We start from the raw sequence: 288,358 nt of genomic DNA on the forward strand, positions 1-288,358 counted from the left end.
TTAAATTTTAGCTTCAATGGAAACGGCTTAAATAAAATGCTTCCTCCTTTTTAGATAGAAAAGATCACCAAAAAAGAGGTTAATTAATGTATTTGACCTCTGACTCTCAAGCTTTATGAACAGCAATCTTACATTCCTTTCTTAGGCTTTTCTCTTCTCTGCCTTCCACACTTAGCTGGACATGATATAGAGCCAAAATATATTTTTTTATGTTCTAAATGTAAAATGTGGGTTGAAAATATCTTGGCTTCTTTTTCTACAAGGAAGAAAAACTGAACTGAAAAACAGTTGTGTCTTTCTTTAAAATGTATGCTAGAAAGAGAAAAAAACTTTCTTCACCCAAAATCGGCATATAATTTCACCCCCCAGAAATTTCTAGAAGCACTTATTTGGTATACGGCTAACTCTATATTTTATACTGGCCAGAATTAGTTCCTCAAAGGTTAGGTAGCAGCCGAAGAGGTATAGTAACTCTGATTTGTATGTGTGCACTTAAAGTAGAATCTTTAATGTCCGTAACTACATCACAGAGGCAGCCCGGGGATAAACAGATGTGAATAAAGAATGGGGATGGCAGAAATGGCTTAAGGCCAGGCCACACTCTCCGTGAATGGATTAGACATGCTCAGTTTTAAATCACCCGAAAAGGGCCTTTGTTAGTTTTCTGTGTTTTGTTGATGTGGTGGGGAGCTGAGCTGGAGACTTCAATATGCTTCTGCAATTCCCCTAAAAAATTCAAGACCAGCTACCCTGGCATGACTTGATCATTTCATAAAGATCTGTGCTTCTTGGCTGAAAATGTACGTATTGTCCTGAGAGCTTGTGTGCATACAGACACAATAAAGACCCAGGAATTTAAAATTAAGGTAAAGGGGTGTAACAAATACAATCTGCAGTGCTTGAAAAAATTCTGACCAAAGAGGAATTTCAAAAGCAGGGATTTCATGTAAAATGTCTCCAGAAGTCACATCTAGAAATGACTCCAGGAAGCTCTCCAGTTGGCATCTCCTACAAGGATGCATTCTAGCAATGGTTTTAATTAAGATAACACATCTCAACATACAGGTTTATATTTTAGATTAATATAATAAAACAGTAAAAGATTGTTTAGTTAAAAGCAGACTAAGCAAACATACTCGCCAATTGTATAGAATGCAAAAGTAAGAACCAGACTCCTCAGATTTCCATGCAGATTATAACATCACAGTCGTGAAAACAGTCTGATGCGAGTACCCGAACAGACAACAGCTCAGGGGGACGGAATTCGGAAACAGACCCGGTAGGTAAGGATGTGATCTATGGCTCTGGTAGAGACGGCCAGCTGCTTTCCAACACCCATCCTCCCTTCCTTCTTTACTAAGAGAACCCCAACATTGTTGCTGGCAGAAATGTGCTCCCCCCCTCCCCCACAGCCTTTCCCTTCAGCCTCCTTTGTAGAGGCATGGTCAATGCAGGATACTGTGGGGTATCTGGAAAGTTCTTTACAGGAGCCTGATTTCGGGAGGAGGTATGCCATTTTGTGTTTTTTCCCCTCTGCCCACTTCTGCATGGAACTCCTGACATGATGGCTAGAGTTATAGTAGCCATGTTGGGACCATGAAGAAAAGGCCAAGGGAATATCAGAGCCCTTAGCTGAAAATCCTCAAACCACTGAACCACCAGCAGCAAACACCCACTGTGCCTTCTTGTTATATGAGAAAAATAAGCCCTTATATGTCTAAGCAACTTTGCAAAGACACACATTGAAAGATGACCATGTGAAAATGGTAATGCTTCACACACGGACACAAACACAGAAGCAAGATGAAGCTTCCATTTAAACTAGGTTACAACAACTAGGTACAACTATTTGTACAACAGTACAATCCTGTAGATGGTCAAGTGTCAAATTCTAGGTTTCAGGCGATGTGAACTTCTCATCTGTCTGTGTTTAGAGGCAGATGGAAGCTTCAGGTAAAGATCTGAGGAGAGTAGATGCCACGATTTACCAAATTAACTCTGATATTGGCACCAACGTGCTCGCCACGCTTCAGGTAAGCACTACGCAGCTCTCAGCAAACGTCTACTTTGTCGGGCTCTAGCCACAAGCAGGCGGGTGGGCCGCGAGATCTCTGAAAGTCGCCTTGCAGGCAGGCTGCCTTCTGGTGAGCTTATGTGTAACAAGCTTGTTACCTATCAAGGAAGGTATCAGTACCACATAGGGTGAACCATGTTGCGTCATTCTGAGCCCCTCCTCCTTCCCTCCCTTACCTGCCTGACCCCATTCCTCTCTTCCCTGCCACACCTGATCCCCTGCATCTCACCCTCGTGCTTTACACCTCTGTGTACAACGTAATTGGTTTGGAATTTAAAGCCAATGGTTCTGAATTTAAGTCCTGACTTTACTAAGAAGCCGTCGCCAGGCTAGTGAGTCCTCTGCCTCCCTCCCTGAGAAAGCGGGCCAGGGTGCTAACTCACACGGATACTGTGATGACTAACTGAGCCCATGCACTGCGTACATTCTGGCAGGAAAAGCAGACTGGCATATGGGCTGCATGGCAGTAAGGGGTCAAAAGCATTTAAACAAGCAACAGCCGGAGGAGGAGCACCGAGGATCATAGGCCAGGGGCTGTTCTGCAAGCAAGGACTGGGCTTCGCCCGCAACCGGCCACCAGCACTCCTGCACCCAGAGACCACCTCCCAGAGGTCTCTGCTGGGCCGGATGGCTCAGAAGCCATACCGAAGGCTTCCACATTCTCCTGGTCAAGGGGAAATCAGCCTGTGCCCACTGTAATATTCTTACAACTTTTCTGTAGGCTTGAAATTTTTCGAAAAGGGTTTTTGGGTTTTTTTTCCTCCTTTTTTAAAGTGGGAATCATAGGGGTAAACAGGAGTGTGCAGGATTAAAAGGCTTCAAAATTCCCTGCCTCAAACTGGGATTCAGCCAACTCATTTTTAGTAGCATGGTCTTAAACATCTCTGTAAGTCTGGTGTCACTGCTGTCTTCCTTCTGTAATTACAGGTTCCAAGTCTTACATGGTTCACTACTTTGCTATAAAAATATCTTCTCTTTTGTTGTTCCATATTTATGATCTAGTTGATGATCATAAAAATAGTCTTTCTTCTATTATTTTATTTTGGTTAAATATACTTAACATAAAATTTACCATTTTGATCATTAGTGCTAAAAAGTCTCTGCTTCTTATTTTATCCTAGAAAAGCCAGTCCATAAATATTGGAGATGTCATGGATGGATGAGTGGGTGGACAAATAGATGGAAGGATGATGGATGGAGATGTAGATGGACACGGATGGGTCAATGGTTAACATTTTAACCATTTTTAAGTTCTGTAGCATTAAATATATTCAGTGTTGTACAACCATCTCCACCTCCATCCACAGAACTTTTTCATTTTCCCCAGCTGAAACTCTGTACCCATTAAATGCTAATTCCTCATTTTCCCCCTTCTGCAGCTCTAGGCAACCGCCCCTCTGCTTTCTCTTTTTATGAATGTGATTCCTCCAGGACTCTTGCATTAGAGGAATCATAGTATTTGTCCTTATTTTACTTAACATAATGTCTTCAAAGTTCATCTACACTGCAGCTGGTGTCAAAAGTTCCTTCTTTTTAAGGCTGAATAATACTCTACTGTATGTACATACCACACTTTGTTTATGCATTTGTCAACGGACACTTGCGAAGCTTCAGTCTTTTGACTATTATGAATGATGCTGCTATAGACATGGGAATACAAATACCTATTCATGTCCCTGCTTTCACTTCTTTTGGACATATGTCCAAAAGACATAGACCAGTGCCTACCTTGTGTGTCACTCCATTTCTGTCTCCGGACCCATCTGGGACATCTAACTCTGCCCACATAGGGCAGGGTGCTTGCTGGGAAGGCGAAAGGAAAAAAGAGCTGGGTGGAAGACCATGGCTGAGCAGAGGGAGCCCCTCCTTGCTGCACTCAGATGGACTGCGGGGGGAATGTGGAGAAAGGACACAACAATGCAAATATTCCAAATATGCCACAGTGACGCAGAGGAGCAGAAGGAAGAGAAAAGGAAGCTTGGCAAGCCCAGGAGCTAGACGAAGGCTTGTTCTTCCTGGTCGTGGGCACAACTGGCCACCCTCTGCTGCGGTTTCAACGAGCTGCTCCATCATGGGCTGTCTGGATCAGGAAAATGACCGGGAGAAATACCAGGGTTTTCAGAGCCTTTAGAAATGGGTACAACCTATCCAAGAGCAGACAGGCCAACTGTCTAAGTCTGAACGTAGACAGGAAGCTCTCCTCCAAAGGGACAGGGGGAGAAAGAAAAGCAACCAAAGAGCTAGAAGTACAGAGTATTTGTGGAGATTTACTGGAGGTTACAAAGAGCTCCCTTATCACCAGGCACCTTTTTTTTTTTTTTTGCTTGCCCTGGTGAGGGAGCACATTCCATCAAAAGACATTTAGTAGCATCTTGGAGGAGGGAAGCGGAGCTTAGATTTTATTGAGGCTTTTTTTTTTTATTTTAAAAGATTTTGTTTATTTATTTGACAGAGAGAGAGACAGTGAGAGCAGGAACACAAGCAGGGGGAGTGGGAGAGGGAGAAGCAGGCCTCCTGCCAAGCAGGGAGCCCGATGCGGGACTTGATCCCAGGACCCTGGGATCATGACCTGAGCCGAAGGCAGACGCTCAACGACTGAGTCACCCAGGTGCCCTTTATTGAGCCTTTTGCAGTTCGGTTTAAGGCTAGTCTTTCAGTGCAAGGGGAGGGAGGCGGGAGAGGGCTCGAGTAGGACTGGATAAGGATCGTGAATAACAGCGTAGGATTCCAGGCACTTTTTCATGCTCTAGCAACCATGGCTAAAAGCATTCTTGCCATCAAGTTGTTTTGCTTTTTGCATTCTTAAACTTTTTGTGTGCAACTATATTATCTAATTGTACTCCCTTAAGAATCATATGTGAACAAAATCTTACATTAAAGAAATTTTAAAGAACCCGAATCTCTTGGCTTTAGCCAAGATTTTGTGCTAAAAGTCAGCTTTAGCACAAAACTCATGAGGTCTAGAGCTTGGTGGTGGCAGTGAGGGGTGGGGTAAAGCAGAGAGAAAGGACAAGGCGCAATTATTGCTTCCAATTACTTTGAAATTTCCGAATTCATCTTAATCTGACTATAAATAAGCTGAAACTTAGCTCTGTTACCTATAAAATAAACCCCCTTAAGCTGACAGTGTAAACAAAACAGGGAGAGGGCAACGGTCATCACAGACATGGAGTTCCTGACTGTGTACTGGCAGGTGCTTGGTGGGGAAGTGGGCACTGAGGATGGAGTCAGAGAATACGGTCCTCATGGAGCGACCCCGTGAGGGATGCTCCAGAGCAGCTACAGTTTAAATGCAAACAATGATGGGGAGGCGAGGACAATTCTTCTGATGTCAGCCCCACAAGGACTGCAAAAGATGCCAACTTTTTAAGCCTCATTAACTGTGAGGAAGGCCTCTAACAAAGATACTCACATTGTTTTTAATTCCTCTGGCCAGGACATCAGCAGCCAGATCAGCAGAGGACACAAAGGTTTAGAGGAAAGAGGACAGAAGGAGGATCCAAACAGATTTGGACAGACTTGAATCTAGTACGATGCGATTTAATGCCGATAAACACAAAGACTAACATTTAGGTCCAAGAAATTAACTGCACTCATACCAGATGGAGAAATGGGGTTTAAAAGGAGCATTTGCAGAGAACAGTTCAGGGTTTGGCAGACTGTATGTTTGGGAGGAGTCACAGTTTGTTGGGTATGAGACTGCCAAAAGATTTTTTTTTTAAAAAGGCAGCAAATGCAAACCAAAACCCAAATCAGTGTGGTCCTGGACAGCATGAGAACCACAGAGCTGCAGAACATAAGAGCCCAGAGCGCTCTTAGAAAGCATCTTCTGGGATGCCTGGGTGGCTCAGTCTGTTAAGCGTCTGCCTTCAGCTCATGATCCCAGGGTCCTGGGATCGAGCCCCACATCCGGCTCCTTGCTCAGCAGGGAGCCTGCTTCTCCCGCCCCCTCTGCTGCTCCCCCTGCTCGTGCGCACGCTCTCTTATTTTCAAATAAATAAATAAATAAAAATCTTAAAAGAAAAAAAGAAAGCATCTTCCACCGGGTTAGACCTTGGGGCGGAGGAAGGGATGGGTTTGTGTCTGGGTACAACCCTCCACAAGGGTACTGACTGACCGAAGTTAAGCAGAACAGTGAGAAGCCAGTGCACAAGAGGGAAATGGAAGGTCAAGACTGAAGAAATAAACACTCAAGAGGAATGAAAGCTGGCTCCAAATATTAAAACACAGGCTGCGGGGCCCCATCCCCAGAGGTTCCGATTCAGCAGATGTGAGTGGTCTTGGAATTTCCATTTCTAAGTTCCCAGGGGATGCTGATATGGCCGGTCCAGGGACCACACTCTGAGAACAAGTGCTCTAACAAAAAAACCTGTAATTCAGAAAAAAATACATATGGGGCGCCTGGGTGGCTCAGTTGGTTGAGCGACTGCCTTCGGCTCGGGTCATGATCCTGGAGTCCCTGGATCGAGTCCCGCATCGGGCTCCCTGCTCGGCGGGGAGCCTGCTTCTCCCTCTGACCCTCCCCCCTCTCATGTGCTCTCTCTCTCATTCTCTCTCTCAAATAAATAAATAAAATCTTTAAAAAAAAAAGAAAAAGAAAAAAATACATATGTATTTCTGAGATTTTCCTAAGATACCATGGCCAGTCCCCAGTAAGTCCAAATTAGGGAGAATTTACTGGTTTTAAAAGCCCACACATTTAGTTTGAAGATTATGCTCTTTTTAAAATTTTATGCTGCTAAACACAAGTTCCGCCTTTACTTCTGACCCTTAGTGTTTCTTATGAATTCAGCTTCATAGAGCAAAATTTTGTTTCTGTTGCTGCTTCATTTTCTGACATTTTATACGGCCGGCAGTCTCCCCCTGGTCTCCTTCCATGCCTCCTGTACTGGTGTATTATATTCAGGAGGTCAAGCTTCATTACATATTAAAATGTGACCTGTTTTTGGGGCGCCTGGGTGGCTCAGTTGGTTAAGCGACTGCCTTCGGCTCAGGTCATGATCCTGGAGTCCCTGGATCGAGTCCCTGGATCGAGTTCCGCATCGGGCTTCCTGCTCGGCAGGGAGTCTGCTTCTCCCTCTGACCCTCCCCTCTCTCCTGTGCTCTCTCTCATTCTGTCTCTCAAATAAATAAATAAAATCTTTAAAAAAAAAAAATGTGACCTGTTTTTATCAAGTGGTATCTGGCTTCCCACATCTTCTAAAATAGTAAATATTGATCCAGTCTTTTCCCCCAAGAGCCCACAATGAACCCACCGTGCCCAGGGGCCCTTTACGTCTCAAACCAGCTGCATTCAATTCCTGATTAATTTTATTTGATCTTATACTTGTAGCTTTAGCCTTTCGATCCCAGTAGGAAAATCACCAGCATATGGGATGCATATAAAATGACATGCAAATTAATACAAACCATACACCTCTAAATTGCTTGGGAAAAGTCTCCAAGCTTTGACATTGATATTATCTGCTTTGCCTCTCTACAGTCTGGTGAGCAGTGACCAGATTCTTTTATTAGCATTTATTTTCGATGGCCCCCAGCACCTGACACTTGGTAGCAGGCTACATGGAAGAGGTGCCTCTGCCTGTGAGTAAGGCCAATGGAGTCCAAGACTTAACTTCGCCGCCGTTTGGTTCTATGGCCTTGTACAAGTTCTCGCAATTCTCTGGTTCCTACACCTGGAGATGATGGAAGTGACATCATCGTAATAGAAACCACCAGCATTCGGGCTTACTGAGCCAGAGGCTGGCACATGCACGCCATACCCGCGCACACGTGCGCACAGCATGTACACATTGTGCGTGCACGACGCACACACGCTGTCCTCCCAAAGCCGTGGACAGGGTACCATAAAGATGCACCGCATAGGTGTGGCGCCACTTCGGGGACCAGGAAGCTCAGACAAGGCCACAAGCGGGGCAGGGGCATGGCCGGAAGCCAGGCCTCCGCAGTCTGGCTCCAGGGCCCCTCAGCCATGCCGCAGCTTTGTGGCCTGATTCCCATCCGAGTCTTCCCAAACGCGAAGTTTGGGAAGCATCTTCTGGGATGCCTGGGTGGCTCAGTCTGTTAAGCGTCTGCCTTAACCTATGGAGGAAAAATTCAAATTCCACGGTCATATGTCCTTCAAAATTCTGTTTCTGTAAGATGGTGATAGTTAGTTATGTGAGTTTGATATCCCAATCCAGCACAATCAGACTGTTTTTACCTAAAAGGACTCCCGATATCTTTTCCTGCCCACTTGCTCCATCCCATTCCCATATAAATTACATGCGAGGCTCTCTCATCTTAAAAAAGCCTTCCCACCGTCCTGCCTCTCCCTTGAGGAGTGGCTTCCAAGGAGCTAAGCGTGGAGGCTGCTGCCGGTCCTAGGCCCACGCCGTGCCCCACTCCGTGTAGGGTGCTGGCTCCCACATGGGCTTTGGTTGACACTCTCACCCCTCCCCACGAAGGCAGAGGCTCTGTGACAGGCCCGCACCCCTGTCCCATCCACCCCAGGCTTTAAATAGTGCCCCAACCCAGATGGCCCCCACTTGTCTGGAGCATCAGCCGGGGTCTGGAAAGCAGCTCAGACTCAACCAAGCACATCTAGCTTTCCTCCAAAATCTGCCCCTCGTCTAAGGTTCCCTTTTTTGTAAATGGCAGCAACATCTGCCCAAACTTGGAGGGAGTCGCCCTGCCCTCTGCTACACAAAAGTAGCCGCCCAGTCACTCCAGAGTCGGCCTTGAATCCAAGCACTTGTGTAACCCTGCTGCCACCGCCTCAACCTAGACCACCAGGCCTCTCACACCCTTGGAACAGCCCTGTTCACCTTCCGGGCACCTCGGATCCATTCTCACACAGCAACCTCGGTGTTTTGACAGGAAATCTCAGCAGGTTATCTCAGGCGGGAAACTGTCCAGAGGCTGAATGCCACAAAACGGCCCCAAGATGTGGTATCATCTCATCCCACCTGTGCTACTCTCCCCTCATGTCAGACTGGACCTCTCCATTCCATGAGCTCTCTGCTAGCCCTCTTCTGTCTTAGGGCACACAGTTCCCTGGGGGCGGGGGCGGGCGGGGAGAATGCTCCTTTCCTCCTTCTCCTCCCGGCACTTGTGTAAGCCCTCCTACTCATCCTTCAGGCCCACCTTAAATCTCCCCAAGAAGGCCTCCTGCCTCTACCCCAGACTCAGCACACCTGCGCTCCCACAGCACCCGGCACTGGCCTGACCCACAGGAAGCGGTCAACAAATATGGACTCATGGATTCACTTTTCAACCCTGCATCACATAATCTCACTATCTTGCTGTTTCCTTCCTGCCTCCCAGCCGAAGGAGGAAACTCTTTGAAGCAGACACAGTTACGCTTCTGGGAGGGGTGCTAAGATACGCCCAGGTCACCAACTCATACTCCCCCAGCTAACTCCGGGAGTCACTGATTCTCACAGGAGAGAGCAGAAGCTGGGCACCATCATGTATACTCTCTACTTGCCCACCTCCCCGTGCCCCATGATCGGAGTTCATTCCAAGTCAGACTGATAACATTTACGGTCTGCCTGTCTTGAGGGTACTTATTTAGCATGACGCCATCAAGTACCAACTTTGACTTACTCCCCAATTATGTTATTCACCCCTACCTACCTGTGGTGATTATTGTGGCATTTAGCAAATTACTGTAAACTTGGGAATGAGTACAAGTAATAAACAGGAGAGAATCACCTCCCCCCCATTCCCCTATCAGTTTTCCAAATTCAGTACCCATACAACCAAATTCTTTGGCTACTGTTTCTATGCCAATAAAGAAGATAATTCAACAGCATCTTAATTGGTCATTTCTCAGACAGTATTGGATCCTTAGAAAGTGCAACATAGGAAATGTTCTCTGCAATAATTCATTTATTTTTAAAAAATTTTTAAAGATCAAAAAGAGTGACTTCTATGTCTACCAAACCGCATGGATACTTAATATTATTCCTAATTCCCTTAATATTCTGGTTCAATTTTACGGATGAGAAGAGGAAAGAACAAGGGCCTGAGGTCTAACACCACCTCTTCGCATGCCCAGTAAGGGGGCAAAACACAAGTTTCCCAGGCTACAACGACCCAGAAAACCTCCCAAGACAGAGGACTTAGTTCTAAAATTTACCAAGCAATACCAGCTCACTCGCACCGTTAGCCTAAGTAAAGATGGTAAACTGACTTGAGAGTCCAGACCTCTTGGCTCGGATCCTCGGAGGTTTCCAGCCTGCTGGAGAGGCGCTGCCACCTCGCCGGGGCGAGGGGGACACGTCCCGGTCAGCTCTGCGGCATGGAAACTTGACCTTAAAAAGCGCAGAAGCTCGTCCCCGGGAGGGCACGGCCGGGAGGTCCGTCCCGCAGCTTCCGATCCCCAAACTGGAAAGACCCCCTTCCTCCACGCACCTGGTCCTAATGGAGAGGCCACTGGAGCAGCCCATTCCCGAGCTCCTGGTCCCTCTCCCGCCCACTCGCCTCCCGCCCACCGGGAGCGAGGACGCCCCCGGCCCGGGTCTCGGGCAGCGTCGCCGGGCCCGGGGCTGGCGGGCAAGTCGGGAAAAGCGGGCGTCGCGACGCGCCCCTCGGCGCCCCTCACCTGAGCGGGTCTCTCTGGCCCTCGGGCCGGGAGGACTTCGACTGCCGGACGCCCGCCTCGGGAAAGGGCGCGTCCCAGAGCCGCGTTCTCACCGCTCGGGGAGGGTCTGGGGAAACCCTGGTGCGCACACGCCGCGCGACTCCCGGCCGCCGCGCGGGTTCCTGAAGTTGCCGCGTGCGCTTGGCGCGCGGCGGGCTCGCCCACAGTGGCCCTCGGCTCCACCTGCGCCCGCCGGCTGCCGGCGCCCTCCTTCCCGGAGCCCGCAGGCGCGCAGCCAGGCGGCGGCTCAGCCCGGGATCCCGATGCGGCACCCCGCGGCCGACGCCCCAGCCCTCACCCCCGAGAGCGGCGCGGCGCCCAAGTTCCCCCCGGCGGGAAAGTGAAAGTCTCGAGGAGGAGAGGGTCGGGGCGTCCGGGTAGCCCGCGGCTGGGACCGGAGCCCCGCACCCGCCACCGCGGCACAGCTCTGCACCCCGGCCCCGGACGGTCCTCACTGGCCTGCGTGGCCAAGTCGACTTACGAAAGGGAGCCGGGGAGCCCCGAACGCGGGGTCCCCGCGGCTGCAGAGGCCACCCGGGTGGGGGCCGTGAGCTGTGCTCCGGGGTCCCGGCCCCTCTGCTGCGGCGGCTCGCTCCCGCCTCCTCCCCTTTCGCCAACTCGGCGGCGCGCCCTGCTAGTGAGTTGCTCTCCCTCGGCCGGGGGTGGGAGAGCGCCGAGCGGCCCCCGTGACGTGGAGAAAGGAGGAGCGCCGTCGCCGCGCTCCCGCAGCCGGAGCTCCCCACCCCTGCGCTCCGGGGTCCCCGCTCCTCGCTTGGGACAAAGTTCCGAGGCGCGCGCGGCGCGCTACACTCCGGCCGAGCCGCGCGGCTCCCCGCCGCTGCCTTGAGCGTCACCCAGGTTCGGCTTCCTCCCCGCGGGAAACAGACAAGACCCGAGGTCTGGAGACCTAAGAGACTGGCCCAAAGTCGCTCAGAGGGCGGTGACAAAGCAAACTTACATCTGCGACTCCTCGCTTTTCCCCAAGGCTGTGCTCTGTGAGGCGCTGGCCCTGCACCAATCGCCCGGCTCTCATTGGTGAGCCGAGGACAGGGTCCCACGCGGCTTGGCGAAGTATCTAGGAACAGCGTGGGAAGGTGGAGCTTTATGGCCAATAAATTGGGTACAAAGTTGTTTTTCAATCAGTGCCTACATGCCAAATAGACACTCTAAGGCTTCCTCTTTACCCTAAAGCGGGGGTGAGGACGGCAGCCTTGAGGGCACAGGATCCGGTACCAACCCTGCTCACCGAATAACTGAATGAAAGCAAGCACAGACCTACTTAGCCAATTGGGCTTGAAATATACCAATTTTGTGATGTGGACGTGATGCAGGCAGACTAGTCTGAGGACCCAGCGTGGGGGTCCCACAGGATCAGCCAAGAGGGTTCTTGAGGCAAGATGGAAATCAAACGTTTACCAGGAGGAAGCGAAAACAGAGTTTATTGAATAGCGCGAGTGACAGAGAATAACAGAGAAGAGTGTGTCTGGGAGACTCCAAAAGGCGAATGAGTCTAGTGGTTGCTTGGGGTTAGGGATTTCTATTGCAAAGGGGTGCAGGGTACCTGTTCCTTCGGTAATCCAGGGTACGGTCCAATAGAAGGTGAGTGACAGGTGATTAATAGGTGTTATTTTATAAGTCATTGAAGGTAGGGGGTGGTGATGCCAGCGTCAGCCCAGGTTTGTTCAAAGCTAAAGCTTTTGGGATCTGGCTGGATACTATCAGGTGTTTGAGGGCCCAGTGCAAAACTCAGAGAATGATTAACTTTCTTGTTTCCCCCTTGGAGTGGGAACATAACTTCTCTGGTTTATTCAGATGCAAAAAATAGAACATGAGTAAATGGGACCTAGCAGAAAAACAGCAGAGATGGAGCCCTTCTAAAAATGGAGTCTCTTCGGTTTTCCTGTTTCAGATGCTTTACCTGTGCTGGCAATTGCCATACTTCCAGAAGTCTCCTGCCCCGCTCCTGTTCCTTTCAGGGCCAGAGGATCCTAGGCCCTGCCTTATAGAATAGGAGGGGCTCAAGGCCAGTCAATCACAGCTAGTTTGTTCCTTCCTTCCTCTGTCAGTCTGTGTTGACTAAGGGACTGCTGTATGCCTGGCTGGTTGGTGGGGAGTCAGATAGGACCAGGCCCTGCCACCCCATGAATCCCAAATAGGGAGCACAGCATAGGACACCATATCCTTTACTCAAAGTATCCAGAGTCTGTCCACAGTAGTAGAAACTCTGAGACTACTCTGCCTTTTTAAAAAATTCTCTGTGCCAGGGGAGAAAGTATTTTCAAGCAGACATTTTCAAGTAAATGGCCAGTTTTGCACTTACCTCCTTTTCCCCAGCGGGACCTCCCTTTCCTGCAAGAATCACTAAAGGTCAGATGATTAACCCTTCTGGTCTCCCTCATCTGCACAGGATGATGATGATGACAATAAAAGCAAGTGAGGCTTCTATCATTTATCTTGGGTGACATTCTAAGCAATTTATGCGGACTCTTTCAATCCTCACAGAGTTAGGAGGGAGGGGCCATTTCTCTTCTGATTTTATAAATGAGGAGAGGAAGCAAGTAACGCACAGTACCTTGCCAGTAAATGGAATAACCAGAACTCAGCCCCAGGTGCTCTGTCCCAAGTATCCGTGCTGTGAACAACAGAGGGGACTGAGTCCTCCAGCCTGGAATTCAAGTGGTCCACCAGCCCACATCAGCCCCAGCTCACACCACGGGAGCTTCCAGTGATCTCAAGCAAGGGGTGCTGTGTGATCCACACTCACATAGGTTGATTCTATTATTTTGATTATATCCTATCATAAGTAGTTATCTCTTCATTCACTTGCTCCCCTGTCTCCAACTCCCAGATCAACCTTTTTGTCATAAAGCAAACTGTTTCTAATGAAGGGACCTTGAAAATGCCTTTAACATCAAGTTTGTAAACATTATTTTGGATTGTTCTGTATTCAGACCATACCAGGTCTTTCCCTGCCCTCTGCATTCACTGCCTTCAATGACTCCGTTCCCTTAAAACAGTGCCTCAGCTCTTTTGAAAGCCGACTGTCCAAGGCTGGATGGTGGCCCCAGAAGGTCTCTCCTACACTCTATAGCATGCTCAGCATTCCTGGATTAGTTTCCTAGGGCTGCTGTAACAAATGACCACGAACTGGGTGACTTAAAACAGCAGAAATGTATTCTTTCACAATTCTGGAGCTAGAAGCCTGAGATTAAGGTGTTGGCAGGGCTGTGCTCCCTCTGAAAACTCGAGGGAAGAATCCTTCTCTGCTTCTTCCTAGCTTCAGGTGGTTGCTGGCACTCCTTGGCATTCCTTGGCCTGCAGAAGCATCACTCCAGCCTCTGCTTCCTTCACTGCATTAGGCTTCTTTGTTTGGGTCTTCTCTGTGTCCAGATTTCTCTCTTCTTTAAGGATACCAGACATTGGATTTAGGGCCATCCTAATCCAGTAATGACCTCATCTTAACTCCATTACATCTGCAAAGACTCTATTTCCAAATAAGGTCATGTTCACAGCTTCTGGGTGGACATGAATTTTGGGGGGATGCTGTTCAACCCAGTACCATCCCTAAAAGTCATTGTTAATGAAAATGTTAGCCTGAGCTAAGGATGCAAAGAGGTATAAATCACAGGCCCTCCCCTCAAAGTAAGATACTGTACTTACAGACACACTCTCTATACCCAGAACGTAGATAACCAGCAAGACAGGAGATGCTAAGAGCCAACTGACTGGGGCCAAATGACAATCCATGGGCCAAATGACAGCCATGCCCAGGAATTCAGCCAAGGGGACACAGTCACTGAGAACACCACTAAAGGACTTTACTCTAAGCAGAGGGTAATCTAAGCACGTCCTTGAAGGAAAGCAAAGATAAATCAGGAGGGCTTATCAAAAGCATAGCCCTTAAGTGGGTATGTGTGCTGGGCAGAATCTTACTTCTGAAATTTCACTGCAGACATGAGAGACTGAACGGTTGTGAACACCTACCAAATGGAGTATAAGAACATGGTGAATTACTTTGGCTATAATAATAGTATGTTGTAATGCCATAGCAATGAGCATGCTTTAAAGTGCTCTTTCCTTTCATTCATTTCACTTGGTCTTCATGACAATCCTGAGTGTCATCAGAGAAAAGGACATCAGATCTTACAACTAAGGGTTCTGGGGCTCAACGGGGGCAAGTAATTTGCCTGAGTCAAACAGCAAATCAGTTGTAAATTGGTATGAAACACACTGGCCTCAATAGTCCTTGTTCGGGAATTTCCTTGCCAAATGATGTTCCCCCCTGGGTGAGCCTTCAGGTGCTGGTTGTGCTGTTCTTGGCTCAAGGAAAGCATTCGAAGAACACGGTGATCCTGCAAGAAATGAAAAGCCTTCCTCAAAGCCATGTGAATTCCAAATTGGAACGGTGATAAACCTTCCCCAGACATCTGAATTGGTTTCACTAAAACTTCCGAGGATTTTTCTCTGTATTAAAGAATCTCTTTTGGCCTCCAGAGACATAATAGGATACAATGGCCTTCTGAAAAACTCAGCTGATTACCTTATGGAAATAAGGGTTGAATGGAACTTGAGGGCACACAGAGACATCAGTGAGAAGTTGAGAAGTTGATTACAAAAGACCATAAATTACATCACAAAATGATAAGCTGGCAAAAACTGATAATCACAGCTCAGTGTCTGATCTCATCAGTGCGGAGTCATGCACAGAGGACCAGATCTTGGCATGCTTTAAAGACTTTCTAATAAGAATCTGTAACTGTGGCTAGCAGCTGGAAGCAAGCAGAAAGTCTAGCCTTGGGCTGAGTATCTGATGATTGAATGTGTTTTCCTGGATTTTCCTTTACTTAGTAAGCAGGTAACTTACTGCAACCTCTGCTGGTTGTCTTTAAACGTATATTTAAGGATGAAATGCTTTTGAGTCTAGTGTGATTCATGGAGTTCTTGCTTGTGCAAAGTGCTACACTGGTTGCTATAGGAAAATACAAAAATATGAAAGACAGTCCCTGACCTTGAAGAAAATCCCATCTAATTCAGAAGATTAAAAATGGTATAAGTGGGGCTGCAATGGAATTCTTGAGCAATTTCTTATCACTCAGTTGTCTGTTCAGATGCAACTTCTCAAAACCAGGCCTTCACTTGCCACCTTTTTAAAAATAATGGCCTGCCGTAACTTCATATCACCTTCTAGCCCTTTATCTCGCTCCAGGGCCTTTATACATTGATCACTATCTGAAATGAAGTTTTTGCTTGTTTACTCTGCTCCTAGACATAGTATCCACAAGGACATGGAATTGTCTTGTTTTTTGCTGTATTCCTAGCAACTAAAACAATGTTGGGCATATATTAGCTGCTCATTAAATATTTTTCAAACAAATAAAGTACATATTAATTAACTGAAAATGGGCCAAGATAACTTGAATTAATGTAGTGTTTCTCATAATTGCCTGATAAGACTTCTATGGACATTTTGATTCAGGAAGCCTGGAGTGGGGCCCAGGAATCTGTATTCTTAAGAAACATCCCAACTGATTGTTTTAAAGAGGTAGTTGGGGAAACACGGGATTAATGCAATGATTGATGGTGGTTGGGAGAAAAAAGTGAAGTGACAAGATCAGTTTTCAGAGATCAGTGGCTGCTCACTGGAATCATCTGGGAGAGATGAAAAAATTCCTGGCAGCATAGACAGTACTCCAGATCAATGAAATTAGAATCTCTGGGGGTGGGGCCTGGATTTGGGCCAGGTCTTAACATTCACCGGGTGATTCTAACGCATAGCCAAGGCTGAAAAGCCCCTGGGATCTGCAGAAATATTTTATAAGTACTCCAAGTATACTACTAGGTTGTGCTCCTGTTGCTTCCAGCTTCTTATGTCCCACAGCTGGAATCCTTGATCTCCTAGTCTAGAAGAAACATGTGCAGAAACTTACACAATAACCCCATTTGGGGAGAAATCTAGTAACTTTTTGCTGTTGTAAAAAAAAAAATGTTATTTAAAACAACAACTGAATATAACCTCTTGTACTTCATGGGCAGAGCAGAAAACACCTACAATATATTGAAGGTGCAGAGCCTAGGTAGTTAATAGAGAGCAAAAACGCTATGCTTGTAACAAAATGGGAGAATGCATAGGAGAATCCTGAGTTTCTCTTGAATGCCTAGAGAAAGATGACAGGTGGCCCAGGAAAGAGGGAGAAGGAGAAGATATGGGAAGAGTCTAGAGCAGTGGTTCTCAGTCCGACTGCATATTAAAGTCACGTAGGGAGCTTAAGAATTTACTGATCCCCAGACTTGTTCTCAAAGATTCTACTTTCATAAGTATAGGGGTGTAGTGTGTATGTGTGTGTGTGTGGGATGCAGCAAGGTTGTTCTCAGAGGTTTACAGAGGGGAGCCTGGGCAAGTTACCCATCATAGCAACAACAGCTATCATTTATTGAGCGATCACTCTGTGCCAGCCAGTGGCCAATGCCTGCTTTACACAGCATACCTCATTTAATCCTCACAGACATCTGAGGAGGGAGGTACATTGCTAGCTCCCTTTACAGACATGGAAGCCTGGGGGGGGGGGGGGGTCACAAGTTTCTATAACTAGAGAGTGGTAGAGCCAGGATGTTGGCCCACCGCCTGCCCTCATGTCCAGTCTTGTACTGCTTCACCCAGGACAGGGTTTGACGAGAACATCACCAGGAAGAAACTCCCTGTGGCAGAGGTCATGTCCAGTCATTAAGTTTTGGGCTGTCCTGTGCTATAACTCCTTCCCCTTTACCAGGCCTCAGAGAAGAGCTGGGGTGGGTGGGCCTTTGGGGAAAGGACCGGCTGGGGTGAGATCAGCGTGAGGCAGAGGGACGTGGGAAGTGGTGAGGGCTCTAGTGACTGAGAGAAATGTCCAAGGACCAAGCTGACCAGTAGGTGACGGAGTTCCGTGGAAATGCAGCAGAGTGGGGAACATAAGTCCCTTCTTGGGAAAATGTAGAGAAACAGGAGCAGAGGGACATAAAACGGGGTGGTAGTGGACTCTGCCCTTATGTTGACTGCAGGGTTCAAGTCATTCCATTGGTTCTAAAGGAAAGGGACATCCGCAATTCGAGAGAGTTAGGGGCTCTCTGGGCTCGCAGGACTACACATAAAATAATTTGTGGCACAGAGCTGGGTTCTTCCAAATTTGACTGTCTACTCTTTTATTTATCCTGTACATACATACACCTATACATATACATATTTTGACTAAGAATCAAAATGTTCTTAAACCTCTCCATATCCACCACCAGCATTTTTCTTTCTTGGGCCATTTGTACACAAAGAAAGATAATTTTTGTTTTGCTCTGTCTAATCATTTCATGACAGTTAATGTGTAGGCAAAATGAACAGAGAACAAAAATGCTGAGGTGCAGATGTTGGGTGATTGGTGAGGCTCACCCACCAGCTGGGTAACTTGCCTCACCACTTCCTTACCTCCATCTTTGAAGGACATAACCCAACTTCGTATCTCAGCCAAACTGCCAGACATTAAGGTGTCTTGTGAAAATCTAAAACCAGAAATGTTAACTGCTTTTACTTTTAGAAATACCACTATTTACATTACAGCTTCAAATGTTTGCATCTGCTGTTCCTACTTTAAAGTCCCTGGCAAAGTAGCCTAAATGAAAGAATATGAAGTCACAAATAGGCCCAAGGAATTTAAGGTTGACCATGCAGTCTGTACTCAGGGCTTGAATTAAGATTGAGGCAAGCTGATCTGACATGGCCTCAAATTCTGTTCCTCTTATTTAGGTGGTAAAAGAACTAGGGACACGAGAACCTTATGATTGAGTTCAAGCAGAAGCTTACTATATGTCTTGGCTTTAACTTGTTTAAGAATGGTATGTCTCTGAGGGGGGTGGGAGGATGGGTTAGCCTGGTGATGGGTATTAAACAGGGCACATTTTGCATGGAGCACTGGGTGTTATACGCAAACAATGAATCATGGAACACTACATCAAAAACTAATGATGTAATGTGTGGTGATTAACATAACATAATAAAAAAAATGGAAAAAAAAATTCCACTCCTGCCCAAAAAAAGAAAAAAAAAAAAAAAGAATGGTATGTCTCTGGTTTCCTTCTGTAAAATAGGCTTCAACATAAATGAGCTGAGGACAAATAGGAGAGGGAGTCCAAAGAAACACACATGGAGGGTATGTGCTGTTACCCCTCAAAGTACTGAGAATCCAAAGGGACTTAAAGTCCAGGACTTTTGGGCACATGCATTCATTTAAAAACAACAAGATAGTTCCCTATGAAAATTGAGTTTGGGCAATATCTCAGATGAATTAGCTTTACTCATTCTTTATACCTGGAACACCCTAGGTTGAAAAAGAGAGAGCCTAAAAGCAGATACCAATGTGTTCATATCACAACTCATCCAGTAAGACTTCTGCCTTCCATTTTCCACCTCTGTCTGGCCTGACCCCTACCTGTCATTCACCGAAGTGAGCAAACACTGACCCTCAGAGTGTGTAGGTGGAAGAAGTCAATAGTCACCATCACTCAGAATGATGTCAACACTCTTTTCATCACTTAACATATATATCCAGGCAGAAACTTTTGGTTGAGAGAGAGGAAATATATGATGCCTGATAGCATGAGTTCTGAAGCCAGATGACCAGGTTTGAATCCCGGCTTTACCACTTGGTAGCTGTGTGACTTTGAGCCAAATTACTTCATGCTATACCTCTGTTTCCTCATTCATAAAATGCAAGTAGTATCTCCTACCTCATAGGGTGTGGTGAGGATTAAATGAGTTAATACATTGAAAGTGCTTGTAACAGTGACTGCTTAGTGCTCAATAAATATTGCTCTTAGTCCAACCCCTCCCCTCACATGTTTATTTGTTTCTGTTTCTGTTTGTTGTTTTTTTTTTTTACTGGCAGAGTGTGGAATCTGTACAGCTAGCTGAGTACTCTCCTGCACATGGGCATATACTTACTCCTCTCAGCCAGTCAGGTTAACCCCACTTCCCTGGCCAGTGACTGATGTACAAATGGGCAGATGGTACAATTCTAGCCAATGAGACACAATGTCCTGGGGTGGTGGTGGTGTTCAGAAAAGATGTGCATTGGAAGCAAGTATTTCTTTTCTTCTTCTAATGACGCTGTTTCTACATGTCCATCTGCCTGCAACAGTGGAGCCATCTTGGCACCGTGGAGGGAACTAGAAGAGGAAAGCAACAGTGATAATGTTGAGTTGAAGAATTAACCAACCCTGAAGTTTCTACGTCTGGACTCCTTACAGGAAATAGTAAGTTTTCCTTATTGCTTAAGCCATTTTGAGTAGGGTTTTCCGTTATTGTGCCTGAAACATCCTAACTGGTAGATATTTCTTAAGCATCTAGTATGTTTGAGATATTTTATAGGAAATAAAGTATAAAACTCTAAATCTGATCTTGCTAAGTTTTCCAGCTACTTGGGGGAGAAAAGCTATGAAAACTAGTAATACTAAGCTATAAATATTAAGTGCTTGGATCGGGGTGGTCTGAGACCGCACTACATGAGGTCCTATATGAGGAGAGGGTTCAAAGAATAAAGAACACATCAATGGACAGGAGAGGGAACATTCTAGGTAGTATAAGCAAATGTATGGGAGAGTTAGGGATTGTATTAACTTGCTCGGAGTGCCATAAAGGAATACCCGAAACTGGGTGGCTTAAACAAAAGAAAGTTATTTCTCATAGTCCTGGAGCATAGATCTCCAAGATCAAGGAGTTGGCAGCGTGGGTTTTATTCTGAGCTCTCCGTCCTTGGTGTGCAGATGGCTGCCTTCTCACTGTGTCCTCACATGGTCTTTTTGTGCACGTGCATCCGTGGTATTCCTTTATGTGTCCAAATTTCTTCATATAAGGACAATAGATTATATTGGGATTTACCTTACTGGCCTTATTTTAACTTAACCACCTCTTTATTTTTATTTATTTGTTTTTTTAAAAATATTTTATTTATTTGACAGAGAGAGAGATAGCGAGAGAGGGAACACAAGCAGGGGGAGTGGGAGAGGGGGAAGCAGGCTTCCCACTGAGCAAGGAGCCCGACGTGGGACTCGATCCCAGGACCCTGGGATCATCACCTGAGCCGAAGGCAGACGCTTAATGACTGAGCCACCCAGGTGCCCCTTAACCACCTCTTTAAAGGTCCTATTTCCAAATACAGTCACATTCTAAGGTCTCAGGGGTTAGGACTTCAACATATTAATTTTGAGGGAATACAATTCGGACTCTAACAGGGAAGAGGAAAGAATAACTTGCTCTTAAGAGTGAGTCAAAGGTGGGCGCCTGGGTGGCTCAGTTGGTTAAGCGACTGCCTTCGGCTCAGGTCATGATCCTGGAGTCCCGGGATCGAGTCCCGCATTGGGCTCCCTGCTCGGCAGGGAGTCTACTTCTCCCTCTCCCGCTCTCCCCTCTTGTGCTCTTTCTCTCTCTCACTCTCTCTCTCAAATAAATAAATAAAATCTTAAAAAAAAAAAAAGTGAGTGAGTCAAAGGTTAGAGATTATTGGGAGATGAAGCTGGAAGGTTATGTTAGGACCAGAGAATCATGGGCCTTTAATGTTGGGCCTACATTTTACTCTTGCAGCAGCAGGGAAGGAAAAGAGATCTTTAAGAATAATTTGGCATAGCATGCCATAGGTTTTATAAAGTAAAAGTAAAGAACTGGGTTGAAATGGAGCAGGATTCCTGTTGCATACAGTCTAGACATGCACTGATAAATGACTGAACTCAGGGAGGTAAGCTGAAGGGAACCAAATGAAAGAGAAATTGAGGAGAAAAGGACAAGATGTATGCTTGGACATTCTCAGCAATTGGGCCTGTGGAAGTCTGTGCCATAATAATTCGACTTTATGAACAGAAGTATTTTTATCCTAATAAGATTGCGAGGCCTGGGACATTGTGGTTCCAGCTTTCTAACACTTAGGACTACCTGTATGAAAGGAATAGGCTTCCTTGTTGGGTATGGAGTATCCCAGAGGTGTTCAAGAAGTTAATGTTATAGAAAGGATACAAATATCAGGCAGGAGATTGGATTATTAGCTATTATTGGAGGTCCCTTATACGGGTTAGGGCCAGAAGCTTGGGGGTTTCAACCCAGAAAAGACAAAACATCTAGCAACCATCCAAAATGTTGTCTTCTCTCAGGGATGATATGGTGTAACATATACTCCAACCCTGGTTGGAGTAGACCCTTTTATTTAGTTTGGGCAACACTCAGTATGCCTCAAGGGCACTGGGTGTTATGTTATTTACCAGTTGGTATATACATTTTTTTAAATGGGCTTAGGAAATAAACTTTAAGAATTTGATCATTAACATGAAAAGTCAGATCTTTAAGTTCTTATACTATAGACTTAGAATATATGACTTTCGTAAATTATAATAACTAAGCAAAGTATCTTTTTAAGTTCTTCTTTAAAAAATACTTTTTAAGTTTCAAAAGAAATATGTGTTGTTTTTCTTAAGTTGAAAGTACACTCCAAAAGTATCCTTCCACCCTTCCCAGTCCAACTCCCTTAGGGCCAGACATGGCAAATGTTTTTCTTGGTGGCATTCCAGACCTTTTACTCAACATACCTCTACCCCCACCCCCCCCCATGTTCATATATACAAGTACACATTTCATGACTCATCAAGTATATATAGCATACATGATATAAATACATGCATATTTATATGGCTATATATATTATACACACACTCAAAAGCACATTTTTTATTTAACACAATCAGGACTTGTATTTTTTTAAAAAAGATTTTATTTGAGAGAGAGAAAGCATGAGCAGGGGCAAGAGGGAGAAGTGTGGGGCTCGATCTCAGGGTCCTGGGATCATGACCTGAGCTCAAGGCAGATGCTTAACCAACTGAGCCACCTAGGCACCCCAATCAGGACTTGTATTAACCACCGTTTAACAATGTGCATTTTTTTCATTTATATATACAACTTCCCATGTTAGTACATATATTTGCAAATGAGTCATGTTTTAAATATCTCCTTAAATAAAAGCCAAATAGACCACCTCATGTACATTATTCAAGAATTAGAAAAAGAGTGTAGTCTAAGAAAATGATGGCATAATAAACTTGTCAGTTCTCAAATATTACAACATGTAGGGGCATTCTAACCTAAATATTTTCAATGGACTCTCACAAGAAGAAAAAATGATCTAAGCCGTCTTTACACTTTTATTAATATGAAACCTTTCCAGGTGCTTTTCAGATAATTAAAACTTTTAATTGAATAGTAAGAACACATACATATTATCAACCTCAAAAGTTGCCAAAGAGCACATGTAGTTAAAAATCTCCCTTTTCAGCTCTCCAGCCCCATGATTTTTCTACCCACAGGAAACCGTTAACCAGTTTCCTATATATTCCAAAGATATTTAAGATTCTGTACATTTACAATAAGAAAACATAAAAAAAATATATCTCCCAAAGTCTAGCACTTGTAAGAGTAATTTTTACCACAGCTCGACTTCTCTCCCCAATTAAGAAAGGATGGACTCAAGCCACAAAGTCAAAAAGCTTCTCTGGGAGCTTGGGATGGTGACAAGTAAAGAATAAAATGGCCATCAAAGGAGGAAGGCAGTCCCTTGAGAAAACTTCACTAAGTTTCTTTTATAAAAATCTTTCTTAAAAAAAAGAAAATCTTCATGATGATAATGTAGCAAAAGTCAAAGGTTAAGTATCCTATTTAAAACAAGCCCCCTAATCAACATTTGATTCATTTTTGTTGTTCTATGACTTACCACAGTTACAGTTTTATGCTAACTTTTATGAAATTTAAAATAAACCTCTTTGACAATTTTTTATTTTGGTTACAAGATAAATTCTAAAGTATATGGGCGAAGGTACTGGGGCATTAAATTCTTGTTTTAAGTAGATTCACTTTATCTGGGCCTTCTACGGACCAATTATCACTCTTTTTATCCTTACTTCCCTTAAGGAACAACTGTAATTTATACAAAGGTTGAGGTATTGATTGAAATATTAGTTTTACATTTATTTTAGTAAAATCAAAGCCAGAGAATCAATATGTTTTAATTCAAAAATGCCTTTATTTCAATGGCAAAAAGGTATTAATCTTACTACAATAATTTGAGTTATATTTTTTCTTACACCATAAACACATTTTAAGTAGCAACGCATGAAGTGTGTGTTACAATAGGCCCTCCAGCCCATATAAGATAAGATATGAATGTGGGTTAATAACATGAACACATGTATAATAAATTATTACAAAAATAAGGTTTTAGAATGTTAGCTCTTCACATTCCACATAGAACTTCCAATGCTGATCCATTATATGGCATGGGAGAAATTCTTGATCGCTGATTAATAGTACTTCATTTATTTGTAGATAATGTGGGATGCTTTGCATTGACTCTCTGGAAGTTCCTGTTTGAAGACGTGCCAACAAATTAAAAACTGTCTTTACAAAATAATATATAAATTTACTTATTACAAATCTTAGACCCTAGTCAAGTCTATGAGCACAAAATGAGATTTTGGACCAGTCATAATTCACTCCATTTTCTTTTTCTTTTTTTAAAAGATTTTATTTACTTATTTGTCAGAGAGAGAATACACAAGCAGGGAGAGCGGCAGGCAGAGGGAGAAGCAGGCTCCCCGCTGAGCTGGGAGCCCCTCTGCGGGGCTCGATCCCAGGACCCTGGGATCATGAACTGAGCAGAAGGCAGACACTTAACTGACTGAGCCACCCAGGCGTCCCGTCTCACTCTATTTCTATACCCAAGATAAAGCTGTAAATCAGCATTGGCTTATCTTGGGAAAAAGAAGCCTGTTTGCGGTCTAAAACACCACGGGAAGAAAAGGATGACTGAAGCTTCTGAAGGTAGTTGTACAAACTCCTCTGTGCCTCAATTTCCAGTAAGCTGAGAATAAAGCAGTTATGAAGGTTAGATGGGAAGTTGGTGTGAAATGATTGGCTACTGGTTAACATATAGCAAACATTCAATAAATATAAGCTGCTACTATTATCATTATTTCTTACGAAAATAGTATTAGGTTGGAAGATGGATAATCAATTTTCTAGGCCACACAAACTTGTGTGATCTCAAGCAAGTTACATGGCTTCTCGTGCCCAGTAGAACTAGGAAAATAGCCATATCAGTGAATGTTTGGCTCTTTTTGCTGCTCCTCATCCCCAACAAGCACTGCACAGCTAAAGAACTATTCTGCTCATGCAAGAAGTAGGGAGAAATACATCTTTCTCAAGTAATATCACCAAATGTTAGATATTCTGCATAAGTCTCCTTGAAGCGAACTGCGAGATTGATTACTAGGCAAAAGAACAGACTCATGCAACTATTCATGTTATCTAGTTGCCTAAATTAGCACTTCAAAATGACAAGCTAACTAGTTAGGTTAAAAATAATTTTAACTTTCACTTTTCTTTTTCCTCTATTTTTTAAAAATTTCCCTTAATAGATCAAAAGCAAAAATAATCAGATTATTTTAACTGATACTTCACTTCTGAAACATCACTAACCTATGAACTCTTATTTATTTATTTATTTATATTTTTTAAAGATTTTATTTATTCATTTGACAGAGACAGACACAGCGAGAGAGGGAGCACAAGCAGGGGGAGTAGAAGAGGGAGAAGCAGGCTTCCCGCAGAGCAGGGAGCCCGATGCGGGGCTCGATCCCAGAACCCTGAGATCATGACCTGGGCCGAGGGCAGATGCTTAACGACTGAGCCACCCAGGTGCCCCTGAACTCTTTTCATTCAACCCATTTTACCTCTCTGGCTCTGTTCCATCATCTGTAAAACAGGTCCAAGACCAAGATCATATATAAATTTCACTTCTAACACTAAAATTATTGAACTCAGACTTCCAGAACTTATTCTCACAAACTAAGCATTCTACATTTCATTAGGATTACAGAATGAAACTTTGCTTACTCTAGCTATAAATGGAAATGAACCTATTTATGCACACATTCTCATTCCGAACAAAAAGTATAATTCCAAACAAAGGGAAAATGATTGGGAATTATTTTAATAGATTGTAAAAATACATCTGCTGTAGTTACACTGGGGAAAAAAATTCAATTATGGCTATTTAAATACAAAGTTCAATGCTGTTTTAAAATAAAAGGATTCTAAAGGATAAATATGGTGGTAGAGTATTAGGTGATTTGATATTTAAAACTAAATTAAGAGTTTGAGACAGATTTACATTGATAAGATCAAAAGCCATCTGTGAAAACTGTACTGGAATGAAGAAATAGACTTGGACATTCTAATTTTAAAACTATGTAAGCCCTCTTTCTTTGTGGGAAAATAAATTTAATAGGTGGTTTCTTAAGCTGAATTGGGTCTGAGATGCTTAATTTTATATGTAAAGTATTCGTGTTTCTTCTGCCTTTATGGTACAGACATGAACGCTGGAGTTTTACTAATAAGAAGCTCCTCACTGGCCTAATGTATGGACAGTGGTCTGGCAGGGGGCCTGGCACAGGGCAGGTGCTCAACAGAAAATTAGTTTTCTTCTCTTTCCTCCCCTATCAGTAGATGTATCCTCCATTTTATGAATTAGGTCAAAGTTAATCATGATACCATGATGAAAAAAATTATGATTGAAGTAATGAAAAACAATCAAGAATTGTAAACAGGAGCTGAAATAAACACCTTCTGTTCTGTTATCAGGCACCCATCTCCCTTAGGTGTTTAAGTTCGAAGAAGTTCTTAACCACATAAAACAGAAGCACCTATGAGTGTTTGTGCTCTATTACACATACTTTTACAGAGCAATGACGCACAGTAACAGCACCGACATGAAGAAAACTCTTTCTCTAAAGTCATTTATTTGCAACATATTATCAGTAGGTCAAGGACAGCTTTTATTAAAAACAAAAAAGAGTCTATTTTTTTTCTGAAAAAGCATGTTCTATTTTCTTTTTTTAAAAAGATTTTATTTATTTATTTATTTATTTAAAAGATTTTATTTATTTATTTGAGAGAGAATGAGAGAGAGCACATGAGAGGGGGGAGGGTCAGAGGGAGAAGCAGACTCCCTGCCGAGCAGGGAGCCCGACGCGGGACTCGATCCAGAGACTCCAGGATCACGACCTAAGCCGAAGGCAGTCGTTCAACCAACTGAGCCACCCAGGCGCCCAAGATTTTATTTATTTATTTGAGACAGAATGAGAGAGAGAGAGAGAGAGCACATGAGAGGGGGGAGGGTCAGAGGGAGAAGCAGACTCCCTGCCGAGCAGGGAGTCCGATGTGGGACTCGATCCAGGGACTCCAGGATCATGACCTGAGCTGAAGGCAGTTGCTTAACCAACTGAGCCACCCAGGTGCCCCCATGTTCTATTTTCAAATGAAGAAATAATGTTAGGTCCCCTTGAAAGAAAATGACATAATTAGCATCCATTAAATGATGGCTTGGGAAAAGAAAGATTTCAGGAGATAATTTTTTTTTTTCTTAGATGAACACATTTGGCATAACATGCTTTGACTGTCCTAATACTATGGTGACAGGTGACATAGATTATATATAAAATTGGCTTTTCAGGTAAATAATGAAATGTTATCTACCTTAACAGATTCTTTTTTTAATTTTTTTTTATTTTTTAAAGATTTTATTTATTTATTTGACAGAGAGAGACACAGCGAGAGAGGGAACACAAGCAGGCGGAGCGGGAGAGGGAGAAGCAGGCTCCCCGCTGAGCAGGGAGCCCGATGTGGGGCTTGATCCCAGGACCCTGGGATCATGACCTGAGCCGAAGGCAGACGCTTAACAACTGAGCCACCCAGGTGCCCCAACAGATTCTTTTTAAAGAACTGTGGAAAAGGTTGATATATCTGTACACAGTGATCACAAATTATGTAGAAGTTTGGGAATGTTCATTTTTTTTCCCCTTCCAATTTATTCTGAAATATCTGAAATATCTTGCAAGATTCCCTCAATAACACAGAAGAGAGACTACAGCCAGGTAGGCAGAGAGAAGAGAGGCTTGGGAGGAAGTTGTGAAATTTCAAGGGAAAATGCACCATAGATTCACTCCATTTTACAGCTTCTAAGGACTTTAGGGATAGATACTCCAGGATTTCATCAACAGAATTTCATTTTTTAAAGGCTGGTATTTGTATGTTTAAAATCTTTAATTAGAAATAATATATGCTTTCAAATGTATTAATATACCATATTCTAATACTAGAGTCCACCAATACCTTAGTCTGAGTTACCAGTTTAACTAGTTTTTGTGCGGGACTAGGAATAAAGTTCTTCCATCATCTCTGACTCATTGAAGAAAATCTTAAAATGGCAAGATTAAAAACTTTTTTTTTTAAAAGATTTTATTTATTTATTTGAGAGAGAGAGAGAATGAGAGAGAGCACATGAGAGGGGGGAGGGTCAGAGGGAGAAGCAGACTCCCTGCCGAGCAGGGAGCCCGACGCGGGACTCGATCCAGAGACTCCAGGATCACGACCTAAGCCGAAGGCAGTCGCTTAACCAACTGAGCCACCCAGGCGCCCAAGATTAAAAACTTTTATAAGTGGGGTGCCTGGTGGCTCAGTTGTTAAGCGTCTGCCTTCAGCTCAGGTCATGATCCCAGGGTCCTGGGATCGAACCCTACATCGGGCTCCCTGCTCAGCCAGAAGCCTGCTTCTCTCTCTCCTACTCCCCCTGCTTGTGTTCCCTCTCTTGCTGTCAAAAAATAAATAAAATCTTTAAAACAAAACAAAACAAAACTTTCATAACTTATCTTCATGACTCAGGATTTTCTTGATACCAGGATTCCAAAATGATATGTAGAAATAAACTGGATATTGAGTTTGCTATTTGTCCTGTAAAGTGTTGATACCATCTGATTAAAGAAGTTTAGGAAATGTTGGTTACCAAAGCTGAACAGATTTATGATTTCTCATAAAGAGGGGGAGGAGGAAGTGGGGGAGGTAGAGGAATATAGCTGTTTTTAAAATATATGTTTGAGAAAATGTGAAGGGCCATCACCCTTGTATCTCACATTTAGAAGCAGAAAGTTCAAATAAAGGAGATAATATTAACTAACCAAAATCCCATTGACTATTGTTGCATTCTTCACAACAAACTCCATTCATTACAGCCTGTGAGATCTAGGCATGTCTACTTATTAGGACAATCAATCACAGGTAAATCCAGTTTTAACTTAGCAGTCCTTGGGACCATATTCATGCTTCCATCCATTCGTTATTTATTTGATGAACATTATTTAATAAACATTTACTGGGAAGCTACTGTGCCAGTCTTTGGGGAATGTAATAGGGAGCAAGAGTTCAGAAAAGTCACTCTAAACTCAAAGATCTTCTCTGTCAGGGGGTGAAGATTAGGTAACCAGCAATTATGTATAATATAAACTGACATGCGTAAGATTTGCCTATCTATTTGGACAAGAGTATGTAAGAATCTATATAGTTCCTACAGAGAACAAACTGATGGTTACCAGAGGGGAGAGGGGTAGGGGATGGGTTAAATAGGTGATGGGAATTAAGGAATGCACTTGTCATGATGAACACAGAGTGATGTATAGAAATGATGAATCACTAAATTCTATACCTGAAACTAATATTACACTGTATGTTAACTAACTGGGATTTAAATAAAAACTTTTTTAAAAAGTAAATGAAATTGAAGAATTGCTCTCTTTTTACCATGTCCAAATTTCATTTTGTTCCAGTATCTATTTGGTTCCTGTACTGGGTCATCTAAACAAGGCATATCTGAAAATGAAAGGGAGCGCTACTAATAATTTGGCTGGATTGAGGACTGCTGTGGTCCAGCTGGGAAGCATGGTCACTCTAGTTTTGGGAAATGTAATGTAAATAGCTCTTCCTAGTTCCCCTATTCCCAAAAACACTATTTTGCAGGGTGATCATTAAAAAGTGTTAGAGAGGAAAAAAAAAAAAAAAAAAAAAAAAAAAAAAAAAAAGTGTTAGAGAGGGGCGCCTGGGTGGCTCAGTCGGTTAAGCGACCTTCGGCTCGGGTCATGATCTCAGGGTCCCGGGATCGAACCTCACATCAGGCTCCCTGCTCGGCAGGAAGCCTGCTTCTCCCTCTCCCTCTGCCTGCCACACTGCCTGCCTGCCTCACTCTCTCTTGAGTTGATAAATAAAATCTTTAAAAAAAAGTGTTGTTTTTCCTTTAAACTTTGTGCACTCTACAGTGTCAGTTCCATGATTTTCATGACCACATTTTGATATGCAAAAGAATGAAAAATAATCTCTCTTGAATAGTTTGCTTGTTACAGAGTTTACATTTTTCTAACTTACCAGGTCTTTGGATTTCTGTCAGGTACTATAAAACCACATATAAAGGAATCATAAATCAAATAGGTTCAAGTAGAACTCCAACAGCAGCCTACAGAATGCCAGCAGGTAGGGGGCCCCTGAGTGGCTCAGTAGGTTAAGTGTCCTACTCTTGGTTTCGGCTCAAGTCACGATCTCAGGGTTCTGGGATGGAGCTCTGTGCTCAGCCGGGAGTCTGCCTGAGATTCTCTCCCTCTGCCCCTCTCCTTGCTCATGCTCTCTTTCTAATAAAATAAATAAAATCTTAAAAAAAAGAAAAGAAAAAGAAAAAAGGAATGCCAAGAGGGACCTGCAGATTTCTAGGTCCAGATTAAGGCAGCAAGAAGCTGGCTGGCCTATCGGCCCTCCATAGTTCTTATATTAGCGTTAACAATTTCTGACATCTCTAAAGAAAAGAAAATTCAGTATTTCTGGAAAGAAATTAGTAACAAGAAACTTGTTTATATTGCAGGCAACAGAAGCAGCAGTTCAGAACCCATTTTTTATTTCATGCTCACTTAGCAGGGGCACTATGAGCCCTCTTGAGGAAGGAGAAGCATGGGGAGGGTTGGAAATGCCTGCTCAGAACTAGAAAATCTGAGGAGCAGATAACCTTTGTTATACAAGGAAGATCCTGTATTTCTGCTCTCTTGAAGTTAGAAACTAGGGGGATGAAGGTTTTGCTTGGCTTTCCTTTGTGTGTGTGTGAGAGAGAGAGAGAGAGAGACAGAGAGAGAGAGAAGGAGGGAGGGAGGCAGGCAATGTGTGCAAGCATGATAGTGGGTGTGCTTTGGGATCAAGGTGAAGGGCTGAATATAAGAGTTTTCAAATTATTATCTGCTTAAGAAATCAGATACTACTTACTAGTCATTCAAAGTCTACAGTCAGGCTGCGTAAGAATCATTTTTAAAAATTCAGGTTCCTGGGCGCCTGGGTGGCTCAGTTGGTTAAGCGACTGCCTTCGGCTCAGGTCATGATCCTGGAGTCCCTGGATCGAGTCCCGCATCGGGCTCCCTGCTCGGCAGGGAGCCTGCTTCTGCCTCTGACCCTCCCCCCTCTCATGTGCTCTCTCTCTCTCATTCTCTCTGTTTCAAATAAATAAATAAAATCTTTAAAAAAAAAAAAAATTCAGGTTCCTGGGCCCCACTCCAAGTTTTGATTAGGTAGATCTGCAGTGAGGTTAGGAACCAAAGACCATGAATTACTACAAGAACTCCTTCCAATTTAACCCTTTAACTTCTTCATAATTTCTGTTTTACCTGACCTGTTTTCCCAAAGTGATGAAAAGCACTTTTGAGGCTATCTTCAGAAAACTGGGGAAAATGCATCCTATTCCAAAGCCAGTTTTTGAGACAAAGAAGGACCCTAAGAGGTTACAGTGGATCAGGTATACAGTTAGGAGAGGGGCTTTCCTGAGAGCCTTGACCATCTGCTCACTTGCCCTGTGGTCTCAGATCCCAGAAATGTTGAAATCGTCCTTTAGAGGAAGCATTCACTTGAAACAACAAAAGATTAAAGAAATCTTAAAAATGTTGGATTTTCTTTACCTTTTGAAGAAGGCCAGCTGGAACCTTCCAAAATTATTCCTATTTAGTGTGCAGCCACAAACAGTACTGATGGGCTGATGAAAAAATTAGCATTTGCTGAGAAGGCAGTGAAATGCCGGCTTCTCACCCTTTGGTCAAGGCGACTTCCTTGAAAGTGCTTTAAAGTAGATTGATGGAATCCAGATCCAGCCATTTTGTCTCTATTGCAATATGGCGGCTCATCCACAAATAACCCCTCCCCCCAACCCTCCCCAAAAAGCAAAACCGATGGCTATACCGAATTCCCTGTTTCTTTGATTGAACTGATCCTTCTTTAAAATGCTTATTGAATTTGTTGGCCAATTGAATTAAAAGAGTTAAAAGAGAAAAAAAAAATAAAGTTAGGAGAGGGAAGTAGTGAATTATTAAGGTTTGCTGTAGGAAGAAATGGCCCTCGGGAGCCCCTGGTTAGAGGCTTAGTGATAGTAATCCCTGTTTGGTTCTTGACTCTGGTTACCACAGAATTATCATCTTCTGTATTGTATCTCCTTTCTGCCTATACTGTCCCCAGCTGGGCCAAGGCAGGGGCACTAGTGGAAAAAGAGGGGGTGCTGCAGCAGAGGAGGGTTAACACAACCTCAGTTATGTTTACAGCAATGTGTGCTGCCTCTACCCAGATCATTTCAAAATCTGCTGCTAATTGGTGAAGACTACATTCTCTTCAGTTTTATCAGGTTAAAGTTTATTCCATCAGATAAAGCACATTAGTTTACACTAACAAGCAAAGATTTATTTTAGTACTTGCTTTTAGAAAACTAACCAAATCATGCCTGTAGGAAGCAAAAAATACCATTTTTCCTTTCTGTATGACACTTTAAAAAATCTACTCAAGGTAAGTATAGCATAGGTTCAGAGAAAGGAACTGTGAGGGAAGGTATCATTTTAAAAATTCTCCTAGAATCGGGCGCCTGGGTGGCTCAGTTGGTTAAGCGACTGCCTTCAGCTCAGGTCATGATCCTGGAGTCCCGGGATCGAGTCCCGCATCGAGTCCCGCATCGGGCTCCCTGCTCGGCGAGGAGCCTGCTTCTCCCTCTCCCACTCCCCCTGCTTGTGTTCCCTCTCTCGCTGTGTCTCTCTCTGTCAAATAAATAAATAAATAAAATCTTTAAAAAAATAAATAAATAAAAAATAAAAAACTCTCCTAGAATCAACTGTGGTTAAAAATGCAGTGTTGGGGCCGCCTGGGTGGCTCAGTCGTTAAAAATGCAGTGTTGTAGGGCGCCTGGGTGGCTCAGTCGTTAAGCGTCTGCCTTCGGCTCAGGTCATGATCCCAGGGTCCTGGGATCGAGTCCCACATCGGGCTCCCTGCTCCGCGGGAAGCCTGCTTCTCCCTCTCCCACTCCCCCTGCTTGTGTTCCTCTCTCTCTGTCAAATAAATAAAAAAATCAAACAAACAAACAAACAAAATGCAGTGTTGTAAACAAACAAACAGAAAATGACAAGTGTTGGTCAGGATGTGGGGAAACTGGAGCCCCTTGTACATTGCTGGTACGATGTAAAATGATTCAGTTGCTGTGGAAAACAATTTGGATGTTCCTCAAAAAGTTCAACATATAATTACTATATGATATAGCAACTCCACTCCTAGGTATCTCTCCACAAGAACTAAAAATAGGTACAAATATATGTATACACATGCTCGCAGCAGCACTATACCCAATAGCCAAAAAGTGAAACTGAATATCCATCCAGGCAGGATCCTTGAAAGCATTATGTTAAGTGAAAGATGCCAGACACAAGAATTATATGATTCCATTTATGTGATACATTCAGGATAGGCAAATCCATAAAGACAAAAGTAGATTGGGGGAATTAGAGAAGGCAGGGACTGTTGAATGGGTGTGGAGTTTCTTTCTGGGTAATGGAAGTTGTTTTAGAACTACACAAAGGTGGCTGTTGCACAACATTGTGAACGTACTAAATATCATGCTAAGCGAAACAAGTCAATGAGAGAAAGACAAATACCATATGATTTCACTCATGTGTGGAATTATAGAAACAAAATGGATGAACATTCGGGAAGGGGAGAAAGAGAGAGAAACAAATCATGAGAGACTCTTAACTATAGAGAACAAACTGACGGTTGATGGAGGGAGGTGGGTGGGGGATGGGGCTAGATGGGTGGTGGGTATTAAGGAGGGCACTTGTTGTGATGAGCACTGGGTGTTGTATGTAAGTGATGAACCATGAACTCTATTCCTGAAACGAATATTGAACTGTATGTCAACTAACTAGAATTTAAATAAAAACAAAGAAAAAATGCTACTGAATTGTTCACTTTAAACCAGTTATTTTAAAGTTATGTGAATGAAAAAAATACCACACACACACACACACACAAAAGGCAGTGCTATCTCAGTAGCTTTGGGTGTTTTCCTCATGGCTAAGAAACGGGTGTTGGTCTGAACATACCTGGAAGACAAGGTTGATGTTGCTGAGGCACCACGGATGGCTCTGTGGGTATGGGTACTTCCTCAGAAACATACTTTAAAAGCTCCTTCCCCAGATACGTCACCTGCACATAATCAAATAATTTTAAAATTCTGCATTTCAAAAGAAGCAAATACATCTGTCTCTGGCAAGTTTTAACTTCAGCCAAATCTGGCCTGCCACCTTTTTTTATAAGTAAAGTTTTATTAGAACACAAAAATATCCATTCATTTACTTCATATCAATGGATGCTTTTGTGCTATAACACGATTGAATATTCACGACAAAGACCATATGCCCACGAAGCCTGAAATGTTTATTATTTGACCCTTTAGAGAAAATATTTGTTGAACCTTGTTATCATTAATTCTCTCATCCATTCACTTATTAAACAACCATTAAACCAGCATCCACTACTTTATAACATTAAAAAATTAATGTTGTACTAAGAAAATTAAGCCATAGAGTAATAGTACTTTTCAAGAAATCAGACATTTAACTGATTAATAATATTTCAGTCTATGCATTCAAATTTTTTTGGCTTTTTCTGGTTTGTGAACTTAGCTATTGTTTATCAGCCCCAAAGGTCAGCTCTTAGAAATACCTACACACAAACAGGCTGGGCTGAGGCTGACTGGCAAACACTTGCCAGAGGGTCTTTGGGTTCTCCACTCCTAGTTCTAGGGCAGCCTTTGTGTTCTAATTAGTTAGAACTAGGAACCAGAAGCTAGGTTCACTGTGGTTAAACTATCCAGTCTCCATTCGAACATCCCTTCCTCCAGGATGCTTTCCTAACTTCTAAGCTCAAGCAATAATCAGTCCCTTTCTCTCCCACTCCCACTCCCCCCGCTTGTGTTCCCTCTCTCGCTGTGTCTCTCTCTGTCAAATAAATAAACAAATAAATAAGAGTAAACAGTCATCACATTTGCATAGAACTCAAACTTTGAATCCTCAACTAAATCTTGAATCCAAATCTAGCTCATATGCCTGCTCTGACAGAGGCATGTTGGAAGAGCTGTAGGCGAGGTTCTTAGGGTCTTAGACTGAATAGTTGCCAGCAATCTTGACAAATTCACCACTCAAAACACATTTTGGGATGGGTGATAGGATGCCACCTTCCCCCAGATGAGAACAGTAACAAAGCTGGAGTTAAGGTAAGGTATGTTCTGTGAGGATATCTGTAGGTTGTCTTCTTACTTTTCTAAAGTATTTTTTTTTTTTAGATTTTATTTATTTGAGAGAGAGAGACAGAGAGAATGAGAGAGAGCATGAGAGGGGGGAGGGTCAGAGGGAGAAGCAGACTCCCTGCCAAGCAGGGAGCCTGATGTGGGACTTGATCCCGGGACTCCAGGATCGTGACCTGAGCTGAAGGCAGTCGCTTAACCAACTGAGCCACCCAAGCGCCCTCTTACTTTTCTAAATGGTAGAACTGCAGGAAGTGCTTCATCCTAAGGTGACTCATGCCTTCCCTGAAGCTCTTAGGCAGAAGGTCCATTATCCTCAGAAATCAGTTTATGCTGACTCCCTAATACCATACTTAGGGAAGAAATGGCACGTGTGGGGGCGCCTGGGTGGCTCAGTCGTTAAGCGTCTGCCTTCGGCTCAGGTCATGATCCCAGGGTCCTGGGATCGAGCCCCGCATTGGGCTCCCTGCTCCGCGGGAGGCCTGCTTCTCCCTCTCCCACTCCCCCTGCTTGTGTTTCCTCTCTCGCTATCTCTCTCTCTGTTAAATAAATAAATAAAATCTTAAAAAAAAAAAAAGAAATGGCACGTGTACATACGTGTGTGTGTATGTGTGTGTGTGTGTTTGGGGTGGATGGATGATTCAGTTAGGCACTATTCTGGAAATGTAGTTAATCAGCCAAGTGAAATTATTAATTAACTTTATTTTGGTAAGGTCTCTGAAGAAATAAAAGTTTAATATCAATTGTCATTAATTGCAGTAACAAATGTTTCTCTATACCTTATGTTCTAACATGCATCAATAAAAAATATAAACTATAACCCGTTTATTTATTTTTTTTAAACATTTATTTATTTATTTGTCAGAATGAGAGAGAGGGAGAGAGAAAGAGAGCACAAGCAGAGGGATCAGCAGGCAAAGGGAGAAGCAGGTTCCCTGCTGAGCAAGGAGCCCGATGTGGGACTTGATCCCAGGACCCTGGGATCATGACCTGAGCCAAAGGCAGATGCCCAACCGACTGAGCCACCCAGGCATCCCTATAATCCACCTTTAAATATTAAAGAGGTGTCCAAGAATTTATTTCCCTGCTGGGGCTCCATTTTATTTGAAACTATCAGTCCATTTTTCCTATGTCTTCAGGAAACCATTTGTTGGTACTGACTAAAGGGAATCTGTTCATGGATGATCAAATGACTGTTTTAATTCCATTTCAAGTTTTATGAAGGAAGTCTTAACAAATTTGCATTATCCCAAGAGGAAGAAAGAGGAAAGGATAATAATTTGATCTCAGGGGGTGGGGTGGGGGGGAGGAAGGCAAAGAAGCAAAAGAAAACTGTCGGTTTTCTTTTAGAATCACTGTAACACAAAAACACATTTTGGCTAAAAAGTAAAATAATTCTCAAATATTTGAGAAGGTAGTATCAAAGTGTAATAACTGCCACAAAAGAGCTGATCCTGGGAAAATCATTATGGAAGTGAAGTTCATCTTCATACCACCTACCTCCTCTCAATCCCCATCCTAGAGCCTCCCCCTCTCTACTTCTCCCAGGCACTCTATGCAGATCCAGGCAAGAGAAGGGCAGTATGCCTTTCATACTATTTCTGTTTTCAGGATTCACACCTCTTGGATATTTGTATTTTAAAAGGGCCTACATCTCAATGTGATACACTACATTAATGATAGAAAGGACAAGAACCATATGATCCTCTCAACAGATGCAGAAAAAGCATTTGACAAAGTACAGCATCCTTTCTTGATTAAAACTTTTCACAGTGTAGGGATAGAGATAGAGATCATAAAAGCCATATATGAAAAGCCCACAGTGAATATCATTCTGAGAGTTTTTCCCCTAAGGTCAGGAGTATGACAGGGATGTGATCATCCAACCACCCCAAACGGGGATGTCTACTATCACCAATGCTGTTCAACATAGTACTATAAGTCCTAGCCTCAGCAATCAGACAACAAAAAGAAATATAAGGCATCCAAGTTGGCAAAGAAGTCAAACTCTCACTCTTTGCAGATGACATGATACTTTATGTGGAAAACCCAAAGACCCCACCCCAAAATTTCTAGAACTCATACAGGAATTCAGCAATGTGGCAGGATATAAAATCCATGCACAGAAATCAGCTGTATTTCTATACACTGACAATGATACAGAAGAAAGAGAAATTAAGGAATCAACCCCGTTTATAATTGACCCAAAAGCCATAAGTTACCTAGGAATAAACCTAACCAAAGAGGAAACGGGTCTGTACTCTCAAAACTATAGAACACTCATGAAAGAAATTGAGGAAGACACAAAGAAATGGATAAATGTTCCATGCTCATGGATGGAAAAACAAATACTGTTAAAATGTCTATGCTACCTAGACAATGCAATCCTTACCAAAATACCATCAACTTTTTTCACAGAGCTGGAACAAACAATCCTAAAATTTGTATGGAACCAGAAAAGACCCCTAATAGCCAAAGGAGTGTTGAAAAAGAAAACAAAGCTGGTGGCATCACAATTCCGGACTTCCAGCTCTATTACAAAGCTGTCATCATCAAGACAGTATGGTACTGGCACAAAAACAGACACACAGATCAATGAAACAGAACAGAGAGCCCAGAAATGGACCCTCAAATCTATGGTCAACTAATCTTTGAAAGCAGGAAAGAATGTCCAATGGAAAAAAGTCTCTTTAACAAATGGTGTTGGGAAAATTGGACAGCCACATGCAGAAGAATGAAACTGGACCAATTCCTTACACCACACACAAAAATAGACTCAAATGGATGAAAGACCTAAATGTGAGACAGGAATCCATCAAAATCCTAGAGAAGAACACAGGCAGCAACCTCTGTGACCTCGGCCGCAGCAACTTCTCACTAGACACGTCTCCAAAGGCAAGGGAAACAAAGGTGAAAATGAACTATTGGGACTTTATCAAGATAAAAAGCTTTTTCACAGCAAAGGAAACAGTCAACAAAACCAAAGGACAACCTACAGAATGGGAGAAGATATTTGCTAATGTCTTACCAGATAAAGGGCTAGTATCCAAATCTATAAAGAACTTATCAAACATATCAAACTCAAAAGAACAGATAATCCAATCGAGCAATGGGCAGAAGACATGAACAGACATTTCTCCACAGAACACCTAAAAAATGGCCAACAGACACATGAGAAAATGCTCAACATCACTTGGCATCAGGAAAATACAAACCAAAACCACAATGAGACACCACCTCACACCCGTCAAAATGGCTAAAATTAACAAGTCAGGAAATGACAGATGTTGGCAAGGATGCGGAGAAAGGAGAACCCTCCTACACTGTTGGTGGGAATGCAAACTGGTGCAGCCACTCTGGAAAACAGTATGGAGGTTCCTCAAAAAGTTAAAAATAGAACTACCCTATAACCTGCAATTGCACTGTTAGGGATTTACCTCAAAGATACAAATGTAGTGATCCAAAGGGGCACCTGCACCCCAATGTTTGTAGCAGCAATGTCTACAATAGTCAAACAATGGAAAGAGCCCAGATGTCCAACCCAATGAATGGGTAAAAAAGATGTGATATATATATACACAATGGAATACTACTCAGCCACCAAAAAGTGAAATCCTGCCATTTGCAACAACGTGGATAGAACTAGAAAGTATTATGTTAAGCAAAATAAGTCAATCAGAGAAAGACAATTATCATATAATCTAACTCATATGCGGAATTTAAGAAACAAAACAGATGAACATAGGGGAAGAGAGGAAAAAATGAAGCAAGACAAAATCAGAGAGGGAGACAAACCATTAGAGACTCCTAATCATGGGAAACAAACTGATGGTTGCTGGAAGGGAGGAGGGTGAGGGGATGGGGTGACTGGGTGATGGACATGAAGGAGAGCATGTGATATAATGAGCACTGGGTATTATATAAGACTGATGAATCCTTGACCTCTACCTCTGAAACTAATAATACATTATATGTTAGTTAATTGAATTTAAATTAAAAAAATTCAAAAACAAACAAAAAAAGGGCCCACATCTCCAACCATCTCTTGAGTAGAAGCAGGGCTCACAGGAAGTTTAAGTTAAGATACCCTGGGAATGATTAATTGACTCAATGAGGCTGGCTGGCTGTCCAGATCAACAATTTTCATCACCTTTTTTTTTTTTAAGATTTATTTATTTATTTTAGAGAGAGAATATGTGAATGGGAGGAGGGGCAGAGGGAGAGGGAGACATGCAGACTCCCCACTGAGCAGGGAACATGACCCGGGGCTTGATCCCAGGATCCTGAGATCATGACCTGAGCCCAAACCAAGAGTCGGATGTTTAACTGACTGAGCCACCCAGGCACCCCAATAATTTCCATCACTTTCTATACTCCTACCTCAACCTTCAGTATCTTGATATTCCTAATCATGGTGGTAGGGGGAATTGTTTTAGAAAGTGTGTAGGGTGAGGGGTAACCATAGAGAAAAGTTAATACTAAATCCAAAGTAGTGAATTTATAAGGGTGGAAATTCAGAGAGTGAGTCATCTGAATGGGAAGTATGTTTGCACAAGAGAGCTGTCAATGTTCCTTCAGTCACTGCCCAAAATGGCAGTCTGTTTGTCATCTGCAAAATCCAGTCCTGAGCATTCACAAAAATAAACTGTCATTGCCATTCTTAGGATTTTCATACCACAACTGTATTCCAGAAAGGCATTTTTTTTTCCTGTGGAAGTGGACAATTTTTGCTGCACAAGAATGAGACTTGGCATAAATTCATAAAGACAGCTAGGTAATACTGTGTGTGCTCTTTTGAGTTCAGGGCAACCTGTTTCCAATGAAAGGAATGTGGTTTCCCTCGTGTCTTTGTTGTAAATGTAGAAAATAACGTACAAGGAACCATAAGACCAGGTTCTAGTCCTGGTTCTGGCACTTACTGGCCTTGAGGCTAATCAAATCACCTAATCTCCTATAACCCTGGTTTTACATCCATAGATGGAGAAAAATAGTTGACTTTCTTACTTCATGGGGTTGTGAAAGAATATATGTAAAAGGCTTTATAAATCACACATAGCTATGCAAGTCCTAGAATCTCCACATTGGAAAGGTCTTTAGAGAAAATTAGCACTACTACTTATTTTATACATAAGAAAAATGAGGTTCTGAAAGGTTAAGTAACTTGATCTAGATCAGTGATTCTTACTCCAGGCTGCCTATTACAATTACCTGAAAAGCTTTTTAAAATATTGCCACCTGGTCTTCAATCAAGACTATTAGATCAGAAGGTATGGGGCTGTGGTCAACTAGGCATTCGTAGTTTTTAAAAGCTCCCTAAGTGATTCAAATGTGTAGGCAGAATTGAAGACCACTCCCAGATCTTGTAACTTATCAAGAGTGGAATCAGGACCTAGCTTGGCCTCCTGTTTCCCATCCAGAGATCATTCTGCCACATCAGGATGATGCCTAATAGCCAAGAGACTGCAGGAATGAGAGGAATCAGTGATGCCCAGTGCAAGTCAGCATCAGGATTCCCTGTATAGTAGTCCAGCTGCTTGGGTAGGAAGTATGAGTCATCTGTGTCTAGCGGCTCTGTCATTCTGTCTGAGGCAGGAAAAGACCTAGTTTTCTGGCATTTCTTCCCTGACGACCAACCATTCCTAGCCCCCTAGCCACACCAGCAGTCGCAGAATTAGTCAGTAGAAATGTTCACATTTACTAATGCAGCAAAAAACTCCTGTCATTGAGAAGTGACTATAAATTCAAGAGTTCCCTCAAGACAAGAAGAGGTAGAGGTTTCTATGGTAAGTTGTTTTTTTTTTTTTATTCTTATGTTAATCCCCATATATTACATCGTTAGTTTTAGATGAAGTGTTCCATGATTCATTGTTTGTGCATAACACCCAGTGCTCCATGCAGAATGTGCCCTCCTCAATACCCACCACCAGGCCAACCCATCCTCCCACGCCCCTCCCCCCCAGAACCCTCAGTTTGTTTTTCAGAGTCCATCGTCTCTCATGGTTCGTCTACCCCTCCGATTTCCCCCACTTCATTCTTCCCCTCCTGCTACCTTCTTCTTCTTCTTCTTTTTTTTCCTTAACATATATTGCATTATTTGTTTCAGAGGTACAGATCTGAGATTCAACAGTCTTGCACAATTCACAGCGCTTACCAGAGCACATACCCCCCCCCAGTGTCTATCACCCAGTCACCCCATCCCTCCCACCCCCCCCACTCCAGCAACCCTCAGTTTGTTTCCTGCAATTAAGAATTCTTCATATCAGTGAGGTCATATGATACATGTCTCTTTTTGACTTATTTCGCTCAACATAATACCCTCCAGTTCCATCCATGTCGTTGCAAATGGCAAGATCTCATTCCTTTTGATGGCTGCATAATATTCCATTGTGTATATATACCACATCTTCTTTATCCATTCTCTATGGTAAGTTTTAAAAGAGGACTTTAAATATTGTAAAAAATCTCATGAGGGTAGTGTTTCTCAGCCTAAGGACTTTATTAGAAGTACATGAGTGCCCTATGGTAATTTTTAAAATTGTTTTTAGGAAAATTAAAAAAAAAACTAAGCGTACTTAGATAATCTGTATGAATATCTTACATCCAAGAATTCTCCTAATTGTAGTGCCTACATTTGTCTTTGGCTTCACTATCACATAGGTGTTAAACCATATGACTAACTGACATGGCTGATGAGAAAAGACCAGAGGCAATGTGATATATAAATGAGGCTTAAGTACAGAGTGAGGCCAGACGATGTCACAGCCAGCTATTCAAAAGCAGAAAATGCAGTAGTTCCAATAAAGAAAGAGTGGGAGAAGTGAGTCATCACTGGGCACACAGTAGCTCAAAAAAACTCAACTACAGAAACCAGTATTATATTCATGCTGTGAGCATAGACTATTATAGCAAAATGATATAATCTATCACAAGTTTAAGAAACTATTTTTAATTTTTATTTTTTAAAGATTTTATTTATTTATTTGACAGAGAGAGACACAGCGAGAAAGGGAACACAAGTAGGGGGAGTGGGAGAGGGGGAAGCAGGCTTCCCCGCCGAGCAGGAAGCCCGATGAGGGGCTTGATCCCAGGACCCTGGGATCACGACCTGAGCCAAAGGCAGACGCTTAATGACTGAGCCACCCAGGTGTCCCAAATTTAAGAAACCTTTTAATAAAAAGGGATTTCCAAGGGCAAAATGTTAATTACTAGCATACAAATATGATTTATGAATTATGGAAAGGACTGGGCAGGTGAAAAGCAGATGGTCTGGTGACTCCAGGGGTGGAAAATAAATAAGAAAAAACTTTTGAGAAAAAAAACCCCAAAGACTATAAAGCAGAGGAAATCTAAGATGTGCTGATCTAAGTGAAGGAACTAAAACACAGTTTTAGAAGCACCTGCCACAAAGGTCTACGATACCAGAAAACAGTTTAGAGATGAGGAAGGAGAGGAGGAGCTAGGAGGAATGGTGGGCAGAGCTAAGTGGGACAAAAAAGGAGAGAAGAAACTGCCTTTTACTACTCAGGCACTGAGGCTTACTGTAATGGCTAGTGGAGCCTGAAGGCATCTGCACTCCTGTTCAACAGTAATGGTGGATGTCTGATGATTCACTTTCCTGAGTGAATCATTGCAAGACTGTTCCCTTAAGTGTGGCCATGGACATCTGGAGGTGGCTGATCACCGGACCCCAAGGGTGTCAGTCATTAATAGTCTTTAAATTGGTGGTTAAACTGGGCTTGTAACTCAGAAGACAGAATTGTGTGGAAGACTACTAAGTCTAGGAAGTCAGAATGAAAAGAAATACTTCTTTTTGGGGGATTGGCAACTGATGATAAAACTGTTAAAACAAAAGTGCACCATAACTTTTGTGGGTCTTAGGCTGCTTGCTCATTCCTTTGTCTTTAGGGGAAGATTTTCCTTCATTGCATCAGAATACTAACATATAACTAAATGGTCAACACACCAGAGGTCTCAAATTTTCTACGTGGAGTCACAAAGATCTGAAATCACCTGGGAGGATAATAGGGGAACATTGAGGGCATTTGAATTTCTGAGACTAGATGAGGAACAAAGAAGGAGAGGCTGTCAGCTGTCCAACTCTGTCCCTGGGGATTTCTGGCAAATAAGAGTTGTGGGAGCACATAGCATATTGTAGAAGGAACATCTGAGAACAAAAACTAGCTTGGAGAACTTCAGATTTCTTAAAAAATAGTTTTATCATAAAAAAATATGTACCTTTCCATTTGAATATGAAGTTACAGATAAACTTAAGAATGACCCACCTTACTCCAAGCGTAATTCCAAGTCACGTAACTGTCGCCTCCTAGAAGATCCTTGAGCCAGGTGACTGGATTTTGATAAATCTGACCATTTTCTACCTTAATTTTACCACTCAGTAAAACACTGGCTTTGTGAGTAGTCTCCTGAAGTGAAAAATAAAACAAAAATTAAGAAGGAAAAATACCTGAAATATGTGAACTTCTGCTTTTGTCCATGATGAAGTAATAGGAACCAGACTTACCCTAACAAAGAAAAAACAAACAAAATATATGGAGCAACGGTTTGCAAGGTACCAAACATCAGGCAACATAGTACAGTGATCCCTGAGAAATGAGAAATTAATGAGATGAGCCTTCCAAGTGTCCCAGCTCACTGCCTTGAGAGTTTCCAGGTCATGGTGCAGGGAGAGGGAATCCAGGCAAAGCCTGTGGACTCCCTGAGTTGAGGAGACAGACCAGAGTCCACGGAAGCAAAGTGCCTAGAGTTTGCAGGACAGAATACTGAGAAGAGAGACATACAAAGAAAGAGAACTCTGCAGATCTTCAGGGGGGGTCCTCTTTAAGTATTCAGCTGAGTAGTGATTGGCCATGTTTGAGAGCAAATTACCCAGGGCTGGGAAAAGAACCACCTGAGAAGATTAGAAGTAATGACACCTGGCATTCTCAAAGGTCAGAAATAGTGCCTGTTCCCAACAGCAAGACTAGAAAACCTCAATACTGGTGGGGCATTGGTTGGGTACACAGAAGAGCCTTACCTCAGTAGTGGCAAATAATTAGCCCTAGATTGAACACATGCTCCAATCCTGCCTACCAAATCTTTTTTTTTTTTTTTTAAAGATTTTATTTATTTATTTGACAGAGAGAGACACACAGCGAGAGAGGGAACACAAGCAGGGGGAGTGGGAGAGGGAGAAGCAGGCCTCCCGTGGAGCAGGGAGCCCCACACGGGGCTCGATCCCAGGACCGTGGGATCATGACCTGAGCTGAAGGCAGACGCTTAACGAATGAGCCACCCAGGCGCTCCCTGCCTACCAAATCTTAAAAGCAAGACCCACAAGGATCAAATTGTTTCCAAGGAACTTAACTGTATCCTAAAACAAATCTACAAAATATTTATAAGAATAAAAAAATATCCAGCATCCAACAAGGTAGATTTCACAATGTGTGGGATTCAATAAGAAGTTAACAGACCTGGCTGTGAATTGTGCAAGACTGTTGAATCTCAGGTCTGTACCTCTGAAACAAATAATGCAATATATGTTAAGAAAAAAAAAGAAGAAGAAGAAGAAGAAGGTAGCAGGAGGGGAAAAATGAAGTGGGGGAAATCGGAGGGGTAGATGAACCATGAGAGACGATGGACTCTGAAAAACAAACTGCGGGTTCTAGAGGGGAGGGGGGTGGGAGGATGGGTTAGCCTGGTGGTGGGTATTGAGGAGGGCACATTCTGCATGGAGCACTGGGTGTTATGCACAAACAATGAATCATGGAACACTTCATCTAAAACTGATGATGTAATGTATGGGGATTAACATAAGAATAAAAATAAAAATTAAAAAAAAAAAGAAGTTAACAGACCTGGAAATTAGTAGGAAAATACAACCCATACAGAAGAGATAAAGCAATCAACTGAAAATGACTGAGAACTGGTAAGAATGTTAGAATTAGCAGATAACGACATTAAGTAGTTATTACAATCATATTCCACATGTTCAGAAGTTATGTGGAGACATGGAAAATATTTTTAAAAAGACCAAAATCATACTTCTAGAGATGAAAATTACAATGTATGAGATGAAGAATACACTGGATAGTTACAGATTAGACATTTTGATCAAAAAGATTAGTAAATTCAAAGACAAAGCAATAAGTACTGTAGAAAAATGAAATACAGAGAAAAGAGAATTTTTTTTTTTTAAAGATTTTATTTATTTATTTGACAGAGAGAGACACAGCGAGAGAGGGAACACAAGCAGGGGGAGTGGAAGAGGGAGAAGCAGGCTTCCCACAGACAGGGAGCCTGATGCGGGGCTCAATTCCAGGACCCTGGGACCATGACCTGAGCCGAAGGCAGATGCTTAACGACTGGGCCACCCAGGTGCCCCAAAAAGATAATTTTAAAAAATGAACAGATCGGGCGCCTGGGTGGCTCAGTTGGTTAAGCGACTGCCTTCGGCTCAGGTCATGATCCTGGAGTCCCGGGATCGAGTCCCGCATCGGGCTCCCTGCTCAGCAGGGAGTCTGCTTCTCCCTCTGACCCTCCTCCCTCTCATGCTCTCTGTCTCTCATTCTCTCTCTCTCAAATTAAAAAAAAAAAATTAAAAAAATAAAATAAAAATGAACAGATCATCAGTGAATTGTGGAATGATTTCAAGCAATCCAATATGTGTGTAATAAGAGGTTCTAAAAGGAGGGAAGGGAAGAAAAAACATTTGAAGAAATAATGGCTGAAATTCTTCCACATCTGAGATTCACATGTGGAACCCAGAGATTCAAGAAATTCAATAACCCCTAAGCATAAGAAACATGAAAAAAATTACACTAATGCTCCTCATAATCAAAATTGCTTAAAACCAGGTAAAATCTTAAAAGCAAAAAAACCCCCAAAAAAATCCAAAAAAAAAAGCAGCCAGAAGGAGGAAAAAAAGACCCATTACTTACAGAGGAACTAGGTTAAGAACAACAGTGTATTTAAACAAGAAAGAAAACAAGCAAGCAAGAAAACAGTGGAGCAACATCTTTCAAGTAAAGGAAAAAACTCTTTCAACATAAAAGTCTATATCTGGCAAAAATACCTTTCAAAAATAAAGGTGAAATAAACTTTTTCAGACATGCAAAAGTCAAAAGGATTCATTATCAGCAGAAGACCTTCAATATAGGAAATGTTAAAGACAGTCCTCCAGGCAGAAGAAAAATGGTAGCAAATGGCAATCAGGATCTACATAAAGGAAACAAAAGCAGAAATGGTAACTACATGACAGAAATACTTTTCTTATTATTTAAATCTGCTTAAAAGATAACTGACTGCTTAAACAAAAATAATAATGTAGTGTGGAATTTATAACATTAGGTAAAGGTAAAATATATGGTAACACAAAGGTCAGGAGTAGAGAAATGGAAGCATACTAGTTTGAGGTTCTTACAGTATATATGAAGTGGTATAATATTACTTACAGGTAGACTGGGAGAAGTTAAAAATATGTTCTATAAACTCTAAAGCCACAACTGAAGTAAAGAGTTGTAGCTAATAAACCAACAAAGGAGATAAAGCATAAAAAAATGAAAAAGGGAACAAAGAAGAGATGAGAGAAATAGAAACAGATGCCATGTGATAGATTTAAACCTAACTACATCAAAAGTCCCGCTGAATATAAATATTCTTTTTTTTAAGATTTTATTTATTTGAGAGAGAGCATGAGAGCGCATGAGTGGGGGGAAGGACAGAGGGAGCAGGACAAGCAGACTCCCTGCTAAGCAGGGAGCCCAATGTGGGGCTCAGTCCCAGGACTCTGAGATTATGATCTGAGCCAAAGTCAGATGCTTAACTGAATGAGCCACCCAGGTGCCCCGAATGTAAATATTCTAGAATCAACTTCTGGTATGACAATGTGAGGATCCAGTCCCAGATAAAAAGTATTTAAAAAAATAGTTTAAATCTGGAACTGGTCATAAACGCATGCAGCAAATAAAGAGCCATCTATTCAGCAAAATCTATGACAACTAGGTGGGAAAAAAAAGGTGAGTCTGTGGTATGTGAACCAAGATTGCTCTCTTCCTCCCCCTTCCCATCTCAGTGAGGTGCAGATTTCACTCCAGATTCCACTTGCAGCCAAGAACACAGGGCTCCCTCTCCCTATAGCCTCCAATCAGAGGGCTACCTTCTTGTTAGGGGAAGGATATCAGTTTTTCTCATCTTGCCCTCAGCTATCTCTTGCTAAGGCTAAATTCTGAGTGCAGCCAAGAGGTAGGGGAACCCTTCTGTGAAGCCTGTACTGGTGAGGCAGAGGCTCCACCTTTGGCATGGTGGCACTGAGACTAGTAGGACCCTGATCACCCCTAGCTGGCTTGTAAGGTAGTGGTTTCATGTCAGGAGAGACAAGCTGTAAAGGCATGAGGCTAACGTGCCTGCCTTGGCTAAATGCTCAGCTCCTAAAGCCGGGTGTCTTTCAGAGAAAAGTTGCTATGTCCCCACCCCAGCTCCAGAGCTATGGCACAGTGATTTTGTCTTGGAAAAGAAGCAAGCCTTAAAACAGATGGTTCCTAATCTCCTCCAAAGGAAATGACTTCATTTACAACAGACCATGGAGAAGTTCAAGCTCAAGGGCACTTTAAAGGCAGTACAGGTTGTGGTAAAAAGCAATTGGAAGTAAATTGGTAGATTCACTGGGGATACAGGCTGAATTGCAGGCTGGCTAGTTTTTAGGAGAGAACTGGGAAAGAAATAGTAGGGAGGAGCATTCCTAGAATAAACTCAAACACTGACTTCATAAACTATCCCTTCAAAGGAACACACACTTGACTGGATTAGTCTGTAGAGCAATTTATGCTCCAGGTCATCACTGAAAACAATATAATAATTAACCAGCAATAACTGGAGCTTAATGGCTAGGTATAGAGAGGGAAAGAGACAGTCAAAGAGAGACCTGCCAAGGTCTCAGTCTATGTGGTACAGTATCAAAAGTTTAACACTATAGTAGGGAAAAATAACCTCCACTAAAACAATCTAGCCAATAACTAAATAAGCAGGCACATAACAACAACAAGCCTAAGAGAAGGTGGGGGCCAGTACACAGAGTTGCTACATCTTTCAAAATATATAAGATGTCCAGTTCCAACCAAAAACTGACATGTGGAAAAACAGGAAACTATGACACATACATCAAAACAAATAAAGCAACAGAAAACATCTGTGAGAATGACTAAATGTTGGATTTAATAAAGACTTTTTTTTAAAAAAAGATTTTATTTATTTATTTGACAGAGAGAGACACAGCTAGAGAGGGAACACAAGCAGGGGGAGTGGGAGAGGGAGAAGCAGGCTTCCTGCCAAGCAGGAAGCCCAATGCAGGGCTCGATCCCAGGACCCCAAGATCATGACCTGAGCCGAGGGCAGACGCTTAACGACGGAGCCACCCAGGTGCCCCTTAACAAAGACTTCTAAACAGTCATTATAAAAATGTTAAAATAATGAAAAGAAACTATAAATAAAGAAGTAAAGGAAGGTATGATGATAGTGTCATATCAAAGATAGAATATCAATAAAGAGACAGAATTTATAAAAAAGAACCAAATAGAAGTTATGGACTTGAAAAGTATAATAACTGAAATGAAAAATTTACTAGAGGGGTTCAACAGATTCATGATGTCAGAAGAAAGAATTAATAAACCTGAAGGATCAACAGAGATTATGAAGGCTGAAGAACAGAAAGAAAAAAGGATGTAGAAAAATGAAAAGGCCTCACAGAAATGTGGGACATCATTAAACACATTAACATATGCATAATGGGAGTACTAGAAGGACAAGAGAGAGAAAAAGGAACAGAAAACATACTTGAAAAAATAATGGCTGAAAACTTCTCAAATTTACTGAAAAACATTAATCTGTATTTTCAGAAGGAGGCTCAGTGACTTCCAAGTAGGATAAACATGAAAAAATTCATAAACAGATACATGCTGAAAGTCAAAGACAATGAGAAAATATTGAAAGAAGCAAGAGAAAAATGACATCACTTACAAGGTAGCCCTAAGAAGATTACTAGCTGGCTTCTTATCAGAAACAATGGAGGCCAGAAGCAGTGGAATAACATATTCAAAGGGTATAAAGAAAAAAGTGTCAACCAAGAATCCTATATCCAGCAAAGCTACCTTTCAAAAATAAAGTTAAATAAAAACATTCCCAGGTAAACAAAAATGGAGAGAATCTGTTGCTAGCATACCTGATAAGAAATACCAGAGGAAGTTTTTCACGTTGAAAGCAAGTGACCCCAAATGGTAAAATGAATCCACATGAGAAAACAAATAGCATCAGTAAAGGTAATTACACATTATAAAAGACAGTATGGACAAATATTTCTTCTCCTTTCTTCTCTTAACTGATTTAAAAAATAATTATATAAAACAATAGATATATAATGTACATATTTGGAAATAGCAAAAAGGAGATGGGTGGGAGCAAAGTTTTCTTTTGCTAAGGGAATGATACCAGATGGTAATTCAAATCCACAGGAACAAATGAAAGGGTAAATAAGAAGGTTAATATAACAAAATCTATAAACATACACTTGCTTACTTCTGTTTCTTTACAAATCACAAGATAAATAAAGTCATAATCATAACAATGAATTGTTTCATTTATAACATTTATATATATAATACATATAATAATAATATCATGGAAAGAGGGACAGAGCTATGTAGGAATTACACTTCTTTGTCTCACTAGAATTAGGTTAGTATAAATCTGAAGCTGATTCTGATAAGTGAAGATGTCCTAGGGTAAGCACTATGGAAATACCTCGAAAAATACGGTGAAAAAAAGTCACTGAAGAAACTAAAATGCTATAATGGAAAATATTCACTTAATGCAAAAGAAAGTAATAAAGAAGTACAGAGGAACAAAAAAGACATGAGACATTGAAAACAAAAGTAAAACAGCAGACATAAATCCAATAATATTAATAACATTAATTGAATGAGAGTGGATTAAAAAAACCTACTCAAAGGCAAAGGTTGTCAGACTAAGTTAAAAAAACAAGATCCAATTTAGCAATTTGTGCATACACAAAACAGACTAAATTGAAAGAGACAAGTAAATTGAACATGAAAGGATGGAGAAAGATATATCATGCAAACAGCAACCTCAAAAAAACTGGAGCAGCTATAACTAATATCACACAAAATAGACTTTAGAACAAAAAATGTTACTAGAGATAATGAGGGACATTTTGTAATGAGGAGAGGGTTAATGCATCAGGAAGATATAATTATAAACACACATGCACATAATGAAAGAGCACTGACACACATGAAACAAAAATTAACAGAAATGAAGGGTGAAATGGACAATTCAACAGTAACAGAACTCCACTTTGTTTTCTATTAACAACACAACTCCACTTTCATTAATGTCTAGAACAAACGGCAGAAGATCAATGAGAAGAGAGAAAACTTGAGCAGCGCTATAAACCAACTAGACCCAAAAGGCATCTATAAAAAACTTCTCCTAACAAGAGAAGAATATTCTTCTCATGTGCTCATGGAACTTTTTTTAGGATGGGCCATCTGCTAGTAAAGCCATAAAATAAATCTCAGAAAATTTAAAAGGATTGAAATAATACTAAGTATATTCTCTAAATGCAACAGAATGAAATTAGAAATTAATAATAAAAAAATGGAACACTCACAGTTATGTGGAAATCAAACAACATACTCCTAAATAACTAATGGGTTAAAGAGGTGATCAAAAGGCAAATTAGAAAATACTTTGAAATGAATGAAAACGAAGATACAACATACCAAAAACTATGGGATGCAGCAAAAGCAGTGGATCAAAGGGAAATTTATAGCTGTAAATGCCTATATGGAAAAAGAAGAAAAATCTCAAATCATTAACCTAAACTTACACTGATGACACTGGAAAAAAAACAGCAAACTAAACCCAAAGCATGCAGAAAGAAGGAAATAAATATTAGAGTGGAAATAAATAAAAGAGGCAATAGAAAAACAATAGATAAAATCAGTAAAATCAAAAGTGATTCTTTGAAAATATTAACAAAATCAAAGTTTTAGCTAGACTGACCAAGAAAAACAAGTGAAGAGACTCAAATTACTTAAGGTCAGCAATGAAAATGGGTACACTGCTACTGAACCAAGTGAAATAAAAAAGGATTACAAGAGAAACTATCAAGAATTCTATGCCAATAAATAAGATAAAAGAGACAAATTTCTAGAAAGATAAAAACTACCAAAAATGATTCAAGAAGAGACAATTTGAAAAAACCTGTAAGTAAAGAGACTGAATTAACACAAAAAAACTATCTACAAAAAAAAATCCCAGTACAGATGGCTTCACTGCTGATTACTCTCAAACATTTAAAGAAGACTTAAAACCAGTATTCTGTGTCACCAATATTCCAAAAGATAGAAAACAAGAAACACTTTTGTGAGACAAGTATTACCTTAATACCAAACCAGACAAATACAAGAAAACTACAGATCAATATCTTCAATAAATATGGATGTAAAAATCCTCAACAGCCTACTAGAAAGCCAAATCCAGCAACATATAAAAAGAATTATATACCATGACCAAGTATGATTTGTCTGCTTTCCCAGGAATGCAAGGTTGGTTTACTATCCAAAGATCAAATAATGTTATACAATATATCAATAGAATACAAACCAAAATCCACATGATCATCTCAATATATGTGGAAAGAACATCTGACAAAATCTAATACCCCTTCTGATAAAAACATTCAAGAAACTAGGAAAAGAAAGAACTTACTCAGCCTGATTAAGGGCATTTATGAGAAAACCTACAGCTAACATTGTATTTAACAGTGAAAGACTAAATTTTTTCTAAGAAACATAGTTTTAGGGAAAAAAAATAGAAGTTTGATCTTATTATTTTATTTCAACACTGTACTGGAGGTTTTAGCTAGTGCATCCAAAATAGAAATAAAAAGCATTCACAATGGAAAAGAAAGAAGTAAAACTGTCTTTATTTATAGACAACATGATCATCTATATAGAGAATCCAATGAAATCTCCAAAAATTTATAGGAAGTAGTGAGTTTAGCAAGGTTGTATGATAACATCTCAAAATACAAAAAACAATTGTATTTCTACCTATTAGCAATAAACAACCAAAAATTAAAACTTAAAAAATGTCATATATAATACTATCAAAAACATGAAATACTTAGGGATAAATCTGATAAAAGACGTGAAAGACCTTTATATTGACTTCTACAACTGCTGGGAAAAAAGGAGAAGACCTAAATTAACAAGAGCTATATCATGTTCATGGTTTAGACAACTTAATATTGCTAAAAGCATGTCATTTGTCTCAAAATTACAGATTCAACTCAATACCATTAAAAATAATAGCACCCCTTTTTTAAAAAAAGAAACTGAAAAACTCACTCTAAAATTCATATGGGATTGCAAATGACCTAGAATAGCCAAAACACTTTAGAAAAGGGAGAACAAAATTGGAGGACTAACACTACCTGATTTTTTAGAAAAGATTTTATTTATTTATTTGAGAGAGTGGGTGTGCATGCATGAGCAGGGAGAGGGGCAGAGGGGGAGGGAGAGGGATAAGTCAACTCCATATTGAGCATGGAGCCTGACGTAGGGCTCGATCTTATGACTCTGAGATCATGACCTGAGCTGAAACCGAGAGTCAGCTGCTTAACCGACTGAGCCACCCATGTGCCCCAACACTACTGTCACAGATGAAATGACAAATGAACTGTAGTTTGTTCTACACACTACACAACAATAAAGAAGGAATTAACTACTTATATATGCTCTAATGGCGGTGATTCTCAAATAATTATGTTCAGAAAAAAGAAGCCAGACAAAAATGAATACATATGGTGTAATTCCATTTTTACAGAATTCTTAGACATGCAAGCTAAAGTACAGGGACAAGAAGCAGAACAGTAATTGTCTAGAGCTCAGCATGGGAAGAAAGGGGTATGAAGGAGGTATACAATAAGGCAAAAAGAAACTTTTGGGGGTGATGGATATGTTCATTACCTTGTTTGTGGTCATGGTTTCACAGGTGTATACATATGTCAAAATCTGTCAAACTGCATAATTTAAATACATGTAGTGTATGTTAATCATATCTCAATAAAGCTGTTAAGAAATAGTCAAAATATGAAAAGTTATATTGAAATTTTATTATAGCTGACCCAGAGAAATAGCCACAACTGTCAAAATCTGAGTTAACATAACTAATTTACTAACTAAAATCTGAGTCGCTTTGGCTAATCTGAAGTAGGTACTACTTAACAATAAACTGGTTGACAGGCAAGCAAACAGGAACATCAAGGGACCTGAGATCAAGCTACTAACTTGGTCTTTACACTACTGTTTGGAATTTTAAAATTAATTTTTTTTGCTCCTAACTTATAAGTAAAGTTTATTAGGAAAAACCTTATTAACCAGAAATGGAAGGACTAGAAACAGTGGTCATTCACATTAAATTCTGGTTAGCCAGGACTGCTTTCTGTTCAACTAGTGATCCCTAAGCAAAGAAGCATTCTAGGACTCCTGCAGTCACTGCCACTCCGAATTCCTCTTTCAAAAAGTGAATGTGGGCAAAGGAGAGAGGAAAACTCTTTTGTAGGTATTTCTAGTAGAACAATTTTTTTCCTTTTCTATTTTTATGCATTATGTGATATTGTTTTAATTGAGTCAGATTTATCCAAATTCCAAGGTACTTCTTGTTTCTAAATTGAGCTCCTATGGAAGAGGAATTTATTCCTATCCCTTATCAGGGGAAGCTTTAGCAGTATGCAGTAATTCTCTAAACTCTGAAACCAAAGAAAGCTCCAATTTATTATGTTTATGCTGTTCTTAAATCCTTCCTGAGTCAATATAATTGACTAATTCTGTCCTCAGAGCCCAAAGGTGCTTGTGGCCAAAATGTATAGAGCAATCCTAAAAACATGATTTCACTCACTAAGAACATAGTGGCATATCCCTTCATTCAAGAAGCCCAGCCAAGGGGCGCCTGGGTGGCTCAGTTGGTTAAGCGTCTGCCTTCGGCTCAGGTCATGATCCCAGGGTCCCGGGATCGAGTCCCGCATCGGGCTCCCTGCTCGGCAGGGAGTCTGCTTCTCCCTCTGACCCTCCCCCTCTCATGTACTCTCTCTCATTCTCGCTCTCTCAAATAAATAAATAAATCTTTAAAAAAAAAAAAAAAAAAAGAAGTCCAGCCAAACACTATTTCTCTAGTTAGAGCTAAAAGCCTACACTTTTTGAGAGCAACCTTTATTAACTTATTTATAAAATTACATGATTTTAGAGAAAAAAAATAGGATACCTGTGTTTTGAATTCCAGAATGTTATTTCCTGGATTAATTCTTCCAAGTAATATCAGATCCTTTATCTGCATACATTTCTTCCTAGTGCTGTAGTTTAAAGGCTTTCTTATCGTACGTTGACAGCCACACCCAGAGGAAGAGGAGTTCTGACTGTCACTAGCATGGGGAACAGCAAAAGCTGATTTTTTAAGATACGATTTCGTCTGATACCCAGTACTGCTGCTGCCTAAGGCATCAGTCCCTTGATGTGCCAGGGATTCTAATGTCCCCCTCGGTTGTTGCTGGGAAGCTATTTTCCTCTTCCTTCTTTTTGGATCACAACTGGTAGGAGCCTGATCGCAAATAAAAGTCGATGGATGGGCATCATTTTCAGCAAGTATGCTTGTAGTCTCTGAAATATTTAATGTACTAGTTACTGCTGAAGGACTACTATAGGATTTGTGCCCTTTGGCTGGAGTTTCTATAAGATCATTTTCTTTTTGCGAATGTTCTTCTTGAGTAATAAAGGCAACAGGTTGGGATGGTAATTTAATCTTCTTACTACCATCTGAATGTCTGGATTTTGATAACCCATCCAAGGTACAGTCATTGACATTTTGTTTAGAATTCAGTTCATTTCCAGAAAATTCTTCTCTTCTCACTGTTTCTGAGTTTACACAAGTGTTGGTATTTTGGCTGCCATTCCACATATCCAGAGACAACTGTGTTTCTTGCATGCTTCCACAAATACGGCCTATAGGAGAAAGTGAACCTGATTGGGGCTGCAATGAATTTTCCAGACTGGTAAGCTCTTGGCTCTCCTTTTCACTAGTGATTTCTGAGCTGGATGGCAGATTCCTCAAACTAGGACCAGACAGAGATGTAATGTTTTTATAGTTTTGAATTTTCTGGCTAATTTTTTTCTGTTTTTTTGCCACAACTAAAAGGTTCTTCTGTCTTGTGGCCAAGTTAGCCAGTTGTTCTCTCAGGACTCCTTGCTTAAATGATTCTACGGACACCCTAGAGAAAGAAACAGAAAGAGAAAAAAATACAAAAACAGTAGAAAACTTTTTTTTAGTAGTCATTTAGATTTTAAAGATACTTTGTCTCAATTTAAATTTAATTAGGCCAAAGTACACAAGAGTCTATTTTTGCAATGAATTTCCTCTGAGAGGGAAATGACTCTTAAGGTGAATAAGACTGCCTTTTCATAGAGGTGATGGTGTGGTTATCCATATTTACATTATTTACCAGTTGTGAGTCAGCTCTGAAAAACAAAACTGGCGTTGTTTAGTTGGAAGGTAACAACTGATGGCCAAGGAGGAATACCATTCTTTAAATCTGGAGTTTGCTTACCTCTTTATAGTGGAAAGGTGTATCAGGAAGTAACATTTAGGAATAAGTTCCACTTAAGTTCCCTTAGAGCTAGGGAGAAGTGAGACTGTTTTGTGAGTAATACCTAGGCTAGACCTGAGAAATGTTAGTCCATCAAGTAATTACTGTAATTATACTTTAAGGCTGTACAGAGAGAGGGACCACCCAGATAAACATTATCCTGTGTGACTATAAGGGGCTTGATTTTGAGAGAAAATGGCTGATCCATACACCTTTTTCTTTTGGTTATACCCACCTATTCTACAGTGACCTTCAGGATACTAGACTCTTTGTTTCCAGTAATTCTCAAACTTTTTGGTCTTATGACTTTTTTATACTCTTAAAAATTTTTGAGGAACCCAAAGGGCTTTTGTTTATATGGGTATATCTATTAATATTTACTGTTTTAGAAAATAAAACAGAAAATTTTAAAACACAAGAATATACAAGCATACATTCCGTTAGCTATTAGAATAATGATGTTATCACAGTTCATGTGGCCTCTAGAAAATTCCATTACACACTCATGAGAGAATGCGAGCCAAAAAGGCAAATAACATCTCAGTTTTATTATAAAAATAGTTTTGACTTCACACACCCCTTTAAATGGTCTCAGGGACCCTCAGGGATCGCCCTTAAGCAGCTGCTTTAAGGGACAGCAATAGTATAGATATCTGTCTCTCCTATCGCAGTTTAGAGTTGTTAGTATTGAATTCCAAGCAGAATGGATGTTAAAGTGAGTAGCAGATGTAAGTGGAAGAAGCAGCAGCAGAAGTTAGATAAGCAAACAACTAGTAGCATAAAATGCAAGAAGCTGGATAGAGGAGAAAGAAAAAAATTAGTAATATCACATTTAAAACAGAGTTCAGATAGAAAAATAAAAGTGCATTTCAGATTACAAGATTTTAAGTCTTATAGCAATATTAATAAGGATTTACACACCTACAAACCCAACTGATCAAGAACTTTCCAAAATTCTTGGTATATTGTTAATCATAGGACATAAAAGAAAATAGAAGCTAGCCTTCTCCAAAGCCTTCTAGAAAATATCCTGCAGTCAATTACCCACCTATAGGTCTTTTAAGCTCACTTGCATTATACTGATAGGAAAATAGGAAATAGACATGAAATTGTGATACTTATTCACTGGAGAGAAAAGCAAAATGAAGACAGAAGATTTATAAATGAAAACAGGAAACTGATTTTTAAATAAGTTCAGAAAAAAATTGAATATGCAATAGATGTCAAATGTTTACAAGAATATAAAGGAAATTAGAAAGAGCACATGTGAATAAATAATGTCAAAAAGGTATCTACAATCCCATATTCACAGCAGCATTATTAAAAATAGCCGAGACATGGAAACAACCTACATGTCCATCAAAGGATAAATAAATAAAATGTGGTATGTACGTACATACACACACACACACACACACACACAGAAATATTATTCAGCCATGAAAAAGAAAGAAATCCTCCCATTTTTGACAATATGCACAGACGTTGAGAGCATTATATTAGGTGAAATAAGTCAGAAACAGAAAAACAAATACTGTATGGTCTCACTTATATGTGCAATCTAAAAAACCACAAAAAACTGAACCCACAGATACAGAGAACAGTTTGGTGGTTGCCAGAGGTGGAAGGTGGAGGGTGGGTGAAATGGGTGAAGGGAGCCAAAAGGTACAAATATCTAGTAATATAATAGGTAAGTCATGGGGATATAATGTACAGCATGGTGATTATAGTTAATAATACTGTATTGTATATTTGAAAGTTGCTAAGAGAGTAAATCTTAAAAGTTCTCATCATTGAGAAAAGAAGAGGCATATATAGCTAAGTCTATAAAAAACTAATAAAAATAATGTCCAAACAAGAAAAAAATATATAACATTTTTCTTTTTCTTTAAAGATTTTATTTATTTATTTGAGAGAGAATGAGAGACAGAGAGCACGAGAGGGAGAGGGCAGAGGGGGAAGCAGACCCCCCGCTGAGCAGGGAGCCCGATGTGGGACTCGATCCCGAGACTCCAGGATCATGACCTGAGCCGAAGGCAGTCGCTTAACCGACTGAGCCACCCAGGCGCCCAACATTTTTCTTTTTTTATTATTATGTTCAATTAGCCAGCATATAGTACATCATTAGTTTTTGATGTAGTGTTCAATGATTCATTAGTTGTGTATAACACATCTTTCTCAAGAAAAGGACAAAAAGCAATATATAACCAATATCATCAAGATGAAACCTCTTAAAAACTCTAAGAAGTTTAGAAATACACAAAACTAAATAATATACATGGTTACACTGCTTGGAAAGACGACATTTGTGATAGCAAAATAAAAATTTGTAATGTAAAAAATCTGAGTTCACTACAGAAAGAAATTTATTTTGGGGATTCATGACTAGAGACATTTTCATAAAATTCTTGGCTGTAGACAACTTTTTAAGATACTAAGATGTCTTAAAGGACCCAAATAAATAAAATCACGAATGAAAGAGGAGAGATCACAACCAACACCAAAGAAATACAATTATAAGAACATATTATGAGCAACTATATGCCAGCAAATTAGATAATCTGGAAGAAATGGATACATTCCTAGAGATGTATAAACTACCAAAACTGAACCAGGAAGAAATAGAAAACCTGAACAGACCCATAACCAGTAAGGAAATTGAAGGAGTAATCAAAAATCTCCCAACAAACAAGAGTCCAGGGCCAGATGGCTTCCCAGGGGAATTCTACCAAACATTTAAAGCAGAATTAATACTTGTTCTTCTGAAACTGTTCCAAAAATAGAAATGGAAGGAAAACTTCCAAACTCATTTTATGAGGTCAGCAATGCCTTGATCCCAAAACCAGACAAAGACCCCATTGAAAAGGAGAAATAGGGCGCCTGGGTGGCTCAGTTGGCTGGGCGACTGCCTTCGGCTCAGGTCATGATCCCGGAGTCCCGGGATCGAGTCCCGCATCAGGCTCCCTGCTCAGCGAGGAACCTGCTTCTCCCTCTGACCCTCCCCCACTCATGTACTCTCTGTCTCTCTCTCTCAAATAAATAAATAAATCTTTAAAAAAAAAAAAAAGAAAAGGAGAAATACAGACCAATATCCCTGACGAACATGGATGTAAAAATTCTCACCAAAATACTAGCCAATAGGATCCAACAGTACATTAAAAGGATTATTCACCACGACCAAGTGGGATTTATTTCTGGGCTGCAAGGTTGGTTCAACATCCACAAATCAATGTGATATAATACATTAATAAAAGAAAGAACAAGAACCATATGATCCTCTCAATAGGTGCAGAAAAAGCATTTGACAAAGTACAGCATCCTTTCTTGAATAAAACTCTTCACAGTGTAGGGATAGAGGGTACATACCTCAATATCATAAAAGCCATCTATGAAAAACCCACAGCGAATACCATTCTCATTGGGGAAAAACTGAGAGCTTTTCCCCTAAGGTCAGGAACATGGAGGGATGTCCACTACCACCACTGCTATTCAACATAGTACTAGAAGTCCTAGCCTCAGCAATCAGACAACAAAAAGAAATAAAAGGCATCCGAATCGGCAAAGAAGAAGTCAAACTCTCCCTCTTTGCAGATGATACGATACTTCATGTGGAAAACCCAAAAGACTCCACCCCAAACTGCTAGAACTCAACAGGAATTCAGTCAAGTGGCAGGATATAAAATCAATGCACAGAAATTGCTGGCATTTCTATACACCAACAATAAGACAGAAGAAAGAGATATTAAGGAGTTGATCCCATTTACAATTGCACCCAAAACCATAAGATACCTAGGAATAAATCTAACCAAAGAGGCAAAGAATCTGTACTCAGAAAACTGTAGAATACTCATGAAAGAAACTGAGGAAGACACAAAGAAATGGAAAAATGTTCCATGCTCACGGATTGAAAGAACAAATATTGTGAAAATGTCTATGCTACCTAGAGCAATCTACACATTTAATGCATTCCTTATCAAAATACCATCAACTTTTTTCAAAGAAATGGAACAAATAATCTTAAAATTTATATGGAATATAAATTTCAATAGAAATTGAAAAATATTAGGTGCCTGGGTGGCTCAGTCGTTAAGCGTCTGCCTTTGGCTCAGGTCATGATCCCAGAGTCCTGGGATCGAGTCCCGCATCGGGCTCCCTGTTCCATGGGAAGCCTACTTCTCCCTCTCCCACTCCCCCTGCTTGTGTTCCCTCTCTTGCTGTGTCTCTTTCTCTGTCAAATAAATAAAATCTTTTAAAAAAAAAGAAATAAAAAAATACTGAATATATTTCCATATTCCTCTGGCTATTCCGAATAGCCAGAGGAATGTTGAAAAAGCAAAGCAAAGCAAAGCGGGTGGCATCACAATTCCGGACTTCCAGCTCTATTACAAAGCTGTCATCATCAAGACAGTATGGTATTGGCACAAAAACAGAAACAGATCCATGGAACAGAACAGAGAACCCAGAAATGGACCCCTCAACTCTATGGTCAACTAATCTTCGACAAAGCAGGAAAGAATATCCAATGGAAAAAAAGTCTCTTCAACAAATGGTGTTGGGAAAATTGGACAGCCACATGCAGAATGAAACTGGACCAATTCCTTACACCACACACAAAAATAGACTCAAAATGGATGAAAGACCTAAATGTGAGACAGGAATCCATCAAAATCCTTGAGAAGAACACAGGGAGCGACCTCTTCAACCTCAGCCATAGCAACTTCTTCCTAGAAACATCCCCAAAGGCAAGGGAAGCAAGGGCAAAAATGAACTATTGGGACTTCATCAAGATTAAAAGCTTTTTTTTTTTTTTAAAGATTTTATTTATTTATTCATAAGAGACAGAGAGAGAGAGAGAGGCAGGCTCCCCGCTGAGCAGGGAGCCCAATGCGGGACTCGATCCCAGGACCCTGGGATCATGACCTGAGCCGAAGGCAGATGCTTAACCAACTGAGCCACCCAGGCACCCAAGATTAAAAGCTTTTGCACAGCAAAGGAAACAGTCAACAAAATGAAAAGACAACCGACAGAATGGGAAAAGATATTTGCAAATGACATATCAGATAAAGGGCTAGTATCCAAAATCTATAAAGAGCTTATCAAACTCAACACCCAAAGAACAAAATAATCCAATCGAGCAATGGGCAGAAGACATGAACAGACATTTCTGCAAAGAAGACATCCAAATGACCAACAGACACATCAAAAAGTGCTCAACATCACTTGGCATCAGGGAACTACAAATCAAAACCTCAATGAGATACCACCTCACACCAGTCAGAATGGCTAAAATTAACAAGTCAGGAAACGACAGATGTTGGCGAGGATGGGGAGAAAGGGGAACCCTCCTACACTATTGGTGGGAATGCAAGCTGATGTAGCCACTCTGGAAAACAGTATAGAGGTTCCTCAGAAAGTTGAAAATTGTGCTACCCTACGACCCAGCAACTAGACTACTAGGGATTTACCCCAAAGATACAAATGTAGGATCTGAAAGGGCACGTGCACCCCAATGTTTACAGCACCAACGTCCACAATAGCCAAACTATGGAAAGAGCCGAGGAGCCCTTCAATAGACAAATGGATAAAGAAGATGTGGCATATATACACAATGGAATATTATGCAGCCATAGAAAAAACGAAATCTTGCCATTTGCAATGACGTGGATGGAACTAGAAGGTATTAAGCTAAGTGAAATAAGTCAATCAGAGAAAGACAATTTTCATATGTTCTCAGTGATATAAAGAATTTGAGAAACAAGACAGAGGATCATAGGGGAAGGGAGGGAAAAATGAAACAAGATGAAACCAGAGAGGGAGACAAACCATAAGAGACTCTTAATCTCAGGAAACAAACTACACTTGATCTTAGCCAAAAGGCCGAGAAGCGATCTCTCAGGAAACAAACTGATGGTTGCTGGAGTGGAGGGGGGTAGGAGGGATGGGGTGATTGGGTGATGGACACTGGGGAGGGTATTTGCTACGGTGAGCGCTGTGAATTGTGTAAGACTGTTTAATCACAGACCTATACCTCTGAAACAAATAATACATTATGTTAATAAAAAATATTTTTTAAAAAGATACTAAAATGTCTTTTTCTGAATATTTCAAGTAATAAAATAGAAAAATATCTTTCTGGGAAGTACAATTCCCCATGGAGGTAATAGATTAGATGACCTCATAAAGTCATTCTTTGGTCCTAAACAACATTTGTACTCTTAAGAAATTCTAGATCTAACTATTATACCTAAAAAGGGATAAATTATGAAAACTCTAAAGCATTCCTATTTTTTTCACTCACCTGTATTTTTTAGCCAGATCATCCCTTTCTGCTTTCTGTTTGGCAAGCACATTATCCATAATCTCTTTTATCTCTAACATCTTTTCAATGTATTGTTCTGGAAACACGGTAATAAAAAAAAAAGTCAGTTAAATGCGAGATAGTAAACGTTAAATTTGATCACACAGGACTCAGCCTTACTGTTACTCTTAAAAAGCCATTACTTCCCTATCCTGCTCCCTAATATCAGTGGCCCAGATATATAAATCAAGGCTTACTGAACTATGCCACCCTATGAAAGTACCCCGAATACAGCAGGCCAGCCTGAGTTCTAATCCTGCTACTCCACTAAGCTTTGAGAGCTTGGACATGTCAAATGACCTCTATGGTCACCTTCCTTATCTGTGAGAAGAGGTTAGTAAAGAAAGATAAATAGGAAAATAAATATTTTGTTAAAATTACTTTTTAAAATATAAAAGGAATACATTGTAAAAAAATTTTTCAAACAACATGAATGTTAACACAGAAGAAAAATAACCCCCTGCTTCTCCTCTTCTTTCACTCCACAAAAGAGACTACCATTAATACTTTGGTAGCAGTGTGTTTATTTGTGTGTGTAAAAGTTTTTAATATATTTAATGTATTATTCTATATATTTATATTATATGTAACTATATATTATATGTACTTAAAAATAAGAAGGATGCTATCAGTTTTTGTTCTCTACACTTAACACTTAGATAGGACTATATGATATCTAGGTTACTTAAAGATGCAGTATATAAAATTACTTTTACAATAATTACTTAAAATTTTCTTACTTTCTTCCACTACTTCCTAATTAAAGGCATCATGACCTCCCTCACCCATCACAAATCCACAAGATTTACACATAAACGTCAATTATGTCCAAATTCAGATTCCCAAGCAGCAAATGGAAAGGCTTAGATGAATACATTCTACCTCTTTTAAGTTACTTGTTATTTATTTCAGCTTTGGCTTTGTTTCTTAAGTTTTTTCCTAATTTTTTTAGCCAATGCATATTTTTCTAGATAATTTAACTAGAGAAAATCAGTGGTGGGAAATGAAATCAAGTTCAGAGTAGGAATTTGTTCCCTTTGCAAATCAGACAAATAATTTGATCAGTATAGTCAGTGTTCCCAGAGTAGTTTCTGTCTTGTTAATACTATGACTGAGGATTAATTTCATATGATGCATGTGCCAAAAAAGGGGGGAAATATAGATGATCACGAAAAATTTAGATATAAATTTGTTTGGCAGATTTGACATTATTTAATAAAAGATGTTCATACTATGTACCCTGTCACATTGGGTTTTTTTTTTTCTTCAAGATTTTATTCATTTATTTGAGAGAGAGAGAGCACAAGCAGGGGGAGGGGCAGAGGGAGAGGGAGTAGCAGACTCCCTGCTGAGTAGGGAGCCCTATGCGGGACTCAATTTCAGGACCCTGGGATCATGACCTGAGCTGAAGGCAGACACTTAACCAACTGAGCCACGCAGGCACCCACATTGGGTTTTTCTAACTGAAATTTAAATCACAGGTAAAAATAACATTATCATAGTAACCTAGAAGATTCTATATGTTTCTATAAAAAAAGATATAAAGAATTTTACATTAGGGATACCTGGGTGGCTCAGTCAGTTAAGCATCTGCCTTTGGCTCAAGTCATGATCCCAGGGTCCTGGGATCAAGTCCTACATCGGGCTCCTTGCTCAGCAGGGAGCCTGCTTTTCCCTCTGCTTGTGCGCTCTCTCTCTCTCTCTCAAATAAATAAATAAAATCTTCAAAAAAAAAAATTCTACATTAACTTGATACTATATACTTATTTACCAGATACATTAATCATTGATATCTTAGAGAAAACTTAGAAATTGCCCTAATATGTGTAAGATTTTAATATATGGTAATAAGGCATTAGAAAAACAAGGATGACAGAAATTATTCAACAAATAAGAGGAGGCAAATAGAGTAGTAATATGGGGGTGGGAGACTCTATTCTATCCTTATCTTGTGCCACGTGTGGAAGAGATTTCAAATGAATAAAAGAGTTAAAAAAATGAATAAAAGAGTTAAAACACTTAATAAAAAATAACATACAAAATGTTCAAAGTAAACATTTTTCTGGTCTGTTTGGTTGAGGCATTAAAGATATCTGATATCCAAGTGAATGCAAGACATCTATAAGAAAAACTTACAAAGAAATGTACACAATGGGATTCATTATTCTTGGATCCCTCAGCCAGATCAAAGATATAGAAGGTGTCAGAATACGGAGGTGGTGAATTTGTAAAGATACTTCAGAGAGCTATTGCTCAACTGGATGGGAATTTCTAATATGAGTAGCCAAAGCGAGAGGCGAGGTTTCTCTCCTTTATTCAAGCCTAACGGGGGTGGGGGTGGGGAGTCTCTCAAGAAGAGAGTAGTAACTTTGTTTTGAGGTGATGATGGACTCACACCTGGCTTCCTCCTTGAACATCTAGAGGTTGAGACCCTACAGAGAAGGACGTTTGGACAGCTGGGGAAAGGGAAAGTTGCTGCTAGAAATTAACTGTCCTCCCTTCTAATCACAGGTCCAGAGTGCCAGGATCCTGATGACTTGGTGTGGAGCCTGCCCTGTGGTCCTATGATGGCTTCTCCCTCAGAGAAAGAGCCTGTATAGGGTGGGACACCAAAAAAAAAAAAGAAGAAGAAAGAAGGAAGAAAGGAGGAAGGAAGGAGGGAGGGAGTAAGGAGGAGGGTAGAAGGAGGAGGAGGAGACTGAGAGGAGCCAGGGAAAGGAAAATGTGCTGTCCTGCCACACAGAAGCCAGGTAGAAGCTTCAGAACAGCCTCAGAAAACTGCTCTGAATAGACTAAGTTGTAGACATTTGCCAAGGATTGATGGAGTCAATGCAGTCAGTATTTAGTTACTAGCCAAGAACTCTAGAGTCCCATTGCCTTCCTCTCCTCCCTTAAACGGGCAGTGAGACGAAAATAAAGGGATCCTGACTAAAAAGAATTAAATTAAGTTATGAAGCATAGGGATGGGGAGGGGAGAAAAGTTTCTAATCTTAAAAGCATTAAAAGAAATAGCAAAGGAAAGGCTGATACATTTTACTATACAGAATTTGAAAATGTATGTACTTAAGCATAAATTAACACGTTACACATAAAAAGAGTTAAGTAGCTGAAAAACATATTTACAGCAGTTAAGGCAGAAAAGGGGTCAATAACTTGATTACATAAAATGGCTATTTATTAATAGACAAACAGGAATAGTCAATTCACAAAGCAGGAAATAAAACTAGAGAAAAATACCACTAATAATCAATAAGGCAAGTGAAAATATGAGGCATTAGGCATTCTTGTTATTAAACTACTAAAATTAATTTAAATGAAAATACTGAAGCTGTTAGCAGTGTAAAGGAAAAAAAACACTAATGTGTGTCAGTGAAAGTGCAAATTAAATTAGTATCTAATACTTTATGAAACAATTTATCAATACAAATCAATAGATTTAAAAATGTTTATATATTTTTGACCCAGTAGTTCCAATTCTGTTAATATTTCCTTTTTTTTTTTTAAGATTTTATTTATTTGACACAGAGAGAGAGAGAGAGCACACAAGCAGGGGGAGCAGCAGGCAGAGGGTGAGGGGGAAGCAGGCTCCCCGCCGAGCAGGGAGCCCTATGCAGGGCTCCATCCCAGGACCCAGAGATCATGACCTGAGCCAAAGGCAGCCGCTTAACCGACTGAGCCACCCAGGCGCCCCAATTATGTTAATATTTCCTAAGAAAAATATATGCTATAGAATAGCCAAAAATTTGAAAAATGTAAATTTTTTGCTCAACAAAAAGGGAAAAATTAAGCCCTGGAACATTTACAGAACAGGATACTATGCACCACTAAGAATAACAGCTACGGGGGAAAAAATGTTAAAATAGCAAATTTGGCATGATCCAAACTAAGTTTTTAATAATTTTAGTGAGGTATAACTGCATAGCTAAATTCTTAGAAAAAGAAAGGAAACAAATATTGTGGTGGGACAGTAGGTAATTTTAGCATATTTTTTCATCTTTATTATTTTTTGAAGTATATTTATATGCCTTTTTTTTTAAAGATTTTTTATTTATTTATTTGAGAGAGAGAGAATGAGAGAGAGCACATGAGAAGGGGGAGGGTCAGAGGGAGAAGCAGACTCCCTGCTGAGCAGGGAGCCCGATGCGGGACTCGATCCAGGGACTCCAGGATCATGACCTGAGCCGAAGGCAGACGCCTAACGACTGAGCCACCCAGGCGCCCCTTTATATGCCTTTTTAATAAAAAAATTATAAAATTAGGAAATTCACCTTAGGTGTATAAGATACTATAAATACTAAATAAAATATATGAACTATTCACATTTATTTGAGGGTATAAGTTATTTTGTATTATTTTCCTCAAATCATAACATGTACCATGTATTAGGCCAAGATGAAAGGCAGAATGGGTATAATTTAAAAGGAAATACTTATTTATTTATTAGATTTTATTTATTTATTTGAGACAGAGAGAATGAGAAAGAGGGAGCACATGAGAGGGGGGAGGGTCAGAGGGAGAAGCAGACTCCCTGACGAGCAGGGAGCCCGATGCGGGACTCGATCCAGGGACTCCAGGATCATGACCTGAGCCGAAGGCAGTCGCTTAACCAACTGAGCCACCCAGGAGCCCAGGAAATAATTTTTTAAAGACTATACAGTATGGGGCGCCTGGGTGGCTCGGTTAAGCGACTGCCTTCGGCTCAGGTCATGATCCTGGAGTCCTGGGATCGAGTCCCGCATCGGCCTCCCGGCTTGGTGGGGAGCCTGCTTCTCCCTCTGACCCTATCCCCTCTCATGCTGTTTCTCTCTCTCTCTCTCTCAAATAAATAAATAAATAAAATCTTAAAAAAAAAATAAATAAAGACTATACAGTATGGACTAGGACAAGAGATGAACTAATAGTTGTATCCTGTTACACAAAAGATTGATAAGATACTTCAAATTACTTTTTAGCTAACTACTTAAACATTCAGATCTGCATCTATCAGGAGCTAATTTCTACCTTGTAAGTCATAACTCAAGAAAACACAAGTGTGATCTATCAAAGATCTGCAAATAGTCACTGAAATTTTGAGAAATTCAGATTATTAGGTTAGAAATCAAAGTCAAATTTACCATTTTGAATCACTAGTGTTTTGTAAACAGGAAGACATCTATGCAGTGAGAGATTTACCTGGTCTATCTGTTCATCTGAAAGGTATGAGGATTTGCCCTACTTGAGTCACAACTGCCTATTCCTTTTCTGATCTGTTTTTAAAGGTTACCATAGTTGGGTGAAGCTGAGGAACTAAGGAGTAACATAATCTCGTCTCTAGTCACTATCTTATGCTTTTTTCCCCACATCTTCATCTAAACATATCACCAGTAGTATCTTATCTCTGATCATGGTTCTAAGTACCTCTCATTTTACTGATGCTATACCTTGAGACTAGAAGTATCCTGATCAACAATTACACTAACTCCTGGTTTGCATAAATGACTTATAATGCCCATTCCTGGCACTTTATTATCACATAAAAAAAAAAAGGTTACTTTTCAGCCACCATAAGTAAGCTCTGACATAAACCTGTACCTTAAGAAGCAGAGGGAGCAATGACCTTGGATGTATGAAATAATCAAACTTGAGTATGGGTCCATATTTACCTGCATCTTCAGGGGTTCTTATTTCAAATTCTAGTAAATTTTCTTGTTTTTCTTCTATATCTTGTAAAATGGCACTGATGGTCTGATGCTATCAGATAAAAACATTAAAAACTTCATTACAAGAAGGTAGATATTTCTCTCTGATATACAATTGTCAAATGCACAGTAAAAGTGCTAAAGAAAGTGCTGCTAAAATGCTCATTTCACTTTATGTTCGAAATGTATTCATGCTTTGTTTAAACTTAACTATAAATGTTGCGTATTTGTGGAGAACAAGTAAACCTAAGTATTTTGATTTATGTAGCAGATCTACTCCTGGTAAACAGAATATATGAGTAGCAGCCATATAAAGGTTCATAATTTCTCACTGACTTCTGTTATAATTATAGCTGTAGGTGATAAAAGAACAACTCAGCACATAATATTTAAAGGTCACATATATGCAATAAGTACACTTTAAGGCTTTATGACTATCACTGCACACTATTAAAATCTCCCACATAATCTTAAAAATACAAAACACTACTCTCTCAAACATTCACAAATGGGAATTAAGGCCACCTTTCCATGCCCTTGTTAGTCCTGACTGTCCTGCCTAGAATGTCTTCAATTTACTTTGCCCAGATTCATCTTTCTTATGAGAGAAGTAATCATGGAGTGGATTCTGGAACTAGACTGCCTGGGTGTGAATTCTGACTTCACCTCTTCCTAGCTGGGTGGCTCCAGCATGTTACTTGTCCTCTCCTTGCCTGAATAGAGTAACACATGTAAAATGCTTCGGGCAGTGCCAGCAAAACACAAGAGTTCAAATAAGTACCGCTTATTATTATATAAAACCCGTATCATACATGAAATCTCTGGCTAATCTAATTCATATGAATTTCTCCTTTTTCAGAATTAGTTAAGAATTCTGGTGGTATATAATTTAGCATTAATATATATAATGTCTTACACATTATATTTCTCTATCAAGAAAATAACATCTTATAGGCAGGAGCATAGCTTTTATATTTGTGAATGGTTCCCACACTGTTGGATATATAGCTGGCGCTCAATAAACAAAGACTGATGGACTGACTCATATCACCTATCCTTTAATATATTCTCAATATACATTCATTTAAACAATGTGATAGTCCTCAAAGCCTTCTAAAGTACATTGCCCTGAAATTTTACTTTGGTGCCTACAGGGACATGAAAAATGCACATAATAAAACCATCCAATTATGTGGAAAAGCAATCTCACTGCTGTCATTTATGAAATGCATCAGAGCCGAACTATAAAACATAAATATGCAAAACAAACAAACAAAATGAGATTTATCTCTTTTTACAATGAATGTCTATAAAAGCAAACTAAAGGTCTGAATCTGAGCCCTGGCTAAGCCTCTACCTACAGGTCAGGATAAAGAAAACATTTTTTTGGTGCTGATTTTCCGTCTTGCTTTGCTCATATTGTGGATGCATTCAGTCTTGGCTACCATGGGCAATAACCTTCAACTCCACACCAGCTTTACCTTCCATCATGAAGAGGCCAGTATAACCTTCCCTCCAAGATCCCCCTTCTTAGTCCTTCATTACTGCATTTTTATCTTAAAAAGAAATACCAGAAAACCCAACCTATGATCTGTCTTTGGAACAAGCAGCTTTAGACAGTTTATACTGTGGTTATGGAAAGCTTCACTATAATTTTATTCCAAATTTCCTATTTTTCATGGCAGGATCATCTTTGACTCTGACACCTCTCTTACAATTTTGTACAGTATAGCACTGTGGTCAGAAGCATTGGCTCTGGGGCGCCTGGGTGGCTCAGTCGTTAAGCGTCTGCCTTCAGCTCAGGTCAGGATCCCAGAGTCCTGGGATGGAGCCCCGCATTGGGTTCCCTGCCCAGCAGGAGAGTCTGCTTCTCTTTCTCCCTCTGCCCCTGCTCCTGTACTCTCTCTCTTGCTCACTCTGTCTCTCAAATAAATAAAATCTTAAAAAAAAAAAAAGAAAGAAGCACAGGCTCTGCAGCTAGACTGCCTGGCACTGCTTTAATTCTGGTATTGCTACTTAACAGAAATAAAATTCTGGATTAAGTTACTTAACGTCTTTTACTTTAGCTTCCTCAACTGTAATAAGGAAGAATAATGAGAATAACAGAACGCACCCAGAAGGGTTATTATGAGGATTAAAATGAGTTAGTATAAGGACTTAGAGAGCTTATCATATAATAAGTATTCAGTGAATGCCAATAGTATTATTACTCCATCTACACGGGTATAGAGAAGGAAGCTGCCTACATGCTGTGATCTAAAGGTGTTATAAGGTGGCAGCAAACTAAAATCATCTCATTTCCTTTGTATCTGGCCATAGAGTCACTCCTCTCCCCAATTTGATTTGAAGTTTCCAACATTCAAAAATAAGTTTACATTTACAAAAGACTAACCCCTAATGACTTTAAAGTCCTTATATTTCTTGAGTTTTTCTCCTTTTCTAAAGTTGGTTTTCTTTTTCTTTTTTTTTAATTGAAGTACAGTTGACACATAATATTACATTAGTTTCAGGTGTACAACAGTAATTTGACAAGTTTATATGTTATGTTATGCTCACCACAAGTGTAGCTCCCATCTGTCACCATACAACACTATTACAGTATCATTGACTATATTACCTATGTTGTACCTTTTATCCCTGTGACTTATTTATTTCATAACTGGAAACCTACCTCCCACTCCCCTCCCCCATTTTACCCATTCCTCCACCCAAAGTTGGTTTTCTTTAGACTCTTGTATCTCCATTACATTTTTCCTGAAGCTTGGCATGTGAAATAATATACATTACTCCTGAAGCAAACACCTATACAGTTAATAACAGGCAGTTTTTCCAAGATGTTCTAATTTTTTTTTTAAAGATTTTATTTATTTGAGAGAGAGAGAATGAGAGAGAGCACATGAGAGTGGGGAGGGTCAGAGGGAGAAGCAGACTCCCCGCCGAGCAGGGAGCCCGATGCGGGACTTGATCCAGGGACTCCAGGATCATGACCTGAGCCAAAGGCAGTCGCTTAACCAACTGAGCCACCCAGGCGCCCCAAGATGTTCTAATTTTTACATGAAAACACACCTTAAAGATATGGTGGGCTGAGCTGATAGAGAAGAACCTCTGCCTACTCCAAACATATGGAAACAGTATACAAAATACAACAAACTTTAAATATACACACACACAGGGGCGCCTGGGGGGCTCAGTCGTTAAGCGTCTGCCTTCAGCTCGGGTCATTATCCCAGGGTCCTAGGATCAAGCCCTGCATCAGGCTCTCTGCTCAGTGGCAAGCCTGCTTCTCCCTCTCCCACTCCCCCTGCTTGTGTTCCCTCTCTCGCTGTGTCTCTGTCAAATAAATAAATAAAATCTTTAAAAATATATATATACCCACACACAGCTAAGAATGGAAAATGACTGAAAAATTCCCTGGTGTCAGAAATGAAACTAGTGGTGACCCATCAGGGATTTGGAACAAATATAGGTATTAGGGGCTGGGTTTTTAATGCTCACAAAGGAAAAGGAGGCACGGAATCCCCACATAAAGTTAGTGACCTTTAGCTTAACTAAAGGTTAGAAAAACTCTACTTGTCACCACCCAAGGCTTTGGGTAGAAAATTAGAGACTCAAGCCTATACCACACATATATATAAGAATTAAATTTATATAATTTGTGTGGTTTAGGAACCCAAATTGAGAAATTAGCATAAAAACTTGTGTGAAATGGATAAACTTCTAGGGCCTCAGCAGATGCAAATGTTCAACACAAAGGTTAGGCACACCAAAATTCCCACAGTAATCAGTCCTCATGGAAAGGGGATTATAATAAAAAATTAAAAACCACATAAAGAATCATGTTATCATGAGAAAGAATCAGGAAGAGACTTTGAAATTCCTTTCAAAAAACGCTTGGATTTTTAAAAATCCTATCAATATTTTAAGAGCAGAAAAGTCTTTGTTTTATTTTGTTCTTTCTTTAAAACAAAAAATTTGAAAAGCAAACATAATTTCTAGAAATAAAAAACAGTCATTTAATTTAAAGACTCAATGTATGGGTTAAATAGATTAGAAATATTTGAGGAGAATAATAATGAACTAGAAGAGAAGTCAAAGGATATCACACAGAATATACTGTGGAGAGTTAAAGAGATGGAAAATATGAAGAAGATACTAGAAGACATGGAGACTGGTCTAAAAGACATCTGAATAGAGGTTACAAAAACAGAAAAATACTGAGAATGGAGCAGGGGCAATTTTCAAAGGTATAAGGACTGAAAGTTCCTGAAATACAAATGAGAAATGTGCCTTCAGATTAAAGGAGCATTTCTAGGCCTGATTATAATTAATAAAAACACTCCACATTTAGACACAACTTAGTGAAAGTGAAGAATATAAAATCTGTAAGATTAAAAGACAGATTATCTACAAGGGAATGACAGATTGATGGTTGACTTTCTGTCCATGACAACAGATACCAGGAAACAGTGTAAAACATTTTCAAAGTGCTGAGGCAAATGTAATTTAGTTTGAATACCACTTAAGATAAAATATTTAAGCTACAAATTTGTTGATTAATAGTTTAGGTTCAATGAATGGCAATGTCTTCTTTACAATGACTAACAGAAAGCATGTAAGAGAAGTCTCATCAACATACATAGTCTTTTCTTTTCTTTTTTTAGATTTTATTTATTTGACAGAGAGGGAGAGAGCACAAGCAGGGGGAGCAGCAGGCAGAGGGAAGCAGAGAGAAGCAGGCTCCCTGCTGAACAAGGGGCCTGATGTGAGGCTCGATCCCAGGACCCTGTATTCATGACCTGAGCCAAAGGCATATGCTTAACAACTGAGCCACCCAGGTGCCCCTGAACATACATAGTATTATCCAAAATAATATTTCATTGAGGATGCTACTTTCTTAAGGAGTTAGTTTCTAGTAAGCTTTATGTTTTTAATCAAGTTACACATATCCATCTTAACAAGTAACATTTTTTATTGAGCAACTACTATGTTATTTTTGTATAAATATACTTTTATATGAAGAGCTTTACATATAGCAAACACTATCACTATAAACCATGTGAGATTCCACGTTGGCTAACCCCAGTTGTTTTTCTCTTCTTGTCTGGGTTCTAGGATCTTTTCTACTTACTATGCATCCTAGACTTTTTGTGGGAATGGGTGGATGAAGACACGCTATGATAGTGGGACAAGAAGTAGCTAAAGAATACAACCTAGTTGTAAAGAACAGCAGCTAATCCATAATTCTGTATTCAATGCAGATAAGTGAGTTAACTGTACAACATATTTTCTTGGCTCATTAACTGTATTATTTTCTTGTAACAAAAAATATTTTCAACCTGTGTGTCCTTAAAATGCAAAGAATACTGCCAATAACCAATGGCTAGCTGGCCCAAAGAATGGCATTTTCTAAGATGAAAAATGAAAGGATTTCAATTTTACTCACCACAGGATGGCTTTCTCTTGTCTTTTCTCTGTGTGAAAGAGAAGGTGGATCAACAGTTTTGCAGTCATCACAAAAACACCGTTTAAGTCTTTTTGGTCGGACAGCAGGAATTTTGACTTTAAAAATTAAAATTAGAAAATATAATAATGTGTAAAAATTTAGCTGCATTTTATCAATTTTAATGGTGACAGGAATAGAAATAAATTAAGTCTACAATTACTATAATAACTTAATGTTGATCAGCATCTCATTATTAGTATCAATTGAGTGATTACAGCTAACATTTATTGAATACTTATCACACAGTGGATGGCAAACTCTTTTCCTGAACCATCTTATTTAATCTTCATAGGTAGTTTATTCTGTCCATTTTACAGAAGAGGAGAATGAAGCTTAGAGGGATTCCGGAAGTTTCCTTAATGTCACACAGCTAGTACTAAAAATAGATCTGATTCCAAAATCCATGCTGTTAATCACTATGTCTACAATTCATTGTCTCTGACCCTTTTCCCATTCTGGATTCCCTTTCTTCATATAACTATTGTAACCTACATCCCTCATCCCTCATCCCTCATCCCTTTAGGGTACTTGATCAAGGAAATGTATACACAAGAAACAACAGACAAGTGGGAATTGATACAGCACTTCATAACAGAGTGCCCAATAACTCCAAGGGCGGGAGAGAAACATGGCTGTGGAGAGGGAGAGAGACATGGCTGGGGCTTTATATTGGAGCAGGCAATGAAAAGAGGAACTTGTATCAGTCTTGACCTTGAGCTACACATGATCTATCTCACTAGTAAAATATGAGACAGTGATTATCCTTGGCTCTGACCAATCATATCAATAATATAACTCCTCTCTTGAAAATCAACAATTGGTAAAGATAGTGGTAGGCTGGGGGAAATGTGTGTGACAGGGGTTCTCTTCCCAGTTATTCTGCCTCATAGGGAGAAAGGGCAGATATGTTTCTGGGTTTCTCGTATGAGTCAAGGCTCAAGCAGGACAGAAAAGGAAGAACAAATCACTCTCCTCAACACTTAATAAACTGTGTTTAACTGTTTGTTTTCTGGTTGATCTCCCCACAAGAATAAGTTCCTCATAGGCAAATACTCAATTTGCTTGGCAGGTTCTTAACAAATATATGTTTTCTAAATTAGTGTTTACTACATGCCTATTTCTTATAGATAGTTCATTATATTATTTAAATGCAAACTATTTCTAAAAAATGGTTCATAAAATTTTGCCTCCCTGTAAATTCCCTTGAATATTTTTTACATTATATTTACACATACATATATGCATACAAGTATATTTGCTTATTAACAAATTCATATTCTAGCATTAGAACATTAGAGTATTGAAAAGTTTGCATCAGGCCCTTTCACATGAACCACTACAAATTTTGAAGTAATGGGATCTTAGCTGCAAAGATTTTAGTATAATGCCAACCTTTTCCAACCCCACTACCAGTAAGCCAATTTGTGTGGTTTCAGTTACGTCTCTATCTCTAGAGATTAATAATTGTTTAATGAATAATATGGGTTCCATTTCAACATGTAATTCCAATCCAACTGGATCATATGGTATATAAATTAAACCAATTTGGAAATGCTAACTTCTAAAAATAAATAATGCTTTTCAAGAATTTAATAAACACACAAAACATCTACCCCAATTATGAAACAATTTACACTACAAATCTGAAGATTTTTCTAAGCAGAGGTATACACTTGTCTAAGCAATACTGACATACATACCAGTGGCTATAACATTACTTTCATCTCTATTATCAGTCTCAATTGCACCATAAGATTTCAGCAGCTCTTTCATTTTTTCATTATCTGCTTCATCCAAAGCAGTCTTCTGCTTTTGATTCTTTTGATTTGGGTTTGCTCCATGTTGTAGTAGAATCTCAGCTGCCTAGAAGATATTTTTCCAAAGTTATCTTTATAGACACCTAAGATCAATAATTTCTGCTTTCATTATAAGTCACCACTATTAAAAGTTATCAAAGTATTAAAAGTTATCAAAAGAGGTTTCAAACTCTGGCCAAGAAAATTTTTTATCAAATTTGATATGAAAACTGTAAACTGCTTCACGAATTTTCCTCAGAGGATAACAAAACATGATGACACAAAAGTACCAGATATGCTGTCTTCATTGCAATCAAGAAGTAAACATAGGCAGAATGATATGCAAGACTATCTCTTTAACAGAGCCCTTTGTCTCTTCCTCCAACCTGCATTACTGTATTTTAGGTATGTTGCTTGTTCAAGAAGTTTAATGAGCTAGCTTGAAAATCCAATGACCCTTGTAATAATGTTTGTGCAAATCTGTCATGTGTCCGAAATAAGTGACTTATATGCACAGAATGCAAAAGGAAACTTAGAAATAATCTACTCCTACCCCATCATCTTACAGAAGAGAAAACTGAAGTCATAGAGGTTGTGCCATTGGCTGGGGGGCAGTTTCTAATATAAATAAGGTTTCTCTGAGTAACTCAAAGCTGTTGTATATTAGAAGTTTATAAATGATCAAAGGTAAAGATATTACTAATTAGGTTATAGTATAAGTCAACTAGTGAAAAAAAGCCCATGATTCCATCTGTGTGAGGCAAGCAAGTGACTCAAACCACTGAAAAACCTAATTAGGAAAAGATGGTCAGGATTTTTTAAGAACAGAGATATGCTCTGTGTTAGTGACTTATTTCTTTCTCCGTATGTCCAGGTATGGAGAAGCAGAGAATTTAGGAGCAAATGGGTCAGTGAAGATGATGACGATAGCTCCTCATTTGTTCCATCCTCCCAGAGTTAGCACAGCATAAAAGGAAACACGTTTATTTTAAAGTCGAGCATACAAAACCCACTCCTGCTACCTACTAGCTATGTCCTTGGGCAAGTTATTTACCATTTGAACCTCATTTTTATCATCTATGAGAACTAAATATGAGCCCTTATCAAATACCTTGTACATAGTGGATTCTTAATGAAAGTGGGCCCCTAAAACCTGTTTTCTTTAGAGGAATGAAAAGACCAACCGAGCTAATGAGAGACAGTAGATAATAAATAGCATATGAAAAAAGTCTCCTGCAAAGATTTTTGATGAAAACTTAGTGAAGTCTGAGTAAAGGTATTTTGTTTTGTTTTTAAAAGATGGGGTGAGCAGTACCTCAATCCAGTGGTTTCTAAGCCTGAGTGATTAGTAAAGTCACCTGTGGAATTATTTAAAAATACATATTCCTTACACCCTCTTTCCACTGCTATATATGGGGTCAGGAGAAAGCTGGGGTTTTTTGTTTGTTTTTTAACAAAGGAAGCTTTTCTAGACTTAAAAATCATGCCATATTAATGATGACTATTCTGTGTGTTAAGATGAGGCCTTACTCTAAGTGCTTGACCTTTAATGTATTAACATGGATTCATTTAATCTATTGGTTTGGAAGACACAGAACTCAGCTCAGAGGGAACAGGACCCTGAACAGCTCTGTTTCCGTAACACTCATTAGTAGGAAAAAGCCTAAAAAGCCTAAGAGAACAGCAAAAGGGCCACAAGGCACTAAACAGGAAAGGCTAAAGCTATAGTTGGGAGAGAGTTCCAGGTAATACGATGGGAAGACCTAGGAACAAAGAACTTGACAAAAATTAGGTGACCAAGAAGTAGGTCCCTCTTCTGACTTTTTTTTTTTTAAATCAGCTTTACTGGAGTAATCACTACTATAACCATGAATTAGAAACATTCCATCCTTGCTCTGAAATACTTTGTCTTATGTTTCTAGAGTCACTCACTCTTTTGATTGTTTTCATGGCATTATCTTTTTCATTTCCTCTTCTTCGTTGCCCCTGGCAATCACTAATCTACTCTCTGCCTGTATGGATTTGCTTATTGTGGATGTTTCATATTAATAAAATCATGTAATATGTGGCCTTTTGTATCCATCTTCTTTCATTAAGCATAATGTTTTCAAGGTTCACCCATGTGGTAGCATGTATCAGCACTTCATTTTTTTATGGCTTAATATCTTATTGCTATGCACCACATCTTGTTTATACATTCATCAACTGATGGACATTTGGGTTGTTTCCACTTTTTGGCTATTTGGAAAATAGTGCTATGAACATTCATATACAAATTTTTGTGTGAACATGTTTTCTTTCTTTTTTTTAGATTTTATTTATTTATCTGACACAGAGAAAGAAAGCACACAAGCAGGGGGAGAGGGAGAAGTAGGCTCTCCACTGAGCAGAGAGCCTGATGTGGGGCTCAATCCCAGGACCCTGAGATCATGACCTGAGCTGAAGGCAGACACTTAACAGACTGAGCCACCTAGGCACCCTGTGAACATGTTTTCAATTCTCTTGGCTATATACCTAAGAGTGGAATTTGCTACATCATATGGCAATTCTATGTTCAACTTTTGAAGGAACTGCCAGAGTGTTTTCTATAGCAGCAGTACCATTTTACATTACCACCAGCCATGTATGAAAGTTCCAATTTTTTCACATCTTTGCCAACATCACCTTTACTTTTTTTTTTTATTCTTATGTTAATCCCCATACATTACATCATTAGTTTTAGATGTAGTGTTCCATGATTCATTGTTTGTGCATAACACCCAGTGCTCCACGCAGAATGTGCCCTCCTCAATACCCCATCACCTTTACTTTTAAAAGATTTTTTTGCCGGGTATAGAATTCTAGAATGACAAGTTTATTTCCCCTTGCAGTACTTTATTAAAGATGTTGCTCTTTTGTCCAGTGGCTTGCAAAATTTTTGATGAGACGCTGGCTGCCATTATTTTATTTGTTCCTGTATACAATTATCTTTTAAAACTTTTCTTTAAAGACTTTTCCCATACAAATCAAAACCACAATGAGAAACCACCTCACACCGGTCAGAATGGCTAAAATTAACAAGTCAAGAAATGACAGATGTTGGCAAGGATGCAGAGAAAGGGGAACCCTCCTACACTGTTGGTGGGAATGTAAGTTGGTGCAGCCATTCTGGAAAACAGTATGGAGGTTTCTCAAAAAGTTGAAAATAGAGCTACCCTATGACCCAGCAACTGTACTACTATTTACCCCAAAGATACAAATGTAGTGATCCGAGGGGGCACCTGCACCCTAATAATCACAGCAGCAATGTCCACAACAGCCAAACTGTGGAAAGAGCTGAGATGTCCATCAACAGATGAATGGATAAAAATGTGGTATATATATATACAATGGAATACCACTCAGCCATCAGAAAGGATGAATACTTACCATTTACATTGACGTGGATGGAACTGGAAGGTATTATGCTGAGCAAAATAAGTCAATCAGGGAAAGACAATTATCAAATGGTTTCAATGGTTTCATTCATATGTGGAATGTAAGAAACAGCACAGGGGGCCATAGGGGAAGGGAGGGAAAACCGAATGGGAAGTCATCAGAGAGGGAGAAAAACCGTAAGAGACTTAGTCATAGGAAACAAACTGAGGGTTGCTGGAGGGGAGATGGGTGGGGAGGTGGGGAAACTGGGTGATGGGCACTAAGGAGGGTGTGTGATGTAATGCGCACTGGGTGTTATACACAACTGATAAATTATTGAACACTACATCTGAAAATGATGTATATTTTGTGTACTTTGTTGGCTAATTGAATTTAAATAAAAAAATAGTGGCATGTACATTTTAACAATGTTAATTCTTCCAGTTCTTGAGCATGGTATATCTTTCCTTTTATTGTGTATCTTTATTTTTATTGTAATGATCATTTATTAATGCTTAGAAGTATATTTTTCTTGTAGGATACATGATGACTTGGTTGGTGGCATCAATTAAATTGTCTCCCTTTATGTACTATTTTATTGTACTATGTTGATAGTGATACTTTAATAAATATATTTTATGAGAATAAAACTAACTAACTAAATAAAATATTTTTCCCTTTTTTCTCTGATTCTCAGCAATTTGGTTTTGTTATGTGTTGGTGCAGTTTTCTTCATTTTTCTTTTACTGAAGGGTTGGTGAGATTTTTGGTTCTGTGGGTTTATGGTTTTCATCAAATTTGGATAATTTTGGTCTTTATTCTCCAAGTATTTTTTCTGACCCCTCCTCTTTCGGGGATTAAGCTTGCAAGTATATTATATAACTTGAGATTACCCTATAGGATACCGAGGTTTTCTTACTTTGTCTTTGTTTTGTTTGTTCTCTCAGTCTTTCTTGTTTTATTTTGGATAATTTCTAATGCTTTATCTTCAAATCCACAGCTTAAATACTTTTCAGTATTTAATATGCTGTTAACTAAGCCATTTGGTAAATATCTCACTTCACATGTTTTATTTTCATCTCTAGTAGTTTAAGTCTTATTTATATCTTCCATTTCTTCTCCCATCATGTTTCTGTTTTCCTCTACCTCCTTGAACATAAGAGAGTGTATTAGTTTTCTTTTACTGCATAACAAATTACTACAAATGTGATAGCTTAAAATAATATAAATTTATTATCTCACACTTTTTCTGTAGATCAGAAATCTGAGCATGGAGTGGCTGTGTTGTCTGCTCAGAGTCTTCACCACGCTGAAATCAAAGTGTCAGCATAGACTGATTATCATCTAAGTTTAGGGTCCTTTTCCAAGCTCACTAGTTTTTGGTATAATTCATTTCCTTGAAAGTTTATAAAGTTCTTGTATTCTTGTTGGCTGTGGGTTGGGGACTGCTTTCAGCTCCTTAGAAGCTTCTGCAGTTCTTTGCCACATGGCTTTCTCTGATGCTTTCCTTCTTTTAAAGGGTTCACCTCATTAGGTTGGGCCCATCCGCACTGAAAGGGAGGGGATTATACATAGTGTGTATAGGCCAGTGAATAAGAATCTTGAGGACCATTTTAGAATTCTGCCTACCATGTGGAATATATATAGTTATAATATTTGTTTAACATCCTTTTCTGCTAATTCTATTATCTGTGTCATTTCTGGGTCTCTTTTAAATGATCATTTTTTAATCTCCTGCTTATGGATAATATTTTGTACTTTTTTATTTAAAAAATTTTGGATTGATTGATAAACACTGTGATTTTTATATTGCTTAGTGCTGAATTTCATTGTATTCCTTTAGATGTTGTTGGGCTTTGTTCTGGGACATGTTTAGGTTACTGGAATTACTATGATCTTTTTGACATTTTCTTTCAAATTTTAAGGTTAGTTCAGAGAAACTTTTAGTACCAATTTACCTCAACTATGCAAGAAATACCCTCTATTTGATGCTTCCATGTTTTAAGAGTTCCTGCCATTCTGGCTGGTGGAAACATAAACTACTCAGCCCTCTATAACCTCCAGCAATGGTTCTGTCAATCCTTCCTGTTGGCTCTTTGCCTAATCTTACAGAGTTTTCTCAAACATATTTGTAGATTAGCCAAAAAATCAAGGGGATTCTCCTTCAAATTTCTGGAAAGTTCTCTGTATGCAGATCCTTTCTATCTGTAATTTTGCCCCATAAATTCTACCTGTTGAGCCTTTTAAACTCCAAATTCTGTCTTCTGAACTTGAGACCATAGGACTGTTTGTTTTTTCTCTTTCTATGCCTGGAAACCCCCTCTAGTCCATACAGTCAGGCAACCACAGGATTCATCTGCTTCCCTTCTCTCAAGGATTGCTGCCCTGTGCTGCATTTTGTACAATGCTATTTTATGTATTTTGTTCACCTTTCAAGTTGTTAAGGTGGGAGGGTATATCTTGTCCTTTCTAGTCTTTCCTGTACAAAAGTAGATATCCATCCCCACCCACTTTTTATCTTTTTCCCTTTTCTTTTCCTCTCACTCTTTTTTAATTTTATTTATTTATTTTTAAGATTTTATTTATTTGACAGAGAGAGCACAAGCAGAGGGAGAGAGAGGGAGAAGCAGGCTCCCAGCTGAGCAAGGAGCCTGATGTGGGACTCAATCCCAGGACCCTGGGATCATGACGTGGGCTAAAGGCAGCCACTTAACCGACTGAGCCACCCAGGCGTCCCTTCCTCTCACTCTTCTTTTCCTTATCTTTTTATCCTCTTTGCTTTATAAGATAAAATACATGACCATTTTGGAAAATAACTTAAAACAGAAATTAAGATATAAAAAGAAGTTAAAAGTTGGGAAAATAGGTGACTGAATAACTTTCCATGCAGTAATGCAAGAGTAAAAAAAAAAAAAAAATCTAAGAATTAAATATATAGGCTATAATAGAATTGATATTGATTAGGTCTATGATACCATATATTTACCTCTCCTGCGCTCTCTCTTTAATTTTTCTAGGTTATCTATCAATATTCTATCTCAAGATAAAGAAATAAAGACAAAAGGGAAGAAATTAGAAGTAAAATGAGCCAATGATAGAAGAACCGTCACATGGAAGGAAAATTAATGAAGATATGAGGAAAGATGTTGGCAATATATCAGTATCCAAGGAACAAAAATATCCTTAAAAATACTACTTCCTTCTTTTCAAATAAAACATTTCTCCTTAAAATAAAGGCAATATTGATATGGAAGTTTACTCTAAATGCAAACTTCGTCTATACTGTCACTTATGTGAAGACACTCAAGTGATTCTTTAGATCAAGCAATAGCAAACTCTGGCCCATGGGACAAATCCAGTCTGCTGTTTTTTTTTTTTTTTTTTTTTTTAAGATTTTATTTATTTGACAGAGAGAGACACAGCGAGAGAGGGAACACAAGCAGAGGGAGTGGGAGAGGGAGAAGCAGGCTTCCCGCCGAGCAGGGAGCCCGATGCGGGGCTCGATCCCAGGACTCTGGGATCATGACCTGAGCCGAAGGCAGACGCTTAACGGCTGAGCCACCCAGGTGCCCCCTGCTGTCTGATTTTATAAATAAAGTTTTATTTGAGCATATCCATACTTACTCATTTACATATTGTCTATGACTGCTTTTTCACTACAACAGTTGAGTAGCTACGATACAGACTGTGTGGCCCAGGAAAACTAAACTGTTTATTGTCTAGCTCTTTACAAGAAATATTTATCAATCCCTGCTCTAGACCATAGCTGTCCAACAGAATTTTCTGTGACAATGGAAGCATTCTAATGTACATTTCCACCATGTACCCACCTCCAATACAATATGATACATGTAGCTATTGAGTACTTCAAATATGGCTAATGCAACTGAAGCCCACGTGGGGCTCCTGCTCAGCGGGGAGACTGCTTCTCCCTCTCCCTCTACCTTTCCGCCTATGCTCTCTCAAACAAATAAAATCTTAAAAAAAAAAGGAAAGAAAAAAGAAATCTTAGCTATGAGCACAACTGTATGCTGAGTTCTGAAAGTCCTTCTAATCAATTCCCAAATGAATGGGTGGTATTAGGGACTGCCTTATTTTCTTTGTTTTATATTGCATTTTTCAGGATAATGTCTAAAAATGTGATTTTCCTACTACAGAATTTTGGCCCTTATTTAAGTGGTTTCACTTTAAGTGGTCTTTTCCCTGTACATATAACCAGTAAGCTCATTAATTTAATGATTCTTCCTGTTTCCCTTCTTCCATTTCATGATCACATAACCTTGAGATTCTTTTTTAATTTAAATATCTTAAAGGCCAAAGAGCTTCTTTGCTCAAAAGAAGCCACTCTGGACATTAGTCCACCCATCTGGTATTATTAATATTGTTTTATTTTTAAGTAGGCTCCACGCCCAGGATGGAGCCCAATGCGGGGCTTGAACTCACAACCCTGAGATCAAGACCTGAGCTGAGATCAAGAGTTGGATGCTTAACCAACTGAGCCACCCATGTGCCCCTTTCTGATATTATTCTTAATCATTAGTTTATATCTCTTATTGCTGCAAATCATAAAGTCAATACTATTCCTTCATGTGACTACCTTTAGGCTGAAAACAGTGGGGATATGTTTTCATAAAATTAACAAAAAATCACCAGGGTCTTAAAAATATCTAGAGACAGATAAATTGGTGTTAGGGAGGGGTTCAAGGTATTTTTTATATGAACCTTGGTTTCATATGTTGTTATTGGTGGTGGTTTCCTTCACTATTTTTTCAAAGCCAATGATTAGTCCTGAAGTCTACATGCCTACTGATAACAATAAAAGTCTTCTCAGATTTGTCAAAGATGAGTTTAAAAATCTTAAGGATTTTAAGGTCTAGATTTGAAATTCAGTGTTACTGAAATAATGACCTTAGTAATTTTCTTTTGTGATGGCTGTCTGATTAAGAAAAACAAAGGAGAAAAATATACAACAAACCCTCAGGAACATGCATTTTTACCCATTTCTTTGAAACCTCAAACCCACTGAGAAATTTTGAGTTAAAAAACATCTGTCAACATATATTATCACTATAATTAGACTCTTTTATCACAACAGCAAATCATTTAAGACAATTAAAAATGGAATGTATTAGATTTATAGCCTACGTTTACCCTGAGACGTTTCATTTTATTCTGACTTACATGAATTTTATGAGGTAGAGACAATGGAAAAACAATTCATTAGTTAATATGATTTTCCAATCTATACACAATATCCTATCTTTGTTTAAAATTTTAAGTAGGTTTTAAAAATCATTTATTTTAAGGAATTACTTTAGTGCTCAGTTTGAAATACCTTCATTTTCTTCACTCATTTCTATGAGAAAAAGTAAGAGGAACCCAGTCTGATGTGCACTGTACCTTTAAATGATCGTTGGCAGCAGCATCATGTAAGGGATTAATCCCATCTAGATTTTCACAATTAACATTAGCACCAGCTTTTAACAACTCTACAATTATATCATTAGATCCCTCACTAGATGCCTCATGAAGTGGTGTCCAACCTAAAAAAGGAAAAAAGAAAAAAACAAAACAAGCTGCTGCTTACAAATCAACATTCATGTACTATCTTCATTATTAAGCTTATTTGCACTAATGCAATGAATATCTATATTGATTCAAATGTATATACTAAGTATTACACAAGAAATAATATTGAAAACTATGGCCTTGAAATGTTTCAATTTTGAAAACCAATCTCATCAAAAATATTTGTTGATCCAAGGGCCAAAACAGAAGACTCACAGATTATAAAATATAATGGGACTAGAGTAAAACTAATCATGTCAATTTGTTTCAACTCAGATATTAAAATAGAGTAAGATCAAGTCTGCCTTCCCCATTTGTATCACTGCACTGTCGTATATCCCTCTAAAATGACATACAATTCTTGAAATCAATCTTTTGAGTTTTTCCCTGTTAACTCCTCACACAAGATTTTTTTGTGCTCAAGCAAAATGTTAGATCAATTTAAAAATGGAGGCTGAAAATAAAAATAAGGAAAGAGAGAAACAATGAATAACTTAAAGAGAGGAGAAAGAGAAGGGATAGGGAAATGGGAAAAAATTGGCACTCTCTCCAAAGTCAGAGTTTAGTATTCAGATCTCCAAGAAAAAGACCTAAATAAAGCTCCCTTTACTCCCCATTCTGTATACTTCCTCTGAATGCTCCCACATGTATGTTAAAAACTGTTTCAGAGGAGGTTATTTTAGCAACTGGTGAAAACCAAGATAAATTTAACTATTCAACTAAATAATATATTTTAAAAAAAACAGTTCAAAGTTAGCAGCCATGATCAAAACCGGGGAAGGGTGGATGAAATGTGTATTTCAGTGAGTTCAAGTTATAAGCACAATTAAAATGTCAAGAATCCAAACCTGCATTATCTTTTAGATTCACATCTGCCCCAGATTCTATTAGAGCCTTCACCAGAGTCAAATTTCCTCTTCTGGCAGCCAAATGAAGCTGGCTTTCCCCTCTGGCATTCCTCTTATTGATCCCAGCTGTTTTTACTTCTGTAAATTTGCCAAGTAAAACTGAGGCTTCTTTTCTGTCAAATGCTGATCATTACAAAGGAGCTTAGAAAATACACAGCAGCTTCCTCAAATATCCTAAGTAGGGTGCACTATACAAAACATATATCAATATCATCATTGCTATTACTGTTTTAAAATATAACTTGTGAAGGAATTGTAGAGCATCTAAGTACATTACTTTGCATTCATTCCAACAGCTGTTTAGTCACCCTACCATGAGCTTGATTAAAACAAACTTGCTTCAGTTCTACCCTCATTTCACTCTCAGTAGTCCTTTAACAATGGACAAAATTTTTCTTAAAACAAATTGTGATTTTATAAAACATCTCTTTCTATAGCTCTTCTCTATCCCAGTGAGTGTGTTTCTGATCACAAAAGACACCAAAAACTGAACCATGGCCCAATGGATTATTTTTCTTTCAAAAAACATGCAATACAACATCATTATCCAAAGATTTTTTAAAAAATCTTGTACCACAAGTTAGAGAGACTTAAATTGGAGCTAAAAAAAAAAAAAGGACCATGTTTTCCCCTCAATTTCGTCCCCAAACCATGCTAAAATGATAGTAAAACATTTTTTTAAAAGATTTTATTTATTTTTTAACAGAGAGAGAGCGAGAGAGGGAACACAAGCAGGGAGAGTGGGAGAGGGAGAAGCAGGCTTCCCACCGAGCAGGGAGCCCGATGTGGGACTCAATCCCAGGATCCTGGGATCATGACCTGAGCCGAAGGCAGACACTTAACGACTGAGCCACCCAGGCGCCCCGTAAAACATTTTTTTTTAATACCATAAAAAGAAAATAGAAGAGGAAATAATAGGAGACAAAGACTTCAACAACTTTTTGGGAACCGGAAAATCGCTGCGGGAGAAGAGTTTCCACCTTGAAGTAGGGGAAATGCCTCAACCCAAATGCCAGCAAAAAGAATTAGGGAGAGAGCCCACCTAAACCCAGCACTTGGGGGCATCAAGTGCAGTGAAAGGCAGTGTTTGTGGAACTGGGCTAGAAACATGGAGACTGAATGAAAGTACATATATACAAAAGTTGGGACTCCAAGTTCCCTTCCCCAACCCTGAATTGTCTGGCAACCTTTCCTCTTACCCAAGGTCCCCATCCCCAAGCCATGAAACTGGAGAATTATTTTCTGTAGAAATCACATCAAAGAAGCTTCAGAGTGAGACACAAGGAAGGCAAAGTAGAGGATTAGAGTGATGAAACAGAAAAGAATATTCATTAAACCAGCAGTCCTCAAATGTAGTCCCAGATTAGCAGTGTCAGTGTCACCTGGGAAACTTGTTAGAAACGCTAATTCTCAGACTATGGACTCTGAGAAACAAACTGAGGGTTTTAGAAGGAAGGGGGGTAGGGGGGCTAGGTTAGCCCGGTGATGGGTATTAAGGAGGGCATGTACTGCATAGAGCCCTTGGTGTTATACACAAACAATGAATCATGGAACACTACATCAAAAACTAATGATGTAATGTATGGTGACTAACGTAACATAATAAAATGAAATTAAAAAAAAAAAAAAGAAATGCTAATTCTCCAGCCCACCCCACAAGCCTACTGTGGAGGACAGATTTTAAGGTAACTCCTAATGATCCCCATCTCCTGGTATTTATGGCCTTGTATCATCCACTCCTCTTGAAGAATTTGCTTCTAACCAATAGAATACCTCAATATTGAGGGTATTTCACTTCCTTGATTAGGTTATAAGAGATTGTAACATTTTCTGTCTTGCTAGCAAACTTGCTCTGTCACCTTCAGCTTGCATGTTTTGATGCACCAAGAGGACACACTGGAAAAGCTCATGAAGGAAGAAACCGAGGATGACCACAAGGTGGCCACAACCCTCAAGGAAGAGAATTCTGACAACCACATGAGCTTGAAAATGGATCCTTCCCCGGTTGAGCCTTCAGATGAGACCCCAGTCTTGGCCAACACCTTGATTGTAGCCTATGAAATATCCTGAGCAGAAGATCTCCCTAAGCCATGCCCAATTCCTGATTTACAGAAACTATAAGATAAAAAATGTGTGTTGTTTTAAACTGCTAAGTTTGCAAATGTGTAATACACTAATAGATAATACACCTAATGTTCAGACTTTCTGGGGGTAGAGCCCAGTAATCTGTGTTTTAACAAACTTTCCAGGTGATTCTGATGCAAGATAAGGTTTAAGAACCACTGCATTAAACCTTAAGACTCTCTCCCTGTTCTATTTCCTAAATGCCACAGCAACTAGGCACATAGTTTCAGGGCAAGAGATAAAAAGTTTAGAGAATTACTCTCTAAAAGATGGATTCTTCAGTTAATGTGAATCACAGGGGAGACTGACAGCCTCACATCTACATTCCCCTCCCCCAAGTACTCGCCCACCAGCCCCACCTACTCGCCCACCAGCCCCACCTACTCGCCCACCTCCCCCAAAGGCCCTACCTACTCCCCCACTTCCCCTGGCTATTCCCCCACCAGCCCCACCTACAGCCTCACCAGTCCGGCCCGGACGACAGTGATGAGGAGAACTGAGGGTGCGCGAGGCGCGGGGCAGCCCGGGTGGTGCCCTTGTGGGGCGCAGGCCCCCAGCCCGCCTCCCTTGTACATAGCACCTGTGACAAAGTTCCTCGTTGACGTTCTGGTCCCGTTTCCGCTGGGGCTTCTTGTCTTGTTCTCCACTCGTGCTGTCTCAGAAGCCACTCGCCTGGCTGTGGTGTTCTCCTTCCTACCCCACCCGCCCCAGGCCTGTCCCCAAATCGAGGCTCCCTCCTTGCCTGTGGCTTGAATGGGGGTAAAGGGTATTTTAACTTCTTAGGGGTAGTTCCTGCTCTGGGTCATTATATCTGATCCTCGGGAAGAACAAAGCTAAAGCTGCCTTTTGTCTGTTATTTTATTTTTTGAAGTTTAAATAAAGTTTACTAATTTTGGCCAAAAAAAAAAAAAATCATACTGCTCTTACAAATCTGTACTCAGAAATTCTTTATTCAAAGAATAAAGATATATCTATTATATATATTTATATATATACATATATAGAGAATATATTTTAAAATTATGAAATATCCAAAACAGCAGACCTGTAGTTTGCAAGTTTGAATTGAAAAATCTCTCTAATAATTGTTACTGTGAGTGGTACAAATCCTCTCACCTAGTTCATGGTGTGTTGTAGCAAAGAAGGTAGGCACATGGTAAACATTTTGGGGCAAAAACTCAAAAATTATTCCATTTTACTGTCATCATAAATTTCTATAGCATGTAACTAAAATTTTAAAATAAAATCTGGAAAAAACTGGAAAGGAAGCAAATAGGACTCACACTAACTTCACAAAAAACTTCTTCATAAAGTCCACTGCAGTTAATGCTGAGTACTTCTTAATAGCATTATACTTTATTAACAAATTAATAAATATTAATTGATAATATATTTAATAATTGGTATCAACAATATTATTTATTAATAAAGTATAATGCTACTAAGACATACTCAGCTTTCAGTTACTTTGTATGTGATCTATTTTTTTTTTTTTTTATTCTCTGGAAACTCAAGATCCTTAATTACATCTGCAGAGATTCTTTTTCTATTTAGGTAAAATTCACTCTTTTATATAAGATATTATCACAGGTTCCAGGGATTAGGACATGGACATGTTCTGGAGGGCCACTATTCAACCCACTACAGGATGGATGTATAAGAAGGGCTTTAGATTATATGAGATTATTTAGATTATATGAGAGGGGGACAATGGGAGAAGGTTCACAGAGAATGCCTAATCCAGTGTCCTTCCTACCTCTTAATAGACGATAGATAAATGAACTTTTCATATTTACCATTTAACCTGAAGTGGCCTGGCTTAGCCTATTGTTCACCACAGAACTAGCTCCAAGAACTGTTAAAGGATAGTTAACTTGTCCATACAGCCAAACACATGCAGTTCGTTCATCTGACAAAAAGAAACCAGTGGCCATTCTTTAATTTGCCTTATGGTGAAAGGGCTCAATGGAAGTATCTAAAGGATCTGGCAAAATTCAGATGCACTGCCCCCACTCAATATTCTTGCTGTCTCTCTCTTTATCTTACCTCCTCTAATATTTAAAACTAGAAGTCATAGGCAGAAACATGACAAGAATGTATTTGAAGACTAACAGACTCTCATGTGGTACTTTATAGTAAAACAATCTAAAAAATAGAGCTGAAATAATCTTATAACTTAGTGAATGAAAAAAAAAACCAACAGTAAATCTGAAAGTTTAGAATTGCTGGGCTTGATCATGTCAACTTTTACCTATACAGGTATAGGAATACAAACCTTGGCTGCAGGTAGCTTTCAAGAAATTTTGCCTTTTTCTGAAATTCTGAACTTTTTTGTGTTCTTGGATATTAGACATGCAAATTTCAGAATTTGTTTTTTCTTTTTTCTCACCATTTCTCATAGTGCTTTCATCTCCATTGATATTAGTTAATTCCTCATCTGAAAAACAAACATTTTGCAACCTCAGTGTTGCAGTTCTCGTTACTGGTTATATGATTAGAAAAGAGTCTAGCCTCATAACTGTTCCAAATTTCTGTTCCTAGCTGGATTGATTTTTTTTTAATTTTATTTTGTTTTATTTATTTTTTTTTTAAGGGAATGAAACCCTTTAAAAATGCTTTTATTTTATTTTATTTTATTTATTTATTTTTTTTTTTTAGATTTTTATTTATTTATTTGACAGAGAGAGACACAGCGAGAGAGGGAACACAAGCAGGGGGAGTGGGAGAGGGAGAAGCAGGCTCCCCGCTGAGCAGGGAGCCCGATGCGGGACTCGATCCCAGGACCCCGGGACCATGACCTGAGCCGAAGGCAGTCGCTTAACCAACTGAGCCACCCAGGCGCCCTAAAAATGCTTTTAGGGGCACCTGGCTGCCTTAGTTGGTAGAGCATATGACCCTTGATCTCAGAGTTGTGAGTTAGAGCACTAATTGGGTATAGAGATTACTTAAAAATAAAATCTTAAAAATAAATAAATAAATAAATAATGTTTTTATATAACAAAGTTTGCTGGATGCAATTCTGATGGGAATACAGTGAATCACTGAAATCAACAGAGCTAACAATTTCCTGCTATGGAAATGTTAGGTTAACTGATATTAAATAAGTGCTATATTAAAAAGAAACATAAAAATTGGTAGAAATATTGTTTATTAACTTCTGTAAATATCAATTTAGCAACAATCTTTGATAATAACGGTTTGGTTTTCAAAGTAAACAATATTACTTAACTAACAATATCCCTAAATTATAGTCCACATGTCCTCATTCTTGTCAGTTTGGCTAAGTTCAGCGGAATTCAGTTAGAAATTTCTATAAAATAAGTAAATCTACAGGAGATGTGTACAAAGCAAGCAATATACTACTAATACCTGGTTTATGAGAAATTTCCTTTTCTTCTTTCTGTCTAAGTTGTGAGATGTTGGCCAATTCTTTACTGGTATTGTCAGTGGAATAAAAAACTATATCATGTATGGTTTTGCTCTCTGGAAGATCTTGTTTCCTTTTTTTAACTGTAGTTGTTTCTATTACTTGAGAATTAACAACTGTGGATGAAGGCCTATTTGAAGAACTTGTTTTCTGGCTTTCATCATTGTAATTCCTTTTAGTGTCTTCTCCCTCATTTACCTTTTCCACAATATGTGTATCTGTTTGATCCATTAAAGGAGTCGGTGCTCTGGAGCTAAAATCTTGAGACCTTTTGAATAGCTTCACATGACTAGTCAACTTTGAAGCTTCCTGTGTTGAAAATGTTCTTGGACAAGCTAGGGAAGTATGCTCAGGATTGCCATGTGAGTGATCAAAAGAAGTTTCACATGCGCATTGCTCATAATTGGCAATATGTTGTTCAGGACCTATTGTATTATCTGAATCAGAAAGATTAACAGCTTCCTGTTGTGGAAGTATGATTAGACTGTATGCTTTTAATTCATTTTCCTGTGAAAAATGGTTTTCAGAAGGGAAAAACTGATGAAAATCCATTTCTTCTCTATTTGTTATATTCTCGTTATAACTACAGTGGTTTTTGCAACCTGTAAAACACACCGGTCTTTTACATGCTATAGTCTTCTCAGAGGTAAAGCAATCATCCTCATCATTATTAAAATTTTCCTTTATAAAGGATGCAAAAGAATGTTCCCACTTATGAAGGCTCTCACCTTTTTGACCCGAGTTACTGTTTTCAGGGGATTTATCAGGGCTAATGTGCTGCTGTTCTTGGTGAGTGTGAGACTGCTGATCTGTAGTAACAAGTGGTAACTTGATTTCTTTCTGTAAGGAAAGTCCTGAGAAAAGAACAGCTTCCTCTTGGTCAGTGGATTCTGAGAATTTTATTTCTTGATTATCTGATAAATCTAGGCTCTGGGTATGTGTCTCTCTGGGAATTGAACAAGCCTCAATATTGTTACCTAATCCATTTTTCAGGCTTGACAGAGGTGGGCTAAAAAGTTTATGTGACTTTTCTGGAAGGTCATCAAAGGCTTGGAGATTATCTTGCTGACCATTAACCAATCTGTTTCTTCTTCTGACAGAAGAAAGAGGTATTATCTTTCTTGGAATGTGTATTTCTTGTTTTGCATCATCCACTTGAGTTCTTTTATGTTGTGTGTTTCTTCTTCCTTTATCATTAGACACATTTGTGTTAGGACCTTTGACATTCTGAAGACTCTTCTTTCTGAGTCCCCTAGTAGAGTGTATTTGGTTAAGAGTTGATTGTTTATGCTTGGATTTACCAAATTTTGTGTCTTTGGAATCTTTTTGGTAAGGTTCATATACATCTTCTTTATTTATAAATAATCCTCCTTTACTTTCTTTATCAACTTTTTCAAGTTCTGACTTCTGTCTGTTGGAATTTTCATTACAAACAAACCCAATGAGATTTTTAGAACTGAATTTTGGTTTCTAAAGAAATAAAACATATAGTTAGCTTTAATTTTCAGCTGTAGTTCTATACTCAATTAATTCAGGATATTGATAAATCAAACCATTACTCCATTCAATTTTGTGATTTGATCTAACCACAGGGCCTGATGGGATATATACAACCTGATATTTTAAAAAGACTAATAGAAAAAGGCAAATGTAGTAGACTAAGACTCAGTATGTGTACTAATCTGTATTTTCTGCTTCACATTTTAATTTGTTTTTGCCAGTATTTAGCAGTATTAATCTCATTAAGCATAAAAAAAATTTAATCTACTTAATTTTTATGGGCTTTAAGCATAATCAAACAAGAATGCTTTCAAGACCCTCTCCTCTCCTAATTGTTATATAGATACAGCTAGAATTAAGAGAGTTCTTTCATCTAGTGTCTGTGACAGACTATAGGTAGGGCAGCAGAAGAAGGAATTTAAAAACAAGAAGAGAGATATGCTCCCAAACTGATCTGCATGAAAAAATTATTGTGGGCTGCTAAGATTAAAACAGGGACACCACTTCCTCTCTCTCACCACAACTCAAGCACCAGATGAAGAGTAACTGCCCACCATATAAAATTTGAAGGAATGGATCAACACCTTTGGCTCTTGTACTGTGCTTAGGCCAGAGGAAATTCGACATGGTTGATAAACCTCCTGGCTCCATGAAGAGGAGGACAAAGGAAATGGCTACTGATACGTCAGTGTGCTGAGACAAGCTATATTTACTCAATTGCTTCGCAAACTAACAGCCCAGAACCCTCTGATTCTCATGTAATTATTCTTAAGTTTCTTAAAAGTAAAGGTGAAGTCACTATTCCTGATGAATGAATGCTTCGGCATCTTTCCTTCCACTCTGATTATCTATAAAATAAGCAGCAGGTTCATTCCATAAACATGTTTATTGCTAAACAGAGCTATACCTTGTGCTGGTGTGCATCCTCTATGTCTAATGGGTCGGTGCTGTTCTTTTGAGCTGTAAACAAAAAGAGAAAATCAAAGAAAATAGCCTCCAGTGGTCAGACTCTAGATTTCTAAAACCCACCTGTCCTTTGCCCTGAGAAAACCAGAGAAGTAAGTGAAATTATGCAAACATTTTCCATTCAAATTGGCACATATAACATTCTATAACTGATAGTTCTCCTATGTTTTAGAAGCCCCATACTATCTTGAGAAAGCAGAAAACATTTCTGTAGGAAAAGCAATATGGCTCCAACAAAGTAATACCAAAGGCTGGCAATAAACTCACTATTTTAACATTCCCCATAGATACATCCAGAAACACAACTGTTAGCAAACTACTTTTAGAAAGTAAGATTCTTTCATAATTTACTGGATTATCATTTCCTAATATGTCTGCTTAATAAGGTTCTAGTTTGAATGCTTCATTCTCTTTATTTATTTATTTATTTAAAGATTTTATTTATTTATTTGTCAGAGAGAAAGAACACAAGCAGGGAGAGCGGCAGGCAGAGGGAGAAGCAGGCTCACCGCTGAGGAGGGAGCCCCATGTGGGACTCGATTCCAGGACCCTGGGATCATGACCTGAGCCGAAGGCAGTCGCTTAACCAACTATGCCACCCAAGCGTCCCTGAATGCTTCATTCTCTTAAAAGTGAAACATACATGCAGGGAAAAGGTTGCTCTTGAGAATGAGTAAGACAAAAAAAGACGGTTTGAATAAAATATACCTAGGTTGATAATAAAAAAAAAAAAGTACTTTAGTGTCTCTTTTAAATACTAGAGGTGGAATTAGTTACCTACATATGCATTTGGCCACAAAAGATAAAAACCTAGAAACAGTGCTTTGCACATAGGAGGTATTCAATGATTATTTAATAGAGGAAGGAATAAATGAATGAAAATTCTTTAAATACATTATGAACTAGAAATTTAAAAATATTTTAACAGGGATGTAGCTGGGAAAAAGAACATTTTATTTCTTGGGAGTAGTTTTCATGACAGCAATCAAATTATAATGTACATAATGAGGCTTGGCATTTACCTATACACCTCATGCAGGAGAGTTGACACACAGAATGTCCTTCAACGAAGCAAAGGAGCTGGGAGCACAGTCTCTGGAACCGATTCCTGAGTTTCTATCGTCACTCATTCGCTTAACAGCTGGGTGACCCTGGGTTAAGTTTCTTAGTATTTCTGCCTCAGCTCCATAAAATCAAAGTAGTAACAGTCCTTATCTTATAGAATTGTTATGAGGATTAAATAAGATAATCCATGTAAAGACTTTAGAGGAGTTCTTGGCACAAAGAAAATGCTTCATCATTAATTTTGTTATTATTATTTTTCAAGAGCAAAAAGGACTGTGTGCCTTCTCCTAACTTTGGTTCTTAAATAGAAGAGCAGGGGGCACTTGGGTGGCTCAGTGGGCTAAGCATCTGCCTTTGGCTCAGGTCATGATCCCAGGGTCCTGGGATTGAGCCCTGCATCTGGTTCCCTGCTCAGTGGGGAGCCTACTTCTTCCTCTCGTCCCCACTCTTGCTCTCTCTCGCTATCTCTGTCTCTCTCTCAGATAAATAAAATCTTTAAAAATAAATAAATAAAAAAAATGTTTTAAATAAAAAAGCAGAAGAATGTTTTACAGGAACCACCATTTGGGGAATGGTTCCTAAGAGAATCTGGAAGCAAGAAAGGGGCTTTTCTCCCCTCTCACTTTGTTTTGTTTTCTGTATAGAAAGCATCTTTCAACTAACATCTTTTTTTTTTCTATTCATCTTATTTAAATTCAATTAATTAACATATAGTATATCATTAGTTTCAGATGTAGAGCACAGTTATTCATCAGTTGTATATAACACCCAGTGCTCATTACACCACGTGCCCTCCTTCATGCCCATCTCAGTTTTAAGAGTCTATATGCTCTATTATAACCAACTTAAAAAAAAAAAAAACTACACAGATATAAATTCTGAAGTGGTGAATTTTAGTGACGTAGCTGTAATTCTTTTCACTCTGTTGCTCCAAGCTCTGTCATATGTAAGATACTGTATTGAAGTATTTTACATACATCAACTCTAATCCTCACAATAACAATCCCACAGATATGTAGGTAGAGGAGTAGATATTATAAGCCCACATTTACAGATGAGAAAACTGAGAGTGTTAATTTACCCCAGGCTATAAAATTAGTAAGAATGAACTCTAGTCCTATACCAAAGTAGATGTATTGTACTCTACAACAGAAAAGCACCAAATATATATTGCATGAGGAAGGTCCTTTATCCATCATTCCCGTAATTAAAAGCTCTTCAACTGAAATTTAAAAACAAATACTCTGTTTGATATTCTTTATTTAAGTAAACTAATTTTTTCATTTATATTGATAAGTAAGCTGATAATTAATGACAGACTTTGAAAGTTCAAACTTAAGAAATATTCAAACCACCTGATGAAGCACGATAATCCAGCCCACCTCATAAATTGCCTCCCTAAAGAAGAGTGGGAGCTAACTCCTAAGAAGAAAGGCTTGGGATTCCTTCCCTGAATGAAATTCCCTTGGGTAAGTATAGGTCAGAAGTGGGCAATGGTGAACAGGAGATTCTGGATTTGGAGAAAGGGCTAAAATGCTGGAGAAAGCACTCTCAGCAGAGCAAAACAATGCATGCTACCATAAAATAGAGAAGTCAAGCAATTAATCAGATTATCAAAACAAAAAACATAAAAATACACATACTTTTGCCTCCAACTGAATATCTGCAATTTTTCATATAGCTTGAAATGTAAATATGGGTGCAATAATCTATACAGTTTATATAAATATGAATATAATAATCTATCTCAATGTGCTTTTATAGACCTGGCCTCAACAAGGTGGAGTCTGTCCCTCTTATTTTCTGATGAGATTGGGCTAAAGGGGAAGAAGTCTTTTGTTCTAAAGAACCATTAATTAATTACCTCTTGGTGGACTTTAATTATCAATGATGTTATCTCTTTATTATAAAGTAGGCTGTTTTTGTTTTTTATTGTTACGTTAATCACCATACATTACATCATTAGTTTTTGATGTAGTGTTCCATGATTCATTGTTTGCGCATAACACCCAGTGCTCCATGCAGAACGTGCCCTCTTTAATACCCATCACCAGGCTAACCCATCCTCCCACCCCCCTCCCCTCTAGAACCCTCAGTTTGTTTTTCAGAGTCCATCATCTCTCATGGTTCGTCTCCCCCTCCGATTTCCCCCCCTTCATTCTTCCCCTCTAAAGTAGGCTGTTTTAATCCAAGTCTTAGTCCTTAGTCAATAGCATTTAAACAGTTACCTCTTTAGGGAAAATTTTATTAAAATATAGTTTAATGGAGTGCCTGGGTGGCTCAGTCAGTTGAGCATATGCCTTCAGCTCAGGTCATGATCCCGGGGCCCTGTGATAGAGCCCCATGTCAGGCTCCCTGCTCAGCGGGGAGTCTACTTCTCCCTCTCCCTCTGCTCCTGCCTCGTGCTCTCTCTCTCTCAAATACATAAATATTTAAAAATATAAAATATAGTTTAATAAAATTGAATGAAGCACATACACATCTCTTGAAGGTAAAGAATTTGTTTTGTTTGTTGTGTTTAAAAGGACTAACACACTACTTATTCAACAAATATTTACTGAATGCCTACTGTATACAAGGCATTTTAGTACTCATCACCAGACTAAATAAAGATCCTTTCCTTCATGGAGCTTAGATTCTTGGGGAAAGACTGAGAATAAAAAATAAACAAACTGTCCAATGTGTTAAAAGGTGTTAAGTGCTATGGGAAAAGGATAAATAGAATAGTAGAGTAGGGTAAGAGGGATTGGAATGAGTGTGGCAGTTTGAATAATATGTTCATAAAATTTTTGATACTCCTCCTTTCAAAAGGTAGAACTTCCCAGACTTAGTGACTTACTTAGAACAAATAGAATATGGCAGAACTGGTTGTATATCGCTTCCAAGATTAAGTTACAGAAAGCTTGTGGCCTCTGTCTTGGGTGCCTTCTCTCTCTTGGATCACTTGCTCTGAGCCAGCTGCCAGGCTGTCAGCAGGCCTAAGGAAAAAGCTCATGTGGCAAGTAACTGAAGCCTCTAGCTAACAAGCAGTGAGGAACTGAGGCCTGCCAAGAACCATGTGAGTGAGCTTGAAAGTGGATTTTCCTGTCCTAGCTGAGCCTCGAGATGACCATCCCTCACTAAGAGCTTGGCTGCAACCCATTAGAGACCCTGATCCAGAACTGGTTACTCACTTGAAAGGCTTTCAGACTTGTAATCCTCAGAAACTCTGAGAGATAATAAATGTTGTTTTAAGATGCTAAATTTTGGGTAATTGTTGCATAGTGATAGATAACTAGTACAGTGAGGGTGGGAAGGAGGCAGGTTGCAGCAGTATTAACTAGGATGGTCTAGGCCTCCCTGAGAAGATCACATTTGAACTAAGACTTGAAGGAGGTGGAGGAGGCCCATCTGAAGAACAGCAAGGAGGCCAGTGTGACTGAAGTCTAGTGACAGAGGTAGAGAATGGTAGGAGAAGAAATTAATTAGGGTGGAGAGCTGATATAGGGGCCTGTAGGCCACTATAAGGATACTGACATTTCTTCTAGATTAAATGGAGAGCCACTGCAGGGTCTTGAGCAGAAGAATGCTGTGATCTTACCAAAAATCTAACAGACACATTAAGGAGAATATAAAGAAAGTGCCATATATGTAAATTCTTCTTATTGACAACCATAAATCGAGTTCTTTTGTAGTTCAATTTTTTTTTTTAATAAAGATTTTATTTATTTATTTGAGAGAGAGAATGAGATAGAGAGAGCATGTGAGTGGGGAGGGTCAGGGGGAGAAGCAGACTCCCTGCTGAGCAGGGAGCCCAATGTGGGACTCGATCCCAGGACTCCAGGATCATGACCTGAGCCGAAGGCAGTCGCTTAACCAACTGAGCCATCCAGGCGCCCTGTAGTTCAATTTTTACCAGTGTAATGGATGACAGGGTAAAAATACAGCCATAAGAAAAGATTGTTAGGGAATAGAAATGGAAATAAACAATCCTGGCCATACTCATCGAGAAAGATACAGCCAAATATAATTTACATCATATCATGTTATTCAGCCAAAAAATTGTAAGGGAAAAAAAGAACTTTATAAAAGTTTTCTTAACTGTTTGCAATGCAAAGCACCAGTGAAAAGTACATTTGATATTATTTCTCTTTGTTCTCTTTGTTCTTTTAGAGTCCTACCATTATGTGCACTTGCAAACAAGTCAGTGTGCTTTATTAAAGGAATGGGGCAAGGACACCACTGGATGGATTTTCTCAAAACTAAGAAGGAAAAGAAACTTAATTTCTATAATTCTAGATTCAATTTCTGTAACTCTCTATGAATATGATAAACAGATATAACAGGGCAGTTTAATCTTACCTGGTTTTTGGTGTTTAGGAATATATTTCTCAAGGAGACGCTTCATACATGAATCTTTGGCCTCATCCAAAGGACACTTTCCACCATCACTTCTAAGTAATGGATCAGCTCCATTCAAAAGAAGTAACTCTGCCACCTATGGGAAGATTGTTCATGTGAGCATGCCCAGACAAAAGGTATATTATTGTAAATGTGTGCTAACATACAACTCTAAGCAACATCTGATATTTCTTTCAATAACAGAGTTTGGGTTTACCTCCAACAACTTTGCCCAATAAAAAAATTAATGTAATTGCAACTGAATCATAATTTGTTGATATACATACCCTTATCTTACCAAAAAAAGAGAGAAACAGGGAGAGAGGGAGAGGGGTAGAGAGGAAGAGGGGTAGAAAGGGAGAGGGAGGGAGGGACTGAAAGAGGAAAGGTGAGAAATGTATATAGTTTAGATGCTGGTGAAATGGAGCTGGCAGATATACCAAGAATTAGCATTGGGTTCTGTAGTAGTAAATGTAAGTTTAGCAGGTTCCAGGAGATGGTTATGTCTTCTGTCTATAACTATGTTGCTGCTGCCCCTCCTCAGAGTGTCAGGGAGAAACCAGTCAACCCTTAATCTATTACTACTCCTCAAGTAACCTCCTCTATGAAGCACTCCCTGACCTCCCATCCATTGCTGCTCTAGAGAAAAATGACCTCTCCCTTCTTTCAGGTACATATTTTACCATAGTGCACAATATATATATTTATTATTACATTATTTCTTATATATCTGTCTTGCCTGTATGCTAAGGTTTCTGAGGGTGGGACTACATTTTTCTTTTAAAATTTATTATTTTTGAATAGGGAATTAATGAATACCATTCAAAATACAGAAGGCTCAGAAAAGTATACAATGAGAAATAAGTTTCCCTCCTCTACCCTTGTCCTCCAGTCATCCAATTTTTTCCTAGGCCCTTGTTACAGTTTCTTCTGAATTTTTCCACAGTTAATCTAGTCCAACAGGTATATGTATGTATGTATGTATACATATATTTTTTTCTTATGCAAGTGGTCATATAGTATATACATTCCCTTATATTTTGCCCCTGAACAACAAAGCTTTGAGACTGTACCATACCAGTATAAAATAAACTTCATTATTTTTATCATTTGAGGAATAGTCTACTATTAAATGTACTGCACTTTATTTAACCAGTACCGTCCCAATAGATGTTTAAGTTGCTTTCAAGCTACAGATATATGTCTTAATTATCTTTATATTGCCAGTGCCTATCTCAGTGTCTGGCACAGAGTAGTCAATAATATTATTTAATAAAAGAATGCATGTAATCAGGGAGGATATGCGGAGTAGGATCTAAGTAACCCTACACTAAAAGGAGACTAAATTTTCATGTTAATATCTGGAATGAGAAAAAGGATCTGAATTTCTGTAAATTGTATATACCCCTCAAATTAAATATATATGCATTGTTCCTTTTATAACAGACCATACTAGGAGAGAAAAACATAATACCACAAAGAGACAATATAAGCCAGATCCCTTAAAAATTATTAAGACTCAGCAATTCTGTTTCTCAAACTATTTTATTATGAGAATTTAACGCTAGATAGGGAAATTGGAAGTAATAGTATATATAATTAAATCTATAATTCATATATAAGCCAGGTGTAAGAGGATAACGAACTTATGTCTGGATCTTCATGTTTTGTTCAGCAAAGAAAATAAAGAGTATATAGCTTTCTTTTAGGAAAAGAAATTTTGAAGAAGAAGGTAGCGGGAGGGGAAGAATGAAGGGGGGGAAATCGGAGGGGTAGACGAGCCATGAGAGACGATGGACTCTGAAAAACAAACAGGGTTCTAGAGGGGAGGGGGGTGGGAGGATGGGTTGGCCTGGTGGTGGGTATTGAGGAGGGCACGTTCTGCATGGAGCACTGGGTGTTATGCACAAACAATGAATCATGGAACACTATATCTAAAACTAATGATGTAATGTATGGGGATTAACATAAGAATAAAAAAAAAGGAAAAAAAAAGCAAACAACACAACACAATATGAAACAAAATAAAAACACATAAGCAGCAAAAATAAATAAATAAATAAATAAATAAATAAATAAATAAATAAAAGAAGTTTTGGGAGGGAGGGAGGAAGATGGCAGAGGAGTAGGGGACCCTAGTTTTGTCTAGTCCCTAGAATTCAGCTAGATAGCTATCAAATCATTCTGAACACCTGTGGACTTAACTGGAGTCTAAAAAAGAATTGCTGTAATTCTACAAATAGGAAAGTGACCACTTTCTGCAAGATAGGACGTACGGAGAATCTGAGGTGATATATCGGAAGATAAACTGTAGGAGAAGGGAGTCTCTGTCAGCCGGCTACTGGAAAGTGATATAGCAGCAGAGCACAAAATGAAAACTTTTAGAAGTCTGTTCCAGTGGGGAAAAAAGAGAGAGAGAGAGAGAGAGAGAGAGAGAATATAATCAGACAAGTGAACAGAACAGAGCAATACACTAGATCCTGGGTGTATTTTGTTTGGTAACTTGTTCTTAGTAATGCCTACAGATTCTCAAAGATCACTACATTCTTGTCTAAATGTCTCCCTTATGTCTAATAATTTATTCTTGATTTTTCTAAGGAATCAGAATGAGCCAATCATCTATAATTCTCAAATTTCATCTTTTTCAATTTAAAAAATGTATTTCTTTTTAACAGTTTCAGTGAGATATAATTCACCCATTTAAAAAATATAATTCAAGGGGCGCCTGGGTGGCCCAGTTGTTAAGCGCCTGCCTTCGGCTCAGGTCATGCTCTCAGGGTCCTGGGATCGAGCCCAGCATCGGGCTCCCTGTTCCGGGGGAAACCTACTTCTCCCTCTCCCACTCCCCCTGCTTGTGTTCCCTCTCTCACTGTGTCTCTCTCTGTCAAATAAATAAAATCTTTAAAAAAAAATTAAATTAAATTAAAAAATAAATAAAAAATACAATTCAACGTTCTTAAGAGAGTTGTGTAACTATAGCTACAATCTAATTTTGGAACATTTCTTTTTAAAGATTTTATTTATTTATTTGAGAGAGAGAGAGCATAAGCAGGGGCCGGCAGTCAGAGGGAGAAAAGTAGGCTCCCTGCTAAGCAGGGAGCCTGATGCAGGACTTGATCCCAGGACCCTGGGATCATGACCTCAGCCGAAGGCAGAGACCCAACTGACTAAGCCACCCAGGCATCCCTAATTTTGAAACATTTTAATACCCCTAAAAGAAATCCTTTAACCATGACCCGTTACTCTCCATTCTCTACTCTCTACCTTCCATTCTTTAAAGATTTTATTCATTTATTTGACAGAGAGAGACACAGCGAGAGAGAGAACACAGCAGGGGGGAGTGGGAGAGGGAGAAGCAGGCTTCCCGCTGAGCAGGGAGCCCGATGTGGGACTCGATCCCACGACCCTGGGATCATGACCTCAGCAGAAGGCAGACGCTTAACAACTGAGCCACCCAGGCGCCTCTCTACCTTCCATTCTTAATGTTCTCTCTGTCTCTAAAGATTTGGACTATTGCAAATATTAATGGCTTTTTACTTCTTAAAAAATAGGGTATTATCTTTTAGTATCTCCCATCATTTAGTATAAAATTCAATTCCTGTAAGACAACATATATTCAAGTTTCTTCAACTCTGGAATATTTAAGAAGTTCACACTCTCCAGGTGCTGAGTCCAGCATTAGGTTCCCAGGGCTTCCCTGTCTGACATATGAGTCCTGTGACAACTAAGGCATGGGAGCAATACAATATTCAGGGTCTAGACCATTTTTCTGATCATCTTTGCATCACATAAGAGATTCCCTCAAGGTTAGCCTAAATCCTTATCTGATGCTCTTGCCATCCCTACTCCATCTTCCAAAACAATATCCTGCCCTACTTTGATTCTTAAGGCTTTGGTTCTTAAGTCAGTCCAGAACTGACCTGGAGTTTTGGAAATCTCTCTTGGACTGGGTTAAGCAACTTTTTGGCTCCCCGCAGCTAAACAAAACGGGACGGCAATGAAGAAGACAGTGATTTTACCCCACCCCACTGGGTTTCAGCTTTTAATTCTCATGACCATTCTTGAGACTTCCACTTCTGTCTTGTCATTCTCTTTTCTCCTGCCATCAGTCAGGACATGCCACAGTGCCAGAAGCACACGAGTCACAAGAACACAAGTGGGAGTAAGATAAGTAGTGAGGAAATTAGATCCTGGAATCAGAGGCATGTGTCTTTGGTCCCTTTTACTACACTGAGGGAGTAGGATAAGGCTACATATCTGGAAAGGCCACACAGGAGACAGCCAGTTGTCGCCCATGAGGCAGAAATTGACTAAAGCCAAGTTACCGGATGGGACAAAAGAACTGAGAAAGAAACAAGGAAAAAGTAAAGTGCTCAGGGCTTACCTTGCCCAAAGGGGTAAAAGACTCTTGACTAGGATAGGTCAGCCCTGACAACTTGAAGAGCAGACAACTTCTACCATGAGTAGAAGGAAGAAGTGCTTTGGGGAGGTTTCTCTAATGGAGGCCAGCTTTGAAGAGGGGGTAAAGGACAGAGAGGGCTCACACCATCACTTGTCCAAGCCTGCATTCTTCTGGCCATTAAATTAGGTCCCAAGCAGAATTCCCTCCCCCCAGCCCTCTCTACAATGTGCAGGGGGGACCACCTACTAGCAAGTGATATATTATCAAAAAAGGGAAAAACAGCTTAAACTTCCCTGAAGTATTGTTTCACATTAGGAAGGGATATGCTCTGTCTATGCCTGTGGCTCCAGGCAGCCATCTCCAGCTCTACGTGTCAGGCATTTCTTCTGGAAGTATGTAGAACATAACTTCCTGAGCCCAGCTGATTAGTTCCCTTTCCTACCCTAGGAACTCGAACCCAGAGACAACTTCCAATACCTGAAATAAATAACAGGATATTTTTAGCAAGTACCTCAGTCCTATAGCATGGTGCCTAGACCAGAAAAATGTCTGGGAAGCTCAGAGCTTAAGTGACTTCTGAAATAAATGTATGTGCTGGGATCAATCATCTTAATTTAATATTACTATCAATCATCCTAATTGCAGCTACTATTAACCAATCTGTATGGAACTACAGTGTTTTGATATTTTAACCATTGGTACATCTACGCTAGTATATACTGGCTGATTATTAAACCCAAGAAATTCAGGTCTTATGTGGACTCTGAAAGTGACATTAGTGTCCATAAAGCTGGATGCCTCCTGTTAGGACTGGACATCACTGTGTAACACTCTACAAGCAGGAAACTTTCTGGTAAAACCTATAAAGCACCATACTGAAAGAGTCTTAAAGAAGTGTAAGTTTAAAAAAGACTATGTATAACCAAAACATGATCTGTACTTATTAAAAGTAACATGTAAAATGGCATCTACCATATTAGGAACAACAAATCTATTACACAGTAAAATTTTATTACATATTCTGATTATTCATTAGCAGAATGTACTAAAACGGAATTCCTAAAACTGATAGGTTCCAGAGATTTTTAATACTTGCAGAATGTAGTATTTGCTTTGCAAACAAAAACATCACAGTACCTTGTAATGTCCATTTATCACAGCATCATGTAGGGGAGTGATCTGGTACATTCCTTTGATATTTACATCTGCTCCACCTTTTAATAGTTCACTTGCTGTCTGATAAAATCCTCCTACACTAGCTTCATGAAGTGCTGTCCAACCTATTATACAAAAAGGAAATGGTATTTATGTTTGCTATCTTAATGTTTTGTGCTTGCCCATAAAATAAAAACTCTATGTTGTTTCTTTAAAAATATTTTGATTATATGAGACAAGATAATCTTACCATGAAATAACTTGTATTATTAGATGAATTCAATAAATCTGAGGACCAAATCAAATTCCTACTCCCAACTCAGTTGTGAAAAAATATGAAAAGTAAAAAATTTCTTTAAAGAAGTAAAATATTTGAAACTATTCCTGCCCTTCTCAAATAAAAAGGTTGTAAGGGAGTCATTATTAGCTCACAGAGAATGCTAGTTGCAGGCTACTTTCCTGGAGAGAAGAGAGGGAAAAAAACTTTATAGCTCAAGGTACTTCCATTAAAGTAACACAGCTAGTAGGAATGCACAGAAGTCACTTCAAAAACATATATTTCTTTTCTCCTTATTTTAAAAAGCTATTTACCGTAGTTCTTTTTTTTTTTAAGATTTTATTTATTTATTTGAGAGAGAGAGAGAGTGTGGGGAGAAGCAGAGGGGGAAAGAGAGGAACAAGCAGACACCACGCTGAGCACAGAGCCAGATGTGGGGCTTGATCTCACGACCCTGAGATCATGACCTGAGCTGAAACCAAGAGTGAGATGCTTAACTGACTGAGCCACCCAGGCACCCCTATTTACAGTAGTTCTAACACCACTATTTTAAGAAAACCAGTCGTACAGACAAGTATCCTTTATCCTTGTTAGCCAGAGACAATGGTGTAAGTTATATTTATTAAATTCCAATAAATCATAGGATTGATGAAAGAAAACCTAAAAGTTGCATGTTAAAAGTGTATTTCACTCTTTCCAGAAGCTTTTCCCTAAGCCAGGGTTTCTCTAACTCAGCACTAACATTTTGGGGTGGATAATTCTTTGTGGTTCTGAGCATTCTATTAGATGCCAATAGCACCCCACCCCCATTCCAGTTGTAACAACTAAAAATGATTCCGGAAACTGCCAAATCTCCCCTGAAAGGCAATATCACTCAAGACCCATTGCTATAAATATATAGAAGCAGTTTCTCCTATACTAATAATTAGAAAGCTTTGAGGAAGAAATGAAGAGTATCAAATGGTTAATAAAAGAGTTTTTTTCCTATAAATTTTCTTAAAATGCATGTGACTGTTTAAATTGAATATTATAACATTATATTTTCGTGTTATTAATGTATATAGATGTTATATATAGTACAAAAGGGAGATGTGGTCAATGTTTTTACATTTTTAGAAATATTAACATACTAACTCTAAAAGGACTGAAACATTAAAGATGTATATTTCAATCACCAGAGTAACTACTACAAAGTAATGCAAAGACAAAGAGAGGGGAAAAAAAGATAATGTGCACAAGAAAAAATTAATTAAACTGCAGTCCTCAATCAACCTTTTATATTAAATGAAAATTGATTAATCACCCCAATTAAAAGGCAGAGATTGTCAGAATGGATAAAAAACCTGTCTATAAGAAATATGCTATCGGGTGCCTGGGTGGCTCAGTTGGTTAAGTGACTGCCTTCAGCTCAGGTCATGATCCTGGAGTCCCGGGATCGAGTCCCACGTCGGGCTCCCTGCTCAGCAGGGAGTCTGCTTCTCCCTCTGACCTTCCCCCTCTCATGTGCTCTCTCTCTCTCTCATTCTTGCTCTCTCAAATAAATAAATAAATAAAATCTTTAAAAAAAAAAAAGAAATATGCTATCTATAAGAAATAACTTTTATTTATTTACTTAAAAAAATTTGTTTTTATTTATTTATTTGAGAGAGAGAGAGTGAGTGAGAGAGAGAAAGCACGAGAGGGGGAAGGGTCAGAGGAAGAAGCAGACTCCCCATGAGCAGGGAGCCCAATGTGGGACTCGATCCTGGGAACTCCAGGATCATGACCTGAACCGAAGGCAGACGCTTAACTGACTGAGCTACCCAGGTGCCCAAGAAATAAATTTTAAATAAAAAGACATAGATAGGTTGAAAATAAAAGGATGGAAAAAGATACAGCAAACAGACAAGAAATATAAGAAGGCTGAATGCCTATATTAATATCATATATAGTAGCTTCAAGACAGAGTATATTACCAGAGATAAAGAGAGGTATTTCATAATAATTAAAAGGTCAATTTATCAGAAGACATGAAAATTACAATTGTATATGTACCTAATAACAAAACTTCAAAATATAAGCAAAAATGGACAGAATTAAAGGGAGAAATCAACAAATCCACAATCACAGTTGTTAATATTTCAACACCCTTCTCTAAAATGATAGATCAACTAGACAAAAAAATCCATAAATACAGACATGATCTGAATCTTACCAACCATCTTCATCTAAGTGACATTTATAGAACATTGGATACAACTGAAGAATAATCATTCAAGGGGCGCCTGGGTAGCTCAGTCGTTAAGCATCTGCCTTCAGCTCAGGTCATGATCCCAGGGTTCTGGGATCGAGCCCCGCATCGGGCTCCCTGCTCAGCAGGAGGCCTGCTTCTCCCTCTCCCACTCCCCCTGCTTGTGTTCCCTCTCACGCTGTCTCTCTCTCTCTCTCTGGCAATTAAATAAATAAATAAATAAAATCTAAAAAAAAAAAAAAAGAATAATCATTCAAGTACACAAGGAATAGTAAGCAAGAAAGACCATAAACTAGGCAACAGACCAATTCTCAATAAATGTAAAAGGATCAAATCCGCAGAAAGTATATCCTTTAACCAAAAGGAATTAAGTTAGAAATCAGTACTAGAAAGATACCTGGACAATCCTCAAATATTTAAAAATTTAACAACTTCTAACATAATCTTGGGGTCAAACAAATAATCATACAAGAAATTAAAAGTATTTCAAAGTGAATGATAATGAAAATATAACATAGTAAAATCTGTTGGATGCAGCAAAAGCAGTATTTAGAGGGAAATTTAAAGCTTTAAATGACTATAGCAGGAAAAATGTACAAAAATCTGTGACCTTATTTTCAACCTTAAGAAGTTAAAGAAAAAAAATTAACCCAAAATAAGTAGAGGTCAAAAGAAGCAGAATAACATTTAATACAGATAAGAGAGAAAAATTTAAAGCCAGAAGGTAGTTCTTTGAAAAAAAAAAAAGGCAGTAAAATTGATAATCCTCTAGCTTAAACTACTTTAGGAAGGAAGGAAAAAAAAAAGAAAAAGGAAAGAAGGAAGAGGGATAATGAGCAATATCAGGAATGAAATATAAATAGCCCTAAAGATCTGCAAATATTAAAACACTAATAGGGGAATATTATAAATGACTTTATGCCAATAAATTCCGTAAGTTAGATAAAAAGGACAAATTCCTTGAAAAAGTACAGCTTACCAAAACTGACACAAGATGAAACAAAATATGAATAGCTCACACATAGGAGAAATTTGCATTTATTATCAAAATCTTGCCACAAAAAATTACAGGCTCACATAGTCTCACTCTAAGTTCTGTCAAACATTTAAGAAAAAACCCCCAATCTTACACAAACTCTTCCAGAAAGTAGAAGAGAATACTTCTTAACTCATTTTATGAGATCTACATAACCCTGATACCAAAACCAAAATCATTACAAGAAAATTATGAACCAATATTACTTACAAACATAGGTTACCAAAAAAATCTTTAACAAAGTATTAGCAAATCCTGATACCAAAATCAGACAAAAGCATTACAACAAAAATAAAATTACAGACCAATATTACTCATGATCATACATGCAAAAATCCTTAACAAAAGAGTAGCAAATTGAATCTAGCAATATATAAAAGGGTGATTTATCATGACCCATGATCCATTCCTGATAAAAATACTCAGGAAATTAGGAATGGATTCCTCAATATCATAAAGAGCAGCTACAAAACCTACATCTAACATCATGCTTAATGGTGAAATACTGAAGAGGCAAAACTATAAGAAATAGTGAAAAATATCAGAGAAATATCAGAATAGTGGCTTCTAGAGAGTGGGGGTGGGGAACGACTGGGAAGAGGCATGAGGGAAATTTCTGGGATGTTGGTAATATTCTATCTTGATAGGGGCACCTGGGTGGCTCAGTCAGTTAAGTGTCTGCCTTCAGCTTGGGTCATGATCCCAGGGTCCTGGGATTGAGCCCCGTGTCAGGCTCCCTGCTCAGTGGGAAGCCTGCTTCTCCCTCTCCTTGCCATTCTGCCTATCTGTGCTCTCTATCACTCTGCCAAATAAATAAAATCTTTTAAAAAAAAATCTATCTCGATAGAGGTTTGGGTTACACAGGTGAATATATTTGTCAAAATTCATCAAACAGCACATTTAAGATCTGCATTTTACAGTATGGAAATTTTACCTCAAAAAAGAAAAAAACTATGGGCGCCTGGCTGGCTCAGTCGTTAAGCGTCTGCCTTCGGCTCAGGTCATGATCCCAGGGTCCTGGGATCGAGTCCCACATCGGGCTCCCTGCTCGGCGGGAAGCCTGCTTCTCCCTTTCCCACTCCCCCTGCTTGTGTTCCTGCTCTCGCTATCTCTCTCTCTGTCAAATAAATAAATAAAATCTTTAAAAATAAATAAATAAATAAAAAGAAAAAAACTATTGAACTCAGAGATATTAATGCTGAGGTGTTCAGTGGTAAAATGTACTAACTTTCTTTGAAATGCATCAACATAAAGATGGATTGATGGACGGATAGATTTAAAGATGGATAGGAATGAAATAATAAATATTTATTAATCTCTGCCCCCTGGTTCCTGGCACAGAGCTCCTAAACCCTTGTAAACAGGGGTGCTAGGACAATCTTTTGTTCTAATATTTGGTCTCTCACCCCAGTTCCTCATACAGAAGTCCCAAGAGCTTTGCAATTTCGTAAGTGATAAAAGTGTCTGACAGGGAGCTCCTAAATCCCTTGCTATTCCCTGGGTGACAGAAGTATTTTTTGTTCTAATGAGGCAACTTTTGGTGGACTCCTGGATGGGGGCTGGTCATAAGAAAGACCAAGTCATGATCAGAAATTTGGAAGTTTCACCTCCAAACTCTGGGGTTTGGAGAACTTTTCCAGTTTGTTCAACACATCTACATGCTGGGAAGGTAACATACTCCAATTCCACAGGGATAGAAGCTCCTGTGCTCCAGGACCCTCCCATGCCTCACTCTATATCTTCATCTGGATATTCATCTGTATCCTTTGTCATATCCTTTATTATATAATAAACTTACATGGTAAACATAAGTGTTTCCCTGAATTCTGTGAGCTATTTTAGGAAAAGATCAAATCCGAGGAAGCGATTTGTGGGAACCTCCAATTTGCAGCCAAGTTGAACAGAAATTGCAGGTAACCCAGGGACCTACTACTTGTGATTGGCATCTGAAGTAGGGGTGGCTGACTGATCCCTTAACCTGTGGGATCTGTACAAATTTGGGTTAGTCAGACATGAACTAAATTGCAGGTGTTGGAGAACCGCTTGATGCATCCAAAATCCCACACATCTGATATCAGAAGTGTTATGAATATAAGTAGAAGAGAAATACATGAGTGTTTTTCCTTTATAGTAAGTATGCAATAAAAATAAGTACGTAGAATCTAGGTATTAGGTATCTGGATGCTTAATGTAGAATTCTTTTACCTTTTCAGTATGTTTAAAATTTCTCATAATGTTAAAAGAAATTTCAAATATATAGCTCACATGTGAACTTTTAAAACATAACCACTTAAGGACTACTTATTTTTAAAAACGTAATATAAAAATTATCTCCCTCCAATACTATTTGATAAAAAGTTTGAACTCATTTAGGTTTCGGGACCTGTGGAAATTTGCTTATCAATGCGTATATTGGTTAACCTGATTATCTGCCACCAGTCTAGGATGAAAAATGAAATATAAGAAATCCAAAAGTTATTAACTCTGAAATGTAGATGATGACTTTCCTCCTAGGAAACTTCCTTTCCTTATTTAGGTTTTGCTTAAGCTACAATAAAAATTAGTTTCCTAAAATGGACAAAAACAACTGCTATCGGAATGAGAAAACCGTAACAAAGGATTAGTTTTGTTTTCCCTGAGCCAGAATGACTAAAAGATAAGGTAAATGTAAAGTGGAAAACCAGTCTCCTATTTTAAATTCACTGCAGAAAATTCCCAAAGAAGAGAATTAGTGCATGTCAGTAATTCAGAATAAACAATGGGGGCTAGGGGAGGACTAAAAAATGAATGCCACTTTAAGTGAGACCCAAGCAAGGATGACCCAGTGATGAACAGTATCAGCCTTTTTTTTTTTTAAGAAGATTTATTTATTTATGGGGTGAGGGGAGGGCAATGGGAATCTCCAGTAGATGTCCCACTGAGCGAGAAGCCAGTCGATGCAGGGTTCGACTCGGGGATCACTCGGGGCTTGATCCCAGGACCCTGCAATCAGGACCCCTGAGATCAGGACCTGAGCCGAAATCAAGAGTCAGATGCTTAACTGAATGAGCCACCCAGGTGCCCCTGATTAGTATCAATCTTAAGGTTGAAAGAAATTCCCAGCATTGACAAAGCCAGAAGGATCTTTATTCTGTAGACAGAGCCACTGTAGACCAGAAATGGCTACACAATGCAGAAAGAAATCAAACGTACAAAGAATTTCCCTTCCCCTGGGGATTACTCCTTCTGTGTTATAAAACCACTCCTTCGAAATAAAGATGGATCACATTTTACAACAGATCTTTTATTATCTTCCAGATCTGCAGGTTGGAAGATCCTTAACAATTTCTTTTCTTTTTAAAAAATTTAACCATCTTAAAGAAAATCTCTCTAAAGCTTTATAAGATAATAACTATCCCAGAAAGTGAAAATAACAAATTTTAATAAAGATCATAATATTACTAATAGGCTCTAATGTAGCAACTGTTAACACCCACAGAGGTGTAAGTTCACGTTTCCTTGTGTTTTAATGTGCCAGAGACTTAGGAGTCAGGTAGAATTCTGTGTAAAATAATGCTCAAGGCATTGGTCTGAGAGGGTTTTAACAATGAAGCTTAATGAGATCTGTTTTTGGGTATTCAGAGTTTCTTCAGCCTACTTCCTGGTTTCACCATTGTTTCTGATAGATGAAGAACTATTGCAATCGTTTTTTTAAATCAAAGACAAAGATACCATAAAATGCAAATGAGACTTATAATGCAAATGTTACCTATGACAAGACCATTGGTCTGTTATCGTAACATCTTAAGAATTTCTCAAAAGGCACTTACCCTTTTTTGGACTGTATCACAGACTATATTTAAACTTTTCTAGTATATTTATCTTTCTGTTTTCATAATACCTGGTACATAAGGGGCATACTGTAAAAGCTCACTACAATGAACTGGTATATTACATGGAAGTCATACATCTCTTGCCAGTAGCTCTTGAACTTCACTGAGAATATAAATCATCTGGGGAAATATGTTAAAATGTGGATTTCAAGGTTTTAACCTACAGATTTTAATTGTGAGACTGTGTGTGTGTGTGCATGTGTGTGTTTTGGAGGGCAAAATAAACATTTTAAACAAACTGCATTTTAAACAAACATTGCAGGTGACTCTGATGAATATGGTTGTAGTCAAGTCTTTAAAAACACTACCCTCTGCAATTTTGTAAGATGGAATAGCCAGAAGTAAAGATCAGAGCTAAGATGCAAAATGAGAAGGAAAAGTAGAGAACAAAAGACTTCAAAAAGCCAGGAAAATATGTTAAGGATAAAAAATTCATTAAGGTCACAGAAGTATCTAGGGCAGTGAGGAGAAAGTGCACAATAAATTGCCGAAGGCAAGCAGGTAACAGACACCAAGGATGTTAACAATGGCACAGAAAATGGCTCATGAAAATAAGTATGTTAAGAGATTCTTGGGAAGTCCATAAAGTAAAGTTAGCTGCATGTAGAGCTACTCCTGAACTTAAGGAGCAGATAGAGACTAACAGCAAGTACATTTCGCAAGGAAGTAAGTGCTTTGGCTAGCAAATAAGGATCCAAGGTTGAGGGTTACAGGACGTTGGCGGTTCACTTGGGTATGAGATTTAGAATAATAGCCTGTTAAAACCCTGATTATTACATAAATGCAGGCTTTGCTAAAGTAAGTGTAATCACCAGCTTGTCCATGGACTGTGCTGTTCACCCCTGTGCATCCTAAGACTTTTCACAGTTTCATAAACTGAGAAAGTCTAGAAACATTAGTAAAAGTATGGACACACAAAAGCACTACCCAGACTGGCCCAGTGCTGCTAAGTGCCTTACGTACTTAAGTGTCCTTAAGGAATCATTCTTGTCCAGAAGAACATCAGCTTCTCTCCACAAAAAAGACTGTATTAGAGATCCAGCCTTGCAGAAAGAATGGTCTGAGTTCCCTGCCCCACCATCTCTACCTTATACTCTCTTCTCTCCATATCCCTGGCCATTGCCCCTGCTGTACATCTACTGTACATCTACCATGTTATCTCAGTTTCCCCCATAGCTCAGCATACCATCAGCTTCTTTCAGCTTTTGAGCTCACTTCTCTTCCATTCAAAGTTGAGTCTCACAGTAACAATGCCCATACAAACCCAGCAAGTCAGCCACAGGAACCATATCCTGTGGGCCACCTGGTGGGCCCTGGGTAGGCAAAATCTTTGAAGGTGCAATAGAATGCTCTTCTGCCCCTGCCTCCCGACCTTACCACTTCCCTGGGAGATGATGGTGATCAGCTACCTAAGCAGAAAAATTACCTGGAAGCTTTCTGTTTGAGACTTGCCTTATACCCACTTTGTCATACTTTCATAGGAGTTACTAAGCAGAAACTACAAACCACTCCCAAGATAATTGTGGGTTAACCCCAACTTACCAGCATAACTTGGCTGATTAACATTTCCCCCTTTCATTATATAATGATGAACAAGATCAATGTCATTATGCAGAGCAGCCTGATACAGTAAGTTCTCTCCAAAAATGTTTCTACGGTTAATGCTAGACAGAGATACTTTATTCCTCTTCATTTTTTCTGAAATGAGGGGATGAACAAAAGAAAACAAAAAGTAATAATCCTTATTTAAAAATCAGGAAGAATACAGGTAATAGAGTGAATCCAGTCAACATTCTGGAATTATTTTATGAAAGAGTATTTCATCCATAAACCCAACAATAATGTTATCTACATGCAAAAAGGTAAAAGAAAAATATCATTAGTTTGAAAATACTTGCAGTACATTATAAATTATGTAAGCAGTTTATGTTTATTGAAACCCCATGAAAGTGAATACATGAGAAGACTAACAGATTACTTTCTTAAAAGTTCTGGTGAAAAGGATTATTTAAATCTAGAATTAGGTGTTATTAAACCCAACAAAATACTATAGTACCAAAATGTGTTTTAACACCAAGAGGAGAAAAATCTCAGAAGTATATAAGGAAGATACAGAAATTAACCCAGTGAGGCCAGAAAAGAGAATGCTAAATTTCTTTCTTTGCTACAAACAGCTGTCACAAAATTAAATAAAGACATATGGTCTTGATCTGTACAATAGTTTTCTTTCCTAAGCCAGAAAATAGACAATTAAAATAGATTCCCAGCTTATAAATATCAGGTATCATTTCTCCACTGTCTCCTAAAATACTGACATTCCTTATTTAGATACTCTAAATTCTGTCAATTTTTATGGATACTAGTTCATGTGGTTTTCCTGAATTTCAGAATAACTATGACTATAGCTTTTCCAATTTTGATCTAGCTAATCTGCCCCATCCTAAAATCTCACAAAAGTAACTGAGTACAGCAGCACATTTTTTAATGGATCACCATTTATCTGCTTTGCCTTTATTAGATTCCCTCCATTCAGTTCCACTGTAAAACAAACCAACTTCTGAACATTTGAACCTATCTTCCCCCACTCAAGACTACAAAGCATTCTGCTCCTACCAGATAAACTGTATGCTTACCCAAAAAAAAAAAGTAGTTTTTACTCCAAGCTCTGTCTTTGCCAGTTGTACTTGCTAGTTATATAATTTATTAGAAATAACAAATTAAGAATACAAAATTTTTCAATGAAAACTAAGATGTAGAAGCCATTCACTTCCAATCATGACTAAATAATTGCCATGACTTGCCCTTCCATTGCAAACAACTAAAAAAACTACACAAAATATACGGGGTAAAAAAATTTAGACACTGGAAAACAGGCAATTCAGATCTATGACTCCTTCCAGAGAAGAGAAACAAGAGAGTGAGCCCTAAGATCACTCTTGCCTGAAGGCACTTTCCAGAATATAGCAAAAGCATAGCAAGGTGATCCTGCTGAGCTGAGGAAATAGAGATTCAAGTTTCAGGAGGCTAGGGAGATTAGCTTTTGCACAGTAGGGTACGATGAGGGAAGAGAGAAGAGGTACCGAAATCTATAAAAGGGACTCCTTGAGTCACTATCTAAATACTAAAGTGCTCATATGTAGGTTGAGTCTTCCTGAGGCTGGGCAAGAACAACTACCCAAGAACTATAAAATAACAATCCTGAGAGATCATGCAGGCCTGGGAAACATTTACATTCCTGACAGCCTGAGGAGAGAGACCTTGCTAACAACCGGAGCATTAGTAGAGACCCTTGACAGGTCATGTCTTAGTAGAAGGGGCTAAACTAGCTATATAGTAAAGCCTACATCAAGCCTGCCTAATAAGGTTTTTAAAAAAGTTTTGAAAGGATCAATCTGATCTTCAAGTAACTTGTAGGCCAAAACAAAATTCAGTACTTTTAAAATATACATTCAATAACATTTTGTTGCATGTGGATTTCTAATTGCTCTTCTCTACAAGCCTTATGCCTTTGTCAAAACTCAGGGTTTATTTCTGAACTCACTACATTGATCTATTTCTCTATCTTGATGGAAATGTCATGCTATTTTGATGACTAGAGCCATATCATTTTTTTGTTTTGTTTTGAGAGAGAAAGAGAGAGAGTGTGCATATGTGAGTGGGGAAGGGGAGAATGGGCAGGGGGGAGAGGGAGAGAGAGAATCCCAAGCAGGCTCCATAGCCAACACAGTCATCTCACAACCCTGAGATTATGCATGACCTGAACTGAAATCAAGAATCGGATGCATAACCCACTAAGCCACCCAGGTGCCCCACCATATTTTTTTTTAAGATTTTATTTATTTATTTATTTATTTATTTGAGAATGAGAGAGAGAGAGAGCCAGGAAAGGAGTAGAGGGAGAGGGACAAGGAGACTCCACGCTGAGCACAGAGCCCAACGTGGGGCTTGATTCCAGGACCCCAAGATCATGACCTGAGCCGAAATCAGGAGTCAGATGTTTAACTGACTGAGCCACCCAGACACCCCATCCTGTCATATAATTCTTAAAATAAGGCAGTGTTAGCCCTCTAACTTTGTTCTTTTTCAAAACTGTTTACCATTCTAGGTCCTGTGCATTCCATATGAATTTTAGAACCAGTTTGTGAATTTCTACAAAAAACCCTATAGGAATTTTGATTGGGATTGTGTAGAGTTCATAGATAATATCTGAGTAGAAATAACATCTTAACAATATTTAATCTTCTGGGGCATCTGGGTGGCTCAGTCGGTTAAATGTCCGACTTGATTTTGGCTCAGGTCATGATCTCAGGGTTGTGAGATCAAGCCCTGTATTGGGCTCTGCTCAGTGCGTGGAGCTTGCTTGGAATTCTCTCTCTCTCTGTCTTTCTAAAAAAACAAAAAAGCCCCCAAAAAACAATATTAAGTATTCTGACTGATGAACAAAGTAATATCTCCCCATTTTTCTCCATTAAATTTTCTTTGATTTTTCTGAATAATGTTTTGTAAGTTTCAGTGTACCTGTCTTTTACATAGTTTGTCAAATTTATCTCTATTTCATATTTTTGATACTATGGTATCAAATTTCACTGTCTAAATGTTACTAGAATATAGAAATATAATTAGTATTTGTATATTGATCTTGTATCCTTTAATTGTGCAAAATTCACTTACATATAGTTGCTTTTACTATACATTCCATCAGATTTTCTAATAGATGATTACGTCATTTGTGACTAAACACAGTTTTACTTCTTTTTTTCCCACATGGATGCTTTTTATTTGTTTTTCTTTCTGACTGCACTGGCTAGAACCTCTACTATGATGTTCAACAGAAATAGTGAGAGCAGACATCCCCTGCATTATTTCTGATTTTAGGGGAAAAGCATTCAATCTTTCACTACATTAAGTATAATAGCTGTATATTTTTTTGTAGATGCTCTCTGTCAGGTTGACAAAGTTCCCTTCTATTCTTAGTTTGCTGGGAGTTTCACCAGTAAGACATGTGAGGTGCTGTCAAATGCCTTCTTGACATCCCTTGAGATGGTAATATGGTTTTCTTTTTTAGCTTGTTAGTTAGTGAATTATAGTGATTGATTTTCAAATGGTAAAACTAATCCTGCATTCCTGGGATAAACCCTACTCTGTCATGATGTATTATACAATGTTGAAATTGATTTGCTGAAGTTTTGTTTATATTTTTGTATCTATGTTCATGAGACATATTCATCTGTAGGTTTCTGTTCCTGTGATGTCTTTGATTTTGTTTTCAGTTTATTAGTAGCTTCACAGAATGAATTGAGAAGTATTCCCTTATCTTCAACTTTTTGGAAGAGTTTGTGGAAAATTGGTATTATTTATTCCTTAAATGTCTGTAGAATTCACCACTGAAGGTGTTATGAACTGAATCCCATCCCCTCAAAATTTGTATGTTAAAGCCATAATACAGTAGGATTTGTGTCCTTACAAAAAAAAAGTAAGAGACTTTAGAGTTTTCCACATATGCAGGAAAGACACTTAGAGAAGGCGGCTGTCTGCAAGCCAGGTAGAGGTCTTGCCAGAAATCGAATTTTCTATTATCTTCATCTTGGACTTCTAGCTTCCAGAACTGTGAGAAAATAAATGTGCCATTTAAGCAATCCAGTTTGTGGTATTTAGTTATGGTAGCCTGAGAAGACTAATCCAAAAGGCTTTGGGCCTAGAAGTTTGGGCCGAATCAAGAGTCAGACACTCAAACAACTGAGTCACCCTGATACACCTAGAATAAATCCCTTTAAGTAGAATTGCCAATTCAAGAATTGTGACTTAAAAGTCTGAAGAATGTAAATAAACTGCCCTGTGAAAAGACTGAACAGGGGCGCTTGGGTGGCTCAGTCAGTTAAGCGTCCCAGTCGTGGTTTCAACTCAGGTCATGATCCTAGGGTCCTGAGATTGAGCCCTGCGTCGGGCTCGGTGCTCACTGCAGAGTCTGCTTGTCCCTCTCCCTCTGGTCCTCCCCCTGCTCTCTCTACGTCGAATAAATAAATAAAATCTTAAAAAAAAAAAAAAAAAGACTGAACAAACTTACACTATTACCAACAACATAAGAGAATGCTTACTTTTTCCATATTCTTGCCACTGGGAATTCTCAAGTATTTAAACATTTGACATTCTCTTAGTGAAAACTATACTTCCTAATTTATATTTTTTTAAATCATAAGTGAGATGTTAATCCTTTCAATTATTTTTAAAAAGATTTTATTTATTTATTTATTTATTTATTTGAGAGAGAGAGAGAGAGAAAGAGTGCAAGCAGGGGGAGGGGTAGAGGGAGAGGAAAAGGGAGAGGCAGGGAATCTCAAGGTGAGCAAGGAGCCTGATGCAGGGCTGGATCTCAAGACCCTGAGATCATGACCTGAGGCAAAACTAAGAGTCAGATGCTTAACTGACTGAGCCAACTAGGCGTCCCAGTTATTTATATATATATATGTATATATTTTTTTCCTGTGAACTGCTTGTTCATGTTCCCTACTCATTTTTCTTTATCCTTATTGTTTTGTAGGAGCTCTTTGCATGCATGTTAATGCAATTAACCCCTGTTATGTGTTATTGATATTTCTTCTGTGCTCAATGTTTGGTTTTCTTTAGGGTATTTTTCCGTACAATCTTTTTAAAATATATGTAGTCAATTTTATCATTCTTTTCCCTCCTGGCTTCTGGGTTTGTCATTTTTTAAGAAGGTTTTTCCTCTTCAGAGATTACAAAAAGATTCACTTATGTTTTCTTCTAGAATTTTTTTTTTCATTTAATCTTTGGACAAAATGGAATTAAATTTAGTATAAGGAATGTTATAGGTATCCACCCAATTTTGTTTATGTTTTTACTGTTTATTGCTTGGTCCTTCTTTTTGCCACCAATTTGAGATGCCATCTTTATTATATACCTTCCCCAAAATTCACACTGTATCAGGCTTCTACATTTAAACTCTATTCTGTTTCAACAATTTATCTGTCTATTCCTTGCCTGTACCAAATTATTTTAATTTCTATGGCCTTCTAATTGCTTTTATATTATGTACAGCAGGTTCTTGTCTCTCCACTCTCCCTGTGCTTTTATTTTTCAGAATTTTCTAGGCTAGTCCTTCATATTTAGTATCATTTTATAACATTCTAACTAATCTCCAGCTTTATAAAGCAAAACAAATTAGCAAATAAACAAAAATCTGTTTTTGATTGAGCTCTCACATATTTATAGAGTAATTTAGGGAGCAATAAATTTCTTACAAGACTGAACACTTATGGTCAAGAGTAAAGTTCTTCTTTTTATTCAAGTCTCTTTTTTTGTTAAGTCCCTCAGCAGAATTTTCAACCGTCTTCTCACAGGTAAGGCACATTTCTTATTAGGTATACAAGCAGGTATTTTCTCTTTTATAGTTATTATAAATGGGACTTTCTCCTATATTTTTCTAACTGGGTAATACTTATACATATGAAAGGTATTTATTTTTGTCTTGTTTCAGTTCACTGAATTTTTTAAATGTCTTATCTGGAAAAAAACCTCAGACTTCAAAAAAGTTATAAAGACAGAACAAAAGATTCACCCATTGTTAGTATTTTGCCACCTGTTTACATCATTCTATCTCCCTTTTTATATAAACACATGCATGCACACATATATATAAATAACTTACATACACCATGTCCCATTACTCACTAATGCTTATGTGTGTATTTTCTAAAAACAAGGACATTCTCTTAAATAACTAAATTATTATTAAGTTCAGGAAATTTAACAATGATGTATTATTACTTAACCTACAATCCATATTTTAATTTTGCCAGTTGTACCCCTATTATATTTTAACCAGTCTTTCTAGATTCTTACGGTTTCTCATAGTTTCTTAGGTTATTCTTTGGGGTTTTATAGGAACAAAGAAATAACATCCAACACCTAGCCTTATGCTAGGTTTACCACACCACAAATAGATCACATATCTAAATTTGAAAAGGGTTCTGTAACTATTCTCTCCAAATAGAAGTATAGAAAAAATACCAGCCTATAAGCCAGAAGTTCATGATCAAGTCCTAGTTATGCTACTAATAAGCTGTGCAATGCTGGGAAAAAACCTTAACCTTTATGAACTTCCTCATCAGTAAAATGAGAAAGTTGAGATAGATAATCTCTAAATCCTTTTCAGTACCAGTATTCTATGTTTCTATAAGTTACTTGGTTAAAAAAAAAAATAAATCAAATATGTCTCACCATTTTTTCCAGCAAATTTTTTGTTTCTCTGCATCTGTTCTCCACTTTTGAGTCTGGTTGAATGCATATTCTTCCCTTTACCTTTAATCATTAAAGCAGGATCCTGCATTCTTGAAACATAAAGGTGTTCTTAAAATTACTATCATGTTCTCTACAACAATTCATAGAGAATCATACTAAATTTTTACTCAATTTTTAAAACTGAAAGGTATTTTACTGAGCTGCTATCAAAGAGCATGGCAGTTTATTTTTTTTTTTAAGATTTTATTTATTTATTTGAGAGTACTGAGTACTGAGGAAGAGGAAGAGGGAGAAGCACACTCCCCACTGGGCAGAGAGCCAGATGTGGGACTCAATCCCAGGACCTTGGGGATCATGACCTGAGCCAAAGACAGACGCTTAACCAACTCAGCCACCCAGGGACCCAAAGAGCATGGCAGTTTAAAATATGGAGATGGCTCCTGAGTAAACTGCAGATAATTCTATGACAGGCATGCCAGTTTTTGTGGCTTCTAGCCTTTTCTTTGTGCCACCTGTGGGTTTCTCTCCTTCAGAAGCAGTCATCTACAAGTATTCTGAGTCTCTTGCCCCTCACTCCCTAAGCTGGCATGCCATTATCTAATCACCTTCTAGGGAAAAAGACAGGCTCTTTGCAAGAAAACAGGACTTGCCATGTGGGATTACACTGATCAAAAACTGCAAAATAGTGGAATAAAGAATAAAAACAGACACATAGCTGAATGGAATACTGTAGAGCTAGGAAATAAACCAATGTATATATGGTCAATTAACTTAAAATAAAGGAACCAAAAATATACAATGGGGAAAGGACAATCTTTTCAATAAATGATGTTTGGGAAACTGGATAGCCACATGTAAAACAATTAGACTGAGCATTGATCTTACATCATACACAAAAAATCAATTCAAAATGCATTAAAGAAAGACTTCATTGTAAGACCTGAAACCATAAAACTCGTAGGAAAAAACACAGGGGGTAAGCACCTTGACACTGGTCTGGGCAATGATTTTTTGGATTTGGCACCAGAAGCAAAGGCAACAAAAGCAAAAATAAACAACTAGAGCTATATCAAACTAAAAAGTTTCTGCACAGAAAAGGACACCATCAACAAAATAAAAAGGCAACCTACTGAATGGGAGAAAATATTTGCAAATCATATATCTAATAAGGGGTTAATATTCAAAATATATAAGAAACCCATACAACTCAATAACAAATGAGCAAACAATCCAATTAAAAAATGGAAGAGGAACTGAAAAGATATTTTTCCAAAGAAGACATCCAAATGGCCAATAGGTACAGGAAAAGGTGCTGAACATCACTAACCAGCAGGAAAATGCAAATAAAAACCACAGTAAGGTATCACCTCATACATGTTGTAATGGGTATCATTAAAAAGACAAGAAATAACAAGTGTTGCTGAGGATGTGAAGAAAAAGGAACCCCTGTGCATTGCTGGTGAGAATGTAAACTGGTGAGGGCACTATGGAAAACCGTATAAAGAAAGGGTCCTCACAAAATCAAAAATAGAACTACCATATGATACAGCATTTCCACTTCTGGATATTTATCCAAAGGAAATAAAATTACTATCTTGAAAAAAATCTGCACCCGTGTCCACTGCAGCTTTATTTACAATAGCCAGGACATGGAAACAACTTAAGTATCCATTGATGGATAAATGGATAAGGAAAATTGGTGTATATATATACACACACACATACACACACACATATACATACATACACACACAATGGAGTATTATTCAGAATAGCCATAGAAAAGGAAATCCTGCTATCTGTGACAATGTGAAAGGACCTAAAGGGCATTATGCTAAGTGAAATAAGTCAGACAGAGAAAGACAAATACTGTATGCTCTCACTTATATGTGGAATCAAAAAAACAAAAAACAAACAAAAAACCCAAACTCATGGATAAAGAGAACAGACTTGTGGTTTCCAGAAGCAGGGGGGTGGGGAGTGGGTGAAATGGGTGAAAGTGATCAAAAAGTACAGACTTCCATTTATAAGATAAATAAGTCCGGGGATGGGACGTACAGCACGGTAACTGTAGTTAACAATACCGTATTGCACAGTTGAAAATTGTTGAGAGAGTAAATCTTAGAAATTCTCATGACAAGAAAAGAAAATTCTGTAACTGTGTGATGATGGATGCTAACTAACTTAATTTAAAAAAGAAAGAATGGAAATTAGCATTAGGCTGAAATCCAACAAATCTCCCTTTACTCTGTCTTTTTTTAAAAAAAAGTAGAAGAATTTTCTGGGTTAAAAAAAAATAACTGTACAGTAAATAAGGCAACAACACTAAAAAATAAAGTTCTTCACTTAGGGGTAACTGTATATTGACTCTAGTGTCCCAAGCATAGAATTATCTATAAAGTCTGTAGCATATCTAGAGAGAGAGATATAATTTGGGAGTATACCTGAAATTCTTAGTTGAAGAGTTATTATTTGTTTGATTCTCACTGACAAGTATCTTTGGTAAAATCTTTTTTGGCATCTTATACTTGTCATCTGTGTGCTTTTCATTTCTGCCTGCTCTCAGTCTGGACGATCTCCTTAACACACATGGAGGGTCCTCGTCAGACTTATTTTCCACCGAATTTGAATTACCCTTATTATTTAGTGGATCACAAGAGGTGACACTTTGATGAACCAACGTTTGCAGCCCAGATAGACTTGGATCTTCTAGAGTCTGTAATAAGATGTAAATACACAAATAATTTTAACAATGCAAAAGATTTAAAATGAGAAGAAATTAAGTTTTATCTTGTCCTTTGATTATACAAAAATGCCTCTTATAAGATGAAAGTACAAAAATCCACAGGCCACATAATAAAAATTTAATAATATAATAATAATAATATAATAAAATAAAATATAATAATATAATTAAAAGCCTCAGACGAGAAGAGCGTAAGTAAAAATTATTCTTATCAATATTCATCCTTAAAATTCAAGGGCAAAACTAAGGTTACTCTGGATGCTTTAACTTCACAGGAAATAGGCAGCAAAAAATGATATACAAGAACAGTAGAAACGTCATACTAGGCCAGATCAATGCTCTGTTCAGCCCAGTGTTTGTTGTTTGACAGCAGGGAGTAATATTTTGTGAGACAAGGTTGTACATAACTTCTATTACATTGATTTTAAAAGGTTACCAGTATATCATGAATGGCTCTAACTTCCCCTTAATAATCCATTATAGATTTAACTTTCATGAAGATATATGTTTTTACACATATCATGTAAACCTTTCTTGAGCTTATTTATATATCCAGCTTGCAAAGCTTTTTAGCATAACAAGTTCCATATTTTTATTATGGCTGAGTAAAAGGGTATTTAATTTGTTCTAAATCCATCTCTTTTTTACTTTTTACTTTACCTCTCTTTTTTTTGAACACTTGCTAAATTCATGCTCACTCTATTAATACCAACCAATTATAATCTCCTACATTTTACTTATATTACCTCTTTTCAGATTAGAATACTGGAATGTTTAATTTAATCTTCATACCCTATCCCCATGATTAGTTTTTCTTTTTCTGGATTTTTTAAATTTTATTATGTCTGTTTTGAGATGTTTTCTATGAGAATTGCATGCAGTATTATGCCAGGTATGTATTTTGCAACATGTGCTTAGTAATGTGTTATTCAAATTGTCCCAGGGATGTTCATAAAAGTTACCTGGTAATAGCCAAAAGAAAGAAAATAATTCAAATGACCATCATTAGTGAATTAGTTAAGTAAATTATATTTATATATGTACACACACACGCGCACACACACACACAAAATATCCATATAGTCGAATAGTATTTAGCAAGTAAAAAGATTTTAGTATGCTACATTCACTGACAAAGATAACCAAGATGTATTATTAAATTTAAAAAACAAGCTGCAAAATGTCAACTATACTTTCATAAAAAATATTTTAAAAAGTTGCAAAGCATTATGTATAACATAGTCTCATTTATATAAAACAAACTTACATAGAATATGCATAGAAGAAACTGGAGACAGATACACCAAATTGTTAATGGTGATTATCTCTGAAATGTGGAATTGTGAGGGACTTTTTTTATTATATTATTATGTGTATTGCTGTAATGTTTGATTTTTTTTTATAATGAGGGTGTATTACTATTGTAATCAGGAAAAAAAATAAGATTCCTTTAAAAAGGAAAAAAACCTGTTAACGTAAAAAAGAGACTTGGCTAGTGGTAGCCCACTGCACGGTCTCCAGGCATAATACTGCAGGAATTCCAAACCGCAGGAACTGTGCTACTTGATAGTAGCCTCAGACATTGATTGCAAAGTTCTGCTGAAGCCAGGCATAACTTTTTCCCTCTCCTGGCAGCCCAACCGCATATATTCTATCCTCAACTAGAAATTAATGTGGGATATCTACCTCTCTACTCTGCACCCAGGTAGGCATAGTGATTTTCTGAGCTAACAGGAAAAAATCTGGTAGATAATTATTTCCTTCCTATATACAAGCAATCTAATAATAAGTCTCAGGTCTTTGATGAGAAACTTCTCTACTTCAACACTTAAATCCCTTGAAAACTCTACCCCTGGAATCTCTAGAAAGATCAGTTTATGCTTCAAATTCAAAAAGCATCTTCTGAGTGTTGATATTTGGGAAGAGGATTTGAATTTTTTTTTTTTAATTTAAAGATTTTATTTATTTATTTGACACAGAGAGAGAGACAGTGGGAGAGGGAACACAAGCAGGGGGAAGGGGAGAGGGAGAAGCAGGCCTCCCGCGGAGCAGGGAGCCCAATGTGGGGCTCTATCCCAGGACCCTGGGATCATGACCTGAGCCGAAGGCAGACGCTTAACACTGAGCCACCCAGGTGCCCCAAGAGGATCTGAATTTAAAATAAAGTATATGGGCAATGAAGACTTGGTAAAGGTCACTATAAAAGGCAAAATCATAGGCTCACACTTGCACTTACATGCTGCAGTGAAAGATGCTTGTCCTGCAGCTCCCCTAACTTGGAATCTTGTTCAAAGAGTGGAGCAGAACAAAGAGACTCAAAATTCACCTCTGCTATTTGTGTACAATCTTCAGTGGTCTGAGACTTCTTGGGCTCCACTCCAGAATATTCATTTCCAGCCCTGAGACTGCTGCCTCCCTCTTCTCCATGACAGACGGGTCCCACGTCGCCCTCTGATAATGTGTTTAGGACTGCTAACAACTCAGTTGGCAATGCATCATCCTTTGTGTTTTCTAGTAAATCTTTGTGACATGTCAAAGATACTGATATGGAACTTGGAGAGTTGCTCAATGGGTTAGCCAACTCTTTAGGTTCAAAATCACTCATTATTTCCAACAGTCTTTCCTCCTGAGTGATTTCTGGTGATGTGAGTAACCTTTCTAAGGCAGACACAAAAGTTTTAAGAGAACTTTCTTCATCCTTGGTTTCTTCAGAATTCATGGTCAATGTGGCTTCCTTTCCAGACTCAGAAAAGTTGTTTGGTACTGCTAAGATCTTCTCTGGCTCTAGTAATGGTTTCTCCTTTACAACCACCACATCAGATACTTTAGTAGTAGTACCTGAGAGAAAGCTAATTTCAGGAGAGTCTCTGTCTGTGTTTAGTTCCTGTGTAGAAACAGAAATTCTGTCATTACAGCATATGCCAAAATTAAAATTAAAACTTCATAGTTTTCTAGTTTATCATCTAGGTAAATTACTACTAACAAGTTTTATCAATTTTCTTCCCCTTCCATAAATAAAAATACTCTACTAATCTCCTATACCAAATTACTAATGACTCTGAATACATGGCTAAACATTCACAGAGGACCAAGAGTAAAATTGGCTGCGTCATAATTATAGATGCCAATTATCTATTCAGCTAAGTTTAAATTATTTGTGCAAAGAGAAGAGATAGAGTGGCATGAATAGTTAAATTAGTAGCTCATCTCAAAACTCCACTGCAGTTAATGACTGTAAAATTATCCCTTGCCTAAAATCACTACTAGGGTGCCTGGGTGGCTCAGTCGGTTAAGCATCCAACTCTTGATCTCAGTTCATGTCTTCATCTCAGGGTCATGAGTTCAAGTCCTGCATTGTGCTGGGTGCACAGTCTACTTAAAACTAACTAAATAAATTAATTATATTTAAAAATCACTATTGAACTTTATAAAAATCATTAATCAAGAATAAAATTGGTGTAGTTTCACCTTCTTTTTATTCCCCACCTCTGTATCACGATGTAACTATGAAGTGAAAAGGCCAAAGGAAAGAAGATCAGAGGGGAAAAAGAAGAAAAATAAAGACACAGCTCTATGTAAATATTACGGGCCTTAGCTATAAATCAATGGTTCTGCATTATGGTTAATTTAAACACATAACACAAAACTTGTACTTCTACATGATTATTACTTTTCAAAGACATCATCTTAACAGGTTATATATACCTGTTCTTATAATTTTCCAATGCTCAAGATATTATTAGACTTCCTCTTTTGAAATTGCTTTCAAAAACCATTTATAAGCCATTCAAAAAAGTCTCAATACTTTGAAGACACTGAACATTTTTTTTTTTTTTTACCATTAAAAACTGTTAATGTGCCAGGCACCTGGGTGGCCTAGGTGGTTATGTGTCCAACTCTTGGTTTTGGCTCGGGTCGTGAGATCAAGCCCTGAATTGGGCTCTGTGTTCAGTGGAGTCTGCTTGGATATTCTCTCCCTCTGCCCTTTCCCCTACTTGTGCACGTGTGTGCGTGTGCTCTCTCTCAAATAAATAAAATCTTAAAAAAAAAAAACAACCCTGTTAATTTGCTTGACCTTAAATAATAGAATGGGTTTCAATGACTTTTGGCTATTTCTAAAAATCAAATCCATCTTCCATTGACACACCATTCTGACACAATGTACTGTAATCTGTAAGCTCTCTGGTATTCTGATTTGATTTGAATAAGAGAAATGAAAACCATTTTATTCTACCCTTCCTTTCCACCTGCCACCATTTATCTTCTCTATATGTAGCATACAAAGCTTAAGAAGATATATTTATTAGTAATGTAAAATATAATTTGCTCAGAAAGATAAAAGGAATTTAGAAAAAATTAGAGAACCAGAATCTATCCATTCTTTAAGTCACAGTCCTCCTATTTGAAGAACTTATATCTACTAAATTCAAGGCCATAGATGTAATAAGGTATATACATTGGACTCTGCCCTAAAGGAACTTAATTTCTAAATGAAGACTGAAGGTATAAATACATAAAACATTAAATAAATATAAATAATGTCAAAAACACTGTATGAACTCAAATGAATGGCATAAACAAAAGAGCCCAGTGTGTTACAAGAAGTTTTCTGGGGAGGGGGAAACAGGAAGCAGTGGAGGGTTTTCATGATTGCTAAAAAAAATGTTTGGTTAAACAAAGTTAACCAGGTTTCTTTACCACAAGACTTCTCAGAACATGTGCATTAAAATCTCTGAGAAGACTTTAAAATATAGTAATCTCCAAACTTCTTTGTTCACAAAGATCCTTTTTCTCAGAAGATCTATTAATGTCATAGGATGCAAATGATTGAGAAATACTAATATAGTCAGTGAATAATGATTGTTTAAGAGGGAACAATTACTTTGGTCAAGATCACCAGTCATCTGAGATAGATCTGCACAGGAAGAAGGACTTGAACCAGAAATTAAAGATCTGTGAAGGAGTTGAAGAAGGGAAAAATACATATTAAGCACCAAGGAGGTGCCAGACACCATGACCTATCATTGCTCTCAGTTCTCACAATAATCATGTGAAATGGGTATTGCAATTGGTATTTTACCCATGAAAATGGACTTTTGCCCTTGAAACACACACTTTCTGGTTCCATATTTTATGTTCTTTCCCTTGCTTTTTGGCTCCTGACTTGAACAAAGGCATGGAGGTGGTAATGCATAAGCTATAGTTGAGATAAAATAAGGTACAGGTATAGGTATGGTAGGGTTGACCTGGAGAGATCCTGGACTCCTTGCGTCTGTTGTGGGCAGAGTCCATCTCACAGTCTTCTAATTTCCCATAGCACCAAGCAGAAAGCAAAGCCAAAAGAAGCACTCAATATGTGGTTACTGAACAATATCTGGAAGATGGGAAAGCAGTATCTAGCAGGAAATATTAAAAGAACTGTGGTAACAGACAAACCAACAGAAGGCATTTTTGCTACATCATCTCAACAGTTTGATAATAAGTTATACACTTCTCTTCTAGATACACAATAAAAGACTAATGATACTAGATATGAAACACAGACCAAGGTACATTCTAAGGAAGATGGTGGAGCAGAAGGACCCTAAACTCACCTCATCCCACAGATATAACTAGATAACACTCACATTTGTGTAAATAATTCAGAAAATGACCCAAAGACTGGCAGAACAAACTCATAGCTAAATAAAGAGAAGAGGCCACAATGAAGAGGGTAGGAAGGGCAGAGATGCAGTGGGGAGCTAAACAGACCTGCAGGACCCTCCCTGGGAGGGAGGAACTCCACGTGGATAGAGAGAGGAGAGAAACATACTATCACCCTGAGCGGAAGCCTGCTGGGGAAGACAAATCCCTATAACATTTGGCTTTGAAAACCAAAGGGGTTAAATTTCATAAGTTGTTATAACCAGTGGAACTTAAAACCTAGAACTTTAAAAATCAGTGGGCTCGGCCAGGAGGATGAGAGGAAACAGTCCTCACTTAAAGAGACAGCACAAAAAAACAGCCTGCAGAGATACACCATAGAAGCAGCAGTTGGAAAAACACCTGGAGAATAGGGGAGGAAGATTTGTTTATTCATCTCAGAGCATGTGCTAGAGGTGCAGGGATCCTTGGGAGACTTCTCTAGAAACAAAGGAGCTGGCTGGCAGGTGCCATTTCACACCCTATCCACGCCCCAGTCTAAACACATGGCCATGTGGAGGAACCAGTGGGATGCAGACACTTGCTACCTAACTTGCTAACAACACACCTCCTGCTCCCGCAGATTTTGTGGGTCCACCCCCTCCAATAAGCTCTCTGTCAGAGCCCATCCAAAAAGGTACAGTAAGACTCCCAGTGTGTAAGCAGCCCCAACAGGGGCCAGCACCACTCCAAAGTGACTCTTGCCTCAGGGAGAAGGAAAGACAAACCACATAAACCAGTCCAAATGCAGCCCCAGCAGTGGGCTACGGGGAAACTGCTGATCTAACTGCAGGCACTGCCCACCAACAAAAGCTTCTAAGGAGACAACACAGGGAAAGTGCCCCGCAGTTTGGTGATTCTGCCTCTCTGGCAAATGCCTGGTCTGACTCAACTCAACCCCAAGATGGCTCCAAACTGGCCCACTAACAACACAGGGACCAAATTCTACCCACAAGAGATAAAGAGAGCCATTGCCAACAACTGGACTGAAGGAAAAGGTGGCTCTGCCACAATAGCAAGGTGAACACAACACACACAGAAGACGCCCCCGACGCACCAGGTTCTGGAGAACGCTGCACTGCAGGACACTACAGGAACTCTTCTTCGTAAAGCCACCGCTTTCAAGAGCAGGAGATGTAGCTGACTTTCCTAACACATAGAAACAGATGCAGAGTTCGGACAAAATGAGGAGACAGAAGAATATGTCCCAAATGAAAGAACAAGACAAAATCACAGAAAGAGAGCCAAATGAAACAGAGGTAAGTAATGTACCTGAGAGAGAATTTAAATAACGGTCATAAAGATACTTGCTGGACCAGAGAAATGAGTGGAGGACCTCAGTAAGACCCTTAACAAAGAGATAGAAAACAGAAAGAAGAATCAGAGATTAAGAATTTCACTGAAATTAAAAATACACTTGATGGAATAAGTAGTAGACTACAAGAAGCAGAAGAATGGATTTGTGACCTGGAGGAAAGAGTAATGGAAAGAATCAAGCCACACAGGTGAGAGAAAAAAAAATACAAAATGAAAATAGATTCAGGGAACTCTGCAACACTCTCAAGCAGAATAACATTCATATTATAGGAATCCCAGAAGGAGAAGAGAGAGATATGGGAGCAGAAAATTTACTTGAACAAATAATAGCTGAAAGCTTCCTGAATCTAGGAAAGGAAACAGAAATCCAGATCCAGGAGGCATAGAGATCTGCCAACAAAATCAACCCAAGGAGGTACACACCAAGACATACAGTAATTAAAATGGCAAAAGTAGTGATAGAGAATTTTAAATGCAGCAAGAGAAAAGAAAATAGTTACAAACAAGGCTCGAGAAACAAGTTTCTATCATTCAGAAAAGGAGAAGAGAGAAAGAGTTTCCCCAGACAAACAAAAGTTAAAGGAATTTATCACCACTAAACCAGTCCTACAAGAAATGTTAAAGGGAACTCTGAGTGGAAGCAAGAGACCATAAGGAAGAGTATCTGTAAAAATCAGTCAATGGTCTCACAAAATAAAAAGATGTAAAGTATGACCCCCTATACCTAAAACACAGGGGGAGAGGAATAAAGAATGGGTTCAAACTTAAGCAACCATCAACTTATATAAAGAAGATATTATATACAAACATAATGGTAACCACAAATCAGAAACCAGTAATAGATATATAAAAATAAAGAGAAAGGAATCCAAGTATATCACTAAAGAAAGCCAATCAATTGTGAGAGAAGAGAGCAAGAGAAGGAACAAAGAACTACAAAAACAACCATAAAACAATAACAAAATGGAAATAAATACATATCTATTAATAATTACTTTGAATGTAAATGGACTAAAACATTTATCAAAAAACAGAGGGTGTCAGAATGGATAAAAACAAACTAGACCCATCTATATGCTGCCTATAAGAGACTTGTTTCAGACCTAAAGACACATGCAGATTGAAAGTGAAGGGATGGAGAAGCATTTATCACACAAATGGATATGAACAAAAATCCAGGGTAACGATACAATGGACAAAATAGACTTTATTTTTTTTTTTTACAAGTGGAGTTTCATTGTCCTTTTATTTGAATAGCTCATAAAAAAACTTTTTTAATTTAAAATCAGTTAATTAACATATAGTGTATTATTAGTTTCAGAGGCAGAGTTGAGTGATTCATCAGTTCCATATAACACCCAGTGCTCATCACATCATATGCCCTCCTTAATGCCCATCACCCAGTTACCCCATTCCCCCACCCACCTCCCCTCCAGCAACCTTCAGTTTGTTTCCTATGATTAAGAGTCTCCTATGGTTTGTCTCCGTCTCTGGTTTCATCTTGTTTTATTTTTCCCTCCTTTCCTCTATGCTCCTGTTTTGTTTCTTAAATCCCACATATGAGTGAAATCATAACTGTCTTTCTCTTGACTTATTTCACTTAGCATAATAACCTCTAGTTCCAACCACATCATTGCAAATATACAATGGAATATTACTCAGCCATCACATTTAGGTTCTTAATTTTTAGTTTATTTTTGTGTGTGGTTTAAGAAAGTGGTCCAGTTTCATTCTTTTGCAGGTAGCTGTTCAGTTTCCCAACACCACTTGCTGAAATGACTTTTTCCCTTCCATATTCTTGCCTTCTTTGTGAAAGATTAACTGACCATATAAACGAGGATTTATTTCTGGGCTCTCTGTTCTGTTCCATTGATCTATGTTTCTGTTTTTGTGCCAGTACCATACTGTTCTGATTATGACAGATTTATAGTATAACTTGAAATCTGGGATTGTGATACTTCCAGCTTTTTCTTTTTCAAGATTGCTTTTGGCTATTTGGGATCTTTTGTGGTTCCATACAAATTTTAGGATCGTTTTTTTCTAGTTCTGTGGAAAATGTTGTCGGTATTTTGATAGGGATTGCATTAAATATGTAGGTTGCTTTCGGGTAGTATGGACATTTTAACAATATTCTTCTTATCCATCAGTGTTGAATATCTTTCCATTTGTTTGTCTTCAATTTATCATTGTTTTATAGTTTTCAGAGTATAAGTCTTTCACCTCCTTGGTTAGGCTTATTCCTAGGTATTTTATTGTTTTGGGTGCAGTTGTAAATGGGAATTTTTTAAAATTTCTCTTTCTGCTGCTTCATTATTAGTGTATGGAACGCAACAGATTTCTGTATGTTGATATTGTATCCTACCACCTTACTGAATTTATTTATCAGTTCTAGTAGTTTTTGGGTAAAGTCTTTAGGATTTTCTAAATATAGTATCATGCCATCTGAAAATAGTGAAAGTTCTACTTCTTCCTCACAATTTAGATGCCTTTTACTCCTTTTTGTTGTCTGATTGCTGAGGCTAGGACTTCCACTACTATGTTGAATAAATGTGGTGAGAATGGACATCCTTGCCCTGTTCCTAACCCTAGGGAAAAAGCTCTCAGTTTTTCCTCATTGAGTATGATGTCAGCTATGGGTCTTCATATAAAGGTTTTATTATTGAGGTATGTTCCCTCCAAACCTACTTTGTTGAGGGTTTTTATCATGAACGGATGTTTGTTGGGTTTGGCCAGCAAACCCTGAGACGGCAAATGAAAAGATTACTCCAGACACCAAAGTAGGAGAAAGGAGAGGGTGAGGGGACAGACACTCTAATGGCGAAAGGTCTCGAGCCAAGCTCTGTCTCCACTTTTATTGTGAATTTTATCAATACACCACATGCAAAAGAAAAACAAGAAGGAAAGTGTAGCCTTAATGATCAGGACAATAATATATGGGGCAGCATGTGGTAGGAGCAGTGCTCGTGACATATGTGCAAGGCAAGGAGTTCATGAAGTACGTGACCACTACAGGTACCTGTATTTCTTCAAAATTTAAACATTTTCTCCCTAGATGAGAACCTTGAGCCACAGTAGAATCTGGCCGCTTTCAGCCAAGAAACTCCAAAGGACGCCCAGCATTCTGGGCACTCCTCCTTTGCTTTTCAATTAGTCTCATCCAGGGAGGTATATACAAGTCATATTTTATCTATCCAGGCACTGTGAATCCCCACAGTACTCTGTCAAATGCTTTTTCTGCATCTACTGAAATGTTCATATGGTTTTTACCCTTTTTCTTGTTGAAGTAATGTATTATGTTGATTGTTTTGTGAATATTGAACCACCCTTGCATCCTGGGAATAAAGCCCACTTGATTGTGGTGAATGATTTTTTAATGTATTGTTAGGTTCTGTTTGCTAATATTTTGTTGAGGACTTTTGCATCTAAGTTCATCAAAGATACTGGCCTGTCGTTCTCTTTTGTTGTGGTGTCTTTTTCTGGTTTTGGTAACAGGGTAACAGTGGCCTCATAGGATGAATTTGGAAGCTTTCCCTCCTCTTCAATTTTTTAGAACAGTTTGAGAAGAATAAATATCAACTCTTTAAATTTGGTAGAATTCACTTGTGAAGCCATCTGGTTCTGGACATTCTGTTGTTGGGAGTTTTTCATTACTGATTCAATTTCATTGCTGGTAATCAGTCTGTTCAAATTTTCTATTTCTTTCTGATTCAGTTTTAGGAGATTATATGCTCTAGGAATTTATCTATTTCTTGTAGGTTGTCCAACTTGTTGGCATATAATTTTTCATAGTATTCTCTTACAATCCTTTGTATTTCTGTGGTGTTGGTTATTTCTCCTCTTCCATTTCTGATTTTCTTTATATGAATTCTCTCTCTCTCTCTCTCTGATGAGTTTGACTAAAGGTTTATCAATTTTGTTGATCTTTTCAAAGAACCAGCTCCTGGTTTTATTGATCTGCTCTATTATTTTTCTAGTTTCTATTTTGCCTATTTCTGTTCTAATCTTTATTATTTCTTTTCTTCTCCTGGTTTTGGGTTTTGTTTGTTCTTCTTTTTCTTGCTCCTTTAGGGGTAAGTTTAGGTTGTTTATTTGAGATTTTTCTTTCTTCTTGAGTTACACCTGTATTGCTATAAACTTCCCTCTTAGACTGCTTTTGCTGCATCCCAAACTTTTGAACTGTTGTGCTTTCATTTGTTTCCGTGTATTTTTCTTAAAGATTTATTTATTTATTTTAGGTGGGAGGAGAGGAACAGAGGGAGAAGGAGAGAGAAACTCTAAGCAGACTCCAAGCTCAGCATGGTGCCCAACATGGGGCTTGATCTCATGATCCGGAGATCATGACCTGAGCTGAAACCAAGAGTGGGATGACTAACCAACTGCGCCACCCAGGCGCCCCTCTCTCCATGTATCTTTTGATTTTCTCTTTGATTTTTTTGGTTGTTCCATTAATTGTTTGGTAGCATGTTTTTTAACTTCCATATTTCTGTGGTCTTACCATATTTTTTCTTGTGGTTGATGTTTAGTTTCATAGCATCATGGACAGAAAAGATGCATGGTATGACTTTGACATTTTTTAATTTGTTGAGACTTGTTTTGTGGCCTAATATGTGAACTGTTCTAGAAAATGTTCCATGTACACTTGAAAACAATGTGTATCCTGCTGTTTTAGGATGGAATGTTCTGAATATTTCTGTTAGATCCACCTGGTTCAATGTTCATTCTCAGCTACTGTTTGCTTGCTGATTTTTTGTTTGGACGATCTGTCCATCGATGTAAGTGGAGTGTTGAAGTTCCCTACTATTATTGTATTACTATTGATTACTTCCTTTATGTTTGTTATTAACTGCTTTATGTATCTGGGTGCTCCCTTGTTGGGTGTGTAAATATTTATAATTTGTTATATCTTCTTGTCGAATTGTTCCACTTATGATTATGTACTGTCTTTCCTAGTCTCTTGTTTTAATTTTTGTTTTAAAGTCTATTTTGTCCAATGTGTTCAAGCTGTATTACAAAGCTGTAAGCATCAAGACAGTATGGTACTGGCACAAAAACAGACACATAGATCAATGGAACAGAACAGAGAACCCAGAAATGGACCCTCAACTCCATGGTCAACTAATCTTCGACAAAACAGGAAAGAATATCCAATGGAGGGCGCCTGGGTGGCTCAGTCGGTTAAGCAACTGCCTTCGGCTCAGGTCATGATCCTGGAGTCCTGGGATCGAGTCCCGCATCGGGCTCCCTGCTCAGCGGGGAGTCTGCTTCTCCCTCTGACCCTCCCCCCTCTCATGCTCTATCTCATTCTCTCTCTCAAATAAATAAATAAAATCTTAAAAAAAAAAAAAAAGAATATCCAATGGAAAAAAGACAGTCCCTTCAACAAATGGTGTTGGGAAAATTGGACAGCCACATGCAGAAGAATGAAATTAACCCATTTTCTTACACCATATGTAAAAATAAACTCAAAATGCATGAAAGACTTAAATGTGAGATAGGAATCCATCAAAATCCTAGAGGAGAACACAGGCAGCAACCTCTTTGACCCCAGCCAGAGCAACTTCTCGCTAGACACATCTCCAAAGGCAAGGGAAACAGAGGCGAAAATGAACTATTGGGACTTCATCAAGATAAAAAAGCTTTTTCACAGCAAAGGAAACAGTCGACAAAACCAGAAGACAACCTACAGAATGGGAGAAGATATTTGCAAATGTCTTATCAGATAAAGGGTTAGTACCCAAAATCTATAAAGAACTTACCAAACTCAACACCCAAAGAATAAATAATCCAATGAAGCAATGAGCAGAAGACATGAACAGACATTTCTCCAAAGAAGACCTACAAATGGCCAACAGATATATGAAAAAGTGCTCAACATCACTCAGCATCAGGGAAATACAAATCAAAACCACAATGAGATACCACCTCACACCAGTCAGAAGAGATAAAATCAAAACAGAAGAAACAAGTGTTGGCGAGGATGTAGGAAGAAAGGAACCCTCCTGCACTATTGGTGGGAATGCAAACTGGGGCAGCCACTCTGGAAAACAGGATGAAGGTTCCTCAAAAAATTAAAAACAGAACTACCATATGATCCACTAATCGCACTATTGGGCATTTACCCAAAGAATATGAAAACACTAATTTGAAAGGATATATGCATCCCTATGTTTATTGCAGCATTATTTACAATAGCCAAATTATGGAAGGAGCCCAAGTATCCACTGAAAGATGGATAAAGAAGAATAACAAGAATAACAAGAATAACAAGAATACACAAGAATATTATTTAGCCATAAAAAAGAATGAAATCTTGTTATTTCCAATAACATGCCTGGATCTAGAGAGAGTAATGCTAAGTGATATAAATTAGTCAGAGAAAAACAAATACCATTGATTTTACTCCTCTGTGGAATTTAAGAAACAAATAAAGAAAAAACAGACAAACCAAGAAAAAAAAAAAAGACTCTTAAATGGAGTATAAATGGAGTACTCTTAAATGGAGTACATGGTTATCACAGAGAGGAGGTGGATGGGGGGGTATACGTGAAATAGATGAAGAGAATTAAGAGTACACTTATCTTGATTAGCACTGAGTAATTTATAGAATTGTTGAATCACTGTTTTGTATACCTGAAAGTAATAAAACACTGCATGTTAACTATACTGGAATTAAAATACAAAAAAGAAACACAGATCAAGAAAGTACTATTTCATTAGAGATAGGGAAGAACAAATATTGGAAGGGGTTTTTAGACAGAATACATTTCTATCTACTGAAATGGTTTAGTCATATTCTCACCCAGGGAGAGAACCTAATGGGCTTGATACTTTAATCAATATAATTTTTATTTATTTATTTATTTATTAAAGATTTTATTTATTTGACAGAGAGAGACATAGCAAGAGAGGGAACACAAGCAGGGGGAGTGGGAGAGGGAGAAGCAGGCTTCCAGCCGAGCAGGGAGCCTGACACGGGGCTCGATCCCAGGACCCTGGGATCATGACCTGAGCCGAAGGCAGACGCTTAACGACTGAGCCACCCAGGCGCCCCTCAATATAATTTTTAAATAAAATCTAAACACATGATCTGCAAAGGTAATGTCTGTTATATAGACCAACCTTATCTGGGTTTGGCAAAATTTCAGGATTTTCAGCCTCAGGCCCTAGAAGACAACAATTTTACTCCAGTTTTATCAAAGCACTAAAAACATACCTTCTCATTTAGCATTTCTTAATCAAAATAACTTGAAATGGTTCTCTCAGGCATTCATGTGATATATAAAATATTTTATAAATATTATATCTATTTATTGATATAAAAGTATCATTACAGTGGCAATAAATTTACAAAAAAAATCTTCCACTTCTTAAAAAAATACTTTACATGAAGATCGGTAAAATTATAATTATTTAGAATTAGTTTAGCTAAAAGCCTCTCACTATTTTGGCTGGGTTATTTTAAGTATGGGTTAATTACAGGAGGAAAAATCATACCTACTTTTTCAGGGTCATTATCTCCTCCATTATAGGTAATAGAATATAAATTAAAATCATGCTGTCAAGTTAGGCATGAAAAGGAACAACCCATGTAGGGGCCAAAAGGAATCAGGAGGTTGTCCTAAGTGACTGCCACTTTATCATCCCCTCCTCATCCTGCTCCCTCTGCAATTCATACCAAGAGAAGTTGAAGGATGATCAGGAAAAAAGACAGTTCTCCTATACCACTCCTCTTGCCTCCTACCTTCACCATTAAGGCCCAGGCAGTCTGACGTATTTAGGTAGGAATTTAGGGCTCACTGCTGTTTCAAGCATATGTTTGAGTCATTCTTTTGGTTTCCTTTGATTAGGCCATATCTAGAGCTACAGCATAAGTAATTATTTGCTGAACCTTAGTATGCATCCTCACAAGCAAGACAGGTTTTTCAGGGGAAAAAAATAAGCATAAATATGCTTACTGAGCTTTATATCGTACAAAAATCTGCTTTTTATTATTTTTGTTTTTATTTTGTTTTGCTTCACCTTTGCCATTTGATGATGATAAGCTACGAAAATCACCTAGGAGGGCTAACATCATGGTATTGCACACCCTCACAGGATGATGAGCAAAACATTAAGAATAAATAAGTTAAAAAAAATTTTTTTTTAAGATTTTATTTATTTATTTGACAGAGAGAAACACAGCAAGAAAGGGAAAACAAGCAGGGGGAGTGGGAGAGGGAGAAGCAGGCCTCCTGCAGAGCCGGGAGCCCAATGTGAGGCTCGATCACAGGACCCTGGATCATGACCTGAGCCGAAATAACAACTGAGCCACCCAGGCGCCCCTGGAATAAATAACTTCTTATCCTTGCATTAGAATCCTTTGTGCCAAGCAATGATGATAATATGTTCTACTACGTATATCTTGTTATTTAAAGTTTTATCTCTGATTGCTTAAAATTTAGTACAGATGAAAGAAACATTGTAATAGATACATCTTCAATATTCTTTTTTTTTTTAACTGTCAGATCCTTGGTGGGTTAGTTTAAAAAAAGAGAAGACGACTTCATCCTCCTTTCTCAATTGCAAAGAAAATCCTCAAAGCCATCTCTTCCTATATTTTTAATCACCTCATAATCAAAATGATCATTCTTTTATGCCAATAGTTGGTATTTTTAAAATTTGGTAAGTTGGTATTTATTATGCTAATTTGACTACTATATAAAAATAAACATATTTAAGGAATTCTCATTTTCTAACTACAAAATTTACTTAAAATAGTTTTTACAAATTAAAAAAATTTGGGGGGGGGCGCCTGAGTGGCTCAGTTGGTTAAGCATCTGCCTTTGGCCCAGGTCATGATCCCAGAGTCCTGGGATTGAGGCCTGCGTCAGGTTTCCTGCTCAGTGGGGAGCCTGCTTCTCCTTCTGCTCGCTGCTCTCCCTGCTTGTGCGCACTCTCTCTCTCTCACTCCTGCTCTATCTCAAATAAATTTAAAAAAAACTTAAAAAAATTTTTTTGAGTTTTTGTCTACCCTTTAATAAATTATTAAAAGATTTTGTACATTTTCTACTTAACACCTGAAAGAGACAACATGCAGTAATAGTAGTATGTATGTATAAAAAATAATTCTAAGGGCGCCTGGGTGGCTCAGTCAGTTAAGCGTATGTTTTCTGCTCAGGTCATGATCAAAGGGTCCTGGGATCGAACCCCACCGTCAGTCTCCCTGCTCAGCGGGGAGTCTGCTCCGGACCTCTCTCTCTGCCCCTCCCCCACTGCTTGTGCTCTTTCTCTCTCTCAAAATACATACATACATACATAAAATTCTAAAGTACCAAATGAGAAGAAAATGCTCAGGAAAGCGGAATTTTAACTTATATACAATATACAACAATTACTAAAGATAATTTGTTTATTTTGACCATTCTACAATTTGGTTAGAATTACTCTTTGAATTGGGAGGAAGAAGATAGGATTGTATTAAAACAGAGTTAGCTAAACTAGTGAACAATTTAACAGTTTCCTTATATGTGATTTAACCTAAAATCTGGATGAAAATAAAACGAACTTTTGTTCCGAACACTCTGAAAGGAATGAAGGGAAGAGGGAGTATCAGAAGGAAAGGGGACTACCAATTCTATGGTGTAGTAACATCAGCTTTATGGCAGCAAGAAACACCACAAAGTTATAAAGGAACAGCCAGTTAAAGCATAAATAGGACTTAGGACTTAGAAGTTCAATAGGGTGGTGGTAAAAGTACAGAGATGCCAAAAGCATCATATGGCATTAATGGCTCCCAAAATGCCAAATGTCCTGCATTTCCCACACTTCTAACCTCCTACCCATTTGGCCTTTTGAGAGCCATTAATGCAAATAAATCCATATCTAACTAAGCTTTCTATTTTTAGGCAAAGACAAATTTACTTTATATGATTCTACCCATAAAAACATACCTTGAATGCTTTGGTGGTTCACTGAAAGTTCAGCCTGGGAAAATGACCTAGTGATCATTGGAAAACTTTTTTTATTCCTAAAAAATAAATCAATTATTTAATAAATAAATATAAATTTTGAAATGAAAACAAAAAACACTATTTCTCATTCAAATATAATTTAAGGGTTTTTTTCATTTAAAGGAATTTCGAAGTTGCATAATTTTTTTTTGCTCCATCCTTCCAATTACTTTTACAATTACTACAAATTTGTTAACATTTACATTTCAAGTGATTGCAAAAATGAAGGAACAAGCTGAAAAATTAATGGATGAAATTCAGGAGTGTAAACAAGATAACCTTAAGTTTAGGTGTGAAAGTCACTCTGGGATGACTGTGTATCAAATAAGGGTAGTGGGGGAGAAAAAACTGGTTCTGAATTATGTATCTTGGTCATCTAAATCCTTAAATACATTGAAAGTTTGTCATTATAGTTTTAGATGTAAGTGCAAGTCACTAATGAGAAAATTCTCAGGTATTATTTATCATTCTTGTATTTCACAGTAGGCAAAGAACATATATGAAATATTGATGGAAAGAGGTTGAAAGCAAAATAAGGGTCATGCCTAATCTGCAATTTTTATCATCTGCCTTGGGATAATTAAAAGTTGATTGAAGAAAAGCAGTCAGTTAACTACTTTTTTCCTCAATCCAATTTACTATATGCAAACGCAATCAAGATATCTCCCTTAAAAAAAAAAAAGGCTCTTATTTCAGCTGTTTTAAGAGCAGTTTTTATATACCAGGTATAGCTACTTGAAGCCTAAGCAAGAATAATAAATTGAACACTCTCTCCTGTCTAAAAACAGAAGTGACCGTGCTCGCTCCGGCAGCACATATACTAAAATTGGAACGATACAGAGAAGATTAGCATGGCCCTTGTGCAAGGATGACACGCAAATTCATGAAGCGTTCCATATTTTTCTGATACGAGAAATTTGAGAAACAAGACAGAGGATCATAGGGGAAGGGAGGGAAAAATGAAGCAAGACGAAACCAGAGAGGGAGACAAACCATAAGAGACTCTTAATCTCAGGAAACAAACAGGGTTGCTGGAGTGGAGGGGGGTGGAAGGGGAAGGGATAGGGTGGCTGGGTGATGAACATTGGGGAGGGTATGTTATGGTGAGCGCTGTGAATTGTGTAAGACTGATGAATCACAGACCTGTACCCCTGAAACAAATAATACATTATATGTTAATAAAAAAAAAAACCCAGAAGTGATCAATATAAGCTACCTTGAAAATGGAAATGAATCTGCTCATATATATATATATATATATAACAATTTCTATGAGGCAAATAGAAAAGAATGCTGATTTTTTCCCTAAAATGCAATTCTTTGAGAAGAACGAGCTGATTTAAAACAAAACTGAATCATACTTTGAGTCAACAACAGAATTTTCCCCCTTAATTACAAGAGAATTTAAGACATAAGTCTGAAAATAGAGCAAACTCTTAACAAAATTGTTAAAAAATAGTTATTTATATTAGGCAAGACAGCAAACAATGTACACAACTAACAGTAGAGGAATAGTTAAATGCATTATAGTACAGTCAAGTTATACAGTGAAATAGTGAGGCCATTAAAATTCATGTTTTTAAAAATATGACATGAGAAAATAATTATGATAAATTATTACTTAAGATTTTAAAATAGGATACAAAAAACTATCTGCAGAATGATTTAATTTCATAGAAAACATAAATAAAGCTATATATAAAGCCTAAAATAAAATGTACGAAAATGCTAACAATGGTTCTCTCTGGGCACTGAGATTATGTATACTGTGTTTGTCTTCCCTAGTTTTCTTGTTTCCCCCATTTCTGTAGATGAACTTATAGTGCTGATCTATTCAGTAATAGGGTTATTTAAACACAGTGGTTCTCAAACTTTTTGATCTTTGGTCTCCTTTACACTCTTAAAAATTATTGAGGAACCCAAAGTTTTTATTTATGTGACATATACTTAATTACACTTACATACTAGAAGTTAAAATAGGAAAAATTTTAAATAATCATTAATTTAAAAAGAACAGTAAAAGAACACTTATCATGATGAGCACTGAATAATATACAGAATTACTGAATCACTACATTATATATCTGAAACTAATTTAACTGTATATTAACTATACTGGAATTAACATAAAAAACTTAAAGTTAAATAAAAATAACAGTAATAATCCATTAACATGTGAATATATTTTTATGAAAATTTATTATATTTTACAAAATGAAAAAAAGTCTGAAAAGAATGGCACTATTTCACATTTTAAAAAAATATATGGCTTCATAGAAGACAGCTGTCATCTCATATCTGCTACTGCATTCAATCTTTTGCCATACTTTGTTTTATTTATAACAAAAATCTGGCCTCTCACAGATATACAGTTGGAAAAGGAAGGAGTATTTTAGTAGTCTTTTGGATAACTATAGTATCACACCAAAGCCAATATCACACCAAAACTCTAAAAGGAATAACTTCTTTAAAGGTTACTGGAAATGTAAAAATTGAAACAACACCAATGAACTTTTTGTATTCTGTCACACTATGACCCACTGGTCTACCTTGTACTTTGAATGAATCTTTCACCTGCGTGTGATTGTGACATTGTGCATTTGTCTTTTAGAAAATACTGATTCACCAAATTATGGAAATCTTCCTTATACTGATAACACTGTTAAACATCAAAAAGATCACCTTTGTAAATATTACCGCTGATCTCACTGGAAAATTTTAAGTACTGGGAAGCCATCAAAGTCAAGGTGGTAAAAACAAGTTTTCCTACACTGATTTTCACATGAAAGCTTGAATTTTTCATTGGCAACAAATACCATCAGCTGTTTTCCTTGAAGTGACTGGCTTATTATTACTTCATTGATTTTCAAGAAAATGTCTGCCATATACCCAAGTGTGAATGTTATTTTGTCTGTCAATTATTCTTTCAAGTTAAAAGAAAAAGTGAGCTAATTTTCTTAAAATGTTTACAACTCAAGTCACACAAGTGCTCTCAAGACAACTACCACACTTCAGTATGCACAGAAGTACTTAGGCATACTTCCTCCATCATCACACAGCATATCAAAAAGATATATATTCAAGAGTAGAAATTTAATAAAACAAGAAGTTTTCTGCTTCATCACATGCATTAAGTAAAGCTAGCTTTTTTTCCTTCCTTTTCTTTTTTAACTGCTAGTTCATGGCATTGAAAAATACAGCAACGGGATGCCTGGGTGGCTCAGTCGGTTAAGCATCTGCCTTCAGCTCAGGTCATGATCCCAGGGTCCTGGGATCGAGTCCCGCATCGGGCTCCCTGCTCCGCGGGGAGCCTGCTTCTCCCTCTGCCTCTGTCTCTCTCTCTGTCTCTCATGAATAAATAAATAAAATCTTAAAAAAAAAAAAAAAAAAGAAAAGAAAAATACAGCAACTACTAGTACTATCTGGTGCCACTCCCCTGATTCCTACTAAGGCTTCAGCATTTTACTTACCATTTTCTTTAGCACTCTATGTGCAAATGTCAGTACTAAGAAATAGGCAAATAATGTATTAGTATTATTATGAAAATAGTTTTGACCTCAAAGACTGTCTGGAAAGTCTCAAGGACTCCCAAGGGGTCCACAGACCATACTTTGAGAACCACAGTTTCAAAAGAACTGAAAGGATAAAGTTTTTAAAAGTATAATAGTCCTATAAAGTCTAATTTCAATAAAGTCTCCAAATCCTTCCTTCATGCTTTGCTATAAATTTTCTTTTAAAATAATATTAATAGAGAATCAACTCAATCTGAACCAATCTTTCTCATGAAATGAAGCTTATCTAGAATGTTTAAAAATAACATATTTATGCTGCTAAAGGGGCAATTATTAAAAAATACACAATAATTCTAAAACTCTTAAAACAATGAAGACTCACTTTAGAGTGCAAAATTACAAAACAAAAAAAATACTACAATTTAATAGAGCCAAAAATTAGTATACTTACTGGAACAGAGCTTCATTTTGCTCCATTTCATCTTGAGGTTGCTAGGGGGAAAAAAGGTAGTTTTCTTTTAACTGATAAATGCTAATACAATGCAACAATTAAAAATTTAACATTTAAAATAATTCTTGTGTTATTCTTTCTTAGCATCTTCTCTGCTGTAGTAAAATATATATAACATAAAATTCACCATTTTAACCATTTTTACACTTACAGTGCTGTGGCATTTTGTGCACACTGTTGTACAACCATCACCAGCATCCATCTAGAGTACTTTTTCATCTTTCCCAACTGTAACTCCACACCTACTAAGCACTAACTCCCCATTCATCCCTCTCCTAATCCCTGGTACCTACCCTGCTCCTTTCTTTCTACTACTCAGTCTCTACTGTGACTACTCTAAGTACCTAATATAAAAGGAATCATACAACATTTGTCCTTTTGTGTCTGAACTTATTTCACTTAGCATGAGGTCTTTAAGGTTCACCCCCATGTTGTACCATATTTCACTATTTCCTCCCTTTCTAATTACATTGTATGTAACACATTTTGTTTATCCACTCATCTGTTGGTAGATGCTTGGGTTCCTATCACCTTTTGGCTACTGTGAATAACGGTTCAATGAACATGGATGTACAAATATATTTTTGAGTCCCTGCTTTCACTTATTTTGGGTATAAACCCAGAAGTGGAGTTTCTGGATCATATGATAAAATGTTTAATTTTGGAGGAATCACCATACCATTTTCCACAGCAGTGGCACCATTCTACATTTCCTACCAGCCATGAGAAAGAATTCCAATTTTCCTACATCCTCACTAACACTGGTTATTTTGGGGGTTTTTTTGGGGGGGGGGGTTTGATAACAGCTATCATAATGAGTGTAAGGTGGGATCTCAGGGTGGTTTTGATGTGCATTTCCCTATTGAATAATGATGGTGAACACATTTTCATGTGCTTATTGGCCACTAGTCTATCTTCTTTGGTGAAATGTCTGTTCATGCCCTTTGTCCATTTTTAAATCAGTTTGTTTGGTTTTTTTGTTGCTGAGTTGTAACAGTCTTTATATATTCTGGGTAGCAATCCCTTATGAGATACATGACTTACTCCCATTCCTTGGGTTGCCTTTTCATCTGTTGATAGTGTCCTTTAATGCACAAAGGTTTTTAATTTTCATGAGTCTAGCTTTATTTATTTTTTCTTTTGTTGCCGGGCTTTCATGTCCAAGAAATCATTGCCAAATCCAATGTTGCAATACTTTTTCCCAATGTTTTCTTCAAGGAGTTTTAGCTCTTGGTTTAGTTTTTTCCTTAATTTCTTTCCATAAAAGAATTTATGGAAATTAAATAAAGAGAAAGGATGTGTGTCCTGTTTTTATTCCTACTTCATTAGTCCATAATGGTTCTGATAAGCCATTCTTGTCAGGTTCTCAGTTCTAATATTTCTCTTGAGGGCCAAAAATCATACAACCTCTGCAATACAATGTTAAGTGCTAAATGACTTTTGCCTAATTCTCAAGTCACGCCAGAAAATCTGAAGTTGTTTCCCTCTCAAAAAAAAGATAAAATGCACTGATAAAATGACTTCATTTTAAGTTTTACAGCATACTGGCTTTCATCACTTTAAAAGGAATCCTTACATTTAATATCTTGTTACCATCAAAGTGGATCTTTAGAAAAAGATCTCTCTTGGAGGGCCTTCTATGTTTCTATGATCAGTAACAAAGCTTTCTGAAAATAAAGCCTTTAGCATGAATTTCCAAGCATTGTTCAATCAATGAAAAGCTATAATAACAGGAAAACACAAAGTACTGTGAGAACTTCAATCTTCTCCAATGAACATTCACTGTTATTTACTGATAATGAATCTTTACATACTTCAAGGTTATCACATTGGTTCCACATACATATACTTCCCAAGCAGACCTTACAAAGCTCAGAGGCCCAGAGACAAGAAGTAAACCTAGACACTCCCAAGTATTAATTAGAGTATACTTATATGCTTACTAGATATTTCTGCATCTTCACAAAATAATTCAGTCAAATACCTGTAATACCCAGTTCATTTCCCTTACTATAGATCAGTGACTTGACCCTACCTACATAAGGAAAATGCAAAAAATAAAAGACGAAGTAAAAAGGACGTTTGCTCCTGACAGCCATTTTTTCTTTCTTTCTTTTTTTTTTTAAGATTTTATTTATTTATTTGAGAGAGAGAGAATGAGAGAGAGAGCACATGAGAGGGGGGAGGGTCAGAGGGAGAAGCAGACTCCCTGCCGAGCAGGGAGCCCGATGTGGGACTCGATCCAGGGACTCCAGGATCATGACCTGAGCCGAAGGCAGTGGCTTAACCAATTGAGCCACCCAGGCGCCCCAGTCATTTTTTTTCTTTCCCCTCCTCCATAGGCAAAAATAACACTTAAGAGCTAATGCCTCTGAATATAATGGGGGCTGGAGTTGGTCATTTGTTAATTAACAAAATGCAAGGACACATTTCAATCAACTCTTTCCTAAGGGATCCAAATTGCTATCTCTCCTTTTGATTCATGTGTCTGCCATCTTTTTCCTGCCCTTACCACCCCTATATTTTGATGGTCCCTTAAGCTGTACAGGTTTTGTTTTATTTCATCTGTTGGGGATAGGGTGTAGGAGGTGAAAAAGAGTTTAAATTAATTGTGCTAATTTGGAGGATCTGGAAAAGAGGCAAATCTATTTATACATCCTCAACCAAAAATATCTGAAACCATTCTCTTCGACTGAATCGTGGATCACTGGGAGTGGAGTGGAAAAAGTCTAGACAGTCAAATCAGCCTAACCAACCCTGGCTTGCCAGGAAGCACCAGATACTCACACAAACTATCCTCACATTCAGTATAGCAGAATAAACATTCCTGGTTTTAAGTGTTTTATTTATTGATCAGTTACTGATAACATCTGTTTAAAATACTTTTCTCTCAAATTGACAGTACACAATAAAACTAGGGGACTTTAACACCCCACTTACATCGATGGATACATCTTGCAGAAAGAAATCAACAAGGAAACAATGGCTTTAAATGACACCAACAATGGCTTAGAACAGATGGACCTAACAGATATATACAGAATATTCCATCCAAAAACAGAATACATATTCTTCTCGGGCGCCTGGGTGGCTCAGTCGGTTAAGCGACTGCCTTCGGCTCAGGTCATGATCCTGGAGCCCCAGGATCGAGTCCCGCATCGGGCTCCCTGCTCGGCGGGGGGTCTGTTTCTCCCTCTGACCCTCCCCCCTCTCATGCTCTCTCTCTCTCAAATAAATAAATAAAATCTTTAAAAAAAAAAAAAAAAAAGAATACATATTCTTCTCAAGTGCACATAAAATATTCCCCAGGATAGATCATATGTTAGGCCACAAAACAACTCTTGATTTAAAAGACGGAAATCATGGCGCACCTGGGTGGCTCAGTTGGCTAAGCATCTGTCTCTTGGTTTCAGCTCAGGTCATGGTCTCAGGATTGTGGGATTGAGCCCTGTGTCAGGCTCCTCACTGAGAAGGAAGCCTGCTTGGGATTTTCTCTGTCCCTCTCCCTCTTCTCCCCGCCCCGCCCCCTCACTCTCTCTCTAAAAAATAAATAAATAAAAATAAAATAAAAAGCTTTTATGCAGTGAAGGAAACCATTAGAATAATGAAAGGCAACCTACAGAATGAGAGAGGATATTTGCAAATTATATATTTGATAAGAAGTTAACATCCAGAATAGATAAAGAACTCATACAACTCAACAGCAAAAAACAACAAAAAAACCTAAACTAAACAGTACAATTAAAAAGTGGGCAGAGGACCCAAACAGACATTTTTTTAAAGAAGACAAACAGGTGACCAGAAGACACATGAAAAGATACACATCACTAACCATCAGGGAAATGCAAATCACAATCACAACGAGATATCTCTTCACACCTGTCAAAATGGCTGAAACCAAAAAGACAAGAAACAACAAATGTTGGCAAGGATATGGAGAAAAGAGAACTGTCATGCACTGTCGGTGGGAATGTAAAATGGTGTAGCCACAATGGAAAACAGTGTGGAGGTTACTAAAAAAATTAAAAATAGAAGTACCATACAATCCAGTAATTCCACCTCTTGGTATTTTTCTGAAGAAAATTAAAACATGAACACACTGGAATGTTACTTTTTATCCTCAGAGGAAAAAAATGTATCTATCGTCCCTTCCTTCCTTAAGACTTTGTAGGTATCTCTGGTTAGCTGACTTATTTATGCCACAGGTGTTAACTAAATCACCCCTAATCTTTCCCCAGGGTGACTGCATTAAAAAGAAACAAATAAAAATTTGTGTATGTAAGTGTGTATACATACACATACACTCACACACACATTAGATAATAGAAGGGACTTTCAGTAGCCCATATCTCAAATTATACCATGCAGACTAACATCTTCTTCACAAATTTAAAGTGATCTCTGACATACAATGGAGATGAAAATCATAATTATTATATTCTTTTTTTTTTTAAAGATTTTATTTATTTATTTGAGACAGAACGAGAGAGAGAGAGAGCTCATGAGAGGGGGGAGGGTCAGAGGGAGAAGCAGGCTCCCCGCCGAGCAGGGAGCCCGATGTGGGACTCGATCCAGGGACTCCAGGATCATGACCTGAGCCGAAGGCAGTCGCTTAACCGACTGAGCCACCCAGGCGCCCTATTATATCATATCCTACTTTAACCTTCTGTTTCTCTCACTTCCACATCTCTACCTGAAAGAGAGAAAAGGAAAGAGAGGAAGAAATGAAATATTTTAAACATCCCCTTCTAAAACAACTGCCTTTCACCGAAGTTGCAAAGAAGAAACAGAATGACTAGCTAAGAAAGGGTAAAAACTGAGTAAGAGAAGAAAGCAGGAAAATAATACACAAAAAGAATTAATCATTAGTAATTTGCTGCTCTTTGAAATAGCATTCCCAATTTTTAGTAAGTATGTATTTAATCAATATGCTACATACCTGTAAGACTGCATTCTCACTAAGAGGCATTATCTTATTTTTACTCTTTTGCTCTTGTGGATCCTCTCTGAATTTGAACGCAAGTTGAATCTCAGGAGAAGGTGTGCCTAGAATGAAATATAATCATAAATCACTTGCAAGTTTTATTGCTCTGCTTTGACAAGGACTCTATGATTTTATAGAAACTACAAATGTCATTAAAAATTATTTTGTAAATTATAATTTCCTAACTGCCACTTTTATATATCAAAGTTTGTAAGTTATATATATATATATAACTTAATATAATATGTTATAATAAATAAAATCTTTAAGAAATAAAAAAATAAAAATAAAAACTCATAATGCTAGTATATAATCCAAAAACAGAGTTTGTATTTTTAAGATGGGAAAGTGAGCTCATATTTTAACTTTTCTTCCCTTCCCAGTTCCTAAGAAGAATCCAAAGAAATTAGTTGTTGTTTTTTGAAATTCTTTTTTTTAAAAGCAAATCTGAAGCACCAATGAGAAAAAAGGAAATATACCCACTATAGGTCAGAAGATGATAATGGATTAAAGGGAAACCAAACATTGGTAAACACTATGTCACTCTACATGGGAAAAGGAGCGGCTCCTTCAGAAATAACTATATGGATTTCTTCCATGAGAATCTCAGAAACCACCCAGCTCAGAGCAAATCCCACCAACCAAAGATGAAAGAGGATACACTGGAAGATGGCAATGGATACTCTTCTACTTCACGGAGATTGCTATTTGTTCCAAAGGAGCTCAGAATGAATGCTATAGCCAGTTACTTTGTGTAGGAGGTATCTTCCCTACCAGATAAAGAAATATACTAAAAGCTAAGGCTGATAAAATAATGTAGTGATGGTACATTACTAAATATAGTTAAATAGAACAATGAAACAAAACAAGAAGTAGAAAACAGACCTATATATATCTGGGAAGTTAATATAAAATAATAATGGTATTTTATTTATTTTATTTTATTTTATTTTATTTTATTTATTTATTTGACAGAGAGAGACACAGCGAGAGAGGGAACACAAGCAGGGGGAGCGGGAGGGGGAGAAGCAGGCTTCCCGTCTAGCAGGGAGCCCAATGCAGGGCTTGATCCCAGGACCCTGGGATCATGACCTGAGCCAAAGGCAGCCGCTTAACGACTGAGCCACCCACGTGCCCCAATGATGGTATTTTAAACAGTGACAACGAGATGAATAAATATAACAAAGGTAACTAAAGGTAAAAGAAAAACCTTTATGGTCTTGTGGTAGATAAAATATTTCCAAATTTGAAAAAACCAAGAAACCCCAGAAGAAAAGACTGACAGGTTTTACTATGTAAAAACTTAAGGGCACCTGGGTGGCTTAGTCAGTTAAGCATCTGCCTTCAGCTCAGGTCACAATCTCAGGGTCCGGGGATCGAGCCCCGCATCGGGCTTCCTGCCCAGCAGGGAGTCTGCTTCTCCCTCTCCCTCTGCCCTTTCCCCCATGCCATCACACCCCCTACCCGCTCATGCTTGCTCTTTCTCTCTCAAATAAAATCTTAAAAAAAAAAAAAACTTAGGGACGCCTGGGTGGCTCAGTGGGTTAAGTGCCTGCCTTCAGCTCAGGTCATGATCCCAGGGTCCTGGGATCAAGTCCCACATTGGGCTCCTTGCTCAGCAGGGAGTCTGCTTTTCCCTCTGCCTGCTCGGCCTACTCTGCCTGCCGCTGCCCCTGCTTGTGCTCTCTCTCTGACAAATAAATAAAATCTTTAAAAAATAAAAATAAGTAAAATTTTAAAAAACCTTAAAATTTCTGCATACAAAATATATCATGAATAACATCAAAAGTTAACTAGGGAACTGAGTGAAACTATTGCAACATATATATGACAAAGTTTTATTATCTTTAATATATAAAATGGCCTTATAAATCAATAATAAAACGAGAATAATTTAGGAGACAAATAAGGCAATTCAGATACACAAAAACTATGAATACTCAATATTAAAATATGTCTAACCTTGGTATTCTTCAAAAATGCAAATTAAAATAATCAGATATTTTTTATTTAGTAGTTTGGCAACTGAATATATCCTTTGTTGGATCTAAAGGAAAAAGCCCTCTTTTTTAGGGGTAATATGTGTCAAGATCTGACATGTGCCCATCCTTTAAAAACAAATCTAATTTTAGCTAGTTATACTAAGGAATAATCAGAAAAGCAGGCAAAGGTGTAAATATTAGAATATTCACATTTATTACAGTATTGAGAAATACCAAAAATATTATCAATTCATTAAATAAGGGTACATTCATACAGAATAACATGTAGCAATTTAAAAGGTTGAGGAAGATCAATATATTTAACATAATACCAATTATGAAAAAAGATATTCATATTGGCATACAAAAGTCTAGAAAAATATACAAATACTAAACACTGGCAATTGTTGGGAGTAGAATTATAGGGAAGAGTAGGGGGTGGGACCTTACACTTTCTACATTATATAATTTTGTATTTAGAAAAATTTTATTCATTTAATAATTAGCAAAAGTAGTAAAAGTCTATCAATTTGGAAAAGGAAAGAAAAAGAAGAAGGAAAGCAAAGAAAAAACTTGGTTGGAATACTAAAACATACCTCTAACTTCTTCCTAGTGGTACTTTATATAACATAAGAGCAGGTTCTGGAGACTACTATTACACACTGCCTCTTCCAACTACATGTAGGAAAAATCCCTCCAAGATGAAACGGCAACTTGCCTTTGGAGTACCAAGTAAGATGATGTACAATGAAAAGACTCTGTGAACTATATATAAAAGATCTTTGTGGTGTTTAGGAAATTTTTCTTTTTTCCCATACCTATTTTCAGACATCCTTGAAAATAAAAAATGGCTCACAAGAAGAAAGCATAAAAAGGAAATAAGGTACCCCTTAAACAGCTACTGCAAAATTTATCTTTTTGAACAGTGATGATCAGTGATACATTTTTCTAGAAGCATTTAAACTGACCTAGAAGTGGACTCAGGAAGTAGAAAAAATTGGTAGGTAAAAGGTACTTTCAAAAAATATACATACCACATATCAGTGAAATCATATGGTATTTGCCTTTTTCAGTCTGACTTCTTTCATTGAGCATAATACCCTCTCGGTCCATCCATGTTGTCACAAACGGCATGATCTCATCTTTTTCATGGCTGTGTACTATTCCACTATATATACACAGCTCATCTTCTTTATCCATTTGTCTATCAATGAACACTTAGGTTACTTCCATATCCTGGCTACTGTAAATAATGCTGCAATAAGCATAAGAGTGCACATATTTTTTTGATAGTGTTTTTATTTTCTTTGGGTAAATACCCAGTAGTGGAATTACTGGATATGCTATTACTATTTTTAATTTTTTGAGGAACCTCCACACTGTCTTCTATTGCAGTTGTACCAATTTACATTACCACCATCAGGGCACAAGGGTTCCTTTTTCTCTATATCCTCACCAACACTTGTTATTTCTTGTCTTTTTGATTTTAGCCATTCTGACAGGTCTAAGGTGGTAACGCTTTGTGATTTTGATTTGCATTTCCCTGACGGTTAGTGATATTGAGCATCTTTTCATATATCTGTTGGCCATCTGTATGTCTTCTTTACAACAAATGTCTATTCGGGTCCTCTGCCCATTTTTTATTTAGATTGTTTTTTAGGTATCGAGTTGTATAAGTCGTATACATTTTAGAAATTAACCCCTTATCAGATATATCATTTGCAAATCTCTTCTCCCATTAAGTAGGTTGCCTTTCATTATGTTGTTGATTTCCTTTACTGCAGGAAAGTTTATTTTGCTGTAGTTCCAATAGCTTATTTTTGCTTTTGTTTCCCTGGTTTTTGGAGACATAACTAGCTAGAAAAATGCTGCTAGGGCCGATGTCAGAAAAATTACTGCCTGTGTTCTCTTCTAGGGTTTTTATGGTTTCAGGTCTTACAATTAAGTCTTTAATCCATTTGAGTTTATTCTTGTGTATGGTGTAAGAAATTAGTCCAGTTCTTTTGCTTGTAGCTGTCCAGTTTCCCAGCACCGTTTTTGAAAAGACTGTATTTTTCCCATTGCACATTCTTGCCTAATTTGTCATAGATTAATTGACCCTAAACGTATGGGTTTATTTCTGGGTTCTCTATTCTGTTCCATCAATCTTTTGTGCCAATACTATACTGTTTTGATTACTACAGCTTTGTAGTATACCTTGAAATCTGGGATTGTGACACTTCCAGCTTTGTTCTTCTTTCTCAAGACTGCTTTGGCTATTCAGGCTCTTTTGTGGCTCTATACATATTAGCATTTGTTCTAGTTCTGTAAAAAATGTTGTTGTTGGTATTTCAATAAGCATTCATTGACTCCGTAAATTGCTTTGGGTGACATGGACATTTTAACAATATTAATTCTTCCAATCCATGATCATGGAATATCTTTCTATTTGTGTCATCTCCAATTTCTTTCATCAGTGTTTCACAGTTTCCACAATATAGGTCTTTCACCTCCTTGGTTAAGTTTACTCGTAGGTGTTTTATTCTTTTTGCTGCAATTATGGATGGGATTATTTTCTCAATTTCTCTTTCTGCTACTTTGTTATTAGTGTATAATAAGCCAGACTAAAAAAGACAAATACCATATGATTTCACTCATACAGGGAATCTAAAACACAGAACAAACGAATACACACACACAAAAAAAGCTGAACCAGACCTAGAAATACAGAGAACAAACGGATGGTTGCCAGAGGAGACAGGGGTTAGGAAAATGGACAAAATGAGTGAAAGGGAGTGGAAGATACAGGTTTCCAGCTATGGAATAAATAAGTCACAGTAATAGAAGCATAGCATAGGGAATATAGTCAATAATATTGTAGTAACACTGTATGTGACAGATGGTACTAAAACTGTGGTGAGCCTAGCATAACCCATAAAATTAAATCACTATGATGTACACCTGAAACTAATGTAACATCATGCATCAACTATACTCAAGTTTAAAAAATTAAATATAGGGGCGCCTGGGTGGCTCAGTTGATTAAGCTTCTGCCTTCAGCTCAGGTCATGATCTCAGGGTTCTGGGATCGAGCCCTGCATCGGGCTCCCTGCTCAGAGGGGAGCCTGCTTCTCCCTCTCCCACTCCCCTGCTTGTGTTCCCTCTCTTGCTGTGTCTCTCTCTGTCAAATGAATAAATAAAATCTTTAAAAAAAAATAAAATAAATTTAGTAAAAAAATAAAAAATAAAAATTAAATAAAAAATTAAATATATATAAATATACCAAGGATATTTGGTATTTCATTCTGAAATAATCAGACTGGTATTAGAAAGTACTATTCACTTTTGCAAATAAACAAGTTCTAGGGTTAAGCTGGAAATTTTTGTAAAGGGGAAGAGCTATCTGGGTGTCACTTGCATATCTCTGACGGCCTCTCTAGGAGTCATAAACATCTTCCAGAAGTTATCATTCCCTTTGCTATCCTTATAGTAATAGACCTTAGTAGACCTTAGGGTCTCTTACAGATGAGTATAAGAAACTAATTCTGTGTAAAGTTAAAAACAAAACTAACCATAAAAGGAGAAGCTGATAGAATAATAACACTTGGCAAATTAAAGGGACTACTTAGTGAAAAAAAATTATTTCTCACCTTTGTACATTCCACTTATACCAGGATGGAGACTGAATTCAGATCTAAGAGATGTGTCTTGATCAAAGAACAACCTTTCAAATACCAAAACAGAAGATAGATTATGTTTCCTAAACATAGACTAACAATTTAACCACAATTTTTTATTACATCTAAACTTGCTAAAATTCTTAGTTACACCACACTATTAATATCTATACCAAAATATTTTTTCAGATGTGTACCCTTTAATTAAAAATTTATATAAGATGAAATATAAAGACTTACTTATATGGTCAAGTTTATTTTTATAATACCGTGTTATTTCTGAATACTTGGGAGTAAGGAATGAATATCAATATAGTTTCTGAACAGAGATGAAATGAGATGATTTGAGGGAACAGTGCTGGTAGGTTTTCTCCTTCACATTTGTCTATACCACAGAGAATTTGAGATTAAAATCTAAGGACTGAATCTGAGTGTATATTTTCAGAATACAAAATGACAGAACTCCTTCAGATTTTGGATTCACTTCTTACTATGTTCTAAGCAGCACCAAGGTAACAAAGAGAGAAGACACACAGTCCATGCCCTCAAGAAGCTTCAAATCCAGTGACAAATACAAAACTAAAAAACAGCAATGATACACCATGGTGAGTATGCTAGTAAGCAGACTTAAGTGTTTATCTGTTCTGTTTAAAAAAAAAAAAAAACCCTACAGAATTCAAAAATAGGCAAAGGACTTGAAAAGAAATTTATCCAAAGAAGATGTACAAATGGCTAACAAGAACGCAAAAAGATGCTCAACACTACTAAATATTAGGAAAATGCAAATCAAAACCACAGTGAGATACCACATCACATCCATTAGGTTATGATCAAAAACAAAAAACAAAAACAAAACAGAAAATAACAAGTGCATTGCTGGTGGGAATGTAAAATGGTACAACCACTGTGGAAAACAGTATGGTTGTTCATCAAAAAAGAGATCTTTAATCACCATTTGATCTAGTAATTCCATTTCTGGGTACACAAAATAACTGAAAGCAGGGATTTGAAGATATTTGCACACTCCTGTTCAGAGAAGCATTATTCACAGGAGCCAAAAGGTGGAAGCAACCCAAGTGTTCATCAACAGAGAAGTAGATAAACAAAAATGCAGTACATACATGAAATGGAGTATTATTCAGCCTTAAAAAGGAAGCTTGCCATGTTGTGAAACACTCTGCGGAGAACCCCATGTAGCAAGAAACCAAGGGAGGCCTCCAGTCAACCATCAGAGAGAACTGAATCTTAACAAGCACTATACAGGAAGTGAATCCTTCTCAAGACTAGAGGGGCACCTGGGTGGCTCAGTCGATTAAGCGTCTGCCTTCTGCTAAGGTCATGATCCTGGAGTCCTAAGCTCCGCATTGGACTCCCTGCTCAGTGAGGAGTCTCCTTCTCCCTCTGCCTTTCAGCCCACTTGGGCTCTCTCTCAAATAAATAAAATCTGTAACAACAACAACAACAAAAAGACTAGAATGAGAGACGAATGCAGCCTTGTGAGTCTGTGAGCCTGATGACCCAGTTAAGCCACTCCTGAATTTCTGACCCACAGAAACTACAAGATAATAAATGTTTACTGTTATAAGTTGCTAAGTTTTGGACTAAGTTTTTCTACAGCAAAGGAAAACTAAACAGATTGTTGTCACATTTCCCCAACTATTTGTTTTTAGTTGTTTTGTTCAAATTAAGATCCAAACAAGGTGCCCACATTGCTTTTGGTTGCTATATCGAAGTATCTTTTTAAATACATAAATTACCCCCCTCCCACTGCAATTTAATAGTTGAAGTAACTGGACTGTTTTTTTCCTGCAGTCTCCCACATTTTGAATTTTCTAACTGCATGTCATTTAACAGGTTCTTCCATCCCATATACCTCCTATAAACTGGTTATTAGAGCTAGAAGTTTTATCTATCAAGTTAACTAGGGGTGGGAGGCATGTGTGTACTTCCTACAGGAAATAATAAAGTATGTATTGAGAAAGGTAGTCTTGTGCATAGCCTTTCAGCCCCCCTTCAGCCTTGGGCCTAGAACACTTTCTTACCAAGATTTAGAGTCCTCCCAGCCTTATTACCTTGAATGAGAATACCTAGCCCAAGCCTGGACTTATTACCTTGAATGAGAATACCTTTCCCAGTTTCAGACTTGGTTTGTACTCCTTTGCTGTGAAAGTTGTGTGTGTCATAGGTTACCTAGAAAACCCCACTAATATATATGTCCTCTGTTGGGACAAGATGAAGTCATTCTGTGGCACAAGAGGAGTGTGTACAGACCAATGGCCTGCATCAACTGCAGTGAGTGACTGCTAGCTGTGGGGGCCAATACCTACTACTGAAGCTGATCTTGTTTTGTCTCTTCTCTATGTGAGTAAAGTATTGTTCTAGCCTGCCACCACCTAGATCTTGGACTTCCAGCCTCCAGAACCATAAGAAAATGCATTTCTGTTGGTTAAGCCATCCAGTCTGTGGTATTTTTATGGCAGCCTGAGCAAACTAATACACAACTAGTCTTCCCAACTTCCCAAAATAAGATATCATATCGTATTTAGATATCATATAATATTTAGAGTCCACAATACTAATATTATCATTAACAGTATGATTACTGAAGTTACTTTGCAATTATTTATGTCCTTGGAGTATATCTTATCTGGCATGTATAGATTAATTCTATGTTTAAAAGGCACTTAGTTCCTTTTGGTGCAATTATGCCATCAAGTCAATATATAATTAGGTTCACCTGTTTAATCTTGCTTTTTTATTTTTGCTTTTTAGAAAGTTTTTCGGGGAGCCTGGGTGGCTCAGTCGTTAAGCGTCTGCCTTCGGCTCAGGTCATGATCCCGGGGTCCTGGGATCGAGCCCCGCATCGGGCTCCCTGCTCCGCGGGAAGCCTGCTTCTCCCTCTCCCTCTCCCCCTGCTTGTGATCCTGCTCTCACTGTGTCTCTCTCTGTCAAATAAGTAAATAAAATCTTTAAAAAAAAAAAAAAAGTTTTTCATGTTGGTTTAATTTTGTTTTATAATTATGTAAACCATAAATGTATAAGACAAGATCTATTTAGAGAAGTCTAGTCTTTCTTGTCTTTTCACCCATCTGTTCTCTCACTTCCCATTTTTTTAAATTGTATGGTTTATCCTTCCAATGTGTTTTTGAAAATATAAGCAATATGAGTATACATGCCGTCACCCAGTCTTAGGTAAGCAGTAACATTCTATATATATCTTTCTCTCTTTTTTTTTTCTTAACAATAAATCCAGTAGATTGATCAGTCTAGGGGAAAGAGACTTTCTTCATTCCTCTTTATTAATTCATAGTATACCACTATGTGGATTCTCACACACTTTTTAAAAAATATTTATTCATCTAAGTAATCTCTATACCCAACATGGGGCCTGAACTCACAACCCTGAAATTAAGAGTCGCACTTCCAACTGAGCCAGCCAGGCACTCCTATTCTCAGTTTTAAAATCTTAGTAAAAGATGATTGTGGAAGTTTAAAAAAAAAAAAATGGGGAGAGAGTAAGAAAATTTACAGAACTACCGTGTTTTCCATTCCCAAACACAAATATACATCACATATATAATTTCACATACATTATGAAGAACAGGTTACTAAGAAAAATAAGTCATCAATAACAACAACAACAACAAAACCCATACCTCCTAATGGTTCTCAGCACCAGCAAAACTAATAATGAAAAGGACTCCAGTCCTTAATCTAACACACCCTCTGTGAGAGTCAATGGTGGCTCCTGTTATAGGAGAAAAAGCATCTTTTTTGGCTCAATTACTACTGGCCATTACCAAGGATTGAAAATTTTATTATTCAAATACGGGTAATACCGTTACTATAGCACATTTTTCTAAGAAGTAAAAATATCTAGGGATGCCTGGGTGGCTCACTTGCTTTAGTGTCTTCCTTCCGCTCAGGTCATGATCCCAGGGTCCTGGGATGGAGTCCCACATCAGGCTTCTTGCTTGGCAGAGAGCCTGCTTCTCCTGCCTGCAGCTCCCCGTTAGTGCTCATGCTCTCTCTCTCCCCTCTTCTCTCTCTGACAAATAAATAAAATCTTAAAAAAAAAAAGAAGTAAAAAAATCTATTCATCTTAATGTCCCTAAAAATCAGAATTATTTTACTTTTTAAAATTTTTGACGTTTTTTTTTTTTTAATCTAAAAATAACACAAAAAAGGCAGGAAGGAATTGTGGATCCTAATGGGACTGTTCTATATCTTCATTGTGGTAATGGTTATTACACAACTGTATGTGTTTATCAAAACACACAGAACTGTACATTAAAAAGAATGAATTCTGCTGTATGTATGTAATTTGCATCTTAATAAAAAAGTGAAAAAAGTAACACGATGATGTTAATTTTCCATAAATAAATTTATAAATTTAACTTTATACCAATAAAAATACCAAGACTTCTTATTGAACTAGACAACTGATTCTAAAGTTCATGTGGTAAAATAAATAAGAACAGCCAGGAAAATGTTTTAAAATAACAGTAAGGAGGTAATAACCAAAAGGACATTAAAATATTTTTGGATATAAAATGTTTTTAAAATGCGAAACTAGCACATAAAATGACAGACCAATGAACAGAATAAAATCTCCTAAATAAACTCACATACATATAAGAATTTAGTATATTAAAAAGGCGGCATCTCAAATCAGAGAAAAAGATAGGATTTCTAAAAAAAATAATAATATTGGGACAATGAAGGAGACATCTGGAAAATAATTTAGTTGTATCCATACTTGACACTGTACTCCAGAAAAATCCCACATGACTCAAAATGTAAATTTTTTTTTTTAATTTGACAGAGAGACAGCGAGAGAGGGAACACAAGCAGGGGGAGTGGGAGAGGGAGAGGGAGAAGCAGGCTTCCGGCCGAGCAGGGAGACCGATGCACGGCTCGATCCCAAGACCCTGGGATCATAACCTGAGCCGAAGGCAGACGCTTAACGACTAAGCTACCCAGGCATCCCTCAAAATGTAAATGTTTAAAATGAAACAAAAAGTATAAAAGAAACCAAGGAGGGATTCTTTTATCATTGTGAAGGAAAAAAAACCTTTCTAATTATGAGATAAACCCAAATAATTCAATTATTAAGATTACAAACACCCAAACCCTTTGACAGAGTACTTCTCTGTCAAAATAAACAATTTTATATATGTTTGAGAACATATATACGTAACTTAGAAAATATCTCTGGGAGGACAAAAAATCAAATATATTGGTTGCCTGTGGAAAAGAAGGCTGAGTGGCTGAGGAGATAGGGATGAGAAGGAGATTTTTACTATACACCTTTTTATACTTAAAAAAAAACTTTCCTGAACCGTGTAAATATATTACCTATTCACAAAATCTGTAGAAAATGTGGGCAATAAAGAGAAGTATAAATAATAAGATAGAAATCCCCTATAATTCTACCTGTATTAAGACTTTGGTGGACTTCCTTTCAGCTTTCTATGGAGGCTTATCTATGATAGAACCACAAATTCTTTCACAAAGTTTGGATCAATCTGTAGAAAGTTTTAGAAACTACATTTTGCACTTAACATTATATTTAAATATTTGCAATGTCACTAAAATTCTTCTTAAAACCATTAAATATTGATAATACTCCCTCATAAGGATATATGATTTATTTATTTAAGCATGAGGGTATAATTTATTTAAGCATTATATAATTCCAAAACATTTGTTTTTAATTTTTCATTATTGCAAATGCCTCTGAGATAATTTCCTTATACATAAATTTTTGTGTGTTTTTTTTTTTTTTTTCCCTTTAAGAAAGGAGTCAGGGCTATTTTTAATACTAAAAGGAAAATGAAGAGTGTGGCCCAGAAAAATTACTTATCCATGTTCAGTCAATAAATTAACTGAAAATAGACATTAAGTTCTAGTCAAACTACTAGACTACATTAATAACTAATACTCTAAAAGTCACTGACCACTTCATTATAGATGCAGTATTTTAATAATAAAATTTAACTTTGAAATACTGGAAATGAGATAGTACCAAGTACTAACAATAGAAAAGGAAGTAGAAATTAGATGGCTGGGTTAAAAGGAAAACTTCTTTAAGAAAAAAGGGGCGGGGGGCGCCTGGGCGGTTCAGTCGTTAAGCATCCATCTTAGGCTCAGGTCATGATCCCAGGGTCCTGGGCTTGAGCCCCACATCAGGCCTGCTTCTCCCTCTCCCACTCCCCCTGCCTGTGTTCCCTCTCTCGTTGTGTCTCTCTTTGTCAGATAAATAAATACAATCTTTAAAAAAAAAAAAAAAGGAAAACTTGCAGGCAAAAATCTGAAATTTTCAAATAATTTTCACTGTTTTGTTAAAAGTAGAATAAAATTTGGGGGGACAACTGGGGTTTCAACTTTCTATGTTATCAACGTTTTGATAGCACAGTCCTAATGTCATGCTAAGGCTTTGATTCATTAAAAAATCTAATTAATTATCCTTTCAGTTTAACAGTTCTAAACATAGTACTTGGCACCACTGTGCTTTATCATTGGAGTTGCCACCATTTTGATATACACCCTGACCAAAATGTTGCCTTTTGTTTTTTAAAGATTTATTTTTGTTTTATTTATTTTCCATCCACTGTTTTTTATTTAAATTCAATTAACTAACATATAATGTATTATTGATTTCAGAGGTAGAGGTCAGTGATTCATCAGTCTTATATACTACCCAGTGCTCATTACATCATGTGCTGCCCTCCTGAAGATTTATTTGAGCAAGAGCGCATGATTGAGGGGAGGAGCAGAGGAAGAGAGAAAATCTCAAGCAGACTCGCCACTGAGTGTGCAGCCCAAGGTGGGGCTCAATCTCACGACCCATGAGATCATGACCTGAGCCAAAATTATGAGTCGGACGCTTAAATGACTGAGCTACCAAGAGCCCCCCAAATGTGGCTTTCTTTAGCCAATTTACTGTGGTTATTAAATCCTTGTCTCCTTGTACTTTGCTTTCTTTTCCTCCTTCCCCAGGTATATCCTTTGTAACAAGTATTTTTCTATCTAGACAATTCACATGAAGACAGTGTTGGTCTGACTGGAGGGACAGAATTAACACTCATCTTGCAGGGTAATTATGTTGAATTAGCTTTTTACTATATGCAATTATAATGTTCAGAAGACATGTGACCTGAACACATACGCAAATCCATGTAACAATGAACTAAGGTGGTTCTGTTTAAATCTATTGAATAGGATTAATTTGAGATATATCCCTTCATGTTATAGAGCAGTTAACCTAACCAGAGGCTGTAACAGAATACAAGGTTGGTAAAAAGTTCCCAGGGCACATATAGAAAAAAAGGATCATGCCTTTTAGAAAACAAATTACAAGCTAACAAAATATTACTACTCAGCAACTTGAATTTTTATAAAAGATGAATAGCAACACCTACCAAGCCACAAAAAAAGACTGGATGCAGGGTGCCTGGGTGGCTCAGTCGGTCAAGCATCTGCCTTCGGCTCAGGTCATGATCTCAGGGTCCTGGGATTGAGCCCTATGGTGGGTTCCCTACTCAGTGGGGAGTCTGCTTCTCCCTCTGCCCCTCCCCTTGCTTGTGCTCTCTCTCTCTCTCTCAAATAAATAAAATCTTTAAAAAAAAAAAAACACTGGATGCATTTTTGGACATGGTTTTGAGGGAAGGCTAGGACTAAATCCAGACTCTCAAAGAGTGTTTTTTCAGACACAGTTAACACACCTGGCAGCCTGGTTCTTTATAATTAGCCCTGCCTTTCCTAATCCCAAAGGTGATCAAACCCTTTCTCCAGTCTTAGCAAAAAGACCTTTTTTTTTTTTTAAGATTTTATTTTTATTTATTTTGACAGAGAGAGAGACAGTGAGAGAGGGAACACAAGCGGGGGGAGTGGGAGAGGGAGAAGCAGACTCGCCGCTGAGCAGTGAGCCCGATGCGGGGCTTGATCCCAGGACCCTGGGATCATGACCTGAGCCGAAAGCAGACGCTTAACCACTGAGCCACCCAGGCGCCCAGCAAAAAGACCTTAATAGCTGCAACACTTATGGATTTTTTAGCTATGGGATGCCTGGGTGGCTCAGTCAGTCAAAGGGTTAAGAGGAGAAGGAAATAAAAGAGATGCTCTCCATACTCTTGAGCATGTGGTTCCTCTAGCAAGAGAGACAGGTTCTCTCTTGGGTTTTAAGTGCCCAAATTGCCACGATTGGTAGCAGTATATTTCTGAGGCTAAAGAGAGAATGGCTTTAGTTGCAAGGGACTGCTCTGAAGTAAGAAAGCCCAGAGAAATCTTTCTGGTCATACGAACCAACATGTGGGTATGGGGAAGGAAGGGTGCATGAGACTCCTGCAGGTAAAAAAAAAAAAAAGAGCAGAAAAGGGGAATCACCTAATTCTATATATGATTCAACATGTCTTAGGCTCAACCCTGAGCTGTCCACATGTAAAGCAGATTCAAAGAAACATGACAAAGACTTTGAGAACTGAACTATGATATTAACTACTGCTCAAGTTCCAGATTAACCCCTGAGTGGTACGAGTCAGACTCAAAAAGCATAGTAAAGGCTCTGAAAATTGGACTGATATAATCACCACCCACAGGAGGCAAAACAGAACGTGCAGTGAGAACCTAACTCATTAGGCTAATTGCCTGTCAAAACAAAAATCAACCCTGTAGAGGATTTTAACAGGACCAATAATCCAGAACATAAGATTCAAAATACATAGGATATAATCCACAATTACTCAACATGCAAAGAACAGGAAAATCGAATTCTTGGGAGAAAAGATAATTTTTTTTTAAAAGATTTTTTATTTATTCACCTGACAGATAAAGACATAGCGAGAGAGGGAACACAAACAGGGGGAGAGGGAGAGGGAGAAGCAGGCCTCCTGCCGAGCAGGGAGCCTGATGCGGGGCTCGATCCCAGGACCCTGGGATCATGACCTGAGCCAAAGGCAGATGCTTAACCAACTGAGCCACCCAGGCGCCCCAAGGGTATTAAAATTTGAAAAGCCCTGCTCTAGGGCATGCTCGAGGGAACGAAAATCTGATTATGCTTCTCCTCCACTTAACATTTTACAAAAGACACAGGCAGGATATATGAGGCCTTACATGACCTCACCCTACCTTCCTCTCCAGGCTCATCTTTCACCACTCCCCACCTCACCATTTAACACTTCACTTGAGTAAGAATTAACTATTTGTACATTCCAGCACACAACACAATGCTATGTCCCCTTTACCCATGCATTTCCCTCAGCCTAGAACACCTCTTCTTCATCTGCCTAATTCCTAAACCACCTTCAAGCCTCTATTCAGAAGTCAACTGTACCAATCTCTAAGGACTACCTGGGCTCCTAAACCAGCCAAAGCATACTTCCATCCCTGGACTATCGCATTTTATTGAAATTATCTGCCTATAAAAAAAGAAAGAAAGGGGGCGCCTGGGTGGCTCAGTCGTTAAGCGTCTGCCTTCGGCTCAGGTCATGATGCCAGGGTCCTGGGATCGAGCCCCGCATCGGGCTCCCCTCTCCCGCTCCCCCTGCTTGTGTTCCCTCTCTTGCTGTCTCTCTCTCTGTCAAATAAATAAAATCTTTAAAAAAAAAAGAAAGAAAGACAGAAATTATCTGTTTATGTGTCCTCCCTGGCCTGTAGGTTTCTCAAAGACTCATCTCTTCTATAGTTCCCCTGGATCTAGCATACCTGGAGAACTAGGTATGTCCAAGGTTTTGATGAACTGAACCACCATCTTTTTTGGATTCTTATAAAACTATTCGTTTCCAATTTAGTAGTAAACAGTTCCCCCATCACACATTCTTTTCCTAAAATTATGTTAACCATCTCCTAGATCAGAGCTTCCAGTTGCTTTTAAAGCAAAATGCATTTCAGAAATCTAGACCCAACACTTTTTTTGCCTGTACAAAAGGACTTACCCTAGGCTAAAAGGAAAGGGTTTTGTTTGTTTCTGGTTTTTTTGGGTTTTTTTTAGATGCCATAAAGCCATCTACCATAAAGCTCATTTTGTCCTAAACTGGAGGCTGGGGGGATTGTGTTTCGTTTATTTACAAGTTCTTAGCTCACGCCTGGCTACCTCACAAGACTCGAATTCCGCCTGCCATTCCACATTCATCTGGTAATAATTTCTACTCAGTCTGCGAGGGCCACTCCACCTCCAGTACCCAGCACAATGGCGGGCGCCTTGTCCAAGGCCTGGCGCCAACGGTGGTCACCTTCTCCAGGGCAGCTCCTCATCATCCAGGTCGCTCTCCGTCACCGACCCGTCTATCACAGTTTCATCACTGTCCCAGTCTGGGGCCTGGGCGCCTCCCTCCATCTTCGCCTCACGTCCGGAGCCTTGTTTAGTCTCCTTCTCTAACGCCCCGCTTCCTGCGAAAAGAAAGGGCACGCTGAGGGTCGGGGGGGGACTTTGAGCGAAATATGAAATTCGAGGCGAGACGCGGGAGACGTGCCTGGAACAGAGCAGCAGCGACGCTCGTCGTCGGGGACGCGGTCCCGCTCGGCCCCCCGCCGCACGCCGCCGGCAGGGAGAGCCGCCCGCCGCACGTCTCAGCCGCGCGCGGCCCCGCCCCCCGACGCCGGTGGCCGGAAGTGCCTGGCGGAGCACCCGCCCGCTCTGGGTTTCCCGGCCGCCTGGGGCGTGGCGCCCCCCGCCGCATCCGCTTTCCGTGCTTTCTCACCTATTCGTTCGCTGGGCGGAGTGACTGGGGTTGCGGTTGTGGGGACCAGGAAGGCAGCGCTGCCACAGACAAGACCGCAGTCCGAGCCTGCCTAACGCCACCGGCAGGAGGGAGACTTAGGTCACCTTACCTGCAGTGCGCCTCGTACTTGTGAGACCCAGACCCGGAAAGAACTGTCGGCTCCTGCCCGATCCGGTAGCCCCCGCTGTCCGTCTGACATTCTGAAGCCAGAATGTTACCTTACACCGGAAGAGTGTTGGTTGCAGTCCACCAAGTGCTGCCTTTCTCCTTAATTCCTTTGACACCCCTTCCTCGAGTGTCCTTTGAGGTAGGCAAAACAAACATGTTTATCCTAAGTTTATAGATCATCAACCCACCTAACTGATGTATTTTGTATTTGTATTTTTCCCTCATTAACTCTTTAATTGCCTTGAAATACAGGTTGTGTAGCTAGAGGAGAATAAATGCTTTATTTTTTTTTCCTGTATAAATTTTTAGTATGATAGTGTCTAGCAACTTCCAAGAATAGCCAATTATGACTTTTGAATGAAGTACTAGATTTTTATATATTTGAACATTCAAAACAAAACCAAGTGAACTCCATTTGCCAAGAGAGGTAGATTAAGGATGAGAACTCCTTCCCCCATCAAGTGTTTAGTATTCACTTTGAAATCTCCAGCATCTAGCACATATTGGGTCTTTAAAGGTTTGTTGAATAAATGGATGGAACTAGGATTTTCTGACTCCCCAATTCACTGCCCTTTTCTTTACATGCAATGGCTTTTCCATTCTTATCTTACAGAACTAGACCTCTCCGTGTTTTTACACCTCTCCACCTACATCCTCCATGTTTAAATCAGCCCTAAATCCCCATCCACTCTCCTGCTCACCTACTCCTTTGATCATCTAACTCTGTTAATTGCCAGCAATGGAAAGTGCATATCCATTAAAAGGCTGGTGGGTGGCTCTAAATGCCCCATGGCAGAAGGTGACTTTGCACTAATAAAAGACTTTGCTGCAGGCGTCTGGTAACTCTAGCTAAGTATAGAAAACTCGGAGTCTGAAATTCAGATTCCTTTTTAAAATACTTTCTCCTTTGGTGGATAAGAGTCAGTTATTTTTGCATCTTCAGTTCTTTTATATTATTCAAGACAGTTGCCAAGATTCAAAGCATAAAGAAGAATAGCAAAGATGATCCACATAAATGCCAGTATGATTTTAAAGGAAACTTTTTTTTGTTTTTATAAAATCCAAAGTTTCACTGCAGGACAGAGATAGAAGAATGACCGATCTGTGTTAGAAATCTGCGTTGCAAATGACAAGAAAAAATACAATTCAAACTGATTTAAGCAGATAAAAAGGGTGAGCTGGGTCATGTAACTGAACCATCCATAAGTACCCAGGTTGAGAGAAATTTAGCTCAGCTTTCTTCTGAATTCGTTAGTTAAACACTCAAATAAATTGAAACACATCAAATGTATAAAAATCCAGAATCCTTGAGGAGAACACAGGCTCTTCGACCTCAGCCGCAGCAACTTCTTCCTAGAAACATCGCCAAAGGCAAGGGAAGCAAGGGCAAAAATGAACTATTGGGACTTCATCAAGAGAAAAATCCAGAACTTCATTTTAAAATAATAATTGGTAATTTAGAAGGTGGATAGGTACCATTTTATTATTTTAAAAATTAATAAAGGGGAGGAAAGAAAGCATTTATCCTGATGTTTCTATACAATCAGTATTTCAAGGTGACCAAATTGTTGATTAGGGAAAACTTTCCTTATAGAGAAATCACAGCTAACAAATACAAGAGATACAATAGAATTAGAAAATCATCATTTTGCAACCCATGAAACAATGGATCTAGGCAATGGTCAGCAATAGCTGCAATAGTTAGGCAGAACAGTAAAAAAAAAAAAAGTAAAGTAAACAACTAGACCTTTGTTTCTTCACACCTGCACACCTACATCTTCCATGTTGAAATCATTCCTAAATTCCTAGGTAAAAGGCGGATGGAGAATTTTATAATAGACAAGTCAGGATGACAACACTTAAGTCCAATAATAGTCTTAACATCAATAAAAGTCGACAACCAAATATGTACCTCCTGGCACAACACTATATGAATAAATGGCACTTACCTGTGAAGTAGTCTAAGCCAAAAAAAAAAAAAAAAGTTAAAAACCTGAATCTAATCAAGCCTCTAGATCTGTCAGTTATTTATATGCAGGAAGAGGGGGCAGAGGAATAGACTAACACCATGAAGATTAAATTTACCAAACCTAGGTTATGGGAAATTCTATAGAACAAATGACCTGGTTTCTTTCAACAATTAAGTATCATGGGATTTAAAAAAAGGGATGAGAACTCTTTTACATTTAAAGAGACCCTAAGAGGGGCGCCTGGGTGGCTCAGTCGTTAAGCGTCTGCCTTTGGCTCAGGTCATGATCCCAGGGTCCTGGGGTCAGGCCCTCTGCTCAGCGGGAAGCCTGCTTCTCCCTCTCTCACTCCCCTGCTTGTTTTCCCTCTCTTGCTGTCTCTGTCTCTGTCAAAATAAATAAAATCTTTAAAAAAAAGAGAGAGAGAGAGACCCTAAGAAAAGGGAAAAAAAATCAAGTAGTTAAAAAGGAAAATTGATTGTTAATATAAATACTAATACAGAGTGAATTAGCAAGAAAAAAAGAAAAAAACCTTGAGAAGAGCATTATATCCTTTTTAAACCAACAGATATTTGTAAAAAATTAAATAACACAAGGTAGAATAAAATTAAATTTGATTATAGTAAAATTTAAATCTTTGAGGATTCATGAAACCAATTAATCCTTAAGAACTATAATCAAATTTTATAGCTTGATTCCATTTAGGCTGTAAGTCTTTAAATAAAAAGTCCTATATGGGAATTCTTTACTTGTTTTAAAGGTGAATTAAAAGGAGAATGTCAGTTCTACCACCTCAAATTTGCATTAGGAAGAAAAATTCCAAAATCATATCCAATAGCATGTATGCTAACCCACAAATGCTGGTGAGGGTCAGTGCCCTGAAGGAGGGCTGAGAATAAGGGCCTTTCCCTTATTGGCCTAGCCTTCTTATGGATGAAGCAGACAATAAAGAAGTACATGAATGTATGAGATAATCCAGAGAGTGATGCATGCCTGAAAGAAATAAATAGGTTGCTGAGATAGAGAATATGATTAGAGATAGCCTCTCTGAGGAGGTGAATTTGACCTAAGACCGAAAGCATGGATATAATCGCAGAGGTTCCGAGACAACCTAGAAGAACAGAAAGGAGGCTTGTGTGCCTGGAGCTGGGGAGTAGGGGAGAGTGGTATGAGATGAGGCCCAAGCACTAAGCAAGAAGTAGAATATATACAAGGTGTAATGTGATGAAACTTGTTTGCAAGTATGGATTTTGAAAAAAAAAAAAGAAAAGAAAACTTATTATTTTGTACTTACACAATATATTTGCTTTTATAATTAAAATTCTTTTCTGCCTAGCGCTTCATATCATTTACATCCTATCCAGGTTGCTTTAGATCCCAGAACTATGAAAGGTGAGACTTTCATGGAAGATTTGATTTATCATAACCAAACACAACATGAATCTCCAAAAGAGTAAACCCAGCAGATATTTTTCACTCAAGTAATATTCTCCCCCCAAAATAAAGCTATATAAAGTGTTTCACCGAGTATTCTATAGTATTTTAAAATGCATTTTCCAAGAGAATCTTCATTTACTCTGAGATTTAAACATTTTTTAGAAAATGGCATTCAAGCACAAATTAGAACTGTTTTATGAATGAGGGATGCCTGACAGTCTCAGTCAGTAGAGAATGCGACCTTTGATCTCAGGTTTGTAAGGTCAAGCCCCACAGTGGGCCTAGAGCTTACTTTAAAAAAAATTTTTTTTTTTAAATAAAAGAACTGTTTTGTGAATGAGATATAGACATAACCAGAAAAATCAGGATACCTGAAACCATTTCTCAAAAACTGCCAAATGTGAGAGCACACAAAGGCAAGCTTACACAGGATTGGATGTCGGTTCAGGTTCAGTACCCTCATTATTTTTTAGTCGTCACTATAGTTGATTCACTTGTATAGGGATATGCTGACCACAACTCCTGTACGTATGTCCTTTCTTAGTGCAGAATTTAAGATAGAAGCTCAACTTTAAAATGGCACAAAATAGATATGAAAACACTTCAGAAGTACTATGAAATTTAAGATAGTAACCTAATAGAAAATTAATATTTTGTGATGAAAAACTTCTGGAGAATAACTAATAGCATCTGTTATTCTGATAAATGACAAAAGGTATATCATAATATTGAAGTCCATTAAATCAGCAGAGGAAACTGAGAAACCTAATGGGTAAGAAGCTATGCTTGGTTCTGATAGTAGATCACGGGGTATAATCAGTATGTGCTACCAATATTTGTTTGGGAAAACAGTGTTTCTCACAAGCTAGATAGGAGGTATGCTCAAAAGAGAACCAGCCCAGTTATATCCTGTCTGGAGGGAAAACAGTCCTCAGCAGTGGACTTCTGTGTTCTGTCTTCCAAGAATGGAAAAGGGATCATTAATAGGATATGTGCTCCGAGATTAAGGGAACTGCAGGAGAGACATCAACAGTGGAGGATCAGGTCTCCAAAAACATTACAAAATCACTTATGATAGAGTCAGCTTTAAACAAACGGTGGACCCAGAGAGTGCAAAGCTGCCTTAGAACAATTTCACTTAATGCTATGTTGGTAAATGTTTAACAACCCGCCCTCTGGGAGGGGAATGGGGAGTTCCGATTCGTAGAATTGGCAGATTTCTGTGGTGTAAATACTCCAAAACTTATTCTACACGTTATTTCTTCTTTCCTCTTTCTCCTCCTCCTTCACTTTGTTAACCGCAGAGTCTGGCCCCATAGTAAAATCTAACAGAATAATGAGGAACTAATGAGTTGTGGGTATTTATTGCCTTTATTTTTAAGATGATTTATTCAATTGTAGTTTATATACTTTAATTTTTAATAGTGACTATATTCAATAACTTACAAATGCCTGAAAACTTAACACTTGGCTCTTACAAACTAGTAGAAGCTGGTCCAGTGCTCCTTTGACTCCACCATTTTAAGAACTTCCCAGCCTCCTTCCCCCTTCTCTGTCTTCCCCATACTCCAGGGCCAGAGTGGTAAGACTTAATGGTTAGATGAGGGCAAGGGAACCAGGAAAGAAAAAGTAATGTGTAGAATAGGTTTTGGAAGTCTCAGTTCTCTGAGAGTCCTACTTGGGGGAGAGTGAATCAGCCCTGCATTCAACAATGTAGATATTACAGTAGGAAGACCATGTAAAAGGTAGAGGACTGAAGGGAGGCAGGCAAGAAAGAAAACAGAGGTGAAATGATTGCTAAAGGAGAAAGGTGACAAAACATAACAACAACCATTGTATTTGGGCTCATGTTAATTGTGGTTGCTTCGCCTAGATGTAATCTACCTCAGTCAATGCTTGCCAACATGGGTTGACTAGGACTTCTTTAATTATGTAACTGGCTTGTGAAATGATGAACTAGATCTCAACTTTGAATTGCCATAAAGAAATCATGTTACTTTCTTCTTTATTAGGAAACAATACCAACTACCAGCTTTATGGCATTCTGTGCCTGTGCCGTGACATTCGGTCTTTCTACCTAGAATATCCTTTCTCCCTTTCTCTTCTCAATCTTCCTTTGTCTCATTTAATGCTTCCCTTTACTGTGCCACACCTCTCCTTTTGTAATCATTGTCTACAGTGTGATATTTTAAACTAACGAATACACATTTACATTTTTTTCATAATACAGATGATAGAAGAAACGAACACTATATAGTCTAATTATGCTTTATCTGCATTTAACTGGCAGTTGTCATATGTCAGGGAATATGCCATGACTGTTTCAATAATATATGGAGGTGCCAGGTCAATTAAACGAAGAAACACTAACCTTTTTAACACAAGGTGCTAGAACAACTAGATAGTAATATGGGAGAAAATAATGAAACTTGTCCCCTATGTTATTACATACACAAAAAAATAATTTGGAGTAAATAATAGAACAAGTGTCCTGTAATCCAGGGATTCTATTTCTAGAGGAATTTCTGCACATTGGTATCAGGGCACGTGGACGTTACTCATAATAACCGAAAATATAAACAACCAATTATCCTTCCATGGGAGAATAGCCCTAAATGTTTCTCAGGAGGAGAATGGATAAATAAATTGTGGGATATTATGTGATAGGATACCTTATGGCTGAGAAAAAAAAAGAACATACCAACACTGATGAACGTTCTAGAACCCATTCTTACAAGGTTTAAAAACACACATAAAAAGTATATTACTGGGGCGCCTGGGTGGCTCAGTTGGTTAAGCGACTGCCTTCGGCTCAGGTCATGATCCTGGAGTCCTGGGATCGAGTCCCACATCGGGCTCCCTGCTCAGCAGGGAGTCTGCTTCTCCCCCTGACCCTCCCCACTCTCATGCTCTCTCTATCTCATTCTCTCTCTCAAATAAATAAATAAAATCTTTAAAAAAAAAAGTATATTACTTAAACCCATTGATATGTGATAAAACTCAAACTAAAGGGACAATTTAAAAAGAAAATTCAGGGTAATGATCACCTCTCTGGGGAGGCAGATGAGTGGTATGGGGAAGAGTTCACAGGAAACTCAAAAGAATTTGTAATGTCCTATGTCTTCAGTTGTGTTATTATTAATCACAGTTGACTGTTATTATTATGTTTCATAGCTTCCAAATGATGTATATAAGAAAATAAAAAAATTATATATATTACAAATATAATATACATGCAATATTTTATAATAAAACACAAAAGTATATATGTATTTTTATTTAATTAAACAAAAATTACCTGTGTACATATACTATATATATAATATTTTATAGTTAAAGAAGTATAGGGAAAAAATGGAAGGGTATAAATGTGCTAAAATGCTAACAGATAGTCACCCTGAGTGGTAGAGTTCTATGTAATTATTTTCCCCATTATAATTTTCTACATTGTCCTAATTGCTTAAATGCTAATATAATACTTTTACCAAAAAAAGTAATTTTTTTTGATGTCACAATGTCACAATGCTATTGCACAAATTTCAACTATGCCAACATTGCCTTTAAATATTCAGTCCTCCCTAGTCAGTCTTACTTACTTTCTATCTTTTGAAGATATACTACCTGTTTCTGTGTTTAAGTTCTATCTTTACTATTTCTGACCGCTCTATGGTTCCTTTGAGTTCTGATTCTATCACTGAAGCCTTGAATGAAAATGATGACTCCTTTTCCCACAGCCCTTTGGCAACATCTAGTGGGTATCTAAAGACAGGACAAGACAAACATTTTCTTACTTAATTTAAAGAGCAACAGTTTTTGATGGCAAATGACTTAGCAAAATAAGTCTTAAGTCCTCAAGACAAAATAATCTCTCCTGGGATTAAATAACTTTAGATATATGGGTGTGTATGCAAACACTTAGGGTAAAATATCGCTGGCATCTCCTCATCTGGCCTGCTGTGAACTTGACGTTTGTTACTGCATATAATGGGCATTATCAAGAGTTACAGAGTTGTGTAAAAACCTCCAAAAGCAAAAAGGAAGAACCTGTGGAGAATGGCATCTATAAGGAATAGAAGTTTCCAGGAATATAAACTTCCCCAAATTTCTTTGCCATTTTTTTTTTCCCCTTTGACTTGCTGCATTACCTCTCCCACCTCACTTTCACTAAAGTTCTGGACCTAGATAAGTAATGGGTAGTAGCTAATGAGTGACAGAAAAGCAGCTCTGAATTTCAGTCTTTAGATGTAGATAAAGAAAACATGGTTGCAACCCCTCTGGTCCTTACCAAAACTGGAGTCCTATCAAAGACAGCTCTCTCCCTAGAAAGCTGGTGACACATTCCTAAAAGTAATTTGCACTTTGATGTTTTCAGTATATGAGGACCCTCTCTCAACATTATCCAGTAACAAGGAAGAGATGACCTGAGATCAGGCACCTTGGGCCCTTCAGCCTCTTTACTTCTTAACTCTCTTACCTTAGAAACTTTCTCTAACCTCTCTCTGCTTTAATTTTCTAGCTGCAAATTAGGTAGAGATTAATCCAGGCCCTGAAATTTTCATAGACATTTCTCCATAATCAATTAACAATTATTTATGAAAATGCTTTTACTCGTAGGAAAAATCCACAAAGACAAGATAATAGTATTAACATTCCCATGCACATGTAGGAAACTAGTTTCTCCTTAAGGCTATCAACATGTGAGGCTAGGCTGAGTTCCACATGAGTTCAGAAACCTAGTTCTGCAGTCTGGGACCATTTTTGTTCCAATGTGGCTTGTGGGAGAGGGAAACAGAGGCATTACTGATGAATTCTTGAGGCGGTATGGTGAAGAGGCAGCAAAAATGGGGCTGGGGATAGGGGGGATTTGCCCTATCAGCCATCCAAATGTATTTTAAAGCTCTATAATTAATAGAAAATACCATGATCCACTGGAGCAGAGATAGACAAATAGCTCAGTTAAAGAAAATGGGAACCCCATAAACAGATCTATGCATGTATGAAAATGCTTGGCAACACAGATCAATAGAGAAAGAAGGAAATATTTAAGAAATGGCATTGGTACAGTTACTTGTGTACAAAATATTAAATTTAAGCCCATACCTCAAATGATACACAAAAATCACTTCCATTTGTATCAGTGAAAAAGCCAAGTTTCAATATGTTTAGAAGAAAATGTAGAACATCTTTATAATCTAAAGGTAGGGAAGGCTTTCATAAACAAGATACAAAAAGCAAAATTAATAAAGAAAAGGTTGATAAAATGACACAGAAATTAAGAATTATGTTCTTTGAAAAGACAAGGAGAGAGTAGAAATGGCAGTGCACAAATTGGAAAAAGAACATTTGTAGAATATATAACCAAGAAATTATTAATATCCAGAGTATATAAAGAAATATTCTATAGCAATAAGAAAAAATCAAGCAATGACATAGAAAAACTATGTGCAAAGGTCATGAACAGGCATTTCACACAGAGGATACTGACTGGTGGGTAAACACATGAAAAGATGCTCAACTTCACCTGTCATTCAGTTCATATCTACCCAAATATATTGCCTTGGAAATCTTACAAATGTGTATGAGGAGACAAGTACAGAATATTCACCAGAGCCTCATTCATAATTAGCAAAAAGTGGGAAAAGTTATTAACAGGAGAATAGATAAATAAATTGTGAAATATTCCTATAATAACTACAGCAGCAAAAATGAATGAATACACTTGTAAGACACACATAACTCAGAAACATAAAGTGTGGCCAAAGAGTAAGTTATGGTAAGAACATGCCTATTTATATAACTTCCAAAGGAAAAGCCAAAACTATTCAAAATACATTGTTCAAAGATAAACAGATCATATAACATTATAAAGACAATCAAGGTGCAGTGGCAGTGGCGCAGGTTTTTAATCCAAATTAATTAATCCTCCAAATTCTCACATAAGGACAGAAACTAGATGGCAAAACCAAAAACTCACAGATAACACTTACCAGTCAACCAAACAACAAGGTCTTTCCACAGACCAGAAAACACAAATGGGTAAAAATAAACACCCACAGTCATAAGAGTTGTGTGGTAGCAGATCTGTACAGGAGAAAGCCAAGGGAAGCAAGGGATGTCTTACAGACCTGAGAACAGGCAAGCCCCAAAACAGCCAATGGGTACTCACTGGAAAGCATGAGGGGCCCATCTCAGAACATCCATTTAAATGGAGAAGGGTGTTGTCCAATGCAACAGGGGATATGAGTATGAGGGTCCTTGGTAAAGGACTGAAAAGGACTCAAGCAGCTAGGCCATGTGAAGTTGGAAAGACAACCAGACAAGGCTGTCAAAATTCCATACTGAGGGCAACTGCTGAAAATAGAATAGAAAAGAATAAAGATGCAATGTGCATCTCATAAGAATGCTACCTATGTTTCTGTGTTTTTTATGTATACATTATGATGATGGGAAAAGTGTATTTTTTTTTTTTACAGTTGGTCCCAAGCAAAAAGTTTGAAAAGCATACTTCAGTTCCTTTCCAAAATCTTTGGAATTTTAATCTTTCCTACTCTGCTTCTGAATTATGTTCCTAAAACTCTCCTGTGGTCTTTTTACTTAGACCTACCTATGGACATTCAGGCCTCTTTTTCTCTAAGTGAGATCCACTGATACTGTGCATCCAAATCACCTGGGGTACTTTTTTAAAAATATAAATTACTCAGGCCCCTTCCTACACCTAGGAAATCAACATCTGGTGGGGAGGCTCAGGAAAGTGCATATTACACAACTCTCTCCTAGCATATTGTTAGGCACACTACAGTTTGAGAAGCTTTAAGTCTTGAAAACTTAAGTATGACCCAAATAGGCCCACACATCCACCCATGAGGGATACAGGCACTATAAGATACAGGACAAGGCTATTTCTATGGCAGGTGAGTGGCGCAGATAGGAAGAAGTGAGAGGGTGTTATTTTCTGGTCTCCTAAACCTAGTTTGGGGTCCTGTAGGATTAAAATGAATCTTGGCCAAGCTGAACACATTAGGAGCCTCTTTGTTTCAAGCAATAGATCCTGATGACAATGGAGATTGAGTTTCTACTTGTTCTTACTTAGATCTACTTGGAGACATGAAAACATATACCCCTCTATTTGGCTTCTTTAGAGAGGGATTCTGTGATAATCAAGTGCCCCAAGTCTGGACTAAATAGAGGTTTAACGAACCAATGCAGAAAGGCCAAGTAGCTTTTTGATACAGCGGTCAAGAAAAGATGAAGAGAACGATGAGCCCTTCTACCCTGGGACAAAGAGGGAAAAAGAGACATTCTCTTCTCTCCTTCCCATGTTAAGACCTCACATGACTGAATGTAATTTTAAGTCTTTGAGCAGAGGGTGAAGGTGGATGATGGTGTTTTTCTGGAGTCCCTTCACTGGGTTCCTGGTGCCTTGTTTTGTGCTGCTTGTATGACCTACCTCAGTTATAACACACACGTTAGTTTTTAGTAAAACACTTCAAATGTATAAGTTGTTTTCATATGTCAATTAGTAAGGCCTAATCACCCAGGAGAAGGGCTCAATAACTTGTATTTTTAGTAGGCATCTCCTATGACTTTGTAGGAAACTCTAAACTAAATGGAAAAGCTGTGGAAGAGAATAAGCAATATATAGCCTTTAAATTTCAACCTTTATTCAGGTCAAAGTAAAATCAGGTGTCCAAGCTGCCATTGCACCATTCATTTTGTACAGTTTGTGACATTTGTAAGTCAAATTTATTGTGCATAAAGGAAGGGGCTCTGACTGGGTTATTTGTATTTATATATTTATCTGGTGCCAGCTGACAATGAAACCCACCTTCTCCAAGTGACGCCAGCACTAAATAATTTCAAACAGGAGCCCTCTGCTCAGTAGTCCCTGGTAAACTGGGTGAATGACACTCCTGCGTCAGTCCAAATCCCTTTCATAAATTATACAGGGAGTCATCTGGGGTGCCTCACTATTCTTTTTATTTGCCTGTACTGTTGACTGAAGGATCCTAGGCCATTACTTGACATTGCCTGCCACCATGTGGTTCCACTCCAGGTTTCTGAGGCCTTCTTAGGCTCCAGGTATTGACTGTACAGATCCCTCAACTACAGATGTCATGTCTTCTGTCTTCGACACTTCCCCTACTTAATGTCAAGCATTCTAGAGTAGCACTGAGGTTAAAGTGGCACTGAATTTTTTTTTTTTCCCTTCTCTACTTTTCTTCAAATCCTTGGAAAAGGTAAGGTCAGTGCATATCCTGCTGACTTCAGAACTGCCCCTTCCCAAGAGGCCCTATATTTTCAGACCAAGCTCTTGTGCCCTAACTCCTTAGGTTGAGAATGAGTTTTTTCCCAGGAACTTCTGCCATTCTCACGGCCCTCTGCTCTACCATACTAAGACTTTCTCGAACCTGTAGGATAATTAGGTTATGCTCTCATTCTGGGCTTACCACTGCATGGCATATTCTGAAGAAGTTGCAGCAAAGAGTGTCTGTATAGTTTGTCTGCCGAGCTGTCAGATGGCTAGATTGCAGAAAGTCTAGAAGATATTGTTTGGGAATGTTCTAAGATACAGTTACAGTCATCTCAATTTACTGAGTGAGAACATGCCAATTACTATACATATATTCAACCTTACAACATTTCTGCAAAGTAAATCATCTGATTTTATAGGCGAGGAAAGGGGCTTAAAGAAGTCAAGCAGCTTGCCCCAAGTCACAGAGAGTGGGGAAGGAGAGATTGGAAGGAGACTAAGTGTGTTCCCAGGTCCAACTCCAGTCTATAGTCTTCTAAACTCAAGACTTTTTGAAGTGGAAGGGCTTTAGGAAACCAAATCAGTCGAGATCCTAGGGGATCAAGATTGTACTTCACTGTGTTGTTTAAGGAAATGCAGCTATTCAAACACAAATCAGACAGGTGGATTATTCAAAAAGAAATTTTAGACACAGGTATTTCCCACTGCTTAATTGCTATCAGTTCTGTGAAATCACAGGTCTTGATAACACTGCAGAACTATTTGGTGGAGGCCACTTGTAGGCAAACAGGCTTGCACAATGGAATGTAGAAAGGGCCACGTTGAACACCTGGCTGAATACAGACGGGCCCATCTCAAAATGTCCATAGTCCCTAATTGACCAATGGGCTACTTACAACTAGGTACAGTTCCCAAAAAAGGGAAGATTCCATATGTCACCATACCTCCTCATCTTCCCCCTTTAAAAACGGTCCCCACCCACTTCTTCTCCTCTGCTGTCCTGCTCACAGCATCCTTGCCATGTATTCAATAAACTTCTTCCTCCTTTGTTCTACCTCAAGTGAATTCTTTCACTGCTTATGCCACTGGCTTCCACCCAATCATTGCCCCACATTTGGGGGGCCCCAATGGATGGAGAGACACCCCATGTGGGCACCACAATTAAATCACCATTTTTGAAAACCCAGAATTCAGATATTTTGAGTATGAATCATTGTTTAAGTTTTTGTAACTGGAATACAGACCTTTCCAATAAGTTTAAACTGATCTGAAACCAAATTGTGTTGAGAAGGCACAGCTTTCCTGAAGTGATAAATATTAATATATAATTAGTAAAACTGTCTTAAAATTCCGGCCTCTAGCAAGCTTCACTCAAGCATAAGGTAATGTTTGGGTTCATCTAACAGTGAAAGAACATTCTCTTTTATAACTGCTAATCTAAAAGCTGGAATACACTTTTTTAAAAAATGTTTATAATACTGAGACTTGAGTATATCAAAATTGAGAAGAGCTCTGAATTAATAGAATCCATGGGTTCTGATGAACCTTGAAATATCATGTGGCAAGGTATTGAAGGGTAGAAAAATAGGCCACCCCCAAATATTCCACACTGGCATAAGGATTATTTTGAGCCAAAGGCAAATGAGAAGAAGTAAATACAAGAAAAGCTCTCTGTTCTCCCTCATTTATCTAAAAGCAGGACATAAATTTGTAAAGGTGTCCCCCCTCCCTTCTTGAAAAGAGAAAACTCTTATGTTTCTTTTTTACTCTTACACTCTAATTTCAGAACACTCTGACACCAGATATGTGGGAGGTTTTTCCTCCAAGCAATTCTCAGATACCAGCTGGGTGTCCTACAATTTTTTTTTTTTAAAGATTTTATTTATTCATTTGAGACACAGAGATACAGAGAGAGAGAGAGAAAGCATGAGCAGGGAGAGAGGCGGAGGGAGAGGGAGAAGCAGGCTCCTCGCTGAGCCAGGAGCCCGATGTGGGGCTCGATCCCAGGACCCTGGGATCATGACCTGAGCTGAAGGCAGATGCTTAACCATCTGAGCCACCCAGGCACCCCTGGGTGTCCTACAATTTAACTCAATTCTGAAATTACCTGGAGATAGCTTCAGATCCCACAGGTTAAGGGCTTAGTCCCACAAGACTGCTCCTTCTTCAAACATTAATCACAAGTCCAGGTAACAACCAACAAGCTACACTTTGAAGGTTCTCATGATCCCCTCCTCAGGTTAGATCTTTGGCTAGTATGGCTCACAGAACTCAGAAAAACAGTTTACTTGCTAGATTATCAGTCTATTATAGAAGATTGTATCTCAGGAATAACCAAGTGGAAGAGAGTCAGAGGGCAAGGTATGTGGGAAGGGGCTGAACTTTCATGCCCTGTCCAGGTGAGCCACGCTTCTAGCACCTCCATGTATTTACCAACCTGGAAGCTCTCTGGACCTCATCGTTTAGGATTTTCATGGAGGCTTCATTACACAGGCATTATTGAGTAAATCATTGGCCATTTGTAATTGATTGAACCTCCATCCCCTCTCTACTCACTGTAGGTCAGGAGATGGGGCTGAAAGTTCCAACCCTCTTCGCACAAGGTTGGTTCCTGTGGGCCATCAGCCCCCATCCTGTTGTTATCTAGGAACTTTCCAAAAGTCACCTTATTAACATAAATTCAGGTGTAGTTGAAGGGGCTTGTTATGTAAGAAAAGACACTTTCACCTTAATCACTCTGGAGCTATTTGAGGACAAAAGACCAAATATTATGGCAAAAGATGTTCCCATTGCTCTAATAACTTAGGAAATTACAAGAGTTTGGGGAGCCATGAGCCAAGAATGGTGGTCAAAGACCAAACTATATGTTTCATATTATATCACATTATCACTCCTCTCTACAAGGAAGGACACAAGGTAGTCATCAGAGACAACTCTAGACTCTTATCTGCCCAGAGTGTGCACAGAAATCTACATAACAAATTTTGTGAACTAGTCCTTATCTGCCATTGGCTCCCCCCAAATTTACCTTCCCATAATTTGCCATCCCAGAAACTCAATTTTTTTTCTTTTGTCTTGTCATTTCTCTAAAAATTTACTGTTCTTTTGTTAAGATGTATGTAAACTCAAGGTCTAACCGCCCCCTTTGAGTTACGCATCACTGAGTTCTTCCACATCTAGGCACAATGTCAGTGAACTTCTGTTTTTCTCTTGATAATTGATCTCTTATAGTCTAATTTGCAGAACCTCAGTTAGAGAACCTAGGGGAGTAGAGGGAAAAATTTTTGTCTCCTCCCCTACAATATTGTCAATGCAAAATGAACAAACCTTTTAGAATCTCTAGAAGAAAGAAAGAGAGTTCTAGTTGAGCCCAAGTTAGGACAACTCCCTAGGAAACATGGTCTTAACAGGGAAGCAAGTGTTCCAGAAAGTGAACAGTTTTTATGGGGTATGTACTTTTTTACATCTCATAAAAGCATAAAAAATTGTAGACTAACATATAAGTAGGAATCATGAGTTTTAACATCAAGGAGCTCAGGTAATACCTTAAGGACAAGATGGTTTTCCTTTAGGCTACTCATTTACAAAGCTTGGCAGGCCACGAATGAGGCTTTTGGTTTAAACAATGTTTATGTACAGTCACGCTGATTTAGAAATAAATCCAAAATTGTTTCCCTTATATTCAGGCCTTTAGAGAGTTCTTCTCTCATCTGTATGAGTATTTAGATTGTCTTAAATATGAAAATGTAATTTTTACATATTTCCCCTTTATGCACAAGAAAAATAAAATTCAAATATTTATGCTTCACATCCTTCAAAGATTTGAAGATTAGGCCACCAGCCACACTTACTTTACAGTTCTCAAGAAAAGAGAGATTCACTTTTCAGTTACTGATGATCAGGGTTCTGGGTTTCAGGGACTACCTAGAGAGAGACAACAATTTGAAAGACAGAAACTGAGGGAAACAAAAAGAAAAAGGGATAAATTTCCATAAGTCTAACAAGGAAAAACAGCAAAGTGAGGTAGGAGGCTCCATGGGTATAGATATATGGTTTTATTTACTAGGGCAACCCTGGCATGCCTTGCTTAGGAACAGTCATCATTAAAATTTGCTAAGAGGGTAGATCTTATGTTAACTGTTCTTGTAAAAAAAAAAAAGTAATTAAAATAATAATAAAGAGAACAGAAGGAAACTTAGAGGTGATGGATATGTTTAATGCATAGAATGAAGTAATGGTTTCATGGGTATATACTTATCTTTAAACTCATCAAATTGTATACATTAAATATGTACCACTTCTTGCTTGTCAGTCATACCTCATTAAAAAAAAAAAAAGAACAATAGTCATCATATGGTTGTGGCATACATCTCAAGTCCCATTTAGGGAATTGTTCGAATGGTCTCTGATAACACTGTAAGTGGGCAACTTCCCTGTTCCTGAACCCCGAACAACAACCCTCAACCCCCAATGTTACATTACATTACCCAGGGAATATGGAAGTCCAGGAAAGGTGCGTGATGTGTGTGGCTAGAAACCTAGATGAGTGGGAATTTCTTATATATACCTACACTTGTCAGAGAAGAATGAACTGAATGATCCTGAAACCCACTAGGATAGGGCAATATTAATAACACCATTTAAGGGACGCCTAGGTGGCTCAGTCAGTTAAGCAGCTGCCTTTCGCTCAGGTCATGATCCTGGGGTCCTGGGATCTAGCCCCACATCGGGCTCCCTGCTCAGCAGGGAACCTGCTTCTCCCTCTGTCTGCTGTTTCCCCTACTTGTGCTTTCCCTGTCAAATAAATAGAAAAAATTAAAAAAAAAAAAAGAATACCATGTAACATTAGCATTGCCATGACCTGCTCAAATTTGATCAATGACTACCACTGAGGTGGTAAATGAGGTGTTTATTGGTCACTTAAACTGATTGGATTTTCTTTCTCTTCCTCATTCCTTTGTATTATGGAGGGGGAAAGATCCCATACACCATATTTTATCATTAAGAACATTTTATGATACATGATTGTGTAGTTCACTATTGAAATAATATGGTTAATGGAGTTTATTTTTGTTTTCTTGCAAGTTTTTTTTCTTGGTTAATGGAGTTTAAATGTTAATGGAAAGGACACAGGGATATAGTGCTTGGAGTTGATAATATACTCAAAGGAAAGAGGCAAAAGAGCTGGGCCATCATATTTTCCTCCAGGTTGTTCAACATGGGACAGCAAGATTATCAAGGAGACAGGAACCCAGAGTGAAAACACTGTCTTGGAGGAAAAAAAAAAATCATTCATTTAGGGGCGCCTGGGTAGCTCAGTCGTTAAGTGTCTGCCTTCAGCTCAGGTCATGATCCCAGGGTCCTGGGATCGAGCCCTGCATCGGGCTCCCTGCTCGGCCAGAAGCCTGCTTCTCACTCTCCCACTCCCCCTGCTTGTGTTCCCTTTCTTGCTGGGTCTCTCTCTGACAAATAAATAAATAAAATCTTTTTAAAAAAATCATTCATTTAGCTGAAACGCCTCAAAAAAGAGAAAATGTCAAGACTTGCTCTAATCAAAGTAAAACAACAAAAAGCAAGAGAAAGAAAGTTGTAACACAAATAAGCATGCAGTTGAAACTGCTAACGGCCAAGTAACTGCTCCTTTGCTCCAAATGCAAAAAAAAAAAAAAAATTACCTAAGAAACAAAGAACTAACAGAGTTTCTGAGACCAATTATCTCTCACTTGAAATCAGAAAGAATACTGAGCAGGTCAAGAGGCAAATCACAGACCTGTACTCCTGAAACAAATATTATATGTCAATTAATTGAATTTAAATTAAAAAAAAAAAAAAGAGGCAAACGCTTAGGAGAGTAAAGGACTACTTGCCTCATTGCCCCTGCTAGAAATGGGTGGTCTCATGGAAGTCATGGGGCCCTGGATGAGACAGTCATTGTTTCCTTCTTCTCAGGCCACCTACTGTTTTGAAAGCTCTAGTTGACAAGAAGCTCTGATATTACTTCTCCAAGCCTCATCCTCATTTTCCCCTGATGTGACCTTGCTTTTGGCTTGAGAGATAGTCATCTCAGAGATAGCATCTGAAAGCCTGTAATGTGGGCTGTTTTTGATAGGACCAAAAGTCTAGAATGTGTCCAATCCTAGTATTTTTCTGTTGACTTCTTTAAAATGTTTTATTTGGTAAAGTAAGCAATAGACAATAAAAGGAGAAAAGCATAACACAAATAATCATACTGTCAAATGGGGTACTTCCTGTCCTAGATTGTTTACTTACTCCCCCAGAGTAAGGTTCTTTAGCCTTTATTTAGGCTTATTTTGCCTCTCTGGCTACCTACTCCCTCTATGGTTCTGAGGGGGAAAGTGTTCTATTAAACCACGGGCTTTCCTCCTTTAGGTCTCAATTTCCTCATCTATAAATGAGGTGTGAAAATGCATCCCTGACTACCTCACAAAATGGTTGTGAGACTTAAAAGGAGCTAAATTAAACATTGGGACTTGAGGGAGCCCAATTAAAGACATCCCTGTTTTCCTTAGTCATGTTATGAATAATTGAGGAATAAGACAGATGAATATGTCAGATAGAAAACTACAATACCACATTTATTTGTGATAAAGCTAATACTGGAAAATTTGCTTACATCTGCAGGCAGATAGAATTCCAAACATGGAATCCAAAATTAAAAGGACTTACTCAGGGACTGATGCTCAGTCAGTTAAGCGTCTGCCTTCAGCTCAGGTCAGGATCCCAGGGTCCTGGGATCAAGTCCCACATCAGGCTCTCTGCTCAGTGGGGAGTCAGCATCCCCCTCTGCCTGCCGCTCTCCCTGCTTGTGCTCTCTCTCTGTCTCTGACAAATAAATAAAATATTTTAGTAAAAAAAATAAAATAAAAGGACTGAACGACCCAGCACTGGAATACTATAGTGCCCCTCCATGGTCCCCCTAATCTCCTTCCCAGTAAACACAGGGAGTAGAGGAAAAGGGCAGAATTTATGGTTCTGTTGGGTAGTTTGCTCCCAAGAGGAAGAGGGTATAGTTGAGCTGAACATTGTCAGTTTACACTTACCAATCCCACCAATCTGTTGGGTCATCCTTTCTTTTTGGGGGAAAATCAGAACAAGAGACAGAAAGCACCAGGAGTGTCCTATAAGTAAAGACATCCCCACATGGAAGGGCACATCAGAAATGGAGAAAAAGCATTTCCTTCACCTTCTCAACCAACAGATCTCATCCCACCACACACACACACACACACACACACACACACACACTCTCTCTCTCTCTCTCTCTCTACCTTTGTATTCAAAAGCTTTAAAAACAGTGCTTTATAAAGGTGTTAGAAGAAAATACACAATAAAACACAAAGGAGGTTTTCTGGAGCATTAAAGAAAAACAGAAGCCAAAAAAGAGTAATCCAAATTTCTGATTTTCTCTTGCCTTCTTGCTTGCTTACTCTGACAACACCAGTGTCATACTCTGAAATATTCTATGAAGAAGCCCAATGACAAAAAGCCAAGGGAAGCCTCCAGCCACCAGCTAATGAGGAACCAAGGCCTTGGTCCAACAGTCAGAGATAAATGACAACAACCATAACAGTGAGCTTGAAAGGGATTCTTCCCAGTCAAGGCCTGAAATGGCTGCCTCCTGGCTGACACCTTGATTGCAGCCCTGTGAAAAAAACTGAGGCAGATGTCATACTGGGGCACTGGCTTCATCAGAGAGCTAACACCTGCCCGGCCCACCTCACCCAAGTTATTTTTTGCAAAAGCAATTTTGTTCATCTCCAAAGAGCTATATAAGTCATATGAGAATTCATAGGAACAGTACAATAACCTGTCCGGGACAATTACAGACAAGGTGTAAACAGCCAAAGCGAGAATTCAGCCGAGAGCCAATGTGTCTGTGAACAAAAGAAAGTTGAGCAACTCTAGCAAATCCAGTGGCCCATACCATCCAGTACAAGTACAGAATTGCTTTTAAAGGAGCACTCTGAAGTAGCCAAACATAATTAATAAGAAGTTCCATTCTTTCCTCCAAATGCTGAGGAACATTAATAGGACCCACTACGTAACCCACATTGACTATCTCAATTCCCTCAACTCTGCAACTTCTTGCATCCTGCTGAAGTCCCAGAACTTCTCACACATTTAATTTCCAAAGACTTGCTTCAGGCCTACTGAGTAACTTTTATTTTCCCTCTCCCCAATGAACCTGTGTTCTTTCCCAACAAGGAGGAATCCTTTTTGTCTGTTTGTTTTGTTTTGATGGGGAAGGAGCTGGAAAAGAGAAAGAAAACTAAAGAACAGTAGGTTACCCTTAGCTGCACGAACAATGAAACATTCGGAATTTTTATCTTTGGAAGGAAAACTGACACCTTCCCCTCTTTCCATTATGGATAAGTGTGTACATTATATCTTACAGTCAGGGGAAAAGTTTGCACCTGAGGATAAACTAAAACAAACAAAAATAGGTATCCCTATATCTAGGTCTTGAAGCCTGAGCCTTTCTTCTAAGTTACTAACTTACTATTAAAATAACTTCATTCATTCTTGACTTTTGCAGATCTGATGCATGAAGTTGTGTGACTGTGCTAGTTATGAAGTTATTGTCTCTCAGCTCCAAACCACCCTTCTCTATCCTCCTTTGTGATGAATGCCTGGAACTCAACAAATCGCATTTTTGCCTTGCTAGCTGGCTCCCTAGCAAGATCTTCCAATAAAGATGCTAGGGGGGCTCCCTGAGGCTAGAAGAGGAAAGAGGACTTGCTCTTTCCTGTTGGCTTCCCCTCAGCTACCTTCCTGCTTCCGGTTCCTGTGAGATCTCTTGGCAACCTTTCCCACTCAGACAGCAGCAATTCATTTCCCACAGCAGAAGCTGAAACCAGTTTGCAACTTCTCTGTCGCTCATTGAACCAGCCTTGTCACCTCCCTTCACGGAACCAGCAATGGCCAGTTCATGCTTCCTCCTAAGAGGGATGGGTCCTAGATCCAAAAGGATTACTCTCCGAACTCAGAGACAGCGTCACCAACCAAGCGCTATCCCTTCCTCAGAGGTCTGAGTATCACCTCCATGAGACCCTTCCTTCAGACTTCTAAATTTTAATAATTCCTTACCTAAGCGTTCTGGTTTTACCTTTTCTGTTGCATAGTTAACAACTTTACGCCTAGTTAACAATCCTTTATTTTAAGTTCTTTCTGTTAAAGTAACTGGTGTGGTTTCTTTCTCCTGACTGGACCCTGAAAAATATAGAAACTTGTCCTAGGAATGGTCCTAGAAAACAGGTCCTCAAAGATTTGAGGATTGAGTCATATCCTTGGGCTGAAATGCATTGCTGAGCTCCCTACCAATGGGAAGTGGAATGCTAGTAATCCATAGTATTTTAGTTTTCAATTGCTGTGTCACAAACTAACAGTGAGTTGGTGATCTAGGGTTTCCCTATTATTCTCCTCAAAATTCTTCCAGTATGTGCCCACCATCTGGCTCCACAGCCACTCCTGCATCCTCAAGTATGTGCCATAGAATGATCCCACTTCTGGTACCATAATCTGTATTAGTTTTCCAGGGTGCATAACAAACTATCACAATTTCGCAACTTCAACAACATACATTTATTACCCCACAGTTTTTATGTGTCAAGAGTCTGGGCACCTCACAGGTAAGTCATTTCCCAAGATCATGGGGTTATTAGCAGAACTAAGTAGATTTTAGGACCACAGCCCACGTTTTCTTGCTAGCTATCAGCTGGTGGACACCCTCAGCTTCTAGAAGCCACCCAAAACTCTTTGCCACCTGACCCTCTAATTGGCCCTTTTATGTCTTCAAAGCCAGCAAGGGAGAGTCTGTTAAGATAGAGTCTTATATAAGCATAGAGAAAAAAACCACATCACCTTTGGCATATTCTATTGACTAGAGGCAAGTGATGGGCTTCACTTCTACACAGGGGAGGGAATTATACAGTGGTGTGACTCATGCCAGGGAAGGTCATCTGAGAGCGTATCTACCACACAGTGTATGCAGTAATACTACAGTTCCCAGGTATCAACTATGGTGGGTACTGTTATAGCAGTAATGATGGCTATAAGGACATGGTGATGAGTAGATTTTTCTGAGTGCATAGGGATAGTTATAGATGGAAAATGAACTCAGGCCTTTAAAAAACTCAGCTCAAATCATAGTCATAGAACCAGAGAGCTTCTATGGTAGCTCTAATTTTTTTTCTCTTCTAGCCACAAAATCTCTCATGTAAAAGTTAGGGCATTGGCTGGGAAAGACTGAGATCACAAAACTTGGAATAGGCACATCTCTTTGGATTAAGATGAAGGTAAGTGTATGAATGGGTCCTAAGGATCATTGACCAAGGTGGATAAAACTGAACACTTGGCAGGCCAAATGTATTGATATGGATATTTACCAGTAATTTTGGATTTAATGAGTTGACAATAGTACACTTTTATTTTTATCTGGCAGGACCAGCAATACACTTTCAGAGTCATGCCTTGGGCATAGGTCAGATCATCTGCTCTTTGCCCAGATTAGCAGAAATCTTGATGGTCTTGAATTCTATAAAGCATTACACTGGTCCCACCACACCAATTACATTTATTGGTTGAATTAATCATCAAGAAGTTGTAAGTTCCTTAGATGCCTTAATAAGGGATATAGAGTTATAGGGTTCCACTCACCTATTCCCATCAAGTGCAATGCCAAGCAATACTGAGATATTCCTCACATTGTTCTTGCCTTCTGACCAAAGGTTTAATTCTTCAATTTTAATAGGGGATATTTGGACTCCATGAATATATAGGGGCCTGCTCTCTCAGTAAAGTTTCTGGGGATCCAACAGTCTGGAACATGTTGACATGTTCTTTCAAAGGTGGAATATAAGTTGTTGCCCCTTACACTGCCTGTTCCTCAAAGAGGCAGAATGCTTGGCGGGCCTTTCTTATGGTAGAGACAACATATACCACATTGACTGTGTTACATAGAGTTACTTAGCAAACAACTGGACAGATAACCAGGTCGGCACACTCTATAGAGCTTTCTGCATTTTCTTTTTGCAAATATCTCTTGGAGCTCTTTTCATAACAGTACATCGAGAGACCTTATGCATTTTTTAAAAGATGGATAGTATTCCATTGTATGGATGTACCAAATTCCTTTAATCTCCTGTTGATGAACATATTTTGCTACTGTGACTAATACTACAGTGTATATCACTTTGCCCACATGAGAGCAAGGCCACTGTTGGCCCATCCGTGCTGTCTTAGTTAACCCCACCTTATTCCCTACTCCAGAGACACTAAGACAAGGGCTTGGGTGCAGTTAGTTTAATGAGATGTAATCCCAGGAAGCAGAAGTAAGGGAGTAGAGAGAGTGAGATGGGGGAGGAGGAAAAGCCAATATTAGGGTGTACTTTAGAAGTTTCTCAGACCTCCTAAGAAGTATACAGAGCACTCCAGAATTGTTCATAGAAGAAGAGAAGGCCGGTGCATTTATGCATTGCCTCCCATGCCACATTGGATAAAGGTTGCCCCTTGATGCATTATCCTCTCACATTCCCAGCACTAATTTTACCCTAAGGAAAGAAGGCTCCTGTCAACAGAGATGAGCCTGAGACCATAAAACTGTCCACTGCGATGTGGCTGAGAGATGGCTGAGCTATGTGATGTGATTACTAGAAACATCAGTTATATTTGCCTGTGTGAAAACTAGAGAAAGGTTGGGGCGCCTGGGGTGGCTCAGTCGGTTAAGCGTCTGCCTTCGGCTCAGTTCATGATCCCAGGGTCCTGGGATTGAGCCCCGCATTGGGCTCAGCGGGGAGCCTGCTTCTCCCTCTGTCTGCTGCTCCCCCCTACTTGTGTGCTGTCTCTCTCTGTCAAATAAATAAATAAAATCTTTTTTTATTTAAAGATTTTATTTATTTATTCATGAGAGACAGAGAGAGAGGCAGAGGGAGAAGCAGGCTCCCAAGGAGCAGAGAGCCCGATGCGGGACTCGATCCCAGGACCCTGGGATCATGACCTGAGCCGAAGGCAGACGCTTAACCATCTGAGCCACCCAGGCGCCCTATAATGGCCTTATTTTGGAGCTCAATTCATTTACTTAGTTCTTTTTCTGTCCATTCTGTTATTTAATCATCTAGTCTTTGAATTTCTGTTCTATTGAATTTATATTAATATACTATTCTATAATGAGAAAGAGTTGGGAGAATGTTCTTTACCTTGAGTTGTATTTTCTTCTAGAGTGAGTTCATTGTCTATATTTTACTTGCTAGCTTACTTAATTCATCTTTGTTTTAGTATGGTATGTTTCTCTAGTTGCCATGCCATTTTTTCCCTTCTTGCTCATGTTTAAAGTAGTCTGCCATGTCTAGGCTCTAGAGCAGTGGTTCTCAACTTAAGGTGATTTTGCATCCCAGAAAACATTTAATAATATTTGGAGACATTATTGGTTGTCACAACTGGGGCAGGAGTTGGGGGAGTAGGGTGTGGTATTTACTATCAGCATCCAGCATATAGAAGTTATGGGCCTGCTGGGGCGCCTGGGTGGCTCAGTTGGTTAAGCGACTGCCTTCGGCTCAGGTCATGATCCTGGAGTCCCGGGATCGAGTCCTGCATTGGGCTCCCTGCTCAGCGAGGAGCCTGCTTCTCCCTCTGACCCTCCCCCCTCTCATGTACTCTCTCTCATTCTCGCTCTCTCAAATAAATACATAAATCTTTAAAAAAAAGAAGTTATGGGCCTGCTAAACATTCTATAATGCACAGGATACCTTCCGTCCCCAACAACAAAGAATTATCTAGTCCCAAACTGTTAAATGCTCAAGTTGAGAACTCCTATTCAGGGCTATCTGTTCATATGCATATGATCTATGATATGGAGAAAACATCCTCATTACTCTTCAAAATATATGGAGGAATCCACAGACCTTTGTGCATCAGAGTCCACACTTTCTGCCCTCAAACATTCATGGCAAATAGCTGTGTACACAGCATGTTCTGATCACCAGTGAGAGCTTTGTACCTTCAAAACACTTAAGCTCACTAATAATCATTTACTGAGAATCACAGGGTGTAGGGCACAATTTGTCAATAGATACAGTCTTCCCATCCTCAGGGATGGGAAGTGCCCTGAAGTGCCCCAGGGAAGAAGACTGAAGAGACAGATGTCTCCACATGGACAGCCAAGTCAAGAGCCAAAATATCACAGGAGAAAGGAGCCACAAAAACACTATATTCTCTGTAAGTGCTGCATTTGGAACTTCTCTGCAATTTGCTAGTCTAGGTAAACACAGAACAAGCAGCCAGATATCAATATCCATTTCTCACATCCAGGAGAGGGCCAACTCTTCAATGCCATCTATACCTGCCTTGGGCTTATGGGTTTCCCTTCCACAGCTATAGTTCATGAGGGAATATAAAGCTGGTCCAGCGCCAAGTGGGAGACACTCCTGGAGGTGTGGGCCAGAAGGGAGCAGAAAATAAAAAGGCAGGAAATTCATTAGCACTTTTCTCCCCAGCTGCCTCCCAAGCACTGATGGTCCCAGAAGGCTGTAAAAAAATTCAAGAAATTCTGTGACTATCTCCATCTGTTTAATTCTATAGCTATATAAACTCCCATAAAATGGTGGGAAAATAATTTTGTAACTATGTGTTTCTTGGATTTCCATCAGTGGCTAACCCACTTGGCGTAGGCTGAGAAGATCTAACCAAATCAGATGGCCAGACCCCCAATAGTCCTGGAGTTAGCTCGGTTTCTGAAAGTTAGGAAACTGACATTGTTATAGACTCATTTAAGGTGTTTGACAGCTTTTAGCAAATTGGTCAATTGGTAAATTGGCTTTTGAAGAAATTCTTTTCAGGAACATGACCTGGATCCAACTTGTGTCCTTGACATTGGTCCTTTACCACCTACACCAGCCCTTAATATGTCACCCCTTCTGAGCTCTGGCACTGCCAACCTGCTCCAGCTCCTAGTCTATTTCTCAGGTCTCGGACCTCACCCCTATAGATGGCCATAAACGTCTACCACGGAGCCATTGATCAACTTGCCTGCCATGCCTGAAGTCCTTCTAAACTCCTTTTTACTCGTAGCTCTCATCGTTGATCTCTCTGAAGCATTGTCTCTTTTTGTGTTAAAGCTCACTGTTCTTAACTCTGCCATTATCTGTCTTTTGAACTCACTATTACAGGTCAAGGGTGCTACCCTCTCTTGCGTAGGCTGGTCCTCCTGTATTATAGTGGGAGGCCTCCAGAGTTCTAACTCATCCTCTACATTTTTTTGCTCTGTTGGTATCTCTAAGCTGTTTTTACTCCTATCATTTCTGATACCAAATGTGTGATGTCTTTTCTGACAACGCTTCTCCAACTCTCTGACACCAGCTGGGTAACCTACAATTCAATTCAATTCTGACACTATTTACTGGGCATTAGAGTCAGATCTCTGCAAGTGAAGGACACAGTCCCGCAAGATTGCCCCCATTTCAGATAACAGTCATGTGCTCTTCTGACCAACTCGCTATTAATTCAGGGATTCCTATAAACCCCTTCTTAGGTTTGATAATTCACTAGAATGACTCATAGAACTTTATCTTACCAGTTTTTTTTTTTAATAAAAGATACAGCTCAGGAATAGCCAGATGGAAGAGATACATGGAGCAAGGTATGGGGGAGCTTCCATGACCTCTCAGGGCACATGACTCTCTCAGCACCTTGATGTATTCAGCACCCAGAAGCTCTCTGAACCTCACCGTTTAGGGATTTTTATGGAGATTTCATTACACAGATATGATCAATTAAATCATTAGCCATCGGTGATTAACTCAATCTCTAGCCCCTCTTCCCTCCCTGGAGGTTGGTTAGGAAGGGGGCAGGTGCTGAAAATTCTAATCTTCTAATCATGCCTTGGTCTTTCCCGAGACCAGCCTCCATCCTGATGGTATCTAGAGGCCCCCAGCTACTCGTCTTCTCATTAGCATACAAAAGACTCATTGCTCTACAGGTTCTGAGGATTTTAGTAGCTGTGTGCCAGGAACCAGGACAAGATCAAATATTTATTATTTTTTAAAACATTTTTTTAAGATTTTATTTATTTATTTTAGAGAGAGAGCGAGCACAAGCAAGGGGAGCGGCAGGCAGAGGGAGAAGAAGGCTCCCTGCCAAGCAAGGAGCCCAATGCGGGGCTTGATCCCAGGACGCTGGGATCATGACCTGAGCCAAAGGCAGACGCTTAACCGACTGAGCCACCCAGGCGTCTCTAAAAGATTTTATTTATTTATTTGTCAGAGACAGAGAGAGCACAAGCAGGGGGAGCGGCAGGCAGAGGGAGAGGGAGAAGCAGACTCCCCACTGAGCAAGGAGCCCTGTGTGGGACTCGATCCCAGGACCCTGGGATCATGACCTGAGACAAAGGCAGACGCTTAACCAACTGAGCCACCAGGCATCCCTCTAATCTTTATTTTTTAATTATATTACAGTATCCCAAACAAAACAAAAACTAACCAATTCAACCATCAGTTGCTAAATTTCTGAAACTGGGAATCAAGATATTCCTACCTAACAGCAAAAAAATTGCCCTAAATTATTTAAAGGGCAGTTGTTGTTGCATTTCTGGATCTGACAACATACCATCAATTATCACATATGAGCATACCACAATGTTTACATGTTTATGTTACTTATATTTACATATACTAAAATATGCTGTCCTTTTGCCTCAGTGTCCCCAGGGATAACCCCACAGCCGTCAGGCTTGCACTCGGAGGCCTGTCCCCTGCCTGTGACCTCACTAGGCATGGGCAGTTAACCCAAGCTGGTCCAGCTAGCCTCTTCCGCATGATTTTGAATTGTGGGGCATAGAGGCTGGGAGCTGGGAGCTGCCTGTCATCACAGTACTTCTCTATCATCTGCAGTTTCGCTTTCTGTGGTTTCAGTCACATGGATCATGATCCCAAAGCAGATGTGCCTCCTTCTCATGAGTCACCAGATGTCAGAGTACCTATTCATTCACCTCATGGCATCTCACCATGTAGGCATTCTTCATCACATATCATCACAAGAAGATGAAGGGTGAGTACAGTATAAGATATTTTGAGAGAGAGAAAAGCCGCATTCACATAACTTTTATTACTGTGCATCGCTGTAATTGTTCTATTTTATTATTAGTTATCATTAATCTCTTACTGTGCCTAATTTATAAAATTAAACTTTATCATAGGTATGTATGTATAGGAAAAACCTGGCATATATAGGGCTCGGTACTATCTGCAGTTTCAGGCATCTGTGGGGGGTCTTGGAACGTATTCCCTGCAGATAAGGGAGGACTACTGTCATAGCAGAACTTTAACCAGAAGATCCCCAAACTCGTGCTGAAGTTCTTACCCTCCCTGAAAGCCACTTATTTAAATTTTTTCTTAGATTTTACAAGATCTGGCCTTGCACTTTCAGATTTGTACCATACCAAGCACTGCTTTCGGCAAGCAGAAAAGAGATACTTCATTGTGGCTGGCTCCACTGATTGGCTGACTTAAGTAGCCATTCCTAAACCCCTCTCCCTTGCAGTTTCTCCTGACAGAGAATATAAGATAAAGAAACTTAAATATTCTTTTTCCTGCTTCTCTTGCATCTAATGGTGGCCATGTGATGGAGTTCTGACCAAGAAGACATAAGCGGAAGGCTTCTGAAGAAGTTTAGGGCAAGTTTTTTTCTTATTAAAGAGATAGATGCAATTGGCATGCCCCTTCATCTTATTCTTCCTTTGAACTGTAGGAGAGGCAAAACTTTTCCTCCACTCTTTTAGGGTCTCTGGCTGGTCTCTTCAGCTGACGTAAGATAGATTAAGAGGACAAAAGTGTGCAAATTTTATCTTTATATCTACAGGGAGACTTCATAGGAAAATGAAGTCCCAAAAAGTGGTTGGATCCGAGTGTTTTTATACTAGGTTGAATAAAGAGTAGTAATGGTGAAAAAGTAACCTAAAACATATGGGAAGGCTAAAGGAAGATAAGGGTTATTTTAACAAGGTCTGTTTGTACAGATTTTCGTTGGCCTCAACTTCTCATCTCTGGTCATAAGAATGTTTTTTTCCTCCTGGCATAAGGAGAGCATCTTTCACATGGGATTTTTATCTTCTGATTTCAAGAAGAAAAGGGAAAGTCAGAATGCCCTTTTTTGACGGGGTATTTTTCAAGTGTCTCTAGCTCAAAATAATTTTTCTGCCAAAGTGGCATATTTTGAGGTGGCATATTCTGCTACTCTCAAGAACTTGGATCTAATACCTGGAGCTTCAGCAACCATCTTGGAACCATGTGCCAAAGGCCAACAAAATTGTAGAGGTGCTATCCCTGACACTGAGCTGGTGAAGAAATGCTCATAACCACCTACCTCCAAATTTCTTGATATAAAAGGGGAAAAATATGTTTAGGCCTCTATGAGTTAGGTTCTCCATTACCTGCAGCTGAAATGAACTATTCAAAAGCAGCTCCTCCATAAACACCCATGGTCTTAGTGCAGAGAAATACTTCCTGGTAGTAGGCAGTAACCAAAATGTACATTTCACTAATTCTATGCTGCTTTCAATTGTTTTCTAATCACTCCACATGTCCCTCCACCAGATGAACTACTTAAAACATGGAAGCCATACCATCCACCTTATTTACAATTTCCACAATCATTGTGCAGGGCTGGACCATCAGAAAAGTGCTTTCCAAATACAATATTCTGTTCATGAAGCACTAGGACTCCAGATAAGGTACACCCCTAGAATCTGTAAACAGTACCAGAGAGTAGTACCCTTTGACACCAAAGAAAAAAATGAACGTGATTCACTATTGGCAGAAGTGACTCACCCTATGAGAGAGCTTACAGAGGTGTGGCTGCAGAGAACACAGTGTTTTGTATATAAGAAAACCAGAATATAACCACTTGACAAAAGATAAAATTATATCTACACCTCACACTACACACAAGAATAGACTCCAAAGGAAGTAGAGATCTTGATATAAAGAATAAAGCCAAATAAGTATTAAAAGCAAATGCACATGAATTCCTTTACTACCCAGGTGTGGGAAAAGGCTTTTTACCTATATTTCAAAATCCAGATGCCGTGAAAGAAAAGACTGCATTAAAAAAATTTTAAAGATCTTTTTGCATGGCAAAAAATCACGATAAGCCAAGTCAAAGTACACATGACCAACTGGAAGAAGGTATTTGCAGAACATACCACCAGTAATGGGTGAATACTGACAACAGGCACATCTCAAATCTAATAGCACAGAGTGGAGTGACACAGATTAGAGCAATCCTGTGGGCAAGCAGGAACATAGCATTCACCACCTACCTCCCATTCATTTTAGGATTCAATAGTTAAATCTTAAAGGCAGAAAGATTGAGAATGTTTAACTATCTTTAGGTAGACTCTCCCAATAGTCAGGGGTTTCAGACATAGTGTGCATAAGAATTTCTGTCAAATCTGTAAAAACAAAATATGCACACTATATTTTATGAAATGTAAAGAGATTTCAAGAATATTTTTGACTCTGACATTTTCCCTCCCCACGCTGTTTAAAAAAAAAAGAAGCCTGAGATTTTACTGGAATTTTACATTTTTACACTGATTTTAGAGCCTACTCGCCATCCCCCTCCCCCCCGCCCCAGAGATAATATGCCTCCTCTGTCTGGCAAAGATGAAAATTTAGATACTGGAAACACAGTAACTCCATCTGTGCATAAATTCTCCATGAATTTCTATTTAACTACCCATCTGCTCTCTTTTCCTTTCTTTGAAATACTTACTGCAAGAAATGTTTGTTGATTTCATATGACTAGACAAGTTCCTGCTTAACAGTGTTTCTAAGAGAGTTTTCCTGTTAGAATCATCAACAAATATATATTGATCACTTTCCATTTGTAAGCTAGAGTACTGGCAAGCTTACAAAGTTTGACTGGTACCAGTTACAGGGGCCAGGCCAACTCAGAGGCCAAGGATAACCAGAGTGAGAAAACAAGATACCTTTGGAATGTGATTGATGAATGGAATACTATTGCCTAGCCATGAGGAGGGAATCATAACAATTTCAGGGGAACAGTTTCAGGCCATCTCCTAAAGTACCTTAGGGATGTAATCAAAAGAGGCCCAGTGAGAAAGTAAAAGAATGAGAAGACAGGTAGCTCATAATGCAGTCCTCATAGCGGATGAGGTATTTGCGGTCACATCTCTTCACCATGTGCCACCTTCAGGTGCAAGTGTGGTCGACAATTCCTGGCAGGCTGAAATCTTCTCTCTTCAAGTGCCCACTGTCAGGTCTTTCAACTTTTTTGCCTTGGGGCTTTCCCAAAGCCTCAGTATCTCAGTCCTTGCACACAACAGCTGGAAGTATGCTCCAGAAGGCATTTCTCAACCAAGGAGGGACTGGGGTTGGTGAATAAATGGTCCCACCTCACCTGGCCATCCTTCAGAGGTTCATTCTACAGGGCTCTTCAGAGGGTCCCCAGCAGGATCGAGCCCCACTTGCCCACAATGGTAACTAGCTGGATATTGGCCTTTCCTTCTCTTCTACACTTTGCATGCTTGTTCTGACTTTCCAGGTCATACCCCAAAGAAGCCATTGTGCTCCAGTTTTTGACTCAGTCTTTGCCTTTGGGGAACCCAAACCAAGATGGCCCTACTCCTTTCCTATGGTAAAGGAGGAACAGGATCCACTAAAGAGGCAGGTTGAAGTTTTAGACTCAGCTGGGCCTGCTGGAGAAGAGTGGACCAGAGGGAAGTGCATATGTCAGGAGGAAAAGAGTGGAGAGGAATGCCTCCACCGTACCTGAGGCCTGTCAGAGTCGGGATGCCTTCCTTCTCTGTACCACACTATACTTCTCTCTTTTTCTTTTTGTTGCAGTGAGAAGGCCACCTAAAGACAGAGACCAGTCCAACTGCTTTACTCTCACTTTATTCCCTATTAAACACAATGTCACACAATGGCCACATATTGCCATCTGTGCTTTGAGCTCTTTACCAAAACTGGGATTATCTGGTGGTCCAACCAGCCCTAGATTCCAAAAGAAATATGTTTCTCTTGGTGAGGAGTAGGGCAGAGACATAGGGCATTGTCCACAGCCTGGAGCCAAGCCTCTAGAATTGCCAGAACAACTTTTTCAATGAAAGTCCAGGGAAGGAGAGGGGTTGCCCTGGCTGCTTTCATCACCTTTTTGAGGGTAAAATTATTAGCCCATGGTGACATCAATTATAATTTTCTTAACTTTTCTTGGTGTATATGGGTCAGATTTCTTCCTAAATTATTTATAGTGAAGTATATTTCAGAAGAACAAGCAAGTGGTAGATCAAAAAGAGGCATTGAGCAGAATATTTGCAGATGTTTTATGTCTTGCCTTGAGGACAATGAGCAGCCTATCTTTCTGAAAAAAGCACACAGACCTTGGCAGTGCCTTTCTTGAGAACAGTGGATACTTTGCTAACCCTAGTCACTTTCTGTGAGAAGGGGAAAATTAGCTTCAGATATGCTTGGACCCAACTAGGGAGAGTTTACCAAGAACATCTCATAACATGCTGTCATTGACATAGACAAGTTACCCAAAGCCTAGAAAGTGCAAAATGGAAGGATAAAAGTCAATTTTTAGAGATGAGCCAACACTGATTTATTAGTGTTCACTGGATCTCTGAAGGAATGGCCTTTGGAAGCATCATTAACTGTAGCTTTAGTTTAGTCCAGCTGAGACATATGTGGAAAGAGCTGGAAACCTTCTCAGGGAGGCAAGATCCAGAGGCAGAAGAAACTTCAGAGTGGGAACCTATTGTGGTATAGAGTTAAAATCACATGGAGACATGTTAGGTATTTAAAATACACAGGCAAAAGCAGTGAATCTGGATAATGAGAAAATCAAGACAATAAAACTGTTTAGAAAGTTGTTGGAGCTCATTCATTCATTCAGTGTTATAGGTGCTGAAGACAGAGCAATGAATAGGACTATTGATGCCCAGTATTTATTCTAAGAGAGCCCGCTTTGCTAGTTTATCACATTACTTCTCTACATTGGACCATTTGTAACAGTATATATTTTTGGCGGATTTAGCTAAAAGTCAAGTCTAGGTGTTAATGAGAGTTCCATTGACATTTTAAGCTCATGTTTATAAAATCATGTGTCTTTGATCTTAGGTTTATGTCCTTTCCTATGTCCCCATACTCCTGATGTAAAATTTGTTTCCTGTTTTTGAGTTAATTAGTCAGCAATTGTATTTGGTCCTCAATATGTGTGCTCACCATGTATAGGGACAACATAGAAGTAAGAGAAGTGGGAGCCTTTTTTCAGGTTTGAGCTGGGCACATTGCTGCTGAAAATAAAGATCACATTCCCAGCTCCCTTGTTGCTAGATATGACCTTGTACTCCTGGTTACTGAGATAAAAACTGTGGAAAGGGAGTGGACTCTGCTGGAAAGGGCCCCCTTTCCCCCTCTTGTTTTTATTCTGCTCCCTCCAGAGGATTGAAATGAAGGTATGAAGGCCAGAGCTCTACTTGCCATCTTGAACCTCAAGGTGACCATGAGGATGGAAGACATGCTAAGGATGGTGGAGCAGACAAATAGAAGGGTCCTTGGAAGCATCCTGGGCTGCCCTGTTAATCCTAGACTACTTGTCTCCAATTTCCTTTACCCAAGAAAGAAAGAAACACTTATTTTATTTAAGTCACTTTTAGGTTAGGTTCTCTGTTACTTGTAACTAAGTTTATTGCAATTTCTAGCAGATATAGTTAGGGTCCTATACACTGCTTGGGCCACTTTTACCCATCAGTGACAGTAATTTTGCATTAAAATATTACCTACTGTGTGCAGCCTTGGGCAATTCCTCTTTGGCTTCTCTTTCAATGGGGTTGCTCAGGAAAGCTGAGGAGGGCCTCCTTGGGTCATTATCCTTTGTTTCACATTTGCCTGGTGTGATCTTCTCTACCTCCTTCCAAGCTCTTCTCTTCTCCCCCCTTCACTGTCACAAGTTTCTTCTGCTGTATCTCAACTGGGAGCCATTCAAAGCTGGAAGGAGAAGATGGCACTGGGAGGATGAAAGTAAACAGGAGGAAGATATGGGGACATGATAAGTGAGCTGGCTACAGCCTGTGTCATGAACAGTGCACTCCCCTCTTAACAACTGAGACTAGGACCCTGTTTGTTATTGAGGGAGGAAAAAATAGTGCTCATATTTGAGTCAAAATTCATTCTTCCCTCTTTCCTTTCCCCTCCTTTCTTGGTCTTTCATTGACTCCTTTGTGAAACAGTCACCTCAGCTAAGAATCCCTAAGAATCTCGGAGATAGAGGACACTCACTCCTGATTATAGATAGGCTGCTTCTACATTGCGCGAGCATTCTTTTTTCCTGAGGCGAGTAAATTTCTTTAAAAGAAAACCAAATTATTCCAAAACATATACCTACTCCCAATTGGTTCTACAAAGCTGGGGAAAGGCCTAAAGAGAGGAATGGGGAACTGTGAGGAAGAAAACAAACAAAAACTCAGTTAAACAGTGAAAGTGGCTTCGGTGGGCAGAAGACATCTTGAATCGTGTGCACCGACCCGTTCCTGTGGAGACCTTTGCTCCTAACTGCAAGAGAGGATCCAGGTGCTGCAGTTCTAGGAAGTTTTAGGAACAAACAAGAAGCAGTTTCCCTACTGAACTAAAGCAGCAGCAGAAGAGGAGTAGCTGAAGCTTTGAGCCACTGGGAGATGTCACCTTGCGTGACAGTAGAAACTTGGGATTTTCTGCCAACCTGCTCATGACTTCCCCCACCTTTTAAATCTCTCATATTCCACAGTACTTTAAGATTTCTGCTTAATTAAACTTTCCACTCCTGATCCATCTCACCACCATTCTTATTCTCACAATGTTGGCCCTATTAGCTTGGATAGCCTTTCTTCAAACCACTTCCTTATCCCAAACTCCATACCTTATCCCTTTTCTCAGTGGACCCTCTGCAGATCTCACTCAGAGCACTGACTATGTTATCTGGAAGGGTTCTATTTGTGTCTGCTTTCTTTTCTTTTTTTTTCTTTTCTCTTCTTTTTTCATTTCCTTTCTTTTTTCTTTTTTCTTTTTTTAAGATTTATCCATTCATTTGAGAGAGAATCACAGGGGGAGGGGGAGAGCTAGGGGGAGGGGGAGAGGCAGAGGGAGAGAGAGAACCCCAAGCAGACTCCCTGTGGAGCATGCAGCCCAATGAGGCCGATCCAATAACCCCAAGATCATGACCCGAGCTGAAACCAAGAGTCAGATGCTCAACTGACTGAGCCACTCAGGCGCCCCATGCTTTCTTGGATGCCTAGTGTTTTGCCTACCATAGAGTAGGCCCTCAGTGAATATTTCTTGACCTTAGGCAGAGAGGCAATCAATCATAGTATCTGCCAAAAGCTAAATGGCCAATTATCACTTACAATGTACTAGTTAAAAATGTAGGCGTCCCTTGGGGCGCCTGGGTGGCTCAGTTGGTTGAGCGACTGCCTTCGGCTCAGGTCATGATCCTGGAGTCCCAGATCGAGTCCCAGATCGAGTCCCAGATCGAGTCCCGCATCGGGCTCCCTGCTCGGCAGGGAGTCTGCTTCTCCCTCTGACCCTCCCCCCTCTCATGTTCTCTCTCTCTCATTCTCTCTCTCAAATAAATAAATAAAAATCTTTAAAAAAAAAAAAATTATTCCTTGAAAAAAAAAAGGTTGTGTGAGACACACAGAGAGAAAACTGCCCAAGGTTGGAAGATACAAATTTGAGCACAGCTGGGAACTGTGAATGAGAAATAAATAAATAAATAAATAAATACAACTCTTTATTGATATTATGAAAGGTCTTTTGCAATGGAGTGCCAGAAGCTTAAATAATTACATGTGTCATACAATGCAGTACATATTATGTTAATGCAAAAGAGAGTAGAGTGGAGTTGTTTAGAGAATGTACTTGGGAGTCAGATTTCAAAGTTCATATACCAGTTTGCCACTTCCAGGCTGTGTGAACTTAGGCCAGTTACTTAATTTCCTGTTTCTGTAGCTTCGTCATTTGTAAAATGCAGATTCTCCATGCCTTCCTCATAGAACTGTTATGAGAATTACTATAAATAATATTAATAATAATTAATATAAATAAAACACTTAGGAAAGTGGCTGATACACAGAATTACTTATTTTTTATTATTATTATTTTTGTTGTTATAATTCCCTGTCTTAAATCATGACCATGGCCATAAGAAGAGGGAAAAATGAAGTTTTATATATATATATATAAATAAATATATACACACATATGTAATATATACATATACATTATTTACATAAATAAATGCTTAATGTAATGTGGATTAAGATGGTAATATGGGCCACCCATTACTTTAAAAGAGGCTCTTAAAATTATGCTTTTATGAAATAAGTCAATCAGAGAAAGACAAGTATCATATGATCCCACTGATATGAGGAATTTGAGAAAGAAGACAGAGGATCATAGGGGAAGGGAGGAAAAAATGAAACAAGATGAAACCAGAGAGGGAGACAAACCATAAGAGACTCTTAATCTCAGGAAACAAACTGAGGGTTGCTGGAGTGGTGGGGGGTGGGAAGGATGGGTGGCTGGGTGATGGACATTGGGGAGGGTATGTGCTATGGTGAGTGCTGTGAATTGTGTAAGACTGATGAATCACAGACCTGTACCCCTGAAACAAATAATACATTATATGTTTTAAAAAAAAGATAGTAGGAAGGGAAAAATGAAGGGGGGGGAATTAGAGGGGGAGACGAACCATGAGAGACTATGGACTGTGAGAAACAAACTGAGTGTTTTAGAGGGGAGGGGGGTGGGGAGATGGGTTAACCCAGTGATGCGTATTAAGGAGGGCACGTATTGCATGGAGCACTGGGTGTTATACGCAAACAATGAATCATGGAACACTACATCAAAAACTAATGATGTAATGTATGGGGACTAACATAACATAATAAAATAAAATAAATAAATAAAACAGTTATTCAAATAGATAAACTCTAAAATTAAAAAAAAAATTATGCTTTTATAAACTCCTTGCTCTGCAAGTGAACCCACAAGAAGACACATAGATTCCCTTGGCCCCATCCCCCTCATTCCCCTTCTATCTTGTGTCCATGCCAAATTTTGTGATTTATCATTAAGTACAAATTACTAGTTAAGTGCAATAAAGATTCTTTTGAAATACATTTTGGGACCCATATAGTTATTTTAAGTACATAAAACATAAAACCAGACAAAGTTTCTTTATTGCTAGATTTTGAACTGATATACTCACTGGAATTCTCAATTAAGCAGAATTTGGGAATAAAAGTTTCCAAATCTTGGTCTAAAGCCTTTGTGGAAACACCTTCATAATCTTTATTTGGATTTGTATTAGTATGTATTTGTGTAAACTATAACTTCTAATTCTTTTTTTTTTTTTTTAAGATTTTATTTATTTATTTGACAGAGAGAGACACAGTGAGAGAGGGAACACAAGCAGGGGGAGTGGGAGAGGGAGAAGCAGGCCTCCCGCTGAGCAGGGAGCCCGATGCGGGACTCGATCCCAGGACCCTGGGATCATGACCTGAGCCAAAGGCAGACGCTTAACGACTGAGCCACCCAGGAGCCCCCATAACTTCTAATTCTGTGATATCTGGCCCTTTAGGTTTCTAGGGACATTAAAAGTGTGACAAAATTTCTGAGCTGTCAGTACTTACAGATTTTTCTTCCTTCGTTCCTTCGTTCCTTCCTTCCCTCCTCTTTCTTCTTCTTCCTCTTCACTTCTGCTTTTTCTTATTCTTTTCTCATTCTCCTTCCACTTCCTTTTGATAAGACTCAGAATATTGCAATCATTGGTTAACCCTAGTCTTCTTCACTAAAAACTGTTTCTTTCCACTATAATTAATTCAACAAATATTTAATGACCATCTATTCTGGGAAGGGATATAAGGTTCATAAAGGTAGTTTCCATCATGTTTGTCACTGTATCTCCAATGCCAACCATGGTGCATTGGGGTGACCCAAAAGTATTGGGTAAAGAGATGTGAATAAAGGTCCTATACTGAAGCAGTGAAGTATATATTTTTATTTATTTATTTATTTTAAAGATTTTATTTATTTATTTGAGAGAGAGAATGAGACAGCACAAGAGGGAAGAGGGTCAGAGGGAGAAGCAGACCCCCCGCTGAGCAGGGAGCCCGATGCGGGACTCGATCCCGGGACTCCAGGATCATGACCTGAGCCGAAGGCAACCACTTAACCAACTGAGCCACCCAGGCGCCTGAAGCAGTGAAGTATAGAAGGATCAGCATAAGCTTTAGATGTGGGCTCAAATCCAAGTTTTCCTAATTATTATCAAGGGATCTATAACAAGTTGCTTAACTTTTTTAGGTAAGTGGAGATAATATCTGTTTTATAAGGATTATGAAAATTTAGCAAGATGATAGTTTACTAAAACTCCTACTGAGTGTATAGTATGTTCCAGGGACTGTGTTTCAAAATATAGGGCTTAAAACTTCAGTGGATTATAATTCCTGTTCTTTTTTTTAAATTTTATTTATTTATTTATTTATTTATTTATTTATTTATTTATTTATTTTGAGAGAGAGAACAAGCAGGGGGAGCAGCAGAGGGAGAGGGAGAAGCAGGCTCCCCGCTGAGCAGGGGCTCGATCCCAGGACCCTGAGATCATGACCTGCGCCAACAGTAGATGATTAACCAACTGAACCACCCAGGCGCCCCTATAATCCCTATTCTTAAGAAATTTCCACATAATAATATAAGGCAAGTCACAGAATATTATGGAAATATAAGTGCTCAAAGTAGGGAGGAATGACATGTGTTTGAAGGAATCAAGAAAGGAGGTGGCTTATGAAATGGTCCTTAAAGGATAGTTAAGAATTTCAACAATTAAAATGGGTAGGCATATCCAGATTAAACAAAGAGAACATTAGCAGAGAGGTAAAACGGTACTGAGTGCGACTGAAAAAAAGGCCAGTTACCCTTGGCTGAAATGCAGGGTTGATACAGGTAAGTAATGAGAGATACACAAGAAATGTGGGGTGGGGACATATTGGTGGTGTCAGGTTCTTTAATCAAGTAGACAATGAGCAATTCCAGGGGGCAGGCCTATGGAATAATAGGATCCTAAGGTGGAAGTGCCTTCAGAGTGGGGAGACCTGATAGGAGAGGCTATTGCACTCTTTGGTCTAAGAGATAATAAAGGCCTGCAGCGACGGGTAGCGCGGAGAGAATGCAGAAGACACAGGAGAGGCACATTTCAGAATCAGCGGTGTGTGACTAGCGAGCGCTCCACACAGAAGCACTGTGCTGAGGGGCCCCAGTGACTGGAACTATTTATACAGATGGGTAAGTCGCAGGAAGGTGTCGTTTTAGATTTTTGAATATGAGTCACCTTTGAGGTTTGGGTTGCACCTGGCTGCCACCTTCTCTTTTTTCAGGTTCACCTCTTCTCTCCATCTCTCTCTCTCTCCACTAAGTAACTGGGCTTTCTACCCTCAACCTGACCCTGCGTTTATTGTCGCCCACTGCTTCCCACTGGTGCTTCCCATAGTACTCTCACAGCCGGGATGGCCACAGGTCAGGTCCTGGCCTGTAGGACACTCCACCCGCCAGATCCCCTATCGCCTTCGCCTGAGCAGCTTCCATGCTTGCGCCCCCATGGCCCTTGGACCAATAGGCAGGCCCTAGTTTTGAGACTCGACTTGCTATTGGTTGGCCGAGCCATGGTGAGAGATGGTGCGGTGCCCGTTCTCCGCAGCAGTGAGAGCTGTGGGAGGTTGTTAAGGCGACCGTTCGTGACGTAGCGCCGTGAGGGCGAGCAGCACCCAGATGATTGGTTGGACGATCGGACGATCCTCTCTCATTGGTCGTAGGCTCAGCCGGCTCCGAGTGTGCGTATGCCGAAGGTTCCTTCCGCTTCGCGTCTCCGTTGACTGGAGACAGGCGGAGCGCCGGCTCCCGGGTTCGGTGGCCTCTAGTGAGATCCGGAGGTGAGGCGGGCGGTGGCAGCGAAGGGGGGCCGGGGCGGCGGGGAGCGGGGCAGTGGTGGGTGGAAGCGGGATTAAGGCCGGGTTGGTGGTGGTTCTCGGGCTCCTCCTGGCCCTGGGAAGGGGCAGCCGGCAGCTCCTGCGGACCTGGCGGGAGCTGCAGTGGCGGCTTTGCGGGTGTGGCGGCCCGGTCCCGCGGAGACTACAAGGAGACGTCCTTGAGGCGCGGCCGGCCGAGTGGCGGCCCGCACCAATGCTGGGGGAGCCCGGCGGCCGGCCTGGGCCTGAGGGGTGGGCGGCGGGCCGGCTTCTTGGCTGCCGCCGTCACCGTCGGTGCGTAGGCGGGGCGTAGCCGCGGTCGCCCGCCCAGTCCGAAGTAGTGGGTGTAGGCTGGCAGTCACGATCATCGGGGCGGAAAGGGTTCCAGGTAGCGCGACCTCGGAAGCCGCTCGATTCGAGAAATGCTGGGAGTGCGTGTGTGTGATGTGCTGGGCCCGCAGCTCGAGGAGAGGCCTCGACGAGGTCTATCAGGTGCAGGCGTTCACGCCCAGGCGCTGCTGTTCGTCAGCACCTTTCTTTAAAGTAATGGGGAAGATTTCCATAAATGCTCCTGACTCACACAGCCATGAAAAGAACCGTGGATCTGCAGAGAGGTGCCGGGTCATTTCCAGGAGAGACGAGTTGAGAGGATGCGGAGCCCAATGTAGGGACTTGCCCAAGGACTTAAAGTATTCTTCTTCTACTCACCGCCCCCCCCCCCCCCCCCCCCCCCCCAGTTTTCTTTTTTGTAAGGGGCTTTAGTCTCCTTGGTTCTGATGTCGTTGGGTCCAAACCTGGTAGGCCTTCCGGAATTATTTGGTTTGGGTTAGGAAAGACGTAACTTGGAGGTTCACATATAGAACAATCGGTTTCTGTCGTAGGAGAAGGCAGATGTATTCCATCTTAAATGGTCGTCTGAAATATTTCATAGCTTGGTTGAGTGCATGCCGCCTTAGAGTTGGTCCTGAAAAGTCATAAGAAACATTTGTTTCTGGGCTATACTAAATAATCATGCATAATTTCAGCATCTTAATGCAGAGGATGTGTTTTTTGCTCATGAATGTATTTTACTCTCCATGCAATGAAAGACATTTTCTGATTTAGAGGTAATCTAGCAAAGGCCTGGAGTGTACTGTGGGATCGACTGACTGGTTTTTGAGGGCCTGCTTTGTTGTGTCTTCACAGGATTTGTGATAAACTTGATAGGAAGGACAAATGGGATTTAATAACATGAAGGTTAAAAAAATGTGCAAAGATTAATTATTAACATATGAAGCTCATGTGTGGCATGAGCCTTTCAGGATGAAGTGTGTAATGTGCTCGTGTGTGCTTTTTTAATTCTTGTATGATCTACTTTTTAAACCAAGGATGGATAACTACATGTGTATCAGTATCTATCTAGGTTGACCCCTATGAAATTGCAGGTATTTGAAATTTGACTTTTTTTTTTTTTTACCTACAAAAGTAGCAGTTTCACATGGTTCCACTTAATACTTGTCTTTGTCAAAGAACTTTGGAACTCTAGCTTAGTAAGTGAATAAAGAGAGATGTGACTTACAAAAATAAAGATGTGACTTACTCACAAGTGTGTAATAGAATGGGGTGTAGAATCCAGGTTTCCTGATTTCCAGGGCAAGATTTTTTTTCCCCCTAGGATACCAGATTGAGCAACAGAATGCTAGATCCTGTTGGAACTAAAAATGACACAATGTAAGACATGGTTCTTGTCTTCAAAAAGTCAAAATTTACACAGCAGTTAATTTGAGAGCTGTGTAAGGTATAATCAAATGCTAGGATGTATAGTGCAGGAAGAGTGCAAGGTAGGAGGAAGGAGATTGAGTTGGATGCCAAAGCATCCTTTTCTGCAATTGGCTATGGTAGTGGTTTCTTAACATATTGGACTGGAGTTTGAGGATTCCATTGAATTTAAATAATCTTTTCTTTTGAAGAATCTCTGAAATGTTTGTGGCATATTTCAGTGTGCATAAGCAAGACATGCATTGCCTATTTAGCTTGTTTTTTTTTTTTTTTTTTAAGTAAAATGTTTTTACTGTAGCATAGCCTGAATAGTGTCCATTGAATTTGCATGAGCTGTCCTATAGCCTGCTAATGCCACTTGCAACTGCTGATGAAGGTGGAAGACTGGATTCTTTGGCATTTAAATACTTTGCATAATCACAGGGAAATGGGTAGGGTGCTTATGAGAAATGAGAACGTATACAATTATGGTTACTTTTGACACACACTGTACGTTCTTTTACTGAGTTTGTGTTCCAAATAGGTGAGCTTCTCTGTGTTTGGGGCTGGTTCACAGAATCGTGTAATTTTTTTCTGAATGTTGCAAAGAGTTTATACTTAGGAAAGAAATGTCCCAGAATTGACAAAGCTACCATGAAATCTTTTATTTAAAAAAAATTTTATTGTTATGTTAATCACCATACATTACATCATTAGTTTTTGATGTAGTGTTCCATGATTCATTGTTTGTGCATAACACCCAGTGCTCCATGCAGAACGTGCCCTCTTTAATACCCATCACCAGGCTAACCCATCGTCCCACCCCGCCCCCCCCATGAAATCTTTTAAAGGGACAACATAATGTGCCTAATATACAATTATGGGTTAATGATGCTAAACCAATTTGTGATCAAATTGGGGTGTCTTCCTGCTAGCAGCTCATATTTTAATTGAACTGAATTAACTTTTTAATAGTTAAGAATACATTCACTTAATAGGGAATAACCTAAGTTGAGAGTTTTTTTGGCGGGGAGAGAATGTTAGAAATCGTTTTGACCTAGTATTGATATGTATTTTTAGTTGGTTCGTTTTCTGGAACACTGATGCTAGTTGATCCTTTAAACCAGTTTGTAGGATTTTGTTTCTTGTTTTTGAATATAAGAAAGATGTTATGTGATAGAAAACTCTCCTGAGGGGCGCCTGAGTGGCTCAGTCGTTAACATCTGCCTTCGGCTCAGGTCATGATCCCAGGGTTCTGGGATGGAGCCCCGCATTGGGCTCCCTGCTCTGCAGGAAGCCTGCTTCTCCTTCTCCCTCTGACCCTGCTTCTCCCTCTCCCACTCCCCCTGCTTGTGTTCCCTCTCTTGCTGTGTCTCTCTCTGTCAGATAATAAATAAAATCTTTAAAAAAAAAAAAAAAGGAAAACTATCCTGAAAATCTAGGCTCTTATGAGGCTTTTGGTTATAATGAAGTAGTATTCAAATCTAAGATATGATTAATACTCTCCAAAGTTTTAAGTCCAAGTCCCTGCTCATTTAATAGAAACTATTTTTGTTATTGTTCATTTTTGGAAACAATGTATAGACTGTAGCCTCTCTTCCCTACCCCATTCCCCTTTAATATGTTCCCTGAATGCTCTACATTCAGCCTTTAAACGGGGGGTGGAGGGGTGTGCTAGCAGGTGGGCAGTTATATTTATATCTTGTTGGCTTAGTCATTTTTAGGTCTATTTCAAGATGGATCAATAAAATACATGCTACTGTAGTTTATGAGTTTATTTTTAATTAAGCAGGTATTTGTTGAGCAACTGCTGTGTGTGGGTGAAAGGTTCTGGAGGATAAAATGAGGAACAAGGCTCAGGGAAGAAGGTTGAAAAAGCATGAATAAATAGGCAGATGCATGCCACATTTATAGAACTTAGTGACTGCTAGCCTTTTAAAATTGAGACCCACAGTAAGTAATACATGTTATGTTGGAACTATACACACACACACACACACACACACATATATATATATATATATATATACACACATATATATATATATATAGTTTCATGAAACATCAAGTTTTAAGAAATAATACCTACTGGGGCACCTGGGTGGCTCAGTCGTTCAGTGTCTGCCTTTGGCTCAGGTCATGATCCCAGAGTCCTGGGATCAAGCCCCACATTGGGCTCCCTGCTCTGCAGGAAGCCTGCTTCTCCCTTTCCTGCTCCCCCTGCTTGTGTTCCCTTTCTTGCTGTGTCTCTCTGTCAAATAAATAAATAAAACCTTAAAAAAAAAAAAAAACCTACCTATACTATATTCTTACAGCTATTTTTTTCTATTTTATTTTATTAAACAATGTTTGTTCTTACAAAATTGATTTCATGATTGAATTGATCCAATGAAAGGTTGTCACCTACAGTGGGAAAGCCAGCTATCCAGTCGGGGCCTGGTGCAGCTGAAATGGGGAGAACATCGTGTGACAGTGGGGGATGATGTTCAGGAATTGCTTTGGTTCCTAAAAGCTACTCTTATTTTCTTTCCCTTAACCTTTAGATAGAGTAACTTTGTTTTTCTTCATTTGTTGCCTTTTAATTTTCTGTCTTCAATAAATGAGTCATTTTCTTAGTTATTTCCACAAACATGAGATTCATTTGAATTCCTGCTAGTGTCTCAATCAGTAGCCTTACTTTTTAAATCTTAATTTGAAATAGATTTTGATGGGTAGTTAAATATGCTTTATTGTAAGCATTAATTTTAATATAAGTAGGTTTACAAGTTCCTGTATTAGAGACCAGTGACTATGTCAGATTTTTAAAAAATCAGAATATCAAAATTATTGTAATTTAGCCAACAGACATGAGGAAGTTTAGTCATGGTAGTCATTAGGTCAAAATTACCTGTATGTTCTCCAGGGGCGCCTGGGTGGCTCAGTTTGTTAAGCGTCTGACTCTTGATTTCAGCTCAGATGGTGATCTCAGAGTCTTGAGATTGAGCCCTGTGTCAGGCTCCGTGCTCAGTGGAGAGTCTGCTTGGGATTCTCTCTCCCTCTCCTTCGGCCCCTCTCCCTCTGCGTGCGCGCCCTCTTTTTCTCTCTCTCTCTCTCAAATAATCTTTAAAAAAAAAAAAATTACCTGTATGTTCTGTTGGGAATTTTTGAATGTCATAGACATCTACTTTGGCCAGTACTGTAGTGGCATTTTATTAGCTGTAAAATTTGGGAAAGACTTTTTTCTCTGGTGACAGCAAGAGTAGGAAGTTTTATTAAACATCATTTTGCTAGTAACATTATGCCATATGTTAGATGGGATGGAAAAGTGTAATGGACCCCTACCTTTGAGGAGGACACTCAACAAGTAGATTGTTTGGTATTTGCCTTTTGCGTAACCAGAATGGAGAATGTAGAGGGTGCTTATGGGCATTTTATACCAGGGTAATTAGAAAACAGATGTTAATAGTTGTTTCTCACTTTTTCCCCCCTGCTTTATTGCTCTCCTCCTTGGCTCAGATAATATCGTGGGCTGAGATATTTATTTGGTTTCATCATAAATGCTTGAATTCATACAACTTGTAAGAAATAGCTAGTTTTTAAGTTGGTTGCTAGTGACTGATAGAGGATTTAAGTTTTGTGAGTAAAAAAGTAATATCAGAGTCCTCTTATTTTAGTTTTATAATTATTTTACGGAACTAATAAGGAACACTGTCAAATAGTGTTATACATATGTATAAGACACTGTGCCTACAAAAGCAGGGTTTACAGTGCAAAATCTTAAAATCTTTTCCTAAAAATACAGTGAACTGTGTACTGATAGTGGCTTGATATTCCTTTCAGGATCCAAGAATTCTGTAACTACAATGTTGTCAAGACTTTTCCGAATGCACGGCCTTTTTGTGGCCTCCCATCCTTGGGAAGTCATAGTGGGGACAGTGACACTGACCATCTGTATGATGTCCATGAACATGTTTACTGGTAACAATAAGATCTGTGGTTGGAATTATGAGTGCCCAAAGTTTGAAGAGGTTTGTGAAATTAATTTGATATTCACTAAATTTCATTTTCAGTTTCTGAAGAGCATTTCCTCTTAGTGACCACATAATCAAAAAAGTTACAAGTAGGGGCGCCTGGGTGGCTCAGTTGGTTAAGCGGCTGCCTTCGGCTCAGGTCATGATCCTGGAGCCCCAGGATCGAGTCCCGCATCGGGCTCCCTGCTCAGTGGAGAGCCTGCTTCTCCCTCTTCTTCTGCCTGCTGCTCTGCCTGCTTGTGCGCTCTATCTCTCTGTCAAATAAATAAATAAAATCTTAAAAAAAAAAAAAAAGTTACAAGTAAAATCTTTTAGTATTCATGAACATACCTCAAATTTCTATTTACTTGTATAGTTTGGAAATACACTTTTTGCCTTCTCTGCATAAAATGAGTGTAATTGACTTTACTTGAGAAAATAATAGCTTTAAAAGTGACTAACAGAAAAATGATTGGCTTTAAACAGATTGTTTAAAAATTGGATTTAATTTTTGATTTGCATGTTTAATATTTTTATTTGACTTGTATTGTGCCTATATTTATATTTTCATGGTAATATACAAACTAATGATACATACAAAATAAAAATTCTTTTAGTGGCTTATTTTAAAAGGTAAAGCTATTGGGATTTTTTTTTCTATCTCTTCCAATAGGATGTGTTAAGCAGTGACATTATAATTCTGACAATAACACGATGCATAGCAATCCTGTATATTTACTTCCAGTTCCAGAATTTACGTCAACTTGGATCAAAATATATTTTGGGTAATCATTTTATACATTTAACTTCTTGTGCTATCAAATTTTTGATTTGCTATGGAAATACATAATTTTATTTGTTCAAATCATGTATATGGAAGTGTGTATATTGCTTAAAGTGCACTGCACGCATTTAGTGATTTCCCAATTGGGAGTAAACATTTTGATATTTAAGATCTTAATCATCGAAAATAATATTTCTTTCAGAATATTATAGGGGACTGTACGTTATTATTTTTGTAATAAAGGATGATTTTTTCCGTTTGAATTTTGTCATTTTAGGTATTGCTGGCCTCTTCACAATTTTCTCAAGTTTTGTGTTCAGTACAGTTGTCATTCATTTCTTAGATAAAGAATTGACAGGCTTGAAGTAAGTATTTAAAACATAAATACACTTTTTTTCAAAATATATTATTAAGAACTGTTCTTCAAGTTATAAAGTATTATAATATATACATTTAAAAAAGTTTATAGGAAATATGGGGAAAATTTTCATGCTGTCATTTAGCTAATGTTAATATCTGTTAACATTTTGGTATATATCCTTTACTACTTTTTTTTTACATTTAAACAAAAATTCTGAGATCATATAACTTCTTTATGTCTTTATAATTTCTTTATGCCTAATAATAGTTTATCAACATCTTTGCATGTCCTTAATGCTAAACTAAATTATTTGTATTGGTTGTCTAGTATTCCCCTGGGTGAATATATTGTAGTTCATTTACTTAATTCTCTAGGATTGGATTGTTAGGTTATTTAATTTCCTCTATTAATAACACTGATGAATGTCTCTGTGGCTAAACTTGTGTTCATATTCATTCTTAGGATATATTCCTAGGAGTGACACAGTGGCTGTGTTAAGTTTTTAGGGCTTTTGATATTGCCAGCTGTCTCTCCAGAAAACTTGTTCAGTTTATCCTTCCACATATAGTGATTAATGTTTAAAAATTGTGTATATTCCGCTTTTTTTCCCATGTTAATTCAAGGATATATTTTTTACTTAGGATGATATTTTGCTATAAAATTATCAAAAAGTATTTCTGTGTAAATACATTTACATTTTTTAACATTACAGATATTTTGAGCAATGCATATGTTTAGCTTTCAGGATGTCAAAGGGCAGTGAGTATAAGGTGTACCTTTTAGGCTGCAAAAAGGTATACATACTAAGGAATCGTACAGTGTATGAGGTGGTTGTTTTATTTTAGAAAGCATTTTTAATTTTTTTTTAATTTTTATTTTTTTAAAGATTTTATTTATTTATTTGACAGAGAGAGACAGCTAGAGAGGGAACACAAGCAGGGGGAGTGGGAGAGGGAGAAGCGGGCTCCCTGATGTGGGGCTCGATCCCAGGACCCTGAGATCATGACCCGAGCCAAAGGCAGCCACTTAACGACTGAGCCACCCAGGCGCCCCTAGAAAGCATTTTTAAGCCACATTTTTTCCTGTTAAATGTACCTGATCATCTTGATTTTTTTTCCAGTGAAGCTTTGCCATTTTTCCTACTTTTGGTTGACCTTTCCAGAGCAAGTGCTCTAGCAAAGTTTGCTCTCAGTTCCAACTCACAGGTAAGTCTTTTTTTTTTTTTTTTAAAGATTTTATTTATTTATTTGAGAGAGAGAATGATAGAGAGAGAGAGCATGAGAGGGGGGAGGGTCAGAGGGAGAAGCAGACTCCCTGCCGAGCAGGGAGCCTAATGCGCGGGACTCGATCCTGGGACTCCAGGATCATGACCTGAGCCGAAGGCAGTCGCTCAACCAACTGAGCCACCCAGGCGCCCGGTAAGTCTTATTTTTAAGACATGAATGTTAATAGTATTCCTTTCTTTCAGTTTGTTTACATTAATAGGAAGCATTAATAGTTTCTTCATAGTTCAAGATTCAGGATTTGCCTGCAGTTTTAAGTTTACTTGTCAAGACTTAAGACTGGTCTTCCTAGGTGCCCCAGGAACTGTCCCAGTTACCTGACAACTTAGTTATAATTCCGTAGCTCCTGGAATTTGGGATCTTCCCCATTTTCCTATGTGAAGGTTTTAGAAACTAAGGTAGTAAGACTTTGGATAAGTAAGAGTATCTACCTACTGAAACCTATCAGAGAACAGGACAGGATGTAATGGAAGAGAGGCTCAGGGTAGATTTATTTCTAAAACTTTAGCATTAACCCTAGCATTATTTTCCATCTAAAGTTTTATCTTGATGTTCATTAGTCACTTTAAATAAACATTTTTAATAATCTTGCATCAGAGTACCTTAGTATAAAATAGCATGTAATTCTGCCTTGATTATGTATTTGATGAATGTCTAGACCCCTTGAGCATGTTGACAAACATATGGTTTAGGTCTCATAGTATTAAGGTCTCAAAAAATTTGCAACTAAGAACGATCAATAGTAGCCAAATATAAAATGTTACAGTATTTCATTATGCAGTATTTATTTTATTTTATTTTAATTTTTTTAAGATTTTATTTATTCATTTGAGACACAGAGATACAGACAGAAAGAAAGAGCATGAGCAGGGGGAGAGGGAGAAGCAGGCTCCCCGCTGAGCCAGGAGCCTGATGTGGGGCTTGATCCCAGGACCCTGGGATCATGACCTGAGCTGAAGGCAGACGCTTAACCATCTGAGCCACCCAGGCACCCCTCATTATGCAGTATTTAAATGGCAGGATTGATGCATGCCTCAGAGGAATCTTCCCAAGTAGCATCTCACTTAGTGGAAAGGGAAAGCAGGGCACTGTACATGACCTTTTTCTTAATCCTTTGCATCTGGAATGCCTGTTAGTGGTATTACATTGTCTGTTTCACTCTTTGTATAGCAAATTAGATTTTAGTAGAGGTCCTGGGATGCTCTCTAACATTTTTGAAAGTTGTTTTGTACTTTACTCTCATTGATATGTTTGGTCTGTGTTTTAGGATGAAGTGCGGGAAAACATCGCTCGTGGAATGGCAATTTTAGGTCCCACATTCACCCTTGATGCTCTTGTAGAATGTCTGGTGATTGGAGTTGGTACCATGTCAGGTTTGTAAGCAATTTTTAATATATTTTAAAATAAGTTTGTAGATGAAGGGAAAAAGGAACATCTTAGATTGCATTGATTATTCTTAAATTCTGACTTTAAAAGTCTGACATTACTCTTAAAAAGGTTTTAATTGAATGAGTATATGGGTTTATCTGACCTTATGTCTGTCTGCTTTAGTGAAAACTTAGTAGCAGGTTACTGATTTTTCACTAATGCCACCTTCTCTTTCTGTGTTCCACTCTTTTGATGACTTTGTAGTGTTTGTGTTTTTTTTTTTATTTAGTTTTTAACCAAGATTGTATTCCAAGGTTCATCTGGAAAGCACCTTCCAGTTCCTGCTGTTACCCAGACTAAATTAGTGACTTGGTTCCTTGTGTTTTAATTGTCATGTAGGAGACAGTGAAGAGTCAGGAGTGGGCCAGATCTAAGTTAGATCCACCTAATAGGCTGGTTGGGAAGATTTAATCAGATGGTATGCAGTACATCTTAGCGAGTACCTGGCATTAGTCTCAACACATGTTTCTTAATCCTTAATTGGATAGTAGAGAGTTAGATGTTAAATATCAAGCATAGGACTCCATTATACAGGACAAATATTGTGGCCTGGCATGGAAATTTGCCAGAATGAATATATCATGCTGTTGTTAAGGTTTCCTAATCACTAAGACTAGACTTTATGGTTTTCTCAGGGAGCTACCCTTTGTAACTACAGTTCTAGTCTATTCCTTGGGAGGCCTGGGTGGCTTAGTCGGTTAAGTGTCTGCCTTCGGCTCAGGTCATGATCCCAGCGTTCTGGGATCGAGTTCTGGTTCTCCCTCTGCCTGCTACTGCCCTTGCTTGTGCTCTCTCTTTCTGACAAATAAATAAATAAAAACTTAAAAAAAAATGAATATTCCTTAAAATCTACTTTTGAGGTATAGTTTTGAGTTTTGACAAAGATAAAATTATTAAATCACGGGCGCCTGGGTGGCTCAGATGGTTAAGCATCTGCCTTTGGCTCAGGTCATGATCCCAGGGTTCTGGGATCGAGTCCTGCATCAGGCTCCCTGCTCGGAGAAGGGCCTGCTTCTTCTTCTCCTTCTGCTGCTCCCCCTGCTTGTGCTGTTTCACTCTCTCTGTCAAATAAATAAAATCTTAAAAAAAAAAATTATTAAATCACCACCACAATCAAGAAAAATGTTTTTGATTGGGTGAAAACATACCTATGTGATTTTATTCAAATAAAAGAGTATATAGGAAGGTGAAGAAGATTAGCCAGGAACTGGCAGTAAGCCATGAAACCAAGGATTATTCATTTGAAATTGATGTGGAAAGTAGGGTGATGAATTTTGGCATGCTGGGTCAGAGAAGTAGACAAAGAACATGATAAGATTTATAGTTGGAAATTAGACATGTACAGCTATACAGAAATGATATAATTAGGGATTTGGCTTAGGGTAGAAGAGGACAGGTTTAACACATATTAATGAGGAAGTAGCCCTTTGGAAATCCACTAAAAAAAAAGTCTTCACTTCTTGGAAATACATAGATTGGTGCTGTCTCTTCCTGTAGTAGCCGAGTGGCACAGAGAGACTGTTCTGGGATGGAGTGAGGAAGAATGCAGAGCATATCGCAACAACAGTAGTTACTGTTGTGCAGACGGAAACAGCTGATAACTAAGTTGTAAAAGCACTGGTCAAGTATTGTTTCTGTGCTCTCAAGTCTGAAAAGATAACATTTGGCTACTATCTAAAGTATAGGTTGTTCGCAATGCTTTTGTTATAGCTGTATATTCTCTTGAATTTCCACGTTTGAGAGTAATTGCTGTAGATTTTTTTTGAAGTATAGTTGACACGATGCTGTAGAATTTTAAGAACAATACAGTGTATGCTTTCGTTCTATTATTTAGTCAAATGATCTATAATGATTCAAAAACAAAATATACAATATGTTGAGTTTCTTGTATTCTAGTTAGCGGTTTTGTAACAGGAGGGAATAACTTTTTATTTACATTTCAAAACATTTTTATATTTAATATGAGTGACATCAGAAATATGTTTTATATTCAAGTTTATTTGTAATGTTGAGGGAATAGAATTTGGTAATCAGAGGTCTTCTTCAGCTCTAAAATTCTGTTACCTTCTATTTGAGAAGATTACCGAGTGATATCTTCAACATTTTATAGTGGAATGTTTGTTAATTTTGGATCTTGAGTTGCCTTTGCACATTATTTAATTTTTCAGATAGATTAGTGAAATTAACCAAAATTATAAGAACATAAATAGATACAATAGAGGTTATATTGAAATGAGAGTTCAGTAGTACACATGACGTCTTTATTATGATACTGTATCAGGAATGGCATAGCTGGTAGTAAGGTTTACTTTAATAAAAAGTCTTTGGTCCACAGGTGAATTGCTTTTCTGGTAAAGAGTGGAATTGGGTCCTAACTGTGGGGGGTTTGCACATTAGTATAGCCTGGCCTTGTTATTCTTTTTTTTTTTTTTTTTAAGATTTTATTTATTTATTTGAGAGAGAGAATGAGATAGAGCATGAGAGTGGGGAGGGTCAGGGGGAGAAGCAGACTCCCTGCTGAGCAGAGAGCCCGATGCGGGACTCGATCCCAGGACTCCAGGATCATGACCTGAGCTGAAGGCAGTCGCTTAACCAACTGAGCCACCCAGGCGCCCTGGCCTTGTTATTCTTATTTCAAAACAGAGTACTACCATTTAATAAAAGGGGATTATCAGATGTATATTTACGTACAGCAACTGTGCCTGGCATTGTGACGGATTTGAGACATGGGAGAATACAAGTTCTCCTTCCTTGAGGGAGCTATTCCTGCTGTGCTGTAAGGCTTGGCATCACCTTAGAGTTCCTCCTTCTTCTTCCAGTAGACAGCAAAGAGCTTAATATACTAATATTTTCTTTTTTTAAAGATTTTATTTATTTCTTTGAGAAAGAGAGAGAGCACAAATGGGGTGAGGGTCAGAGGGAGATGCAGACTCCCTGCTGAGCAGGGAGCCTGACCTGGGACTCGATCCCGGGACTCCAGGATCATGACCTGAGCTGAAGGCAGACGCTTAACGACTGAGCCATCCAGGCGCCCACAAATATTTTCTTGTATTTGTCTGCTTAGAGGAAAAGTCCCTGTGATGTATGCTCTATCAAAAATACATGTACTTTACTAATTATACATTTAATTTTTCTCTAACCAGGGGTGCGTCAACTTGAAATTATGTGCTGCTTTGGCTGCATGTCCGTTCTTGCCAACTACTTCGTGTTCATGACTTTCTTCCCAGCTTGCGTTTCCTTGGTTTTAGAGGTAAGAGCAGTTCCTACGTATGGCATCAATAGAAGAGTAATGTTTCTTATCACATCCGTTCATATAGATAAAATCAGTACCTTCTAATGTAACACTGGTTTACTTCATAGCTTTCTCGGGAAAGCCGCGAGGGTCGTCCAATTTGGCAACTGAGCCATTTTGCTCGAGTTTTAGAAGAAGAAGAAAATAAACCAAATCCTGTTACTCAGAGGGTTAAGATGATTATGGTAATTACGTAGTTTTCTTCTCCTTTTGGTATCTAGTTCAGTGTCATACTCTGCTTTTTTACTTTTTTCTCTCCTTCTGGTTATCTTTCTACAATTGTCTCTTTCATTGATGTTCCTCTTCCTTTTTTTTTTTTTTTCTTGTTTCTCATTTCTTTGAGACTCCTCATCTCTCTCCCCTAAACAGATTTTTCAAGTTCCTCCACTTTATGTCTCTTTGAAAACCTGTTGTTGTTTGCAATGTTTCCAGTAGTTCAGTGGGCCACTGCTTTAGTCACAAGTGTGGGACTCTCTTTTCATGCTAAGGGGGAGGCCATGGGAGATAGTATCTGGTTATCCAGATGCTAAGGATGAGAAGTTGAGGTGCCATTGATATGCAGAGGATACATAATTTATAACATTTTATTTCAGTCTCTAGGCTTGGTTCTTGTTCATGCCCATAGTCGCTGGATAGCTGATCCTTCTCCTCAAAACAGTACGGCAGAAAATTCTAAGGTTTCTTTAGGATTGGATGAAAATGTGTCCAAGAGAATTGAACCAAGTGTTTCCCTCTGGCAGTTTTATCTCTCTAAGTAAGTCACCTGAGGCCTGCTTTGTTGTGTATTAATCATAGCACTCTTTGTTACTGAAAGTTAGTTGTGCCTTTTTTACTTCTGAGTAATAACATTTTAATTTGCTTTCTTTTCTTTAGAATGATCAGCATGGATATTGAACAAGTTATTACCCTAAGTTTAGCTCTCCTTCTGGCTGTCAAGTACATCTTCTTTGAACAAGCTGAGACAGAATCTACACTCTCATTAAAAAACCCTATCACATCTCCTGTAGTGACTCCCAAAAAAGTCCCAGATGATTGTTGTAGACGTAAGCCTGTACTGGTGAGAAATAGCCAGAAAGTCCATGCAGCAGAGGAGGAGACAGGGATAAACAGAGAAAGAAAAGGTGATTTCTTGTTCTCTTTATTTTCTATTCTTCCAATTCTGATTTGTCAAGAAGTTGGGTTCATTTTAAAACTTATATTCACATCCTTCCCGCCGTCTCCTGGGACTGGGCTCAGGGTCTCCAGGGTGCGGGTTGGGGGAAAGAAAAAAGAAAACAAAACGTATGTTCACAGTTGTGAGATTCCTTTTGATCTCTTGAACAGTTGAGGTCATAAAACCCTTAGTGGCAGAAACTGACAGCCCAAACAGAGCTACGTTTGTGGTTGGTAACTCCTTACTTGATACTTCACTGGAACTAGAGACGCAGGAACCTGAAATTGAACTTCCCATGGAGCCTCGGCCTAATGAAGAATGTCTACAGATACTTGGGAATTCGCAGGTGAGGAAAATAAAATTAACTCAAGGTTTGTATCTTTCTTAAGAAAAGGAGCTTTTTTTTTTTTTTTTTTTTTATTAGAGGAAGGAAGGAAGTCCTAGCTCCTGAGTACCTGCTAAATTCTGGGCATTGTGTTGTGTGGTTTGCAGGTAGTGGCCTTATTTATTTATTCCCCACAACCTTGTGAGATAGTTGGAATTACCTCCATTTTTCAGGTAAGAAAGAAAGCTGAGGCTCTGGGAGGCTTAAGTATTTCCCAAAGTAATACATTTAGGAAATGGGAAGGCTCGGATCCAGAGTCCAAGATTTACTGACTCAAGGTCAGTACTCTTTGTACTTTATTAGTGTTTGCCAGAGAGATAAGCCACTACTCTATTCTCGTGAGTTTTGGGGCCTAGAAAAGGCTTAACTCAAAAATGAGCTTCAAAGACAGAAGAAAGGTTTTTTTTTTGTTTTTTGTTTGCTTTGAAAGTAAGCTTGATGCTCACAAGGAAACTTGTTTTCCTTTCTGACATGTGAATGGATGTTCTGCCTACATGACCATATGAGTCCATTCATGCTTTAGTGTGAATATTGTGTTCCATCTGTATCCACTTAATCTGGTTCATTCTTAATTTATGTGCACGTGAGTGAGAGTAGCATCAGGTTTGTTATTTTTTTCACTTTTCCTCGTTCCTCTTAAAATGTGTATCGATAATTTCAACTGTCTTCCTTATATACAGGGTTAACAAAATTTAGAGGGTGGGATTCAGAATCTTAATTTTTTTTCCTACGAACTTCACTTGTGAGATTTAAGTGTTTTGGTTTTACATTTGTTTAGTGTCATTTTTTATAAAGAATTTGCTGTCGGGCACCTGGGTGGCTCAGTCGTTAAGAGTCTGCCTTCGGCTCAGGTCATGATCCCAGGGTCCTGGGATTGAGTCCCGCATTGGGCTCCCTGCTCAGCGGGAAGCCTGCTTCTCCCACGCCCACTCCCCCTGCTTGTGTTCCTGCTCTCACTATCTCTGTCTCTGTCAAATAAATAAATAAAATCTTCAAAAAAAAAAAAAAGAATTTGCTTTCATTTTGATATTCTTATTTCCATTCAAATCATCTCCTTTAGAACTCCAAAGTTCTTTGAGTTCTCCTCTACTGAGAACATCGTTTGTATTAAATGCCTTATTTGTTATGAAGAATATGAAATGCACTTCTTCAGGTTTTTTTGTCCTCCCTTTCCCACCAATCCCTCCCAATTTTTTTTTTCATTTCTTTAGAAAGGTGCAAAATTCCTTAGTGATGCTGAGATCATCCAATTAGTCAATGCTAAGCACATCCCAGCTTACAAATTAGAAACTCTGATGGAAACCCATGAACGAGGTGTATCTATTCGCCGACAGTTACTTTCCAGAAAACTTCCAGAGCCTTCTTCTCTCCAGTATCTACCGTACAGGGACTATAATTACTCCTTGGTATGTTGTTTTCTTGGTTTGGGAAAGTTTGCTTTGAAGCTTTTATTCTTGTAGCTTTACTCTTTAGCTTTTTAGTGTTTTTCTTGACAAGTCTTTTATATGTACATAGTGTTATAAAACATTTTTTAAAATCATTGTACTTTAATTTTGTATTCTCTTTATGATTATAGGTCCTAGAAAGTAAAAATATTTTTCCTGTTGCTTGTAGTCATTACTCAGTGATTTTAGTACTTTTACATACTTCCTTTTTTTTTAAGCATTTATTTATTTATGAGAGAGCGAGAGAGTGTGTGTGTGTGTGTGTGTGTGTGTGAGAGCACAGGCAAGGGGGAGCGGCAGGCAGAGGGAGAAGCAGGCTCTCCACTGAGCAAGGACGCTGGGATCATGACTTGAGCTGAATGAAGGCAGACACTTAACCGACTGAGCCACCCAGGCGTCCCAATACTTTTTAAATACTAAAGAGTAAATAAAAGGGGCGCCTGGGTGGCTCAGTTGGTTGAGCATCCCAACTCTTGGTTTCAGCTCAGGTGGTGATCTCAGCATCATGAGATTAAGCCCTGCGTTGGCCTCCATGCTCAGCAGGGAGTCTGCTTGAGATTCTCCCACCCTTTGCCCCTCCCGGCTTGCGCGTGCCCCGCCCCCCAAAATGAATAAAATCTTTTAAAAAAAAGAGTAAATAAAAGATTTTGTTGAAAAATACACTAAAGGTTTAAGTTTAAAGAAAATTATTAATGACGAGGGTTGTGTATTTGCGATACAGATTTTCACCTGGTGCCTGACTTTACCTTTTAGGTGATGGGAGCTTGTTGTGAGAACGTTATTGGATATATGCCCATCCCTGTTGGAGTGGCAGGACCTCTGTGCTTGGATGGAAAAGAATTTCAGGTTCCAATGGCAACAACAGAAGGTTGTCTGGTGGCCAGCACTAATAGAGGCTGCAGAGCAATAGGTGTAAGTTGGCATTTATATATTTGCCTGTTTTAAGATAGGCCCTGAGGCTAGGCAATGAGAAAAGATTTGGGGACAATCAAGGACACCTTTTGCGACAAGCAGAAGTGTTTGCAGGATTAACATGCTTCTGTAACATCCTCTGCGTAGCTCGGTGGAGGTGCCAGCAGTCGAATCCTTGCAGATGGAATGACTCGAGGCCCCGTGGTGCGTCTTCCCCGTGCTTGTGACTCTGCGGAAGTGAAGGCCTGGCTTGAGACACCTGAAGGGTTCACAGTGATAAAGGAGGCTTTTGACAGTACTAGCAGGTATGGGGGGCAGGGGGTTGTATATGCATTTTTATTTCAGAGCCAGTGTCATCTTCTGTGATCGGTAAATGTAACTATTAACATATATTGTCTGCTTCAGGTGACCTAACAAAATATTAACTTGAAGTCCATTTATTCAAAATGAGTAATATTTATGCTTGGTTTGGGGGATGTGGGTGAGGACATAATGTTGATCCAAATGAATACCTCCATAGGAGTAAACAGAAAAAAATAGTGTGAGCTAGTAAGTTTGTGTGTTGGTTTTACAAGGTTCACTTTGATTAGATTGTTACTTTGTCCTAGAAGAGCATTGATTTAGAATTGCCCTAGGGAGGAGTTGCCTGAAAAAAAGATTTTCCAAGCAGGATAGAAGTAAATATTTGTATAGTAGATTTACTTTGAATACATAAAATTAAATTTATAAAGAAGCATAATCAGTACAAATGATAGCCCCGTTTTATTTTTTTATTTTATTATTATTATTTTTTAGAGAGAGTGTGTGTGTTTGAGTGGGGCGAGGGGCAGAGGGAGAAGGAGAGCGAGAATCTCAAGCAGGCTCCATAGTGCATGGAGTCTGACATGGGGCTGCGTCCCAGGACTCTGAGATCATGATCCAAGCCGAAACCAAGAGTTGGACGCTTAACCGACAGAGCCACCCAGGCGTGCCGTTGATAGCTCCATTTTAGTTCAAGCTCATATCTTTGTTTAATTATTTATTTATTTTTTGACTTTTAATGTGTATCTGTGATGATGGCTGTCTGCAGCAGCCCTCTCTTCTTGTGGCATATAAGAACGAGACGGTTGAATTAGCGTTCTAACGTAATGTTTAGTTAAAGAAGAAAATACATTTTTTTTTTTTTTAAGATTTTATTTATTTGAGAGAGAGAATGAGATAGAGAGAGCATGAGAGGGGGGAGGGTCAGAGGGAGAAGCAGACTCCCCGCTGAGCAGGGAGCCCGATGCGGGACTCGATCCCGGGACTCCAGGATCACGACCTGAGCCGAAGGCAGTCGCTTAACCAACTGAGCCACCCAGGCGCCCCGAAGAAAATACATTTAATAAGTAATCTCCGTGAGCGTTCTCTTATGTATAAAATAAATCAGCTGAACTGGATTTTTTAAGATAACTTCCATCTTCTCAAAAAAATAACAAAATAAAAAATCTTTGCTTTTGTTTACAGATTTGCACGTCTACAGAAACTTCATACGAGTATGGCTGGTCGCAATCTTTATATTCGTTTCCAGTCCAGGTCAGGTGATGCCATGGGGATGAACATGATTTCAAAGGTGAGCCTGGATAGACTATATTAGAACTTGCAAGACTGATTGTCCCAGGGGAGGGGAACGGGGTGTCAGGGAGATAAGAGGGGAGCAGACTTGCTGTTTATGTCCTGTATTTTTGAATTTTGTTCATGTATATATACTACTTACTCAGAGTTAATTGATTGAAAGATTTTTATTGAAGGCTAAATATTGATTCATATAACTCATTAGGCATTTTTTTTTTTAGGTCTTGAAGAGGGTTTATATTTTATTTTATTTTATTTACTTATTTATTTATTTTTATTATGTTCAATTAGCCAGCATATAGTACATCATTAGTTTTTGATGTAGTGTTCAGCGATTCATTAGTTGCGTATAACACCTAGTGCTCATCACCACACATGCCTTCCTTAATACCCATTACCTGGTTACCCCATCCCCTCCCCCCTCCCCCCCTTCTGTAATCCTCAGTTTGGTTCCCAGAGTCCAGAGTCTCTCTCGGTTTGTCTCCCTCTCTGATTTCTTCCCATTCAGTTTTCCCTCCCTTCCCCTGTGATCCCCTGCTATTCCTTATGTTCCACATATGAGTGAAACCATATGATAATTGTCTTTCTCTGCTTGACTTATTTCACTTAACATAATCCCCTCCATGTCCATCCATGTTGATGCAAATGGTGGGTAGTCCTCCTTTCTGATGGTTGAGTAATAGTCCATTGTATATATGAACCATATCCTCTTTATCCATTCATCTCTTGAAGGGCATCTCGGCTCCTTCTACAGTTTGGCTATTGTGGACATTGCTGCTATGAACATTGGGATGCATGTGCCCCTTCTTTTCACTACATTCTGTATCTTTGAGGTAAACACCTAGTAGTGCAATTGCTGGGTCATAGGGTGGCTCTATTTTTTTAACATCTTGAGGAACATTCATATATTTTCCGGAGTGGCTGTACCAGCTTGCGTTCCCACCAACAGTGTCAGAGGGGTCCCCTTTCTCCACATCCTCACCAACACTTGTTGTTTCCTGTCTTGTTAATTTTTGCCAGTCTAACTGGTGTGAGGTGGTATCTCATTGTGGTTTTGATTTGTATTTCCCTGATGGCTAGTGATGTTGAACATGTTTTCATGTGTCTGTTAGCCTTTTGTATGTCTTTTTTGGAGAAGTGTCTGTTCATGTCTTCTGCCCATTTACTGACTGGATTATTTGTTTTTTGGGTGTTGGGTTTGAGAAGTTCTTTATATATCTTGGATACCAGCCCTTTATCCGTAATGTCATTTGCAAATGTCTTCTCCCATTCTGTGGATTGCCTCTTAGTTTTGTTGACTGTTTCCTTTGCTGTGCAGAAGCTTTTTATCTTGATGAAGTCCCAATAGTTCATTTTTGCCTTTGTTTCCCTTGCCTTTGGGGACGTGTCTAGCAAGAAGTTGCTGCAGCTGAGGTCGAAGAGGTTGGTGCCTGTGTTCTCCTCAAGTATTTTGATGGATTCTTGCCTCACATTTAGGTCTTTTATCCATTTGGGGTCTATTTTTGTGTGTGGTGTAAGGAAATGGTCCAGTTTCATGCTTTTGCATGTGGCTGTCCAGTTTTCCCAGCACCATTTGTTGAAGAGACTGTCCTTTTTCCATTGGATATTCTTTCCTGATTTGTCGAAGATTAGTTGACCATAGAGTTGAGGGTCCATTTCTGGGGTCTCTAATCTGGCCCATTGATCTATGTATCTGTTTTTGTGCCAGTACGATGCTGTCTTGACGATCACAGCTGTGTAATATAGCTTGAAGTCAGGCATTGTGATGCCCCCAGCTTTGGTTTTCTTTTTCAACAATCCCCTGGTGATTTGGGTTCTTTTCTGGTTCCATACAAATTTTAGGATTGTTTGTTCCAGCTCTATGAAAAATGTCGATGGTATTTTGATAGGGATTGCACTGAAAGTGTAGATTGCTCTGGGCAGCATGGACATTTTCGCAATGTTTATTCTTCCAATCCATGAGCATAGAATGTTTTTCCATCTCTTTGTGTCTTCCTCAATTTCCTTCATAAGTGTTCTGTAGTTTCTAGAGTACAGATTCTTTGCCTCTTTGGTTAGGTTTATTCCTAGGTATCTTATGGTTTTTGGTGCTATTGTAAATAGAATTGATTCCTTGATTTCTCTTTCTTCAGTCACATTGATTAGTGTCATCAGGCGTTTCTTGAATAGTATTTGTATTTGATATGTTTAATTTAGATTTGGCATTATACATGTTCTGGGTCTACTCAGAAGGGCTGGGAAGAATCTTGGGGTTAGTGCTTCTTAACATTGTCCTATAAGCCTTAAAAGCTCACCTATTCTAGAGACCCCAAGACTTTTATGTAAGAGGCCAAGTTCATTTGTATAATCCATTTATTTTAATTATTTCCTTATAAGAAGATTGTGTATGGCTTACATTTTATTCTACTGATATTTGTTATTTACAAATATTCACAAATCTGAATATTAACACATTCCCAAATGTGTTAAAGTCAGTTAGGTTAGCAAAATTATTTTGTGGTTTACCTGTATATGAGAACTGTTTGAAAAGAAAGAGGATAGTGACTAAATATGTAGCTTTTAAAAGTTCTTAAAAATAAACAATACAGTGGTTCTCAAAAAATTAAAAAGAGAATTATGATCCAGCAATTTCACTTCTGGGTATTTACCCAAAAGAATTGAAAAGAGGGTTTCAGAGACATATTTGTACAGCCATGTTCATGGCAGCATTATTCACAATAGCCTGAAGGTAGAAGCAACCTAAATGTTCATGGACAGATGAATGGATAAATAAAATGTGGTGAATACATAAATGGGATATTATTAAACTCTAAAAAAATAGGAAATTCTCACATATGCTAAATGAGGATCACTTGCTAAATTAAATAATCTGGTTAACAAAAAAGACAAGTACTATGCAAAATTACATTTATGAGGTACCTAGATTAGTTAAATTCATAGAGAAAGGAAGTGGAAGGGTGGTTACCAGGGGTTGAGGAGAAAGGAAACAGAGTTGCTGTTTAACGGGTTTGGAGTTTCAGTTTTGTAAGATGAAAAGAGTTGTGGAGATGGGCTGTACCACAGTGTGGATGTACTTAAGTGACTGCTTACCTATACACTTAAAAATAGTTAAGATGGTAAGTTCTATGTCACATGTATTTTAACCACAAGTAAAACACATTTTTTTTAATTGCCAGTAAGTATGTTTTCGGTTTTTGAGGTACGAGTTGGTAATTGAATTAATTTCACTTAATTGGAAGTCTTGTTTACATTTTTGTAAGGTTAATCCCAATGAGTTTCATTTACAATAGAATTTACTTTTATGTCTGACTTGTCTTTACTGACCTTGTAACTTGGGCTTATGGGTAACACTTGAATAACTAGAAGAGGTAATTTATTACACATCGATCATGGGTTGAGTTACTCCCAGTGACATGATTATGAGTATTAATATTCTCACTGAGTATTTTTAAATTCATTTTTAAATTTAATTAAAAATTTTTTATTTAAATTCAATTTAGTTAACATATACTGTATTATTAATTTCAGGGGTAGAATTTAGTGATTCATCAGTTCCATATACCACCCAGTGCTCATTACATCAAGCACCCTCCTTAATGCCCATCACCCAATTATCCCTCCCCACCAACCTCCCCTCCAGCAACCCTCAGTTGTGTTTCCTAGAGTTCAGCCTCTCTTATGGTTTGTCTCCCTCTCTGTTTCATCTTATTTTTTCCTTCCATTCCCCTATGTTCATCTGTTTTGTTTCTTAAATTCCACATATGAGTGAAATCATACGGTATTTGTCTTTCTCTGATGGACTTATCTTGCTTAGCATAACACCCTCTAGTTCCATCCATGTCATTGCAAATGGCAAGATTTCATTCTTTTTGGTGGCTGAGTAATATTCCTCTGTGTGTGTGTGTGTGTGTGTGTGTATACACACACACCACATCTTCTTTATCCATTCATCTGTTGATGGACACCTGGGCTCTTTCCATAGTTTGGCTATTGTGGACATTGCTGCTATAAACATCGGGGTGCACGTACCCCTTCGGATGCCTACTTTTGTATCTTTGGGGTAAATACCCAGTAGTGCAATTGCTGGGTCATAAGGTAGCTCTATTTTTAACTTTTTGAGGAACCTCCATACTGGTTTCCAGAGTGGCTGCACCAGTTTGCATTCCCACCAACAGTGTAGGAGGGTTCCCCTTTCTCCGCATCCTCGCCAACATCTGTTGTTTCCTGACTTGTTAGTTTTAGCCATTCTGACTGGTGTGAGGTGGTATCTCACTGAGGTTTTGATTTGTATTTCCCTGATGCCAAGTGATGTTGAACACTTTTTCGTGTGTCTGTTGGCCATTTGTATGTCTTCTTTTGAGAAGTGTCTGTTCATGTCTTCTGCCCATTTCTTGACTGGCTTTTTTGTTTTTTGGGTGTTGAGTTTGATAAGTTCTTTATAGATTTTGGATAGTAGCCTGATCTGATAAGTCATTTACAAATATCTTCTCCCATTTTAATATTCTCATTATATTCTCATTTACATCCCTGTTCATCAGTGACTACAAAGAACTTAGTTTTCATTCCTAGAAAGAAACAGTAGGAGTCTATACCTGACTGAGAACTTCATGACTGTGATGGCTAATAAAGCTGTTTTTATTTTATGCTCACTTTCTTGTATTTAGAAATATTATAGTTATTGTACTTATTAGTATTATTAGATACAAATAAAGCTTCTGATCTATGCATTTTAATTTTATTGTGTTGTTGACAGGGCACAGAGAAGGCACTTTCAAAGCTTCATGAATATTTCCCTGAAATGCAGATTCTAGCAGTTAGCGGTAACTACTGTACTGACAAGAAACCTGCTGCTATAAATTGGATAGAGGGAAGAGGGAAGTCTGTGGTTTGTGAAGCTGTCATTCCAGCCAAGGTTGTCAGAGAAGTGAGTGACTAGATGATTATTTTATTTTGTTAATCTTTAATTGGGTTAAAGATTGGGGAAAGGAATATTAACATTTTAAGTAAACCTTAATATATGGGTGTGTTTTATGTTAAAGATGACTGTTGTATCTTGCCCATCTGTGTGTGGTATTCACTTGAACAAACTTGACTGATACTCTTTGTTGAGGACAAGACTTAAGTGGGACCATATCTAAACTCTCTTGCTTTACGGAAGGATAGATCTGGGTAGCGTGCCCTGAATCTTCCGGTGGAACATGTAAAATGTCCACAACTCTGTTTGCTAGGTATTAAAGACTACGACAGAAGCTCTGATTGAGGTCAACATTAGTAAGAATCTGGTGGGCTCTGCCATGGCCGGGAGTATTGGAGGCTACAATGCGCACGCGGCGAACATTGTAACTGCCATCTACATTGCCTGCGGACAGGTGAGGGCTCAGCCTCCACTTCTCTCCTCTTTTGTACTTCTAAGGAAGAGAAGTTCTATACTTTTCCTTTTTATTTTTTTCAGGATGCAGCACAAAATGTTGGTAGTTCAAACTGTATTACTTTAATGGAAGCAAGTGGTCCCACAAATGAAGATTTATATATCAGTTGCACCATGCCGTCTATAGAACTAGGAACTGTGGGTGGTGGGACCAACCTGCTCCCTCAGCAAGCCTGTTTGCAGGTATGACACCTCGGCCCCAAAGTTGGCTGACCTCAAGCCTAGTTCTGACTTCCTGGGATTCTCTGTTTCTGCCTGACATCACTTCTCAATCACCTGTATTTTAGCTGGTCTTTTCATTCTTTTGCTTCTCACACCAGCCTAATCTAGTGTGTCCAAGTAAGCATGCTGAGGCATATGCTTAGTAAATTGAGAAAGTAGTTTAAGAGAGCGAGTGAATGTCCATCCACACTGAGTTAAGTGCCCTGCAAACCAGGTGGTGGATGTTATATGCACTGTGGTCTCTGTTGTCGGTACTGGCTATCAAATCTTGGAAACTGAGTACTTCTCCTGGGGTCTGGTTCTATTCTGATGCCATTGTAGTTGCCCTTATTTCAGCTGGTAGAGAAGGAAGTTGCTGCCCTGACTTTAAGGGTGAGTCCTGCTGTGTCTCTCCCTGGCTGCAGATGCTAGGCGTTCAAGGAGCATGCAAAGACAATCCTGGGGAAAATGCCCGGCAGCTTGCCAGGATCGTGTGCGGTACAGTAATGGCTGGGGAACTGTCACTGATGGCAGCGTTGGCAGCCGGACATCTTGTCAAAAGTCACATGATTCACAACAGGTAAGACTTAAAGATCTATTTAACTTGTTTTCCCTATACTTAAGATCTGCAGTACAAAGACCTACTATGCAGGTGCAATAGTCCTAACTTAAAATTCTGCATTCTTGATATTTTGTATATCTCTACTTTGTCTTTTTCTGCCCTAGGTCAAAAATAAATTTACAAGACCTCCAAGGAACTTGCACTAAGAAGGCTGCTTGAATAGCCCGGCGGCTCTGAACTGAAACATGGGCGTTGGGTTCTAAAGGACTAACATAAAATCTGTGAATTAAAAAGCTCAATGCGGTGTTAACATGTTGAGGATGAATAGACATGACCTGTGAGCCGACTGCTTGGTGTTTGGCTGTTTCAGAAAGGTCTGAGATCCTTCTTTCCATGCAGATTTCTCAGATCTAAAAATAGGCTAGTACTTTACATGCTGTGCTCTCTGGAAGGATCTCAACATGAACACCATGCTTTAAAGCGTCCACAGATGGTAATCTACAGCTCACTTCTGAAAGAGAATACAGACTGGAAAAAAGTGTTTTATTTTGATGAAATCCATGGAGTTCGTGATGATCAGTGTGAGATTGACCCTCTCCATCCTCCCTTCCCCTCTGGTTGAAAATGGATTTTTAAATTATACTCTAGCTGACAAACTGATTTCATAGTTAATTTATTAAGTCTGGGTTATAGGACTTTAAGAGATAAGAGCTAAGTTTATTTTTTTGTAAACTAATACTTCATTTGGTGCTGGTCTATTTTGATTTTTTGGGGGGTAGCCATTGTGATTCTTCAGGAGGGGACTTCCTTTCTTCAAGGGAAGAATTACTCTTATTCCCCAACTACTGAATTATGTGCTAAGCAGTGCTAAATCGTTTCCTGTCAAGAAAACAAATCACTGCATTAATCTTTGCAGACTGTTTGTTCAGAGAGGCCTTTTGTCTAAGTATAAATGTCTAGATTGCTAGAACGTATCTTCTAGCATAAGGCTTTAAGGAACAGAGTTTTGCATTCTTTGTTAAAGATACAAGAGCTTTTAATATCGCCTAGACAAAGGTGACTCTCTTCCTCAAGAACGTGTAAGTCTGTGACCTCTCAGAGCTCAGAGGGTAGAAAACACAGGTTTGAAAGAAAAATGCCATTTCTCTAAGCCAACTTTAATTACTTAAAAGACAACTGAATTTATTTAGCGGAAAAATCTAGGTGGGTTTTTGTAAAGAACTGTATCAAATCTGTGTATGTTGTAATAAAGCTGCTTCTGCTAGGAGTTTATTGAAAGTGTTAAAGAAATAAATAAAAATCAACTTGTATACTGATAAAACATTCTAAGCTTGGACCAGAGAAGATAGTTTTCTTTAATGTCCAGGAAACCCTGGCTTGCTCGTGGAGCCCATTGAAAGGGAAATCAGCTTTCAGAGCCAGTGAAGGTGCCACGTGAATGGCCCTGGAGGAGTGTGCTTCGTTCCTGCGGCTAGGAGGTTGGAGACTGAAACATTCACACAGGGCTCTTTGATAGACCCATGAAAGCTCTTAGCTTCCTCAGGGGGGTCAGCAGAGTTGTTGAATCATAATTTTTTTTTTCAATGTACAAGTTTTGTATAAATAATAAAGAACTCCTTATTTTATATTACATCTAATGCTTCAAGTATTGGTCTTGGAGAGAGAAGATGGACTCTGAAGAACATTCCAGTAATGCCATGGCAGCATGTAGAGCCTCTGAGTGATTGTGTCTGCAGTACTCTTGTGGAGGATTGACCTTTGCTGTTGTATGTAAAGTTTAAATTGCTTCTGTTGTGACTTTCAGCCAGTGACTTCTTATTTATCTGAACTTTTCATGGAAGTGGCAGTGAAGTGTGAGTCTTCATTCTGGTGACTGTAACCAATATTGTCTTGCTAAATTAATGTTTTGTACAATTACTAAATTGTATACATTTTGTTACACTTTTTGCTCAGTTCCAGTAAATTATGAAAAGGAAGTTAATGCTGTTCAGTGTAAGCAGTAACCTTTTTTTTGTTGTTTGGATTAACCCTTGGCCTGAGGCCCAGGAAGCTTGAAATCAAGTCTGGCCAGAGTGGTAATCTAATAACTCCTGCTAAGTGTCCTGTGACCATTTATCATTTTCCGTCATATGCTCCAATTCCTACAACATGAATGGCAGGCTAGTGTTGTATGTATATTAAAATAACTTTTTTTATACGTAGAGAATTTGATTAGTTCAGCTTTATCTCATCTCAGCTGGACTACTTTTGGATTTGGGGGCATGAGGGTTGGTTGAGAGGAGGAGGGCATACAGACCGGGCAGCCAAAACCAAATGGCTGTTTGTTGGACATCGAAGCTGCCTCAGCTTCCGTGGGGAGTAAATCTTAGCACAGCTGGAGCTGGCCTCTTTAAAGGCTGACTGCCTCCGCTATAGTTAGAAGTGAAAAGTGTGTGTGAACCACTTAAGAACCAAGACCCAGACACTAGAACATCAGTTTGAATTTTTCTCCTGAAATGACATGTGATCACGTGTACGGTCAGCCCCTTCCAGCGCGGAGCACGCTGGACAGGTGACAGTGGAGAGTTTGCATGCCCTTTTCTGCTTGGGGGATCTGATGAGCAGTGGGGCGCATAGGACAGGACAGGATTTTTCTTCATCTTAGGAGAGGACAGAGAATTACATGGAAAGGAACGTCTCATGTTAAAGGGTCTGAGTTAAACAAGAGGACACAGAACAGCAAAACATCAGTACAAACCCACTGTGTACGTAAGGTTGAAATAAAGAGTGGTAAACTCATTACAGAACTGTTTTTAAAGACTAATGTCTTTCAGAAAGTATCTGCTATGGATAAGACTTGAATTTATTAATAATTAACTTTACCCAGTTAGTAAAAATAATTAACGAATAACCTCTACACTGGAAGCTGAGAGGATCGCAAATGATTTAGTTTACAATTCTATTTTAACAGATTACTTTTTCATCGTGATGTACATGGAACCTGCCACCCCCTCTTTTTTCTTTTCCTCCTGAGCAGGTGTGAGAGCCACGGACGGAGGCATGGGCACTCTTGGGTCAGGAGGTGGGACGTTTTCAAGCAGCTGCTCCCGAAGGCCAGTGTTAGAGCCTTGTGCTAACAGGTGCCCTCAGGAGGCAGAACACAAGAGTGTTTCCATCCAGTGGTTCGCCCACTTGGGTGTGCAGCACACACACCTGGAGGACTTGTCGCAACACAGATTGCTGGGCCCCGCCCGCCGGCTTTTCGTTCTCTTGGTCTGGGCCGGGCCAGGACGTGAGCAGTTACATTAATGTTGCCTGAGGTGCCTGGCATTCCTGTGAATGAGGGTATTAGAAAATTGTTGATTCAGAAGCACACAGTTGGAAAACACCTATGGAGGGACCAAGTACTGGTCAGTAAGACTTAATTAGAATGGATCCTAGAGATTAATTAATCTAGTTAATCTAACAACTAACCTACAAAGTGTGCTATTTGAATTTGGTGAGATAGCCCTCCCCACCCCTCCCAATAAAGTCTCCACATCTCCAGTGTTAGCAGCCTATTCGCCTCACTCTCCTACCCCTTGGTCCCTGCTCTCTCTCCGAAGGGGCCAGGAAAGAGTGGGGGAAAAGGAAAAGAAACAGACAAGTGTATTTTAAAAGAGGTTTGCAACTACCATATCTACTCACTAGCCTCACCTCACTGACCTTGTAGCCCCAAAGTTTGACTTCTTTGTAGTTTAACTTCTGAGGATTGCAGCCCTGGAGCAGGATTACTCACGCAAAAAGGTGATTCGACAGACCATTCTAGCTGGTGAATTCTGAAGCCAGTTGTCAGCAAGCATAAAGGGAGAAGGGCCTTGTGCCAGGTGCCAACACAGAGTACCTCATATGTTTTGTTGAGGCAACTCTTAGCAAGAAAGCACGAGGAAGTAATCAAATGAGAAGGGCTGTAGTCACCTACCCTATGTTGATTATGGAATTCCTTCGCTTTCCTGTCACTTGAAATTTGAAATGGTCAACAGGGTTTAGTGGATGGGGTGGGGATAGGGGACAGCTGAGGGAGAAATTCTGTCTGAATCTCCATTTTGAAATTATCTGGGATTGCATATGTTAGAAGCGTTGGACACAATAAAGCAAATCCAGAGTACTGTTAGCGTTCAATAGTGTGTGATGGAAGAACCTCCCTTCCCAGCTCGCTCCTACCCCTGAAGCTCACAAAGGAGATAAAACACAGGAACCTCTTCCTCCCTGCCCATTTCACTGTAGCCTCAAAGGGCTCTTAGAGTAAAACCATCAAGTTTCTGGGTTTTTTTTAAAATTTGTTATTGTTACGTTAATCACCATACATTACATCATTAGTTTTAGATGTAGTGTTCCATGATTAATTGTTTGCGTATAACACCCAGTGCTCCATTCAATACGTGCCCTCTTTAATACCCATCACCAGGCTAACCCACCCCCCACCCCCCCTCCCCTCTAATACCCTCAGTTTGTTTTTCAGAGTCCATCATCTCTCATGGTTCGTCTCCCCCTCCGATTTCCCACCCTTCATCCTTCCCCTCCTGCTATCTTCTTTTTTTTTTCCTTAACATATATTGCATTGTTTCAGAGGTACAGATCTGTGGTTCAATAGTCTTCCACAATTCACAGCACTCACCATAGCACATACCCTCCCCAGTGTCTATCACCCAGCCACCCCATCCCTCCCACCCCCACGACTCTAGCAACCCTCAGTTTGTTTCCTGAGATTAAGAATTCCTCCTATCAGTGAGATCATATGATACATGTCTTTCTCTGGTTGACTTATTTCGCTCAGCATAACACCCTCCAGTTCCACCCATGTCGTTGCAAATGGCAAGATCTCATTCCTTTTGATGGCTGCATAATATTCCATTGTATATATATACGACCTCTTCTTTATCCATTCATCTGTCGATGGACATCTTGGCTCTTTCCACAGTTTGGCTATTGTGGATATTGCTGCTATAAACATCGGGGTGCACATACCCTTTCAGATCCCTACATTTGTATCTTTGGGGTAAATACCCAGTAGTGCAATTGCTGGATCGTATGGCAGCTCTATTTTCAACTTTTTGAGGAACCTCCATACTGTTTTCCAGAGTGGCTGCACCAACTTGCATTCCCACCAACAGTGTAGGAGGGTTCCCCTTTCTCCACATCCCCGCCAACATCTGTCGTTTCCTGACTTGTTAATTTTAGCCATTCTGACTAGGGTGAGGTGGTATCTCATTGAGGTTTTGATTTGTATTTCCCTGATGCCGAGTGATATTGAGCACTTTTTCGTGTGTCTGTTGGCCATTTGGATGTCTTCTTTGGAAAAATGTCTGTTCATGTCTTCTGCCCATTTCTTGATTGGATTCTTTGTTCTTTGGGTGTTGAGTTTGATAAGTTCTTTATAGATTTTGGATACTAGCCCTTTATCTGATATGTCATTTGCAAATATCTTCTCCCATTCTGTCGGCTATCTTTTGGTTTTGTTGACTGTTTCCTTTGCTGTGCAAAAGCTTTTTATCTTGATGAAGTCCCAATAGTTGATTTTTGCCCTTGCTTCCCTTGCCTTTGGGGATGTTTCTAGGAAGAAGTTGCTGCGGCTGAGGTCGAAGAGGTTGCTGCCTGTGTTCTCCTTTAGGATTTGGATGGACTCCTGTCTCACATTGAGGTCTTTCAACCATTTGGAGTCTATTTTTGTGTGTGGTGTAAGGAAATGGTCCAGTTTCATTCTTCTGCATGTGGCTGTCCAATTTTCCCAACACCATTTGTTGAAGAGACTGTCTTTTTTCCATTGGACATTCTTTCCTGCTTTGTCAAAGATGAGTTGACCATAGAGTTGAGGGTCCATTTCTGGGCTCTCTATTCTGTTCCATTGATCTATGTGTCTGTTTTTGTGCCAGTACCATACTGTCTTGATGATGACAGCTTTGTAATAGAGCTGGAAGTCCAGAATTGTGATGTCGCCAGCTTTGCTTTTCTTTTTCAACATTCCTCTGGCTGTTCAGGGTCTTTTCTGCTTCCATACAAATTTTAGGATTATTTGTCCCATTTCTTTGAAAAAAGTGGATGGTATTTTGATGGGGATTGCACTGAATGTGTAGATTGCTCTAGGTAGCATTGACATCTTCACAATATTTGTTCTCCCAATCCATGAGCATGGAACGTTTTTCCATTCTTTGTGTCTTCCTCAATTTCTTTCATGAGTATTTTATAGTTTTCTGAGTACAGATCCTTTGCCTCTTTTGTTAGATTTATTCCTAGGTATCATGGTTTTGGGTACACTGTAAATGGGATCGACTGCTTAATTTCTCTTCCTTCTGTCTTGTTGTTGGTGTATAGGAATGCCACTGATTTCTGTACTTTGATTTTATATCCTGCCACTTTACTGAATTCCTGTATGAGTTCTAGCAGTTTTGGGGTGGAGTCTTTGGGGTTTTCCACATAAAGTATCATATCATCTGCAAAGAGTGAGCGTTTGACTTCTTTGCCGATTTGGATGCCTTTTATTTCTTTTTGTTGTCTGATTGCTGTGGCTAGGATTTCTAATACTATGTTGAATAGCAATGGTGATAGTGGACATCCCTGCCGTGTTCCTGACCTTAGGAAGAAAGCTCTCAGTTTTTCCCCATTGAGAATGATATTTGCTGTAGGTTTTTCATAGATGGCTTTTATGATATTGAGGTATAGTACCCTCTATCCCTATACTCTGAAGAGTTTTGATCAAGAAAGGATGCTGTACTTTGTCAAATGCTTTTTCTGCATCTATTGAGAGGATCATATGATTCTTGTTCTTTCTTTTGTTTATTGTATCACGTTGATTGATTTGCAGATGTTGAACCAACCTTGCAGCCCAGGGATAAATCCCACTTGGTCCTGGTGAATAATCCTTTTAATGTACTGTTGGATCCTATTGACTAGTATTTTGGTGAGAATTTTTGCATCCATGTTCATCAAGGATATTGGTCTCTAATTCTCCTTTTTGATGGGGTCTTTGTCTGGTTTTGGGATCAAGGTAATGCTGGCCTCATAAAACGAGTTTGGAAGTTTTCCTTCCATTTCTATTTTTTGGAACAGTTTCAGAAGAATAGGTATTAATTCTTCTTTAAATGTTTGGTAGAATTCCCCTGGGAAGCCATCTGGCCCTGGGCTTTTGTTTTTTGGGAGATTTTTGATGACTGCTTCAATTTCCTTAGTGGTTATAGGACTGTTCAGGTTTTCTATTTCTTCCTGGTTCAGTTTTGGTAGTTGATACATCTCTAGGAATGCATCCATTTCTTCCAGGTTATCTAATTTGCTGGCATAGAGTTGCTCATAGTATGTTCTTATAATTGTTTGTATTTCTTTGGTGTTGGTTGTGATCTCTCCGCTTTCATTCATGAGTTTGTTGATTTGGGTCATTTTTCTTTTTGATAAGTCTGGCCAGGGGTTTATCAATCTTGTTAATTTTTTCAAAGAACCAGCTCCTAGTTTCATTGATCTGTTCTACTGTTCTTTTGGTTTCTATTTCATTGATTTCTGCTCTGATCTTTATTATTTCTCTTCTCCTGCTGGGTTTAGACTTTATTTGCTGTTCTCTCTCCAGCTCCTTTAGGTGTAGGGTTAGGTTGTGTACTTGAGACCTTTCTTGTTTCTTGAGAAAGGCTTGTATTGCTATATACGTTCCTCTTAGGACTGCCTTTGCTGCATCCCCAAGATTTTGAACAGTTGTGTTTTCATTTTCATTGGTTTCCATGAATTCTTAAAATTCTTTAATTTCGTGGTTGACCCATTCATTCTTTAGTAGGATGCTCTCTAGCCTCTATGTATTTGAGTTCTTTCCGACTTTCCTCTTGTGATTGAGTTCTAGTTTCAAAGCATTGTGGTCTGAAAATAGGCAGGGAATGATCCCAATCTTTTGGTACCGGTTGAGACCTGATTTGTGACCTAGGATGTGATCTATTCTGGAGAACGTTCCATGGGCACTAGAGAATAATGTGTATTCTGTTGCTTTGGGATGGAATGTTCTGAATATGTCTGTGAAGTCCATTTGGTCCAGTGTGTCATTTAAAGTCCTTATTTCCTTGTTGATCTTTTGCTTAGATGATCTGTCCATTTCAGTGAGGGGAGTGTTAAAGTGCCCCACTATTATTGTATTGTTGTCGATGTGTTTCTTTGCTTTTGTTATTAATTGCCTTACATAATTGGCTGCTCCCATGTTAGGGGCATAGATATTTACAATTGTTAGATCTTCTTGTTGGATAGACCCTTTAAATAGGATATAGTGTCCTTCCTCATCTCTTATTACAGTCTTTGGCTTAAAATCTAATTTGTCTGATATAAGGATTGCCACCCCAGCTTTCTTTTGGTGTCCATTAGCGTGGTAAATGGTTTTCCACCCCCTCACTTTCAATCTGGGGGTGTCTTTGGGTCTAAAATGAGTCTCTTGCAGACAGCATATCGATGGGTCTTGTTTTTTATCCAATCTGATAGCCTGTGTCTTTTGATTGGGGCATTGAGCCCATTTACATTCAGGGTAACTACTGAAAGATATGAATTTAGTGCCATTGTATTGCCTGTAAGGTGACTGTTACTGCATATTGTCTGTGTTCCTTCCTGGTCTATGTTGCTTTTAGGCTCTCTCTTTGCTTAGAGGACCCCTTTCAAGATTTCTTGTAGGGCTGGTTTCGTGTTTGCAAATTCCTTTAGTTTTTGTTTGTCCTGGAAGCTTTTTATCTCTCCTTCTATTTTCAATGACAGCCTAGCTGGATATAGTATTCTTGGCTGCATATTTTTCTCATTTAGTGCTCTGAATATATCGTGCCAGTCCTTTCTGGCCTGCCAGGTCTCTGTGGATAGGTCTGTTGCCAATCTAATGTTTCTACCATTGTAGGTTACAGATCTCTTTTCCCAAGCTGCTTTCAGGATTTTCTCTGTCTGTGAGACTCGTAAGTTTTATGACTGTATGTCGGGATGTTGACCTATTTTTATTGATTTTGAGAGGGGTTCTCTGTGCCTCCTGGATTTTGATGCCGGTTTCCTTCCCCAAATTAGAGAAGTTCTCTGCTATAATTTGCTCCAATATACCTTCTGCCCCTCTCTTTCATCTTCTTCTGGGATCCCAATTATTCTAATGTTGTTTCGTCTTATGGTATCGCTTATCTCTCGAATTCTGCCCTCGTGATCCAGTAGTTATCTTTTTCCCAGCTTATTTTCCATCATTTGGTCTTCTATATCACAAAACCATCAAGTTTTAATGATTGTCTGCCTTAGTCTTTTTTTTTTTAAGATTTTATTTATTTGACAGAGAGAGACACAGTGAGAGAGGGAACACAAGCAGAGGAAGTGGGAGAGGGAGAAGCAGGCTTCCCCCGAGCAGGGAGCCCGATGCGGGGCTCAATTCCGGGACCCCGGGATCATGACCTAAGCCGAAGGCAGACACTTAACGACTGAGCCACCCAGGCGCCCCATGCCTTAGTCTTTTCTGATCTAGGGTATATATAACCTGTGAGAGTTCCACCTCATTCTTAAACCTTTATTGCTCATAAGAAATAAATACACTCAGATCTGTATGGAGCAGCCCACTCACCTCTGGCCATCTGGATGCTCTCACCCACACTACAATCCTTGGTAAGTAGCAAAAGCTTAAAGTTGGCTTGCTGGATAATTGTAATTTTAAATGGAAAGCTCTTGGGGAAAGGCCCATCTTTTAACTTATTTAGGACAGTGCCTACCTAGGCCAGTAGATTACACACCTTGAACACCATCAAAAATAATTCTGGACACATATCTCCAATAAATGTGTATTTCTTGATTACATTGAATTATGTACATTGCCAAACAAAGGACTAAAATGATAAAAATATATACAAATAAAAACTGGAGATCTTTTCTGTATTCCAGTGGTAAATTCTGCCCACATTTCCCTCTAGACTGAATGGAGGTCTCTTGAAGACAGGGATGGGACCATGCCTTCTCTTGTTACCTTAGTGCAGTACCTTACATTTAAAGGTCCTCAATGCTATTGAATGGCTGACACAGTAAGTATAATCAAGACTGATTTCAAAGAGAAAATAGTCATTCACAGGGGAAGAGGACAGCAGTGTGGAGGGAGATGGGAATTCAGAGACCTCCATTCCAGCCGTGGCTCTGGTGCTAACTACTTGAGAGACCTTAGGTTATTTGCTTCATGTCTCTTTCTCTTTTTATTTATGAAATGAGACAATGGCATTAGTGGTTTCTAAGGCCTTATGTAGCTCTACATATTCTATGAAACGCTGTATTTAGGCTCTTCTGTATAAACAGAATCATTCTATTACCCAGAGATGGAAACAGGAGGTATTTTGTCAGTGGCTGTGGAATGGATCTCACGTCTGTCTACTTTAGGGAACAGCCCAGTACCTTCTACAGGACACCACAGGGGTTGTGGGCAGTGGCAGCTTAGCCAGTGGCCTCCCTTTTCATGAGGGCTCAGCAGCTGCTCAGCTAGACCCCTCTGGACTGCCACACCGGCTCTGCGATGCTACCGTCCCTGGCTGTGAGAGCTGCATGGCTTCCTAAAGTTTACATCCCAGGGGAAAAGATGATAGTGGTGTCCCTCTTCCTGGGTCTCCTCCTTTTGTATGTGACATACCCTTCTTGGCAGCTTTACCCCATCCTCCATTTATCCCCCGTTTTCAAATACATACCTTTGGTTGAAGTTAAAAACCCTCTGCCCCTCTCAGCTCCATTGACTATGTTTTACAACCTATCCATCTCTTCTTTTTCAGTACCTATTTATTGCCTCAAACATACATTCTATTGAAACTGCTGATTTTAGGGTGGTGGTGGGGAGGCTGTGTTCTTAGGCTTACAAGCCAGTGGGGCTAAGCTGGAATCTAGCTTATTAGCACAGCTGTTAGACTAATACAACGTCACAGTAGTTCCAGAATCCAACTCTGGAGGAAGAAAAGCACAACAGAACTGAAGAGGGAGAGTTGAGGGGCTGGTATAATTAAGGTCAGAAATTAGAACCCCGAAGTAGGTTTTGAATGTTGACTGAAGGGAGGAGAGAGAAGTTCCTTAGAAGGTAACTTGCTTCTGACTGCTGACAGACATGGAGGAAATCCACCTGACTGGGGTGATGGATTCGTAGAGGGGACCAAGGCGAGTCAGGCTGGCAAGGCAGACAAGGTGCGGCCAAACTCTTACAAGTAACTTTGGTATCAGACTGAAGTCAGGGAGTGTGGACTCTGTTCTAGAGACAGCAGCACTGGTAAAACATTTAAAAGCAAGAGGCATTAGGTATTACAGGATAATTTGACAGTGGCAGAGGAAAGAACTGATCATAGGAGAAAGGCAAAGACATCACTGAGGAGACTCTCTATGCGATTCTCCAGCTTGGAACTCTTTCCCATTCAGCTGCTACTTCATAAACATGGGACTGCCTGCCTTCTCCAGTTTGAAGTACAATGCTAGCACTTCCATTTCTCCAGTTTTGAAAACTCGTTATTTCCCCTCCCCATTTCTGACATTGGCATGAGAATTACTTACAAGGAAAAATGACATTAGCAGTCGACTTAATTCCACATCCAAACAAAACCAGGCACCAAGCCCCATTGATTTTTCTTAGATGTGTCAAACAGTAATGCTCAAAAAAGCCCTTCAGTGCTGGTAGAATGAATCAACTCCCAACTATTTCACATAGCCTTAGAGGTTTTCCACGAACTGCCTCTGCCTCCCGTTTTCTCCCTTCCTGGACATACACCTGCACGCAAAACCGTGCACAAGCCAAGTAACTTACAGTTGGGCCCTAAGCCCCCAAATGTTTGCATCTTGTCATTCAGCTCAAAAGACAATACCTAGTAAGTCTGTGGTTGACTAAATAATTCCTGACATTTGCAGAGTGCTTTATTTATTTTTTTAAAGATTTTATTTATTTATTTGACAGAGAGAGAGACAGCAAGAGAGGGAACACAAGCAGGGGGATTAGAAGAGGGAGAAGCAGGCTTCCCGCAGAGCAGGGAGCCCGATGCGGGGCTTGATCCCAGGACCCTGGGATCATGACCTGAGCCGAAGGCAGATGCTTAACGACTGAGCCACCCAGGCTCCCCGCAGAGTGCTTTAGATTAAGTTTTCAGAAAGTTCTAAATACATTATCTCACTCTTCCCCAAACAACCCTGTGACGTAGGTGATTTTGTATTCCTTTATAGAAAAGAAGAGATTCAGACACTGAAATGACTTGGCAAGATCAAAACTGTTTAAGTGAGAGAGCCTGAAAAACTCCGTCTTCCGTCTTCTAAGCCATTCCTTTTTGGTACGTTAAACACATGGAAATCAGAACCTGATAAGAAATTCACTTAAAAATAACAGAAACTCTACCAGATATTAGGAATGAAAAGTGAAAAGTCATAAACCACAAATAATAGCAGTTTTAAATTAAAGTGAATAATTAGACAACTTACCAATTAATTTGGTGCCATCAACATGGACAGAAGTTGGTGGACTTGTTAAAACACAGCAACAATCCATATCCTACCTAACTTGAGAACACAGCTGAGAACCAAGAATCAAAACAACAACAGAAACACTTCTGCATATCTTAAATGTGGCTAAATATATCATTCAATGCACCTTACTCAAATGCTTCTGATTACAAAGCCTATTTCCTCTTAGGATACATTTCTAAGAAGCTTGGTTATGACAAAAACAACATAGGCCAGATGTTCTGTTTATTGTTATATCTCCACTCCTGTAACACTGTGTGGCATGTAGTAGGTGCTCAATAAATATTTGCTCTGGGAATTGTTGCTGAGTGCTGGAGAATTAATGCTATCTATACTGTTTATACACATGGCTAATACGCCTTGGACGTTGACTATATCCTAATGTAGCTGCTGCACACAGACTCCCCTCTGCTGGACCCGCTTTGGCCTCCCAATTCCAAGGAAGAGTACTACGAAAGAACCACAGCGAACTGACCGGAAGGGGATCTACGGCTTGCTTTAGTTGCTACCTCAGTGGTCATTTTGCAGCAGGAGGTGGCTCACACCAACAACGATAGCTGTATGTTGGAGGTTGTCCTTGGATTGAAAACTTCAATAAAAAACCTCCTTGGGCTTGTTGGTGGTTTTTTGGTTTTTTGTTTTTGTTTTTTTAATATAAGAGTTCCCTGTCTTACCCCTCTGAGCTAGAGGACAGGAAGGCAGTTAAGGCATTTAATGATGGTCAAATTTATTAAGATAACATTTATACATCTGGTGGGATTTTACGACACACAGGTATTTGGGATTTTTGTGAAGCCAATAGTGAAGTATGTTAAGACCCATATACCAAAAACGCTAGTCTTCGAGGATGTCAGTTCTTTCTAGTCTGACAAACCCTATACTCTAGATATTAAATACCTAAGGCAGTCAGAATCAGCAGAATCTAATGAAAAGACAAGCCTTCGGAGTCACTCAATGGGCCTGGAACCCTTGGCAGCCCCCTGGTCCCTCACGGCAGAAGAGGGCGGGCCCCACCACCAACTGGCAGCAGCAACCCTGTAAGGGAAGAAGTTTATTGAAAGGCAGGAATGGTGCATGGTACAGACACTGAATGGAGACGTCCTCATTCCGCACCTCAACAATCAAAAAACCTGGGTAAAAAAATCCTGGCTGGACATCTTTTAGGATGTTTAAAGACTGTTAACATTTGTTCTAGTACTAAACTTGAATTCTGTGGAAGAGAGTGAAGAGGCCAGAAAGTACCTTTATATTTGTTTAAGGCTATCCAAAGTATACAGACATGGAAGGTTCATAAACAATTTGTTTTAATGGGTAAACAATGCAAATGCTAACAAAATGAGTCCTGTTGTAATCTAGCTCAAACAATGGCAAAATCTAGAAGATGCCATAAAACCAACTCAATCTGAAGTAGCTAGTTAGAACTATACTTATTTGCACATTATATTTCAGGTCAAGCCTAAGGCAAAAAGTGCCTGTACTTAAAATCACTCTTTAAAAACTACTTACAAGTGTGCCATGAGGACCACATACTATTTGTCAATAAATGTAACACATTAAAAAAAGAAGTCCAATACAACAGCCAGATTTTCTCTCCAGCACCCCACCAGATTAAGTAGTCAGCCTGTGTTTAGAGGTCACGTCCTTTTAAGATGGCATGTATCTTTGAGCACTAGGAGAGAAATATGCTCAGTGCCTTTCAATATAACCCATGGAGGAACTCACTGACTGAGTGAATTGCAAATCCACACTTCCCATCTTGTGGTTGTTCTAGGGCATATATTTCCTAAGTGTAACAAGTGGTGTTGGCCACATTATTTAAATAAATAAATGAGATGATTTATTTATGGCTAAGTACATGTAGTTGAATTATAAGTGTGCACGGCTGGCACTGTGCTTTCATTTTAGAAATACCCAACTGCATATGGCTTTACTTTTTCAGCAATTTGAAAAAATTCTGTACCAGCTTCCTTAGTAAGAAATTCATTTCACACTGTAATCCACTACGCATGTGTGTGTATATATATACATATGTATAAAGACCCACAAAATATGAAATATTCACGTTATGTACTTGATCTATTCCATTCTGTTCTATTTTGTTTAAAAAAAATTTATGTTGTTTTCTTGATCCCTAACTGGGTTACAATCCAGTTTAAAAACTACTGAAGTCGAGTTATTTTAAGCTTTTTTTTTTTTTAAAGATTTTATTTATTTATTTGAGAGAGAGAGACTGAGAGAGAGAGCACATGAGAGGGGGGAGGGTCAGAGGGAGAAGCAGACTCCCTGCTGAGCAGGGAGTCCGATGCGGGACTCGATCCAGGGACTCCAGGATCATGACCTGAGCCGAAGGCAGTCGCTTAACCAACTGAGCCACCCAGGCGCCCAAGTTATTTTAAGCTCTTAACTACTCAGAATTATGCAGGCAGTATCTTGGGGTTAAGGAAAACAATCAAGCAAATACATTTGTCCATAATATTTTAATACTTTTCCACTTTTAAATACTGGTTTTAATTTTGTGATTGTAACATGGAAGATCCAACTTTATTATTTTTTAAAAACATCATCAGGATCATAAAGCTATTATAGAATAGTTATACTCTACACACTCCCAAGGTACTTTAAAATGATTATGTTTTGAGTTTGTAGATGAACAATGACAGTATTCCAAATACACTGTCTGTACAACTTGGACTAAATACTGGTGAAAGTGTTTAATTGGACAAACAACTGATAAGCTTAAAGATAACCAGCACAATTTCACAAGAGAACCAGCTCAGCCCAACTAAAATTTTAATAGCAGCTGACACTGATGTTTGTACAGGTGTACAAATTAGCCAATGAAACTGAACAAGTGGAAAACCTGTTGCTCCTTTCCCTTATTTTGTATTCTTACGCCTCTCTCCCAGCCATCCCCTCCTTAGTCTGGCTGTCTTTGTGGCGATCCCAAACCAAGAGCTGCTGTGATCAAAATTAGGAGTCCTCATTTCCAAGCGAAACACTGTGCTCTCTTGTCCTGTACAGTGGGCACTCAGGGACAAACCCATCATTACCAATATTTTTCAAGTTTCTATCACAGTACAAAAGAGTGAGTAGAAAAGAGAGTAAAAGGGTATTTTGTTTTGTTTGGGGAAGAGAAGAAATTACTGTGTTTGGGAAAACATCATGTCCATTCAGACAATGACTAGGAATTAGTCATACAGATACATTCCTAGAGGGTCTGAATATTTTTTAGAACGGCTAGTACCTCTCCAAATTTTGACCTCTTTAAAACTCTTTCCGTATTCCCCAACTGATTTCTAAATCTGATCGGATGGGATTAAACTCTAGTGAAGTACCTGTATAGTTATCTAAAGGTAAACATGTCTTTTTCTTCTTTTTTTTAATACAAGTGTTTTTAGTGTAATCATTTCATTTACAGAATTGCAAAAGTGTATCATTAACATTTAGTGCAAATGCAACTAAAGGTAATTAGATTTAGACACTGCTTTGTAAGCTTTCCATACCTTTGTAAAATGAAGCTATCCAATTTAGTTATGAAAAAGTTACTTGTCCGTGTTCATGATAGTTACCAGACATGGCAAACAGAGAAACATTTATAGTGGGCATAGAGAATTTTTTTGAAGATTCCCATCAGTGGCTATGGTGAATAAACCTTCCCCCCCAACCCTCCCATATCCCATCCCAAACCCACAGCTGATTGTAAAATAAAATACACATTTGAGGTATAAACTTTTCTTTTTTAAACATCACAATATAAAATGTTAACTGGTGATGTAGTAAACTCATACGATAATTTGTCTTATTTGCCTTACTAGCATTACCACCATATAGGCACTTTTCCACACAGTCAAATTATGAACAGCGTTTTTCTGTAATAAGGCATATTCCATGCACATCATTTAGAGAAAGGTAAATTAAAAAATAGAAAAGATTTATGGAGCATGAAATCTGCGTGCATGTAATATAAGCATATGTTTTATATGTATTATTTCTCTCTGTACAGAATAATAAATACCACTATATCTGATGCAAGTAATTCACTTCCAGGATTGTGCATATTAAGTGATCAGACTAATCCCATCATTAAATTATCACCTTGCATTCATCATTAAGACTCCATTACCATGTATGAAATATATACAGGACATGTTCCAAGTGACATGACTTTCTGCTTTACAAAATGGGCCTGATTTCTGTGTTTCTACAGAGATGAACAAGTCAGCAAAGCATCTAAAAATGCCTCTGACATATGTAAGCACATTTGTGTATAAACACAATGAAGATTTTGAAGTGGGCAGTCATTTCTACTTCAGTGAGTCCCATTCCTTGCCTCAACTCCATGCTTCAAGGTTTTTCAGAGGCCTAAAACTAAAGAAGGTATTTTACATTTAAGTTCTTACAGCAACTAAGGGAAGAATTTCAGTTTGAATCACATGGAATCCTTTACTGCTTTGCTGAAAATTCTGAGCCAGAGGCAAAGAGGAGCACTGCTCACGTTTTCTATGCACATCTTGCAACAAAGCCTTTAAATGGACCCAAATTAGAAGAGCTAACATCCCTGTTACGAATACCAGAGACACTGAATCAAATGTCAAACCCAGACAGCCTGATTTACCTTAAGGAGAAATACCGTGTATCTTCTAACAAATTTCAAGAAAACATGAGCTTGTTTTATCCTTACTATTGTACCAGAAAGTAGTTTATACCCACAACAGTTGTATGTTTCTGTTTGGAGGCAGGCAGAACCAATTGAGGAATTACCACATTGTGTTTGTAAACAAACTGAAAAAAATCTGTAGCACACAGTACACAACTAAAAATACAATAGAAATAGAAAGATACCTGGGGGAAAAAATAAAGCTTTTCACTCTTTCTCCATCAGAACCAAGGTTCTTCATAGGAGTAAGACTATAGAAAAGGCAAAATCACAGGTTACTGACAGCCCTCAGTTATTAAGAGACACTAGGTAACAACATGAATCATTATAGAAATCAGCAGCAATGAATTCTATGATTATACAAAGCAAAAAAGTCAAAAAATTCTGAACACAGATTTAACCATAGGCCTGAAAAAGGAGCCCCATCCAGGTATGTGGTGCACAGAAAACACATGCCCCCACGTGCATTCAACTTTTGTGCTTTTCTTTTGTGCACAAAACCTGATACAAATGAGGATCTTAGGCCGGACCATAGTAAATTAAAAATTCTGAAAAAGTTTCCAAAAATTAAAGCATCAATTCCTAACTGTGATTCAAAGTTGATTTTTTTCTCTTCTAGGAGCAAGCAAATAAAAATATAGCCATATACATGTAATATTACATGTATTTATAGTTATATGCTGAGCGAGGAGATCTAACAGGAGACAGCTAGTGTTAGATGTTCACCTTTGCCATTGCAGTCTTTCTTCATTTTTGTACACAAGGCCAGGGTGTTGGGCCACAGACAAGGCTATAGATCCTATGTTCCAGCTTAGAGCATTCAATTTTGTTTTTTATTTTTTCCTCCAACATGGAATGTCACACAGCCTTGCTTCAGTCACTGCAGGAAAGAAAATAAGTAAAAAATTAAGCAATATATTATTACTAACAGCTACAGGACTACCCAAACAGGTTCCTCCTACCCTCTGAATTCATGGAATGCATAGATCTCTATTAGAAATTTATGCTTTAAAGATTTCCACCTTTAAAAATATAAACTTATTAACCTTACATATTTAAAACTTATCTCATCAGCAAGGAATAGAAGGCCTAAGGAATATTTCGAAAGCTAGAAAAAAAAAAAAGGAAATACGCCACAGATAAATAAGCAAAGAGGGAATCAATCAGAAGTCTCTGGATTTGTAGCCCCCAATCCAGCATTTCTTTCTTCTTAGCCTTCAATAAAAATTATGCTATACAATATCATTTATCAAGAATTTACAAGTTTTGGGTGCCTGGGTGGCTCAGTTGTTTAAGCGACTGCCTTCAGCTCAGGTTATGATCCTGGAGTCCCGGGATCAAGTCCTGCATCGGGCTCCCTGCTCAACGGGGAGTCTGCTTCTCCCTGACTCTCTCCCCTCTCATGCTCTCTATCTCATTCTCTCTCTCACATAAATAAATAAATAAAATCTTTAAAAAAAAACCAACATACTCAGACATTGTCACATAAGTTTTAGAGTTTTGACTATGAGGGGCGCCTGGGTGGCTTAGTCAGTTAAGCGTCTCTCAATTTCGGCTCACGTCATGATCTTAGGGTACTGAAATCAAGCCCCGCATCGGGCTCTGCACTGAGCATGGAGCCTGCTTAAGATTCTCTCCTCCCCCCCCCCCCCACTCTATGCTAGGATCCACTTCATACATACATCTTTTCAAACATTGTGAAACAAATACTACTATAGGTAAACAAAGATTTTTCACCATGTGTTAAGGTTTGAATTTGGTTCTTTGTCAGAAAGCTCAACTGGATTCAAGGCCAGAGCTAACTTTTGGCCAGTGAATCTTTTCAGGTCTCTCTTTACACACACTCACATTCACCCCAAAACAATGCTTCCTCCTTCCTCTGAGATGAATTTCAAGCCCCTCCCCTCCAGGTCCTGTGTGCATATGTATGCGTGTGCACACACAGACACACACTCACACAGCCAATAAAACAATGCCCCAAATCCAACAGTTCTGAGGCAAATATTAAGACTATTAGTATGTATTTTTCAAATGCTTAAGAAAATTCTTCTTTTCGCACGCAGTTGAGAGCATGTTCTAGTTGTAACTGCATTTTCATTTCTTTTGCTTAATACACAGTTATATTTTCTGCCCTGCTTATCAGCAAGGCTCAGGGTAGAGGTGAAGAAGAGAGCAAGCAGATTACAGCTGCACACTTGGTCTTGATTAGAGCAAACAGCATTCTTTAGCCATCTTAATTAAGGCTGTGGGGAGAGACATCCAGCTAAGTCAAGTGACAAGCCTGCTGCCATCACGTGGCATCACGTTTCTGGTTTATTTGAGATAACAGTGCAGAGACAAAACCAGCACATTTCATGTCCAGATCTAGCCGTAACAATTCTAAAGTACAAGATATTCTAAAAATTGCCAGCACATTTATGCAGTGCACTTATGCTTGAAGAAAGAGTCTCTCAAAGCTTAGGCTATATCCCAAAACACTAAGCATTCAGATGAGACCAGAATCTGTTTAACATTTTCAGGTAAGCTTTCTCCCGGGAAAAGCTAAGTCTCTGCGACATCACTTCAACAACTCTTGTGTTAGTATATGACAATAAATTTAGTCTTTGAGGGTTTTTTTTCCTTTAAGAAAGGCATACCAAAAACAGCATCAGAAATCAGAATTAGTTAAAAATATCAGTCATTATATAATTATTGAATGTATCACTTTTATCTAAAGAAAGTGACTCAAGAATATACATTTCTCAGCCAATAACTTAATACTCAATATAGGAGAGAATGAGAGGACATTCATAAATACTTGTGACTTATGAGTTATACTTTGGTAATCTCTATCAAAAATTTAAATGTTAACACATACTGAGAGTTCACAGCAACAGAATTATACAAATTGTTCTCAAACAGACCAAGAAATGTTCAAACTGAAGAGAAATACAACAACTACATTGACAGAGTATTTTTTACCTACCAAGGTGGAACAATCCAAGTTCTATTTCATACACCGAATGAGAGGGTCCAGGGAAATAGGCACCCCAATACGCTATTGCTGGTGAGACAGTAAGTTACTACAACCTCTATAAGGGGGTGATACCTAAATTATAAATGCACAAACCCCCTAGAGGTGCTGGCAGTGTCATATCTAGTAATTTATTCCACATATCAACTTGCAAGTGGATATAATTATAACACGTTCTAGCAAAAACTGGAAACAACCTCAATGTCTAGCAGTGGTTAGATAAATTATGTGCATCCGTATGCTGGGATACTGTGTAGCCGCAAAAAAATAAGGAGGGAGGTCCATAGTGTTATGCAAAGACCTTTAAAGTAAAGCAAGTGCGAAAACAAGATGCAGAACAGTGTGTTTTCTTAAACAACAACAAAAAAATGCATGTGTGGGAGGAATACACGTGTATTTGCTTGTTCAGGCATAAAAAATTCTCTGAAAACATACTCAAGAAACTAGTAAATCAGTTTTGCTTTTCTGTTTGGGGCTGGAGGGAGGGCAAAACTGGGTGAGTAGGGGACAAGGGATAAATGTCACTGTTTATCTTTTCAGACTATGAACCATGTTAACATAGCTCAGGTTGTTATCCCAGGGTCTTGGGATCGAGTCCCACATTGGGCTCCCTGCTCAGTGGGGAGTCTGCTCCTCCCTCTCCCCCTCCCCCCGTGCTTGCACATGCTCTCTCTCTCTCTCCCCAAATAAATAAATAAAATCTTTATTAAAAATAATAATAAGCATGATCCCAGGGTCCTGGGATTGAGCCCCGCATCGGGCTCCCTGCTCCCTCTCCCACTCCCCCTGCTTGTGTTCCTCTCTCGCTGTGTCTCTGTCAAAAAAATAAATAAAATCTTTAAAAAATAATAATAATAATAATAAACATTCCAGCTCTTTGTGCAAAGACGTTCAGCGCATGTTTGGCAGTCAAAATATGGAACCGATCCAGACATTAATGTGGGACGGGCTAATATATTCTGCAACATTCATATAACAGATTTTAAAGCAATGAGATAGTTTTATATGTCTCATATCTTTATACGCAGTAACAGTCAAGATATATTGTAGGGTAGAAAAAGCAAGCTGCAAACAATAAGTATAGAATAAACACATTTTTAAAAAATAATAATATACGTCACTCACAACATACATACAAAAGTATGGAAGAATAAACAACGAACCTAAAGTAATTTCTGGGAAGGGAAAAATATGGGGAATTTGTCCTTCTGGAATTCTATGGCTCCATAATGTTAAAATCTCTTTGCATAAGCAGATACTATCTAACATAAGCAGGAAAAAAACACATTTTGAAGGCCAAAACTACTACAACTTTGTCTGGGAACATCATAAAACATAGAAACTACTTCCAACAATTAACTAAATTTTAATATCTGCAAGCTTATATTAAAATTTTTAAAAAAGGATAATATATATCTTCCAGTACCTGTTAATACTAGAACAAAATGGGTTTTCCCGCAGTTTTTTCTTGGACGTAAGAAGTAAAACGTTTTAGAAACTTTGGATACTCTCGCTTTGCCACTGCCCTTAACACTGAGGCTGGTGCCCATCCTCCAGGGTTCACTGCAAGATAAAGGAAAACTAAAACCTGTTAAGATACAATTCTCCAAATGTATGCGAAGCACTCATTTTGTTCCTTTGCTTTTAAAAAATTTCTCAAGTTGGAATAGTTAACATCTCTTAAAGTCCTGACCTGACCATTAATTCCTTCGTGCTACCACCAGACAAGAACACACCAAATAAGAAAGCATTTATTACCTGGCTAAAATGTTCCTGGCTCCCCAAATTATATGCAAATATTAATACAGCAACACTTTAGGTTATGTTAGATTTGTCAAACTCTACTATAATCAAACTGTCTCTTTAAATGTAGTAGCAGTTATGTCCCTGTATAAAAGAAGATTTGAGGATTTGATTAAAGGGACTCCAGTGACTCTTGCAGGTCGGAAATGGATGCAGTAAGAAACCTAAGCAGGCAATGATTCAGAAAACAAAAAAGCCTGACAATGAGAAAAAGAACTGTTAATTTCCTTAATCATTATTGCTTATACTCCCAGTTATACATATATTTTATTAGACAAATATATAATAAGATGGTTCTTAAAGCCAAGCATATGTGAAAGTGATCTAGAGATGAAATATTAAAATTTATCTACCCAGCCCCAGTCTCAGAAATTCTGATAGAGTAGTTCTGGGGTGAAATTCAGACATGGGTATTTTCAAGTTGCCTGATAATTTTGATACACATCTCTCCAAATTAAAAATCATTAATCTAAATGATAAAAAACTAAAAAGACATTTAGATCATAGTAAGAAAATCAAGGGGCGCCTGGCTGGCTCCGTTAGAAGAGCATGTGACTCTTGATCTCGGGGTTGTGCGTTGTTGGGTGTAGAGATTACTAAAAATAATAGTAAAGGGGTGCCTGGGTGGCTCAGTCATTAAGTGTCTGCCTTCGGCTCAGGTCATGATCCCAGGGTCCTGGGATCAAGCCCACATCGGGCTCCCTGCTCGGCGGGAGGCCTGCTTCTCCCTCTCCCACTCCCCCTGCTTGTGTTCCCTCTCTTGCTGTGTCTCTCTCTGTCAAATAAATAAATAAAATCTTTAAAAAAAAAATAGTAAAAAAAAAAAAAAAAAGAAAAGAAAAAGGAAAAAGAAAATCTGTATGACCAAGTTGCAAAAAGAACCCCCAAATACATACCATTAGCTACATATGTAATCTTGCATAGGATATTGTCCCTGCTGATCTCCTGGTTCCCCTCTGGTGGGCTTACCAAGGTCTGACAAATCATAGCAATATTTATTTTGGCACGGACACATCGATTGTTCAGCTGCCAAAACAAATAACAGAAACGAAACATCAGTATAGGAGATGCCTAGTATTTTATAATCCCTACTGGTCTAATAGTACATTAGGTTATCCAAAACCACAGCTCATCACCAACCTCTCCAACCAAATCTTATAAGGACCAATAGATGACATGCCAAGCTGCTATGACAGCAGGAATAATTTTCTCCCCTCTTAAGTAGTAGATGGGCCTAAACCGAGGTAGAACCCCAGAGGTTTTGCTAGCAGTTGATCATGGCTTGAGAGAGAACTGTGGAAGCAGCCTTCCACTATCTACCTCTTCAGTTCTGTGTCGTCTAACCTCAGGAGGAAAGGAAAACAGCCCCTGCCGGGTGTTCACAGCCATCACTGCTGCCCTTGGGTAACACACGGGCTATACTGTTCCAAGGAGCCAATCAGACATAAAACAAAATCTAAGAAATGTGTGTCGTATGTGCTTATCACTCTTGTTCTGCACTGTTTAGCTTTATACTGTATGACTATACACATTTATACAAGTGCACTTACAGGAGCACTGTCATGATCCACAGAAAAATTACACACTATCCAGGTTTCAGGGTCATTTTCAGTCAAGGCTGGGATCTTTCGAATGGCAGAAAGATATAATACATCTCGCTGAGAAGCAGGCCACACTCTCTGTGGAAGAAGTAAAATATCTTTTGAAAATATAAACCACTTTTAAATTCATATGTAATACAGAACTAACAGAGAAACAAATGTAAAACCAATAAATATCTTAGGCAAAGGTAAAATCTGTCAAATTTTAAATGGAAAGCATCTGAAAGTACCCAGCCAAGAATTATGAACAATGAATTAATGGCTTTGCAGAATAACAGCATCAAAGGAATAATCTATTTTTTAAAAATTTTAAAACTGTGTATGTTTATATGTATATATGTTATAAATGTATACATGTTTATATATAACAAAATTTTTGCCATTTAAAGCATTTTTAAGTGTACAATTCAGTGACATTACATTCATAATATTATGTAAACATCACCACTATTTCCAAAATTTTTTATCATCCCGAATAGAAACTTTGTACTCAGCAAACAATTAGTTCCCCATTTCCCCCTCCCCAAGTCCCTGGTAATGTTCTGCTTCTAAGTACAGTATTAAACCTCTGTTTAAAGTGTTCAGAGACTTAAAAGCTAAGATTTCAGGGTAAGAAGACTCTCCTTTTTATACCACAATCACATCTGAAGAATACCAAATCAATTAGATTGAATCTTTCAACTTTATGGTATGTAAGGAAACATATCATGTTGAAATGATATGGCAACAAGGGCTATGAAAAGTGAGACTATGTACTTTTAATGAGAGAAAATATGTGCAATGCCTTTCCTAATTGTTGAGTATAATAAATAGCCAACAACAGTGTCAATACAACACAAATCATTCGGAAAGTGAAATGGTTCATGTTTTAAAGATGCTAAATTTCAAAAATAGAAGAAAGCAGGCTGAGCAAATCTATGTGAAGCCAAAAATAAAGGAAAATTTGGCTGTGTTAGAACTAATGAATGCAAATCCACAAGGATGACAGAAAGATGAAAATTTAAAGAATGAGAATGACTTAAATATCAGGAGAAAAGTAGCCCTCTTCAAGATGAGATTATAAAATAAGCCAAATTTAAAGGGAAAGTTGTATAGCATTACTGAATTTTGTTGAAAAAAAATTATGCCAGGACAATTTGTTTGAATTATTCAAACACTTATAACTCTAACTTAAATTTTATTACATTTAAGTGACATTATTTTAATAGTTTTTAGCTTTATTTTTCAAAAAATGCTCGTAATACAACCTATATAAATCCTTTTTGATGGTTTTTTATGAAGTGAAATACTGCCAGCAGATTGTTTGCCAAGATCAATTATCTTCAGATTGTAAGATTCTTCTGACTCTAAATTATTGGTCATTTCTATTCATTCTAAATTATAAGGCAATTAATTGGCATTTTTAACATTTATTGAATTTTAAGTTTCCCTTAATCTGTATGCTGAAGCAGAATCTTCATTGTTACACACTTCTTTTTTAATTGAAGCAAAGTTGACCTATAATTTATTTTTTATACATTTCTTGAGCAGCTACCATGTAAAATCAAGCCCAGCTCAAAATCATTACATACAAGATGCCTCCCATGACAAAACTGAGTTCAAGAAATACAGAACCCACAATATTGTCATATATTCAGCTCAATTAAAAAGCTTTAAATAAAGAAGAGAAAAATGAAGTACCTACTGAATTACTGTATTTCTTATATAACCTACAATATTACGCTGAATGGATCTTTCCAAAATTATAGTTCCTTTTTAAAATTGAATGTTATATTAGTTTCAGGTGTACAACATATTGAATTTGACAATTTTATACATTACTCAGTGCTCACCACAATAAGTGTAGTCACCATCTGTTACTGTAACCTTATTACAGTATTACTGACTACATTCCCTATGCTGTACTTTTCATCTCTGTGATTTATTTATTTTATAACCAGAAGTTTGTACCTCTTAATTCCCTTCATTTATTTTGCTCATCTTCCCATGTACCACACCTGTTTATTGTTCTTTACACAATATATTATTTGGCAATTTTCAGGGAACAGAGCAGAATAAGGTAAGAGAAATACTAATTTTTCCATTTTAAACATCTAGAATAGCAGAGGAAGAGATGAAGTAAAAGTGAAATGAAAGGTGAACCAATTTAAATGACAACGTTTCTGTATTCTCTGATATATGACCAATTCCTTAATAGTTATGCTTAGCAATTTTCACTTGCTTTCAGATAATCCACTTAGATGACTTTCATTATCTACCAGTCTTAACATATATTAATAACATACTTTCCATTCCCCTCATTACTATGGTCACAGGAAACTATGATTCACTTTTGTATTTGGTAACGATCACTCATCTCCTATAAATACTAGATGCTACAAAAACATTTAGCAGAGTATCAGTATTTCCTAAACTTTAAGGGCACATAACTAGCTGATGATCTTTATCAAACACACTGTTCCTGGATATTTCTCAGGTTCTTGTCTCAGGTTCTCTTTAAAGAAGCTGATATCCTTTCAAATAGGTGACATTCTTGCATCATTAAAAAAGTCTTTGGATCTTTTATGGCATTTAATTTCCTACCAAATTTTACTTTAGAGAATTTTTTTTTTTTTTTAAAGATTTTATTTATTTATTTGACAGAGAGAGACACAGCAAGAGGGAACACAAGCAGTGGGAGGGGGAGAGGGAGAAGCAGGCCTCCCGCAGAGCAGGGAGCCCAATGTGGGGCCCGATCCCAGGACGCTGGGATCACGACCTGAGCCGAAGGCAGATGCCTAATGACTGAGCCACCCAGGCACCCCACTTTAGAGAATTTCTATGTCTCAGTTTGAACTACAGTGAAATCCTTTTGGGATGAAGAGATCTTTACCTTGTGCGTTTGATAAATGATGATTGCATTATCAGCTAATGTTTCCACCACATGAAAGTTTTCTATAGTTGCTGAAATGAAGAGAAAACATTAGTAGCCAAAAAGATATATTACCTCTTCCTAGAATGTGATTAACTTCAGTTATACTGATGGACACTGTGTTAACATGAGCAGGATTCTGCCCTATCTTGGCTAAGTCCAAAGGGAAGGGAGTTAATACTTCGTATTAGGGCTACAGACAGTGGCCATGAGACCTGATCACCAGGAAATCTCACTTCTTTGGCCCAATATCTAGCTTCCACAACAAGAAAGCAATTCTAATCACATTGCATTATTCAAAACACAAATTCCTATCTAATACTATGACCGTTTCCTGTAATCTCTAATTTACAGAAGCTGAATAAACTGTTCTATATAAGGCTTAGGTGACTATATTTGTGAAAAAAGAATGTCAAACTGTCATTAATAAACATCTTAAGATGTTCAAAACTACCTGTATTTATGAAATTTGGTGCCTAAGAGGAAACACACACACACACACACAAACAACACACACACAACACACATACCCCAAGAATAACTCTAAACAGATCACAGCAGGACTTGTCTAGGGTTTACTAGGGAAACAAAAGAGTCTGGGAAAGTAGATGATAAAACAGAAACCTTTCATTTTAGTCCTGGCCCTTCTACTAATTAGGCTCTGTGGCTTCCGACAAGTCACTTAACCTATCTGAATTTTACTTTTTTACCTACCTATCATGCAGGATTATTGAAGTACTGGATCAAATGCTATAATATAGTTAGAAGCATTTTGTACAGTGTTTTCACTGTACAAGCTCTATTTCACTGTAAAGCTCTATTTAAATGTAAGTTAAAAAAAAAAGTAAATGCAAGCTATTATCAGATTTTCTAGATATTTTCTACACTAACTTTATAAACTGTAGATGAGATGCAAACACTGGGTTTATTCAAAATAAATTCAAAATAATAATTATATTAGGATATATTAATAATGGCAGCTTACTTTCCCAATCATTGCGAACATCAACATTCCAGAAGTAATTGCAGACCTCATGTCCTGTAACACCTTTCACTGCATGGGTAGCTTTCAAAGGATCCAGAACAATTCCGTTTTCTTCTACTTCCCTTCTATATACCTAAAGAGGATATATTTAAAAACCTGTTTAAAAAATAAAAATCAAACTCCTAAAGTACAAACCTGAAAGCAGGATTTTAAGTTTTGCTGCTTTTTAGAATTTCATTTATGAAAATCTCTATTTATGGTACATAAATATTCTGCTAAAAGAAAATTCAAAATCTCAAATTATTGATAACACATAAAAATACTTAAAACTACAAATTTGGGGTAAACTTCAACAATGAAAAACATGCATCTGCAACGAACACCTAATTACATGAGTGGTTAAATTAAGCCTGGTTAGAACAAAATCTCCTTAAGGATACTGATTTAAGGCAGTTTTGTTCAATGCTATATACCCCTCATCTAGAATAGTATCTGAAACACAGCAGGCTCTCAATTATTTGTTGAATGACTCAAAGCTAAAATGGCATGAAGATCTATGCTATCTTGCTTTTTATTTTTAATTTTTTTAGGAAGAGAGAGAGAGAGCGCGCACATGCAAGCGAGCAAGTGGTGGGGAGGAGCAGAAGGGAGGGAGAGGGAGAGAGAATTTTAAGCAGGCTCCACTCCTAGGGCAGAGCCCAACACAGGGCTTGATCTCACGACCTCGAGATCATGACCTTGACCGAAATCAAGAGTTGGAGGCTTACCTGACTGAGCCTCCCATGAGCCCCTATGCTATATCTTCTTTTATTTTTTTTTATTTTATTATGTTCTGTTAATCACCATACATTACATCATTAGTTTTTGATGTAGTGTTCCATGATTCATTGTTTGCGTATAACACCCAGTGCTCCATTCAATATATCTTCTTTTAAATACTGAAGTTGTGTACCTAAAGTGCTAAGTAAAATTAATTAGCTCAAAATTATAGGTTTGTTACTTTAGGGAGTTTTGTATTAAGTTCTTTTGAGAAATGAGTAATCATGTTACTATAGGAAGAACCAGCTCTCAATTTATGGAGTGCTTTATGGGTCCAGACACTGTTAGGCATTTCACATATAGTTTCTCTCTTAAAATCTCTCTCACCAAACTACTTTTCCCTACATGCTTATTTACTCATGTTATTGGGACTGCTATTTTCCCAGTCACCCAAATTGGAAACTTTAGACTTTTAACTCCTCCCCTCACACTTCACATAGTTCTTAAGCTCGTCACTAAAATTCTGTAAGACATCCAACAGCTTCACTTTTATACTACTGGTTACTTCTTTTAGGTAGGCTTTCATCCCCATGTACTTGATTCTCTTAAGTGGTATACTTGGTCTCTAGTTTCCTCCTTATCAGCTTCGTCTTCCTAAAATGTTACTTTGCACACAGTGGCTAACCTATTGCTATAGACAACAGACTATTCTCCTTGGTGGGCTATTTTATACTCTCCATAATCCAATCCCTCTCTAAGGATGTGGGCTGAAGGAACACTTAGTCTCTACTTCTCATTCCACATTGAGGGACTTTATCTAGACTATCACTCCTGGTTTCTCTTCATCCTTCACTTTCTCTTCCCTCGGGAGGCAACAATGATTTATCGGAATGTTGAGTATAGAATAAGGACTGGAAGGCTTGGCTCACCCCTTTTTTTTAAAGAGAGCATGTGTCTTGGTTTTCTTCTGGGGCTTACTCTTGTGGGGAAGGCCTGTGATTATCTAGCTATGTCAGAATCATTATGTTTAATTCTCAGGTAACATATTAGCAAGACCTTGTCACTGCTACTCTGAAGTTATATTCTCCAATCAGCTTATTAGATATATAGCTAATATTTAGCATTTCATCTGCTTATTTCTTATTTCTTAATTAGTTCCCTATTCAGGAGGAAAATAAATTCCAACATCTGATATTGTATCTCTACTGCTAGAATAATTCTGGTCAACACAGTCTATGCAAAACTCCTGAATAAGAAGTTCGCTTTCAAGTTTTCGCTTGTGTTTATATTTTTTATCTAAAATATCCTTGCCTCACCTTTGTCACAATCTTGCTTCCATTTCCAGACATAGTTCAAATGCTTCTCCTCAGTATAAAACAATCTGTTTCAAATCACAGAGATCTTTCTTTTCCAATTTTCTCCACTACTTATCTGTGCTCTTCGTTGAATTCATTATCAGACAGAAACAAATAATGTCAATATCCTCCTTTCCCAACCAAAGTTTCAGCTTGGAGAGAGTCTTATTAAAAATCTCTTTATCTTTAGCATAGTGCCTTGGGCATAAGGTATTCCAAAATTCAATGCAGCTGCTGTTTTGAATCCATCTCTAAATCCTATTCCTTGCTCTTATTCTCTGTCTCTTGTGTTTAAGGATGTGAACAAGATTAGCAGACCCATCTCCAAATATTGAAACAGGATGCAATGAGAGAAAGGACAAGAAGTGAGGGATAGATGAAAAAGGGGAACAAAGTGACATCTGGGTACAATATTTAGTATATTAAAAAATAAAGAGAAATATCCAAATAGAGAGCCATCAACTAATTATGTCTTATTCATACCTAAACACCCAAATTTTATTTTCTCCATGGCCCAGGCAAAACAGAACGGTTTGTACATAGATTTTTATTGTGATCATAAAGAAACTGTGTAAAGGGGTGCCTGGGTGGCTCAGTTGTTAAGCGTCTGCCTTCGGCTCGGGTCATCATCCTGGGGTCCTGGGATCAAGCACTGAGTTGGGCTCCCTGCTCAGCGGGAAGCGTGCTTCTCCCTCTCCCACTCCCCCTGCTTGTGTTCCCTCTCTCGCTGTCTCTATCAAATAAATAAATAAAATCTTTTAAAAAATAAAAATTAAAAAAAAATAAACTCCATAAAAACCAAAGTACATTTTACTTCTTAGTATCTGGTGTTTCTTTGATCATATGTAGTAATTTGTTTAAAAGGAATTTTAAAATGCTACTCTCATTCACATCAATAGTTAGTAATGATACTATGACTGTAACAGAGCTGCAGTTAGCAACCTATAACATTTTACTGGGAATTACCTTCATTTCTCCTTCTTCTACAACCAACTGCCAATTAGCATCTCCACCCACATCCTGTAATGAGTAAGTCATGTGGTTTTGCACCATCTCTTCAACCTTGGAAAGAAAAATAAAGCCATAAGAATCCATATCCAATGAATAACCATGACATAATCTCTAAAACAGAATGGTATTCAGTTTGTTTCAGTTCAGAAATGTTCTGAGAAAGCTGAGCAACCAAATGCACAAAGATTAGTAGATGTTATATAGAGTTGAAGAGTTTAGTCCACATTCCAGATATCATATCCAGGTTAATGACGGGGGGAGAAACGGAGAGAAAGAAGATGCTTCACTCAAATAACATATATTGGCCTAATGTGCATAAAGTGAGTAAAATAAGCATTTTCTGGGAAAAAAAATTCCTTCCTTTACCATAAAATGCTTCCTTACAGAGATAATGTCTTAAAACATAAAATCACGTGACACTAAGGGTAAAAGGGACACAAAGAGATGATCTAGCCCAGTTTCTATGTTTAAGACTACAAAGATAATAGAAAGTTTGTTATATGGCAAGATTTCCCTACGAAAAGATAACAAAATTTTCATTACTTCACTGATAAATTTCACTTCTACCATGAATATAAGCCACATTAAAAAATAACCAATCCCCCATCTTTTTGACTCCAATTTCACTGTTTCACATTCTTTTAGGGAAAATGCAAATATTCATATATGCAAACATTTACAAATAATCACCTTTTAGTGTCTTCCTTTAAATTATTAATTAGTCTTTTTTACTGAAAAAAAAAAAATTTTTTTTTTTTAAAGATTTTATTTATTTGACAGAGAGAGACACAGTGAGAGAGGGAACACAAGCAGGGCGGGTGGAAGAGGGAGAAGCAGGCCTCCCATGGAGCAGGGAGCCCGATGCGGGGCTCGATCCCAGGACCCCGGGATCATGACCTGAGCCGAAGGCAGACGCTTAACGACTGAGCCACCCAGGCGCCCCTTTTTTACTGAAATTTAAATAAAACCTGTGCTTTTAACTATCACAAATTACTCCTACACATTTTATATAAGCAAATAAAACTGAGTATTTCACACTCCTAGAATCCACAATCACATTCGCTGGTAAGATTTCACGTGAGTGCTATTTGCAAACTCTCCTAGTTTGAAACGTGTTTATAAACAGAAGTGAAGTGATAAAAAGATGGTTTCTGAAGGACTTTCTATTTTAATCATGTACGCAGAGACACTTTTTTCTAAGCTCCATTTTCTAACCTTTACATCATAGTTTTGTTTTATATAATAAGTACATTAAGAGAAGGCAGGGAAGAGTTGGAAATGTGTATAATATACTTCCACTTAATTTATTCTTAAGTTTAACTACTTATTTTACATAAAATCTACTGCATTCATTAGGGATACAGAATAAGAACCAGGTTTACACATATTTTGAAATAAATACAGTAATGGTTTGAGGGCAAAAATTGCTAAAATTATTAACTCTGGGGGTATAATTTTTCTACACAAAAGGATGTTATCAATATGTTACAGTGACATGTATGTCTACATAAAGTTTTCTAGATTTCAGAATGCATTTTTGCTTGTAGGTATGACTTTAAGAATCTCCCTAATTGGTAATAATCATAAAAGTTTTTGATAAAAATTTTATACTGAGGTTCTACAATCTATTTTTGTACTAAATAAAGCACTAACGTAACATTTTATATCTTTATTCATAATCCTCAAAACACTGTGAATGGTGTTGGGCTACAGACCTGAAATTTAAAAATGTGACAAATAGTACATTCTATAATTTAAAAACTTAAAAAAAATTTTTTTTTACAATGTTTATGTATTTAAGTAATCTCTACACCCAATGCAGAGCTCAAACTCATGACCCCCAGATCAAGAGGTGCATACCAGCCAGGCGCTCCATATTCTGTACTTGTATAAAGGCTTCATTAGAAAATATAACTCCAGGGGCTGCCTGGAAAAATCTGTGTGCCTCTCTAATTTTGAAATCTGCTCTGAGAGAATAAGGAGGACTAATGCAGGCTTTCCAAGTTATGAAGACATACAAAACGTACCCGAGTTCCCAAAGAGGAAGGAACAAAGAGAGTTCCAGTTAGTATGCATAAATCGAACAACTGCTGTAGCACTGGCTTGACTCATTTATCTGTGTCCACACTGATTGGGAAAAACTTTTACCCTTTTTAGAACCAAAGATCTTAAAAATTTTTAGATATGAATATGTACTTTGTAGGTGGGATACTAGCAGTTGAGAACACCAACATTTATTATGAGATTAGAAGCAGAAAGAAATGCTTTCCAGAAAAAGACCTACTTTAAGTAGACCACTTGTGAAAGAAGAATGTAAAGGATTTTACTCTGTTAAAAAAGAGTTCTGTTTCAAAAAAATTTAGTGCCAGTTTAAGCTCTTTTGTCATAAAGTATGCAGGTAATTGTATTTTTGTTTGGGAGAGGATTCCTGCTAACTTATTTCAAATGTTTGAATAACAAGAAGATATTTTTGTGTTTTGATCCCAAAGAAACCAGAGTTCACAAATATGAAGTGAAAGCTATTTACAGAGGTTCAAAGAATGTACAGGAAGCACATTTAACATCGTCTTCTTAGACAGATGAAAAATAGTATTACTACTGTTACCACTGCACCTACGGAGAAGTGTTCAGCCTTTTGTTCTTACGTACTTCCCTGACTTAAGAGGGCTTGAAAAAGTTCAACAAAGAAATAAACAAGATGAATTTAGTGCTGTGCTTCTAGGAAATTAAAGAAATCGAAGTACCCAATTACTGTAGTAACCATCTCTGCAAAGCTTTCATCATGGTATCTTTATCCATTATGGCATCTTCCTTGAGGTAATATCACTGAGATTAAGAAGAGAGGTGATACAGGTAAAATCTCACTATAATAATGAATTTCACGTTCACTGCAATAAAATCTGAAGTAGTAAGTGTTACTTACTATTGGGGCAGTGACTCGGGCATTCGTGACCACACTGACAATTCGAATCTACCCTAATGATCTGCTCTGTTTATTGTTTTTAGTTATGACTAAATATCAAAAATAATTGGGAAACAAGGGGCCATTAAGTTGGATGACAAGAATAAACACAAGCCAAATTTACCATTTTAGTAGGCTCAAAATTTGATACACTAGGAAATATTATTACTAGTAACATCTGCTATCACTTTAAAAAACAAAAGACTGGATCAAAATCACTAAGGCAGGTTTCATCTGCTTTAATAGTGTTCACTAGTTTTAATCAGACTAAAATAATTTCAGGAATCATGCCCTTGATTTTTTTGGACCTAGAGTTGAAAATAAGCTGACATACACAGCATCTTAGCAAATGACCTATGAAAAATGGAGATAAAGCACATTTAAAATAAGAGATGATGGCACACCAATTCTAGTCTTTTCTTCCACCTCCCATTTGAGTCACTCAGTATGTCAAATGGAGGCTAACTGGATTTTTCTAACATTATCAATTCAGAAATTTTTATTGATGATAAAACAAAAATGTAATGAACAAAATTCTAATGAACAAAAGTCCAGAAGGATTCAAAGACTGCTCAGACCTCTTTTCTCTTACTCATGTGAAAGGAATACAACTATGCTTATTGTTACACAGTCAGAGGGATTTGTTGGATAGAATAATTTATTAATAACAAATTAACAGTGTACTGTTAACCCAAAAGAAAAATGGACAGGACATGAATAGTCAATTCACCGAAGAAATGCAAAAGGCCAAGAAGCAAAAATACTACTTTTAGTCTATCAGACTGGCAAAAATTAGCTGAATTATAATACTCAGTGTCAACGTAACAAAAGAAAACTGAACTGGGAGTGTAGCTGGTTCAACTTTTTAAATGAACAGTTTGGCATTAAGAATAAAAAACCTCAGAAGTGTTTATGGCTTTTGTCTTAATTCTACTTCTAGAAATGTATTCTAAGGAAATAACTGTACAAAGTGTACAAAGATATATATATACACACACATGGATGTTCTGTATATCAGGATGCTCCTGTAACACTATTTATAATATTTATTTATAATAGAGACAAACTGAAAATAAATGTTCAATATTAGGTGAGTAGGTAAGTCCTGTATGCACATCCATAGTAACAGACAAGGAGATTAGGACCCATGTTTACCGATGGGAAAATGGGCTTAATTATAAACAAAAAACCAAAAACAAAAACAAAAAAAAGCTGGTTACAAAATAGTATATGCGAAATTGCCTACTTTGTAGAAAAAGACAATTACTAAAGTGTGTGTGTTTATCAGTATGTGATTTTATCTACTCTACTTTCTAGTTCTGCTAAATTAGAAGGTATTATTGTACAATAAACAGGGGAGGGGTTAAATAAATAATTACGACAATAATAAAGTGTCACTATGGACATAAAGGGGGGAAAGAGCTTAACTGCCAGAGCCCAAGTCTGCTAATGACAACAAATACTTTAGCAAGGACAATAAATACTTAAAGAGCTCAATGTCATTTTTCCTGCAATTTTGCCTCTTTTGGCATATAAAACAGTACAATAATTAAAAGCTAAAAACAGAATCTGAATTATCATGAGCATCATATATTTAAAAAATTTCACCAGAAAGATCTTTCTCAACTTATACACAAGTTACACAAAATATTAAAAAGTATGCTACAATTTGGCAAAGTCTTGTAAAAATCTGGGCTCCTGTGTCTCTAATATATTCATCTATACTTGAAGAATTTTAGGTGTTTTAAAGCTCTATAGCTTGGGTCCAAGGTGGGCATTCTGAAGCCTTAATTCTTTTTTTTTTTTTTTTAATTTTATTTATTTATTTGAGAGAGAGAATGAGAGAGAGAGAAAGCACATGAGAGGGGGGAGGGTCAGAGGGAGAAGCAGACTCCCCGCCGAGGAGGGAGCCTGATGCGGGACTCGATCCCGGGACTCCAGGATCATGACCTGAGCCGAAGGCAGTGGCTTAACCAACTGAGCCACCCAGGCGCCCCCTGAAGCCTTAATTCTTAGGCATCTATTGTGGCTTACCCTCTTTTACTGCTCTCATTACATTTTCATTTATAGCCTGTGTATTTGTATAATTTAAGGGTACATGGTGACCAGTACTGATGAGCTTTAGTCTGTTACTTTATTATTTTAATGCCAGGTGGAGTGTAGCAGAATAAACCAAAGTATCCCAATATTATCTAGTTTTGTCAATGATTTATTGCGAATATGAGATGCTTTTAAAAAGCTTTCATAAATGAACAAAATTAAGAAATACTGGAATAAGTTTGGTTCTGGGCGATTTCTGATGCAGAACTGATACATCTCTTTCTCAAAAAAGTTCAAGGAGAAAAAAAAGCAGCAAAAGTAAAAAAATACACTTTGAGTCTTAACCTTCATTTTCTTCTTTACTGCATAGTTAAACAAATGTAAATTTTATTCATAAGTGTAAACTAAGAAATCTGTTCTAAATTATGACTTTAAAAAACAATTACGGAATACAGTTGACCCTTGAACAATACGAGTTTGAACTGCACAGGTCCACTTATATGTGGATTTGTTTTAATAAATATAGAGCAGTACTGTAAATGTATTTTCTCTTCTTTACAATTTTCTTAATAACATTTTTCTTTCTCTAAGTTACCTTATTGTAAGAATACAGTATATGATACATATAACATAAAATATATGTTAATCAACTGTTTATATTATTATAAACTATTATGAACTATTAGTAGTTAAGTTTTTGGGAAGCAAAAGTTGTATGTGGATTTTTGACTGAGGGGGGGTCGGTGCTCCAACCCCCATGTTATTCAAGGGTCAAGTATACTCTGATAGATAAAAAATAATGTAGAAAATTTTGATTATTCAAAGAAATTGTATAATAATAGCTAATAGATAGCTATATAATAGCTAATAAAAGCTCACACATATCTAGCATTTACAAAATGCCAGGCTTTAGCGAGATCACAGTCCTAGCTAAATCACAGAAGTGAAGCACAGAAGAGTTAAAAAAGTTGTCCATGATCATACAACTAACCAGGATTTAAACTCAGTCATTCACACTAGAGAGCTCAGCTTCTTAACATAAGCTAACATAACGTAAAATACAATCACCATAAAAATACAAAGCTGAATGGCAAAGATATAAGGATTGAAAAACTTTAAAAACTAATGCTGATATTAAAAAACATTCCTTGGATAATACTTTGACTTTATTATGGAGGCAGGAACTGCAATCATCTAGCTTCCTGTCTTAAATTCCTAAATACTTAATAATGCATCTGAACAAGAATATTAATTTACAACATTCAAGGGTAATGTGCATAACAAAAATAAAATCAGTTCAATGGAGCTTAGTTTGACAAGAGTAATGAGACAAATATTTTAAAAAGAAACTTCCTTGTTGAATTATGAGATACTTTAAATTAGATTAGAAGTGGGGCTGCTTAAACCTGCTTTTATGCTGTAACGTATCCTGTAAACCATGCTCATCAAAGTTGCTGAATCCTGTCTGAAGAAATAGATACTACATGGTATTTAAAAACCAGGTATCTTCTACTTGTTTCACTTCAATTTGAAATCTTTCAGGAGTACCTCCTATATGGCAAAATTCCAAGCTATTCACAGCAGAGGATACAAAGGGCACATGCAAGCCTGACAGAGGAACTATTTAGTAGATAAGGAAGGCCTTTTTTTTGCCTTTTTAATGCTTATTGTTACTATTTAAAACTCAAAACCAAAACAAGTGGCCTAACCAAAAGATATCTAGGAACTGGGAAAGCAGGCCGAAATATAGCACAGACAGACTCAAGTCCACTCTATACGGTCATACAGTACCTGGGAGCTGAATCTGTGAACATCGTCAGAGGCACTGACTAGATCAATGGAAGACATGGAGGAAGAGCGACTATAGGGCTACCAGAGACAGACAAAGAAAAAACCAAGTAATCAGAACAAAGGCACAACAGAGCATTCAGTACCAACTTCCAAACACAAGATAAAGAAAGAGAGAACAAAGCACTATATGAAACAAGCTTAGCAGCAAGTGCTGACTTCATGCACCTATTATGGTTTATGCTCCAAAATCTTTCTAAAAAGAATGCAGTGCTTCCAATAATACAAAATAATATCACTTAACCCCAAAGAAAAAGTGATTTAACATAACTGGTTCTGCTTCTGGTTAACTATTTTGGACTAGCCATTCCCTATATCCCCCATCCCCCCTTTCCCCTTAAACAAAAAAGAAAGAACATATTCAGAAGAAAATTTCTAACTGTTTTGGAGGATGTATATGGAAGAAAGTATACAATACCAAAAAAATCTCATTCCTAAATTCAAGAAAAGGGAAAACTTATACAACAAGATAGTTCCATCAACAGTGAAGAACAATATATATTTCCAGTAAACTCTGACATTAGCTTACCTTTTGGACAAATCTATGAGTCCCCACAGAAGAAAAGGCATCTCCAGATGGCATGGACGTAGGCCAGTGTAATCTGACCTTTTCACTCTGTGACTAAGAAAACATTTAACATTAGGTGGGAGGGTTTTAAGGTATACTTTGCAGCTTAAGAATGAATACTATAACCTGAAACTACCAACATTTAATGACTGAACACTTTAGTACTTATAAATATTTGAATTACAAAAATACTCTGAAGGTTCAAGCCTTGCCATGTCCTGACACTTACTTCATGTATTCTAATTCAATCTCTTCTTTCAGACTCCATACATACCACTTTGAGTAGGGATTGGTTCTTTAAATTTGCCAGACTCTCCAATACCGGTATGGCATTATTTACCATGAATCCGTATTAACACTGCTGTTGAAGTAATTTCTTATATCTAAACTCTGGCCAAATTATTCTAATCATTCCACTTCATCAGGGTTGTGCAGGGCCATACCACTTGAACCACTGTCATTTGCTTCAGTTGTGTTACAAAGAACATAGCACGGATATCTTTATCTCCTTTCCATGAACGTGTTCAGCCTTCAACCCACTGTGTCACTCCTGTTAAACTGCCACTTAACTTCCTTCCTCCTCCTGAACTTGCCCAGTTTCTTCTCACTTATTCAGTATCTACTAAATATAAAGTACCAGAAGCCGTGCTGTGTTGTGTGTGTGCTCATCTTCTAACTATGCAGAAGACAAGTGGTAATTTCTATTCAACACTATCTGAACAGAACTGCTAAGATCTCATTGCTCACTCACCACTTCACTGAAAATTTCTTTCCTTATGTTGGTAAATAATGTAGAACCATGTAAACTCAAAAATGTGTCATTGAAGAATACCTTAGTAGTGGCTGTGCTGCTGGGAGTCCTGTGCAAAATTTACTGTATACAACGAGGGAAATGATCTGAATCTTTGGAACTAATTTCATGGATTACTGACGCTTACTATTCTAGAGCATTACCACACTATAATTACCCTTGTGATATCAACATGCCCATGAGGTGAGATCATGAGATCATGGTCTGTTTAATGACCCATTCTGCAGAGTATCTACCACAGTGTCAAGAACAGACTAAAATCAAATAGACCCATGAATATTTTTTTTTCTAAAGTTTACAAAAGTTTTCATCGATCCTCTTAAACTCCAACTCAACCACTGTATTTGGTAGAGTAGCATTTTAGAGTCAGAAGTGATGATTTGAACCATCTTGTGTAACTCCTTGTTTTACATATTAGAAAACCAAGGCCCAGAGAATTTAAGCAGCAAGTTTACAGCCACATAGTCACTGGCAAGACTAAGACTGAAGTTGTCTTGACCTACTCTCCCCAAAATACCACAACTTAGATTAAAACAAAAACAAAACAAAAAAACATCAACGTGAAGAATAAGAAGAAAAAAAAAACATTTAAAAAGCCAACACTAAGATACTTCTTCAGGTAATACTTTCGGCATCTAAAAATGGAGCTCATTTAGGAACTGAAAGCTTCCATTCTTATTGAATGCTGCATAGCATCTTTTTACAGCATAAAAAATGACTAATAAGCTTTATAAATGAATGTAACAAAAACTTTTTATCACTGATTTAGAAAAAAAATAATGAAAGATAAACATGAAAAGCAAAAGTTACTATTGCAGGTGATTTACCCTCAGGGAGACAGACCAGTGAATAGGCATAATGGCCATGACTACCTCAGCAATGACAGGAATGAAAAAGCCAACTTTTCTATGCAAGTTCATTTGTAGTATAACCGATACATTTACGAATTTATTTGCAAGATACTTAAAGCCCTGGGAAGAGTAACTAAAATTCACCCTTAAGTACCATCTAGTGGTAATATATGGTAACTGCATTGTTACAGAATTAAAAGGATGCAAAGGATCAAATTAATCCTGAGACTAGAGTTGAAGGATTTAAGAAATGTTTTCCTTCAATTTCCACAGAAATAGCTGGGTATAACTGCTGTGAATTTGATAATGATAAAATACTGAGCAAAGTTAAAAGTGAGGAAGATATTGAAGGTGAAGGTGGTGAAAGCAATAAAGGGGTTAATTCTTGGTCATCTTCCTTGTGAATTCATATGGTTGGTAACTGTGATACAGAGAAATTCAGACTGTTTCACTCAGATTAAACATATGCTTGTTCTTAATAGACAATAAAGTTGGATACTTCAAGGGGAATAGGCAGAATATTTCCATTTAGTTTCATGTTAATTATGCGTGATTCCTTTAAGTGATCAGTGGTCTCCTTTCTACTGCTTAAAAATTCATCAATGAAGGAACTGACTTGTAAAGATTCTTCTACATTTGTGACTCAGTATAGACACAGTTCATTTTCTAGGTTCACAGTTCATTTTTATTAGGTTCACAGTTTTCAAATTCCATTTATATAAAATAACATACATCAAGGAATGCCTAGTGTTAGAATTTTTAATAAAAGATATACCTGTTCCTCTATTTTATCTTGTCTGTCAAGAGCAGCTTCCACAGCATCAAAGAACTCTTCTTCATTAATCAGACTGTTTGGACCTTCCTATTATTCAAACACATGGGAGAAAAAAATCACTTAAAGAAAACAGAAAAAATTTCCCTTATTAAAAAGCAACTTAAAAAAAAACAAACCCTTTTATCTCATCATGCTTACCATGCAAAAGAACTATTCATTACTAAATCTACAGGACACACCAATCTTTATGCTTACTTGCCCCATTAGCAGCATTTATGTGAATGACTGACTCTCTTTGAAGAGTTCTCTCGCCAGCTTGGATCCTAATTTCCCAGTTCCTCTCTACCCAAGCCTCTTCTTTGGAATTAAATGTGGGTGTTCCTCAGGGTTCCACACTTGCTCTCCCCACAGCACTTACTCATTTCTAAGGCTTTGGTCATCATGAGGTGATTCCCAAATTCATAGGTTATCCATCTCTCTCCTAAGTGTTAGACCTTTGCATCCAATAATACTTAAGATCTCCTCAGGTTAATGATGCAGTTCACATGCAACATGTCTAAAACCTGTTTCTTCCCCTACCTCTACACCAATCGAAAGCAGACTGCTGGGCCTGTCCTGGATTCCTCCCACTCCCCTCATTCATTCACCACACCCTTTAATCTTACTTTCTAGATATCTAAGTTTATCAGTGTCTATTCCTACTACTCTATGTTAATTTAGGCTATCTTTAATTCTAACCTGCAAGACTGAAAAAGTTTGGGAAGCCCCCAGTTCACAACTGTCAACTTCAATCCATTCTCCTCACTGCAGGGACCAAGAATGATTTTTCTAGACTGTAAACCTGAAAACTTCACTTGCTTAAAATCCATTGCCCGAGGCTCTATAAGGATTCTTCTGTAACTTGCTAGCCAGTCTAACCACTCCCTCCTCTCCATCAGCTCCACCCTCCAAAGATAAGGCCTTTCAGTTTCCCCGGGGCAAAATGCCCCCCCCCCCCTTTTTTTGCTTCTGGTTTCCAAATTTTTTCCTTCTTCTCAGCCCCTACAAGCAAACACTCTAGGCTGCTCACCTGGTTAATAGCTACTCAGCCTACTCATTCTTACGGTTTTACCTAAGATGTTGTTTTCTCTGGGAGGCCATCATCCCCGCCTCAAAAACCTCTTAGTGCTAATAGTGCTTCATAACTGCCTGTTAACTAGCCTGTTTTCCCATTACATAGGTAGGGCCCTCAGGCAGGATCATGTATATCTCCATGCCTAGTACAGTGTCTTACATATACAGTAAACCTTAAGGAATGAATTTAAGATTAAAAAGTAATTTCTGAAGCTACAGATGACAGAAACATTTAGGTTTTGTTCAATAATTAGAACATCGTAAATGTTTGATAAGAACCAAAATAAGGTTATAATCTGAATCAGTGTCTAAAATCCATGCAAAAGTAGTACTCACACAAGAATATAGAATAATTTAGAATATAGGGGCGCCTGGGTGGCTCAGTCATTAAGCGTCTACTTCCGGCTCAGGTCATGATCCCAGGGTCCTGGGATGGAGCTTCACATCTCTGACTCCCTGCTCAGCAGGAAGCCTGCTTCCTCCTCTCCCATTCCCCCTGCTTGTATTCCCTCTCTCGCTATATCTCTCTCTGTCAAATAAATAAATTAAAAAATCTAAAAAAAAAATATATAGAAGGCTCAAAATATCAAAAGGAAGGGGAAAAAAAGTATAAAAACAGAGGTCCTAAAGGCCCTAGTTCACTTAAAAACTGGATATTTAACTTGATACCACAGGGGGTCAGTGAGAAAAAAACTGAAGTACCCTTAACCATTTTCTTCATTAAAAGAGAAAGAGGGAAGTACATTTTAGATGGATGGAAAAATGATTGTTTATTTAACAAATGCCACTAAAATAAAACACAGATTCCTACATTATACCATAATCTTAAAAAATCCAGATGTACTAACAATATATTAGAAGAAACTATTAAAAACCCAGTAAATATAATTATTTAAAGTAGGGAATGTTTTTTTAAGCATGATACCAAATGTAGAAATAAGTACATCAAAGACTGAGGGATTAATTACATGAAAGTATAAAACTTTTATATGACAAAACCAACAATCAAAAGTTTAAAAAACTAAAAAAGGAAAAAAATAATTGAAAAATGAAAAGCTAATCCTCCGTATCTTCTAAATCAACAGAGGAAAAAAACCTCTAAAACCAGATAAAAATATTAAGGGGCATGGATAAGTGAGTCATTAAAGAATAAATGCCAATGACCAGTAAACTTTTTTTTTTTAAGAAAGTCTACCTAATCATATTAATAAACAATAAAAAAAAATCTGAAACTAGTTAACAAATGTACTTATTATTAGCACAACGTACCTCTGATGAGGGAACAGAAGGCAAGCTGAAGACAAAGCACAAGCTGACACCCTGCAACCTCCCCCTACCCCCTATTCCTGGGTGGGACATGTATGACATCCTTCCAGGAATCTCCCAACTATCTTAATGTTAATGCCTTGCTAGAGGAGAAAACAACTTTGACAATGGCAAGGCCTCCAGTATCCCTCCCCCCCCAGTCTTCTTTAACACATGAAAATCCTTTTGAAACCTCCCTTTTTCCTAACCTCCCCGACCCCATAGTATATAATAAGCTCCCCCACAACCCCAGGGGCAGCAGCTCCTTCTGCCCAAGGGTCCTGTGTCTGTGCTTTAATATAGCCACCATTCTACACCAGAGACGTCTCAAGAATTCTTTCTTGGCTGTTGACTCGAGACCTCCCCCCACCAAACTTCACCTATATTCCAAAACCACATCCTACGGTGCCCAACGTGGGGCTTTGAGTCTTTGCATCTGAACTCTGAGCTTCGGTACAAACTTGGTGAGTACTTTCTCTTTTCCTTTACTTTCAATTTCTGTAGCTCTTCAAGGAGTATGGTCTTATTGGAACATTTTCATGTCAATAGCTCAGGCTGTAATCCTCTAGCCCATGGCTACTCTCTGGGGAGGAGAAAGCCTGCCTTTTGGCTGGAAGTTAGTGCCCTGTCCGGGATGGTAATAAAACCCAGAAACTTGATGCCCACTCTTTATTCCTGTCCTTATACAAAGTTGTCTGTCTTGGGGACACCTAAGTCACCAGGATGGCTGCCAACCTTAAGACTCCCATGTGAAGTTTCCTCCTGACTGATCTAATGTGGTCCCCTCCACATCCCTGGTCTAGCTGCTTCTGGCCGTGGGACCTCCACTGGGAGCCAGCTGAAACCAGTACCAGATGGAATTAAAACCCAACTGGGGACCATTTCCTAGGGAAGTTGACTTTATAAAGACCACATGTGTTGGAATGTCACTTAGACCATGATGGATTTCCATCTTTACTATTCACCGTCAATGTCCTCTACTAACTACTTAAAGCTACAAAATTTGGTAATTTCCCCCTTGTAAAACTTTTCCAGTATCTTCCATGGGTTAGAAATGGCAGGGCAGTATGCAACCATCAGGGCACAGGACGGCACAGCATCGTTTTTCAGTCCATTCACCAGGCACCCATAGGCAGTCTAGGATGTGATTGGGGGGGGGAGGGGAGGGATGCCGGCATCCCTTCAGGGCCTTTTATGGCAGGAATGCCTTCACAGGAAGGCAGGATGGTGATCAACAGTGTTTTTGTTTGAGGGATGACTCTGGTCACTTTTGACACACGAAACCTCTGACATAACCTGTGTGGGACGCCACCTGGGAGTCAGGGGGGATTTGGTAATGGACCTCCTTTACTTTTCTGGGAACATGGCCTCATTAGGCTTCTTCTTCGGTTCCCAAGGAAGGGTGCCTTTTAACCTACTGGAAACAATTCAGATTGCAAAATTTAGGAAAGGACTGAGCTCCTGTAACACTGCATGGCCTCAGGATCTGTCAGTTAGATCTCTTCTGCAGGAAACAGGGCAGATGGACCTACGGTACCTTCACTGCTTGTACGTAGGCCTTCACTGCTCTACACCAGGACCCCGACCTAAGGGCCTCTTGCAGAATGTGTTTGACTGAATGTGTTGGCTTGTAACCCACCCTCCCCAACATATTGGATGATAATTATCTAAATAGGCCCCTTCAAGTAAACCCAGGTTTGCTGGAGGAAACACAGGCCACCCCAAAGGGGACTCTGACTCTCTCTCACTGTTCTTCCTAATAGATGTAGGGGCTTCTCCCTCATTTCCTGGGTTAATGGCTATAACTGGAGCCATCTGTGGTTAGTCTACCTCAGGACAAGGATCTTAAGGAATATTCCCAAGCAGCTGCTGAAACTCCCTTTGTTTTGGGGAAATTCCCTGTCTTCTTTCGGACATGGACTGCTTATTCCCCCCCTTGTTGGCGGGGAAACATGGCGTCTGCTCCTCTGTTGGAGCTGGTGAGCTCTAGAACCAGGAACCCTCTTCTCTGCCTTCTGGCAGCACTTTGCCTCTTTTTTTTTTTTTTAAAGATTTTATTTATTTGACAGAGAGAGACGCAGCGAGAGAGGGAACACAAGCAGGGGGAGCAGGAGAGGGAGAAGCAGGCTTCCCATGGAGCAGGGAGCCCAATGCGGGGCTCGATCCCAGGACCCTGGGATCATGACCTGAGCCGAAGGCAGACGCTTAACGACTGAGCCACCCAGGCACCCCAGCACTTTGCCTCTTCTATCTCCCCCTCCCTCTTCTCCTGTTTTTGCACCACCTTGGGTGCGACATGCATAACTGGCTTCTAGACTATCCTCAGTGCCTCAGGCACCATGGCTCCTTCTCCCTTCACTGTCAAGGAGCAAGAAGAGCACCCCCTGGACTTAATACCACCTACTCCAGATTTCCTCACTAGTGTCTCAGGTAAAAATTGACAATGGAGAGGATCCAGGTGGAACATAATTCAATATTTAAACTAATTTAAGGTTATTGGTTTAATTAAGATAGACATGTCTTTTAAGTTATCAGCAGTAAACGTGAAACTTTTATTCTATCCAGGTTTGCTGAAGGTCAAATAAGCTCGTGTTATCTCTTTGCAAATTGTTTAGCAAAAAGATGACTAAAATGATGATTGTCTCAAAGTTTTCATGGGTAATTGTTAAGATAGCTTTCAAAGTCTCTGGTAACCTGAAATTTTAAAGTTTTGCTTGGATGATAAATGGGATTAAATCTGTTGGGCATCTAGGTCTCTTCCAAATAGCATAAAAGGGCTAAATCATTGATTACTAGATGTAGGTTTGTGCTTTTGACTTCTTATTGCAAAGAAACTAAGGATGTTTAAATCTGTTGGTAAGCATGTTTTGTGCTTAATTGATTCATAAATTTGCCATCTAAAGAATTCTGGTGTAACAGTCCACAATTGGTTACTACTTAGTCTTCACTGGAGACTAAGGTTTCTAAGAGTGCAAAATTCTGCTAAATGTAATTAAGACTGATGGAAATAAGGGAAACAACTCTGTATATACAAATGTAGAAGATATGTAAGGAAGATATAAGGAATGGGAATGAAGGTAAAAGAAGGTAATTTTGTCCTAAATGGTTGTTTGGAGAGATGGCTTGGGACAAAATCTGAATGCAAAAGAAAGTTGTAGAAGGTTTGTGATGGGAAAACTCTGGAACGGAATTTTAGGTGTGGTCAGGATGGACCTTAAGATTGAAATGAGTGGATAAGTACATTGGTATAAGGTTGAAAGTCTGCTTTCTCTCTGTTCAAAAAGACAAGTTTTCTTGAATTGTTGTCTGCTCTTGATAAGAATATGTAAACAAAGGTTTTTTCTCTTTTGTCTGCTCAGAAAACCAGTTTATGTTTTGCCTTTATCAGGTCTTTAACATCCTAATCCTATTTAGGTATGTGCTTTAAAACTTTCTAAGGTTTTAACAAACTTGCCCAAGATTTAAATCATGAACAAAGTCTCGTTGACTAATTAGGCTTGTTTGTTTGGTATGTTACCTTCTGGTAAAAGGTCATCATCACTCTATTTTATAGATTATTAAAGTGTTATGTGTCACAGAAATAACCGGATTTCCTTGCCAGCTACATTGTAACCTCTCATCAGATGTTTAACCATATCCATTTTTTAGTCTTGTCATTTATAGTTATTCTCTTGTAAAATGTTTCATCTTTAAGGAGAACTAAGGCTGCATTCAAACTAAACAAGAATTAGTAACATGGGACTAAATGAACTAAAAGATTATAGTGTTGTGACTCTCGTTTGAAACACTCCTGGCTCTTTACTATTTGCTCTTCCAGACTAAGACTTTCTCTTAAGACATCAGTAATAGGGGCGCCTGGGTGGCTCAGTCGTTAAGCGTCTGCCTTCGGCTCAGGTCATGATCTCAGGGTCTTGGGATCGAGCCCCGGATCGGGCTCCCAGCTCAGCAGGAAGCCTGCTTCTCCCTCTCCTACTCCCCCTGCTTGTGTTCCCTCTCTCACTGCCTCTCTCTGTCAAATAAATAAATAAAATCTTAAAAAAAAAAAAAAAAGACATCAGTAATATACAGAAATAATAATAAAGCAAATTAAAACATTTAACTTTTCTCTCTACCTGAACCCTCTCATTGAAAAGGTCTCAGTAAGTATTCGTTCTTCCATGGCAATCATAATCATTTGCGTAAGTTCAGTAAGAATCTTCTCCTTGTAACAGGACACCACTGGAAATGTTGGTTATTTTACCAAGGCTCTGACTGGAATGTCATATTTGAGAGACATGCATAGACTCAGATATGATCAAACACCTTTTTTTTTTTTAAGATTTTATTTATTTATTTGACAGAGAGAGAGAGAGAGAGCAGGAACACAAGCAGGGGGAGTGGGAGAGGGAGAAGCAGGCTTCCCGCGGAGCAGGGAGCCCGATGTGGGACTCGATCCCAGGACCCTGGGATCATGACCAGAGCCGAAGGCAGACGCTTAACGACTGAGCCACCCAGGTGCCCCTGACCAAACACCTTTAAGGAACTAAGACTGACTTTATGAAACCTGGAGCTATAAAGCCGCTTGGAAATGTTGGCCTGATACCTTGCTTTACAGAGTTACCAGCAGCCTCACCAGGTGAGTAAAGAATGTCACTTCCTGGCAGGTGCAGGAACCTCAGGATACTTTGGGGACCTCGTGAAGAGGAATTCGCTCAAATCTACAGGTATTGCAGGCATGTCTGATGGCAAGTACTTGGCTTGGCTTCTGGCCTGGAGAGGCTACTAAAAGTTCAACCTAGAGATTCCTCATAAAGGTTCCAGCAGAGCAGATTCTAAAAGATGTATACGATCATTATTCTTGTTGAGCTTATGTAAATAATTATGCCAGGTTTGTTAAAATTGGACTTGTTTTACAAACGAAAGAGTCTTGATTTGGCTTTCTCTGGAAATGAGGGTTATTTAAAGAGAAAAATTATGTTTCAATAATGCACCTTTAGTTTTGATTGTCCTTAGATGTTGTTTGCTTAAGCTAGACAACTTGAGGTAAACTTCACAGAAATAGCTTTTCTGTTTCTACACAATAGCTCCTGTATAGATAATCTTATTGCATGTTATTCTGTGGGGATAATAACAGGACCCCATGGGCATATGATTATTTAGGATTAATTTCCCCAAAATTATATAACACAACTAGCACCTTGACCAGTTCTGTGTGGTTGAGATGACAAAATCCTTCCCTAAAAGCCAGAGCACACCCCACTCCATAGGGTTAACTATGGACCTGTGGAGATAATGGATGGCCCTACTTTCTTTATGACTGGATTGGATGATGTACTTGGATGCCCTTATCTCTTGATAAGTCTTCTCTCATTTGCCAGTAATTCCTTGTAATTAGGATATTAATGCCTTACCTAAAACAGATGGAATTATCCCTTAGTCATATTTATCCTAGAAGCCACCTCTATTGAGGTACAAATGCAAATAGAGGCTTTAGCCAAGCATATAACAGTCTTTTTGGTAGGAGCCTCAAAGCTTACTTTGGGACAATGACTGTAATGACCTCACATCAGGTCCAGAGTGTCTTAGAAACCAAAAGCCACCAAGAGATTATGGGAAACTGACTTATTAAACACTAGGCAATGCTTATAGATATGCCTGAAATATATTTAAAACCTGTCAAACTTTAAACCCAGCTACCCTTAGGCCTGGACCTGACCATCATACTTCTGTAGTATAGAACATAACCGTTAAGAGGTTATTGATCTTGTTTATTCTAGTCGACCAGATTTAAGATGCCCCTATTAAAAATGCAGGTGACAGTTGGTTTACCAATGGCAGTAGCTTCATGGAAAAGAGGGGTAAGAAAAACCGGGTATGCTATAGTCAGTCTTAACTCAGACTGCTGAGGCCAAAGCCCTGTCAGCAAATACACCTCCCCAAAGCAGAATTAATAGCGCCCACCTGTGCTTTACAATTGGCAGAAGTCTTAAAAATTAATATCTACAGTGACTCCAAATATGCCTTCCTAGTACCATATGCCATATGGAGCAACTTAAAGAAAAGGGAATTATTGTCAAGACATAACTCCCCAATCAAATATGGGCTTGAGATTATTACACAAATTTAAAGGATGGCTCTCCAAAACCGAATAGCCCTTGAAATCGAGTAGCCCTTGAAATCCCCACTGCACTCCAAAGAGGCCCAGTATTATATGACTGGCTCCTTGCTGGGACCCAATGGCTATGAGACTCTAACTTGTCCATAGCTTCCCCCAGGCTGGACAGGTCACTGTACTCTGGGTTTTGCCTGGAGGCACGACACATTATTAAAACAATTACCAACCCAGCTAACCTTCCAAATTTAAAACAATGGTGGACATGTTTTGTATGACATTGGTATGACCACCTAGCATCCATCTTTGTTCCCTCTTTGAGACTGGAGATTGTTTGGCACATGAAAACTCTTAAGTACACGGTCAAAGCCCTAAATGACACTCAAAATAGCATTTCTCTATTAAATACTAAAGTAATACAAATGCGCAAAGTAGTTTTACAAAACTTGCGCTATCATAAAAACAATGTTGTGTATACATTCTAGATTACCACAAAAATATTTCTGGGTTTCTAACTGACATGAATACTCAAGTTGGCACTTTAAATGATCTCTTTCCTTTAGTGATTGCTTAAAACTCCTAAACTGGAGGAAAATTATCAAAGGTCAACTATCCAAGGTCTTTTATTCAGAACAATATTAACCTTATTTTGTCATTTCCGGTGTCTCCCTTCCTAGTGTGAAGACTTCACTGCCATAACTTCCAGCTAACAGATCCTTTCTACTCAAGAAGGTTCATCTATGTTGACCTCGTTGGATTCAGCTGCCTCCCCTTTCATAACTCCCCTATATGTTCCCCAACTGACCAATATTGACTCATATGTAGGGACATCTCTCTGCCCTATTCAGCAGGAAGACGTTACAGAAGATGAGATCTTCCACCTTCAACAACCTTAAAGATTTAAGGGTCAAAATTGTTCAGGGGATAAATGGTGAGGGAACAGAAGGCAAGCTGAAGACAAAGCACAAGCTGACACCCTGCAACCTCCCCCCACCCCCTATTCCTGGGTGGGACATGTGTGACATCCTTCCAGGAATCTCCCAACTATCTTAATGCTAATCCCTTGTTAGGGGAAAAACAATCTTAACTTGACAATGGCAAGGCCTCCAGTATCCTGTGAGTCTTCTTTAGCATACGAAAATCCTTTTGAAACTTCCCTTTTTCCTAACCTCCCCCAACCCCATAGTATATAAACAGCCACCCCTCACAACCCCAGGGGCAGCAGCTCTTTCTGCCCAAGGGTCCTGTCCCTGTGCTTTAATAAAAACCACCATTTTGGGGCGCCTGGGTGGCTCAGTCGTTCAGCGTCTGCCTTCGGCTCAGGGCATGATCCCAGGGTCCTGGGATCGAGCCCCGCATCGGGCTCCCTGCTTGGCGGGAGGCCTGATTCTCCCTCTCCCACTCCCCCTGCTTGTGTTCCCTCTCTCGCTGTGTCTCTCTCTCTCATATAAATAAATAAAATCTTTAAAAATAAATAAATAAATAAATAAATAAATAAATAAATAAATAAATAAATAAATAAATAAATAAAAATAAAACCACCATTTTGCACCAGAGAATTCTTTCTTGGCTGTTGATTCGAGACCTCCCCCCACCAAACTTCACCTATATTCCAAAACCACATCACCTCCTTTTGGGGCTTTGATCTTCCCCCAAAACCCTTGTCGACAGAAGTGAAGATAAACAAGCATACAGTTACACTTATATATGGCTGGTAGGAGATACCATATATTAAGCACATGGGCTTTTTGTATTTCCTATAATCTTCCTACATGAACATCTGGTTTTACTTATAATATGAAAAAAATTAGGTAATTTTAAGAGTTGACAGTTTACCCCCAAAATAAACCAAAAATAGCAAAAACAATGTGCTTAGCTTCAGAATGAAAATTAAAATTGTAATAGCTTATATCCCAGTAACTTGTTTTTTAAAACCCCGAGGGTAGCTAATTATATGATTTTTACACATTCTAGAAGGAATAATTGACAGCTCAATAACTGTGATGTATTACAGCTCAAGCCTCATCATTATGAATTTCCACACCTGGAAATCAATTCCAACATAAAACATACTCAGTCAACAGCAACTCTATTTTTTTCCTTTCTAAAAACAGCGAGAAATTTTTCAATTTTTTTTTTTTTAAAGATTTATCCATTTATTTGCGAGAGAGAGAGAGAGAGAGAGAGAGAGTGCAAAAGAGTGGGGGAGTGGCAGAGGGAGAGAATCTTTAAGCAGAATTCCTGTTGAGCACAGAGCCCAACTTGGGGCTTTGATCTTAAGATCCATGAGATCCTGACCTGAGCTGAAACCAAGAGTTTAGCTTAGCTGACTGAGCCACTCAGGAGCCCCTCTTTCCTATTTTTTAAAATATAAACTAACCATAATTATTTTTTAAAATATTTATTTGAGAGAGAGAGAGAGTGTGCGTGCGTGCGCACACGCGCGGGGGGAGGGGCAGAGGGAGAAGCAGACTCCCTGCTGAGCAGGGAGCTAGAAGTGGGGCTGGATCCCAGGTCCCTGGGATCACAACTCAAGCCAAAGGCAGATGCCCAACTGACTGAGCCACTGAGGCGCCCCTAAACATAATTATTTTAACATTCTACTTCTATCTCAATGATATCCTTTACCACTTCATTTTTAAAATGCATTTCAGGAATATCAACAGTATCAGTGACTATTACCAACTATATTTCTTATACCTTTTTCCCTCTAAAGAAATATAGTGAAAAAACAGTTTATAAAATATTAATATCTACGTGTGTGTATAGAGAGGGAGAATTTATTAATCGTTCAACAAAGAAACAAAAGAGGAAAGAAGTTGGTTTCAGGTATTTTCAAACAAGAAGGACAAGGCCATGAGGACAGTTCGAGCTCTGCTATGGACAGGACCTCACAGTATATACAGCACACACTAAAATCTTTTTGTCTGTTCCTCCATAAGTTGCTTTTATTAAAAAAAAAAAAAATTAGAAGACAACATTAAAAATTATCGTCCTCCACAGGAAAGATAAAAACTTGTCCTATAATGCAGACAGGCCTAATAAATGAGTCTTTGAAAAGCCTACACTAAATTTTGTAGTCAATTAAAAAAAAAATCTATTTCAGAATAAGCCTAACATTTATATATTATGAAATATACATTTAATTAAACACTGAAGAACATACTACATATCTAGAATATTTAAAGGCTGTAAAAGTATTATTTAAAAATTAATCACTTTTGAGACAGATATGGCCTATATTTTCCTCCTTCTAAAATAAAAATATAACTTCATACCTCATAATCTGGCCCTCCAAAGTGGGATTTTTTCTTCAGTTCTGTCATGGCATTTTTGTACGCTTCCTCTATTCTTCTTCTCTTCTCAATTTCCTGTTTTGTTTTAAAAAGAAGCAAGTGAAAAATTATCACTTAGGGTGGAGATTTTCTCCGCATTTCACTGAAATTTTATAATTTGGCCAAACAACAGTAACAAAAACCTCACTCTATTCCTGTGAAAAATGAGCTTGATTCGGCCATAGAAAACAGTTTTTCTCTGAGCTATACATTACACACAAGATACCATTTAAATCACTACTAAGATCCATCTTATAGGTAGGTTATGGATTTATTTTTTTTATTTTTTTAAACATTTTATTTATTTATTTGACAAGAAAGACACACAGCGAGAGAGGGAACACAAGCAGGGGGAGTGAGAGAGGGAGAAGCAGCAGGCTTCCCTGCTGAGCAGGGAGCCCGATGTGGGACTAGATCCCAGCACCCTGGTATCATGACTAACCAACTGAGCCACCTGGAGCCCTAGGTTATGGATTTAGATGGATTAAGTAACCGCCAAAGCATCTACACTTAAAAAAAACAGAAACAAAGAAAAAAGATAAATTAACACCACAGAAATGCCTACAAGGTATTCATGTGTTTGCTTACCCCAGCCCACCCCCAGTAAAAGCTGTATCTATTTTGCTTTCAAGAAAAAAAGCAATGGATACCAGGAAGAAAATAACTCAATTAACAAGTGAAATCAATGAATGTTAAAATATATTCTAAGAAAGATAAATTTCTGGTACTTTCCCACTGCTGGTTAAAACTATTTCAGGGATGAAAAAGAGCTCAGATTTCTACTTTAACCCTCTCCTTCAATCTGTAGTTCTAAGAGGTTAAAAGACCCAAGGTCAATTTAGAAAGGTTGGCTCTGACACCAATCTCAAACTTATTTCTACAACAATGGATTGCACTGGTCAAATCTGATAACTGAAGTCTAACAAGCTTGTAAGGAACCTAATGCCTTTGTTCCCTTACCTCAAATACCTAAGGGCTAAATTAAAGTCCATATGAACTCACACAAAGCTAACTACTTCCAAATACCTATCTGAATTAAGGTTCATGCAAATCAGTGAATTAGTTCATTAGAACCAAAGCGTAATTTCTGCATACTCAAGAGAAAGCGGGTCTATAGACCCACCAGAATAGCTAAAATTACAAAACAAAACAAAGAAACACCCACAAAAACCTGACAGTACCAAGTGTTGCCAAGGATGAAGAGCAAATGAATTCTCATCTATTGCTGGTAGAAGTATAAACTGATATAACCACTTTGGAAAATTGTTTGCCAATATGCACTGCAGCTAGCATAAACCCCATGAACCAACAATTCTACTGCTAGGTATGTACCTATATCCACCAAAAGCTAGGTACACGAATGCCCACTGCAGCTTTATTCACAATAGCCAAAATATAAAAAAACCTAAGTGTCTATCAACAGGAAAAACTGATAAACAAATTGAAGGCTTACAATGAAATATAATGAAAAAGAATAAACTACCAGTGAATGTAACAACACGAATGAGTCTCACAGTCAATGCTGAGGGGGAAAAAAGTCAAACACAAGTGTATATATGGTCACGTCTTGAGATGGTGGTATGGTATGGACCAGGGAGGCATGTGGGAAACTTCTAGGTGCTATAAAAATTCCTTATCTAATCTGAGTTGCGGTTATAGGGGTGTATACATAGCACAAAAATGAGCAAGCAGTACACTTGGTGCATCTCACTGTATTCATGCTATACCTTAATTTTCAAAACTGAACACAACAAAAACATACAGCACAGCTATAATATTCAAAGGATTTAAGGGAAAATGAAAAAAAGCATGTGAAATTACACACGAGAGCCTATTAATGTAAGCAAACATCTTCAACGAATAGATTTTCTCTTCCTAACATTGTTAATAACTAAAATTGTTTAATCTCACAATTTTTGGTCTTCTTGGACGTGACTAGCTAACAATTAAGTATACTTCTATAATAGAAGGGATTATTATTACAGGTAACCAAGTAAAATCATCACCACTAGATATTAATTTTCTATTATTCAGCTGAAAGAATAATGGAACTGACATTAGAAATCAAAGTATAAACAATTCTGCTATCAAACAGCTGTTATTATATCACCTATGACCTATTTAATTGCTCTCCTTAGATTAAGCTCCTTGAGGGACAATTTCCTGTTTATTGCTGTTTCCCCATTTCTAGCTTAGAGCTTAGCACAGCATAAGCATATAAATACTTTTTGAATGAAACAGAAATTTCAATTAAACAATATTAAATTATCACTACTTTCCTTCCCAAATATATAAATTACTTAAAAATCTGTTGATAAACAACACTCTCTATTCAAGAACTTTCTATTCCTTATAGAGTGTGTGTATACACACACACACATATACATGCATGTACACCATACATATACATATAACATAGGTATACACACACACATACATACTGCATATCAAACATACCCACACTCTTACATTTCATATAAAATGTAACTGGGATCCTATTTCAACTTAAAGAAAAAATTATAGTGAATAAGATTTGCCATCAGACCTGTAAAAGACTATAAAATGCAGTAGTTTCTCAATTTCAATTAATATTGCCATCTTTTGTGGCTTTTCTTTGCTTAGATGTTGCACTGAAAAGCAACAAAATTATTTTTTCACAGATCCTTTATTGCTCCTCAATGAAGAAAAAGAATAGATAAGACTGACAACAGTGAAGTTAAGCAAAAGTTCACTTCCCTTTTCAGCACTGCAAGTAAGAAACTTGATTGCTGAAAGGATGGGAAAGCCAGGTTTCATTTTTAATGAATATTTTTTAGGTATTGTGATTAGAATATATGAATGAAGATGATGATCCCTTAGTGAAGGATAAAAAGACGAGAGACTGAAACCTTAAGAGAAAAGTGTGACAAAGTTTAAAATAAGCTAGTCTGGACAAGTTGAATGATTCTCTTGAGCTATGTCTAATGAGTTAAGGGGTTGTCCTGTTTTCTCAACACATTATTTTTGTGTGTACATGGAATCTTCTAAAAAATAAATTTGATTCACACTGTTAGAGTTGAAATCTCTGAAGATAAAATAGTTTGACTCCAGAATAATGAAATGTCTGTACCTTAAATATACATTTTCACTGCTTGTTTTTAAAGAATATGTATTACCAGTCAATATGGTTTACTGTCACCTACACTTGAGAATTCTTTTCTTCTACACAGGGGGACTTCCTTAAATACACAGTACTAATCAAACCCCTGGCCATCCTGCCATTAATCATCAGTGGTAACATTGCTTTACCTAGTTTCCTGTTCAAATTGATTAGATCTTGAAACACTAAAAGCAATTTGACTCATTCAAGAATGACAGGATTCTGACTAATGTCTGGCCTAGTATTCAGAGCTGTAATATAAAATAGAGTAAAATTCTTCCAACTGCTACTTAGCATCTCTGGACCAGTCTCTGGGCCTCTCAGTTCCTTCTATAAAATGCTGGCATTAGACCAGAACTAAATCTTCTAAGATATGTTATAGTTCTAACATTTTATTATTTTCCTGATGTTGAATTCTAAATAGAAGTTTTCCTACTAAACAAATTTACTGAGCCATAGTTGACATTAGGAACTAAAGATTCATATTGTAATGTTACTTTCAGTGCTGAAGTTTAAACAAAGGTGGAAGCAGGTGAACATGAGGCAAATGTTCCATGAACAACATGTGTTAAATAATAGCACAATGACCCTGGAAAGTATATATGGCTACAAATGCAGTAAGTTAATGTTTAACTTGATAAATTGGTGTTTCAGTTCATATAACTTAAATGCAGCTTCACATATTTCACAATAAAGCTAGGTAATGTGAAGTGGCTCATCATTTCTATTCCAAGGCATTACCATTACTACTACAAAAATTTCTCTATTAAAATCCTACCACAAATTTGTGTTGTATAGTAACTGAATACATAACTGGTAAATCTCACTAGGAAAATGAGTTTAAGATGCCTACAAACTTTCAGAGGAGTAGTACCCCCGGCTACTTCTATCAATCCCAATAGGTTTTTCCCTAAGAAGTTAGTTTAAATGTTCAATCAATATATAAAGCTGAAATAAAATCATTTTTTAAGAGGAAGAAAAATGAGACTTACCTTATCCAGTCTCTTTTGCCAGCTGTCCTCACGTTTTACCATTAGTTCGATACAATGAGAAAGTGTAGCAAGGATTCCCGCAGTAGTTGCTTTAAAAGTTATTGCCTCCCCTTTAAAGTCTATGCCATTAATTCCTCTTGGTGTTACATGTGGAAATACTGGGGGGGGGGGGGAGGAGAAAGTTAATCACTGGAAGTCTTTCTAATGAAGAAATAACTCTTCATCACAACTTAAAACTAGAAAATGTTTAAAACCCAGCAAGTCAGAGCAGGCTTTTGGATTATAATTTCCCTCTTGTTGGCCAACATATAAAAATTCCCATTCCATACTCCATAAGCAAAGAAGCTTGCAGCAGCATATGTACTTTCATATCTTTTTTTCTGGGTTCTGTTTCCTGAAATCTATTTGCTGTACTGCACCCAGTGAACAAAGTGGTAGGAGAAATAATACTTTAACAATAACACCCTGCCAGCTTAAAGCGGGACCAAATTACGGCAAGAACTACCTTACATTCTGAGAGACCTAAAATTTAAAAAATACCTGACAATAAACTATAGAACTGAATAAGGTCATGTAAAACTTTTAAATAAATATCCACAATTAAGTTTGAGACCAATGCACACATTAAATGGCTCTTATGTTTACATTTTATAATTTTAACTCAGAGTTCGCCTTTGAATTAATGAAAAATCTTACAACTCAACAAGATGCAAGCAAGACAGCATAATATCTTATACTCTTACCTAATAAGAAATCATTCCAATAGAACACTTATAAGTGAAATAATGATACTTTCAACTTTAAAAACTCATGTAGATATGACAGCAAAGGTATAATCCACAAAAGAAAAACCGATAAAGTAAACTTCATCAAAATTTAAAATTTCTGCTCTTAAAAGTATTGTGAAAAGAATGAAGGTTATGTAGAATGAGTAAGTCTACAGGTCTAATGTATGGCACTATCACTATAATTAATAATACTGTGCTGAATACTAGAAATTTGCTGAGACAGATTTTGGGTACGGTCATTACAAACAAAAATGGTAACTATGTGAGGAGATGATATGTTAAATAGCTTGACTGCAGGAATCATTTCACTGTGAATATCAAATCATGTTATATATCTTAAATACATATAGTTTCCACTTTAAAATACTTACAAAAAGAAAATGAAGAGACAAGCCACAGACTACAAGAAAATCTTTGCACAGCATATAGCTAATAAAGGATTTGTATCCTTTATCCATATGTTACATATAACATATATTAATATAGAATATTGACACATTCTATACTTCAATATAGAATATACATGGTCATCTCAAAACTTAATGATAAGAAAATATATAACCCAACTAAAAAATTGGGACAAAAGATTTGAACATTCTTCAACACAGAGATATGGACAGCAAATAAGCACATGAAAAGATGCTCAATACCATTAGTTACTAGGGAAATACAAAAAAAAAAAAACCATAACAAGACACTACTACATACCTACTGTAAGACTAAAATTTGTTTTATGTTTTTAAAGATTTATTTATTTGAGAGAGAGAGAGCACGGGCACGTGAGCAGGGGAGGAGCAGAGGGAGAGGGAGAATCCCTGAGCAGACCCCCCTCTGAGCATGGAGTCCCACACAGGGCTCGATCCCAGGACCCTGACACCATCATCTGAGTGGAAACCAAGAGTTGGCCACTTAACCAACCTAGCCACCTAGGTATCCCAAGACTAAAATTTAAAAAGACTGACCATGCCAAGTGTTGGTGGGGATTTGGAGGAACCAGGACTATCCTGTATGGCTGGTAAAATGAACCTTGGTGGTTGTTTGTTTGTTTTTTTAAAGATTTTATTTATTTATTTGAGAGAGAATGAGAGAGAGCATGACAGGGGAGAGGGTCAGAGGGAGAAGCAGACTCCCTGCTGAGCTGGGAGCCTGATGCGGGACTTGATCCTGGGACTCCAGGATCATGACCTGAGCCTAAGGCAGCCACTTAAATAACTGAGCCACCCAGGTGCCCCTCTTGGTGGTTTTTTTAAAAAGTTAAATATACACCTACCATATGATTCAGCCATTCCACTACTGAGTATTGACCTCAAATAAAATATATGTCCATAAAAACACTGCACATGGATGCTCATAGCAGCATTATTTGTAATAGCCAAAAACTATAAAAATCCAAATGTCCATCAAGAGATGAATGGATAAGCAAACTGTGTTGTATCAACACAAGGGAATACTACTTAGCAATGAAAAGAAATCAAATACTAATACAAACAGTAACATGATGTATCTCTAAGAAAGAAACCAGGCCAAAACCCTCCCACATACTGCATGAGTCCATTTATATTAAACCTGAGAATATGCAAACTAACCTATAGCGACAAAAAAAGAGATCAGAATGGTTGTTTGGGAACAGGGAGAGGAGGGATGACAAAGAGATGGAGCAAACTTTTGAGGGTGATAGATATGATAATGATCTTGATTATAATATCTTCAGGATAATATAAAAACTGACCAAATCATGCACTTTAAATAATATGCAGTTTACTGTAGGTTAATTATATCTCAATAAAGCTGTTAAAAAATTTATTTTTTCTTATATTTTCTGAAAAGCCTTTCTATCATTGTAAATTCTATA

At 38.6% G+C, this 288,358-nt stretch overlaps 4 protein-coding genes and 1 non-coding gene across 7 annotated transcripts in view; 2 read left to right on the plus strand and 3 right to left on the minus strand.

Moving 5' to 3' along the window:
- GCNT4 (glucosaminyl (N-acetyl) transferase 4) overlaps positions 1-11,540 on the minus strand; it is a 23,010-nt gene extending 11,470 nt beyond the window's left edge. Inside the window, exon 1 of one of the 2 annotated variants that reach the window (XM_035014657.1) lies at positions 11,182-11,540. The gene's annotated coding sequence lies outside the window, so the exon portion shown is untranslated. Of the gene's footprint in view, positions 1-10,661; positions 10,697-11,181 lie in introns of those variants that run through there. The other variant, XM_035014658.1, reaches the window with a different exon arrangement.
- Positions 11,541-23,970: 12,430 nt separating this feature from the next.
- On the minus strand, positions 23,971-164,625 carry ANKRD31 (ankyrin repeat domain 31). Its single transcript, XM_035015066.1, has 25 exons — positions 164,443-164,625; positions 154,184-154,257; positions 148,528-148,634; positions 143,529-143,569; positions 139,506-139,582; positions 136,696-136,739; positions 124,904-125,461; positions 122,276-122,547; positions 119,811-119,920; positions 113,115-113,270; positions 104,140-104,282; positions 98,562-98,697; positions 93,097-93,149; positions 90,632-92,159; positions 89,538-89,699; positions 85,079-85,216; positions 84,063-84,205; positions 75,171-75,333; positions 73,411-73,526; positions 67,932-68,019; positions 62,230-62,326; positions 54,557-55,556; positions 43,501-43,641; positions 34,017-34,119; positions 23,971-24,116 (listed from the first exon to the last, which is right to left on the minus strand). The coding sequence occupies exons 1-25, from the start codon at positions 164,544-164,546 to the stop codon at positions 23,971-23,973; spliced, it is 5,700 nt and encodes a 1,899-aa protein (XP_034870957.1). The 5' UTR covers positions 164,547-164,625.
- Positions 140,362-140,468, plus strand: LOC118017267. Its single transcript, XR_004681104.1, has one exon. It is a non-coding gene; the product is annotated as a U6 spliceosomal RNA (small nuclear RNA).
- A 40,020-nt stretch (positions 164,626-204,645) lies between the features above and the next one.
- On the plus strand, positions 204,646-231,312 carry HMGCR (3-hydroxy-3-methylglutaryl-CoA reductase). Its single transcript, XM_035014659.1, has 20 exons — positions 204,646-204,751; positions 210,344-210,531; positions 211,187-211,298; positions 211,575-211,662; positions 212,779-212,863; positions 214,209-214,314; positions 217,513-217,619; positions 217,730-217,846; positions 218,255-218,415; positions 218,535-218,782; positions 218,985-219,160; positions 220,411-220,605; positions 221,398-221,556; positions 221,704-221,861; positions 223,042-223,147; positions 227,903-228,073; positions 228,378-228,518; positions 228,602-228,760; positions 229,204-229,358; positions 229,505-231,312. Exons 2-20 carry the CDS (start codon positions 210,367-210,369, stop codon positions 229,557-229,559), a joined length of 2,664 nt encoding a protein of 887 aa, XP_034870550.1. The 5' UTR covers positions 204,646-204,751; positions 210,344-210,366; the 3' UTR covers positions 229,560-231,312.
- A 12,939-nt stretch (positions 231,313-244,251) lies between these two features.
- The window catches only part of CERT1 (ceramide transporter 1), a 112,757-nt gene continuing 68,650 nt past the window's right edge, over positions 244,252-288,358 (minus strand). Inside the window, exons 7-18 of one of the 2 annotated variants that reach the window (XM_035014662.1) lie at positions 285,719-285,876; positions 281,531-281,623; positions 269,744-269,830; positions 267,268-267,360; positions 266,682-266,759; positions 259,844-259,939; positions 256,764-256,896; positions 255,740-255,810; positions 252,817-252,945; positions 252,163-252,292; positions 250,890-251,026; positions 244,252-247,330 (exon numbers count right to left, since the gene is read on the minus strand). In XM_035014662.1, the coding sequence (XP_034870553.1) occupies positions 250,899-251,026; positions 252,163-252,292; positions 252,817-252,945; positions 255,740-255,810; positions 256,764-256,896; positions 259,844-259,939; positions 266,682-266,759; positions 267,268-267,360; positions 269,744-269,830; positions 281,531-281,623; positions 285,719-285,876 (1,196 nt within the window). In that variant the 3' untranslated portion in view covers positions 244,252-247,330; positions 250,890-250,898. The remainder of the gene's footprint in view (positions 247,331-250,889; positions 251,027-252,162; positions 252,293-252,816; positions 252,946-255,739; positions 255,811-256,763; positions 256,897-259,843; positions 259,940-266,681; positions 266,760-267,267; positions 267,361-269,743; positions 269,831-281,530; positions 281,624-285,718; positions 285,877-288,358) is intronic. The other variant, XM_035014663.1, reaches the window with a different exon arrangement.

This window comes from Mirounga leonina, unplaced genomic scaffold (genome assembly GCF_011800145.1).
Source record: "Mirounga leonina isolate KUSES-001 unplaced genomic scaffold, KU_Mleo_1.0 Mir_168, whole genome shotgun sequence".
Lineage (NCBI taxonomy): Eukaryota > Metazoa > Chordata > Mammalia > Carnivora > Phocidae > Mirounga > Mirounga leonina.

Bases quoted from the DNA above. Each gene is read 5' to 3' on its own strand.
- ANKRD31 (XM_035015066.1), bottom strand. From the start codon at position 164,546: ATGGAGGGAGGCGCCCAGGCCCCAGACTGGGACAGTGATGAAACTGTG. The intron at 125,462-136,695 runs GTTGGTCTATAT...GTTTCTACACAG, and splicing joins TTTTGCCAAACCCAGATAAG to GAACTAAACACAGACAGAGA. The intron at 119,921-122,275 runs GTATACTCCCAA...TTATGTTTCAAG, and splicing joins TCTTCAACTAAGAATTTCAG to AATGCAGGATCCTGCTTTAA.
- HMGCR (XM_035014659.1), top strand. From the start codon at position 210,367: ATGTTGTCAAGACTTTTCCGAATGCACGGCCTTTTTGTGGCCTCCCAT. The intron at 218,416-218,534 runs GTAAGTCACCTG...TCTTTTCTTTAG, and splicing joins TGGCAGTTTTATCTCTCTAA to AATGATCAGCATGGATATTG. The intron at 229,359-229,504 runs GTAAGACTTAAA...TTTCTGCCCTAG, and splicing joins AGTCACATGATTCACAACAG to GTCAAAAATAAATTTACAAG.